A 204086-nucleotide genomic window follows, 5' to 3' on the forward strand; every position below is an offset into this window, starting at 1 on the left:
ACACTATCAATAATTACAAGCATTAAAGCGGTATAAAACCCTGACATAATATTCAATAAAAACATGTTTTCCAACTTTTTATAAGCCATACGGTTATCATATTTCCTTTTGTGCATAAGTATTATTATTCATTTAGAAATGACAAGTTCCCAAAGTACATTTTTTTTTTTGCTCTGAGAGCTGCCTATGCATGTTATTCATAACTGGTTTTATTCATCTTGTAATACAGCAGAAATGCTTTCTGAGTTTCTGACTGTGTTCAGGAGAGTCTGCACAGTCACAGAAGTATTTACTTAATTGTATCAAGTTAGGAATGTAAACACAAGATAACATTATGTCTAGTTCGAATGTGTCCAGCTTTCTCTGCAGGGAATTTGTAAGTCCTGTGTTTAACTAATTGAATGCTGTTCTAGTAAAAAAATGGTGGTACTATATAAAATGCTGTAAATCAGTGTTCCGCAACCCTGTCGTCAAGGCCCACCAACAGTGCATGTTTTGTGCAAATCCACAGAGATAGTTAATCAGCTCTGCTGAGACACTAATTACCCCACCTGTGCATGTTTGTGGTTTTCTGTAAAACATGTACTGTTGGTGGTACTTGAGGACAGGGTTGGGGAACTCTGCTTAATCTTTTAGAGCAAAGAAAAAATGCTGGGTTTCATTCTGCTTTAACCCATTCAGGTTCCGTGGTTTTCACGTGAGAAATGTTCACCTCCCATTCATTAGCCTATAACTTTATCACTACTTATCACAATGAACTGATCTATATCAGAAAAGTGTGGTGTGTACACCGCTGCAACCCACCAATCCTCTCCGACAGTGCACGACCGGGTCAGCAAGGCCCATATGAAATCCAGAAGCAGAAGGTCCGCACTTGTCCAAGGGTCAAAATCTTTATTAGGACATATCAAATAACAATGTATGCATCAGGACGCTGACATGTTTCGAGCCTATACTAGCTCTTAATCATATGATTAAGAGCTAGTATAGGCTCGAAACATGTCAGCGTCCTGATGCATACATTGTTATTTGATATGTCCTAATAAAGATTTTGACCCTTGGACAAGTGCGGACCTTCTGCTTCTGAACTGATCTATATCTTGTTTTTTTCCGCCACCAATTAGGCTTTCTTTGGGGGGTATATTTTGCTAAGAGCCACTTTACTGTAAACGCATTTTAACAGGTAGAATAAGAAAAAAATGGAAAAATTCATTATTTCTCAGTTTTCAGCCATTATAGTTTTAAAATAATACATGCCTCCATAATTAAAACTCACATATTGTATTTGCCCATATGTCCCGGTTATTACACCGTTAAAATTATGTCCCTATCACAATGTATGGCGACAATATTTTATTTGGAAATAAAGGTGCATTTTTTCCATTTTGCATCTATCACTATTAACAAGTTTAAAATAAAAAATATATAGAAATATTTCATCTTTACATTGATATTTAAAAAGTTTAGACCCTTAGGTAAATATTTACATGTTGTTTTTTTTATTGTAATGGTTTTTTTTTATAGTAAACATTTTATTTGGGTAGTTTTGGGAGGGTGGGAGGTAAACAATAGATTTATAATGTAAATGTGTGTTCATTTGAATTTATTTTTATTTTCAGTTGATGTATTACTTTTTGGCCACAAGATGGCGGCCATGAGTTTGTTTACATGACGTCACTCTAAGCGTAACACACGCTTAGAGTGACGCATCAGGGAGGGAGCGGCCAGAAAAGGCGCAGCTTCCGAGAGAAGCTGTCGCTTTTTCAGCGGGGGAGAGGAATCAGTGATCGGGCACCATAGCCCGATACATTGATTCCCTGGCTACCGAATCCGCGGCCGGGAGTGCGCGTGCACTCGCGCGATCGGCCGCGGGAGCGCGCGGTAGCGCGCATGGTTCCTGGACGTAGTTTCTACGTCCAGGAACCAAAATAGGTTAATTTGAAAAAATAACACTAATACACCCACATGGGATTCATATTTTGTTATATGGGGGCAGGGAAGGTGGAAGAAAGGATTAAAGGGCATATTGTAGGTACAGAAAATTATTTTGTAATATTTTTTAATGTAATATTGTTTACCTCTAGATGTCCCCACACGACTTACACGAACAGCAGTACACATTTACATGTAAAAATGTATTAAAACATTATTATTATTATATAAAAAATACCAATCAAAAGTACAGATTTGACCAAATCTGTTACATAGTGCGAAAGCAAACCTGAGGAAACTCACTTCAGGTTGCATACATACAGTGAGTAAAAGTAGTATTTGGTCCCCTGCTGATTTTTTTTAGTTTTCCCCCTTGTGACCAGTCTATAATTGTAATAGTAGGTTTATTGTAGCTGTGAGAGATGAGTAACAACAAAAGGACCCTCAGAAACCCAGTGCCCAAAGTCATAGCCTGATGTGCATTGTAATGAGTGTAATAAGTATTTGATCCCCTATCAATAGATAAGATTTCTTGCATCCATGTTTGTGACCATATTTTAAAGGCACTTGTATTCACCTGAAGAAGCGGGCTGAGACCCCTGAAACGCGTTGTCCTTGTAATCGTGCTGAATAAATAATTTATTTTTTTTACATTTACCCTATGGTTTGAGTCCTTACATCTGGAGTGGTAAAGACACCTCCCTCCCCCTTATTTTTTTGTTTCATTGCATTACCTATTTTTGGGCGCCTCTACTCCCAGCCCTATCAACAGGCGCGGAGCTAGGGGGGTCGGGGTAGGTCAAGTGCCCCCGGGCGCCGGGTCCCTAAGGGCGCCCAGCTGAGCTGATTTTTTTTTTTTTTTCTGCGGAGGGGAGCAGCGCAGAGAAGAGAAGAGGGAGAGCTATGCGGACGGTGGAGAAGGGGGCCATCTCCCCCCCTTCTCTCACCTTAGGGCTCTCCCTCCCTCCATCGCTGTCCCCTCCGTTATTGTCCGGGTGCTGGCGCAGCGGGCGGGACTCACCTCCGTCTCGCTCCAGCGCCGGCCGGAAGTTCGGATCCCGCAGCCGCTGCTCTGGTCTGGACTAGACCAGAGTAGCGGCAGATCCATCCGCGCTGCGACGAGACGGAGGTAAGTTCCGCCCGCCGCTGCCAGCACCCGGACATTAATGGAGGGGACAGCGAGGGAGAGAGAGCAGCTCTTCTCTGCGCTGCTCCCCTCCTGCTGGGGAGGCAGGGAGGGGGACACCTGGCTCCCTACTCTGGGCATATATACCCCTGGCTACATCTACTGGGCATATATACCCCCTGGCTACATCTACTGGGCATATATACCCCTGGCTACATCTACTGGGCATATATACCCCTGGGTACATCTACTGGGCACATATACCCCTGGCTACATCTACTGGGCACATATACCCCTGGCTACATCTACTGGGCATATATACCCCTGGCTACATCTACTGGGCATATATACCCCTGGCTACATATACTGGGCATATATACCCCCTGGCTACATCTACTGGGCATATATACCCCTGGCTACATCTACTGGGCATATATACCCCTGGCTACATCTACTGGGCATATATACCCCTGGCTACATCTACTGGGCATATATACCCCTGGCTACATCTACTGGGCATATATACCCCTGGCTACATCTACTGGGCATATATACCCCTGGCTACATCTACTGGGCATATATACCCCTGGCTACATCTACTGGGCATATATACCCCTGGCTACATCTACTGGGCATATATACCCCTGGCTACATCTACTGGGCATATATACCCCTGGCTACATCTACTGGGCATATATACCCCTGGCTACATCTACTGGGCATATATACCCCCTGGCTACATCTACTGGGCATATATACCCCTGGCTACATCTACTGGGCATATATACCCCTGGCTACATCTACTGGGCATATATACCCCCTGACTACATATACTGGGCATATATACCCCCTGGCTACATATACTGGGCATATATACCCCTGGCTACATATACTGGGCATATATACCCCCTGGCTACATATACTGGGCATATATACCCCCTGGCTACATCTACTGGGCATATATACCCCTGGCTACATCTACTGGGCATATATACCCCCTGGCTACATCTACTGGGCATATATACCCCCTGGCTACATATACTGGGCATATATACCCCCTGGCTACATATACTGGGCATATATACCCCCTGGCTACATATACTGGGCATATATACCCCCTGGCTACATATACTGGGCATATATACCCCCTGGCTACATGGACTGGGCATATATACCCCCTGGCTACATATACTGGGCATATATACCCCTGGCTACATATACTGGGCATATATACCCCCTGGCTACATGGACTGGGCATATATACCCCCTGGCTACATGGACTGGGCATATATACCCCCTGGCTACATATACTGGGCATATATACCCCTGGCTACCTACTCTGGGCATATATACCCCTGGCTACATATACTGGGCATATATACCCCTGGCTACATATACTGGGCATATATACCCCCTGGCTACATGGACTGGGCATATATACCCCCTGGCTACATATACTGGGCATATATACCCCTGGCTACATATACTGGGCATATATACCCCCTGGCTACATGGACTGGGCATATATACCCCCTGGCTACATATACTGGGCATATATACCCCTGGCTACATATACTGGGCATATATACCCCCTGGCTACATATACTGGGCATATATACCCCCTGGCTACATATACTGGGCATATATACCCCTGGCTACATATACTGGGCATATATACCCCCTGGCTACATGGACTGGGCATATATACCCCCTGGCTACATATACTGGGCATATATACCCCTGGCTACCTACTCTGGGCATATATACCCCTGGCTACATATACTGGGCATATATACCCCCTGGCTACATATACTGGGCATATATACCCCCTGGCTACATATACTGGGCATATATACCCCCTGGCTACATATACTGGGCATATATACCCCCTGGCTACATGGACTGGGCATATATACCCCTGGCTACATATACTGGGCACATATACGCCTGACTATATATACTGGACACATATTATTCTCCTGGCTACATATACTGGGCATATATACCCCTGGCTACATATACTGGGCACATATACCTCTGGCTACATATACTGGGCACACATATCCCTGCCTACATATACTGGGCACATATACCCCTGGCTACCTGTTCTGTGGACATCTCTACCCCTGGCTACCTGTTCTGGGGACATCTATACCGCTGGCCACCTATTCTGGGGACATCTATACCGCTGGCCACCTATTCTGGGGACATCTATACTGCTGGCCACCTATTCTGGGGACAACTATAGACCTGGGGCTACCTATTTTTGGGGAACCACGTCAGATTGAGTGTATTTTGGAGAACTGCTGCCAGGTGAGAGGTGTCTACCATATTAAGGGGGCATTCTACCTATTTATGTGAAATGCTGTCTATTTATGTGACTCATGACTGCTGAATTTGTCTTGTTGGGGGCCTCATGGTTACTGAATTTGTCTTGTTGGGGGCCTCATGATTTGTTGGGGGCCTCAAGATCGTTGAATTTGTCTTGTTGGGGGCCTCATGATTGCTGAATTTGTCTTGTTGGGGGCCTCATGATTGCTAAATTTGTCTTGTTGGGGGCCTCATGATTGCTGAGTTGGTTATGTTGGGGGTCTCATGATTGCTGAATTTGTCTTGATGGGGGGGGCTCATGATTGCTGAATTTGTCTTGGAACATGCTGGAAGGTACATACTGAGGGAGGGTGGGTGAGCGTGAGCCTGCTAACCTCCATATACATTTGGCTCCACCCATAACCACGCCCACATTTATTATGTGACCACGCCCCTTTTTGGCGCGGCGCGCTACGCGCGCCGCAACCTTGACTTTGGGGGGCGCGTTAATAGTCTTTGTCCCCGGGCGCTGAAAACCCTAGCTACGCCTCTGCCTATCAAAAGATGAATTAGTACTTAGTGGTAAAACCCTTGTTGGCCACCAGGTTTGCATATATCTCAGCAGGGATTTTGTCACGCTCCTCTTTGCAGATCCTTTCCAAACAGTAAGGTTTTGAGGCTGAGCTTTGGCAACTCGAAAGTTCAGCTTCCTCCACAGATTTTCAGTTGGATTAAGGTCTGAAAACTGGCTAGGCGAGTCCAGGACCTTCATATGCTTCTTCTTGAGCCACTCCTTTGTTGCCATGTTCTTTGGATCATTGTCATGCTGGAATACCCATCCACTACCCATTTTCAATGCCCTGGCTAGTGCAAAATCAGCAGGAGATCAAATATTTATTTACCTCTTTGTAGAGGGAAGGTTCTGGATACCATAGAGCAGAGGTTCCCAATTTTTTTTTGATCAAGGGCCGGATCAATATACTTCAGACTGCTGGGGGGCCGCAACATACATAAAATGATGTTGAAAAAGGTATTAATTCCCCCAATCAAGTCCGGAGGAAAACTCCCAGCAGCAGCCATTCAGTCATGCGGCGCCCAAAGAACGTCTTTATTCACCAGACAGTGAAGCGTACCAAGGTGACCAAATGACTGCTGGAAGCCAGCGAATGACTGCTCACTGGCTTCTACATGTATGTGGATGGGTGGTGCCAGCACTGTTATTCTATATGCGGGCAGCCGATATTTAATGGTACAGTGGGCCGCATCTATAAGTTATACATTTTCTGCTTGGGGGCCAGTGCAAAAGCCTTGGAATGGATCTTTTGCAGGAACAGATCTTTTGCAGATACTGATCTGTTGCATGTGTGCAGCATCTTGCAAAGATTTCTGTCTGATGGGGAGTTCAGCTCCATAGAATAGACTGTGTAGGTATGTCTCTCATACTACATGGAAGGGGGTAAAATTGGTCTGTGATCTTTCATTAATCTTTCAAGTGTGTACACCCCATAAAAGTCAATGGAATTTATTGTAATTTTTTTTTATCATTATTTAGTATTTTGTATAAACCAATCATATGACAATCTGTGAGTATATGGCCAGCACATCCTGATGCCACCCCACTTAGCCTGGTTCTATGCATGCAGAGTACCTGATAAGAGACGTTGCAGAAAGATCAAGAATCCCAGCGATATGGGAATCATCTTCTCCCTTCGTCACAAAGGTCTTCTTAGGACAAACGGAGAATGGAGAAAGCAAATTAAGCAGCCAATAAGCCCAGGTCTAGTACCGAGGATGGGGTTGTGTAGCAGCTGCAACGTGTCTCCCATGGCAACCAGACTCCTGCTACTGCTTTTGTACTGGGTGAAATGAAAGAAAACAACTCAGCTAGCTACATCAACTTTCATGCAAATTTAATCCAGATAGCAGATAGTTTGAAACAGGGCCAATCAAATGCATTTCTTCCTCATTTGGAGTGACCACATTCTAAACAGTGTTGAATTTGTCATGCAAGTTGGAAAATTTACATCTCAACGATATCTCTAATAATGGCCAGTGAGATGTGGCAGCAATCATGTTTAAGGGTAGGAACACGCTAGGCAGAATCGCATATGCGGTTTCCATAGAACATAGTGGAAACCGCGTATGCGATTCTGCCTACTATGTTCCTACCCTAAAAGTATTGTGTATGCGCAGCCCTTTGCAAATGTCAACCATGCCTTCTGAGCACCTTAAAGAGAACCTGAAGTAAAATTATTTAAACTAAACACATGACGTAGCTGCAAATGAATATTACATACTTACCTCACCGTCAGTTCCTCTCAGAAGCTCACCATTTTCTTCTTATAGTGATCTCTTCCAGTTCTGACAATATTTTGTTAGAACTGAAATATACCAGTTGCTGTCAGTTATATATAAGCAGCTATCAGTTACAACTGAATGTGCAAGGTAATGTCCATGTTTCACTATGGCTCAAGTGGGTCGATATTACAGTTTAACAGTGTGCTGACCAGGAAGCTGTTATGGGGTAATGGCCATTTTTAAAATGGAGGACAGAGAATTCCATTGACCACAGTGGACTAATGGGACACAGGAGAGGAGAAAGAGATTGAGAAGTAGACTACACAGGAGGTAAGTATGACCTGTGTATGGTTATTTAGATTTTTTATTTTCAGTTCAGGTTCTCTTTAAAGGAAACCCAAGGTGAGAGGCATATGGAGGCTGCCATATTTATTTCTAGACAATGCAAGTTGCCTGGCAGCCCTGTTGATCTTCCAGGATAAGTAGTGCCCGAGTCAAAACCCTGGAACAAGCATATGGATAATTCAGTAAAACCTGATTTGCTGCATGCTTGTTCAGGGTCTATGGCTAAAAATATTAGACACACAGGATCAGGAGGACTACCAGGCAACTGGTATTGTTTAAAAGGAAATAAATATAGCAGCCTCCATAGCCCTCCCACCTCAGGTACCCTTTAAAAGGACCAAAGCAGCTTTTTTTCCTGCAGTTTGTCCTGGTTTCCGATAGCTGTAGGAGCTGCCTTCCCCCCTTCCCTTATTTGTCCAAGGGAAGGAGTAAAGGTAATCAACTGTGACTCTCTAAACTGTTTGAAGTACAGTGTCCTATATCCCACCCACTGCTGATGAAAGCCTTTGTTTGCTCATTGCTACTGCTAATTACAGCAGTCCTTATCTGCCTGCTTTTTCTGTGGACACAAGCCTCGGAAGTAGGGTAATAAAAGCCTCTAACAAACATTTGAATAAAAAAAAGCAGTAGAATATATATATTTTTTTAGTAATGAGCAACATTGTTGGCGTGCATTTTAATGTGCTATTGAGATGCCCTGGAGACTAAAATTGCTGCTCAGTTCACTATAAATAGCACAAAGGTAAAAGAAAATTGCACAAAAGAAGAAAATTAAAAAAAGATCCAAACAGATATATCCAAATTATACACAGCTATTAAAATATTTTAAATAATAGTTCAAATATTTGGTTAGCTGCACAGTTCTATTAGCATATTCCTTTTGGTTACATTGCTGTTTAATGCCACATGCTGACATCTAGTGGTTTTATCATAAACTAGTGACCTTAGCCCGTTTAAAAAAAAATAAAAAAACGGGCTAGGTCTGTCTATGCGCGCCTGCGCACACCCACCCGTCACACGCCTGGCCCCGTCCTCCAGCCTGTGTGAGGCTGGGTTCATGCTGCGCACATGCGCAGTAGCAAAAAGCACAGACTCCGCTACACAGAGGCAACTGTCCCTGCTGTACGCAGGGACAGTTGCCTATCATTATAGAGGATGACGAGTGCTTTAGTCTGGCAAGCAAGTTCACAGGATTTATAAAAGCAAGTCTGAAAAGTAAATGAAAATAAAAACCAGATACTCACCTAAGGAGAGGGAAAGCTCTGGGTCCCATAGAGCTTTCTCATTCCCCTGCAGGCTCCTCTGTTTGAATCTCCAGCCGCAGGAGACTTTGGCAGTCTTCGGAAGTGCTCGGGCTCCCAAAAATGAGCTGCTCTGTACTGCGCATGCGCAAGAGGGCGCTCGCGCATGTGCAGTATGGAGATGCCCATTGCTGGAAGCCCAAGTGCTTCCAAAGACTGCTGAAGTCAACACAACCCGGAAGACAGCAGTCCATGACCGAATAAAGCCAGGATCACGGCGGGGAGCGGTGGAAACGGCAAAGAGGGATACAGGAGATCACAGTGACTCGATTGGTATGTTTTGTATTGTACAAATCAGACAGTACAGATTCTCTTTAAAGGAAACCTAAAGGACCCTGTGCAGGACGCTATTGCGGAAGGGAACGCGAAGAAGGATACGCACCAAGCCCACGTAGGCACAGTGGTCTTCCAACTCAGTCAGCAAAAAATAAACTAAACCGCGGCGGGACACTGGAGAATCATTCCAGGACGGCACAGGGAACAGGGCGGCTGCAGGGGACTGGCAGAAGCCCCAGGTAAGTGAACCTCATTTCTTTCTTCTTGCCTTTAGGTTTCCTTTAATATCTCTGTATTGGTATTTTACCACTGGATTGCAAAATCAGTGCCGTTTAAAGGGAATCTGAAGTGAAAATAAACTTATGATATAATGATTTGTATTTGTAGTACAGCTTAAGGTGGCCATACACTGGTCGATTTGCCATCAGATTCGACCAACAGATAGATCCCTCTCTGATCGAATCTGATGGCTGCCTTACTGCAAACAGATTGTGAACAGATTTCAGCCTCAAACCGTTCACAATCTGTGGTGGTGGAAGTGCTGCCGCTCCCCCCCACCCGCATACATTACCTGCTAAGCCGGCACGACTCCCCAGGTCTCTGCTGTCTTCTTCTCCGCTCTGGTCTCCGGCATGCTTGCCCGGCAGGAAGTTTAAACAGTAGAGCGCTCTCTACTGTTTAAACTTCCTGCCGGGCAAGAAGAAGTGAGGAATGCCAGAGACCAGACCAGAGCAGAGAAGAAGACAGCAGAGACCAGGGGACTCTCGCAAGCCGGAACAGGTAATGTATACCCGCTGTATTGCGTCGGGCATTCGAATGCCACTATCGACGCACTCCCGACCCGCCGGCGATCGAGAAAAATCTTCCGGACGGATCGATGGGAACGATCGATTTCGGACAGAAATTGATCGTTCTGTCAGCGGTGTGCGCGGCGATTTCACAGCCGATTCGATCACTGTGACCGAATCGGCCATATAATCGGCGGGAAAATCATTAGGTGTATGGGCCCCTTAAGAAATAAAGCATTAGTAGCAAAGACATGAGTCTCACATTGTTTCCAGTACAGGAAGATTTAAGAAACTCCAGTTATCTATGCAAAAGAGCCACTGATCTCTATGACTTTCAAAGTCACAGAGAGTTCTGTCTTCTGAAGCTTGTTATCTTAAGTGTCAGCCACTGTTTTTTTTTTTTTTTCTGCAGAGGACAGCATTCTAAATGATTTTACAGAGCAGCCCAGTGAACATTTGAACTGAGTAGTGTGTAAACTGCAAATATTAGAGAATGATGCAATGTTATAAAAAAAACAACACTATATAACTGAAAATGAAAATATTTTCCTTGCTACTAATGTTCTAGTAATTATCTGTATTACACAACTTAATTATATATATATATATATATATATATAATTATTTTTTTTGCTTCAGTGTCACTTTAAACTGATGTTCACACTTACTGTTTTAACCTCCCTGGCGGTAAGCCCGAGCTGAGCTCGGGCTATGCCGTGCAGGGGGAGATCTCAGCCCCTGGTGGGGCGATTTTCATGCTGTAAAGTGCTGTGCGCGCAGCCAGCACTTTGCTAGCCGCGCGCACAGCTTGATCACCGCCGCTCTGCGGCGATCGACCGCACACAGCGGCGAAAGAGGGCCCCCGCCAGAGCCCTGCGCTGCCCGGACCATTGAGTTCCGGGCAGCGCTATGGGCTGGATCGGGTGTGCCTGACGTCAGGACGTCGGCTGACGTCCATGATGTCATCCCGATCGTCGCCATGGCGACAGGAGAAGTCAAACAGGGGAACGCGTTACATACGTGTTCCCGTTTGCTATAGATGCCGGCGACGATCGCACTAGAGGGACACATGCGCCCTCTAGTGGTGTTTCATGTAGCTACCACTCTGGTAGCTTTACATGAAACAAAAAATTAAAAAAAAAAGGATTTTTGCCAATTTGGCAAAAAAAAAATTAACCGCCAGGGAGGTAAAATCTTAAAAATTGCAAGAAAAAAAAATGTGAGAAAATCTGGAGTATTTGTCTATTTATTATCCATACTACACATACAATTTATTATCGTATACATTTTTGGCTCAGATTTGCTTTAACTACTTACCGACTGCTCCATGCCGATTGGTGCGGACGTGGCGGCAGCTCCAGGACCGTTCCACACTCATCGGCATGAACAGCCTTCTATGGGGCTAGGAGAGTGCGCACATCTTCTGCTTGCAAGGCGGAGCTCCGCTTTCAGTCTCTTAGCGGCGATTGCCGCTCGGGCACTGTTAGACGGCGAAATAACTGTGTACAGCACTGCGATCTGCAGCAGCACTGTACTGGGGACAGCCATAAGACACGGCTGTCCCCTCCATAGGCTGGGGAGTGATTGGCTGAAGCCTATGACAGTCAATCACGCTGATTGGCTGGCAGGGAAGGGAGGGAGCAGGGCAAAAGAAATAAAAGTCCAATTTATTAAAAAAATAATCAAATAAATATTTATTAAAAAACAATAAAATAAAAAATTTATTAAAAAACAAACAACTGTGGAGCGATCAGACCCCACCATAGGAGAGTACTGTTGGTGGGGAGAAAAGGAAAGGGATCACTTGTGTGCTGAGTTGTGCGGCCCTGCAGCTTGGCCTTAAAGCTGCAGTGGCCTTTTTAGTAAAAAATAGCCTGGTCACTAGGGGGGGTTTAACACCCCGGTCCTCAAGTGATTAAGACTGGTACACACTTTTGAAAATGATTGGCCGATCCTTGTCCAATGAGGGTCAACAGATAATAGATTAAATATTATTAGCAGATTTTCTATATTATGTGCATACTACATGGAGGTAGTAAAATTGGTCAGTAATTGGCCAATCATAATTGAAAGCATGTACCAGACATTAGTTAAGGGTGGAGTCAGTACAAAATCCTCAGTTTATGAAACCACTGACTCCAGGAGGTACCTAAAATTGCTCCACCTCCTCGATTCCTTAGTTTAATTCTTAAAGGGGAACTGAAGTAAGAGGTATATGGAGGCTGTCATGTGTATTTCCTTTTAATCAATACCAGTTGCCTGGCAGCCCTGCTGGTCTATTTCTCTGCAGTAGTATCTGAGTAAAACCAGAAACAAGCATGCAGCTAGTCTTGTCAGATCAGACTTATAAGTCTGAACCACTGAAACACCTGATCTGCTGCATGCTTGTTCAGGGGCTATGGCTAATAGTATTAGATGCAGAGGATCAGCAGGGCTGCCAGGCAACTGGTATTGTCTAAAAGGAAATAAACAGGACAGCCTCCATATACCTCTCTCTTCAGTTCCCCTTTAAGTTCTATGGAGTTGGTACAAAAAAATCATCCGACTCTGAATTTTATTGAAACCACCGCCTCCAGGTACCCAAAAATGCTCCGACTGACTCTTCGACTCCACCACCCTGCTTTAGTACTTATATAAAATTATTGTTCTTCTTCCTATCAAAAATTTGACGCTTAAAACAGAGATGTGAACAAAAAATGTTGTGCTGAAGGGGATTTGATGTTTTAGCGCCTTTAATGAACATTAATCAAAAACGGAAGGAAAATATACAACATTAAGTTAACCTGGTTGAAAGCAATAATGAAAAAAAACTCTCTTAACAAATATGCTATCAAAATAATGACATGTCAATTGACCAGGTGCATGTGTAAGCAAAACAAGGATAAGTAGGTTCAACACTCCTATTTACCAGAAAACACCACTCCAAACTGATATTTACTGTGCAGAAGAGGAGTCACTTTGGTCCAGTTTTCTTGCACCCTTTTTTAAAGGGAACCCGAGGTGACAGATATATGGAGGCTGCCATATTTATTTCCTTTTGAACAATGCTAGTTGCGTAGACCCTGAGCAAGCATGCAGATCAGATGATTCTGTCAAAAATCTGACTAGATTACATGCATGCTTGTTTCATGTGTGTGATTCAGACACACTACTGACCAGAAAGATCAGCAAGACTGCCGGGCAACTGGTATTGTTTAAAGGGAAATAAATATGGCAGCCTCAATAGGTCTTTCCTCGGTTTCCATTTAAAGTAGAATTCTGGGTACGCCACATCAATATACAAAATGTGGAGTGAGAAGGTGATACTCTTGCTCTGCAGGAAGGTCCCCTCTAGTCTTGCCATCAGTCACAGCCTACGATGAAGCACCCTGCGTCAAAAAGGCCTTCAAGTCGACCACAGTCCTATTGCTTATTTGGATGCTTCATTATGGCCAGGCATTGGAATGCTTTGACTGGGGTGTTATCCACTCATCAGAGCCAGGGATATCAGCACACCAAGGCCCATGTGCAATTAATTTTTTTCTACTGTGTTTTCTCCTAGGTGGTATTTCTACATTTGTCAATAAAATGCCTCTTAAAGGAGAACCGTAGTTAGAGAGATATGGAAGCTGCCATATTTATTTCCTGTTAAGCAATACCAGTTGCCTGGCAGCCCTGCTGATCCTCTGCCTCTAATACATTTAGCCATAAATCCTGAACAATCATGCAGCAGATCAGGTGTTTCTGACATTATTGTCAGATCTGACAAGATTAGCTGCATGCTTGTTTCTGGTGGGATTCACACTACTGCAGGCAAATAGCTCAGCAGGGCTGCCAGGCAACTGGTATTACTTAAAAGGAAATAAATATGGCAGCCTCCATATACATCTCACTACAGTTCTCCTTTAAGCCACCAGCAAGCAAGAAAATACATAAAATAATTTTGATATTTTTTTTTTTATTTACTTTTAGGTACTTTTTTCATTGAAAAGTACTGGAAAGTTATTTTAAATATAAGATGAAAAATTATCTCCTAGGAGAAAACTCAGGTGAAAAAGTGAATTGCATATGGGTCTACGATTTTATTGTGCTCAGTATCCAAGACCCGGCAATTGTTTCGGAGGTCTTGCAGGGTCCCCCTTTATCAAGGCATGTGGTTTACGTGGTCTAACAGTGCAGTGAAATATATGCAGCGATAATCCCCCATATCACAACCCATCAGTGACCTCATAAATGACATCATGCTCTGATCTATATATTTTCCAAGGGGATTGACCACTGTTGCCGTCAGCGGTAACGGTTGGCAGGCACCAGGCAGGCCAGCATTTGAATCCCAATGTCCCAGTCACCCCTCCTGTGGCATCTGCAGTACTGTGGGCATCTCACTAAGAGGCAAGATAGGCAGCAGGCAGTAGTACAGTGTACACTGCACGTGGAATTATGCATTCTGCACACATTAATTGATGGTTTGGATGTAATGTTTGAGATTGGGGGTCTATGGTAATCAAAGCATGATGTCATTCATGAGGTCACTGATAGGGTGATATGGGGGATTATCACTGCATATATGTCACTGCACTGTGTCAGACCACGTAAACACGTGCCTTGATAAAGGGGTAACCTGTGAGACCCATGAAACAATTGCTCGATCTTTGAGGATACTAAACATAATAAAAGCGTTCCATCATGGAAACTTGGTGTGCCAATATCCTCTGCATTTACTCGACTGACTTCCTGTATCAAGCACCCAACCTGTTTGACCGAGTGCCTGCTTGAACCTATGGACCACTCACAAGAGCCTTAACCTCCTTGGCGGTAATCCCGAGCTGAGCTCGGGGTATGCCGCCGGAGGTCGCCGCTCAGGCCCTGCTGGGCCGATTTCCATTCTGTAAAAAGCAGCACACGCAGCCGGCACTTTGCCAGCCGCGTGTGCTGCCCGATCGCCGCCGCTCCGCGGCGATCCGCCGCGTGCAGCGGCGAAAGAGGGTCCCCCCAGCCGCCCGAGCCCAGCGCAGCCGGAACAAACAGTTCCGGCCGGCGCTAGGGGCTGGATCGGGCGGCTCTGACGTCAGGACGTCGACTGACGTCCATGACGTCACTCCGCTCGTCGCCATGGCGACGAGGAAAGCGAAACAAGATAGGCCGCTCATTGCGGCCTATCTTGTTACTTTCGATTGCCGGAGGCGATCGAAAGTACGCTTCCGGAGCGCCCTCTAGTGGGCTTTCATGCAGCCAACTTTCAGTTGGCTGCATGAAATATTTTTTTTTTAATTTAAAAAAAACCCTCCCGCAGCCTCCCTGGCAAAATAAATAAACCGCCAGGGAGGTTAACTGGCAGGATTGGGACAGATGGACAACCTGCCACAAACTTCATCACCGTTCTGGGGACCAATGGGCCCAGACACAAAGGTGTAAAAACTATTGTTGTTTTTACTTGGCATCAAAATTTAAATGAGACAGCTGTGACTGGGGGAAAAGGGGGGTTAACTTACCCATGCGGCTGTCTGATCCGATGCACCCCACGTCCAGGTTCTATACTTTTTGCCACCTGAGGCAAACTTGTGAGGATGCCCCCATAGGTAGTATAACTGCCCCCAGAATAGGTAGCCTGGAGACGGTAGCAGCCAGGAAGGGGAAGCAGCAGGCACAGCAGTGGGGAGAAAGGGTCAGACTTGTGGAAGTACAGTGGGCAGCATTGCAGGAAGGGACGCGAGCAGTGGAACGCAACGCCTGGACCGGAAGGAGGTGAGTCATTGCTTCCCCGCTTACTGCTAAAGGTAATGCTGGGCAAATAGCTGGAGGGGGAGCGTGGACGGGGGAGCTACAGGTGAGGGGGGTCTGACCCCCCCTCTCCCTTCCTGGCTTCTACCCCCTCCAGCTTGGCACCCCCCCACCCTTGGCCAGGGGGAATGCCGTCCCCATAATTCCGCTGCCTGAGGAAGCTGCCGCATCCCGCCTCATGGGTGGGACGGCGGTGCCCACGTCACTCCGCTTCCTCTTTCCAGGTTGAAGGAGGAAACATGGCATTAAACGGCTGCATGGGTAAGTTAACCCCCCCCCCCCCCATCACAGCAATCTCATTTAAATTGTGATGCCGAGTAGCTACCTCTTCTCCCCAGAAGTTCATTCTGGTTCTCTCCCATAAATAATTCAGCATCAGTATGTGGCTCAACGTAACAGCAGCTTGTCAAAGAGGAAAATAATAGTTTGGAGCCGTGTAGGCCTTATAGACGGCCAGTCGTGAACAGGTAGTTGTAAAAATCTGAACAGTAAAGATGTAGACTTTTATAAATGCCCATACATGATTAGCTCTCTATAAGGTGGGGGGTGTCAAAGAGATTTTTAGCGCCCATCCAGTGCTTTGTCTCGTGCAATGACAGATTCGTCAAATTTGATCATGAGGGTGGTCCCCTTGTGCCAGTGGGCGGTCACTTTAGCCGGGAAGCCGCTGCAGGTGAGTAGCGCCTCCACGATGCCGGCGGTGAAGGAGGCGCAGTTTAGCGTGCTGTTCTCCTTCGGAATGGAGATGTAAGAATTGATAAGAGGGTCCTTCTCGATGATGTAGTATGTTTTATCGTCATCGTTGGCTTGCTCCAGTTTGTCCGCTTCCTTACCAAACAGGGCCTTCCAGGCCACCACCTTGATGAACAGGAGCGCGCTGATGACTTTGGTCTCCCGCTTTCCATTCTTCTCTCTCATGACCAGGGGGTCGAGGATGCGACATCCCACTTGCTGGCCCAGCTCCGATAGCTTGGCCTGCAGCTCGGAGACGGAATACACACGGTTCTGGCAGTACTGGACGATTTCTGAAAACAAGAGCGCAAAGGCACTGAGGCTCACTTCCGTCTTCGGCCTGGCCAGAGAGCGTTCCAGGATGGAAGATTTTCCACGGCTAAAACGGGAATCCATGATCTGAGTGGGGAAAGGCAAAAGAGAAGTCTCACATATTAAAAGCAGTCAAAAGGATAGACAAATGGGGAAGGCATAATAGTTTTGAAGTGAACTTGAGGTTAAAAAAACAAAACAAGAAAAAAAACCCAGATACTTTAAGGAAACCAGAGCTGTACTAAAGAAAACATTTTATACATACCAGGGGCTTCCTCCAACCCCATACGCACAACGGATCATTCCCACGCCGCCGTCCTCAGTCTTCCCGCAGCTCTGATACCGGGATACGTCACTTCAGCCAGTCGGGCCAGTCTACGCAGGAGAAGTGCGTCCTCTACATATTTCTCCAGCGGCTGCTGGAGAGATATGCAAACAGCGCACTTCAGTTACGACAGACTGGCTCCGACTGACGGAAGTGCGGGGACCCGGTACCGGAGCTGCAAGAAGACTGAGGACAGCGGCGTGGGAGCGGATGGGGCTGGAGGAAGCCCCAGGTATGTATAAAAAGTTTTCTTTAGAACAGCTCTGGCACACTTTAAAGCAGGGGTCCCCAACCTTTTCTGGCCCAGGGTCCACTTTCTGACCAAATTTTTCTGTGGGGACCGTGTGTGTGTGTGTGTGTGTGTGTGTGGGGGGGGGGGGGGTTAGCTGGGGTGTGGCGGCATAGCTAGCATAGTTGCCCCAGTATAGGGAGTTTAGTTACCCCAGTATAGCTAGCATAGTGGCCAGTATAGCTAGTATAGTGCCCAGTATGGGTAGGTAGTGCCCCAGTATAGCTAGTATAGTGCCCCAGTATAGCTAGTATAGTGCCCAGTATGGGTAGGTAGTGCCCCAGTATAGCCCCCAGGCAAGCATTCTTAGAAGGAAAGCAGTAAAAATGTAACTCTTTCCTTCTAAGAATGCTTGCCTCCTGAATAAAACAACAACTTTAATCGTAATGTTAGATGCTAGCAGGACACAGCTACAACTCCTGGCTGCTCCGTGTTGCTGCCACAATGCTGCGCAGAGCTGAAAGCTGGTAACCACAGCAACGGACAGCAATAGGTGTCCGTGTCCTTGCCAGCAGTGGTGAAGGGGCCTCGGCAGGCAGCATTAGGATCTGTGAAGTGCGGTGACGTCACGCGGCTCACATGAGCTGAAGAACTGCACGAGAGTGCAGTTACAAGGTGGAGGATCCTATTTCTAACGTAATGCCACCCCAAACAGCTGATTTAGCTGCCTCCTACAGCATAATGGTATTGTCTAAATCGGCGTCAGTAAATGTTTCTTCTGACGTGGCTCCCTTGCTTCAAATAGGTAATGCCAGTGTACTAATTACATTTGTTCAGCCACTAAACATGTTTAAAGTATTACTTCACTTGTACATAACTTATATGTAATGAAGTAAAAAGGACTATTTTCGCAATACTGCCCCTTTAAAATTGTACAATTTTAGCAATAGTTCTCCTTTAAGATGAGAGAAGCCTCTGGATCCTGTAGAGGCTTCCCATGTCCTCATAGCCCCCACCGTTGCTGCACGTGGACCCCTGAAAGAAATCTGAGCTTGAGTTTGTAGGAATTCTGATTGTGACTGTGCTCCCCTTTATGTGCGAGCACGGCCGTAATTTGCCTGTGTGAATACGACCACACCTGTACATTAAGCTGGGGCCCCTTGTGCACAAGCAGGTCCGTGCTACTGTGCAGGTGCTGCTACACTTGTGCATGAAGAGCTCAGCTGCTATTTTCAGGGCGGTTCCGGGCAGCCGCAGTAGGAGTGAGAAGGGCGTGGGAGGCCTCCAAAGCATACATGTCAAACTCCGGCCCGTGGGCCAAATATGGCCCTCAGAGACATTTAATTTGTACCCCCCCCCCCCCCCCCCCAGTGGTTTCCCCACTTTGCATTATGTTTGGCTCACGCTAGACCACCAGGGAAGCTATATTGGAGGTGAAGCCCTAGAACACCAGGGAAACCATATGGAGGTTGTACAGGAAAGCAATAAACCCTAGGGAACTCTATGGGGGGTGGGGACAGTCACATGAGGGAACTGTATAGGGGGAGGGAGGACAACTAGACGCCAGGGAACTGTATAGGAGTTAAAGGGTGTTACAGACGAGCCGTGAGAAAATAGAACGCAATCGGTTTACTGCCCGACTGTCGTTGCGTTGCCCGACATAGATTGTCTGTCTGTGGCAGTCAATCTGGGCTCTCTCTTTCTCAGCGAGTTTTCTTTTCATAAGAGCCAAGTATGCTCACTGAAAAGACCTGTGATTTGTAATTAGCATATGACTAGGATCTGGGTCTTCACAGAGGTGCCAAAGCTTGTCCAAGCCGATCTCACCCGGCCCGGAGTGCGTGTCCTAGATCACGCTCCTGTTGCCAGGAACTTTCTGCGCATGTGCGTGACGTCACACTCATGCCCAGCAACGGGCGCGCGATCAAAGGCGCACACCGCCACCGCCAGGCCAGCGCAGCCGTACTACTACGGGTCATAGCGACCCGGAAAGTAGTACAGGCACATAAAGATTCGCCCGTGAATAGTTCGGCCCATCTCTACTCACTACCACTACTTCCTTCCACCGGAAGAAGGACATGGACGTGCGGTAGTGAGTGGTGGAACACATCCCATAGGTCACTTATTACAGCGGTGACACGCATAGGATCCATGGATTTCTGGGTAAGTTAGCCCACCCTATCCCACAGTCACAGGTGCAGTAATTAATGTTCATTAGAATTTCGAATTTGAGTACTCCAAAGCCCATCCCTGCATAAACGCCCCCCCCCCCCCCAACCAGCTACAGGACCAGCCTTAATTTGCAAAGATCCCGTCCCTTCATCTCAGTATCACAACTATCATCATGACATGTCCTCTTGAAGGCCATATTTAGCAGCACACGTTGGGGAGGCCAGAGCTACACATATGAGAGATGCTCTGAACACAATGACAAGGCTAAGGGAAATGGAGAGCACCTGTATGTACACAGCAGCAAGCGCAATGACTGACAGAGGAGGGACAGTTTTGGCAACTGCAGAGTTAATAATAGTTAAACACACCAGCGTGTGACGTATACAGCAGCGACGGATCACACTCACCCGTCTGCTCCCCGAAGCCCTGTCTGCCACTTCCGCACTGATCGCCTACAGGAAACGGCCTCTGCCAATGACGTCACCCGCAGCAGCCGGTTGAGACTCCGCCTCTCAGGTGCGGCTAATCAGCAGGCCGTTTGCGAGGACAGCTGTCTGTGGATGAGGCGTGCGCTGTGATTGGCTGGCAGCAGACGGGAGGGGAGAGGGAATGGTAGATGTCACTGTAGCTTAGCAAAGAGAGACAACCTCTGTTTTGGAACCAAATCGCATGCATCCTGACTTTTTATAGCACACCTGAAGTGAGAAGGATATGGGGGCTGACATATTTATATTTCCATTTTCATCAACGCACATTGGGATTGATTTATTAAATTGCAGTAATATTACCACATACACAGCGTGCGGTAATATTTCTCGTAACGTGTGCGCGTAGGGTTGCCAGGTGTCCGGTTTTACACCGGACAGTCCGGTTTTTGTGCGCTGTGTCCAGTGTAAAAAAACATGCTAAACCGGACAATTAAGTTGTCCGGTTTTAGAGCCCCCCCGCAGCGCAGGAGGAGAACAGCGAAGCAGAGAGAGAGCTGGGAGCAGCGGTGGAGAAGGGGGGCAATCTCCCCCCCCCTTCCCTCACCTTAGGGTGCTCTCTCTCCCCCGCTGTCTCCTCCAATATGATGTGCAGGGCTGGCGAGTGGCTGCAGGCGGAACTTACCTCTGTGTCGCTCCAGCGCCGGAAGTTCGGGTCCCGCAGCCGCTGAGAATCTCATTCATGAGCCGGACAACACTATCAGTCTGAATAGTGTTGTCCGGCTCATGAATGATTCGGATCTTTGATCCGGATCTTTTTTGAGTCGAAACTCAGCGGCTGCGGGACCCGAACTTCCGGCGCCTGTGACACAGAGGTAAGTTCCGCCCGCAGCCACCCGCCAGCCTGCACATCAATATTGGAGGAGACAGCGGGGGAGAGAGACAGCACCCTAAGGTGAGGGAAGAAGGGGGGGGGGAGATTGCCCCCCTTCCCCCCGCCCCTGGCTACCTATTCTGGGCACATATAGCCCCTGGCTACCTATTCCGGGCACATATACCCCCTGGCTACCTATTCTGGGCACATATAGCCCCTGGCTACCTATTCTGGGCACATATAGCCCCTGGCTACCTATTCCGGGCACATATACCCCCTGGCTACCTATTCCGGGCACATATACCCCCTGGCTACCTATTCCGGGCACATATACCCCCTGGCTACCTATTCCGGGCACATATACCCCCTGGCTACCTATTCCGGGCACATATAGCCCCTGGCTACCTATTCCGGGCACATATAGCCCCTGGCTACCTATTCTGGGCACATATAGCCCCTGGCTACCTATTCTGGGCACATATAGCCCCTGGCTACCTATTCTGGGCACATATAGCCCCTGGCTACCTATTCTGGGCACATATACCCCCTGGCTACCTATTCTGGGCACATATACCCCCTGGCTACATATACTGGGACATATATACCCCTGCCTACGTATACTGGGACATTTACACCCCTGCCTACATATACTGGGACATATATACCCCCTGGCTACATATACTGGGCACATATATCCCTGGCTACATATACTGGGAACACTGGCTGTTTGTCATTATGTGCATTTAGTGGTGAAAAGCTGTCTCTTTTGTGCATTTACTGGTGAAAAGCTGTCTCTTATTATGTGCATTTACTGGTGAAAAGCTGTGTCTTATTATGTGCATTTACTGGGGAAAAGCTGTCTCTTATTATGTGCATTTACTGGCGAAAAGGTGTCTCTTATAATGTGCATTTACTGGTGAAAAGCTGTCTCTTATGTGCAGTTACTGGTGAAAAACTGTCTCTTATGTGCACTGGACCAGTACTACTGGTGAGGACAGTTAGTGACATGGCTATGTACTCTGTAATGTGCTGCAGAAGATGTCAGTGCGATATAAATACTATAAATTTTTTTTTAAAAAAGCCCATTGCTTAGCCCCACTCTACATAAAAGTGCGCTTCTGACTCCGCCCCTAACTCCACCCCTAACTCCACCCCCTGTCCGGTTTTCTCCATCAGCCGACCTGGCAACCCTATGTGCGCGTGCATGTGTTTTTTAGATATTATAAACTAAAATATGTATTGTCTAGAGCTACAGTGACCAGATTTTTCTGGGTCCAAACTGGGGCTGGGGCGTACCGCACTGTGCCGAAAGATGGGCACGGCCATGACATTGTATGGGCGGAGCATAACCATAACCCCAAAGCAGCAAATATAGCCAACTATGACCATTAAATAATAAATGCAGCAACAGTTACCCCAGACACCAGGAAATAAACGCAATGTGGGCAGCATTTCAGCAGAAAACAAACGCAATTTGGGAAACATTTCAGCAGAAAACAAATGCAATTTGGGCAACATTTCACCAGAAAATAAACGCAATGTGGGAAACATTTCAGCAGAAAACAACGCAGTGGGCAACATTTCAGCAGAAAATAACACAATGTGGGCAACATTTCACCTGCAAAAAAAGGAATTTACTCACCTGGCAGAAGTCTCCTCTCCCGGCCAGCCTCTGGTCCGCAGCTCCCCGAAAATATTGCTCCTGCATATCTCCTGCGCTGAATGCAATAGCAGGGCTACGGGAAGATGGCGCCCGAAGCCCTATACTGGAGACACAAATAGTCTCCAGTACAGGGCTTCGGACGCCATCTTCCCGTAGCTCTGCTCTGCCTGCCGTAAGACTATGCAGGCTGGAGCGGGGCTGCGGGCTATGAACTGGCACGGCGTCTATTAGACGCCGCGGCCAGTTCATGCAATGGTACGGTGGCCAGAGTCCCGAGGCCGGGATGTCCCGCGGCTAAAATGCAGCCTGGGACAGGGGACCTCGAATCCGGGACCTGTCCCGGGTAAAGCGGGACGTATGGTCAGCGTACTAAAGCACACCTGAAGAGAGAGGTATATGGTGGTGACCAAAATGTAATTTTAAACAATACCAGTTGCCTGGCAGTCCTGCTGATTTATTCAACTGCAGTACTGTCTGAATCACACACCTGAATTAAGTATGCAGCTAATCCAGCCAGAAATATCTGATCTGCATACGCTTGTTCGGAGCCTATGGCTAAAAAGAATTACAGTCAGAGAATCGTCAAGATAGCCAGGCAATGGGCTTGATTCAGTAAATTGCACTAATATTATGGCACAAAGCACGTGGTAATATTCCCAATCGCAAGTGGTGCGCATACCGACCACGAGATACACTCATAGCGCCACCGCGGTATTCCATTAGCGTGGCCGATAGTATGGTAACCCGCGCATTACCATAGTAGCTAATGGATTACCACGGTTGCGCTATGAGTGTATCTCGCGGTAGTTACGCGCACTTGCCATGGGGAATATTACCACGTGCTTGGTAACTTTATTGCACACCGTCTTTGCGCCGTAATATTAGTACAATTTAATGAATCATCAAGCCCTTTGCCTGGCTATTTTGATGATTCTCTAACTGTAATACTTTATAGCCTTAGGCTCTGAACAATCATGCAGATCAGATTTTTATAGCTGTATTAGCTGCATACTTGATTCAGGTGGGTGATTCAGACACCATGCAGCTGAATAGATCAGCAGCAGGACTGCCAGGCAACTGGTATTGTTTAAAAATAAATAAATATGGTCACCACCATATACCCCTCTCTTCTGCTTTAAATAATGCCTATTTTAGTTTATAATGTATAAAAGTTAGCAAGCTTTATCAAAGTTAACACGCCTTGTCATAGTAGCATAGCGAGCGCTACGAAGCCGCAGGGGCTCAGGGCAGGACGAGTAGAGCTGTCGTCATTGCCAATTAGCAGGCATAAGTTTGCTATGCTACTCTGATAAGGCGTGTGAACTTTGATAAGGCATGCTACTTGTTTTAGTGAATCAAGCTCTCTCTCTCTCTCTCTCTCTCTCTCTCTCTCTCTCTCTCTCTCTCTCTCTCTCTCTCTCTCTCTCTCTCTCTTTTTCTAAAGTGTCCCAAAGCGACCAAAGAGCTTGCCGAAAGAGGGGGTGGAGTTTCAGAACTTTTTGTTTTGATTTTGATTTTGTTTGCCTTCCCTTGGAGCAACTGGAATATGTAAGGGTGCAGGAGAGAAAGGTGCCTAATGTTTATTTTCTGGTTGAACTTGATGGACGGATGTCTTCAACCAAACTAATTATGTAACAAATGATTTATGGGGAGAGGATGAGTTACTGCCGCTGACACCCATTTAGGAGAAAGGGACACCTTCAAAGGATACCGAGTCATAAATACTGTTCTTTTACTTATTTATTTAAGTATTTATATAGCGCCGACATATTACGCATCGCTGTACAGAGTATATTTTCTTGTCACTAACTGTCCCTCAGAGGGCCTCACAATCTAGTCCCTACCATAGTCATATGTCTATGTATGTATTGTGCAGTGCATGTATTGTAGTCTAGGGCCAATTTAGGGGGAAGCCAATTAACTTATCCGTATGTTTTTGGGGTGTAGGAGGAACCAGAGTGCCCGGAGGAAACCCACACAGACACGGGGAGAACATACAAACTCCTTGCAGATGTTGACCTGGCCGTGATTCAAACCGGGGACCCAGCGTTGCAAGGCGAGAGTGCTAACCACTACGCCACCGTGCTGCACAATATCTGATGCTTCTTCCAGCCCCTGTAGTCTTGTAGGACCCTCACTGTCCTCTTCATTATTCAATTGTGCAGCCCAATAAAGTCCACGACAGCTACATCATGCACTACTCCTTGATGGTGCCTCCGTGGCCTGGAGCTTTCTGCGCATGCAAGGTTATGAGTCTTAATGAACTGCGCATGCACAGAACGTTCCTGACTACGTTAGCGCGATCAAAGAGTCATGCACATGCGCAGTAATACACGACTTAACTAAATTTGTGGACTTTTCCAGCCTGCAAAGCAGATCAACTAAGGACTGGGAGGACCGCGAGGGGCCTACAAGACTACAGAGGCTGGTAGAAGCTCCTAGGTAAGTAAAAGAGCACTCTTGATTTATGACTTTGATATGCGGTTCTGGAGTGTTTTTAAAACCGCTAGCTGTTTGAAAACCACTTGGCTAATGTATTTCAATAGGCTGGTGCACACCAGAGCGGTTTATTTTTTCCACAAACACAAACTCCTATCCTGCAGCATTTTTTAGATTTCTGAGGCGTTTCTGCCTCAATGTTAAAGGGAACCAGAGGCCCCAGGAAAAAGATTCTATACATACCTGGGGCTTCCTCCAGCCCCATACGCACGGATCGCTCCCACGCCGCCATCCTTTGCCGCCTGGATCCGCCGGTACCGGGTCCCGTCATGGCCGCCAGTCGGCTAGTCGGCCGGCAGACGCGGCCAATTGTCCGCATCACACGGGGCTCCCTCCATATACGTACGCGTGAGGGTGCTCACTGCGCAGCCGCATGCGTACGGGTATGGAGGGAGCCCCTGTGATGCGGACAATTGGCCGCGTCCGCCGGAAGTGACGGGAACCGGTACCGCCGATCCAGGAAGCGGAGGATGGCGGCGTGGGAGCGATCCAGGCTTATGGGGCTGGAAGAAGCCCCAGGTATGTATAAAAGCTTTTTTTTTTTTTTTTACGTTCCTCTCTGGTTCCCTTTAAAGTAAAGGAAAGTGGAAAACCGCTCTGAAAAACGCTACATCAGAGCGGTTTTCCAAGCATTTTTGTTACAGGAGCTGTTCAGTAACAGCTTTACTATAACAATATATGAAATCTGCTACACACAAATGCAAATATTTACATAGATCTGTACAATAGGACTAAAAGAGGGAAGAATGAGAAAAAAAGAGGGAGGAATTTGGTTCCCAAAGAGGGACTGTTTCTTCAAAACAGGGACAGTTGGGAGCAATGAAATCTGTCTCCTCCTCGTGTCCCACTCACATATGTTTCATACTAAGAAGATTTGTTTAGTCCATTGTTTCAAAGTTGGCATCTGTAAAGGTCCTATCTTGTTCGTACATCGGGGATTACCTGTATAGCAGACCGACCAAGTGTCTTTTTTCGCCGTGACACTAACAATTTGCAGCCTCTATCACGGCATCACAGGGCACTGGTCAAATGTCCCGACCTCTTCACAGAGCAGGAGAGTTTGCAGTCAGGCCCGCCATCAGGGGGGTACAACTGTGACTTCGGTCACGGGCCCGGGGCGGGCCCAGGGCCCGCAGCCTCGGGCCCCCCCAGGCATTAACCTCCTGTCCTCTACCCGCCCCCCTCCCAGAGTGGCCGCCGCTGTTAATACCTTAGCAGTGGCCGCTCTCCCCTCTCCGGCGTGTGTACTTATTCCAGCAGCATCTCCCGGCTGCTGTGTGTGATGCGGCAGGAAGCAGGGCTCGGTTCCCATAGTAACGGTGATACACTACAGGAAGCCGCTGCCCTGCTTCCTGCCGCATCACACACAGCAGCCGGGAGATGCTGCTGGAATAAGTACATGCGCTGGAGAGGGGAGAGCGGCCGCTGGTAAGGTAACAACAACGGCGGGGACGAGCGGGGGGCACCACCTACCCATACTGGGGCACTATACTAGCGCGCTATACTGGGGCACTATACTAGCGTGCTATACTGGGGCACTATACTGGCACGCTATACTGGGGCACTGTACTGGCTATACTGTGGCACTATACTGGGGCACTATACTGGCTATACTGGGAAACTATACTAGCTATACTGGGGCACTATACTGGCGCACTATACTGGCTATACTGGGGCACTGTACTGGCTATACTGGGGCACTATACTGGGGCACTATACTGGGCACTATACTAGCTATACTGGGGCACTATACTGGCTATACTGGGGCACTATACTGGCTATACTGGGGCACTATACTAGCTATACTGGGGTACTATACTAGCTATACTGGGGCACTATACTGGCGCGCTATACTGGGGCACTGTACTGGCTATACTGGGGCACTGTACTGGCTATACTGGGGCACTATACTTGCTATACTGGGCACTATACTAGCTATACTGGGTACTATACTAGCTATACTGGGCACTATACTAGCTATACTGGGGCACTATACTAGCTATACTGGGGTACTATACTGGCTATACTGGGGCACTGTACTGGCTATACTGGGGCACTGTACTGGCTATACTGGGGCACTATACTGGCTATACTGGGGCACTATACTGGCTATCATGGGGTGGCTAGAGGGCATGCACAGCAGTCTGTAGGGGGGCCCAGGCTTGATGTTGTGTGAGGGGCCCCAAAATTTCTGATGGCGGCCCTGTTCGCAGTTAACTGTTTCACTGCCCAGAGTCTTTGCAGAGAACACTAAAATACATGCATCACATCCCACTCTGCAGCTTTGCCTCATGCTGAACTTCATCAGCAGCACAACAACATAAAACTCCAGGCTCAGCAAGGAATGTCTTTGAAGTTGAGAGAGAGTGAGACGGGGATCTCTACCCTTGCTATCTGGTTACAGAGCATCTGAATAGTGAGGCAGATATTTTATCTTTCAATATGTTTGTGAAGTGCTAGAAATCCTATATGGATCAATCATATTGGTTGCATTCCTCTGTGCTATTGCTTTTATTAATAACCCATATTGTGATACAAGATCCTTAAAGCGGTTTAAAACTCTGAAAAAATATTTAACAAAAATGTGTTTTCCTACTTTTTATAACCCATACAATTATCATATTTGCTTTTGTGCACAAGTATTATAATTCATTTATAAATTATAACTTCCCAAAGTTCAGTTTATTTACTTTGAAAGCTGCTGGTGCATTTTATTCATAACTGTTGTAATTCTGTTTTAAATGCAGCCATCAGTGATTTCTGACCAGTGTTTCACTCCAGGACTCATTATTTAAGTTTCTGCACAGCCAGAGAATGCTTACTTAATTGTATCAAGTAAAGAATGTATACAGAAGATAAGCTAATCACCAGTTTGGATGCAGCAGCCCCTGCAGGAGAAAAAGTCAGTCCTGTGATGTAACCCTTTAAATGCTGTTTAACTAAAAAAAAAACATTGTGTTAGTATATTATATGCTGTAAATAATATTTTAGAGCAAAGAAGAAATACTGGGTTATATTCCACTTTAATTAGGGATAGTTGTGTGAGTTTTTGCATTTACAGTCCTGGGACTAGAGTTATGCACTTGTGATAACATCTCTGATCTGTTTTTTGCCAGAAATAAAGAATTTAATATTTAGTTTAGTTAGGGCTAATATGTTAAACAATATTTTGGGATAAAAAAATTATTTTTAAGAGTCTCTTTAAGCAATAAAACATTTTTTGTTTATTATTTTTATTTGATATGTTAAATTAAAATAATAGTTTTTTTTACAGATATATAAACAAAGGTTGGTTATAATTTATAAAAATGGCAGATTTCTCAGACTTTCAAAGAGGCCAAATTGTTGGTGATCGTATGGCAGGCGCTACTGTAACAGAAACTGCCCGAATGCTTGGCATTTCAAAAGGTACTGTCTCAAAAGTAATGACTGCCTTTGAAAGAGAAAAACGTCCTCAGCAAAGCACAGTTGTGGCCGAAAGTCGAAGTTGTCTGAGAGAGACCGTCGGACTCTAAATCGAATTGTTAGAAAAGCTCACAAGACCACGGCTCCTAAAATCACTGCAGAGCTGAATGAACACCTACAGAACCCAGTTTCCACAAAAACTGTTAATCGGGAGCTGCACAAATCTGGATTGCACAGAACTACAATTAGAACACCTCTGCTCTCAAAGACAAATGTTTAAAAGCGTTTAGAGTGGTGTAGAAACCACCAGAATTGGTCCCTCGAGCGGTGTAAAAATACGATTTTCTCTGACGAATCCCTGTTTACCTTATTTACGACCTCCGGCCGAGTGTACGTTTGGAGACAGCCGAAAGAAGCATTTCATCCTGACTGCCTCCTCCCAACCGTAAAAAATGGTGGGGCTCTGTGATGATTTGGGGTGCTATTTCTTGGAAATCCGCCGGGCCAATGATTTTCCTTCATGGAAGAATTAACAGCTGAGACAATTTAGACATTTTGGCTGACCAAGTTCATCCTATGGTTCAAGAACTGTTTCCAAAGGGGAATGCCATCTTTCAAGATGATAATGCCCCAATCCATACAGCTAGAATTGTTAAAGAATGGCACAAGGAACATTCTAATGAAGTTGAGCATCTCATCTGGCCACCACAAACCCAGACCTCAACGTTATTGAGCATTTATAGTCGTTATTAGAGATTCAAGTAAGAAGTCGATTTGCGCCGCCATCGTCTCTAAAAGAACTGGAGGGTGTTTTAACTGAAGAATGGGCTAAAATTTCTTTGGAAACAACTCCCAATTTGTATGAATCAATACCTCGGAGAATTGAGGCTGTAATTGCCACAAAAGGTGGCCCTACACCATAGTAAAATATATTTTCTCTCATCATACTCCAGGACAGCTCACCTGAGATTACCATTGAGTCCCTCCCCTATGGAAACAAATGCAAATTAAATGCAAATTAAATCAATTAACCAATCAGCCCCTGGCCGCACCCTATATAGCCAGTCCCTTCCTTCCCCTCCTCAGTTCTTCATTGTTTCCACTCACCCATGGACTAGTGCAGAGTTTTTATTATTTTATGCACCGTAGGGGAGCGTGTTATAGCACCTATGGTAGAGATAGGTTTTTTTCCCCATGAGAGAGCAGTCTATGCTTGTGTTGGCAGGGCGGATGGAGGTGTTGGCAAGGCCGGGGGGCTGGAAACACTACCTGTCGGCGAGGAACGCTCTGGAGGAGAGCCGGGAGCGCCCTTTCTCATGGCCGCCGTTTATGAATAGTTGCAGCGTCTTCCTGGAGGCAGGAGGTCACGTGGACGCGTTCCGGAATCCGGAAGGAGCGGAAGTAGTAGCGCGGAAGCTCCGCCCACCGCAGTGCGAGTGGTGATTCAGCCGGAAGGGGTTCTTTGACCTCGGGAGGCGGGGCTGAGAGCGGAGATCAGCTTTTAAGCTGCGTGGGCCACGTGAACGCGGGCACGCTGTCAGTGCGGACATGGAACAAGCGGAGGCCACCGCAGACAGCAGGGTACCAGCTGCGGATGAGACAGCTCAGCAGACTCAGGTACTAGGCAGTTCTGATCCCTACACAGGTTAATGTTTGGCAGGGTGGAACTGACAGGCATTGTTTGTGTCTTGTTTTGCAGGAGGTTAGGAAGCATGCAAAGTCAGCCCAAAAGACAAACAAGTGCTCTAAATGTGGGGATGTTTTACCACCTACTTGTTCTAGGTCCTCATGTGACAAGTGTAGGCATAAGGGGGATGCTAGCACAGATACTAATACGGTGATGATAGACTTAATGAAGTCAATGAAGAGAGAATTGACAACCACATTTGCGGCCTTCAGAGCTGCTTTCCCCACGCAGCCACAGTCCCAGCCTCAGGCGACGGTACAGCCCCAGGCCCCCCCCCCCCCGCCCCGGGCGATACCGGCCGGAGAGCAACCGCTGGAACACGGTCCGCAGCGGCCATCACAGGGGTTGCCTGCGATTTTGGGGCTAGTTGAGCCTGACTCTCCCAATGAATCTTGCGAGGAGGGTTCATGGGAATCATTGGAGGAGGGGGAGGCTGGAGATTCAGAGGGCCAGACAGCTTCCGCATCTATAGCGGCCAGGTATCTATTTAGTGTGGAGGATACAGCAGAGCTTTTAAAGGCTGTATACGAGTCCGAGAATATCCAGGACTCTACTCCAGCCACATCGGTTCAGGATGATATTTACAGGGGACTGGAGGAAACCGGTACTAGAACGTTCCCGGTGCACAAATCTATTAATAACGTGATATCGGCTCAGTGGAAACAGCCGGAAAAGAGATTATTCATACCAAAGTCATTTAAGAGACGTTTTCCCTTTAAGCAGGAGGATCAGGATGTATGGGGAAAGTGCCCTAAATTAGATGCGCCATTAGCCCAGTACTCTAAGGCAGCAGACTTGTCCTTTGAGGACGCGGGCAGCTTAAAGGATCCAATGGATCGTAAGGCAGAGATTCTTCTGAAAAGAGCATGGCAGGCAGCGTCCTTTGGGTTTAAGCCCGCCATTGCAGCCATCTGCCTAACGCGGAATTTGGAGAAGTGGATGAGGGGGTTAAAGGCACACTTAGTGGCAGGTACCCCACATGAAAAAATCTTGGAATCCCTACCAGTCATGTCCAAGACAGTGGCCTTTTTGGCTGACGGGGCCACTGAATCTTTAAGGTCCACAGCCAAGACAACTGCTCTCATAAACTCCGCTAGGCGCGCAGTGTGGCTAAACACGTGGGAGGGGGATGTATCCTCCAAACATCGGTTATGCGCTATGGAGTTTGGGGGGCAGCTGTTGTTTGGCAAGGACTTAAATGACATACTTGAGAGGTCCTCAGACAAGGCCAAAAAGTTCCCGGACAAAAGGAAGAGGGGAACAAATAGGTCCTTTCAGGGGAGACGATATGTTCCCAGACGAGAAGGAGGCAGACAGAGCTCACAGCATCCACAGCAGCAGAGAACTAGGAGATGGACTTATAATGCAGGAAGGGGAAGGTCTACCTTCCTGTTCAATAAGCCACAGCCAGTCTCTGCAAAGCCTGACAAATGACAGAGACTTACAGGTGGGGGGAAGGCTTCTTTATTTTTTTCAAGCCTGGCAGAAGATAACGGGGAACGGTTTTATTTTGGAGTTAATACGGAATGGTTACAAAATAGAATTCCGAGCCCAGCCCCCCAGGAATTTTGTAATCACAGGAACTCCCAGGGACCCGGAAAGGGCGGAAGCAATTCAGTCCTCTGTGATAAAGTTGTTACAACAGAGGGTAATTCAGAGGGTTCCGGTCCAGGAATATTGCAGGGGGTTTTATTCACGAGTGTTTGTAATTCAAAAGCCATCGGGGAGGTACAGAATGATCCTCAACTTGAAACCCCTGAACCCTTACATTCTGGAGAAAAAATTTCGGATGGCCCCGACAGTTTCAGTTCGACAGACGATGACCCTGTTAGGACAGATGACGGCAGTAATCCCGGCAGTAGAATGGGCGCAAGCTCATATGCGGGAATTACAGACATGGCTACTACAGACGTGGGACAGACAGAAGTCCTCCTTGGACAATCACTTGCCCCCTCCCCCACAGCCAGTATTACAGTCACTCCACTGGTGGTTGGACGCAGACAGGTTAGCCAGGGGGCGGCCCTGGATGCAGAAGGATCCGGTAAAAGTTTATACGGATGCCAGTGCCTGGGGTTGGGGAGCCCACTGTCAGGGGCATCAAGTGCAGGGGCAGTGGTCTCCACAGCTCAGTCGGAAGTCATCAAACTTCAGAGAGCTGATGGCTGTCAAATTGGCACTACTGTCGTTTCAACCTCAGTTACACAACAGAGAAGTAACGTTGTTTTCAGACAATATGGTCACAGTGTCCTATATCAAAAAGCAGGGGGGAACCAGGGTCCAGAGTCTCAGAGAGTTAACCATGGAGATCTTAGTCTGGGCAGAGGAACAGGTGACGTCACTGACGGCAACCCACATACAGGGGACCCGGAACCGTTGGGCAGATGCGCTCAGCAGATCAGCCCTCACAGACGCAGAGTGGCAGCTGAACCAGGACGTTTTCAATCAGATAGTGGCTCAGTGGGGCAGGCCAATATTGGATCTGTTTGCCACTCCGCAGAACGCGAAGGCAGCAGATTTCTGTTCCCTGCATCCTTCCTCTTCAACAGACCGGTTGGACGCACTAACAGTAGAATGGCCCACAGGCCTACTGTACGCTTTTCCCCCATTCAACCTGATCCCAAGAGCCCTCAACAAGTTGAGACACTCACATTCAGAAGTGATATTTATAGCACCCTGGTGGCCGAGAAGGGCCTGGTTCCCGTTTCTACAGACCCTAAAGATAAGGGGCCCTTGGCACCTAGGGGCCAGGCCAGACTTATTGATACAGAACGGCCAGCTACATCCAGATCCGGGGTTTCTCCAGCTCACAGCCTGGATCCTGAAAGGCAGACGTTGAGTGGGTTAGGATTTTCACAGAGGGTTATTAACACGCTGTTAAAATGTAGAAAAGAAAACACACGAAAGATTTATTCCAAGGTATGGAGGGTTTTTTGTTCTTGGAGGGAGAAGAATAGTGTCAGGTCAAATGACACAAGATTTATTTTAGAATTTTTACAGGATGGAGTGGACATGGGGTTGGCAGTCAGCACCCTCAGGGTCCAGGTGTCAGCATTATCAGTTTTTTTGGACAGGCAGTTGTCAACTGAGTTACATATAAAGAATTTTCTAAAGGCAGTGGCCAGATCACAACCTATACCAGTAAAGGTGGTACCTCCCTGGAGCCTATCACTGGTTCTTGATTTTCTGATGTCAGAATTTTTTCAACCAGCAGATACAATCCCTATTAAGCGACTGACATTAAAGGTAGCCTTCTTAGTCGCCATTACGACAGCAAGGAGGGTGGGAGACATACAGTCCTTGTCAATAAAGGATCCTTATATGATAATCCACCCAGACAGAATAGTCTTCCGGCCAGATCCAACATACCTACCAAAGGTGGTCACAGGATTCCATAGAACGCAGGAAATTATTTTACCATCCTTTTCCACAGATCCTAAAAATGATAAGGAAAGGAGGTTGGCAAGTCTGGATGTAAGACAGGCGATTATTACCTATTTACAGAGGACACGGCAGTGGAGAAGGTCCAGCCATCTGTTTGTTTTATTTTCAGGCAGCCGTAAGGGGTTACAGGCTTCAAAAAGTTCCATAGCCAGATGGATCAGGGAGGTTATAGGATTAGCTTATAAGGAGTCAGGTGGTGAAACACCCACAAACATAAGAGCACATTCTACGAGGTCCTTGGCAGCCTCCTGGGCGGAGAGATCAGGAGCAACATTAGACCAGATATGCAAAGCAGCTACATGGTCGGGACATTCGACATTTGTGAAGCACTATCGGGTGGAGTTACTATCCAGCCAGGATCAGACGTTTGGACGCAAGGTGCTTCAGGCAGTCATCCCACCCTAAGGTAAAGAGTTCTCGCTGGTCTCAGGTGAGCTGTCCTGGAGTATGATGAGAGAAAGGCCGTCCTACTTACCGGTAGTAGTGTTTCGGCGAATACTCCAGGACAGCTGCCTTAGTACCCAGCCCTAATTTTGCGGATATCAGAAGGATAATTAAATGACAGAATGGGGTGAGCTAGATACTCTTCTATTGAACTGAGGAGGGGAAGGAAGGGACTGGCTATATAGGGTGCGGCCAGGGGCTGATTGGTTAATTGATTTAATTTGCATTTGTTTCCATAGGGGAGGGACTCAATGGTAATCTCAGGTGAGCTGTCCTGGAGTATTCGCCGAAACACTACTACCGGTAAGTAGGACGGCCTTTGTTGATTTTCAAGGTGTTTCCATTATTTGTCCAACCCCTGTATACTCATACAATTAACTATTTGTCCCTGCAGTACCTTATGCAATGCATGTGCAGTATTTCAACTCCACCTCTTTGCCCGTGCGCATGCACTGACAGAGTGGTGTAACTGAGACACTGCGCATGCGTGGCACAAGTACTGTATTCTTTGGACTATAAGACTCACTTGTTTGCCCCCAAAAGTGGGAAAAAAGGCACTGTGTCTTATAGTCCAAATGCAGGGATTTCCTGACTTGTGAACCCCTGCCAATACGAACCTCCAACCCGCTGCAATGACGGGGACTCCTTGTACTGTGTCCATGCAGAGAAGGACACTGGGGGAGAAATGGAGGACACAAAGGAGCATAGAGAAAGACACAAAGGGGGATAGAGGAGGACATAAGGAGGGACACAAGGAGGACAGAGGGGGACACAGGGAGACGCAAGAGGTACAAGGGGGCATGAGGTACAAAGGGGGCATATTCCACAAGATGTCCCTTCACCATTGATGCACAATGTTTAGTATATATATTTTTTCCCCCGGTTTTTGTTCTCTCAACCTAGGTGCGTCTTATGGTCATGAGCGTCTTATAGTCCGAATATGGAATATCCGGTTCATACGTCGCCAACTTAATCTGGTCACGGCCGCTACTACCTCTTGGGAGAGAACAGACAGACACCTGAACAAGTGTCTGCAAATATGCCTATACACCTGTATTTGAGGTCAGTCCGTGTTCCCCCCCCCTCCCCCCCCCCCCCGGTTTTACGCCTTGGACTTCCTTTAAAATTGTCAGAAACAAACTATGAAATGTACATTGTAAAATGGATAGCACTAAACCTACCATATCTCTCTGTAAAGAGATTCTTTTTATTTTTGCACTACAAAAATTCAATCAATTTTTTTCACTTGATCGAATGATTTAAAAAATAACATCAATATACCATACACTTGTGATCGATTTTTGGGGAAAAAATAATTGAATAAAAATCGATGTATTTTTCTATCTGATTTTTCCAATACATCTGATCAGATATTTATTGAATCATTTGATAGTTTTTTTCTTGATGAAAAAAAAAATATTTTTGATTTGTATACACATTTGATTTTTTTTTGTTTTGTTTTTTAATATAAACATGTAACGTTCACAATATGGTCTTTTGTCAATTAACTTTTTCTTCTAAGTTTTCTCCTAGTTGATACTTTCTCACTCAATTCATAAAATGCCTTTTAAATCAAACCTAAAGCAAGGGAAAAAAAATCCTTATGATATACTGAATTGTATGTTTAGTACAGATTACACACTCCTAGGAGGTCTGGTTCACCATGAGCTTCGTGGTTACTCTGTATCTCTAGTATAGATAACAAACAGAAAATTAGTAGCAAGCCTAAGAGCCTCATATTTTTATTTCTTAGTTATATAGATTTTTTTTATAATAACATTGCATCATTCTGTAACAGTTGCAGTTTTAAAAGCACACTCTGGGGTTGATTCACTAAAGGAAATAGCGTGAGTGACCTCATGTCACTTGTGCTATTTCCACAGCATCCTTCAATTATAATGCGGTTCACGCTATTGGCCGCGTAGAGCGCACATACACAGGAGCGCACGCTATGCTGCGGGAAGTGCAGCATAGCGAACGCTATTACCTTAAGCCTCCTTCCAGCATATAAGGAGCGCCACAGGAGGTCAGTAACAAGAAAAAAAACACATATATCCAGGCATTAACTTATTTCATGTCCTAACTAGTCGCTGTGCCTGGATGTCTGTGTTTTTTTTTCTTGTTACTGACCCCCTGTGGCCAGGGTTTTAATTCAGTGCACTCCCTCCTTCCCCTGCTTATGCTGGTGTATGTGCCTGGTGCGTATGGATACATTACGTTAGCTCCCTTGTGCGATTGGTAAGATGCACTGTCTGTCCCAGGAGAGGACGTCAGGATGTGTGCTCCTAATCCATTCATAGGTTTGATGCAATGAATGTGGTTGCATGTCTGCACTATGCATGTTACAGGGCCAGAGTTAGGACACCTATGTTTACCTGGGTACTTCTGCGCAGTGTAGGCGACTAAGCATAAGAATGCATTCTTCTGTGAACTAAGACCCCGGCTTTTGTCTTAGCTGTAGGGATAACAGTGGTGCCTGAATGAGTGAATCTGTGAATGCATTTGTTTGAACATTTGCATGTGAGAGTGCGAAGGGTTACTGATTTTTGCTAATTTTCTGGCCGCACCCCCTTCAGCACCTCCCTTTCCTTGATAACTTATTTAATGTCCTAACTAGAGGCGATGTGCCTGGATATATGTGTTTTTTTTTCTAATCACTATAGAGGACGTGATCCCCGCACTCTGATTGGCCCAATAGGCTTCTTGTCAATACAATTCAGCATCAATGGTCCACTGATGTGCAAATCCAGATCCTGGAGTCCCAGGTCGTCATCGGTCATCATCCATAAGGATCGGCTACATCTTCATATTATTATTATGTATTTATATAGTGCCGACATCTTCCGCAGCGCTGTGCAGAGTATATTGTCTTACCACTTAACTGTCCCTCAGAGCATCTCACAATCTAATCCCTACCATAGTCCTATGTCTATGTATGTATCGTGTAGTGTAGGTATCACAATCTAGGGCCAATTTAGGGGGAGCCAATTAGCTTATCTGTATGTTTTTGAGATGTGGGAGGAAACCGGAGTGCCTGGCGGAAGCCCACACAGAGACGAGGAGAACATACAAACTCCTTGCAGATAGTGTCCTGGATGGGATCCGAACTGGGAACCCAGCGCAGCAAGACGAGAGCGCTAGCCTCTACACCTGTACCTATTTCTCAATTAAAGTGTTTTAAGAAGATGAGACGGATCCTTATGGATGCCGAATTTCGGGGGACAATAAAAACAAATGAAAAACAGATGGAGAAGCGCTACGTAGTGTGTTTTCGTTTATTGTTATAACACACACAAAGTGGTCGTCCGAGATGGTTGTTGGACTCCGGGTGACAAAGGCGTGGAACGCCAAAATGACGTCACTGGCACACTGTCACCTGACGGAGCCACCTGGAGTCCAATAACCATCTCGGATGACTACCGCTACTAGCCACAGGGGAGAGACAGGCTGCCTACCTGAGGACGTACATATGTGACTAGTCCCCTTGAAAGGCTTTTTCTTTCTAGTGTTTCTTTTATCTCTGCGTGCATTATAACAATAAACCATAAAACACTAGGGAGCGCTCCCTGATCTGTTTTTCTTGTAGTCACCCTTCAGTTGGGGTTGAGGAGCAGCTATAGTAGAGTGTGTTCTGTGGATACCTACCTGTGAAAGATTAGCGCAAGATTTCAAATCGCTTTCACTTCCAGTAAAAACAAATGAAAACAAAAGAAACGCGATACTTTGAACACTGGGGCATAGTATTTTAATAAATCATTTAAAATGCCATTTCTCAGTCACATATTACTCACAGATAACTTTTTTTTGTAATTATTCACATTTGTTTTTTGTATATTTACATTGCATTAGGGAGTTAATATCCAGCTACATAACATCTTCTTTAACTACATTTGTGTCTTTTCAGTTAGAGTTCAGTTATTCTGTTTCTTTAGAAAAATAGAACTTGCCTTCTATAGATATAGCTTTCGCTTTCTACATAGAAACTGCTACTTTTTTACTGTTCGGCGGCAATATCGTTATGTTACACAAGCAATGCCCTTAAAGGACAACCAATCACAAACGGGCTTATGCGAGAATCTGAATATGCATGACATATTGTGGCTGGTTAGGCTTACATAAACAATTTACCTATATTCTCTACTTAGCTTTACTTAAAGGACAACTGAAGTGAGAGGGATATGGAGGCTGCCATATTTATTTCCATCTAAGCAATGCCAGTTGCTAGGCCCTCCTGCTGATACTCTGCCTCTAGTACTATTAGCTATAGCCCCTGAACAAGCATGCAGCAAATCAGGTGTTTCTGACATTAATGTCAGATCTGACAAGACTAGCTGCATGCTTGTTTCTGGTGGTATTCAGATACTACTGCAGTGAAATAGACCAGCAGGGGTGCCAGGCAACTGGTATTGATTAAAAGGAAATAAATATGGCAGCCTCCGTACACCTCTTACTTCAGTTCCCCTTTAATTTAAAGGGTCCCTGAGCAGAGGTAAAAAAAGGAAATCTGGACTTACCTGGGGCTTTCTCCAGCCCCCCATAGCCCACGAGGTCCTACAGTGTCCCCTCCGTGGTCCCGCTGATGGCTCCGTAAACCTGGCGACTTCAGGTGAAGTCATTGCACCCATCGCCGCAAGGGTCCTGCGCATGTGCGGTACTCAAAAGACTAAACCGCGCATGTAAAGGACCCTTACAGCGATGGGGTCAGGCCGCACATCTGCGACTTCAGCCGAAGTCGCCAGGTTTAAGGAGCCACCAGCGGGACCACGGAGGGGACCCAGAGGACGCCGAAGAACCTTGCGGGCTACAGGCGGGCTGCCTAAAGCCCCAGGTAAGTGCAGATTTACTTTTTTCTACCTCTGCTCAGGTTCCCTTTAAGCACAACATTGGACAAAAGTGTCAGGAACGTCAACTAGGAATGCTGCTGCCCTGTTAAAGGATGTCCTCATTTTGACGTCCCTCAGCTCCAGACTGTGCATACTGGTATCCAATAACAGCAATGCAAGTATATTCACATGTTGACATGTTATTTGATACAGTTATGCACACTCGGGGCTAAAAGTCTGTATATGTCAAACCAATAAAAAAAAAAACTTGTAGCTAACAGAGTAGATGAGGAACCGCAGCTTAGGAGCACCTTTATTAACAGCTGGGCATAGATATAATGGTTAGCAGCAGGGGTGAAACAGAGTGGCCCGGGAGCTGTTTCGCGGGGTAATCTGCTTCCTCGGAGGCACATACACACTGGCTGTTTCCAGTCCCTGCAAGTTTCTTGTGCCTGATGTTTTCGCTTCATTCACAAACACAAAGCAAACTTGTAGGGAAAAAAAAGGTCAAAGCTGGATACTCGCCTCAGTAGAGAGAATACTCTGGATGATCCAGAAGCTTCTCTTATCCTCCTGCACCCCTCCGCTGCTCACCAGGACTCTCTTCTCCTTCACGGCCGCTCTCCTGTCCATGTACCAGTGTGCGCAGGCGCTAGTACGACTTGCACAGAGCTGATTGTGCACATAGGAAAAAGCACTGCAGCCGCGCTCATATATGGACAGGAGCACGGGCACATGAATATATCTGACAAGCTCTTGTTGAATCTGTTCAGAGTGTCCCAGTGCTGAATCGGTGGGGTTAAGGAGAATGGGGGAAACCACTGGATTTTCCAGAGGCCTCACTTTACTGAGGTAAGTATCTAACTTTGACCTTTGTTTTTACCCTTCATGTACCCTTTAACTGGGCAGCAGCTGCCTCCAATGACACACATAAATTAGCAAAAATGTGACATTGCCAACACTCACTGCTAAAATTGTCCTCCAAAAGTAAATGAAGCTATATTAGGGAAAACAGGTGACAAGTCACGTCTAGGAGGTCACCTACAAAGTAAGAGTTAAAATAAGAGGCAGATACAGTCGCTATCAGGACAACTCAACTCATCCTCAAAACAAGTATAGCTAAATAAGGAGTCAAAGACACAAGATTGATTTTAGACTATAGTCATCCTCTAAGTAAGCAAAGACTAAGCAGGGAAATGGAAAATCTTCACTAGTATGCCTACACAGTTACAGTACTTAAACATTGAATATTTAGATACTCGCGGAAGCCCAATGGTGACTGGTTCTCATTTAGGAGATATGTGGATTGTCACTGCCTTTTTAAAGAGAAATATGTTTTGTGTATAACAAAATATGAGCAGAAAAAGTTTGCTTTGCTCGTAACAACCAGTCAGATTGCAGCTGTGAGTTTCTAGTGCAGGTTAGAAAGCTGAAATCTGATTGGCTGCTAGGAGAACACACATACTATGAAATTGCCCTATCATGGGTGACGCCCATTACCTCAGCCTAGTGGCTTCTACATCCACCCAACAAGTGCCTGTATTCTTAGTGTAGTGAGTTCATGTGCCTTGTAGACCAGCCTTCAACTGGCAGCACCCCTGCAGCAGCCAATCCAAGTCCTGGAATCATGAAAGCCTGAACCTGATTGGTGACTGTGGAGCACTAGTGCCAGTTACTACTGACACTTCGAGATGCAAGGGCACACAGTGTATAACAGGAAAAGCTTTTGCATTTGAAAGTAAAGAAGAAAACTCAGCTGCCATATGTCTCAGTGCAAAACAGATTTGCATCAAATATATATATATATATATATGTATATAAAGAAACTTAAATATCACAGTTCTATGAAAGGAAAAACAAAAATCAGGAAAGGAGATAAAATACTAGCAAAGAGAGCTATGCCATTATAACCGTGCATGCAAATTCTGTATACATTATTGCTTCTTTACATTTCTATATAAATTAATATGCAAAAGTATGCCCTATGTCAGTGGTGGGACTGTAACCCCAAGCTGGGCAGTTTTTTTACTAAAACTAGATTTGTTTTTTCTTAAAGTGATTTTCCAGCTTCTGTGGTAAAAAAAACAACAACAACAAAGGACACCAGTGCCCCGCCCATAATGTATCCATAAAGTATAGTAAATGGGACGCATAGCAGTTCCCACCACCAATGTACGTCACCCGGTCTTCACCAAAATCGGACACCCCTCTGCTAGTAAGCTTAACCCCTTCCTCTATGCACATAGTCATTTGTGTTCTGGGGGTGTGGCATAGCCAAGTCATGCTGGTACTTCCTGTATTAACAGGGCATTTGGAAGAGACATGCATGGGGAGGGGCCACCTGGGCCATCCAGGCTCTGAGCCTCATAGGAGGGTGATTGGACAGATAACGTATCCAATATTTAATGGTTACATTTACAAGAGTTCTGGTGACCAATTGAATTTTAACAGAAGGTGGAATATAACATTAGAGAAAAACAATTTTTTTTCGGTTTTGGATAGAGTGAGGGTTTCTAACCATGCCCAGTCCACCCAAAACAGAAAAAATGTCTGAGGTTTATATGGGTAGGGTTTGTCCACTTGACTTACTTTCAGTAATTACCAGTTACCGCTCCCTAAACTAGTCCATGTTCCATAGGCTCTCCTGCCCCGTTTCTGATAGGTCGTAGGAATGACTGAGCCTACAACCATGGATGTAAGGATCATCCCTGGATTGGGATATGCAACTGCTCTTTCTCGCAAGCTAAAGCTTAAATTGAACCCGAGGTGAGAGTGATATGGAGGCTGCCATATTTATTTCCTTTAAAGAGAATCTGTACTCTAAAATTCTTACAATAAAAAGCATACCATTATATTCATTATGTTCTCCTGTGCCCCTCTGTGCTGGTTCTGCCACTTCCTGCTGCAATCCTGGCTTGTAATTGCCAGTTTTAGGCAGTGTTTACAAACAAAAGACATGACTGCTAACCAGCATGCGATAGGCTTAAAGAAGCTCAGTCTTTGACTCATACAGAGCCACATGCTTGTTTCTGTTGTGATTCAGATACTGCTGCAGCCAAATAGATTAGCAGGGCTGTCAGGCAACTGGTATTGTTTAAAAGGAAATAAACATGGCAGCCTCCATATCACTATAACCTCGGGTTCACTTAAAAAAATAAACGTAATCAATGAGACTATACCTTTGTAACATGAAATGAAAGTTTTTTCTTATAACTCTTCAACTTGTCCCCTCTCTCCTCTCCCCCTCCACCTGTGTTTTAAAATCTATGGGCCCATACCAAAGTTTCTGAAAATGTTAGCATACTTATACTTAAGCGTGGTTAGAATGTTTTGAATTCTGATGAATAATGTAGCGTCCTTGACCAAAATGAATATAGGAATTATATTCAAGCAGTACAGTGGGAGTGCTCCAAACACATGCTGTAATAGGAATTACGGGCGGCTATAGCTGTGCTCAGTGAGTAGTTTAGACGCCATGAAAAGACGGAGCACAAATTACTCTAAAAATTCCTCACCATCCACATGGACCTGGAGGGGGAATAGTAATTAACACCGCCGGGACATGTGCAGGAGCAGGGTAAGCTGTGTATTGGCTTTACACTGCACTCAAATCTCCAGGCAGCTTAATTGGATGTACGCGTACGGTTGCCTGGAAATGGCTCTGTAACCTTGCAGCCGTAGAATACCAGGTTAGTATGTTGGCAAGGACTAGAGATAGTCATTGAGATGCAAATCATTTTGATTTTTCTACTGCTTCAGTGAGCAGCAGGGAACCACTGTGGCGGATTTGCAACATAGTGTGGCTGGCACTGCACTACTTCACTCCTCCTCTCTGTAATAGGCCGGCTCAGTGGCACAGTAGAAGCAGAGTACCCCTCAGGTCAAACTATGAGGCTCCTCCTACCCACAGATGACACAATCTCTGCAAACGCAAAAAAACTGCCATGGCAGTTTTTTTTAGAAAGGGGCGTGGCTAACCAACAGAACATAGATTTTGCGACACAAGTGGTCACTTTTTAGACATTTCTTCTGCTACTCTGTTATAACTTCTGCTGCCTGTGCTGATAGTATGGGTTTTATCTTTACACCGGAGGTCTAAGCACTTTGAGCCCCAGGAGAAAACTGTGCTATGCAAATAACATTATTGATAGGGATCACATTTTAACCACTTCAGTCAATGTACACTTGTATTTTTATAAAGAGAAGCTTACAGTCTTTATATATATATATATATATATATATATATATATATATATATATATATATATATATATATATATATATATATATATATATATATATATATATATATATATATATATATAATGTAAATATTCAAATTTATCATAAAATAAATGACAGGAAGTGCCACACGTTCCTTGCATTTTCAGTACGAGAGTGCATTCTGGTGTCCCTGTTCTTAAATAGTCTCTGTCTGCACAGATTATTCTCTAATCTGTCCTTCCCTCACAGCCTCTGACGTCTTGTGAGACTACACACAGCTACGGCTCATTCATGGCCATAAGTGGTAGGCACTGAGCCGGGTCATCCACAAGGCAACCTAGGCAAGTGCCTGGGGCCTAGCCGGTGTCAAAGGGCCCAAATACTAGTTTATCTGACCCATTTCCCACCTCAGCTTACCAAAAGGATCCAAAATGGCAGCAATTTTTACTTCCTTGCCTAGGGTCCCATTTAATCTTAATCCTTCTCTCAGTAGACAGAGCTCAAAGTCATTTTACTTAATGTTTACAGAGGTGTAAAAAGAGTAATTTAATGCCTATGTAACGCCTGTCTTATTTAAGTTTTGATTTGTGTGGATATGCTACTTGCACAGCGATACATGTCAGTCTCCACCTCCACATCTGAGCAGAGGTGCCACATTATCATAGCTCACCGCATTGCCTTCTGGGAGGGGGGCATGGCAGTGGTGTTGCTTACGCTTCCTCTTATTGTAGTCTTTGGAAGGGGAGAGCGTGGCATTGGTGGTCATTTTCCCACACTCCTGCATTCTGGGAGGGGTTGTGGCTGTACTATCCATAACCTCCCCTACCCTACCATTCAGTTCTAGGGAGGGTTGGTTGTGTTAAATCACTGTGTGTGAGATGCATGACCATGCAAATAAAGGGGCACTATAGTAAATATACACTATAGGCTTAAAGGGGCACTAAAGCAAAAAATAAAAGCGAGCTGTTCAAATGTGACAGGTTTTGGACTAATCCATCTCCTCATTGGGGATTCGCAGGGCTTTCTTTATTTTCAAAAGCATTTCCTGTATGGCAGTTGCTGAGTCTAACTGCCAAAATAGTAAGATACCAGTCAGCCTCTCTACTCACTTGCACACTACTTGGGCAGTCAAGGGCAACTGCCGTTCACAGAACAAAATAAATACTCAGAACCCCCCTTGAGGAGATGCACAAGTCCAAAACTTTTCAGATCTAGCAGATTTTAACTGCTTCCTTTTTTGCTTTAGTTGTCCTTTAAAGAGGAACTCCAGTGAACATTTTTACTGTTGGCAGGCGATGTAGCTGCTGCATGTTTTTTTGGCAGCTGGAAACAGCTGTAAACAGCTATTTCCCACAATAAAGCAAGGTTCACATACAGGAAACTGCCAAGTACGTACTTTTCTTGTTTCTTGTGGGAGGGGTTTCACCACAATATCAGCCATACAGCGCCTCCTGATGGTCTGTTTGTGAAAAGGAATAGATTTCTCACGTAAAAGGGGGTATCAGCTACTGATTGGGATAAAGTTAAATTCTTGGCCGGAGTTTCTCTTTAAGTTCAAGAATTTGTCCATTTTAGGTGGAGGGCAAAAAACAAAAACATTGAGTAGACAAACTTTAATGGGATCCTGTTATTTTTTAAGTTAATTTTATCAAGTTAGCCTTACTGTAGCGTGCAGTCACAGAACAGATTGGTTTCTGGGAGGGGGCGTGGCCAAGCAGCATGGCATGGGCTGCCATGCTCTGCCTACGGGATTGCCTTGTGGTAGGTAAAATAGCAAGCTGTCACTCATCCTCTCTCCTCCATTTAACGTGGCACAGGCTTCCACTTATCCGCCAACCGGTACTTCCTTCCTGGCAGAATTGTGGTCATGTTTGTTTGCCCGTGTATACCAGTGATTAAGGATAATAACACGGTAGTATCCGTAGTATTGCATCTATTTCACTGGTTGTGTGTATACTGAGCGCAGCTTTTTCTGTATACCTTGTGACTTGTTAGAATTATGGTCATGCTGCCACTCATCACCCATTATCTATTATGTGGTCTATGTAGGGGACATTGCAGAGCTGCCACTCCCCTCCTGCCTGGGGCATTTTATTCTGAGGAGGTGTGGCCAAACATGCACTCATCTTCTCCCTAATCTAATGTGGTCTACAGAGAAAGTGTGGAACAAGGTACTATTCTCCCCTTCCTGGGGCATTGGCTTCTGGGAGGAGGTGTGACTAAACTGCAAATTACCCTTCCTTACCTAACGCGGTATAGAGGGGGCCTTACTCATGCCCATCCCCCCCATATTTTTTAGCATTGCTTTCTGGGGTACTACCAAGTTGTAACTCACCCTTCCTTATTTGTTTATGTTTGTCACAGGCTGCCACTCTCCCTCCCGTCTTTCAAACATGCCTTTATTGGAGGGGGGTGACTAAGCTGTCACTCCTTCCACTTGCTATTGCCATTTACAAGGGGGTATGAAATGCCACTAACCCTTGCTCCCTCATTTACTTTGCCTATCCTAGTCCACAAAGTCAAACTGTATAGCTTTGGAATGTGAGAAGGAATCAAAGTGTCACCAGGAAAGAAACCCAATTATGGGGAGAACATACAAATGTCACACATCTGGGCTTGGATTACAACCTAGAGCTGCAAGACTAATTACTGATCCACAGTGCTGCTGACACTAATATGAATCCTAGTGGTCCTGCAGACAGCAAGACGGGGCCAGTAAACAGTCCGGGGGGGGGGGGGGGGGGGGGTTATTTACCCACTTCCTGTATAAACAGGAAATTAGGAAAATACTCCCAGCGTAAACCCTCAAAAGTATCTAAACTCCTTTCTGCATTATTCAAAAAGAAAGTATTCCGGAAATTGACTTTTCAGTGCAAGATGCTGCAGTAAGGTTAGCTTGGTAACATTTTACATTTATAGGTTCACAATCATATGCGAGGGTCTCCCAAAAATGAGTGAACTGGCCTTTTCTGAATGACTTCCTAGTAGCTCAGCCCTGCACTGTTGCATCATTTACTGTAAAGGTATAGCAGTGGCACATTTCTATGATAAGAGTCTGACACTCTCCAGTGCCTGAACAGCTCCCGCTAGTGGCCGAAGCTGTCATGACAGACGTCTGCTGGATAAACCACTACAAAGCACCATCAATTGCACAACATCAATACATTAAAACATGCACAAAGGACAGAAATCTTCGGATGTAGTCAATGAAGTACATGTTATAAGGCACATTGATCTGTACCTAGCGACACATACACTGGATCCGCCCTGCCTTTTGCTTGCATTATTTCACCACAGACTTTTAAACAGCAAACTTTAAGACATTTTATGTATTTTTTTGCATTTGATTAAAATGTAAAAAAAAAAGTCCATTTCACCCAGTGTTGAAATTCCAGAGATAGGTAGAGTCCTAAGACAGACAAGACAAATGAAAAGTATTTCTCCTGGCAGACTCAAAGTACCAAAGCTGCAGCCACTAAGGCGCACTCAGTAGGCAGTAGCAGTGTTGTGGAGTCTTGCCCAAGGTCTCCTACTAAATAGGTGCTGGCTTACTGAACAGGAAGAGCGAGGTCAGCATCTCCAATAAAGACAATCCCGGGACACCGGAGCTGCGGCGAGGGGCAGATCGGCTGTCAGGGGCTGGGGGACGCCCCAGGTGAGTAGATATTGTTTTTTTTTATTTCCTCGGATGTGTCCTTTAAGGGGGGGTGAGGGGGAGTTGGGGACGGTCAGCAACTGCTTTTTGCTTGCATATGAACATCCCAGTGATGCAAATAAGACAGTAGGAGATTTAAAGCTAGCGCAGCTCCTTTGCGCAATAGAACACACTAGGCTCCGCACAACACTGAACTTTCAACACTGGGTGACAATGGACCTTATGAACTAGTACACGCCAAATATAGATTACATATATTGCCTCTTCTTGGTTTTTAAATGTGCTTTTCAGCCACATAGTAAGATCAACAGGCAGTTTATTTCTTGATAAACCCATTTCTGCTCAAAAGAACGAAAAATTAAAACAAAAAAAAATGTTTTGTCATTTTTGGTAGTATTTTTTTTTTTAACTGCAAAATTCATGCAGTTCTATGGGTTTTCCGGTATCATGTATCATCTCAGTTTCATTTTATTGATAGTTTTGCTTCCTTTGCCATTTACAGACACCTTTGAATGTGAGGTTTATTTACAAAATACCGTATATACTCACATATAAGCTGACCGGTACCCACGTTTCCCTCAGAAACCAGGAAAAAGTGATTGACTCACATATAAGCCCCCTCCACAGTAGCCAGATGTGCCCCAGTACAAGTCATCCCTTCTCCCCTTAAAGAGACGTGTCCTAGGGATGATACAGTTGTGTCTCAAGATGCCACTAGATGGCATTATAGATATGAAACACAGCAATTGCCACACAGAAAGACACAGCTGCCGCTGCGGATGTGAGGCTCACGTCCCAGCGGCACTAATGGTTAAGGAGTGTACACATCTTTGACTTATGTAGCCTGTGAGGGATCGGAATCCCCTTGGGCGACATTGCTGGGTCTGGCCTGTACAGATGTGTGTCAGCTGTGCAGCTGACAACACGTTCTGTTGCTATGGGGGAGGGGGACAAAGGAGTGGTGCGTACATGATATCACTTGGCGGGTAGGGGAGCGGTGTGCACAAAGAAGCTGGGCATTAAAAAAGGTAGAGAGAGAAGCACAGCTCAAGGAAAACTATGCACAGAGACATAGCTACGGTTTTGAGCAAAAAAAATGGGTGTGGCCATGCACCAGAATGTGTTCCCTTTAGATAGCTAGTTGTGCCCCCCTTTCGATAGCCAGATGAGAGGATAGCCAGATGAGAGGATAGCCAGATGTGCCACCACCCCCTTCAGATAGCCATGTGCCCCCGCTTCTCTGTTTCCCTCACCCTGCAGAGGAGTGCGGATGTGTTGGTAACAGCTGAAGACTCTCTGGCTATGACAGTCCAGCGATAACGTCATCTCTCCTCTGCAGCGTGCCCAGTGTCCTCTCCTTGGTAACAGCAGCATCATGTGACAAGAGACGCCACAATGACCAAGGAGAGGACCATGGGCGTGCTGCAGAGGAGAGCGGACGTCATCAATAGAACTTCGTAACCGGCGAGTCTTCTGCTGTTATGTTTACACATCCGCACTCCTCTACAGAGGGAGAAAAGCAAGGATACTGTGGCCTCAATTCACTAAGCTTTATCAAACACTTTATCAAACGTTTGATAATTTACCTCATGGGTAAAATCTAATTTTTAACTCACTAAGGTGTTATAGATTTATTGAACATTTTATCGATAAAACATTCGACAAATATATAACACCTTAGTGAATTCAAAATTAGATTTTACCCATGAGGTGAATTATCAAACGTTTGATAAAGTGTTTGATAAAGCTTAGTGAATTGAGGCCTTTGGATGGCCAGTGAGCTGTTTCTCACGTACGTGGGGGTGCGGTGGGCACGACGAGTGCCCTTACAGTGCTACACCCGGGGACATATGTCCCCTCTTGCCTCCCCCTAGCTACGCCTCTGACTAGGCAGTGGGCAGGGCTGTCTGTTTTTAGGTTTGGGAGATGTGCAGAATATAATAAATAGCAGAAAAAGCTGCTCCTTTTTACATGTAAATAGGCAAGCCAGGTGTCTATATAGGGCAAAGAAAGCATAACTGCTGGTAACATCACACTGAAAAGTTGCACATCAGTGCAATTACACTTTTAAAGGACACCGAGGTGAAAATAAACTAATGAAATAAACAATTGTATCTATCCTCCTTCTCCTAAAAATTACTTTTTAAGATATTCCACAGTTTTATTTTATATTTAAATCTACTTTTTAAGTTTTTACTGTTTTATTGTTTTTGCTCAATGACACATTCATTGAAGTATGTCAGAGCTAAAGTCTATGAACTATTGACCCTTTTTATCTCTTTTCTGCTCAATAGTAAAGTGTTTTATAGTTGTAATTTCTTATCAGTGAGGGTCACACTGTAGTCTGACCCAGTCCTGATTCAGACAGGAACTGCCACTTACATATCTGTTGTTTAACTCTTTTAGGCAGCGAAAGAAAAAAAAGGAACCCGGCATAGTTATTTGTGTGCTAGGCACTGTACATACACATGTCCATCTCATCATGTCACATGTCACCTCGGGTATCCTTTAATCTGTGTGAAGCACTGAACATTAGCGAACATTAAACTGAAAAAAAAAAACCATGAAGAAGGGCTTCAGGAGGATGACCAGAGATGACGCTGCGCTCTACACACTACAGTCTTGCAGATCTTAAAAGCCAAATAATTCAAAAACATAGAAGTGTAAACATGACAGAAATGCACAGACAAGAATTAAAAAAGAGGCAATATTGTTAATAAAAAATACACCACAAAGCAATGAATCAGTCTCAAAGTAGAAAACCCCTTTTAAATGGATGGACATTTTAATGGTGGCCATACAGGACACAATAAAAATGTTTGATTTTCCTGTTTATTCGATCTAAATGATCGAATCGAATGAAAGTTGAAAATATTTTTTTTTTTCGATCAAGAAATTCGAACGATTATCCCGTTTTTTCAAAAAAAATCTGATTGGACATGCTGGAAAAATCTTTATGTTCTATCTAACGGAATAATCAAACTAAATTATCTAATCGAAAAAAAAAAATGAAAAATTGTACCATGTATGGCCACCATAAGAATAATTCTTAAGGGCATAACTTATTTTTTTTGTACAATATTAATAAACACATTAGTACTTCATTTTTTTCTTTTTTTTACACAAAGTTTAGTTATTAAAATAAACAAGTTTCCTGGTCACCAAAAAAGAGCTACCCAGTGTGTACCAAGATTGTGTCAATTTTTTTTTTGTTTTTCATTTTTTTTTGCAAAATATTACCCTTCCTAAACAAATAGATCTAGCCCTGCTAAAGGTACCAAGAAAAAAAAAGTCAGTTTCTTTGCCCACAATGCACAATATTTGTAAAATCTGAAAATATTACATTTCTTTTTAAAAACGTCAGGTACAACACAAAATCATCAACGTTATTTAATAAACTGTAAAATTTTTTTTTTGTTAATCTTCACCAAAATATTATCTCTTACACTTGACAGTGTCCCTGCACGCGAGTCCATTTTCGTGTGTGATTTTTTTTTTTTTTTTAAGATTTGTACAGTTTTTTCTTTTAAGTTTTGTTTTGTTTGTAAGAAAACATTCTTAAAGGGTTATTAAGTTAAGAATCATTCAACTTGCATCAGGGCTCTTGTTTGATGTAGTAGCTGCCAGATCCATTGCTCTCCTGGTCAGAATTGCCTTGAAGAAATGTGTATTCCTCCCCGTCAAGCATTTCATCTTTCAGTTGCAACGTCGTAACTGCAGGGAAAAAAAATACGAACATTTACAGATGTACCCGCAAACTGCAAGTATACTACAGTATAATCTATATATAATAATAATATTATAATACACTCTGGTATAGTATACATTTTAGTATATAGGGTGGGCCATTTATATGAATACACCTTAATAAAATGGGAATGGTTGGGGACATTAACTCCCTGTTTGTGGCACTTTAGTATATGTGAGGGGGGACATTTTTCAAGATGGGTGGTGACCATGGCAGCCATTTTGAAGTCAGCCATTTTGAATCCAACTTTTGTTTTTTTCAATAGGAAGAGGGTCATGTGACATATCAAACGTATTGGGAATCTCAGAAGAAAAACAATGGTGTGCTTGGTTTTAACGTAACTTTATTCTTTCATGAGTTATTTACAAGTTTCTGACCACTTATAAAATGTGTTCAATGCGCTGCCCATTGTGTTGGATTGTCAATGCAACCCTCTTCTCCCACTCGTCACACACTGATAGCAACACCGCAGGAGAAATGCTAGCACAGGCTTCCAGTATCCATAGTTTTAGGTGCTGCACATCTTGTATCTTCACAGCATAGACAACTGCCTTCAGATGATCCCAAAGATAAAAGTCTAAGGGGGTCAGATCGGCAGACCTTGGGGGCCATTCAACTGGCCCACGACGACCAATCCACTTTCCAGGAAACTGTTAATCTAGGAATGCTCGGACCTGACACCCATAATGTGGTGGTGCACCATCTTGCTGGAAAAACTCAGGGAATGTGCCAGCTTCAGTGCATAAAGAGGGAAACACATCATCATGTAGCAGTTTTGCATATCGAGTGGCCTTGAGGTTTCCATTGATGAAGAATGGCCCCACTATCTTTGTACCCCATTTACCGCACCATACCATCAATTTTTTTGTTCCAACAGTCTTGGAGGGATCTATCCAATGTGGGTTAGTGTCAGACCAATAGCGGTGGTTTTGTTTGCTAACTTCACCATTCACATAAAAGTTTGCCTCATCACTGAGCAAAATCTTCTGCGTAAACTGAGGGTGCTGTTCCAATTTCTGTTTTGCCCATTCTGCAAATTCAGTGCGCTGATCTGGGTCATCCTAGTTGAGATGCTGCAGTAGCTGGAGTTTGTAAAGGTGCCATTTGTGAGTAGCTAATATCCGCCGAAGGGATGTTCGACTAATGCCAGTGACATGCGGCGAGTGCTACGCTGTGGGCTCTTGCTGAATGAAGCTAGGACAGCCACTGATGTTTCTTCACTAGTGACAGATTTCATGCGTCCACATTTTGGCAAATCCAACACTGAACCAGTTTCATGAAACTTAGCAAGCAGTTTGCTAACTGTAGCATGGGAGATGGGTGGTCTTGTAGGGTGTCTTGCATTGAAATCTGCTGCAATGACCCGGTTACTGCGTTCACCAGACATCAACACAATTTCTATCAGCTCCTCACGTGTTAATCTCGGCAACATGTCAATGGCTCACATCTCACAATGGCTCCCTTCACTCCTACTACCACCGAGGAAGTCAACCACCTACTGCAGACTTCCCATACCACTACTTCCCCCCTTGACCCCATCCCTTCTGATTTACTCCAGCCTCACTTCACGGAATTGGCCCCAGTCCTCACTACCCTGTTCAACCTCTCCCTATCCACAGGCACCTTCCCCTCAGACTTCAAGCAGGCCACTGTACTACCCCTGCTCAAGAAACCCTCCCTCGACCCCTCGCTACCCTCCAACTACCGTCCTATCTCCCTCCTCCCCTTTGCCTCAAAACTCCTTGAGCGTCTGGTTCACAAACGCCTGACCCAGTACCTCAATGCCAACTCACTGCTAGACCCACTGCAATCTGGATTTCGGCCTGCCCACTCAACCGAAACTGCTCTCACCAAAGTGGTCAATGACCTCACCTTAGCTAAAGCTGAAGGTAAATACTCCATTCTCCTCCTCTTTGACCTTTCAGCAGCTTTTGACACAGTAGATCATCCCCTACTCTTCCAGTCCCTCCAGTCTTTGGGCATTCACGATCTCGCCCTGTCCTGGCTTTCATCCTACCTCTCCAACCGCTCCTTCACGACCGTCTTCAATGAGTCCTCGTCCACCCCCAACCACCTCTCGGTGGGAGTCCCCAAAGGTTCGGTCCTTGGCCCCTTACTGTTCACCCTATACACATCCTCCATTGGCAAGGTTATCTCCTCCATGGGTTTTAACTATCATCTGTATGCAGATGACACCAAGATCTACCTCCACACCCCTGACATATCCACCACTACCATGGACAAGGTCTCCTCCTGCCTATCAGCCATCTCCTCCTGGATGTCCGCTAGGTTCCTGAAACTAAATCTAGACAAAAGGGAATTTATGATCTTCCCACCCCGGCCATCCACGAACCTCCCAGATGTGCATGTCACTGTTAACCACACTACCATTCGCCCTACCTCTCAAGCCCGCTGTCTGGGTGTCACCCTGGACTCCACACTCTCCTTCACTTCCCATATCCAAAACCTCACAAAGTCCTGCAACTTCCACCTTCGTAACATCTGTAAGATTGGCCCTTTCCTGACCTCTGCCACCACCAAACTCCTCATCCATGCCCTCATAATTTCCCGCCTTGACTACTGCAATGCCCTGCTCTCTGGTCTCCCTATGACCCGAACAGCCCCACTGCAGTCCATCATGAATGGGGCAGCCAGAATTATCCACTGCTCCCATCGCTCCACCACGGCAGATCCCCTCCTAGAATCCCTCCACTGGCTTCCTATCCAGTCCAGAATCAGATTCAAGATACTGTGTCTGACCTACAAATCTGTCCACAAAATATGTCCAACCTACATTTCCGATCTTACTCGGAGGTACACACCTAGCCGCTCACTCCGCTCTTCCAATGAACTTCGCCTAACCGCCCCCCCGCATCACCCAGTCCCATGCACGCCTCCAGGACTTCTCAAGAGCTGCTCCAACACTATGGAACGCCCTACCTCCACCCATTAGGGCAGCCCCCTCCTTCAACATCTTCAAGAAAGCCCTCAAAACTCACCTTTTCTTTCTGGCCTACTACCCCTCACAAGTGCTCTAAACCCACAGCTGAACTCTGGTCCCCTACCGTTCGTGTCCTTACCTCTCCCTCTAGATTGTAAGCCTTTGGTCTGGGTCCTCCGCCTTTTGTGTCCTACCTGATCATGCACCTCCATTACTGTGAACCCATGCTATGTATTTGTGTGAACCTAACTTGCCTAATTTCCATGCTCCATCCAGTGACTGACTAAGCATTACCTGGTACTCATATTGTGCTGTGTGATCTGGTTTTCTTGTATTCCCGTATTGTCATATTGCTGTATGTCACCCCAAAATATTGTCTGTAACCTAAATTAATGTTCAGCGCTGCGTAATATGTTGGCGCTTTATAAATACAATAAATAAATAAATAATAGCTGTAAACAAAGAGAAACTTGTAAATAACTCATGAAAGAATAAAGTTATGTTAAAACCAAGCACACCGTTATTTTTCTTGTGAAATTCCCAATAAGTTTGATATGTCATGTCACATGACCCTCTTCCTATTGAAAAAAAGTTGGATTCAAAATGGCCGACTTCAAAATGGCCGTTATTGTCACCACCCATCTTGAAATGTTTCCCCCCTCACATACACTAATGTGCCACAAACAGGAAGTTAATATCACCAACCATTCCCATTTTATTAAGGTGTATCCATATAAATGGCCCACCCTGTAGTAGACTACCTCTCCAGGTCCTGCCCAATCTCCATTATAAGTCTATGGGAGCAACGCCTAGTATAGTAAACCCAGATATGATAAAGCTTCTGTAATAGTAAACATGTTTTTTGGCCCCTACGTGATGTTGACTCTAGATATGGTAAAAAGTGGGTGGTGCATGCATTATATGTCAATGTTAAACCCTTCTTAGCTATGATATTTCTGGTAGCATGTGGAGCGCAGTACAGGCTACTTTCACTTGAGTGCAGATCAGAGTGGGCCTACTCGCTGCAAGACTAAAGAGAGTGGAGAGGAGAGTGCTACGTCCCGCCCATGGAGGTGTCAGAGCCACTCGCTATACAAATGCAAGTAGCTTATTATGATTGGCTGCATTTTGAAGAGAGGCTTTATGATCGCCTTAAGCGTGAGCAGAAAGTTTTGCAGGACACGTGCTAGAAGTTTCGCCCGCGGAGGTATCGGATCCAATCACAGGAAACGAGTGGCTGTCTCTATTCAGTGACGGCTGCAATTTTTAAGGATCCCTGGATACAGTACCAGCAATTTGTCCAGCCTGGCTATGCAGCCCTAAGGTATACTTAACCTTGTAGTCCACCAAATGTGCAAGTGCTTGTCCTGTACCTCTGATGGGAGGACAGAGTTGCTCCTGCCATTTATAGGACAATTTCTGATATAGTAAACTTCTGATTCTGTTTCCTATAAAGAGGCTATACTGTATTGTTAAACGGAATAAAGATAAAAAAGCACAAATAGTGCAGTATGTCAATGAATTAAGTAATTAATTAGTATGTACCGTATGTGAAAAGGTACTCATAAATCTGGGTTATGACCAAGGAAACCACTGTAATAGCAGGTGTGGAGATCAGACCCGACCCCACTCGGGTTAAGAATGTCGCTCTCCGTAGATATATAAGCTAGGGGATAACACCCATCCACCAAGGGTGGACTCAGAATACAGACAATATTGAACAGGGGCACCAGATGAGAGTAAAACAATTAAAACCTGTTTAAAAAGGGAGGTGGTAGACTTACCTCCCCCCAAGCAGACTTGACAGTCTGTATCCAATAAAAATAGTTTGTTTAATCAAAGTACTCAAAAAATAGTTTGAAACGCGTTTCACGGGCTACAGCCCGCTTTCTCAGGCAGTATAAGGAGCAGTTTATTTGCTGTCTTAGCTAGTATGGAGGAAGCGCTAATGCTTGCTAAAACAGCTAATAAGCTGCTCCTTTCACTGCCTGATGAAGTTAGTTGTAGCCAGTAAACGATTTTTGTATCACTTTTCTTAAAGAAACTATTTTCATTGAATACAGACTGTAGAGTCTGCTTGGCGTCTCTGTTTAATACAGTCTATACTATTGTTAAACATCTATATAATATCCATTTTGTAATTTAACTAGATTAAAAAAAATCCCTTTACAGTGGAAAAATGTACCCATAGGGCTTGCAGGAGCAAGAAGTCATGTGATCTTGTGCCTAGGCTTAGTCACATGGTAAAACCCATCAGCAAATATATATTTAATGCATACAGTCTTTTTTTTGCTGTTGTTTATTTTTTCTCAAACTAAAATTTTATAATGCCTATTCAAGTGTGAATTTTAAATGTAAGTTAGTAAACATATCCTGAAACGACTGCATAAAAAATACAAACTAATTATCCCTATGTGCTGGACTCAGGCTTGGGCCCACAATAACTGTTTATTGTCATTACAAGTGACCTTAGCCCGTTTAAAAACGGGCTCTAGGTCTGTCACAGCCGTGCACCCGCCCGCTGCACGTACACCCGACTGCCCGCTGTGCGCGCACTCGACCGCCCAGAGCGTGCACCCGCCCAGCCGGCCTGTTCCAGCAGCTGTCAGTGCTTTTGCGCTACTGCTCATGTCCTGCACAGACACAGGGACAGGACGCAGGGACACTTGTATATTATTAGGTAGGATTATCTTTCTCTACCTCTTGAGGACCATGGTGTTAAACCCCCCTAGTGACCAGGCTAATTTAACCTTAATTGGCCACTGCAGCTTTAAAGTGAGTGTTTACCAATTTAAAAATAAAAAAGTCGGATACTCACCTAAGGAGAGGGAAGGCTCGGTCCTAATGAGCCTTCCCTCTCCTCTCCCGGTGCCCGGTCCCGCGCAGGATCCCCCGTGGCAGTATTCGACCAGTTCGGTCAAATACTGCCACTTCCGCATGCCGAAGGGAGCTTTCGGAAGCCTTCGGGAGCACTCGGGCTCCTGAAGACGGGCCGCTCCTTACTACGCATGCGCGAGCGCCCTCTATGACGCACTCGCGCGTGCGTAGTATGGAGCGGCCCGTCTTCGGAAGCCCGAGTGCTCCCGAAGACCTCCGAAGTCCCTGCGGCGGCGGACGCGAACGGAGGAGCCAGCGCAGCACCGAGGGCACCGGGAGAGGAGAGGGAAGGCTCATTAGGACCGAGCCTTCCCTCTCCTTAGGTGAGTATCCGACTTTTTTATTTTTAAACTAGTACCCATTGGCTTTAAGGCCAAGCTGCAGGGCCGTATAACTCTGCACACAAGTGATCCCCCCCCTTTTCTCCCCACCAACAGAGCTCTCTGTTGGTGAGGTCTGATCGCCCCTGTGTTTATTTTATTTATTTTTTATAAATATTTGTTTGGGTTTTTTAAAAATATTTTTTGCTATTTTTTTCTCTTTTTTTTTTTCTAAATCCCCTCCCTCCCCCCAGCCAGACAATCACGGCGGTCAGCTGTCATAGGCTTCTGCCTGTGAGAGCCAATCGCTCTCTTGTCCCCCAGGGGGACAGCAGTGTCACATGCCCAAGTATTGGTTGTTTGATTAAGGTGAACACTTTAAGAAGTTTCAATAAGCATACTGGAGGAGTGAGGTAATCCTTGTAAACATGTTAGATAAAAGTTGTTTGAAACAGCCGATGAACTACAGATTTTGCCATTTCGGATGACAATTGTTGTAAAAAGAGTAGCTAGACGTAGATGATCAGCGACTGATATTAGGTATTCTGCCCGATCCAACTGAGGGATCAATTAAGATGACTGTTAAGGTGGCCACACACGATACAATAAAATGATCCGATTTTATGGAAATTCGATAAATGTGATCGGATCTCCCGAAAAAAAAAAATCAAAAGCTTTTTCTTCATTCGACTGAAAAAGCCCATCGGATTTCCCATTTTCTATCGAACCGGAATGTTGGAATTTTTTTTTCAATTTTTCTAAACATTGTATGGTGTGTGTAAGGCCCAGTGCACACCAAAACCGCTAGCAGATCCGCAATACGCTAGAGGTTTTGGAAGCTGATTTCAGAGCGATTCTAGGCATGAGAGGTTTTCTAAACATACCTAGCGGTTTTTGGAGCGTTTTTTTTTGTTACAGTACAGTAAAAGCTGTTACTGAACAGCTTCTGTAACAAAAATGTCTGGCAAACTGCTCCGAAGTAGCGTTTTTCAGAGCGGTTTGCGTTTTTCCTATACTTTGTGGTTTGTAGAAGCGTTTCTGCCTCAATGTAAACGTGCAGCAGCAGCCACGTTTGCGGTTTGCTACAAAGCTCAAACCGCTGGTGTGCACCATCCCATTAAAATACATTAGCCAAGCGTATTTACATGCGGATGCGGCCGGCGGATCGCACCGAAAACCGCTCAGTGTGCACTGGGCCTTAGATTGTGAGTTTATACACACCCTAGCACTTTTCTCAGAGTTTCCAATCATTTTTATCATAATCAGGGAAAAAATGAACATAGAGGTGTGTGGTACATTAGTCATATTTTTGAAATGTTACAATCAGTCAGAAAAATTGATTTAAATATCTGTTTGCAATTCTTCAATTGAACATAGTATGGAGTGTGGCCACCTTTAGGCAGGCCATATCATGCACTTGGCTGCTGCATATAAGTTATTTAAACAACATTGTTCCAGCGCATGCGCGCATGTTGTGTGAATCACCACTTTCAGATTGCACGTGCAGTTTTCAAACTACAATTTTTATGGGCATATTGGTGTGTGTGAGCAACGCCATTTAACCGCTAGCCCCAGGACCGCTCAACAACAATTGAAGTCCTGACGGCAGAGATTGCAGGGGATTGCGCGCGCATCCCAGCTTCAATGGATCAGTCTCCCAGCAGCGATCGCCACTAGGAGACTGTTCGACGGCGAAACCACCATCTATACCAGGCATGGGCAAACTCGGCCCTCCAGCTGTTAAGGAACTAAAAGTCCCACAATGCATTGCAGGAGTCTGAAAGCCACAGTCATGACTCATAAAGGCAAATGCATTGTGGGACTTGTAGTTCCCGTAACAGCAGGAGGGCCGACTTTGCCCATGCCTGGTCTATACTGTACAGCACTGCGATCCATGGCAGCGCTGTACTGGGGACAGCCGTGTCACTCGGCTGACCCCTGGAGAGGCTGAAGAGTGATCGGCTCTCATAGGCTGATGCCTATGATAGCTGATCGTGGTGATTGGCTGGCTGCAGGGGAGTGTTTCAGTAAAAAAATACCCCCAAAAAAAGCGCTCTGTTGGTGGGCAGAAAAGAGGGGGGGGGGGGGGGATCACTTGTGTGCTGAGTTGTACAGCCCTGCAGCTAGCCCTTAAAGCTGCAGTGGCCTGAATTGTAAAAAATAGCCTGGTCACTGGTTTGGGAGGGGAGGGGGGGGGGGGGGGGGGTAAGCCTTTGGTCCTTAAAGGGAACCAGAGAGGAATGGCCAGCCAAAATAGAAAATGATTGTATACATACCTGGGGCTTGTTCCAGCCCCATAAGCCTGGATTGCTCCCACGCCGCCATCCTCCACTTCCTGGATCCGCCGGTACCGTCACTTCCGGCGGACGCAGCCAGCCGGCCAACTGTCCGCATCACAGGGGCTCCCTCCATACCCGTACGCATGCGGCTGCGCAGTAGGCAGCCACATGCGTATCTGTATGGAGAGAGCACCCTGTGATGCGGAGAATTTGCCGCGTCCGCCGGCCGACTCGCGGCAATGACGGGAACCGGTGGCGGCGGATCCAGCCAGCGGAGGACGGCGGCGTGGGAGCGATCCGTGCGTATGGGGCTGGAGGAAGCCCCAGGTATGTATATTTCATCCTCTCTGGTTCCCTTTAAGTGGTTAAAGTGTACCTGAGACGAGAAAGAAATATATAGTTACCCGGGGCTTCCTCCAGCCCCTCACCGTCCTCTCAGGCCGTCTCGGTCCTCTGCTAACTAGTTTGGTATATTCTTCAGTCAGTTTGAGTCGACACATGCGCAGTCCAGCCGGGGCACGCCCCCTACCGTGTTCCAGTTGACAGGAGCATTCATCGAGGCAGCCTGGGAGGACGGTGAGGGAGCCATGGGCCTGAAGGAAGCCCCAGGTATGTATAAATTCATTTTTTCTTCTTCTTAAGTTTCTTTTAAACTACCTGTTGCTTCTTTTTAGCATAGTATGGATAGAGGTGCCAAAAAGATAAAAGTATCTAAAAAGTTTAAAACATGAGGAGGCAGTGCCAAAAATTGCCAATGTGTTTGTCAAATACAACAAGTTTATTTACATACTCAGTATCAGCGGTATGCACAATTATGCATTGTAATTGTAATGCAAAATTTCAGAGAAAATCGTAATTAATGTCATATGTAATAGTAATATTTCATCATTTGTGCAATTGTGTGCCGACTTTGGTGGTTAATACCAAAGACCCCATACATGCTATTGCTACTAAAATTGCTACATATGTTAAGTTGGGTGCAAGTGAAAAAAATAATTTTTCAAAAAGACCTTATAGTTTTTGAGAAAACAGGTTTTTAGATATGCAAAGAAAAATGGTTTTAAACTCATTTTTCAGAGTTTTAAAAATATAAAACAAAAAGTTTTTTAAATAGATTTTCTCAAAAACTACAAGGTCTTTTTGAAAAAAAAAAATTTTTTTTTTTTACTTTTACCCACTATTCTCCTTAACATGTGTAGCAATTGTGGTGTCACTAGCACGTATGCAGGCTTTGCTATTCACTGTTAAAGTCGGCATGAAATTATGCGAAAATTACGAATAACCAAACAAAATCAATTGAATGTACAAATCGTAATTACGTATAGGCATAATTGCGAAAATTTGTGTAATCGTAATTAGCTGATTACGATCATCACTACTCAGTATGTAAACAAACTTGTATTTGACACATTGGCAATTTTTGTGTCTGCTTGGAGGAGGTAAGTCCACCACTGCCTCATGTTTTAACCTGCTGAGCGGTCTGGACGAGCTCAGCTCGTCCAGTACCGCCGGAGCCTGCCGTTCAGGCCCTGCTGGGCCGATTTGGCTCAAATAAAAAGCAGCACACGCAGCCGGCACTTTGCCAGCCGCGTGTGCTACCTGATCGCCGCTGCAGCGCGGCGATCCGCCGCATACAGCGGCGAAAGAGGGTCCCCCCAGCCGCCTGAGCCCAGCGTAGCCGGAACAAAAAGTTCCGGCCAGCGCTAAGGGCTGGATCGGAGGCGGCTGACGTCAGGACGTCGTCTGACGTCCATGACGTCACTCCGCTCGTCGCCATGGCGACGAGGTAAGCGAAACACGGAAGGCCGCTCAATGCTATTCACTGTTAAAGTCGGCATGAAATTATGCGAAAATTACGAATAACCAAACAAAATCAATTGAATGTACAAATCGTAATTACGTATGTACAAATAATTACAGAGGAGGTAAATTAACTACAGAAGAGGTAACTTAAGGAATGAAGAGATAAAATAACTCTCACTGTGTGGAGGTAAGTTATCTCTTGCCTTATTATCTCCAGCATGATCTTAGTGAATTGAGGCCATTGTCTGAACTGACCACTGGTTCCCAAGGCCAAGTTTCTCTGCAGACTGCCTGATGTCATTGAGAATCCTCATGTATTGCTCTTTTTTTCATGGTGTCGTTTACTGGGAGGTTCACTGGTCCATTGGCTGAAAAACACCCCCAAAGCATTAGGTTCCCACCACCATGTTTAATGGTGGGGATGTTTTTTTTGGGTTGAAGGCATCTCTTTTTTACGTCACAGGAAGGAAACATGGTCAGATGAAACAAAAATTGAATTGTTTAGTCACAATGATAACACAGAAGACCAGAAGTAGTCTTCTTTGTCCAGATGAGCATTTGCAAAGGCCAGGCGAGCTTTTATGTGCCTTATCTGGAGAAGTAGAGTCCTACTTGGTCTGCATCCCTGGAAGCCAGCAGTGTGCAGTGTCCGTTGGATTGTCTGCCTTGAGACATTGCCACCAGCAGAGCCCAAATACACGCAGGATGGCCTTGGTGATGATCCTTGGATTCTTTTTCACCTCTCTCACTATTCTCCTGTCCAGCACAGGTTTCACTTTTGGCTTCTGGCCACATCCTCAGATTTTCCCCAGCGTGGAACATCTTGTATTTTTTAATAATACTTTGCACTGTAGCCACAAGAACTTGAAAACATTTAGAAATTGCCTAGTAGCCCTTTCCTGACTTGTGAGCAGCCACAATGCGCAGCTGCAGGTCCTCACTGAGCTCCTTTGTCTTAGGCCACATACAGACATCAGACCATAGTCTTTGGAAAATGAAAGATCACAGACCAATCTTACCACCCTTCCTGTAGTATAAGAGCCATACTCTACACAGTCTTTTCTATGGAGCTGAACTCCACATCAGAAAAAAATCATTGCAAGATGCTGCACACACAGATGCTGTACAGACACAAAAGATCAGTATCTGCAAAAGATCTGTTCCTGCCAAAAATCCATTCCTGCAAATTGCAATGATAGTCTATGAGATCTGCAGATCATCATACACACATGATTTAGCTGACATTCATCTGCAGATCAGATCCACCAGGATGGATTTTCAGATCTGCAGATGAATGTCAGTTAAATCATGTGTGTATGATGATCTGCAGATCTCATAGACTATCATTGCAATTTGCAGGAATGGATTTTTGGCAGGAACAGATCTTTTGCAAATACTGATCTTTTGTGTCTGTACAGCTTTTGTGTGTGCAGCATCTTGCAATGATTTTTTTCTGATGTGGAGTTCAGCTCCATAGAAAAGACTGTGTAGAGTATGGCTCTTATACTACAGGAAGGGTGGTAAGATTGGTCTGTGATCTTTCATTTTCCAAAGACTATGGTCTGATGTCTGTATGTGGCCTTAGCCATGACTGCCCACAAACCAACTGTAGAGAGCTGCTGTTTTTCACCTGTTGATTTGATTAAAACAGCTGTTCCCAATTAATCAGGGTAATTAGGATGCTTTAGAACAGTTTAGACTATTTGGATTGGTATAGGAATGAATTTTTCCACAGACTGTGACATCTTGTGAAGTGTATGAATAATTTTGGACTTGACACTTTTTGCTCAAATGTAAATGAAAGCTGAGAAGTTGTTTTTCCCCCCACAATAAATACCTCTTGTACATCGTCTTATTATCTTTTGGGAGATACCTATATCATTTCCTGCCAAAAAATTACTTGCTGGTGGAATAAAAGTAACTTTTCATCAAAATTTGCCAGGGGTATGAATAATTATGGGCAGCACTGTAGCTTATTACGCTATAATACTTCATTTCAATTACTAGTACATACCACACTATATCTGGCTCTTGGTGTCCCTACTCTGTGTTTCTTTTTGCTGGGTAATGGCGTTTGAGCTAAGTCACTCGTTTGTGCGCATGTTTATGGATCTATACTTAGGAACGAAATGCAATCCATCTACTCCAGCTGCTTAACACCCATTATGCAGATAGATACCAGTTGGTTCAGTGTGTGGCTTAAGGTGCGTAATATTTAAAAACATCTAGGTAAATTCAATAAAACAACCTTAGATAATTACAATAAATGGTGTTGAAAGCCCCCTCCTATTTTGGATTGGTTGCTTCAGTTTGAAATTGATGACCTCTGTATGGCCTGAAACCCACGCACTATCGCCAATTGGAATCGCTAGCTTTTTTAATGAGCGTTTTTGGCAGCGATTTTAAAAAGTGTACGCTTTTTGCCAGTGATTGTGTAGCGATTTGCGATTAGCGTTTTTAACCTCTTGACGACCAGCTAATGCCGATTGGCGTAAACTGGTCGTCTGCGGGTTACCATGGAAACGGCCGCGCGATCGAGCGGCCTTTCCATGTCAGTTCATGGAGGGTGTCTCCGTGAACAGCCGGAGAGCCGCCGATCGCGGCAAAATGTAAACAGGCGAGGAAGAAATCCCAGCAGCGCCGTAAGGCAGATCGGCGATCCCCGGCCTCTGATTGGCCGGGATCACCGGCATATGATAGGCTGAAGCCTATCCTTCAATGCGCAGGACGGAAATCCGTCCTGCGCAGCTCACAGGGGGAGGGAGAGGGAAGGAGCGGGCGAGATGGCGGAGAACGCTGCGGAGGGGGGCTTTGAAGAGCCCCCCCGCTAAGCAAATGCAGCCGGCGGCGATCAGACCCCCCCAGCAGGACATCCCCCTAGTGGGGAAAAAAGGGGGGTAGTCTGATCGCCCTGCTGCACTCCTGATCGGTGCTGCGGGCGGTAGAGCCCACGCAGCACCGATAACTGAAAAAATCCCTGGTCGGCAAGTGGTTAATTCTGATTGGTCCTTTCAATTAATTTTGTTTACAATATACAGTAATTTGAAACACTAGCAAATCACTCTGTATAGCTATTCATGAGAGATTCTGCCAGCGTTTAAATACTTTACATTGCAGAAACGCTAACGCAAAATACTAACGCTCAAAAATTCTGCATGTCCTGCGTTTGCGATTTTGGTAATCGCAATCGCTCCAGTGGAATTTGACCCATCCATTAACATGTGAAAACCTCCCTAAATGCTCAAAAAATCGTTCTAGTGGGTTCCAGCCCTCACTAGTCTTGCAAACTAGCTGCATAAGGAACATTCATTAAGGGCTGGTGCACACCAAGCGTTTTTGGTAACATTTTCAAAACCGCTGCCACCTGTGAAAACACTTGGCTAATGTATCTCTATGGAATGGTGCACACCAGCGGTTTGAGGTTTTTAGCAAACCGCAAACGTGGCTCCTGCAGCATTTTTGCGGTTTGCAGATGCGTTTCTGCCTCAATGTTAAGTATAGGAAAGTGGAAAACTGCTCTGAAATACGCTAGATCAGATCGGTTTTCCAGGCGTTTTTGTTACAGTAGCTGTTCAGTAACAGCTTTACTGTAACAATATATGAAATGTACTACACAAAAAACGCTCCAAAAAATGCCAGGCATGTTAAGAAAATCTCTCTAGAATCGCTCTGAAAATCTGCTTCAAAAACCTCTATCGTTTTGCAGATCTGCTAGAGGTTTTTGGTGTGCACTGGGCCTCAGTCTGCTGGCAGGAGGAAATGGATTGCCCTGTACCTATAACTTCCTACATACATCCTTCATCTCAGAGTTGAAGAAGTTTCTTTGTAAGAAGCACTGTGCAGTTGACCTTGCCTTAAAGGGACACTTAAGTCAAACAAAAAAAATGAGTTTTACTCACCTAGGGCTTCCAATAGCCCGCTGCAGCTGTCCGGTGCCCTCGCCATCTCCCTCCGATTTTCCTGGCCCCGCTGGCAGCCACTTCCTGTTTCGGTGACAGGAGCTGACAGGCTGGGGACGCGAGTGATTCTTCGCGTTCCTGGCCACAATAGTGCCATCTATGCTGCTAAAGCATATATCATATACCATATAGCAGCATAGAGGGTGCTAATGTGTCTGGGAACGCGAAGAATCACTCGCGTCCTCAGCCTGTCAGCTCCTGTCACCGAAACAGGAAGTGGCTGCTGGCGGGGCCAGGAGGATCGGAGAGAGACAGCGAGGGCATCGGACAGCTGCAGGTGGCTATTGGAAGCCCTAGGTGAGTAAAACTCATTTTTTTTGTTTGACTTAAGTGTCCCTTTAACCACTTGAGGACCCACCCTTTACCCCCCCTTAAGGACCAGCGCTGGTTTGATTGATCTGTGCTGGGTGGGCTCTGCAGCCCCCAGCACAGATCAGGGTGCAGGCAGGGAGATCAGATTGCCCCCCTTTTTTCCCCCCTATGGGGATGATGTGCTGGGGGGGTCTGATCTCTCCTGCCTGCTGTGGGTGGCGGGGGGGGCACCTCAAAGCCCCCCTCCGCGGCGAAATTCCCCCCTCCCTCTCCTACCTGCTGCCCCCACCCGGCGATCGAGGCTGCACAGGACGCTATCCGTCCTGTGCAGCCAGTGACAGGACGTTCCCTGTCACATGGCGGCGATCCCCGGCTGCTGATTGGCCGGGGATCGCCGATCTGCCTTACGGCGCTGCTGCGCAGCAGCGCCGTACAAATGTAAACAAAGCGGATTATTTCCGCTTGTGTTTACATCTAGCCTGCGAGCCGCCATCGGCGGCCCGCAGGCTATTCACGGAGCCCCCCGCCGTGATTTGACAGGAAGCAGCCGCTCGTACGAGCGGCTGCTTCCTGATTAATTAGGCTGCAGCTGGCGACGCAGTACTGCGTCGCTGGTCCTGCAGCTGCCACTTTGCCGACGCACGTTATGAGTGTGCGGTCGGCAAGTGGTTAAAGAGGAACTCCAGTGAAAATAATGTAATGAAAAAAAGTGCTTAATTGTTACAATAATTATGTATAAATGATTTAATCAGTGTTTGCCAATTGTTATATATTTCCTTTCCCTGATTTACATTCAGACATTTATCACATGGTGACATTTTTACTGCTAGCAGGTGATGTCTGCTAGCTTTTTTGGCAGTTGGAGCCAGCGGTTATTTCCCACAATGCAACAAGGCTCCCACAGTATGTCGTCGGGACCTCAGAGCTGCGAGGCGCTGACATCACACTGTGGGAGGGGTTTCACCACAATATCAGCCATGCAGACCCCCCTGATGATCTACTAGAGAAAAGGAAAATATTTCTCATGGGAAAGGGGGTATCAGCTACTGACTGGGATGACGTTCAATTCTTGGTTACAGTTTCTCTTTACTTATTCTCTGTGAATGTAGAATTCTTGCCCCTGGTTATATTATTACAACTGTCATGTACCTAGTTTAGGAAACAGAAAACCAGCAGCTAAATGGACAGGACTGACAGGACTCAAGCTCCACAAATCATAACAGAATGTTAAAGGTTCAAGAACAGAACAGAATAGAGTAGTCTATATACATCAGAACTCTCCTACCAACTTAAAGAGAAAGCGTAACCAAGAATAAAACTTCATCCCAATCAGTAGATACCCCCTTTCCCATGAGAAATCTATTCCTTTTCTCAAACGGATCATCAGGGGGCTCTGTATGGCTGATATTGTGGTGAAACCCCTCCCACAGTGTGATGTCAGGACCAGGGTCGTGGCAGTTTCCTGCCTGTGAACTTCATTGCATTGTGGGAAATAGCTGTTTATAGCGATTTCCAACTGCCAAAAAAAAACAAAAAAAAAAACCAAGCAGCATCTCCTTCCACTGACATCACCTGCCAGCAGTAAAAATGTCACCATGTAATAAATGTCGGAATGTAAATCGGGGAGAGGAAAGCTTTTACAATGGGCAAACATTGACTGAATCCTTTATACATAATTACTGTAAAAATGAAGCACTTTTTTGTTACATTTTTTTCACTGGAGTTCCTCTTTAAACTGTGGGAGAGGAAAGCATTTGGATCCCCCCTCTTCATCCCTCCCGGCGATCCAGCATTGGAATCCCCAAAAACCACAGCTGAACCTTCCCTGGCTCCTGCACAGGCACAGTAGTGGCTCTCCGCTCGGGCTCCTGCGGAAATAACCAAGCCTGATCAGGTCCGCTGTACTGCGCAGACGACCCTCTCCTGCACAGCACAGCAAATCCGATTGGGCTGTTATTTCTGCCAGAGCCCGAGCGGAGAGCAGCTCTAGCACCTGTGCTGCGTCACCGGGACGGAGGAAGGAGTGGGGGGGGGGGGGGGGAAGCCTCATTAGGATCCAGGGTAAGTATCCCCCAGAGGGTTTTTTTTTTTTTTTTTGTATGGATCTTCTTTTTGCCTGCAGTAGTGTCTGAATGAATCACCCAGCTGAAACAAGCATGCAGCTAATTTTTAAGATTTTTGTGGGAAACATCTGATCTGCATGCTTGTTCAGGATCTATGGCTAAAAGTCTTAAAGAGGAACTCCAGTGAAAATAATGTAATTCATTTTCACAATAATTATGTATAAATGATTTAGTCAGTATTTTCCTATTTAAAGTCTTTCCTCTCCCTGATTTACATTCTGACATTTACCACATGGTGATATTTTTACTGCTGGAAGGTGATGTCAAAGGAGATGCTGCTTACTTTTTTGGCAGTTGGACCCAGCTGTAAACAGCTATTTCCCACAATGCAATGAGGTTCGCAGACAGGAAACTGTCAGGACCATGGTCCTCACATCACACTGTGGGAGGGGTTTCACCACAATATCAGCCATACAGAGCCCCCCGATGATCCGTTTGTGAAGAGGAAAAGATTTCTCATAGGACAGGTGGGATCAGCTACTGATTGGGATAAAGTTCAATTCTTGGTCACGGTTTCTCTTTAAAGTATACATCCGAGGATAAATCAAAATCCACTTACCTGGGGCTTCCTCCAGACCCTGGCAGCTGTCCTGTGCCCTCGCCGCAGCTCCTCGCACTGCCGTTGTCCTCTGCTGAAGAAGCCGACCTCGCCAGGTCAGCTTCCGGGTCGGCTTCATGTGCGCTCCACCGCGCGGGTCACGTGGTCTGGCCGACTTCATCAGATCTGTACTGCACAGTATTAGCAGTAGTTCTGCACTTGCGCAGTAGAGACCCAATGACGTCTGCTACACCACGTGACCCGCGCACATAAAGCCAACCCTGAAGCCGACCTAGAGAGGTCGGCTTCTACAGCAGAGGACACCGGCAGTGCGAGGAGCTGCAGCGAGGACACAGGACAGCTGCTAGGGGCTGGAGGAAGCCCCAGGTAAGTGGATTTTTATTTTACCTTGGACCCCTACTTTAAGGCCTGTACACACACGCAAACAGCTTGATTGTCATCAGATTTTGGTCTGTTTGAAAACTATCAGGCGTGTGTAGAAGTGGCAAATGACTAGATAATCGTGCAGTTCGCCACGTGTGTAAAATGTAATGTGTGTACAACGTCATCTGAACGACACACTTGTTTTGAAAGTGGCCAGGTTGTGCAGTATGTAAACGCACTTTGTTGGATGTGTGTATGTACCTTTAGAGGCAGAAGATTAGCAGGACAGCCAGGCAATGTGCATTGTTAAAAAGGAAATCAATATAGCAGCCTCCATATCCCTCTCGCTTCAGGTTCCCTTTAAGGTTCATACACAACAGAGGTGGCCACTAAAGATTGCCTTGGGTGAGGGTGTAGCATACAGGGCCTTTATATTAGTAAGATTCATCATGCCTGATAAACTCGACAGAACACAGACCACCGCTATCGGTCTCTCCATTGCCCCCCATAGTAACATTTCTGTACAGCCTAGGCTACAAACTGTCGCCCAAAGAATTGTGTCCCGAACCCTGCCAGATGACAACAGTGGTAGAGTGGAAGGGGCTCTGTGGTTCTTTGTAGGGACCAAGAGCACCTAAACGAGAAGTAGAGAGACCAGGAGCCCAATGGTGCAGTATTGCTGGGTGTAAGGGGACAAAAGTATTAGGCCTGAACGATTTTAGGAAAAAATTGAATTGAGCGATTTCTGTCTGAAATTGCGATTTCGATTCTATTCACGATTTCCTTCAAATCAAGCTTTGTTCCCCCTCTTTGCCTGTTTGTTCCCTCTCTGTCCCCTTGTCTCTCTTCGGGCCCCCTTTGCCTCTTTATGCCTCCTCTGGGTCTCTCTCTTGCCTCCTTTGTGTCTCTGTGCCCGCTGTTTCTCTCTGTGCCTCCTCTATCCCCCAAGCTGCATCAGTTCTGGACATAGCTTCAAGCACGAGTCCAGCGATAGCAGTCTATCCACTTTGCCTCCTGCAGGCTCTAATGCACGGAATACTTCCTGTATGTCATGTGCCATACAGGAACCCGGAGTTTTGCCAAGCACAAGAGCCGGCAGACGGTGATAGAGGACAGACAGCATTTGACTCGTGCGGAAAGTATGTCCAATGCTGCGGTCCGCACGAGTCAGGACTTTGGGGAAGTTTGAAGCCACTTCTTCAAACTTCCCCATGTGGAAATGACGGGATCGCGATAATTGCCGCTTTGACGATTCCGAAATTGTGATCTTGGTGATCGCGATTTCGATTTAAATTCGATTTATCTTTCAGGCCTAAAAAGTATATTTGATTATATATACTCACAAAGGCGGGTTGCAGTTTCTGCAATCACCGTATAAGCAACCACCACTCGGTTCTCCAGGTCCTGCTGGATACAGGACGGTCGCTCTCCTGTAGTTCAATACACTTTCCAGAAAACTGTGAAGCTATTACCTCCAAAGAACATCTGACTGATAGAAGGGTAGAGTGGAGGCACCCAAAATATATGCGTGTTACAACTTAAAAACATAACGTGTAAAGGAAAAGTCATCTCTTACCACTCCAGAAGATAGAAATACCCCAAAAATTGGTCATTTTTTTAATAAATATTTGTGTAGTTGATCTGGTGTCTGTAGCTTCTATTTTCTCATTTACAGTTGGATGGCCAACTTCGTTTTGGCTAGTTTCACAATGGGGCATTGTATTGAGTTGCATCATGACATGCACAGAACTCAACCTAAAAAAAATATTTGCTATGGTATGCAACGCAGGTAAAGAAGCAAATGACTAATGTGCTCCTTGATTGAGGAACACTGTGTGTCTCCATGTGTGATTCCAGCAAGTTCTGCATTGTAATAAACGAACACGCAACACAACGTGGGAAAGTACCCTTACACTTCTTGTGCAGCATAATGTATTGAGATATTAACTAGCGAGCATATGGGATGACCAAAGTCTCGTACACACATACAAGGAATGTCGCCAGAGATGGAGCAGTACTTGATCCCTCAGGCATTAGTGCAGGGCCGAGGCTGTACAAAGGCATCACTAGCTGTAAAGAGAAACCTTAGCTACTGATTGGGATGAAGTTCAATTCTTAATTGATACCCTTTTTCCCATGAGAAATCTATTTCTTTTCTCAAACGGATCATCAGGAGGCTCTGTATGGCTGATTTTCTGGTGAAACCCCTCCCACAGTGTGATGTCAGCGCCTCACAGCTCTGAGGTCCTGACATCACATGGTGGAAGCCTTGTTGCATTGTGGAAAATAAGAGTTGTTTCCTACTGCCAAAAAAGCAAGCAGCATCTCCTTCCAGTGACATCACCTGTCAGCAGTAAAAAACTCACCATGTGATAAATGTCAGAATGTAGATCAGGGAGAGGAACGATTTTACAATGAGCAAACACTGACTAAATCATCTATACATAATTATCAAAAGTAAGCACTTATTTACTACATTATTGTCACTGGAGTTCCTCTTTAAGGCTAGCAAAGCGGGGAGGTTGGAGGACCAAAGGAACAGTGATTGAGGAGCTTCACAGACCAGACAGGGTGAGTGGGGAGAATAATGCTCCCAGCAAGCACTGGCTGAAGCTGGCCATGCACTTATAGATTGCCACCCGATGTGGCAACATGGCACTGGCCAGATGACCCAAACTTGTAATGAAAAGACACACAGGCATCGGGAACCCAATCTAGCATAATATCATTTGGCTGACACAAGTACAAGTATAGCAGGTAGTATAGAAATATTTACAAGGTTGGGTTGCTACAAGAGGCAACCACTCAGAAGAGCATGTGGAGAAGTACCGCCCTCACTCAGCCTTGTGTGGAATGTGGTGGTCGTGGCTCCAAAAACGTGAGCACCCTAGGGGTTCCTTCTAGGACGATTCCCCTTGGTCTGGGTAGTTGAGAGTAACTTAAATATAGGTAGAGGCACTCCCCAAAAAATCTCATATTCACTTTTGGACAAGACAACGCGTTTCACGTCAAAAGCAGCTTCCTCAGGTCAAGTATTGTGCCTTCAATGAGTCGTGGGTAGCAAGGCACAATACTTGACCTTGACCGCAGGAAGCATCTTTTGCCGTGAAAAGTTTTGTCCAAAAGTGCACAATAACACCGTTATTTAAACACCGTACTAACACTTCTACATGAAGGATGATCTAACCCTCATCCTGCATAGTGTTTTTGATGTATAGACACAGTTTGGGTGCCTCCACCTACATTTAAAGGACCTGTGTTGTGAAAATCTTAAAATTTAAAATACATGTAAACAGATACAAATAAATTCATTTCTTCCAGAGTAAAATGAGCCATAAATTACTTTTCTCCTATGTTGCTGTCACTTACAGTAAGTAGTAGAAAACTGACATTACTGACAGGTTTTGGGCTAGCCCATCTTCTCATGGGGGGGGGGGTCCTCAGGGGTTTCTTTATTTTTAAAAGCATTTAATGAATAGCAGTTGCTCCGTCCAACTGCCAAAAAAAAAGTGTGCAGCGAGCAGGGAGGCAGGCAAGCATCTTATAAAACTACCTGAAAAAGATCATAAATCTTTTTCAGGTAGTGTCTTTATAAAGGACTAAGGTCATGCTGAGAATCCCCTATGAAGAGATGGACTAGCCCAAAACCTATCGGTAATGTCAGATTTCTACTACTTACTGTGAATACCAGCAACATAGGAGAAAAGTAATTTATGGCTCAGTCATACTATCTCAGGGGAAAAAAAAAAACAAATATATAAGTAGATAAATACTTGCTCTACTTACATAACACATGTATTGCACTGTCCACATTATGATTCCTGTGAATTTTATAAAGGAAAAGTAGAGAATCCTATTCTAGACAGTTTCCATATTTGCTTTGGCTATTTTGAAGCCAGCCCTGATGTAATATAGTGTTGTCCGGATCATGAACGATTCGGATCTTTGATCCGAATCTATTTTATGAGTCAATCATCCGAATCATCAAAATGAGTGATTCGGATCACAAAAGAGGCGGGGCCAGGAGCGACACGCCCCCTCTCAGCGGGCAGCGGGGTCCTGGAAGCAGAGCAGAGATGGATCGCTCTGTTGGAGGGGAGCCAGGGACAGGTAGATGAGAGAGAGGGGACATGGGTGCCACTGCCAGATATGTGTAGAGCACACATACTGGCTGTAACGTGCTGCCCATTATAGGCTGGCTGTTCCGTAGTGCTGCACAGTGAACACATTGGAAGCTTTTGGCTCAGCACAGCTCAGTAACTTTGCAGACAGTGTGATTGAAAGGCAATATAATCCTCCTGCACTCGGCACTAAACAGCTGCACTTATCTTCTGGGAATGCTTTCTTTCACTGTGCGACCTTTTCTTTCAAAGTGTACAGATGAACATATAGGTGAAATATATGTAAAGCATATGACTTCAGCATGTGGGTATTACGTGCAAACATTCCTGCTCTCTGCTCGTCCCTCCTCCCTTCTCTGTCCACTCCCTGCCCTCTGTCCATCTTCTCCCCTTCTCTGTGTGTCCACTCCCTCCCCTTGTCCTGTCCACAGACGTGTCCTGCTGTTCATTTCACCCCCGAATGCTTCCGGTAGTAAAATGATCCGAGATTCGGATCAAAGATCCAGATCTCTTCAATGATCCGATTCGAATCATCCGGATCATTGAAAAGATCCGAACTTCCCATCTCTAATGTAATATCCGTCCTTAGTCTCCTCTGCCTGATTTGCCCGCCCTTCACTATAGAAAGTGCATTGTTTCAGCCTGAGAAATTTTGGCCAATCAGTGAGGAACAGAGGTGTGGGAAGGGAAAACAGGAGGGAAAGAGGCTTCAGCCAATCAGGCTGCATTAGTTTAGTCTGAGGGGAAGCAGAGAAGCAAAAAAAGACAACCCAGCATGCCTTCTCTTTTGTGTACCAAATTTTCTGTGTACCAAATAAGAGTCATGTAAACTGGGGAATGATAATTTATCAACAAGAAAAGTAATAGTGATTTTAACTTTTGGATCGCCCGATTAGCATCCTTATTACTTGTTTACCAGATAAAAATAAATAATTGATTTTTGATTTTATGCCCGACAGTTACTCTTTAGATTTTAACTTTTTTGCAACAGTTCCTCTCATGTCATTAATCCTGTCTGCGCTGACCTATGAGTCAAAGAAGCACGTTCCTCTGTATATTGCTCTGCAGATGCCTGGGGCACTCAGTGAGCGTGTGGGAAGGAAAGCTGCAATATACATACGGTGGGGCACTCGTGGGGGAGGGGGTGACCATTTTTATCCTGGGAGGCGCTGAGGTAGTGTCGGAGGGACTTTTGCAAAGCTGTTACTGCTCCAATAGCTAAACATATGGTGGAGGGCACTTGTGGGAGGGGTCGACAAGTTTAGTGACTCGAGTACAAGCCGACACCCCCCACTTTTGGGGCACTTTTTTGGTCTTAAAAAGTTGGTTTATACTCGAGTATATACGGTAATTCGATAGCAATTGCACAAACAAAAAATAAAGAACACCACACACCGATTTTTTTTCTAAATAAATGTGTCTTTTTCTCAAGCTTGCCATCTGCATGGACATCTAAATTTCAAATCCCAGGGAGCCAGAATGTTCCAATCGGTACAGAAGTAGCACCCTCACACCGGGTAGGCAAAAACTTTATTGTACATTTTCTTTCCAAAAATAGATCAATACTTTTATTCCAACGGTAATAAAAAAAAAATACAAAAATAAATATACAAAGAACATTTACATCAAAGCAAAAAATTTGAACCGCAAAAACAAAAAACGAAAGGCACTGACAGGTGCGGTGACTGGGGAGGTCTTTGGTCTAGAACCTGCTACCAGGGAGGTCTCTGAAATCTGAAATTCAATAACAGAACATTAGAAAAAAAAATATATAAAAAATGCCAAATCGAAACCAAACCGAAAGTGATTCATACATATACCGTATTTTTCAGACCATAAAAACGCACCTTTTTCTCCCCCATAAGTAGGGAGAAAAAGTAAGTGCATCTTATGATCCTACTATAGCCCAACATCCACGTAGAGCTGGAGAGAGGCTCAGAACAGAGCTGCAGCCTTCGTTCCCCCTGTGAACTCCTATAACCCTTTCTATCCCTGGTATCCTATTTTCCCCAGCAAACTCCTGTGTCCTCCTCTCCTGGTCCAAGCTATCAAAGCTGTGTAGTGTCTCCCAGACAGATTTAGACAGCGGTGGCTGCAGGGGGGTGGCACCAGTGAACAGGGAGGGGCGCCCGACATGGCAGTACTGATTAAAGGAACGTTCCCAGGCTTAGTCCGGAGTGCCCAGTTTTACCATAGACCACAAAGAACATCATCGGCATACAGTGTTGAGCCTGGAGCTGGCACTGGGGGTGTAATCATTTATCCAACCAGCAGGAACCTCCAGGAAACCAGTGGAGATTCAGCGCTTCCGTGCGCTAGAAGAGCTGGTAACTTAAAATGCTTTCATTTGGCTGGAGCTGATGGTCTCGCGGGTGGGACCATGGCTCCGTCATTGGGCCAGTTACTGGAGGAGGCATGGCTTAAAGGACATATCCAAGCATGAGGGGAAAAAAAAATAAAAAGGATCCACTTACCTGGGGCTTCCTCCAGCCCCTGTGCCCTCACCGCAGCTCCGGTGGCTCCCGGTCTTCTCCGCTGGCAGGTCGGCTTCTTCTGCGCTCCACCGCGCGGGTCACATGGTTTCCCCCACGTCATCAGGATGGTACTGCGCAGGCGCAGTAGTTCTGCGCCTGCGCAGTACCGTCCTAATGACGCCGGGGAAACCACATGACCAGTGTGGTGGAGCACAGAAGAAGCAGACCCGGAACCCAACCTGGGGAGGTCGGCTGCGCCAGCGGAGAAGACCGGGAGCCACCGGAGCTGCAGCGAGGGCACAGGATGGCTGCCTCGGGCTGGAGGAATTTTTTTTATGCTTGAACCACTCCTCTAAGGTGATAGAGCCGTCCCAAAAGGGTTAAGGGCTTGTATGCATGAGCATTCTTCCATTAGTCACAATCTTAGCAAATCTTTTGCGTAATCTGTATTTGCCACTGCAATAGGGCTATGGCACATTTCCATATCATGATCAGCATGCATATGTGGTCAAATTTGTGGCATTTGTGCAAAGCAGTTTCTATGGAGTACTAGCCAAAGAAAAAAAAAAAAAACACACCTCACTTTGGGGCAGGGTGGCGAGGGGGTGGGGGGTGGTTTGGGTATGAGGGTTGAGCAATAGTCTGGACAGGCGGAAATGTTAAAAAAAAATCTAAAAAAAAAAAAAAAAAAAAAAAAAATTAACCTGCTGGGCGGTCTGGACGAGCTCAGCTCGTCCAGTACCGCCGGAGCCTGCCGCTCAGGCCCTGCTGGGCCGATTTGGCTCAAATAAAAAGCAGCACACGCAGCCGGCACTTTGCCAGCCGCGTGTGCTGCCTGATCGCCGCCGCTCTGCGGCGATCCGCCGCGAGCAGCGGCGAAAGAGGGTCCCCCCAGCCGCCTAAGCCCAGCGTAGCCGGAACAAAAAGTTCCGGCCAGCGCTAAGGGCTGGATCGGAGGCGGCTGACGTCAGGACGTCGGCTGACGTCGATGACGTCACTCCGCTCGTCGCTATGGCGACGATGTAAGCAAAACAAGGAAGGCCGCTCATTGCGGCCTTCCTTGTTTATTCTGGGCGCCGGAGGCGATCGGAAGAACGCCTCCGGAGCGCCCTCTAGTGGGCTTTCATGCAGCCAACTTTCAGTTGGCTGCATGAAATAGTTTTTTTTTTTATTAAAAAAAAAACACTCCCGCAGCCTGCCTGGCGATCTTAATAGAACGCCAGGCAGGTTAATAATAATAATAATAATTAAAAAAAATATATCATACTTCTAGTTTTCAGAGATCAGTTTCCTTCTTCAGGCATAGTAACAGATTTAACGGATTTCTTTATTAATACAAACACGTTTTTTGTTCTTCTGCTTATAGTCATCTGTGAAATCTGATCTGATTAGCGGTCCATCGGATCAGTTTTCACTCCGTTTCGCTGCTTACATTCCGTTTCCCCACCCCCCAAGTGGATTTTGCTCCTTAGAGTGGTCCGTTTCTCCACTAGTGTGAAGAAACGTTCTGTTTCCTCATTGCGCCCAATCTTCAGGATCCGTTTCCATTCCACTGGGCTCAACAGTCTGTAAAAATTGCTGCAGAACCAAATTTGCGGTCCATTCAGCGGATCATTCAGAACGGATCCGCTCTAACAGACCAATGTGAACGGATCCATAGGTTAAAATTGGATCTGTTCGCACCAGTTAGGATCCGTTCCGCAAACTGATCGTTTTTTAATGCAAGTGTAGACCAGGCTAAGGACTATATATCACAAATGGTACATCGATTGTTTTGTTAACTGAGAAGTACCTTTTCAAAGGTTTTTTTTTTTTTCATTATATCCAAATACAGCAAAGTTCCCGTTCTCTGGAATGCCGGCAACTGGAAGTCTCAACTAACCTGCATGCCTAAAGGGATAACAAGGACTGTGCTTTGGGTTTTTTGCAGGGCATAAAATACTTACTGAACCTACGGGCGATGTCTTCTAACCTTCCTGTAGCTTCCATCGCCTTTCCAGGAACCTTTGTGTACGGCTCCCGGCGTGCCACCTGAAAGCCACTAGGAGCTACAGGAAAAGTTAGAAGACATTGCCCAGAGGCTCGGTGAGTATTTTATGCTGTGCGGAGGGAGGTTTGTGCTTTTTTTGGCTGGTTGCTCAAACAACTGGCAAGCACATGTATCTGGCATCAAACGGTCCCTTCCACTGCCGGATACCGGGGACTTTGCTGTATAGAGTAACACTTACAGCCAACACATGCCGTGTACATTCATAAGATTGTGGTTAGACAGCATTACAATAAAAGCTCAGTAAACATTAATAACATATGGCATGTCTGTACGGATGAACATTTTCAAGTCCAATATTGAAGGCCCTTTATGTCTTCACTTGAGTTGGCAGTTCACTGTGGCAAAATAAGTTTGCAGACCTGTGAGTCTGCCAATAATTGATTATAGGTTCACCATTGGCTAGCTCAACCATACTGTACAACATTCACCCATTCCAGCTCCTCCCCCCATCCAGAGTTCACTCCCCTGGCCTAAAGCCTGCTGACATCACCACTGGTGCTGAAGGAACTTAGACAGTTGGATAAGCAGTGTATAGGAAAGCAGCCTTCTGATTGGCTGTGCCTCTCAGCCAATGAGAAACCTGCTTTACTATATACACCGCTCAACCAGTTATCTATGCTCCCTTGGCAGTGAGGCCAGATTGGTTCCATGCCTGGCGAGCAAATACGCCGGGGAGGGGATGAGAGGTGATGGCCAGGGCCGCAGGCTGCACTTGGTAATGGGCACACTTACGAAACTCACCCATTATGTTCCTGCAGTGAACCAAATCCATCATTATAACTAACAGCATATCTCAACCAGTGAGAAGACAAAGAAAGTGGAAAGGGAGGTTTTGTCCACACAGGGGTCAAGGGGTGTGGGGGATTCTTACTCTCTTGCACAGTTCACACTTTGCACACTAAAGTGTTATCAGTTCTGTTATCTCCAACCCTGACAGGGTTACGGGACATTAAAAAGGGACTATGCTCTGAGCATTGGATACGGACTCTATGAAAATATTGGAGGGGGGGGGGGGGGGGGGGGGTGTTTGCCAAACCTGTGCTGCTTACTGTTTCATAGCTATAAATAGGAGCTGAGGCGGAATAGGGCAGATGAAAATCCTTTTAGTTTTTCTTGCCTAATAATGCTCCTGCTGTATCATATTTAAAGGGAACCTAAACTGAGAAGGATATGGATTTTTCCTTTTAAAATAATACCAGTTGCCTGACTCGTATGCTGATCCTGTGTCTCTAATACTTCGAGCCACAGCCCCTCAACAAGCATGCAGATCAGGTGCTCTGACTGAAGTCTGACTGGAATAGCTGCATGCTTGTTTCAGGTGTGCGATTCAACCACTACTGCAGCCAAAGAGATCAGCAGGACTGCCAAGCAACTGGTATTGTTCAAAAGGAAACATCCATATCCCTCTCAGCATAGGTTCCCTTTAAAACCCCATAAAAAGCATAGATAAGTCGATAAACTCTGATCTAGAGTTTTGTGCACCCCCCCCCCCCCCAAACCTACAGGCCCACCCTGTAGAAACAATTGTTGCCCTTTAAATTGAACTTTAAAAGGAAAACTGAAGTGAGAGGTATACAGAGGCAACCATATTTATTTTATTTTAAGCAATACCAGTTGCCTGGCAGCTCTGCTGATCCTCTGCCTCTAATGCATTTAGCCCTAGAACAAGCATGCAGCAGATAAGGTGTTTCTGACATTATTGTCAGATCTGGCAAGATTAGCTGTATGCTGGTTTCTGGTGTGTTTCAGACACTACTGCAGTCACATGGATCAGCGGGGCTGCCAGGCAACTGGTATTGTTTAAAAGGAAATAAACATGGCAGCCTCCATATCCCTCTCGCTCCAGTTGTCCTTTAAGTGAGAGGCATATGGTAGCTGCCATGTTTATGAGCAGTCATTTGTATCTGATGCATACCTGATCTGCTGCATGCTTGTTCAAGGTATTTGGCTAAAATTATTAGAGGCAGCGGATCAGCAGGACAGCCAGGCAATTAGCATTGCTTAAAAAAAGTCTATATAGGTCAGCCTCCATAACCCTCTCACTTCAGGAACTAAAAACATTTTGTTATCGTAGGGATAATACTCATATTTTCACTACAATATTTTCTAGACTGTCAAGTTGCCATCATTGCACACCTAACATCCAAAATCCAAGAAGCTCAAATGCACCAGCTACAGCTATCCCAAAACACCAAGATTAAGTAGTAAATTACTGGATAGTGTCACCAAATACATTCACAGCTGGGTTTCCCTGAAACAGGTCACATGGGCTGAAACTGACCAGTAGAGATGGCCCAGCCTTGGAGAACTCATAGAGAAGCACATGATCATTTTGATCAGCTAATAGATTTGTAAGCCTCTGATTTGCTGGTCATGATCATGTGTTAAACCAGGAAGTCATCTCAGCAAATCAGAGGCTTACAAATCTATCAGCTGATCAAACTGATCATGTGCTTCTCCATGAGTTCTCCAAGGCTGGGTCATCTCTACTGGTCACATGGGCTGAAACAACCAATAGCAGCTTCCATCAGGACCTTCTGCTGTAATGCACATCTCTGGAAGACTATACCACCCATACAGAAACCTCCCTAATTAAATGTAGTACTCACTTTTCTTGTGTCCTTTGTACTGTTGTGACTTTGACTTTTTCTTCTGTTTGGATACATTTGTCTGGTTGTCCTTCGTTGCTGCAAAATAAATATTTCACCAAGTTAATTATCATAATGCAGTGTTCTGGGGATAGAAGAGGAGGCCTACATGACAAAGGCACAAGGAAATTTGGGTGCCTCATAAAGTGGGAATATGCTTTTTCCATTAATTCCTATGTCATCATCGTAAGATTAAATTATAGTAGAATATCGGTAATTTTACAAATGTTCTACCATCACCCTCTGTACCCCAATTTTCAATGGAATCCTGTCCATCTATGCACATCCCTAACCATTCCCTACCTACTTCTGACACTAGCCATCCCCTATCTTTGTCTAACACTAACCTCACCCCTAACCATGCCCAAGACTAACCACCCCTACCTGCTCCTAACTCTAACCACCACCCCCCTCACTCCCAACAGTAACCCTCCACTAACCATTCTTAACACTAGCCCCCTTTACCTGTGCCTAACACGAACCTTGCCCCTATCTATGCCTAACAAAACACAGCGAGTGCCTCTTGCGTCCGATAAAATAGCAGGTGCTGGGTCCACTCGCTCCTGCTTTAGTCGAAGACACATTGATTTTTGGGTACCTGGATTCGGAGTCGTGGTTTCATAAACTGAGATGTCGGATGATTTTTCATCAACTCCACAACCCTGGTAAGTGCAGGTAAAACGCGAAAAAATTGGAATACTGTGCAAAAGTTCATTTATTTCAGTAATTCAACTTAAAGGGGCACTACAGCGAAAAACTGTAAAATGTAAAAAATGTGCAAACATATACAAGTAACAAGTACTTTTTTTCCAGAGTAAAATGAGCCATAAATTACTTTTCTCCTATGTTGCTGACACTTACAGTAGGTAGTAGAAATCTGGCAGAAGTGACAGGTTTTGGACTAGTCCATCTCTTCATAGGGGATTCTCAGCAAGGCTTTTATTCTTTATAAAGATATTCCCGAAAAAGGATTTAAACAATGATGCTGGCCAGCCTCCCTGCTCGCTACACAGTTTTTTGGCAGTCCGATAGAGCAACCGCCATTCACTAAGTGCTTTTGAAAATAAATATATCCCTGAGAATCCCCTATAAAGCGATGGGCTAGTCCAAAACCTGTCACTTCTGTCAGATTTCTACTACTGTACCTACTGTAAGTGACAGCAACATAGGAGCAAAGTAATTTATGGCTCATTTTACTCTGGAAATGTGTTTGCACATATTTTACATTTTACAGTTTTTCGCTGTAGTGCCCCTTTAAACTGTCAAACTAATATATGAAATAGGAACCCTTTGCAGGTGTTTTTTTTCAAAGAAATTAGCCGATTAGAGTCTTGACACCTTAAGCCTAGAATATTGAACAGTTTCACAATATTCTAATGGTCTGAGATTTTGATTTTGGGGTTTTCATAAGCTGTAAGCCATAATCATCAAAACTATAACAAATAAATGCTTGAAATATCTCGCTTTGTATGCAATTAGTCTATTTCATACATTAGTTTCACCTTTTAACTCCCCTGGCGATATGATTATTTCCGGATTTTAGGGTCTTTTTAAAAAAAAAATCATGCTGCCAGAATGCCAGCAGCAGCCGCCCCTGCTCTCACTCACCTCCCTGGGCTCCAGCGCTGCAATTTTACCTCCGTCCTCCAGGTGGTGCTGTAACTCTTTGGTGAGATCAATGACTGCGATCTCACCAGAGTGATTCAGAGCCTCCGAGGACAGGAAGGAGAACAGCTACAGACGTCTGGATCCCCCGGGAGGCAAGTAAAAGCTCCTGCTGCATGCAATACTCTGCACAGAGCTCCCGGTGGCTAGCCTGAGTGCAACTTGGGATTACCACCAGGGAGGTTAAGTTGATCAATGAAATAAATGAACTTTTGCACAATATTCAAATTTTTTGCGTTTCACCTGTATTAGACTAAGGAGTCAGAGATGAGGCGTTTTGGGTATCTGGAGTCGGAGGTTGCATCAACTGATGAGTTGGAGTCAAATAATTTTTGTACCTACTCCACAGCCCTGTATAGCAGAAGACCGGGTGCCTGCTTTTTTATTGAGTGTCACAGGTGCTGGGGAAGCTTGGGTGCCGCCACAGGCGCCTATGTTAATAGTAGTGATTGACAGATAGAACAAGAAATTTGGGCGCTGAATGACCCGGATAAAATAGCAACAACGGGATCGCCCGCCAAGCAAACAGCGGCTACAAACAGCCTATGTCGCTAAATGACATGGGTGCCCATGGCGGCACCCAAATGTCTTGCTTTCAGAGAGGAGGGGGATATCACAATTAACAACATTTCTGGAACTGGGCTTACATTGTGGTGCTGGAGGTTGTAGCTGGTATCCCGTTAACTGGCACCAACCGACAGGATAGAGGTCTGAAGATTCACAGTCCACCCACTGATCGTACTCGTCTTCCCAGCCATCGAAGTGGATCCTTAGAAGCCGGTGAATGATGCGGGTGACGGTGGCGACACACACCAGCCGCGGCTCCATGAGGTCCACCGCTTCCAGCTTCATCCCGACGCGGAAGCCGTGATTGGGGACTTCCTGGAGACACAGACAGCATTCTAGCTTACAAACAGTACAGAAGAGTGTGCTGTCCACATACAGAAACTCACAATCGCACATTCAGCAGGTCCAGGACTGTAACTGGGTCCTGGTAGGTTTTCTGCCGAATTCCCTGATCTAGTGGTAAGTGCAGCCTGCAGCCTCTGAGCCAGTTGGTGGCACATCCTGCTTTCATTCTCCCCGATCAGAGAAAAATCCAATTACCGTATATACTCGAATACAAGTCGACCTCATGTATAAGCCGACCCCAATATTCAACCCTTTTAAGCTGGAATTTTTTATTGACTCAAGTATAAGTCTACCCAGCAACATTAATGCCTGCACTTGGGGACCAGGAGGGATTAATGACTGCATTGCATACAGCATTGCAGCCATTAACTCCCCCTGCAGCCAATACCTCCTCCAGGCCCCCAAGTGCTGCAATTATTCACTCCCTTTTATACAGCCCAGCATTTCCCCCCCTGCCCCTTTCCTTGTTACTTGTTGTGGCCAGGACTTTCAGTCCTGTGTTTTATTGGCATTTCCTTTCCTCAAAGTGTCACTTGCCACGGAGTAAATTGCTGCAATTGGGAATGTCACTATTAGTACACACATTACTCAGTGTGCTCAGTGTTGCCCGTGACTCGTGTATAAGTCGACCCATATACTTTTATGAAGTGAATCAGACCTAAATTTCTAGCCGTATTCTCGGGTATATACAGTAAACCCAAAATTGAATAAGGCAAATTCTGAAAACAACCATTTTGATTAGTTTAAATACTATGGCTTCCTCCCACATCCCAAAAACATACTGGCAGGGGCGTTGCTAGAAACCATGGAGCCCCATAGCAATGTTTTTAATTGTGCCCCGCCCCCCATAGCAACATTTTTGATTGTGCCCCTCCCCACAAGAAGATTATAAGACACCTTTTACCCCTTTATCCCTCCCACAAACGCTAGTTTTAGGTAGCCAGATGTACCCCTCCAGAATTTGGCAACCTCCCAGTATCGATAACCACAGTATCAGGTATGCCCCCATGGGTAGTCAGAGGTGCCTCTTGAAATAGACAGCCATGCAGTACAGGCAGCCTGAAGGGGCCACAGTATTAGGTAGCTCCAGTATAGATTACTTCTCTCCTTTGCTTCACTCACATTGCTATACACCTAAGGGGACAAACTTTGGATCCTCCCATTATTGCTTTAGATGCCCCCCCCCCAACCCCCGGCTACAGGGCCCATTTCAGCCTCTATGGTGATCCCTATGCCACTGCACACTGGTAGGTTAACTAACGTACCTTTGAATTGGCCTTAGACTATGGCATGAATGTTAGACAATGTCTATGTTAGGAAAGACTGTGAGCTCCTTTTGAGAGACAGTGACATAACTATTAACTCTGAAATGGGCTGTAGAAGATGTCACTGCTATATAAATACATAATCTGGTAGGACATTACACTAGGACTATGGTAGTGATTAGACTGTGAGCTCTATGTAATGTGCTGCAAAAGATTCCACTGCTTTAAAAATAATAATAATAATAATAATAATAATGGACATCAGACTATCACTATGGCAGGATCAGATTATGAGCTCCTCAGAGGGCAGTCAGTGACATGACTATGCACTCTGTAAAGTGCTGCAGAAGATGTCAGGGCTATATAAATATATAATCTTATCTAATAAAATCACGGTGTCTGCTTTTAACTGCGTCCATGTGTACTGCCTGGGGTAGTATGTGTATATTTATGTGCGGGACCACAGCAACAGTCATGCACCGTGAGCGTGCAGGGGCCGCGGTCATGTGTGTGCCCGTCGGCACTGGTGGGAGGGACAGATGGGACACTGAACTGCAGGGCAAGCGCGCAGTGCAGTCGCCAGTCTTAAAGGAGGCCTAACTTTCCCCCAGCTGGCTTGCACACTCTGTTTATACTCACTTCTCTATTAGAATTCAATTTTGGGATTAGCAGGGCTTTAGATTTGTGTTGGGAGGAGATGTCTACATATTTTTCTAAATGGGCAGCCCTTCTTGTACCTCTAACTTAAAGGCTCGTACACACATCGGATTTTTCCAAACGACCGGTCATTTGGATGTCAAAACGGACATGTGTACGATCGGTCGTTCAGCTGATAAGACTGGTTTTGACGGATCCGCTTGGCGGATCATTCAAATCCGGTCTTATCAGCTGAACCACCGATCGCACACACGCCTGATTTGACGTCCAAACGACCGGTCGTATGTACCTAAATCAAACAGGAGTGGGAGGCATAAAGGAAAAAACATAAAAAGCTCTAAGGCCCGGGTCAAACTGGCATTAACGGCACGGTCGCAGTGTTCGTCGCTTAAGAAATCTCCCTTCAACTGAATGGACAACGCTTTTTAAACTACGGTAGCGGGTTTTTGCCACCGTTTGCATAAACGCTGCGCTCAATCCAGTCGTCTTATCCTGGATTGGCTATGTTTGGCATTTCCTCCACCCCCCCCCCCCCCCAGGTGGCTGAAAGCGTTAACTGCATCCTAATTTTAATTTTGGATGCTGAAGACAACATCTGCATAGTCTTGGCCGAATTCAGAAACCGCCTGTATAGTGGGGTACTCTTCTCCCCTCTTAGCTGACCTAGATTGTAAAGTTTATTGGGCAGGCTGTCTTCTCCTCCTGCGTTGTAGTTTGTACTTGCAGGTTTGTCTTTTCCTCCCCCCATTTTCTGTACGATAAAAAAAAAAAAAATTTAACTGTTTTTTTTCCTGGTTTCTGTAAGATGGAAGCACTTTTAACAGGCACACCAGATAGGAATCATAAAAAGTTGTTTGGACAACACTTAGGTGAAGCCAATAGGGCATCCCTCTGACCCAGTTCTTTACTTAGGCTTCTTGCACACAGGGACGTTACAGGCGCACGTTAGTGCAGCCTGTAACGCTCCCCCAACGCACAGCAATGTAACACAAGTGGGCTGTTCACACTGCCCACGTTGCGTTACATTGTAACGCAGCAAAGTGCTGCATGCTGTGCGTTCTCCGCGGCTAAGCCGCATTAGCCTGTTTGCACATGCTCAGTCATGTTGGGGAGGAAGGGAGAGCGGCCGGGCACATGGCTAATTAATATTCACTGCCCTCAGTGACGTGCAGTGTTTACTTCCTGGAGTGGCCGCTCTGTGCGGAGATTGGCCGGGCGGTGATGCCGCATGCATCCAAGAGTACGCATCACGGACGCCAGAGTGAGCTGCACAACGCGTCTCACTCCGACGTCCACACCAGAGAGCACCAGGCGTTGCGTTATGGGCACGTTATGTGCCCTATAACGTCCCCTAAACGCAACGCCCTGGTGTGTGACTAGCCTAAAGGAGCAAAGACAGAAATTGATGTCAGTCAGTAGGGGAAATAAATAAATAAAAAAAAAAAAAAAAAAAAAAAAAAGGACACTCGTACATCAATTTCAAAGAAGAGTACAAATATTAAGCTGCTGGATATCTGGCCACACCACATGGAATGCAATACTTTGAAGCTTCCTGTTTAATTTTATCTAAGAATATTAACATTCATTATAAAATGGTTATAATTATAAATGGGTGTTACTTACATTTTTTGTATATTAGTGCTATTACAAGCACCTTTCCATTTCACTTTGCAGCCAGCTTAGAGCTTCCAAAACTGATAATAAAGTGGACCTGTACTCTTGCACAGGACAGAAGAAAAACAGAAGGAAATGCACCCTGTATGTATTTAGAGAGTTTAGCCTGTCTAATCCCCCCCTCATCTGTGACTAATCATAACTGTAATGTGATCAGCTCAGGAATCTCCTCTGGCCCGGCAGAGCTACTAATTTGTAAACAGAGGAAGTTAACAATATGTCTGCTTCCATGAAAGCAGGAAGTAGACACCGTTACAGCTAATACATATCCTGTAATAAATCTGCAAAGAAATGCTTTTACCATATATACTCGAGTATAAGCCGACCCGAGTATAAGCCGACCCCCCAACTTATACCTAAATATGCTGGTAAAAATGACTGACTTGAGTATAAGCCGAGGGGAGGAAATGCAGAGGTCTAAAGTAATTGTTCTGCTTGTCATACACTACACAACAAGCACCCAATCCTGCAACTGAGAGTGCCACACAGCATATGCAGTGTGGTTTACCTGGTTTCAGCATCAGAAATACTTCCTATATCTTTATATTGCTGTAAATTGGTTTGTAGCCCCGTCCTCCCAGTGATGTTTAGCCTACGCTGATTAGCTATGTGGAATTTTCCTCCCAAAGAATTCTGGAGACCAGGTATATTTTGCACTTGCTTTGGAATTCTCAGAAACATTCCGCTGAGATCACTTGACAGGACTAAAGAGGTTGCCACCTGTGATACATTTTTAGAGTATGAATCAGGGAGAGGAAAAATTTTACAATGGGCCATCATTGACTAAGCAATGTTATGCTTTTACATTATTTTCACTACTGTTCCTCTTTAATGGTTTCCCAAACTCTACATAACTGTATATTTTTCAGTTGAGTTATACACTTCCAGCTTCCAAGAGGACTTCTAAATTTCCTTAGCTATGCATCTAGTCAACGAAGGGCATGGCAGTAGGCCTGTGGGCACACCGACATCAGACATGGGCACAGAACAAACTCAGAAACGTCTTGGAGGCAAGCTGCTGTTCTGGCCAGCATCTTATACAAACAACTTACTAATGCCTTTTGGGATAAACAAGGAACCAGGCTGCAGATAGACTGTAGCGACTGAACAGCAGTCTGAATGCTGACAAGTACCTTACATAGATAACCCAGCCCTAGAAATAAATATCAGCTGTATGCGGATTGTCCCCCTTGCAGTTTGCAGAGTGATAAACAGCGGAGCGTGCTTGTTTCTCTCACCACCAGTCCGTCCCTACACCTGAATGCCCAGAGCAGAGCAGTATGGAAATTGCCGCTGTGTCCCCACCCGAGTGTAGGCATAAATGATTGCAGACAGGGCCGGGCCGAGGCAGAGGCGAGAGAGGCTCCAGCCTCAGGGCGCAGTGTAGATGGGGATGCACAACTCACTCAGCTATCATTTCTCTATTGTGTTTGAAGCAAAGAGAAATAAGAAAATGGGATACATGGTAGTGAGTAGTGACTGCAAGCCAGATAACTAGAGATTAAGGTGTTGGGGGCCCTGGGATGCCTCTTAGTCTAATAGCAATCAGTGTGTGACGGCCTGGGTGGGAGGGATGGAGCGGCGCACATTGGTGTCTCAGCCTTGGGTGCTGGAGGACCTTGTCCCGGCTCTGATTGCAGACCACCTGCATATACAGCATGGTTTCACTGGATTTTTAGTGATGCTCTGCCCCCCTTACCCTGCCAGAGTGGAGCGGCATGTAAAGATCAAGCTGAATGCTGATAGGATTGTTCCCCTCGCAGTTTGCAGAGTTATAAGCAGCAGAGCGTGCTTGTTTCACTCACCAGTTTGTCCTTTGCAGGCTCATCTCTTTGATGGCCTCTAGTGGCGCTTCTCATTACGCGTCATAAATGACATGGTGACCAGAGTATATGCCGTGACCCTAGTATACTCGATTATATACGGTATTTAAAAGTTTTTATGCTGTTTATCTTTTAGAGCAGAGAGGAAGTTCTGAGTTCAAGTCCGCTTTAAGCTGAAATAATGTATGCCACCAACTCAGACAATATACAGCAGAAAGCCGAACTGAAAAGTTTTTCCAGACAAAAGCAGAATTCCCCTTTAAAGAGTAACTGTTAGCCCCCAAATTGAATTTTAAAACACTATTGCAATGTTTTATTTATTATATAAGTGAGCCAAAACGCCAATGCACAAGTTAAAAATCAATCTAATTTTGTTACTATCTAACCTTTTCCCCCAGCTCCGGACGCAAGCCGCATATCAGATACTATAGCATGCAGAGCATGCCTATGTCTGGCCGACCCCCCTCTCCCCCCCAGGACCAGGTGCCAATATATTCTCCCCACCGCAGCTGACCGCTCTGACACGGAGACAGAGCGGCAGCACTTCCAGAGCAGCACCGCAGAGCAGCCAGCGCCGTGCATCTCTCACATGTGATTCTCTCACATGTGACTCGGCGGCGGCTGCTCTGCGGCTGCTCTGCAGTGACGGTGCTGGAAGTGCTGCCGCTCTGTCTCCGTGTCAGAGCGGTCAGCTGCGGTGGGGAGAATATATTGGCACCTGGTCCTGGGGGGGAGAGGGGGGTCGGCCAGACATAGGCATGCTCTGCATGCTATAGTATCTGATATGCGGCTTGCGTCCGGAGCTGGGGGAAAAGGTTAGATAGTAACAAAATTAGATTGATTTTTAACTTGTGCATTGGCGTTTTGGCTCACTTATATAATAAATAAAACATTGCAATAGTGTTTTAAAATTCAATTTGGGGGCTAACAGTTACTCTTTAAGTTTATAATGAGGTTATTCCAATAACAAAACTGAAGCCCTGATGCAAGGTAAAGTAATATGTGCAGTAGGGAGGAGATGTAGACTATTGCCTTACCTTGTTGAAAAGCTTCACAGGAGCGGCTATAGATCCAGTTTCCCTGAGGTAGTCGAACCATTTAAAAGGTAGTTTTGTATAGCCTATAAAAGAACCACACAAGTAAGGCCCGCTGGCTTTGTTAGTACAATGCATTGCTGTGACAACAACAAAGGAACACTGATCATGGCTCAGAACATACTGGTCTCTGCACTAACACACATGCCGTGGCTACTGAAGGGTGGACACTGCAGTGCTTTACCGGACTGATAGACTTTCTTTACCAGTTCTAGATATGGGGCCATGGGCACAATTTATCCCCTCCCCAATGCAGCGTTTTTAGGTGCCGCCTGCATCTCCCCACCAAGCTACAGAATCGTTTTTTAGTCGCCAAGTACGACATGTTGAACCCAGAATTTGTTTTGGCACATACAGGGAACAGGATGAAACTCAACTAGGCCTTGTTCACATCTAAAATTGCCTTTGCTGAGGCCAGTATTTTGCAATTTTGTGTGCGATTATATTTAGCGCCTCCCGGCGCTTTCCTGCACGTTGCGATTTTTTGTAAATTGCTTTTCTAAGCACTTTTGCAGAGTGATTTGATTATTCCCTTCCTGATGCAAGTCAGGAAGTGAACTCTTTGACCCGGAAAATAATATATACAATGGCCTCAATTCACTAAGCTTTATCAAACACTATCAAACGTTTGGTAATTTACCTCATGAGTAAAATCTAATTTTGAATTCATTAACCTTCCTGGCGGTAACCCCGAACGTAGTTCGGGGTAAGCTGCGCAGGGGGTTTTCTCTGGCCCTGCTCGGCTGATTTACTTAATTTTTTCTTTGCTGGACGCAGTTAGCACTTTGCTAGCTGCGCCAGCACACCGTTCGCCGCCGCCCTGCGCCCGATCGCCGCTACCGTCGCGCGCCCCCCCCCAGACCCCGTGCGCTGCCTGGCCAATCAGTGCCAGGCAGCGCCGAAGGGTGGATCGGGACTCCCAATGACGTCACTGACGTCATCCCGCCCCGTCGCCATGGCGACTGGGGAAGCCCTCCAGGAAATCCCGTTCTTTGAACGGGATTTCCTGATCGGAGATCGCCGAAGGCCCTAGGCTCGCTACATGATATAAAAAAAAACCAAAAAAAAACTGCTGCGCTGCCTCCTGGCGGAATTTTTCATACCGCCAGGAGGGTTAAGGTGTTATAGATTCAGCGAATGGTTTTATCGATAAAATGTTCAATAGATCTATAACACCTTAGTGAATTCAAAATTAGATTTTACTCGTGAGGTAAATTATCAAACTTTCGATAAAGGGTTTGATAAAGCTTAGTGAATTGAGACCATTCTTAAAAGTGCTGGGGAAATCGCTATACAGTGTGCTTTGTCAAGTGTTTTTCGATTTCCCTATACCTTTCATTGAGGCAATCGCTGCAAAAATGGTACAGGCAGTGCTTTGGTGAGCGGATCAGAATCGAACCGCTCATCTGTGAACACTCTCAGAGAATCGAGCGCTTTAAGGTCAATTTTGCAAATCGCCGGCGCTTAAAAAAAAACAACAACAACAAAAAAAAACCCACAACAGCGCCCTTAGTGTGAACAAGCCCTTCCAGCAGGTAGCACACAGTAACAGTAGAAAACAATATTAGAATGTAATTAAAGACATTGTATCTGCAATAGGGGGCAGTGGCAGTTCAAGGAGTATGGGCATGTGGAGAGATCACGGAGTCTGACAACTGAGGGGAAGTGGGCATTTTTGTGCCCTGTGGTTCTGGCGGGGATGGCTCGAAACCTCCAAACTGATGGCAATTGCCTGAAGTAGTGATTGCCTGGGTGTTAGGCTATCCTCAGCACTCTGGAGCCCAGCTTGGAGATACAGAGGAGGTCAAGTGGTGGAAGAGGTCTCCCAATGCTCCTCTCTGCTCATCTGATGACCCTCTGGAGTTTGTATCTGTTCCAGGCAGAGAAGCTGGCATCCCGAATTACAGTGCTAATAGGTGCTGCCAGCCCTCTCAGTAATTTGTGGCTGCCCACACCTTACTCAGCTGCCTCCGATACAGTGGTATTAGGTGCCACCAGACCTCCCACCCCCAATACAGCAGTATCAGGTACAGCCCACCACCCTCCCCAGTACAGCGGTATTAGCCGTCGCCTGCAACGCCCTCCTCTCCTACAGACTTGACACAGCAGCGTGTCCAGGTGGTGCGCTCCCTCCTGGTTTCCGCATCCTTTCGTATCCATTCTTACCGGCACCTTTCCTCTGTTCCCCACAGGCACGTAACAGGTTGCGGGACAGACGCTGCTAAAGGGAGAAAGAGCAGTGCACCAGCCGGACAGGCGAGTATGCTCCACTGTCAGCACTCTGCAACAAATCAGTTGTAGCTCTGGCATACTAGACCCAATTGCTCAGATTGCACCGATAGAAGTGCCAGCCCTGGTCTAAAGCATGGACACTCAATGGTTCCCCTTAGGTAAGGAGATTACTTGGTTCTCCAGACAAAAATATTATGGGGTAGATTTACTCAAAATTGAAACAAGGAGAAAAGGAGCAAATTTGGTTCAGAGATAGAGCAGTTTCTCAGAGCAACCAATCAGAACCTTGGATCTGGACATCTGCTCTATTTTTGAAACAGTTCTGCATACCCTACATTTTGAGATAGGAAAGAGGGACACTTTAAAGACACGCCCCTGCCACACATCTAACCACACCCCCACCAGCCATGTAGGTGTAGAAAGGAGCAACATTGCAGGTGACTGAGCAGGCAGAAAAGGAGCTAACAATCTAAGTCATTGTCCATGCATAGAATGCAATCAAATTGTAGGTGGCTGTGCAGGGGAAGAAGGGGAACGGTGGAAGATAATCTGTGAGGGTCTTGCAATGTAAAACTCTCATTCATTTAAGAATCAATGTTGTTTCGGGCAGAAGTCTAAATGCAGAGTTCTCCGTTAAAGAGAATCTAAGGCATGTTTGTCAAATCATATTCGGACACAGTGGCATGTTCTGTGTACAATGACCTGCCTCTGTGTCCTTCTATTGTGCCCTCACCCCCCACCCTGGGCTCTGCTGTCCCCCCCTTAAAAAAAAAGCGCCAGGCTAGCGCCAAGCAGTTTGTCGCTAGCCTATTTACCTCAGCCTGTCACTCATCGCCACTCCCCCGCCTCCTATATTACACGACTCTCCCGCCTGTTTCCCTTCCCTCCCCACCTCTGTAAGCTTCCTCCAAGCGCAGCTTCTGATAGAAGTAAAGTAACTCGTAAAACTATATGTATGTTGCTGCTGTTCCTGTTGCTCACGTGTAGCTCTATTCAGCTTACTTCAGTTTATAGATTCCTGAAGCCTAGCTTAGCTCCGCTTATTTGTGCTCACTAATGATTGCAATGCCGCTACATCAAAATCTGCAATCATGTTCATATTTCCTGATTTGCTGTAACCAAGATAACTGCTGAACGAAACACCTTGTATTGCTGATTTAAAGTGTAACTGTCAGACATAAAATCAAAAATCAATTATTTATTTTTATCTGGTAAACAAGTAATAAGGATGCTAACCAGGCAGTCCAAAAGTTAAAATCACTATTATTTTTCTTGTTGATAAATGATCATTCCCCAGTTTACCTCACTCTTATTTGGTACACACAAAATTTGGAACAGGTAGTCCCCAACTTACGAAAGCGCCAGACATACGAACGACCCACCGATATTAACGGCATGGACTATGGGAACATGTCAAAAAAATGTTTTCTCAAATTGGACTTGAAGTTTGAGAAAATTGATTTTTAAAAAATTCAAAGTAAAAATGGCTTTTAAATTTGGATAAGCAGGTACAGAGGGCAGAAGTGACACAGAGGGGGACACTGGAAGCACAGGGGGCCACAGAGGAGGTACAGGGGACAGAGAAGACACAATGTTCCGACTTAATAACAGATTCAGGTTAAGAACGTACCTACAGTCCCTCTCGTTCTTTAACCGGGGACTACATGTACACAAAAAGGAAGTTGCAGGGCATGCTGGGTTGTCCTTTTTTGCTTCTCTATTTGCCCTAAGAAATAACTAATGCAGCCTGACTGGCTGAAGCCTCTTTCCCTTCTGTTTTCCCCTCCCACACCTCTGTTCCTCTCTGATTGGCCAATATTTCTCATGCTGAGACAATGCACTTTCTATAGTGAAGGGCAGGCAAATCAGGCAGAGGAGAGTAAGGGAGGAAATGACATCAGAATTGGCTTCAAAATAGCCACGCTTAAAATGGGGAATGCTAAGAAGGATCGTCTTTTATTTTTTTTACTGTAGAAAAATCACTAAAATGAACCATGGACAGTGCAATACACATATTATGCAAGTAGAGCAAGTATTTATCTACTCTACTAATATATGGTTTTTTTCTGAGATAGTATGGCTGACAGCTCCTCTTTAAGCCAATAAATGCCTTAACTGCTTTGAGCGTCCTATGGTCTACCTCGATCTGCTGAGGTTGTGTGAACGTCCAATTGTTAAAGACGAGGTGTGCTCATTGATCACTGGTGCCGGATGGTATTTATGAGTTCAAATCAAATATTACAAATTGATTCCACATGGATTTGCAGTGGTCAAATACCAGATGGCTGTGTGGGCAAATAGACAAATTCTGGATGGCTTGGTTCTAAAATGTTGCATAAGCAGAATTGCAATATTTAATATACATCCTATACATCTCTGCTGGCCATGCCATGACCAATGGAGAGAGGAGACGCATTCACCATCTATACCATACATATCAAAGTCCAGTCCGCAGGCCAAATCTGGCCAGCAGAGCCATCAAATTTGGTCCCCAAGTGGTTTTCCCACTGGCCCACTCTAAACCACCAGGGAAGATATATTGAAGGTGAAGCCCTACATCACATGGGAAGAAATATGGGGGAGGGAGGGGGAAAGCACTAGACACCAGGGATCTCTATGAGGAGGGCCCACTAGACACCAAGGAACTGTATAGAGGCAGGACCAATAAAGACCAGAAAACTGTATAGGGGAGGGAGGTAGGACCACTAGACACCAGGGAGTTGTATAGGGGAGGGGGAAAGGCCACTAGACACCAGGGAACTGTATATGGAGAGAGGGTGGCCATTAGACATCAGGGAACCTTATAAGGGAAAGAGGTGGCTACTAGACATTGAGGTTGGCCAGCAACTTAAAGCAGTATAAAACCCTGACATAATATTTAATAAAAACATGTTTTCCTACTTTTTGTATGCCATACGGTTATCATATTTGCTTTTGTGCATAAGTATTATTATTCATTTAGAAATTATACGTTCCTAAAGTTCATTTTTTTCTCTGAGAGCTGACTTTGCATTTTATTTATAACTGCTTTATTCATCTGCTAACTTAAGCAGAAATACTTTATGACTGTCTGTCTTTGTTCAGCAAAGCCTGCAGTGTCAGAGAAGTGTTTATTTACTTTCCTCACTTGATACAATAAAAGATAACATCTGCACTTTGGATGCTGGTTATATATAATATGCTGTAAAAAAAATCTATAAAGGTCCGTACACACGTCGAACTGGAAGCAACGACGGGTCCTTCGTCACCTCCCGCTGGGTGGGCGTTCCAACGACAGTCCGGCGTGTGTAAGCACTGTCGGCGGACTGATACGGCTGTTTCTGAGCGATCCGCCGTTGCCTCCAGTCCGACGTGTGTACGGACCTTTAGAGCAAAGAAGAAATGCTGGGTTTCAATCCGCTTTAATGTCGGTATTCAATTCTGGCCCACTTTGGATTTCAGTTTGACACCCCTGATCAATACTATACATATACTAAAGGAGGAAGTGACATAATCACTGTTGAGGTTCTACAAGAATATCTACTCTACAAGTATATGTAGGCCATTGGCTATAGGGACACATACATCAGTGAATGTTATCAGTTGTCGGTCTCATCTTACCTCGTGGCGGAGTTAGTTCAATTTTGTTAATTTCACAGAAGCCAACAGGAAATATTGACGGTGATAACGCATGGTAACAAAACCAGTCCGAACCATCCGCTGCTTCCGACCCATCAATCCCGATCATAAGGTAGCCCTCCGCTAAGACCTTTGTGCACAGAAAAACAAAATGTAGAACTTGGCAGCAACAAATAAAGTTTCGTAAACATGGATAACACAGTCCATTGTTATTAGAAGCTGTGCCTGGAGTACTGATCCAAAAGCGGAACATGCTTTATGTCGGAAGCATCTACATTAACCCATTCAGGTTCCGTCGTTTTCACGTGAGAAATGTTCACCTATCATTCATTAGCCTATAACTTTATCACCACTTATCACAATGAACTGATCTATATCTTGTTTTTTCCGCCACCAATTAGGCTTTCTTTGGGGGGTACATTTTGCTAAGAGCCACTTTACTGTAAATGCATTTTAACAGGAAGAATAAGAAAAAAAATGGAAAAAATCATTATTTCTCAGTTTTCAGCCATTATAGTTTTAAAATAATACATGCCTCCATAATTAAAACTCACGTATTGTATTTGCCCATATGTCCCGGTTATTACACCGTTAAAATTATGTCCCTATCACAATGTATGGCGACAATATTTTATTTGGAAATAAAGGTGCATTTTTTCCATTTTGCATCTATCACTATTTACAAGTTTAAAATAAAAAAAATATAGAAATATTTCATCTTTACATTGATATTTAAAAAGTTTAGAGCCTTAGGTAAATATTTACATGTTTTTTTTATTTACATGTTTTTTTTTTTATAGTAAACATTTTATTTGGGTAGTTTTGGGAGGGTGGGAGGTAAACAATAGATTTATAATGTAAATGTGTGTTAATTTTAATTTTTTTTTTCTTTTCAGTTGTAGTATTACTTTTTGGCCACAAGATAGCGGCCATGAGTTTGTTTACATGACGTCACTCTAAGCGTAACACACGCTTAGAGTGACGCATCGGGCAGGGAAAAGCCAGAAAAAGCACAGCTTCCGAGAGAAGCTGTCGCTTTTTCAGCGGGGGAGAGGAATCAGTGATCGGGCACCATAGCCCGATATATTGATTCCGTGGCTACCGACTCCGCGGCCGGGAGTGCGCGTGCATGAGCACGATCGGCCGCGGGAGCGCGCATGGTTCCTGGACGTAGTTTCTACGTCCAGGAACCAAAATAGGTTAAAGAGGACTTGTACTGAAAATAAATAAAATGGTTTAAATAATTTATAAATTAAAACTGTAAACAATATTATTTTGGGCAAAAAAAAAAAAAAAAAAAAAAAAAAAAAAAAAAAGAAGAAGAAGAAGATACTCAACTAAGTAGTGGGAAGCCTGTGGATAGGCCAGAGTCTTCCCCGATCCTCCTCAAGTCCTCTGTTCTATAATCAGGTCCCTCTGAACATGCTTGACAAGAGCTTGCGGCCGCAGTCAGTGTTTGAACATAGAAGTACTGCTCATGCGTGAGTATGGTCCGTGCATGCCCAGTGGAACATAAGCCACTTGTGAAGACTTATCGCACAGAAGAGAATCGGTCCAGCGTACAAGTGACAGGAGCAACACTGCATTGTGCTGACATATCTATCTCAGTGGGGAACACTGTGTTGGCCATGCCGATACTAGCAAGCCTAGTGCTAGCTAACATTTAATTCAGCCACTAAATAGTTTTATTCTGGGGACTCCTGAAGCTAGCAAAACCTCTCGAGCGGCATACCGCTCAGAAGGTTAAGCTGTAAAGGAAGGTCTGCACAGCTGGTTTTTGGGGAGAGATTTTACAGATGACAAAAATACTGACTGTGAGATGAATCTTTTCTGGACATAGATGATTGAAATCTACGCCGTTTATTGCCTCTTATCCTTGCCAGGGCCTAGATGTCAATCACTCGTAGCCACACCCTCCCACCACTCTGTCACTGATGCACTCTGCTCTTTCAGCTTTTGTAATGACAACTGATCTCCATACACCATTTTTTATTGGCTCCTGACCCCATGATCACCGGGAGTCAATCACACTGATCAGAGTACTTAAATCTCACTAATATTATAAATAAAGTTTGGATGTTTGGATGTTTCAATCACGCAACAATGGCTGAATGGATTTGAAGGAAATTTGGCACACACATAGTACATTACCTGGAATAACATATAGGATACTTTTTATCCCCATAACCAAAAAGTGGGCAAGACAAATACAAATTTCACCGGGAAAATGTAAACTGCAGCCATTCTTACACTGTTTATGGTAGGCTTCTCAAACTTTGCACAGTTGGTCACTGAGTGACTGGGATTAATATCCTGGAAAGTGGGTGGAGCCTACAAAAGCCAATCAAGATTCACCAACTGATTTTTTCAAGGGGAATATTTAATTGCTTCCATTGTTGAACTGCTAATGGCACATGCCTCAAACCTGGTACAGTTGGTTATTGGGTGACTGGGGTTCAAATTCAGAAAAGGAGGTGGAGCCACAAACAGCCAATCAGATTTGTTTCATTTCAATGCAAATTGTTGATGCCAAAGACCGCAAAGCTCACACACTAGGTCATGGATTGTGTGTTAGGGTTAGAAAAAGTGGGCACTTCCCACACCATCCCTCAGTCCACCGCTGGCGAGTGCGGACCCCTCAAAGTTCTTGACAAATTCCAAGCTTGTGACCGCGCTCCTCTTCAAGAGCGAATGTGGCCTTACTGGAGCAGTGTGAGCACACCTGCGTCTGCGCAGTACGCCGGAGTCACTCGTGCAGCACGCAGTCGCGGCAGTGCTTGTGCAGGCGCAGTGCTGCCACGCTCATGCATGAAAAGGATGTGCAGGAAAGCCTGAGATAGCGCCGGAGGTCCTGACGAGGGTGTGGGAAGCCTCTCTCTCCTTAGGCAAGTATTTGAAGAGAACCTGAGGTGAACCTCTGGTGAAAAATCAAAGTACCACTATTGTGGAAAAAGTAGGCAGTTAAAATCTGACAGAACCGACAGTTTTGGGCCAGTCCATCTCCTCATGGGGGATTCTCAGAGTTTTGTTTTCAACAGAATTTCCTGAACAGCATTTTAACTACCAAAATAGTAAGATACCAGCCAGCCTCCCTACTCACTTGCACACTATTTTGTCAGACTTTGCAACTGCTGTTCAGGAAATGCTGTTGAAAACAAAGAAAACCATGTGAATCCCCCATGAAGAGATGGACTGGCCCAAAACCTGTCGGTTCTGTCAGATTTTAACCTCCTACTTTTTTCGCGATAGTAGCCCTTTAAAGGGTCAGAGCCTGCCCGTCCCGAAAGGGTTAAACAAACTGCGATAACAGAAACCTGTGCACGCTGCTGGATTGTGTGATAAAATGTACCTTTCTAATGGTGGCAACACATATTGCAGACAGGTTTAGTGGGTCGATAGCTTCCAGTTTCATCCCTTCTTTGAACCACTCAGAATTTTGGTCTACATCTTTGACCTGATGGGAAAACAAATAAAAAAATGAGATGATAAAAAACAAACAAACCCTGAACAGTCATTATGACATGCCTTCTAAGCTACGTGCCCACCTTGATATAGGAGTAAGTGGAGCAGGAGCCATGGTTCCTCATTTTTTAACACACAGACTAATGGCAAATTGTTCTGAAAGAAAAGCGCAGATTCCAGCACTCCTCAAGGACTCTTATTTATTTTTGTTTGCCATTAAGACAAATGGCAAACACTAAAATGATCACGTTTGTGACTGGGTAGAATTTTAAAATGTTACAACCAATGTATCACACACACACACACACACACACTTGTGTTAAATCCCCCCCCCCCCCCTCCCAATTTTCCTAAAAAATGATCCAAAAATAATAAAACAAACAAACAAACAAAATCAATCTATCACTCTAAATGAATCTAAGTAAATCTTTCACTGTGAACACACAACACCTGGCCCCGCCAACCTCCTCCCTCTTCTGAGAATGCAACTCTTTGGGGTCAGAACCTCAGCACCATTTTTTTTCACTTGAGTCCGTGAAAAATGGCGACATTTTTCCGCAGGCGATTCGACACTCTCAGCACACTTTTGCCCGACAGCCAGGATTAAGGAATCACATGTGGCGTTCAAAACAAACAGAACCGGTATTCCCCCCCACCCCCACAGCGGAAAACCGCACATTATCCTCGCTTCTCTGCGATTCTCCAATGCCATTTTAGCATTTCGAAAAAGGCATGCAAGTCTTTGCAAGTGCGACCCCCTCCCTAAGAGTCAACGTAATTACCTTTGCAAATAAGTGGGAAGGCGCGTCATAGTGAGATTCATTCTTCTTTAGTATGTCTGGCAGAAAGAAAAATACGATTTCAGTGGGTTGAATAGGGAATCCTTAACTATACCTGTCACTGCGGTGCTGTCACTGAGTGAGGGACACAGAACTAGAGCAGAACGTGACTGGTGACATACCGGATCTCTTAAACCGATGGCCTATGCTCCGGGACCATCCGATGGGATGAATAAGCGGGCTGTACATGTGACACCAGAAGTCATCAGTCTTGTCCTCGCTTTCCTCATACACCAATCGTAACCGGCCTCCTATCACGCTGTCCACCACAGCCACCCGCGTCCGGCAGAGGTGCGTTTTGTCCACCACTTCCACCCTCATTAAAGGCTTGAAGGGATACTGCATATTGTCAGACACCTATCAAAGTAAAAAGCAAACCAAAACTTTAAATGGATATTGAAGTGAGGAAACTTACTTCAGTTGTAATACATACCCAAGTATAGGGAAGACTCTTGGTTTTATGGTCCGTCCAGTTGTGCCTGCACCATCCCTGGTTAAAGTTATTCAATCTGCCGGGTCGAATAACTCTTTAGCAGTCCTCAAGCAGCCTTCGGAACTACTCGCATTCTCGAAGTAGTTCTAAAGACAAGCCCAGTATGAATGCCACAGTATAGATGCGCTTGTCTTTGAGCTACCCAGGGAGGCAAGTCATTCTGAAGGTTTCCCGTGGAGTCCAAAGACCTAGCAGGACGAATAACTTCAACTGGGCACAGCACAGGAATGACGGGACAGATGGAGGATCAGGAAAGCTCTCTGGTGTCCAGAGCTGTCCCTCTACACAGGTATGTATTACAACTGGAATGCGTTGAAGTTAAAAGACGCTTAGACTGCGGAAAGGAGTGGGGGGGGGGGGGGGGAGATCACACAAGGTCACATATTTTATCTGGCTACCTTGTTGGCGGTGCTGGGTTCCAGGATCTTAACAATTCTGTGTGAGCCTCGCACAGGCGCAATAACAGCTTTCTATTAGGCTCAGGCGGAAATAGTCGAGCCTGATGGGATAAAGTCTACTGTGCAAGTGAGCAGTGTCTGAGCCTGCTCAGTAGAGCGGATCCTGCCAGGCTTGGCCATTTCCACTTGAGCCCAAAGGAAAAACAGTTCATGGGCCTACTCAAGGCTCACACAAGATTGCTATGATCCTGGAGACCTGGCAGGTGACCGTGCTGGAACGGAGGACGAGGTGAGCCTTATTAGGATCCAGAGGCTTCCCCCTCCTGAGGCAAGTACCCCATATAGACACTATATTTTTCTTACAGATTCTCTTTAAGTAAAAAACATTTGATATGCACGCTTGTTCAGTATTTGTGGCAGAGAAACAGCAGGACAGCCAGGCAATCTGCTTGGTTTAAAAGTAAATACGTATGTCAGCCTCCATATTCCTCTCATCTCAGGTGTGGTTTAAACTTTAAAATTGAATACGATCTTCACAAAACAAATGTAGCTTTTCTGCATTTACAAAGACTTAAAGGACAAAGGACTGAAGTGAGAAGAGTATAGAGGCTGACACATTTATTTCCTTTTAAAAAGTGGACCTGAACTCTTCTTGCACAGTTCAGAAAGAAAACAGAGAAATGCACCCTGTGTGTATTCAGAGAGTTTAGGCTGTCTAATTCCCCCTCATTTGTGTCTAATCTCAAGTTGTAATTTGATCCTCGTCTGTGTCACATGACTGCTACGGCAGATAAGCCCATTTGAAAGCACAGGCTGTAAACAATATGTCTGTTTCCGTGAATCAGGAAGTAGAAACTACAGATTTATTTTATTTTAAAAGGTAATTATGCCATTATGTATCTTTTAGAGAAGAGAGGGGGTCTGAGTTCAGGTCCACTTTAAACGGTACTAGTTGCCTGGCAGCCCTGCTGATCTGTTTGGCTGCAGTAGTGTTTGAATAACACCAGAAACAAGCATGCAGCTAATCCAGTCAGATCTGACAATAATGTCATAGACACCTGATCTGCTGCATGCTTGTTCAGGGTCTAAGGCTAATAGTATTAGAGGCAGAGGATCAGCAGGATAGCCAGGCAACTGGTATTGTTTAAAAGGAAATAAATATGGCAGCCTCCATATCCCTCTTGTTACAGTTGTCCTTTCAAATGCAGAAAAACACACCTAATATAAGAAAAACGCAGGTCAAGTGCAATGCCACTGAAATACATTAGATGTGCTATAAACATAAAATCCCAATTCCGCATGACATGTGCAAGTACTAACACGTTTGGACTGGGCCTAAAACAGAAGCAAACTGGGTGGCGCAAACACCTTACAGTACAGAGTCCCAGGTTAGAATCTCTGCCAGGGCACTATCTGCATGGAGTTTGCATATCCTCCCAGTGTCAGTGTGGGTTTCCTCTGGGCACTCGGGTTTCCTCACACATCCCAAAACCAATAACAGTCTTCCCATAAAAATTGGACCTGGACTATAGTAAGGATATCAGACTGTTAGTTCCAAAGAGGAACAGTTATTAAAATTAATTGTTCAATGAAGTCTGTGAAACTCTCTGGAAAAATGTCAGAGCTACATAAAATATATGGTTTAAATGACAACTATTGTTAAAAATTATTCAATTTAACATACATAATGTACAGTATTTTTCGGGCTATAAGACGCTCCAGACTAAGAAATACCTAGGTTTAAAAGGGCAAAAATTAGGGGGAAAAAATACTAATCCTAGGTGAGTCCATGGTCCAGGAGTGTCTTATGGACCTTTCCTACCCCTTCACCAAAGATATCTCTGTCTAAATTACACTGACAAGCTACACCCCTGCTGTCCCCATAGCTGCACTACACTACAGAACACCCTCATCCTCCCCAGCTACACTAATCAATCACTACAATTACATTTCAGGTTCTCACCAGCATGGGTGGCAGTAGCTGGGTCCGGTCTGGGTGTCCAGGCTTCAAATGACTCTACTAAGGTGTGCAGAGGGGAGGCAGCAGTGCGATCAATAGTGTTTCCATGTGGTACTGAAGTAGCCGCTGTAATTACCCGGAATGCTTTTCCTTTGATCTTATTCTTTAATCATGCCTCTCATCAGCGTGATCAATTGGCGATCCACAGCGCTTCCGAGCGGCATAGGAGCGGCATAGGAGCAGCCGCTGTAATCATTTGCAGTGCTGTAGCTTTGATTCCCCGGTCACTTCATGCCCGGCATCAGCGCGATCCCCGCTGACAGGCACATCTACAGCCGCTATAGCGGCAGAGTCCTCAGAGGCTTCCGTATTTCCGTTTACTGGCGCCCCCTCATGACCATGTGCGTCGCAGGTCATGAGAGGGCGCCAGTAAACAGCACTGCTGCCTCCCCTCTGCACACCTCAGTAGAATGGAGACAAGCACCAGGATAGGTAGGTTTGTGCTACATTCGGACTATAAGACGCAGTAACCTTTTCTCCCCACTTTTAGGGGGGAAAAAAGTGCGTCTTATAGTCTGGAAAAAAGTAATTTAGTACATTATTACTCCGAAATAAATGTACCGTATTTTTCAGTGTCCTGGTCACTGAGGGCTTGTCCACACTATGAGCGTTTACATATTTTTATTTTTTTAAGTGCTGGCGATTTTAGAAATTGCCCTAAAAGCGCTTGTGCAATGATTCTCCATGAATGTTCACATATGAGCGGTTTGCTTCCAAAAGCGCTGAAGTTACCATTTTTGAGCGTTTTGGCTCAATGGAAGATATAGGGAAAGCGCAAAGTGCTTGAAGAAGCGCTTTGTATAGCGATATCCCGAACGTTTCTATGAATGAATACATTGTATGCATTCACTTCCGGGTGAAAGAGTTCACTTCCTGACTGATGTCCGGAAGTGGAAAAAAAAAAAAAAATCACTGCAGGGAAAGGTGTGTGTATGTATATATATATATATATATATATATATATATATATATATATATATATATATATATATATATATATATATATATATATATATATATATATATATATATATATATATATATATATATATATATATATTTATCAATAGCACTGGCAATTTATTGTGTGAACATAGCCTTACAGCAATTCATGAAATTCTGACTGTTTTGGACTAGTACATCTCCACATGGGGGATTCTCAGGTATTTCTGTTTACAAACGGCAGTTGTTCAGTCCAACTGTCAAAACATTGTGCAGCGAGTAGGAAGGCTGACTGGCATCTTAATAAAGATCCTTTCCAGGGAGTGTTTTTGTAAAAAACAAAAACAAAATAAAGGAAATACTGAAGCCAATACTAAAATCTTTTAGGGCTGTCAGTCTTTTACAGCGTACCGTAAGTGACAGCAACATAGGAGAAAAGGGCTGTATTTTTTGGACTATAAGACACAACTTTCCTCTCCTTAACAGTGGAGAGAAAAAAAAAGAAAAAGTCACTGCGTCTTATAGTTCAAATGCAGGAAATTCCTGACTTGTGAACCTCCAACCCACCGCAATGTCGGGGACTCCCTGTACTGTACCCATGCAGAGGAGGACACTGGGGGACAAATGGAGGACAGAGAGGGACACAACGGGGCATAGAGGAGGACACAAAGGGGGCATAGAGAATGACACAAGTAGGACAGAGGCAGAAACAGGGAAACACGAGGTACATTGGGGGCACAATCCACAAGATGCAGCTTCACCGTAGATGTACCAGGTTTTGTGAAAATATATATAAAAAACTCTAAACCTGGGTGCGTCTTACAGTCTGAGATATTCGGTAATTTATAGTGCATTTTACTCTGGGAGAAATGTACAAATATGTATGCATGTGGCAGTGGTTCTTTAATAATGATCCTAGCAGTCGAAATGCCATTTATTGTGTGCAGTATTCCAAAGAAGTGTCCGCACAGTTTGCAGAAACTCACAGGTTTATCGTTCCATTACACACACTAGGCCATCTAACCTTGATATCAGACATTTGCTTTGGGGCCACTAGGGGTCCCCTTCGTCAAGGCTCAGGAGATAAAGTCTGTCCTGTGCCTTGACAACTAGTGGTTCCGAATGGACCGGGAAACCTTACTGTGACGCCTGCTGATGAACAAGGTTTCCTGATCCATCAATTCTGCCTGCGGGAACAAGCGATGTCACATGACAGGCGCGAACAAGAGTTCAAACGATTAAGGCACTTTGTGTGGGAGTCGTTGGGCATCTTAAAGATTCGCCGTGACTGTCGTTATCGCCACACCTCACAAAACCTAATTGTGCACCTGCAGCCACGTCACAAGATAGTGGAAACCATTGCTTGTAGCTAAAAAACAAACAAACAAACAAAAAAAAAAAAATCCTGTCCTCGGAAGACTTGCGGACAAAATTGCGAGGTGGGTAGGAGCCTTTAGTGTGGACTCTTCTTTGGAATACTGTATTTGATGGCTACTGGGTCCAGCACAGACAACATTCCTGCATAATGTGTGACCTTCTTGGATAGGAGTTACTTGTGCAGCAGAGGTCTTCCTTTTCGGAGGGTGTAGTTGGTAGTCTTCTCTCTAAAGGCCCATCTACACTATGAGATGTAGCGATCCGGCGGCTCGATTAGCCGCCGGATCGCCACTTCCGCGTACCCGCCGCGTCCCCGCTCGCCGGCATCAATACCTGCTCGATTCCTGCTCGTCCCCACGCCGCGCAACTTCCGCTCGATTCCCTGCCATTGTCCCCTAGCGGGGAGCGAGCAGGGAATCAGCGGAAGCAAGATCCGTCCTGTCGGATCTTATCAATCGAGCCGCATCAGCGGCTCGATTAATTAGGAGCATCGCGGCCGCATCTACGCGTGTAGATGCGGCTTAAGACAGAAATAAGGGCAAACACCGTAATAGAGAGATCTTCACCTTCTGGGTAAAGTCTGCAGGTAAGGTCTTGGCACCGGTCAGTCGCTTGACTAAGAATGCTTTCCAATTTGAATATCTGTGTTGAATGGCTGTGGAAAAAAAAAAGAAATGGGAGATAAAACTGTATTCACCAGAGCAAAAGAAAAAAAAACTAACAAAAAAAAAAAAAAAAAAACAAAATACCACAAGACCAAACAAGTCACCCCTCCATCACGCCACTGCATAAAGCAGCTAAGGGAAAAGTTAGGCAGCCCCTGATATATGTGTATCCTCTCTTAGCTTCAATATCCGATCACTAAAATAGTTTGAGTTGCTGCATTTGTTACATTTGTTACATTTGTTGTGATCTCTCCGAATCCAAGAAGTGTAAATCTAGAGTCAGTCGCTGCATTTGATTGGTCCAATTCAAAAGACACACATTTGCACACTATTACATAGCATCTCATTGACCATCTCATTGACTATCTCTGCATCTCACTTAACAATACAATTCGGCAAACGATCATTTATGAACGATTATTTGTATGAACAATCTGATGTGTTCCTTTAGGGGGACCACTAACAGATCAAAAGCGACAAACTAATTCGATCAGATTAACCCATTAGCAGCTTCAAAGGAATTATCTCGTTTGAGATAGTGCACTGCTTTCGACCTCAGCCGTCTGAACTGGTGCTGTAAATTCTTGGAATGCTTTATTGTCTCTCTGCTCCCAGAGGATATAGCAGAAGTCATTTGCTATTGTCTCACAGTGCCCCCTAGTGACAAGTGGCTATAAACAAAACATTACAGCAGTACTAATTAGTAGCAAGGAAATGTAACAAAGAAATTAAAAAAAAAGTGCTAAAATAAATTGGCCTGAAGCACTTGCAAGTCTTTAAAGTGTACCCGAGGCGACATGTGACATGAGATAAACATGTGTATGTACAGTACTAAACATATTAATAATCAGGATGTTTTACTTGTTTTATTTTGCTACCTGAAAGAGTTAATTTTTAAAGATGGAAGTGACAGTGTCTGTCTTGTCAGGAATATAGTAAACATCACTGAAAAGCAAATTACAGCCATAAAAAAGTTTTCCTGACACAATACATTTCTCTACATATTTCTGAGAGCAGGGGGGAGAATATGGTCGATATAGTTCATGTATTTTCATTTAGGGACACTTAATAGACTGCAACTGAGCAAAAAGAACAAAACATTCAATCTACTTTCTAAATGTTTAAATATAAAATAAAATCATGGGATGTTTAAAAAAGTCATTTTAAGGAGTAGGAGGATAAATATAATTGCTTATCTCATCAGTTTATTTTCACCTCAAGTTCACTTTAAATCAAGTGGCTGCTAAAGGGTTTTAATGAAATTGAACTGATTATGGGATCGATCCTGACAATGTAATCGGAATGGTAAGGAGATTTGTCCGTTAGTGGTCCCAAACGATCATTTCCTAACACTCATACGAATAACCGTTCGTAAACAATTGTTCGGGGAATCGTATCGTTAATGCACCTTAAAAGATCACAAAACATTGCCAAGAATTTTGTTTCCAGATTTCAACCTCAAATGTCTTCCTCCATTACTGCAACAGTCTAAACAGAGTGCTTGGTTTTCATACAGTATGAAAGATAAGCAGGAGAGAGGATCAACTCTAAACTGGTTTATCTGAGTTTTAGATTACAGTTTCAAAGTGCCCATTAATGGTAAAATTTTCAAAATGATCGGCCGTCCGATTGGGGCAGTGTTGGTGGTGCCAACTGATTAAATATTAAACACACCCCTTTAGCACCTTTCCTTACTCAGAACGTTGAGCACACCTCCTTTAGCACCTCCCCCAATTCAGAACGTTAATTGCACCCCTTTAGAACCTCCCCTAATTCAGAAAGTTGAGCGCAATCCTTTAGCATCTTTCGTAATTCAAAATGTTTGAGTGCCATGGGGGATGACCATTTCAGGTTTCTGATTACTGGTGCTAAAAGGGCAACACTTCTCTTAAAGGGGCACTATGGCAAAAAATTGTAAACTTTAAAATATGTGCAAACCTATACAAATAGGAAAGTACGTTTTTCCAGAGTAAAATGAGCCATAAATTACTTTTCTCCTATGTTGCAGTAGGTAGTAGAAATCTGAGATAAGCAACAGGTTTTGGACTAATCCATCTCTTCATAGGTGATTCTCTGGGATTTATTTTCAAAAGCACTTAGCGAATGGCAGTTGCTCTGTCCAACTGCCAAAAAACCAGGGCTGTGGAGTCGGTCCAAAAATCCCCCGACTCCGACTCCTCAGTTTAGGATTCCACAGACTCCGAGACGCCGACTCCTCTAATTTGCATATTACAATTTTGTTGATTAAAAGTATGTAATGTGACATTCGTCTCTTAACTGCCAATGCTTAGGAATTTTACAAGACAACTGAAGTGAGAAGGATATGTAGACTACTATATTTATTCCCTTTAGACTAAAACTAGTCCTTGGTAAGAGTACTTGTAAAAGGGTACAAACCGGAACAAAGAACATCTATCAGGCCCTAGGCAATTTAACTGTGGGTACATGTAAGAATGATGTGCAGGTACTCTGCAGGGGAATAAGGAGATTGTAAACAGACAACACCTCTGTGTTCAATGTGCACAGCATTCTCAGTGGATTCCCTGCAGCTCTGTGGGGAGTGCATATGTAGAGTATAGTACTACTGTGTAACAAAGTAAACCTGAGACAGATGAAATTAAAGTTTTATACATACCTGGGGCTTCCTCCAGCCGCCTTCAGGATAATCCATCCCTTGTTGTCCTCCTCCACCACCTGGATCTTCTGCTATGAGTCCAGGAACTTGAGCCAGTCGGGCGTAGTGTGCATGCGCACACTCCGCCGCTGGGAGCGTACTACACCTGTGCAGCACTATTGCGCAGGTGCAGAATGTTCCTGGCTGTGTGAGCGGAATATGGCCGGACAGCGCTGACTGGCTGAATTATCAGGACTCATAGCAGAAGATCCGGGTGGTGGAGGACAGCGAGGGACTGATTAGCCTGAAGGGCTTTACTTTTCATCCGTCTCAGGTACCTTTTAATTTGCAGTCACTAAACCAAAATTTTAAAGCCAATGGGTACCGTTTCTAAAAACAAAAAGTCAGATACTCACCTAAGGAGAGGGAAGGCTCGGTCCTAATGATCCTTCCCTCTCCTCTCCCGGTGCCCTCGGTGCTGCGCTGGCTCCCCCGTTCACGTCCGCCGCCGCAGGGACTTCGGAGGTCTTCGGGAGCACTCGGGCTTCCGAAGACGGGCCGCTCCATACTACGTACGCGCTAGCGCGTCATAGAGGGCGTTCGCGCATGCCTAGTATGGAACGGCCGCGTCATCGGGAGCCCGAGTGCTCCCGAAAGCTCCCTTCGGCATGCGGAAGTGGCAGTATTTGACCGAACTGGTCGAATACTGCCACGGGGGATCCTGCGCGGGACCGGGCACCGGGAGAGGGGAGGGAAGGCTCATTAGGACCGAGCCTTCCCTCTCCTTAGGCGAGTATCTGACTTTTTCTTTTTTTAAACGGTAAACATTCACTTTAACAACATATCAAATTATTTGATTTCATCAGCAAAGGGAGTGAATACATTTGCATAAATCAGCATCAATGCAGAATTATTTCCATCTCATTGACCATCTCTATTAGTGACACGGCTACACATCAGGCTTTATTCTTACAGCATAGATGTTATTTAGTATATATAAGAGATTCCTGTGTACACATCATATATACAGTCACAATCAGATATGTATATCTGACCTTAAAAATACGGGGACTGCTTTATTGAAGCAGCACAAGTAACTAATTTTGATTGGTTTATTTCATTTTTGTGGACTAAGCACAGCTATTACTGTATATATACATTATTTTTAATGACTATTATCTGAGAAATAGAACATTTTATCATATTTTCTATTTTAATTAGTTACAAATTCATTAGGAGTCGGTGCATTTTTTCCTGACTCCGGGCACCCAAAATTGCCCGACTTCCGACTCCACAGCCCTGCAAAAAACTGTGTAGCGAGCAGGGAGGCTGGCCAGCATCATTGTTTAAATCCTTTTTAGGGAATATCTTTATACAGAATAAAAGCCTTGCTGAGAATCCCCTATCAAGAGATGGACTAGTCCACAACCTGACATTTCTGTCAGATTTCTACTACCTACTGTACATGACCGCAACATAGGAGTAATTTATGGCCCATTTTACTCTGGGAAAAAATAGTACTTATTTGCCTATGTTTGCACATATTTTAAATTTTACAATTTTTCGCCATAGGGCCCCTTTAATTTCTTCTTGAACTGAAAGGGACCCATTTTTGTTTTTAAAATAATAAACTTTTAAACAAGGCGTATGTGGCTAACTGGCTCCAGAAACACATGAAGGAATTTAGATTTCCTACTTTGAGGAGGGACGAGTGGCTTTCCGCTGCTGGCGCACCAGCCGACTGGATGGACGTCTTTGCTACAAATGTTACACCAGAAGTCCAGGCTGGAGTCATTTTCAAAGCCTTCGTATCTGAGTAATGCATTATAACCTGGAAGAAAAAAACAAAAAACAAAACATACATCCTACTGTCAAACCATACATGAGTAAACGCATACAAGCATAATGTCATGTGAATGTAAAGCAAATAGAATGGAACTGAACCAAAAATCGGGAAGAGCATTCGATTGGACCATTTCCAAGCTGCATACCATTAGCATACAAAATTAAATTATATGCATCTCATTAACCAGTGCTCTAGTGCTGAGCACTGCAAACTGCTATGAACTGATCCTAACCGCGATGCCATGCTGTGCAGGCCTATTCCGTACAGCTGAATGGGGTTGTGCCTCTAGTGCACAAAAATTCTGTGGACTTGATTTTTTTTTTTAATTATTATTATTATTTCAGGTGTGTGCTCCACCCAGGGCTGTAGAGTTGGAACAAAAATCATCCGACTCCTCAGTTTATGAAACCTCCGACTCCAGGTACCCAAAATTGCTCCGACTCCACAGAACTTTCAGGGCTATGAAGTGGGTACAAAAATCATCCGACTTCTCAGTTTATGAAGCTGACTCCAGGTACCCAAAATTGCCCCAACTCCGACTCCACCACTATTGATACAGAAGCTCAGTTAGCAGTGGTGTGGAGGTGTAAGGGTAGGTCCACACTGACTACTCTGATTCTGGTTTGCTGTGGAGAATAAGAAGGACCGTAGCAGACATGTCCGTTTTCTGTGCAGTGTCTGGAAAAGTCATGTAGGGTGGCACTATACGTTCTGCTACCCCAAGGGAGACATTTTAAACGGGCAGGTTCTATAGATTTATAGATAACAGGATCTGTTGACATGTCTGTTTATCCAGTGGTGTCTGATGCAAGGAAACGTTCCAATTTGTTGCCTGTTATGAACCTAGCCCAAGTGCCCATTCACACAACGGGCTTGATTCACTAAAACGTGATAACTCAAATATCACACCTTATCAAAGTTAACACGCCTTATCAGAGAAGAATAGCGAGCGCTACGACCCCGCAGGGGCTCAGGGCAGGACGAGTGCCATTGCCAATTAGCAGGCATAAGTTTGTAGCGCTTGCTATGCTACTCTGATAAGGCGTGTTAACTTTGATAAGGTGCGATATCTTTGATAAGGTGTGATATTTGAGTTATCACGTTTTAGTGACTCAAACCCAGTCTGTGGTGCTGTCAGTTATGATGCACTGGCGCATTGTGTGCGATTCGCATGAAAGTCCCCTGACTTCCAAGTTTTCACAGTACATAGAGCTATACTGCACACATTGCAATGTAACGTGTCCAGGACCAATTTCTTCACTCATGCTACTGCGTAGGGCCATCTGCGTAGTGCGCGCACTCGTTCACGGCCGGGAGTGCGACCGCAAACTTTGGGGGTCCATCGCTAGATCCGTGGTCACATACAGGACATGGAAAGCCTCTAGGGGATCCAGAGGCTTCCATCTAATGCTAGGTACACACCATACAATTTTCTGCCAGAATGACATTTAGATCGGACATGTTGGAAATAACCAATCGATTTTTTGATTTTCTGATCATTTTTTTTTAATCGATTTTCATAGAGGTGAACGAAATAAATAAATAAATAAATAGGAAAATCGATCGAAATTCAGACCGGACATGTTGGAAATAACCGATCTGCCAGAAAATAGTATGGTGTGTACCTAGCATAAAGCAGGGGCGTCAAACTCGATCACGTTAAGGGGCCTAAATCTAAAACCTAGTCCAAGTCGCGGACCAAATGATTTAAAGAGTCTGAAGCCTAAAAATGTACCCGTTTTTAATAGGCAGAACTCTTCAGCATTAATGGCATAGCTGAAATGCTGCTATCCCGCGGCAGAACAAGGCCTTTATCACCCGAAAAATCCCGGGGCAAAAATCCACGACTTTCCAAGTCGTGGATATTGCTGCCCAGGGGAGGCAGAGCTTTGCGCTGTAGCGCTGCCTCCAGTAGCAACCTGTTAGTTGTTGTTACACTCCAGCTCAAACTGACATGGTTTCAGTTAGAATCTCTGTCACCGGTGTGCTCCTCTAGATGGGAAGGCAGTGTGCTGTCATTCTTTACTGCTTACAGTGATGGTCATTTAAAGCTCTCAAGAGCCACATAATATGAAAAGGAGGGCCGCATTCAGTCTGGAGGTCTTGTGTTTGACACCTGTGCTCTACAGAGTTAAAGGGAAGGTTCACGCAGCTGCAAAAAAATATTTTAAATCCACTTACCTGGGGCTTCCTCCAGCCCGTGGCAGGCAGGACGTGCCCTCGGCGCCACTCCATAGACTCCCGGTCTCCTCTGGTGGCGCACCCAACCTGGCCAGGCCGGCTTCCAGGTCGGGCTTCTTGTGCGCTCCAAAATGCGCCTCACAGCGGCGCGCTGATGTCATCGGACGTCCTCCAGGCTGTACTGCGCAGGCGCAGAACTACAGAGAAGCCCGACCTGGAAGCCGGCCTGGCCAGGTCGGGTGCGCCACCGGAGGAGACCAGGAGTCTGCGGTGCGGCGCCGAGGGCACGTCCTGCCTGCCACGGGCTGGAGGAAGCCCCAGGTAAGTGGATTTTTATTTTTATTTTTTTTAGTAGCTTGAATGAGAAAAGTCGATGAGTGTATGGCCATCTTTACAAAATGAAAAAAAAGGTTTAAAAAAAAAAATGTTTCATGTCGGATTTTGATTACTGCCTTAGTTCTCGGGGATAAGTATACACTTTGGAAAGGTTAGGCCACCTGATCTAAATACAGAATTTAGAGAAATGATACAGCCAAAGAGAGCATTCCAGTCTTCACACAAATTCCCTGAGCTGCGAGGATCATGAAATGGTGAAAGAAAGGCCCCACCTGCCAGTTTCACAATTCCAGTGATCCAGAAGACTTTTGGCGTCAGGTTCTGGTCCGTGTTGAGAACTTCCACCCGGACTCCTTCTGCAATGTCGCCCCAACAGTTGCCCATTGGTGCCTGTGGTAGGAAGAAAAGAAATCAAGTTGACACCATCATGCAAACCTCCCTGGCATTGTGATTATTTCCAATTTTTTCACAAGCTTTTAGACCCTAAAAACATACCAAAGAGATCTGCAGCAGCTCCTGCATATAACTCACTTAGACACGCAATTACTGCTCTGAGCTGCGCATTTCCGTCCTGGGCCTAACTCTAGATTAGCACCTTGTTTGGAGTATGTAAATAAACTGATTTTTTTCTTAAAAAAAAGGCAATTTTTTGCGTCTGTTTTGGAGGGGTAAATCCACCGCTACCTACTTCATTTTATCCATTTTAAATAAATACTGTTTTTACCCTGTTGGCACCTCTGTACTACTATTGCATTTCCATTGTATTGGCACTCTGGACCCACAAGGAGAAGAAGAATCATTTTTTTTTACAGTTCCCATTTACTTTAAAGTGTCAGGCATAAAAGCAAAAATCAATTATTTTATTTTTATCTGGTAAACAAATAATAAGGATGCTAACCAGGCAATCCAAAAGTTAGTAATCACTATTACTTTTCTTGTTGATAAATTCCCCAGTTTACTCTTATTTGGTACACACAAAGGAAGTTGCACGGCATGCTGGGTTGTCCTTTTTTGCTTCTCTACTACCCCTTAGACTTAACTAATGCAGCCTGATTGGCTGAAAGCTCTTTTCCTCCTGTTTTCCCCTCTCACACCTCTGTTCCTCTCTGATTGGCCAATATTTCTCATGATGAGACAATGCACCTTCTATAGTGAAGTGCAGGCAAATCAGGCAGAGGAGAGTAAGGGAGGAAATGACATCAGGATTGGCTTCAAAATATGCGAAGAAGGATTTTCTCTTTTATACTGTAGAAAAATCACTAAAATCAAAACGTGGACATTGCATTACATATGTTATCTAAGAAGAGCAAGTAGTTATCTACTTAAATATGTTTTTTTTTCTGAGATAGTATGGCTGACAGCTCCTCTTTAAGGAACAGTAACAGAAAGAACCACTCCCGTTGCCACAAAGCAAACAAGTGCAGCCACAGGAACACTTACGTGTTTGAAGCAAGAGACTGGAGCAGCTACCAGGTTATTGCTAGTGATGTAGGCGCCCCAGCTAAATCCCTCTGCAGTGATGGCTGCAAAAAAAATAGAATAAACATTACTGACTGAGGTCGGGCCATTCACCTGGAGTATGAACCAAAGGGGGAGCCTTACCAGTTTTGTTTAATGACTGGTTCTTCAGCGTAGCTTGATACTGTGCATAAGCTGCCAGCTTTGCCACAAGTGGCTGTTTTTGGAGAACTTTTGCTTTCTTAGTGGGAGGTTTACCCTACAGGGAGAGAAAACAAAAGTTATAACACAATTCAGGGGAGCAATGATCATGGCTAGAGATGAATTCACTGTACATGCTTTCTCCTCTCAGAAAATTTATAGAGAATGATGCAATTGGCTTGATCAGGGGCCTCTGAGTGGCTGATCAGAATCATGTGATCGTGTCAGATTTTTTTTTTATGATCACAGCCGACCATTCAGAGGCCTACAAAGCAGTCACCTGCCCAAATCAATCACATGCTTCCCTACTAATTCTCCTCAAGGAGATTCTATGTAAAATGAATATCTCTAATTGTGGGTAGACGTTAACGGTTTAAACTGCCACAGAAGTAAAGTGCACCTGTACTTTTGTAAACAGCATAACGCTGTGAGAGAGAAGCTTATGGTAGGCGGGCGCTGTTAGACTGTCAGTGATGAGGGTTTTTGGAAGACCTGTAGGTTTCCTTACGTATGGTGGATGGAGAAAAGCTTACAATTTAAAGTAAATTCAAATTTTAGGTAGTCTAACGAACAGTCATAAGCAGATGTGATAAAGTAAGTGTTATATATTTGTAGAAAAGCCTGCCTTATTTAGGGCCCGATTCATTAACTCTGGTTAAAACGAATGCCAGGGACATAGTATGCAATTACCACAACCTTTTGCTACCTCCCTGGTGTTCATACTGGTAAAACTGCTGTGCGTTGCTTGCACACAGCAATTTTACTGAAATTTTCTGAGCCAGGCCCTTAAAGGACAACGGAGGTGAAATTTGACATGATGAGGTAGACATGATTATGTACAGTGCCAAGCACACAAATAACTATGCTGTGTTCCAAGTATGCAAGTTTTTGTCCGGTTCGGGACCGGGTCAGACTATAGCATAACCCTCAGGGATTAGCAATTACAGCCATAAAACACTTTCCTGTCAGTAAATGGCTTCTGAGAGCAGGAAAGAGATAAAAATGGTCAATAATTCATAGATTTGAGCTCTAGCATACTTCAATGAAGGTGTCATTGAGCAAAGACGATGAAACAGTAAAAACTAGATTGAAATATAAAATGAAACTGTGGGATATCGAAAAAAGTCATTTTTAGGAGAAGCAGGATAGATACAATTGTTTTTCTCATCAGTTTATTTTCACCTCGTATGTCCTTTAAGGCCTGTACATACACTCAACCAAACCACGTGAATGTAATCTGATTTTGGTCTGTTGGATGACAATTAGGCAGGTGCACACATGGCAAACAACTAGACGAGCGACTTAAGTTAGTGGAGTAGTCCTGCTAGAACAGGTCTTTTTGTCTAGCACTACAGGTGCACTTTAGGACGGTGGTCAAAGGTTTACTAAAAACTGGAAAGCTAAACAAGTGACGTGCCCGGGGAAAGTGACAAAGACACACATCTCCATAGCCTACATAGCAGCACATTCACCACTGACCAGCTTCAGCTGCTTAACATGACTAACAATGCTGCGTGACTACAACTCTGCACTCAGTGCACCGGACTTAAAGGGGGTTTCCACTTTCCAATTCACCTGCCCACTCTGGCTGTGATACCGCTGTGTAGTAAAACCACCAGTGGATTAAACAAAAAAAGATTTTTATTTGCACAGGCAACGCGTTTCGTTGGTCCTGCCCACTTCCTCAGGCTACTAACAGTGCCACTTCAAACAAGCAAGATAGCCAGGGACGCCTCTCACCTTTGTTAATATATTTCCTGTTGTCACTATTTTCTGAAATAAATGAGTCAACATGTTGCGCTACTGGGCTCCCGTTGTCTGTGTTTTTTTCTTCCTTCACCTCACCCCCCAGTTGACGCATCAATGCCCTTTAAGCCACCAGCAAGCAAGAAAAATACTCAGAATGATTTTGACAGTATTTTTTTAGTTGCAAAGGACGACTGTAATGATCAGAATATGGAGGCTGCCATATTTATTTCTTTTAAATAATAATATCAGTTACCTGTCAGCCCTGCTGATCTATTTGGCTGTAGTAGTGTCTGAAATAACACCAGAAACAAGCATGCAGCTAATCTTGTCAGAAACACCTGATCTGCTGCATGCTTATTTAGGGTCTATAGCCCAATCTACACGATAAGATTCTTTGTGCGATTTGATTACGATTCTATTTACAATCCGATTAAATCAGACATGTCTGATCGGGATTCGATTCAATTCGATTTGCCATTGCAAAACAATGGCAAATCGAATCACGATAGGACATATCTGATCGTAAATAGAATCGTAATCGAATTGCACAAAGAATCGCAACTTGTAGATGGGGCTTAAGGCTAAAAGGATTAGAGGCAGAGGACCAGCAGGGCGGGCAGGCAACTGGTATTGCTTAAAAGGAAATAAATATGGCAGCCTCCATATCCCTCTCACATCAGTTGTCCTTTAAAAATGATCGCCTAGGAGAAAACTTAGGAGAAAAAGAGAATTGAATAAAGGTCCTTTGAATCACTAGTAAAGATGTGGTAATTTTCATATTTAAAAAAGGGACCCTGAGCAGAGTACCAAACTCACTTACCTACTTACCTGGGGCTTTCTCCAGCCCCCCCCCCCCCATAAGTGCGGCGACTTGGCAAAAGTTGACCACAACTGCGCATGTGCAGCCCAGCCGCACTCCCGTCTCGATCACGCGCCCGTCGGCCTAAGCCAAAAAGACTGAACAGTGCATGCGCAGGAGCCTTAGGCGGCATGTGCACGATCGAGACAAGAGTGCGGCCTGGCCGCGCATAAACAGTTGTGGTCGACTTTGGCCGAAGTCGCCGCATTAATGGGGCTGCCAGCAGGCCCATGGAGGGGACTCGGAGGATGCCGAAGGACCTTGTGGGCTACAGGGGGGGCTGGAGGAAGCCACAGGTAAGTGTCGATTTTGATTTTAGTACTCAGCTCAGCTTTAAAGCTTTAAAGAGGAGCTGAAGTGAAAACAACGTAATTAATAAAATTGCTTATTTTTATTTTTTTCATTTACAATATTTATTTATAGATTATTTAATCAGTGTTTGCCCATTGTATATTTTTTCCTCTCCCTGATTTACTTTCTGAAATTGATCACAGGCAGCAACATCTTTAGTACTGCTAGGTGAACTGTGCGGAATGTTCATTTACTGAGCGCTTTATGCACAGGGAGGGAGATAAATGTTTGCTTAGCTGTTACTACCCACAAAGTTAAAGAACCCCTTTAAAAAAAAAAAAAATTCTTACAATAATTCACATCTTCCCACATATAATAACCCACTATTTAGTAAGTTTGTTTTTTAAATCTACTCAGCAGCACTGAAAAGGCTTGGTGTTTCTTTAACAGTATCAGAAACTAAGCTCCACCCAACCAAAGAAATCTGCCCGGGCATTTTTCCCGATGCTGTGCAAAGCATGATGGGATCTTTTGAGGTTCTTGTTGCTTAGCAGCTGGGAGGGGTACGAGAGAGAATAGCGCGGGAGACTTGGGCGCAGGACACAGCCTGTATATGGCTGATCCTGCTGTTGCACAAGTTCCCAGCCGTGTTGAATACTATTCCCCCTCCAGGCCGCCATGGATAGTGGGGGAATGAAATAATTTGTGGAAGCCGAATTATTGTGTTTTAATTGTAATTTCAGCTCCGTCTTCTGACGGCGCCGAAGTTACTCCCTGTGCGCTGCTATAGGCATAATTCCTATGACGGCCTATGGTGGTGCCGGCTGCGCCGAAATCTCCATGCGCTGGAATCACCGTGTTCGGCTGGGAGGGGTGATCAGGACACAGGACAGTTGTGTCTCATGCTCCTTATTACCTCCTTTCAACCAAAAAGATGGCTGTCCCCATTAAAACATTAACATTTGCCTGTTCTTTTAAAACAGGGTTGGTAAGAGATCATACTGCCTATCTATGTTAATTAACATAACTAATGTAACTTAATGACAGTATGTTTGTTTAGGTTGAAGTTCCTCTTTAAAACTGGGCTAAAACTAACATGACATTCAATAAAAATAGGTTTCCCTACGTTTTATTACCCATACAGTTATCGGATTTGCTTTTGTGCAGAACTAAAGTCTGTCTGTCTACAAATTCCCAAAGTACAGTTCATCTGCTCTGAAAGCTGGCATTAAAATCGTAATGCACAGCTGCTGTATTTATATATTAAAATCTAGGGATCACTTCTCAGCTCTTCCTGTTTCTTAGCTCTGTTTCAGCAGTTTGCTACTGTTCACTAAATATATCTGACAAAAGAATGTAAAACAAAGATAATGTTATCACCTCTTTGGATGCAGCCAGAAGCTGCCCACTGAAGCAAGGAGCTTTCCACTGCTGTGTTTAACTGTGTGAATGTCATTCTGCTACATTTATTTGTGGTAGTAGACGTTATGCTGTAATTAATGTTTTAGAGCAAAGAGAAAATGCTGAGTTTCTTACCAGGTAAATTTTTAATGAGGCGGAATACTAGAGCCAACCTTATTCTTGATGTCATAATGGAATAGAAACAATTTCCTGGCATTTAAAAACAAAAAAGTGCAATCTATGGTTTTATTGGCACCATTAGATTGGAAGTGGAAACCCCCTTAAAGGCCTCACTATGAAGTAGGTGTGGGTGTGTTCACCGAATAGTAGTGTTTGTTGACAGCTGAGAAGTCACAGAACCAAAGTCAACACATCTCTATGGAGACAGAGTAAACTCTGTTTTTACCAATAAGCGTTTTGCATTTCAGGTGTGCCGAAATTTGGTGGCCTTAGAGATGAAGTGACTGCTGTTCGAAGTACAAGCCACGTAGCCGCATCCATCTATACAAACCCAACACCAAGAAGACGTGACAAGCACAGAGATTTCAGCCTGCTACCTGTAGCCGCGCCAGGATGCTTGCCTTCTTTGAGTTTGAGGAATAGCTTCGCGAACAGGAGACGCTGCAGAACCGCTTCGTCTTCGAGTAGAACGCATCCCTGACACCGACCATGCCGCACATTTCACAGGTTGCTGCCAAAAAAAGACAACGGCATTAATGATCTAAATTCACATGATCAAAGCCACTGTCCACTGACTTTCCGTAGAGTACGTGCTCATCAGGCTCACCTAGGGCTATGGAGTCTGAGTCAAAGCAATTCTGGGTACCTGGAGTCGGAGTTTACAATAAATTGAGGAGTCAAGAGATGATTTTGTATACCAACTCCACAGCCCTGGTATTAGACTAAGGAGTCAAGGTGTCGGTGGTTTCATAAACTGAGGAGTCGGAGTCAGATGATTTTTGCACCAATGCCACAAGTATTAGGCTCAGGGTCCTCTCACGCTGGCGTGGTGCAGTAACTTGCCACACTGCTGCCACAGCCTAATGAAACCGTACGGGGAAGTTCACACTTCTCGCGTTGCGGTATGCTGCACCTGAAGTGCCCAATCTAACGCTAGCGTTGCAACTTTGCACATATTTTTACAATTCGCTTCTGCATACCCAAAGCAGGAAGTGACTTCAAGCATGCATCACTTTCTGCTTGGCTGTTGGCAAGACAGGGAACACGGGGTACTAATGCGGTGTTCCCTGAAGGCCTGTTTTTGCCGCTGCGGCAGAAGCGACGCACCGCATCGCTAATGCTGGTTTGTAGTGCGAAACCAGCCTAAGGAGTTGGAGTCAAAGAGTCGGAGCAATTTTGGGTACCTGGAGTCAGCCGGAGGTTTCATAGACTGAGGAGTCAGATGATTTTTGAACAGACTCCACAGCCCTGGCCTCAACTAGCAAAGTTTTCATCCAAGTTTGTATTGAACCGGGTTTACCGATTGCAAGGACACCGCGAGTGGCATAGTGACCGCAGTGCACTTTTCTCACTCATGCGATTTGATTATTAACTAATTTGTGTTGACGTTTGGGTTTAATCAATGAGAGTGCGAGAAAAATCACAATGCAAATGCAACGCTATGTGATTTTCTTCTGAGCCAGCAATTTTATATTTTTTCTCTTTTGATCACCATCAGAAAATCACAAATGTGTAGTAGAGGATGTGAGACTTTTGCTGAAATACAAAAGGAGCGATCCAAGTCGGTTGTCTATGGGAAGGGTGTGTGGTCGACTCTGGTAGTGGGATGATCTTGCAATAGGGGTGACAAGAGGGGTTAGGCAGCTGGCCGAGGAGTAACCAGGGCTGTGGAGTCAGTACAAAAATCTTCCGACTGACTCCTTAGTTTATGAAACCACTGATTTCAGGTACCCAAATTAACTCAGACTCCTCAGTCTAATAATGACAATTTTGTCCAAAAATCATCAGACTCCGAAGTTTATGAAATCACCGACTCCCAGTACCCAAAATTGCTCAGACTTCGACTTCTCAACTCCAACTCAACAGCCATGGGAGTAACCTCACCTGAATTGGAGGCTGGTAAACCCCTACAGGGTTCCCAGCAGAGTAGCTTTGTCCCTCTCACCAGGGCCCAGGCATGAGGCTCTTTAAGGCTTCTGCTGTACTCCGCTGAGGGTCCTCGCAAAGCTGATGCCAGCTCTAACTGGCCGCACACAGTTCCTACACTCTGCGGTCCAGTGAGCGGCAGGTGGTGATAGTGGGTGGTGCCTGCTCTAACTGGCAGACCCTGCACTATACAGGTGAACAGCAGGTGGTGTTAGTGGCTGGACAACGTGCTGAGCAGCTTTTCCCCCACAATGCAATGGCACTGAGCAGGTCGCAAGTGATAAGAGTAAAGGAATTGCTGTGGAGTTTAAGTAGAAGTAAGATGTGGCTAAAACCAGCCTGATGAAAGGGAAAGACGTTGCAAGACGTTGCAAATAAAATATATACTATACAAACATGGCCCTAGCGGTGTCTTACCACTACCCAGCCACTAAAACTACTTGCTGCTCAGTGCAGGAACTGTGTGCGGCCAGTTCGAGCAGGCACCAGCTTCGCAAGGACCCTCAGCAGAGTACAGCAGGAGCCTTAAAGCGGTATTGTCACCATAAAAATCAAATTTCAGCAGCAACTGGTCTGAGTGTATTAAGTGATAAAGATGCTAATCCTGCATTCAAAACTTGCAAAACTTTTTCTGCTGTTATGGTTTGTAGTTATCACATACTTTAGGAGCACTGGCCCTAGTGCCAAACAGTTGAATGCTGGGAGTTCTTTTTATCTATAATATATTCCTCCTCTTCCATTTCCCCATCTAGCTGCTTATCAGAAACGCCCTCTGATTACTTGTTTACGGTTTACATTTAAAGTTGCCGTTTTTGTTGTGTTTATATATTGGCCATCCTGGATACCATACCATATATTAGAGTGAGGGAGTGGTGGAAGTTTGGATCCATATCTGCTCGAGGTTCGTTAGGATTACCACTGAATGCGAGACACACAACCTTATAATGTGGGTTGTTGGCAGCTGGTAAGCCCCTCTTACTCTTTTATACAGCTAATCATGTCAGATCTGACAATGTCAGAAACACCTGATCTGCTGCATGCTTGTTTAGGGTCTATGGCTAAAAGTATTAGTGGCAGAGGATCAGCAGGACTGCCAGGCAACTGGTATTGTTTAAGAGGAAATAAATATGGCAGCCTCCATATCCCTCTCGCTTCAGTTGTCCTTTAATTTTAGATCATGTTACAAAATGGTAGCTGGAACTGTCCTAACTGAGGACTTGGATCCTTGCTATCAAGGGCGTAACTACAGGGGAGCAGCCCCTGTGACTGTAGGGGGGCCCCCGAGCTGTAAGGGGGCCCCAACTACTACATTACTTCCTCCAATAAAAGGGGTCCAACCTTCAGATCAGGTGTTTTTATGGCTACACTTGTTCTAGGTGTAAAGATTCTGATGTCTACATTGGTTTTATGCCCCTTGCATGATGGGCTCCTTGGCTGTGCGGATCATCAGGGAAGGAAAAGGAAATAGTGTGAACGATGGGTAGCCCAGTAAAGGTTTAGCTAGGGGGGGGGGGGGGGTGTAGGAGGAGGGTGGGGGGCAGAGCCATGATTTGTAGGTATGCCCCTGAATTTGCTATGAATCCATAACACCGGTCTCTGGTAGACATAGTAAAGTTTGAACGTCAGCACTCACCCATGCCAGATTTACCATCTGGGTACGTGTACACCTGCCCATTGTTTTTGATAATGGGGAGGCTGGCCTGCAGAGGGGCGACTTCCTCTTCACTCTCATCAGAGCTGGAGCTACTGCTGGAGTCCTCGCTGCAGCTGTCATATCCGTCAAACATTCCGAACGAGTCCCGTCTTTTCCGCACGATACCTGAAGATCGGTCAGCCTGCCAGCAAACAAACATTACAGTAAACAAACATAGTACATATTGCTTTGGAACAGCCCTAAACCTTCTCTTTAAACAGCATTCAATCTCATGATGACAGTGAAAAGCCGAAACCGGTCGGGCAGTGAAATTGGGCATGTGTGAACTGCACCTGAGGGTATATTGAGTACTTTGTTACAGTTGATGCAATTTGTATTCAACTTGGTCCTAGTCACAGGAGCTCACTTTGTGAGTACTTTTACCTTATGAGATACACTTTAAAGTACATATTGCTTTAGAACAGTCCTAATCCTTCTCATCAAACAGCATTCAATCCCCTGACAACGAACAAACCTGTCGGGAGGCGAGACTTTGCACATGTGTGAAATGCACCTGAGAGTGTATTGCATACTTTGCTACACTTGATGTGATTTATATTCAGCTGGGTCCCTGTCATAGGGGCCCACTCTGTGAGTACTCTTAACTTATTGTATGCAACTTGTGAAGCGATTAACACAGGTTTTTGATCTTTTTTGCAACAATGTGGCTGGAAAGTTGGGACATACTGGTTGAGAACTAGAAAACTTTAGCAAAGTATTAATAGGGGTGGAGGCAGGAAGATTCACCACACATATGGGGGTTTGGACCTTTGGCACACTTCATACAGTGCATCCGGAAAGTATTCACAGCACATCACTTTTCACATTTTGTTTGGTTACCGCCTTATTCCAAAATGGATTAAAATTCATTTTTTTCTTCAAAATTCTACATACAACACCCCATAATGACAGCGTGAACATTTTTTTAGTTGAGGTTTTGGCAAATGTATTAACCAAACCACCCCCCCCCCAAAAAAAACCCCAAAAAACACTGAGAAAGCACATGTACGTAAGTATTAACAGCCTCCAAAATTGAGCTCAGGTGCAACGTTTCCCCTGATTTTCTTTGAGAGTTTTCTTCAGCTTAACCACTTAAAGGGGAACTGAAGTAAGAGGTATACGGAGGCTGCCATGTTTATTTCCTTTTAAGCAATACCAGTTGCCTGTCAGCCCTGCTGATCCTCTGCCTCTAATACTATTAGCCATAGCCCCTGAACAAGCATGCAGCAGATCAGGCGTTTCAGACTTTAAAGTCAGATCTGACAAGACTAGCTGCATGCTTGTTTCTGGTGTTATTCAGATACTACTGCAGAGAAATAGACCAGCAGGGCTGCCAGGCAACTGGTATTGATTAAAAGGAAATAAATATGGCAGCCTCCGTATACCTCTTACTTCAGTTCCCCTTTAAGGACTGCAGTCTTAAAACCCCTTAAGGACCAGACACTTTTTCCATTCAGACCACTGCAGCTTTAACGGTTTATTGCTCGGTCATAAAACCTACCACCTAAATGAATTTTACCTCCTTTTCTTGTCACCAATACAGCTTTCTTTTGGTGCTATTTGATTGCTGCTGTGATTTTTAGTTTTTATTATATTCATCAAAAAAAAGACATGAATTTTGTAAAAAAAAATAAATGATTTTTTTAACTTTCTGTGCTGACATTTTTCAAATAAAGTAAAATTTTTATACATTTTTGTCCAAATTTATTGTGCTACATTTCTTTGATAAAAAAAAAAAACAACAATAAGTGTATATTTATTGGTTTGGGTAAAAGTTATAGCATTTACAAACTATGGTGCAAAAAGTGAATTTTCCCATTTTGAAGAATCTCTGACTTTTCTGAGCACCTGTCATGTTTCATGAGATGCTACCCCCCAAATGACCAAATTTTGGAAAGAAGACATCCCAAAGTATTCCCTAAGAGGCATGGTGAGTTCATAGAAGATTTTATTTTTTGTCACAAGTTAGCGGAAAATGACACTTTGTGACAAAAATAAAAAACTAGAAAAAAAAAAAAGTTTCCATTTCTGCTAACTTGTGACCAAGGAAAAAAAAAAATAATAATAATTTAAATCTGCCACGGACTCACCATGCCCCTCTCTGAATACTTTGGGGTGTCTACTTTCCAAAATGGGGTCATTTGTGGGGTGTGTTTAGTGTCCAGGGTTTTGGGGGGTGCTAAATTGTAAGCACCCCTGTAAAGCCTAAAGGTGCTCATAGGACGTTGGGCCCCTTAGCGCACCTAGGCTGCAAAAAAGTGTCACACATGTGGTATCGCCGTACTCAGGAGAAATAGTATAATGTGTTTTGGGGTGTATTTTTACACATACCCATGCTGGGTGGGAGAAATATCTCCGTAAATGGACAATTGTGTGTTTAAAAAAAAAAAAAAAAAAATATATTTCTCATTTACAAACACACAATTGTCCATTTACGGAGATATTTCTCCCACCCAGCATGGGTATGTGTAAAAATACACCCCAAAGTCCTATAAGTACCTTTAGGATTTCACAGGTCATTTTGAGGCATTCGATTTCTAGACTACTCATGGTTTAGGGCCCCTAAAATGCCAGGGCAGTTTAGGAACCCTACAAGTGACCCCATTTTAGAAAGACAACACCCCAAGGTATTCTGTTAGGAGTATGGTGAGTTCATAGAAGATTTTATTATTTTGTCACAAGTTACAGGAAATTTATTTTTATTGTTTTTTTTTTCACAAAGTGTCATTTTCCACTAACTTGTGACCAGTGTTCTCCCCAGGATCAAACAAGTGGGCGGGCCGCCCGGGTAAATTCAATTACCGCCCGGCTGGCTGCGTTCCAGTTATCACCGGCGTTGGGCACTCTCGCAAGGAAAAAAAAAAAAAAAAAAAAAAAAAAAACCAGCGCTGCTCCTGAAGCTACACAGTTCCGTGCACGAGATCTCGCGCTTCCCGGCGAGCTCGTGCATTAATTGGCCGAGCAGTAGAGGCGGGACTAGCGCGTGAGGCTGAAGACTGACACGCAGAACAACAGAGGAGGCGGCGCGCGAGCGAGGCAGCCGACACAGAGGCGTGCATTGAGGCTGTCTGCGTGCACGGACACTGTCAAGCCTATAAGTATGCATATGTAACAGGCTGACAGGCCGTGCAATCTAGCCATATGAATGAAGTTGCGGGCGGACGGGTTGTCGGGGGCTATTTGGGAGCTAGCTATTGCAGGGAATAAAAAAAACAAGAACGATTTAAAAAAAAAAAACACCTCGGTGTTCTCCCCAGGCTGCGAGCAGTGTGGAGTAGGGGAATGCCCACAAGTGCAGTCTCCCCGATGCTGCACATACTTTTTAGTATGCACAGCATCGGAGAGGACATGAGACAACGTGAATCAGGCGGCTGGCTTGTGCTCTAGCGTTTGAGACAGCCGAGAGCCAGTGACGCTGAATTTTGACACCGCCTGAGGAGCTGGTTGAGCGGGGGGAGAGGGAGGGGGGATTGAGGCCGGACCCCAGCTACTGCACTTGTGGGCATTCCCCTACTCCACACTGCTCGCAGCCTGGGGAGAACACTGAGGTGTTTTTTAAATCGTTCTGTGTTTTTACTAAAAAGTATGTGCAGCATCGGGGAGAGGACATGAGACAACGTGAATCAGGCGGCTGGCTTGTGCTCTAGCGTTTGAGACAGCCGAGAGCCAGTGACGCTGAATTTGCCACCGCCTGAGGAGCTGGTTGAGCAAAGCACGCTGCCGCCCCCACTTAAGGTTTGCGAAAGCCCGGGAGCCAGCTCCATCTGGGGAGGGGGGGGGGGGGGGTCGAGGTGAGTTGCACACCCTCCCCACCAGCCTGACCACCTCCCCACTAGCCCACCCGCCTAATCACCACCCCACTAGCCCACCAGCCTAATCACCACCCCACTAGCTCACCAGCCTGAACACTAGCCCACCAGCCTGACAACTCACCCCACTAGCCCACCAGCCTGACCACCTCCCCACTAGCCCACCAGCCTGACCACCTCCCCACTAGCCTACCAGCCCAATCACCACCCCACTAGCTCACCAGCCTGACCACCTCCCCACTAGCCTACCAGCCTGACCACCTCCCCACTAGCCCACCAGCCTAATCACCACCCCACTAGCTCACCAGCCTGACCACTAGCCCACCAGCCTGACCACTAGCCCACCAGCCTGACCACTAGCCCACCAGCCTGACCACTAGCCCACCAGCCTGACAACCCACCCCACTAGCCTGACCACTAGCCCACCAGCCTGACCACCCCCCCCCCACTAGCCCACCAGCCAAATCACCACCCCACCAACCTGACCACTAGCCCACCAGCCCAATCACCACCCCACTAGCTCACCAGCCTGACCACCTCCCCAATAGCCCACAAGCCTGACCACCTCCCCAATAGCCCACCAACCTGACCACCCACCCCACTAGCCCACCAGTCTGACCACCTCCCCACTAGCCACCAGCCTGACCACAAGCCTACCCTAGACCTACCTACCCACTTACTCAACCCACCAGCCTGACTTACCCACCCACACCACTTCGGTGTTACCCTTCTTTTCCACCCAGCATGACCTTAGGGCCCTTTTCCACTACCTGCGATCCGCTTCAGAAAGCGGATCGCAGCCGTTTTGATGAGCACCGTGATAACATGTAAATCGCGGTGCTCATTTCCCACTAGCATGCGTCGTATTTTTCTGAATCACAATTGTCGGGCGATCGTGATCCGTTCCCAGCAGCTATATGGAGCAATCACGGGTAGTGTAAATTGTAGGTTGCGTGATCGCAGCGCATTTGCGATCGCACTACCTAGTGGAAAAGGGCCCTTACTTCCCCACCCGGCTACTTTTTCATGCCACCCGGCTGAAAAAAAATTCTGGGGAGAACACTGTGTGACAAAAAATAAAAATCTTCTATAAACTCATCATACACCTAACGAAATAACTTGGGGAGTCTTCTTTCTAAAATAGGGTCACTTGTGAGGTTCCTATACTGCCCTGGCATTTTAGGGGCCCAAAACCGTGAGGCGTAGTCTGGAAACCAAATGCCTCAAAATGACTGTTCAGGGGTATATGCATCTGCAAATTTTGATGACAGGTGGTCTATGAGGGGCCGAATTTTGTGGAACCGGTCATAAGCAGGGTGGCCTCTTAGATGACAGGTTGTATTGACACTGAAGTGCAGGAAGCACAGGATGTTCTCAAATCGTGACCTGGACATGGCAGCAGAGAACATGGGCATGTGATGTATTGGGTGCATAGACCAATAAGACTGCATTACATTCTTTTTGACTAGACCCATGTTAAGGAGAAGGCCCCCAAAAATGCTATGTTCGGAAACTTGGAGTGGTTTCCACCGAAAATCCTGGGCATGGTAGCTTCTTGGATTGGCGGTTGCGTATTGTGTGGCATAACGGTTGGTCTCTGCCACAATTAAGTCGTAGAGACCAGCAGTGATCAGAGGGAAAAAAAATTCTGTCACTACGGTGGGGCGGGTGAGGGTTTGGCCGGGTGATCAGAAGCCCGGCGGGGGCAGATTAGGGCCTGATCTGATGGATAGGAGTGCTAGGGGGTGACAGGAGGAGATTGATGGGTGTCTCAGGGGGCGATTAGAGGGGGGAATAGATGCAATCAATGCACTGGGGAGGTGATCGGAAGGGGGTTTGAGGGGGGATCTGAGGGTTTGGCCGAGTGATCAGGAGCCCACAAGGAGGAAAATTAGGGTCTGATCTGATGGGTAAGTGTGCTAAGGGGGTGACAGGAGGTGATTGATGGGTGTCTCAGGGTCTGATTAGAGGGGGGAATAGATGCAAGCAATGCACTGGTGAGGTGATCAGGGGGGGGGGTCTGAGGGTGTGGGCAGGTAATTGGGTGCCTGCAAGGGGCAGATCAGGGTCTGATCTGATGGGTAGCAGTGACAGGTGGTGACAGGAGGTGATTGATGGGTGATTAGACGGGAGAACAGATGTAAACAATGCACTTGGAAGGTGATCTGAGGGCGGGTCTGCGGGCGATCTGAGGGTGTGGGTGGGTGATCTGACGTTTGGCAGTGACAGGGGGTGATTGATAGGTGATCAGTGGGTGATTACAGGGGAGAATAGATGTATACAGTATACATAATAATCTTAAATATAGCGTTGACAGATAGTGACAGGGGGTGATTGATGGGTGATTAGAGGGGTGATTGGGTGCAAACAGTGGTCCGAGGGGGTGATCGCGGAGGGGGGTGGGGAGTCTGAAGAGTGCTGTGGACGATCAGGGGGCAGTGTGTGTGTGTGTGTGTGTGTGTGTGTGTGTGTGTGTGTTTGTTTACTAGGGGGGCTGCCTCCTGCCCTGGTGGTCCCTCGATCACTGGGACCACCAGGGCAGGAGGCAGCCTGTATAATACACTTTGTATACATTACAGAGTGTATTATACACTTTGTATGCGGCAGATCCGAGGTTAACAACCCGCCGCCGCTTCTAATTGGCCGGCAGGTTGACGTCGCGGGTGGGCGGAGCCTAATACCGGCGGATGCGCGCGATCCCGGCTGTTCAGTCCCCCAGGTACCGCCGATCAGCGTTACGCGGTCCTGGGGGTGCCACTTTGCCGACGCCCATAGGTAGTGGGCGGTCGGCAAGTGGTTAAATGGAGTCCACCTGTGGTAAATTCAATTGATTGGACATGATTTAGAAAAACACACATCTGTCTACAAAAAGTCCCACAGTTGACAGTTCATGTCAGAGCACAAATCAAGCATGAAGTCAAAGCAATTGTCTGTAGATCTTCGAGACAATATTGTTTCGAGATACAAAACTGGGAAAGATTACAGAAAAAAATTCTGCGGCTTTGAAGGTCCCAATGAGCAGAGTGGCCTGCACCATCCATAAGTGGAAGAAGTCCAAAGCCACCAAGGGCAATATGCAATTCACTTTTTCCCAGGAGGTAATTTTTTATCTTCAAATTAAAAATAACTTTCCAGCACTTTTCAACTAAAAAAGTACCAAAAAGTAAATGAAAAAGGTACTATCAAAATTATTTTGAGCATTTTCTTTCTTTCTGATGGCTTAAAATGCATTTTATTGACAAATTTAAAAATATCACCCAGGAGAAAACTCAGGGCCCAGGACTCTTCCTAGAGCTGGCTGGCCATCTAAACTGAGCAAAAAGGGCCTTAGTCAGGGAGGTGACCGAGAACCCGATAGTCACTCTGTCAAAGCTCCAAAGGTCCTCTGGAGACAGGAGAACCTTCCAGAAAGACAACCATATCTGCAGCAATCAGACCTGTATGGTAGAGTGGCCAGACAGAAGTCACTCCCTGGTAAAAGGTACATGGCAGCCCACCTGGAGTTTGCCAAAAGGCACCTGAAAGACTAACAAAGGTTAATTTGGGGCTCAGCGACGAGCGCCAAAGCTGGGCACCGTCATAGCACTAGTGCTTTGCTCCGAGCCCCACGCAAAATTAATTTGAGCATCCAGTGATCGCTAGACCTTGAACTGCACCTCCCTCCGAGTTGGTACAACCCGGAAGGGGAATAGCAGGGCCGTGGAGTTGGTACAAAAATCCACCGACTCCAGCACCAGCTACTTCCTAAATCCTGCTTGACTTTCTTAAAGGGAAGGTTCAGGGAGGGAGGTAAAAAAATAAAAATCAATATCCACTTACCTGGGGCTTCCTCCAGCCCGTGGCAGGCAGGAGGTGCCCTCGCCGCCGCTCCGCAGGCTCCCGGTGGCCGACCTGGCCAGGCCGGCTGCCAGGTCGGGCTCTTCTGCGCTCCAAGGCCTGGCACTTCTGCGTCCCACGCGGGCACGCTGACGTCATCGGACATCCGCCGGGCTGTACTGCGCAAGCGCAGTAATTCTGCGCCTGCGCAGTACAGCCCGGAGGACGTCCGATGTCGTCAGCGCGCCCGCGTGGGACGCAGAAGTGCCAGGCCCTGGAGCGCAGAAGAGCCCGACCTGGCAGTCGGCCTGGCCAGGTCGGCCACCGGGAGCCTGCGGAGCGGCGGCGAGGGCACCTCCTGCCTGCCACGGGCTGGAGGAAGCCCCAGGTAAGTGGATATTTATTTTTATTTTTTTGCCCCCCCCCTCCCTGAACCTTCCCTTTAATGAAATTCAACCACACCCCGCCCATTTATTGGCTCTGCCCACTCCTGACCATGACCCTCTTTTCCCATGGCTCCATCATAGCCTGGATTAAGCATCAAAGCAGCTATCTCATAGGAGGGGAGGGAGTTGGTAGTGTGGAGTCCATAGCTGAATACTCACTGAACTATGGGGTCACGTACCCAATTAGAGACAGAAACCAGTTTTAATGAGGTGGTAAAGTTGCACAGTATACAATCTTACTATTTAGTACACAGTGGCTACTTACAGGGTCACTATAAAGCCCAATGGAATTCTATTAAAAAAAACAACTGGATTAGTGCAAACTAGTACAGTTCGCTAACCTGCATCCCACCATAGTTTTTCATAGAGGGGGTAACACTCGAGAGCAGTTATGGTGGGGACCAGGAGAGAAGCCTGCATGAGGTGTCCCTACTAACACGTATTGCTTTTATGTGGAACGGATGTCTATAGTGATTAACCACTTAAAGAGACACTGAAGCGAAAAAAATATATGATATAATGAATTGGTTGTGTACTATGAATAATTACTAGAAGATTAGCAGCAAAGAAAATATTCTCATATTTTTATTTTCAGGTATATAGTGTTTTTTCTAACATTGCATCATTCTCTAATATGTGCAGCTTACACAACACTCAGCATTCAAAATGAGTCTTTCAGAGCAGTATGTGAAGTAATGAACTCTCCTCTGCCAGAGGAAAAGTAAACAGTTCAATTACAGTTGAGATAATAAAAGTCAGATAACAGCCCTCTCCACGACTAAGTTAGTCGGAGAGCTTAATAGCTTTTTTGCATAGAGATAACAACTGGAGTTTCTCAACTCTTCCTGCACTGGAAACAATTAGACTGATGTATCTGATCTTAATGTTTTTTTTTTCTTAGCTGTACTACACATACAAATCATAATATCATCATTTTTTTTTCGCTTCAGTGTCTCTTTAAGGACCACGAGCTTAAACCCCCCTAGTGACCAGGCCATTTTTTTCCTACTAATTAGGCAACTGCAGCTTTAAGGCCTCACTGCAGGGCCATACAACCTAGCACACAAGTGATCCCCCCCTCTTTCTGCCCACCAACAGAGCTCAGAGCTTTCTGTTGGTGAGCTCTGAGCCCTGCAGGGATGTTTATTTAAATAACCCTCCCTCCGCCAGCCAATCAGCGCAATCGCCAGTCATAGGCATTAGCCTATGCCAGCAGATTGCATTAGTGCCTCTCAGGGGGAGAATAAAGACAAAAGAAATACCGAGAGCCCAATATAGTGTAGTATGCAAAACAAGGGGTTGGAAATGAAAAGTATATAATGTATATACTCACAAACGTGGGTTACCGCCTAGGTAACCACTGTATAGGCAGGTGAGGAGATTAGACCTGTCCTCACTCAGGATTAAAAGTCGCTCTCTGTAGATAAGGAAAAATGGAGATCAACCTCTCCACCAGGGGTGGATATTGATAATGTAAGAGAGTGACCAGAGGCGCCAGCAGGATAAAAAGGTTCTAAAAGGCTTAAAATCCCTCAGGAGGTGGTGGTGGACTCGCCTCCCCGAAGCAGACATTATACCGTCGTCATAAAACTGACGGTATCTTGCCTGCTTCGGGGAGGCGACACCACCACCACCACCTCCTGAGGGATTTTAAGCCTTTTAGAACCTTTTATCCTGCTGGCGCCTCTGTTCACTCTTACATAATCTCAGGTGGACAACTGTATGACACAGCTGTCCCCAGTACAGCGCTGCTTTAGATTGCAGCACTGTACAGTGTTATTAGACAGTCGCCGCTGGGAGACTGATGACGGAGTGGAGTTCCGTCAGTCAACAAGAGATGCGTGTGCAATCTCCTGCAAAACCCCGCCCCAGGACTTGACGTCAATTGCCGTGGAGTGGTCCTGGGACTGCCACCGCCTTCATGCCAATCAGTGTTACATGGTCGGCAAGAAGTTAAGCAGCTGGATACAGAGGCTCCAAAATAGGATAAAATATATAAAAAACATTTTAAAAAAAATATAGGAGGTCGTGGTAGACTTATCTCCCACACACACCTAAAGGATTATAAGGAACACCATACTAATACTGTGTTTGACCCCCTTTCGCCTTCAGAACTGCTTTAATTCTATGTGGCATTGATTCAACAAGGTGCTGAAAGCATTCTTTAGAAATGTTGGCCCTTATTGATAGGATAGCATCTTGCAGTTGATGGAGATTCATGGGATGCACATCCAGGGCACAAAGCTCCAGTTTCATCACATCCCAAAGGTGTTCTATTGGGTTGAGATCTGGTGACTGTGGGGGCCATTTTAGTACAGTGAACTCATGGTCATGTTCAAGAAACCAATTTGAAATGATTCGAGCTTTGTGACATGGTGCATTATCCTGCTGGAAGTAGCCATCAGAGGATGTGTACATGGTGGGCATGAAGGAATGGACATGGTCAGAAACAATGCTCAGGTAGCTTGTGGCATTTAAATGATGCCCAATTTGCACTAAGGGGCCTAAAGTGTGCCAAGAAAAACATCCCCCACACCATTACACCACCACCACCAGCCTGCACAGTGGTAACAAGGCATGATGGATGCATATTCTCATCTGTTTACGCCAAATTCTGACTATCGAGACTCATCAGAGGAGGCAACATTTTTCCAGCTCAAAATTGCTTAAATCACCTTTCTTTCCCATTCTGGCATTCAGTTTGGAGTTCAGGAGATTGTCTTGACCAGGAACACACCCCTAAATGCATTAAAGCAACTGCCATGTGATTGGTTGATTAGATAATTGCATTAATGAGAAATTGAACAGGTGTTCCTAGTAATCTTCTAGGGGAGAGTGTATGTATGTATGTATGTATGTATGTATGTATGTATGTATGTATGTATGTATGTTTCTCAAAAAATTAGCATGTTGTGATAAAGTTCATTATTTTCTGTAATGTACTAACAAACATTAGACTTTCATATATTTCAGATTCATTACACACAACTGAAGTAGTTCAAGCCTTTTATTGTTTTAATAATGATGATTTTGGCATACAGCTCTTGAAAACCCAAAATTCCTATCGAAAAATTAGCATATTTCATCCGACCCAATAAAAGGGTTTTTAAAACAAAAAAGTCAACCTTCAAATAATTGTGTTCAGTTATGCACTCAATACTTGGTCGGGAATCCTTTTGCAGAAATGACTGCTTCAATGCGGCGTGGCATGGAGGCAATCAGCCTGTGGCACTGCTCAGGTGTTATGGAGGCCCAGGATGCTTCGATAGCGGCCTTAAGCTCATCCAGAGTGTTGGGTCTTGCGTCTCAACTTTCTTTCCACAATATCCCACAGATTCTCTATGGGGTTCAGGTCAGGAGAGTTGGCAGGCCAATTGAGCACAGTAATATGGTCAGTAAACCATTTACCAGTGGTTTTGGCACTGTGAGCAAGTGGCAGGTCGTGCTGAAAAATGAAATCTTCATCTCCATAAAGCCTTTTCGCAGATGGAAGCATGAAGTGCTCCAAAATCTCCTGATAGCTAGCTGCATTGACCCTGCCCTTGATAAAACACAGTGGACCAACACCAGCAGCTGACATGGCACCCCAGACCATCACTGACTGTGGGTACTTGACACTGGACTTCAGGCATTTTGGCATTTCCCTCTGCCCAGTCTTCCTCCAGACTCTGGCACCTTGATTTCCAAATGACATGCAAAAGTTGCTTTCATCCGAAAAAAGTACTTTGGACCACTGAGCAACAGTCCAGTGCTGCTTCTCTGTAGCCCAGGTCAGGCGCTTCTGCCGCTGTTTCTGGTTCAAAAGTGGCTTGACCTGGGGAATGTGGCACGCCTGTACACAGTGGCTCTGGATGTTTCTACTCTAGACTCAGTCCACTGCTTTCGCAGGTCCCCCAAGGTATGGAATCGGTCCTTCTCCAGAATCTTCCTCAGGGTCCGGTCACCTCTTCTCGTTGTGCAGCGTTTTCTGCCACACTTTTTCCTTCCCACTGAGGTGCCTTGATACAGCACTCTAGGAACAGCCTATTCGTTCAGAAATTTCTTTCTGTGTCTTACCCTCTTGCTTGAGGGTGTCAATGATGGCTTTCTGGACAGCAGTCAGGTCGGCGGTCTTACCCATGATTGCAGTTTTGAGTAATGAACCAGGCTGGGAGTTTTTAAAAGCCTCAGGAATCTTTTGTAGGTGTTTAGAGTTAATTAGTTGATTCAGATGATTAGGTTAACCACTTAACGACCAGCTAACGCCGATAGGCGGCGGCTGGTCGTTCATGGTTTTACATGGAAACGGGTGCTCGTTCGAGCAGCCGTTCCATGTCAGTTCACGGAGGTTGTCTCCGTGAACAGCCTGCGAGCCTCCGATTGCGGCTCACAGGCTAATTGTAAACACGCGGGGAAGAAATCCCCGCTGTTTACATCAATACGGCGCTGCTGCGCAGCAGCGCCAGGAAGGAGATCGGCGATCCCCGGCCTCTGATTGGCCGGGGATCGCCACCGTGTGATAGGCTGAAGCCTATCAGAGGCGGCTTTGAGGAGCCCCCCCGCTAGGCCACACGGCGGCAATCAGACCCCCCCAGCAGGTCATCTCCCTAGTGGGGAAAAATGGGGGGGGGGGGGGGGGAGTCTGATCACCCTGCTTCAATCCTGATCTGTGCTGCGGGCTGGAGAGCCCACGCAGCACAGATCATCCAAATGTCAGCCGGTCCTTAAGTGGTTAATAGCTCGTTTAGAGAATCTTTTCATGATATGCTAATTTTTTGAGATAGGAAATTTGGGTTTTCATGAGCTGTATGCCAAAATCATCAATATTAAAACAATAAACGGCTTGAACTACTTCAGTTGTGTGTAATGAATCTAAAATATATGAAAGTCTTATGTGTATCAGTACATTACACAAAATAGTGAACTTTATCACAATATGCTCATTTTTTGAGAAGGGTATGTATGTATGTATGTATGTATGTATGTATGTATGTACAGTGGTGTGAAAAACTATTTGCCCCCTTCCTGATTTCTTATTCTTTTGCATGTTTGTCACACTTAAATGTTTCTGCTCATCAAAAAACGTTAACTATTAGTCAAAGATAACATAATTGAACACAAAATGTAGTTTTAAATGATGGTTTTTATTATTTAGTGAGGAAAAAAACCTACATGGCCCTGTGTGAAAAAGTGATTGCCCCCCTTGTTAAAAAAATAACTTAACTGTGGTTTATCACACCTGAGTTCAATTTCTGTAGTCACCCCCAGGCCTGATTACGGCCACACCTGTTTCAATCAAGAAATCACTTAAATAGGAGCTATCTGACACAGAGAAGTAGACCAAAAGCACCTCAAAAGCTAGACATGCCAAGATCCAAAGAAATTCAGGAACAAATGAGAACCAAAGTACTGTAATTGAGATCTATCAGTCTGGTAAAGGTTATTAAGCCATTTCTAAAGCTTTGGGACTCCAGCGAACCACAGTGAGAGCCATTATCCACAAATGGCAAAAACATGGAACAGTGATGAACCTTCCCAGGAGTGGCTGGCCGACCAAAATTACCCCAAGAGCGCAGAGAAAACTCATCCGGGAGGCCACAAAAGACCCCAGGACAACATCTAAAGAACTGCAGGCCTCACTTGCCTCAATTAAGGTCAGTGTTCACGACTCCACCATAAGAAAGAGACTGGGCAAAAACGGCCTGCATGGCAGATATCCAAGGCGCAAACCACTTTTAAGCAAAAAGAACATTAAGGGCTTGTTTCCACTGTTGCGACGCGATTTCGGCCGCATTCCGACGCTTGTAAAAACGCATGCGGATGAGTTTCCGCATGCGTTTTTACCCGCGATTTCGCATGGCAGGGTGCCATGCGAAATTAACCATGACACTGCCAGGGCTAAATAAAATTGAAAAAGGTGCGAAATCGCACGCGAAATCGCGGGTAAAAACGCATGTAACAAACGCATGCGTTTTTACTATTAAATACATTAGCGGCGATTCGCACGGATTCCCGACGCAGGCGAAATCGTTGGCTCTTTTGTGCGTTTTTTTCACGCTGAAAAAAAAAGCACCTCAACAACGCTACAGTGGAAACAGGCCCATCCACTTGTATTACATGTGCGGATCTGCATGCGTTGGACGCATGCAGATTCGCGATAGTGGAAACGAGCCCTCAGGCTCGTCTCAATTTTGCTAAAAAAACATCTCAATGATTGCCAAGACTTGTGGGAAAATACCTTGTGGACCGCCGGGACAAAAGTTGAACTTTTTGGAAGGTGCGTGTCCTGTTAAATCTGTTGTAGAAGTAACACAGCATTTCAGCAAAAGAACATCATACCAACCAGGGCTGTGGAGTCGGTCCAAAAATCCACCGACTCCGACTCCTCAGTTTAGGATTCCACCGACTCCGACTCCTCTAATTTGCATATTACAATTTTGTTGATTAAAAGTATGTAACATGAAATTCGTCTCTTAACTGCCAACGCTTAAGAATTTTACAAGACGACTGAAGTGAGAAGGATATGTAGACTACTATATTTATTCCCTTTAGACTAAAACTAGTCCTTGGTAAGAGTACTTGTAAAAGGTACAAACCGGAACAAAGAACATCTATCAGGCCCTAGGCAATGTAAGAGCCCTTTTCCACTAGAGCGATTGTGATTGCTGAATCGCAAAATCGCAAATCGCTAGTGATTTTTAAATCGCTAGAGTTGTTACTTTATCATAGAAATCACGAGAAGTATTTTCCACTACAGTGATTCAATTTGGAAATCGCTAATCGCAAATTGCAATCGCTTGCTGGAGCGATTTTTACAATGATAATGCAATGCAAATGAAAATCACAAATCACAATCGCATAACAGAATTAATGAAAAATCGCAATCGCTGGCGTTTGTGATTTGTGATTGCGATTGCTAGTGGAAAAGGGCCCTAAGTGTGGGTACATGTAAGAATGATGTGCAGGTACTCTGCAGGGGAATGAGGAGATTGTAAACAGACAACACCTCTGTGTTCAATGTGCACAGCATTCTCAGTGGATTCCCTGCAGCTGTGTGGGGAGTGCATATGTAGAGTATAGTACTACTGTGTAACAAAGTAAACCTGAGACAGATGAAATTAAAGTTTTATACATACCTGGGGCTTCCTCCAGCCGCCTTCAGGATAATCAGTCCCTCGTTGTCCTCCTCCACCACCTGGATCTTCTGCTATGAGTCCAGGTACTTGAGCCAGTCGGGCATAGTGCACATGCACACACTCCGCCGCCAGGAGCATACTACACCTGTGCAGCACTATTGCGCAGGTGCAGAATGTTCCTGGCTGTGGGAGCGGCATGCGGCCGGACAGCGCTGACTGGCTGAATTACCGGGACTCATAGCAGAAGATCCGGGTGGTGGAGGTGGACAGCGAGGGACTGATTAGCCTGAAGGGGGCTGGAGGAAGCCCCAGGTATGTATAAAACTTTACTTTTCATCCTTCTCAGGTACCATTTAATTTGTAGTCACCAAACCAAATTTTAACAACATATCAAATTATTTGATTTCATCAGCAAAGGGGAGTGCATACATTTGCATAAATCAGCATCAGTGCAGAATTATTTCCACCTCATTGACCATCTCTATTAGTGACACGGCTACACATCAGGCTTTATTCTTACAGCATAGATGTTATTTAGTATATATAAGAGATTCCTGTGTACACATCATATATACAGTCACAATCAGATATGTATATCTGACCTTAAAAATACGGTGACTGCTTTATTGAAGCAGCACAAGTAACTAATTTTGATTGGTTTATTTCATTTTTGTGGACTAAGCACAGCTATTACTGTATATATATACACATTATTTTTAATAAGTATTATCTGAGAAATAGAACATTTTATCATATTTTCTATTCTAATTACAGTTACAAATTCATTAGGAGTCGGTGCATTTTTTCCCGACTCCAGGCACCCAAAATTGCCCGACTCCACGACTCCGACTCCACAGCCCTGTTACCAACAGTAAAATATGGTGGTGGTAGTGTGATGGTCTGGGGTTGTTTTGCTGCTTCAGGACCTGGAAGGCTTGCTGTGATACATGGAACCATGAATTCTACTGTCTACCAAAAAATCCTGAAGGAGAATGTCCGGCCATCTGTTCGTCAACTCAAGCTGAAGCGATCTTGGGTGCTGCAGCAGGACAATGACCCAAAAGACACCAGCAAATCCACCTCTGAATGGCTGAAGAAAAACAAAATGGAGACTTTGGAGTGGCCTAGTCAAAGCCCTGACCTGAATCCTATTGAGATGTTGTGGCATGACCTTAAAAAGGCAGTTCATGCTAGAAAACCCTCAAATAAAGCTGAATTACAACAATTCTGCAAAGATGAGTGGGCCAAAATTCCTCCAGAGCGCTGTAAAAGACTTGTTGCAAGTTATCACAAACGCTTGATTGCAGTTATTGCTGCTAAGGGTGGCCCAACTAGTTATTAGGTTCAGGGGGCAATTTCTTTTTCACACAGGGCCATGTAGGTTTTGAGTTTTTTTTCTCACTAAATAATAAAAACCATCATTTAAAACTGCATTTTGTGTTCAATTATGTTATCTTTAACTAATGGTTAACGGTTTTTGATGAGCAGAAACATTTAAGTGTGACAAATATGCAAAAGAATAAGAAATCAGGAAGGGGGCAAATAGTTTTTCACACGTATGTATGTATGTATGTATGTATGTATGTATGTATGTATGTATGTATGTATGTATGTATGTATGTATTACAAACAGGCAACGCGTTTCGCCAGCTTCCACCCGCTTCTTCAGGCAATAAAAAAGGACCAACTTAACTGAGCCCAAAGCCAGAAATAGCAACTCCAATGTCTCTTTTGCATGCAGTTCTCCCGTATACAGGACAGAAGTTGCGTGTGTCAGAGCACTTGTGCTTTCTCTCCCTATGTAAATATACATAGCTGGACAAGGCAGCAACTCCATCTACTTGCGTATGTCTGGGTGTAGAAAACTGGTCACTACTCCTTGTGGTGATGATCTGCCGACTACAAACTAAATGGGCCGTCATTATAGTTTTATCACTGGAACTTTGCAAGGCATGGGTGTCAAAAGACTGCATGCTGTAATTAAAAGAACAAGAACTGTAATGAAAGGGTACAATCCATTTCCCAGCCAGTCGCACAGCACCATACACCTTTTTTTTTTTACACCTTGAAGCAAGCATAGTAATCACAGCTGTCAGAGTTGTAAGGCGTTTTGCCTGCAGGGTTACATGTTTTTCTCACGGTGCAAAGCAAAGCTAAAGTCAAACAGCAATTTAGCATATGGTAAAGTCAATGCGGTGACAGCAATGTCTGAGATTAAACCTTCACCTCTGGTGTCCTTAAATTACGGCTTATGGGCTCTCTGCACATTGCTACAGAGCATACATGTCAAACTCTGGCCCGCAGAGCCATCAAACTTGTCCCGGAAGTGGTTCTCCCACTTTGCATTATGTTTGGCCCACTCTAGACCACCAGAGAAGCTGGAAGGGGGAAAAGAGTGGACACCAGGGAACTGTATAGTGGAGGGAGGACCACTAGACACCAGGGAGCTGTATAAGGTAAGGAGGACCACTAGACACCAGGGAATTGTATAGGTGAGGGGGCAGCACTAGACCCCATGGAACTTTATAAGGGAATAAGGTGGCCACTAGGCATTAAGATTGGATCTCGACTTGGTCCCAGTGTTCAATTTCAGCTCACCTTGTATTTGAGTCTGACACCCCTGCTATAGAAGGTGGAGGACATCTCTGTATTCTGCATTTGGGGGATTCCCCTCTGCATTTGGGGGGACCTCCCAGCATATTGCTATGTGAGCACTCAGAATGTTTCTGGGGGGGGGGGGGGCAATCTGCATATTGCTACTTAATGGGTGGGGCAGGTGGGAGGGCGTTCTGAATTTTGCAGCCCTGGTCTATATTATAACTAAAGTGAAACACGATCCCACACAGAATCCTGTTTCTCTCAAGCAGAGAACTAAACTTGTGAGCACGCAAGGACAGCATCCTGGGAACATGCAGCTTTTCCAAGAACCATGCATCAGATATCTAACAGTCCAATTACAAGCATTATAGTTTAAAAACATAACTCAGTGCCAGGTAGCCAAGGTTTCATAATTATCAATTAACCCTAAAGGCCATCTCTAATGTCAATGGAACCGGACCCCCAACAAATTGTTTCTGACTCCTGGATTGAAACAACTGGCACTTCAAATTCACATTAAAAATTGTAAGTAAAACGATGATGGAGGCTGGCACATCCAAAGTACAAAAAGCTCTTTATTGAAGAAACATTAAAAGCGGTGGTAATACAGTTGTATTACCACTGCTTTTAATGTTTCTTCAATAAAGAGTTTTTCCCTATTTATGAGTGCCACTCTTTTTACCAGTGTGAAAGACATTAAATTGTAAGGTAATCCACCAGGGCCGGCGCTACCATTAAGGCAAAGGAGGCAGCTGCCCCAGGGCCCCAGAGCTTGTAGGGGCCCCCAGTGGCTACAAGAGGAAAACATTTTTTCAAAATCGGCCTTATAGTTTTTGAGAAAATCGATTTTAAAGTTTCAAAGGAAAAAAAAAAACACATTTAAAAACCTGCCGACTTAAATGGTTAATAGCAAATCCACCTTAAATGCTAGAAACCCTAAATTTGCAGGGTATGTTAAGGAGGTCATTAGGAATAAGAGGAAAAAACAATTTTTCAAAAAGACCTTATAGTTTTTGAGAAAATCGATTTTAAAGTTTCAAAGGAAAAAAAGTATACTTTTAAATGCGGTAAATGTCACTTTTAGTAGCTAACCTAACGGTAGTGTAATTTTACATGCATCAAACGAAAGCGCAATAAATTTCCTGACGGGGTTTCCAGGGGGTCTATACGCAGCCGCAGCGCTTTGGCCAGGGATCGCTATACAGCCGCAATATGGCTGTATGAAGATCCCTGGCATGTTTTCCTATTTTCCCCAATTTTTTTTTTTTTTTTTTTTTTTTTTTTTTTTTTTTTATGTTTAGAGTGTGGGAATTAAAAAAAAAAAATTGTGGGGTCCCCCCTCCTGAAACTTTTTAACCCCTTGTCCCCCATGCAGGCTGGGATAGCCAGAATGTGGAGTTTCGACCGATTGGGGCTTCACACCCTGACTATACCAGCTGCAAAAAAGGTCTCAATGCCGATTTTTGTTCCAGGGTATATGTTGGGGGGGGGGGGCCCCCAGGTTTATTTTGCCCTGGGGCCCCATTGTTGCTTAAACCGGCCCTGTAATCCACAGTATCTCAGGTAGAACCCCTATCTCCACTTGGGCCACCAAAAAGTTCTGAGTATGACAAGTCTCCAAGAGAATGACTAGCAGTAAGGAGGAAAAACAAAAAAACAAACACTCCATAGAAACTGGACCAAATTAAATAACTACTCAGGTTATGAGAATTTAACCAATTTAACCAACAATCATGCTTCAGAGGAAACATGATATACTTAAATCTATAGGACGATAATTCAAAAATATACACATATCTGTCAAAATAATTACAAACATAAATTCTAGGATTCTCCAGTGGTCCACAAACCATGATTGAAAAAAAAACAAAAACAAGGCATTAAAAATATAAAATAAATGCATAAAACAAAATTAAATTATATAACCAAAATTGTGGATTCCATAATACAGATAGTTCCAGACTTACAAGCAACCCGCCGATACAAACAGCCCAAAAATGTGAAATCCTATTCTACAAACTTGAGACCTTCTCAATTAGTGATCGTCATGTCTAGATGAACTCATGTAGAAGTATGTGATTACTGTGTATACTCCAGTAGAAATCTAGAAATTTAGGTCTGATTAACTTCATAAAAGTATAGGAGTTGACTTGTATACAAGTCATGGGCAACACTGAGTAATGTGTGTACTAATAGGGACATTCCCATTTGCAGCAATTTACCCAGTGGTAAGTGATACTTTGAGGAAAGGATACATCAAGAAGACACAGGTCTGAAAGTCCTGGCCACAACAATTGACAAGGAAAGGGGTAAATACTGGGCTGCATAAAAGAGTGAATAATCGGGAGCCTGGAGGGGGTTACTGGCTGCACATAAGGGACAGGGGGAGTTAATGGCTGCAATACTGTATGCAGTGGAGTCGTTAACCCCTCCTGAACCCCAAGTGCAGCCATTAACTTTGCTGTGTAGACTTAAACTTGAGTCAATAAAAAATTCCAGCTTAAGAGGGTTGAATATTGGAGTCGACTTATACACAAGGTTGACTTGTATTCAAGTTTTTCAGTAGTTTGGTCAGGTGATAGACATGCAAGTCTCTGATTTTTGATAAATCAGGATGAAATCACAGCAAATCAGAGCTTTGCAAATCTATCAGCTGATCAAACAAATCACATGCTTTTCTGGGCTAACCAAACAAATCATATGCTTTTCCGGGAGTTCTCCTAGACATAACCATCACCATTCTCAATTTACTTATTTTATGAAGTAATCAAAGTGAAAACCAAAATGATTTGTCTGTCAAACGATGCGTTTCACAGGATACAAACTGCTTCATCAGGTGCAAAGTCCAAAACATTATAAAAAGGACAATGGATGCAATTAAAAATGGACAAGCTAATGCTGGGAATACACGTTTCGTTTTTTAGGCGATTCGATGGTTCGATAGATAATTTCCGACACATCCAATCTCCCTTTCAATTCCATCACCGCTCAATTTCTGATAGACGTTAATGGAAAAAAAAATAATACGAAATGAGCGGAAGATAAGAGAATCGACTGCAGAATTGAGCGCCAGAAACTAACTGTGTATTCCCAGCATAAGAGGGGTCAGACAGATAACATTAGATCCATTGACATGCGTATATTCAATGATCTGGCATGATTTTTCTGCCTAGTGTGAAACCAGCCTTAGTCGTTGCTCATTTATTGACAACCTAAAAGCATGCAAGAAGACACCTCCTACGTCATCATCTCTCCAGACTTCATTGCACAACTCATTGAATAGCTAAGACCTGAGAGTTTGAGGATGGAATAAAATAACAAACCCAACTCACAAATATGACTTTTTGCCGTAACTGTGCATGGAAACTCCAGTAAAACTTTGGCCAAGTCTTTTCTCCCCCTGTTCTGGTGACCGTTAATTTTTACCCATAACTATCCCTCATAGATCCAAAGTACACACAAACAGCATTTGTCACTTTCTACATCTCCAGCAAGAAACATTAGCATTGAAAATGAGCACATAGCAATATTTTAATGAGATGAATTTGGATTTCGCTTGAAACAGCGTGAGCCTGGTCACCAATGTCCTACAACTATAATGGAAACCTTAGCCAACCCCTCAAGTCTTCTCTCTTTCAATGCACTCACACACCAATATCTCTAAAGGTGCATACACACATCAGACTATAGTCTTTGGAAAATGAAAGATCACAGTCCAATCTTACCACCCTTCATGTAGTATTAGAGCCATACTCTACACAGTCTTTTCTATGGAGCTGAACTCCCCATCAGAAAAAAATCTTTGCAAGATGCTGCACACACAGATGAAGTACAGACACAAAAGATCAGTATCTGCAAAAGATCTGTTCCTGCCAAAGATCCGTTTCTGCAAATTGCATTCATAGTCTGAGATCTGCAGATCATCATACACACCTTGTTTAACTGACATTCATCTGCAGATCAGATCCACCAGGATGGATTTTCAGATCTGCAGATGATTGTCTGATCTGCAGATGAATGTCAGTTAAATCATGTGTGTATGATGATCTGCAGATCTCATAGACTATGAATGCAATTTGCAGGAATTGATTTTTGGCAGGAACAGATCTTTTGCAGATACTGATCTTTTGTGTCTGTACATCATCTTTGTGTGCAGCATCTTGCAAAGATTTCTGTCTGATGGGGAGTTCAGCTCCATAGAAAAGACTGTGAAGGTATGGCTCTCATACTACATGAAGGGTGGTAAGATTGGTCTGTAATCTTTCATTTTACAAAGACTAGTCTGGTGTGTGTATGAGCCTTTACTTTTAGCACAAATCAAGTTCATCTAATTAACATGGGCATATGCTAATGAACACTTATAATACCTAGGAATGAGAATTTTGGTTGCATTCATGCAAGAGCAAGATCCTGCTGCAATTACTAGTGTACAGCTGTGCAACTGCTTTCCCTTTCTATGTCAGTAGAGGTCAACATACTTGTGTTGTACTCTCTCCGGCTTACTCAGTAGGGTGGATGTGCTCAGGCAGATCCAGCAGCACCACGGATCAACTGACTGTAGAATCAAGGAGCCGGCACCATCCAAGTAGTATTGAAGCTCTTTTTATTTAATGCTGCACTTCAAATGACAGACAACATCACCACCTTACAGTATATACCCAGAAGAAACCAGGAACTGACCAATCAATCCTTTTCAAGCCCAGGCGGACCTGATGGGGAACTGTCATGTCAGTTTCTGGTTAGAGGAGACTGCGGATTCTGCATTCCTTAAGGCACGTGAGCGGATCGTTCAGAGACAGCCTTATCAGTCTGCCAACAGCCCGTACACACGAGCTACTGTCGGCAGACCGTTCGCCCAGCGGGAGGGTCTGACGTTGACGGCGGTATGGCGTGTGCACACGCCTTTACAGCATGAAGTTCCCCATCCTTTTAGACACTTAGGCGTCTGCTGTTGATCCTTCAGTACCCCTGTCTACTTCCTGCTCACATAAGCCCCTTGATTCACTTGTGCTGCTACACAGGCATCTTTGTTTGGAATAGTTTCTGTATGGTTTGTTTCCCTGTTCTGGGGATCTGATCAGCAATATTTATCGAATTTGCACCTTATGATTATAAATTACTTTTCTCCTATGTTGCTGTCATTTACACTAGGTAGTAGAAATCTGACAGAAGTGACAGGTTTTGGACTAGTACATCTCTTTATAGGGGATTCTCAGGGATATATTTATTTTCAAAAGCACTTAGTGAATGGCAGTTGCTCTGTCCAACTGCCCAAAAACTGTGTAGGGAGCAAGGAAGCTGGCCAGCATCATTGTTTAAATCCTTTTTGGGGAATAGCTTTATAAAGAATAAAAGCCTTGCTGAGAATCCCCAATGAAGAGATGGACTAGTCCAAAACCTGTCACTTTTGTCAGATTTCTACTGCCTACTGTGACAGCATTATAGGAGAAAAGTAATGTATGGCTCATTTTACTCTGGAAAAAAATGTACTTATTTGTATATGTTTGCACATATTTTAAAATTTTACAGTTTTTCGCTGTAGTGCCCCTTTAAGGACGCCAGTATTATCACTTTAGTTATTTTTACTTTTTTTTTTTTTTTTAAAGTGGACCCGAGATGAACTTTTATACATTGCATAATGGTGTGCCTTACATATAGGTTATAGGGCCTTCCTCACGCCAAATTCCCTATAAACTAAACAAGCCTCGCCCACAGCTTCTCCAAAACGCCAAGGCACTCAGGCCCATGTAGCAAGGGCTTATAGGAGCTCAGTCTGGGCAGGAGGAGGTTACTAGCCAGAGATTGCAGATGGGAGGGGGAGATGAATTTTTCACAGGCTGAGAGGCGGAGATGCAGTTGCAGATTACCTGTGTAATGATGACAAACAGAACATGGCGCTCTCATTGTATCACAGGAATACATCCTCATAAACTGTTGAAGCTGTATGCAGCCAGATTTGCTGTGTAAACTTTAGATATGATTTATAGACAAGTTACTTGTTATATGGTTCATTTTTCATCTCGGATCCGCTTTACCTTTGATTACAGTTTGACTGCAATAAAGGTTATGTGATTTAATATCATAAAATTGGTCAGTGTGGTGCTGCTTTAGGGCACTCTTTTCTTTGTTCTGGATCCTTTCAGATGTGGGTCACAATCTAAAGTTGTAATTTGCTAAGGACGATAACCAAGCAGTATGTGATTTTGGGTGCAGGGGGAAACCTGAGCTCTGGGAGAACACACAAACGGTATCCTTGCTAAGACTGTAGCTCTGCCCCAAATCACCAAAGTACATCATACTTAATCATATGGGATGACCGACACCTGAGGTCCACATGCAGCTTCAAGTTGTTTCAGTTGACATAGCCTTATCTAGAAGGATGGGCCACCTTAGGCTCACCAACTGCTCTGAATTAATTAATTAAAATCTCAGCATGCACAAGAATGCTATACAGTGTTCTCCCCAGAATTTTTTTCCAGCCGGGTGGCATGAAATAGTAGCCGGGTGGCATGAAAAAGTAGCCGGGTGGGGAGAGATGAAAATGCAGGGCAACTGTGCTTACAGCATAGGAGGTGGCGAGGAGGTGAGCCGATGACAGCCGGGTGGTCACCAAATCTAGCCGGGTGGAGCGCCCGGCTAAAAGAGCCTGGGGAGAACACTGGCTATAATTTGCATGATAGGAAAACTTTCTGCTCATCACTGCTAGGCCCAGTAAGGAAGAATCCCCCTAGCCTATACGTATCTTTTTGAAATATACAGAGATACCAAAGCAAATAGAAGAAACTCTAGAAAAAAAAAAAAGGGGAGAAGATACAATCAATACAGGTATGTTCCTAAAGGAGCTTGAGCCAAGGACACAAGTGTTGCACATAATCATTCGTTCGCACTGTATATGGTCAAATCAGACAACCTTTATGTGAGGTCTCCATGCAACCATGGAATGAGTCAGGTGACAGATAAGTCAGGTGACAGATATACTGCAGGATGGGCTACCTGGGATGCTCAAGTTCAAGTCTCAGCGTGTAAAAACAAGCTCAAAGAAAAGTTGCAAAGGCAAGTTGGTCCATGTAATACCAGTAGAACTAGACAACACCAGCCATCAACCAAATCACGGCTGAAACAAACTCTAGAAACAAAAAGAACGTACAAACACCATGCAGAAAGATACACTGGCAAAGTGATGCCCATAGTCAACCACACAATACATGAGCTGTCTTGGCTTACAAGATAGATGAAATCTCTTAATTTGACTCTGGGTCCAGTTTAAGGAGAACCCTGCTAGCCTACCTATATATTCTTAGGGTGGAAGATACAAACTCTGGACATAACCTTGCTTCAATTGTTCTTCAGTTATAACTGACAGCAACTGATTCAGTGTGAATGGACCCTAAGACAGGGGCCACGCTTGCTTAAAGAGGAACAGACGCAAAAATCTTGACATTTAAAAACACATACAAACAAGAAGTAGGTTTCTTCCTGAGTAAAATTCTCAATAAATTGATTTTCTCCTATGTTGCGATCACTTACAGTAGGTAGTAGAAATCTGACATTACCGACAGTTTTTGGGCTAGTCCATCTCTCCATCGGGGATTCTCAGCATGACTTTTATTCTTTATAAAAGACACTCCCTGAAAAAGACTTATACAACGATGCTGGCCAGCCTCCTTGCTCACCGTACACTTCTTTGTCAGTTGGACGGTGCAACTCCCATTCACTAAGTGCATTATGAAAATAAAGAAAACCCTGGGAATTCCCCATGAGGAGTTGGGCTAGTCCAAAACCTGTCGGTTCTGTCAGATGTGTACTACCTACTGAAAGTGACAGCAACATAGAAGAAAAGTAATTTATGGCTCACTTTACTCTGGAAGAAATGTACTTCTTAATTGTATACGTTTACATACATCTTAAAAACAGGGGAGCAGGCATGCATGTCTCCTCATGGCCACTGCCCCCATTCCCCTCTACAATAGCAACCCTGGCATCCTTTAAATCACACAATAATTCCCTACTGCTACTACTGTAATTAGTCCCAACGCATAATGCCGTGTGTGGTTTTACACCGGGGGGGGGAGGTTTGGTTGTGGGCAGCACTGCTACTTTCTATCGCACAGCAAATGCGATTCCCTATTGCCAAGAATGCAGATTCGGCCGCGGGATAATGCTCCTGTTTTTCCCTGTGCCCTTTGGTGTGATCCTACCTTGAGGCTTTTGGCTTTCTGAGAGACAAGTCTGACAAGATCTAGTCAGAACTGGAAGGAAATGGTTATTAGAAGAAAATGATGAGCTTCTAAGAGAAACTGTTGGCGAGGTAAGTATGAAATACTCATTTGCAGGTGCATCATGCGTTTAGTCTAAATAATTAGGTTCAGATTCGCTCAAAGGCAAAAGTTGGAGGATAGAATAACAATAATATTTTTATAGTGCTTTTCTCCCTGGGGACTCAAAGCGCTGTGACCCTGCATTATGCAGCCTCAAAGGCTAGGGAAAAGAGGTGAGTTTTTAGACGAGTCAGAAGCAATCTCAAGCTTCTCTGGAAGGCATAAGTTGGAAGATGGAGTGAGCAGGGTGAGAGGGGTCAGAAGCAACCTCAGTCACTCTCTTTCTGCACCTGCTAGCGGAAAGGTTCTGCAGCGAAGGTGAACAGCAGTTGTGGTGAACTACAAGTCTCAGCATGCACCAGCAGGATTTAGGGACAGTCTTGCAATGCATGCTGGTCCTTATAGTGTCTGTGCAGCTGGGCATCCCCAAGTAACCCCTCAGCAGATGCCAGCCTGGGGGCTGCAGGACTCAGACAGGCCTCAGTGCAACCCAGCAACAATAACAAAGCCCCCCTTCCTTCCCCCCCGGGGTGCAGCCCTCACCAGCTCCTTGGCCTTTTCCATCAGACCCTCATGGGGACGCTGTTCCTGCTCTCCCGGCGCCTCAGCCTCTTCCCCGAGCAGCACGATCCCCGCTCAGCCTGAAAACAATGAACTCCTGCAACAACATCAACACAAGCAGCAGCTTCCCTCTCCCTGCGCATGCGCGCCCTTCTGCTATTGGCTGTGCCCGCTCGCCCCGCCCTCTTCCGGCGGAAGGCTGGCAGAGATTGGCGCTGCAGAACTACAAGCTCCGAGCTCTTGACCAGAAGAGAGGAAGCTCTCTGGCGATTCAAGACGGAAGCAACTTAGTATAAAACCGCATGTGACCGGAAGTGGGATTGGAGTCATTCATATGCGCCGGAAGTGGGGCAGAAAATAGCTAATGTACGCAGGAAGTGGGGCAGTTTTTGAGTAACAGATAGTGAAAAAGCAGCAGGAGTATTTTTGAGCGGAGGAATCGAGAGGTAACGAAGCGGAGACAGGCCGAATATCTTTAGAGAGTAAAGAAAAAAATAGAAAGTAGGTTATGCTTGTTTTGGTCGTGCTGGTCGTGAAGTGAGTTCCTCTTCCGGGGTCAGAGGTCGCAGGAAGCTCCACGTGCGTTTGGTGCAGGTGAGTGCAGTGAAGAAATTTAGGGTTGCCTATGGCAACCAGATAGGGGATTCCATCTGCTGTGTGGAGCTGGCCACCGTAGCTGACCCTCTTGACGTGATCTCCCTGCAGCAGCTGCAGGATAATCTGTTCCTGGAATTCTTGCGTGCTTACACTAACCACATATACACAGGAACAGCAACTAGCTGTTCCTGTACCCCCCAATCAGTGATCAGTATAATGATTGGCTATCACCAGCCTCTGTTCCCCTATGTGGCCAGCTTAATGATTTGTTGTTGCTGTATCCCCCTATGTGGTCAGTGTATGATTGGCTCTTCCCATGTCACCAGCCTGTGTTCCCCTATGTGGCCAGTGTAATTTGTTGTTCCTGTATCCCCCTATGTGGTCAGTGTATTCATACTCCCTGGGCTTGTTTTCAATGGGGGCGATTCACAGCGTTTCCCCACATGCAAATCCGGAGTCCGGACGGGGAAACGCAGTGTATTGGAAGCAGGGAGCACACCTGTTTGAATTGCAAAAATGATAACAAGTCCATTAAAAATACACTGTTGGCAAGCAACCAGCTGACTGTCAGCCATAGGAAATTACACGTGATGTATGGAAAAGCAGCAGTGCTGGTATTTTCTTACCACTGTGGTAAACCGCACATTGCTCCCACTGCACTGCAATTGTGCGTTGGGAAGCATTATGAGCGGTTTCACTTGCATTTTAGTGTTGCAGAAAACGCACACGATTTTAAGCAAGTGTGAATCTTTCTTTACGCTTACTGCCCAGACAGGGTTGCCACTTCATCCCTTTTAATGGCGCATTTAAGTTATACAGGTTCTGAGGCTACTAACACATAATCAGTGCCTAAACTGCATCTAACTAGGTAAAAGGCATGTATATATTATATGCGTCAGTATTTGAAGGGATGAGGTGGAGACCCTGTGTCCAGATCGCACTGCAGTGCAAATCTGGAAGGCATGCTACTGAAATCTGCAGCATGCCATCCAAATTTGCACTGCAGTGTGAACGCGACAGCAAGCCTAAAGCAAGGGTCTCACTTGCTTAAAGGATACCCCAACTGAAATGTGACATAATGAGATAGACATGTGTATGTACAGTGCCTAGTACACAAATAACTATGCTGTGTTCCTTTTTTTCTTTCTCTGCCTGAAAGAGTTAAATATAAGGTATGCAAGTGGCTGACTCAGTCCTGACTCAGACAGGAATTGACTACAGTGTGACCCTCACTGATAAGAAATTACAACTATAAAACACTTTTCTAGCAGAAAATGGCTTCTGAGAGCAAGAAAGAGATAAAAAAGGGGAATTTCTTATCAGTGAGGGTCACACTGTAGTCACTTCCTGTCTGAGTCAGGACTGAGTCAGCCACTTACATACCTGATATTTAACTGAATTTTGGCAAAAAAAATGATTTTTTTTAACTTTCTGTGCTGACATTTTTCAAATAAAGTAAAATTTCTGTATACATGCAGCGCGAAAAATATGGACAAACATGTTTTTGATAAAAAAAAAAACCATTCAGAGTATATTTATTGGTTTGGGTAAAAGTTATAGCGTTTACAAACTATGGTGCAAAAAGTGAATTTTCCCATTTTGAAGCATCTCCGACTTTTCTGAGCACCTGTCATGTTTCATGAGGTGCTAAAATTCCAGGATAGTATAAATATCCCCCAAATGACCCCATTTTGGAAAGAAGACATCCCAAAGTATTCACTGAGAGGCATGGTGAGTTCATAGATTTTATTTTTTGTCACAAGTTAGCGGAAAATGACATTTTGTGACAAAAAAAAATGAAAAAAAAAATTTCCATTTCTTCTAACTTGCGACAAAAAAAAATGAAATCTGCCACGGACTCACTATGCTCCTCTCTGAATACCTTGAAGTGTCTACTTTCCAAAATGGGGTCATTTATGGGGTGTGTTTACTGTCCTGGCATTTTGGGGGGTGCTAAATTGTAAGCACCCCTGTAAAGCCTAAAGGTGCTCATTGCACTTAGGGCCCCTTAGCGCAGTTAGGCTGCAAAAAAGTGCCACACATGTGGTATCGCCGTACTCAGGAGAAGTAGTATAATGTGTTTTGGGGTGTTTTTTTTACACATACCCATGCTGGGTGGGAGAAATATCTCTGTAAATCACAATTTTTTGATTTTTTTACACACAATTGTCCATTTACAGAGATATTTCTCCCACTCAGCATGGGTATGTGTAAAAATACACCCCGAAACACATCATACTACTTCTCCTGAGTACGGCGATACCACATGTGTGGCACTTTTTTGCACCCCAACTGCGCTAAGGGGCCCAAAGTCCAATGAGTACCTTTAGGATTTCACAGGTCATTTCACGACATTTGGTTTCAAGACTACTCCTCACGGTTTAGGGCCCCTAAAATCCCAGAGCAGTATAGGAACCCCACAAGTGACCCCATTTTAGAAAGAAAACACCCAAAGGTATTCCGTTAGGAGTATGGTGAGTTCATAGAAGATTTTATTTTTTTGTCACAAGTTAGCGGAAATTGATTTTAATTGTTTTTTTTCACAAAGTGTCATTTTCCGCTAACTTGTGACAAAAAATAAAATCTTCTATGAACTCACCATACTCCTAACTGAATACCTTGGGGTGTCTTCTTTCTAAAATGGGGTCACTAGTGGGGTTCCTATACTGCCCTGGGATTTTAGGGGCCCTAAACCGTGAGGAGTAGTCTTGAAACCAAATTTCGCAAAATTACCTGTGAAATCCTAAAGGTACTCATTGGACTTTGGGCCCCTTAGCGCAGTTAGGGTGCAAAAAAGTGCCACACATGAGGTATCCCCGTACTCAGGAGAAGTAGTATAATTTGTTTTGCGGTGTATTTTTACACATACCCATGCTGGGTGGGAGAAATATCTCTGTAAATGGACAATTGTGTGTAAAAAAATTGTGATTTACAGAGATATTTCTCCCACCCAGCATGGGTATGTGTAAAAATACACCCCAAAACACATTATACTACTTCTCCTGAGTACGGCGATACCACATGTGTGGCACTTTTTTGCACCCCAACTGCGCTAAGGGGCCCAAAGTCCAATGAGTACCTTTAGGATTTCACAGGTCATTTTGCGAAATTTGGTTTCAAGACTACTCCTCACGGTTTAGGGCCCCTAAAATGCCAGGGCAGTATAGGAACCCCACAAGTGACCCCATTTTAGAAAGAAGACACCCCAAGGTATTCAGTTAGGAGTATGGTGAGTTCATAGAGGATCTTATTTTTTGTCACAAGTTAGCGGAAAATGACACTTTGTGAAAAAAAACAATTAAAATCAATTTCCGCTAACTTGTGACAAAAAAATAAAATCTTCTATGAACTCACCATACTCCTAACTAAATACCTTGGGGTGTCTTCTTTCTAAAATGGGGTCACTTGTGGGGTTCCTATACTGCCCTGGGATTTTAGGGGCCCTAAACCGTGAGGAGTAGTCTTGAAACCAAATGTCGCAAAATGACCTGTGAAATCTTAAAGGTACTCATTGGACTTTGGGCCCCTTAGCGCAGTTAGGGTGCAAAAAAGTGCCACACATGAGGTATCCCCGTACTCAGGAGAAGTATTATAATTTGTTTTGCGGTGTATTTTTACACATACCCATGCTGGGTGGGAGAAATATCTCTGTAAATCAGAATTTTTTGATTTTTTTTTACACATAATTGTCCACTTACAGAGCTATTTCTCCCACCCAGCATGGGTATGTGTAAAAATACACCCCAAAACACATTATACTACTTCTCCTGAGTACAGCGATACCTCATGTGTGACACTTTTTTAGCAGCCTAGTTGCGCAAAGGGGCCCAAAGTCCAATGAGCACCTTTAGGCTTTACAGGGGTGCTCACAATTTAGCAACCCCCCCACATGCCAGGACCGTGAACAAACCCCACAAATGACCCCATTTTGGAAAGAAGACACCCCAAGGTATTCCATGAGGGGCATGGTGAGTTCATAGAAAAAAAATTTTTTGTCATAAGTGAGCGGAAAATGACATTTTGTGAAAAAAACATACAACAATTTCTGCTAACTTGTGACAAAAAATAAAATATTCTATGAACTCACCATGCACCTCACGGAATACTTTGTGGTGTCCTCTTTCCAAAATGGCATCATTCGTGGGGTCTTTCCTGGCATTTTAGGGTCTCTGCAATCATTACATGTATGGCCAGTATTAGGAGTTTCTGCTATACTCCTTATTTTGGGCATACGGGTAATGCACTCTGGGCTGAAAGGAAAAATGACAGTCAATCAATCAATCAATGTGGATGAAAAAATATCTGCCAAAAAAATGTGAAAAAAAAAAGAGGGGAAGGCGTCTGCCAGGACATAGGAGCTGCCACCCAAAAACGTCCACCCACTCAGCTCGTATGCCCTGGCAAAGCCGATTTATCCATTCACACCGATCGATGTGGATGAACAAATCATTGCCAGAGTTCTTTTTTGATACAAAGTGCTTGCCAAAGCATAGGAGCTCCAACACCACCCCTCAGCTCATATACCTCGGCAAACGTATCTTTTTTACTGCAGAGGAGAAATCTCGTCCTGCAGCGCTGCATGCACCGACTTGTGTGTAATCTGACAGACACACAATGCTTCTGTCAGGATGCACCATCAGTGCTGCAGCTGGTTGGTCGGTCGGTCGGTCGGTCCACCTGGAAGGGTAAAGGATGGAAAAAAGAGAGAAAAACACACACAAAAAAAACAAGCAAGCAGCAAAGCAATAACTTCATTAACATCAACTTTTATAAACTTTAATGAACATTTTTAACCCAAACATTAACATTGGGAACCAAACATTAACTTTTTTGCTTACCTGTTTTTTTTATTTGTTTTTTTTTTCTTACCTTTCTGAGGACAAACCTCTCGTCCCCCATGGGACAATATGCTAAGTGCAAATCGCACAGAGATGTGGCGAAGTACATTATGCACTTTGTCCCAAGTGAAAGGAGAGGTTCCTGGCAGCACTGTGTATTAGGGTCTCTGGAAACCTGATGTCTGGGTTCACACTGCATATTGGCGTATCCGGTGGGTCGCGCGCACCGCATCGCCCCAAACAGACCTTCAGAGAATACCGCTAGAGTAGCATTCGACAGTAATCGCATTCGGCCTAGTAAGTAACTGCGTCGCCGTAGACTAACATGACTTCCGGGCCGACCCAAATTGCCACAGAAGCCACCCAGTAACGTAGGCATGCACTAGCGTTAAGTCAAGCACTTCCGGCGTAGGGGGGGACCGCAAAGTGTGACTTTCGCTAGGCAATTTTCCCTAACGCATCACGCCAGTGTGAAATAGCACAGAGACCCTTGTGTGCCTACTGCTATGTTTGGAGTTCCCTACTCTCTAAAAGTGTATCTGCTCATGATACCTCTGGAAACACTCCCCTAGGCATAGACCAGGCTGGTCAGGACACATGGGACAGTAAACAGAGGTGTCACGCCTTGTTCCAGCCCTGCTGCAGACACGACAACGTTTTCTTGGGGTGCGTTGATTTGGGCCACTCTGAATGGGAAAGGCGTAGTGCCTTTCATGCAGCCGGCTAACTGCATTTTGGGGTTGGGCCACGGCACCTCCTGGATACAGGAGTTCCATAACGATGTCTTCCTGGAATTTAAGGAACGCTCCAGTTCTCCCAGCCTTACTGTAGAGAACAAAGCTGTTGTAAATACCCAATTGAATTAGATAAACAGACACTTTTTTATACCAGCGTCTGGTTTTGCGGGAAACTAAATAGGGCCCTAACATCTGGTCATTGAAGTCCACCCCTCCCATGTAAGCATTATAGTCGTGGACGGCGAGGGGTTTTTCAGTGACCTCAGTTGCCGTTGAATTTGGACTGTCGTGTCTGTGTGAATGGTGGACAGAAGGTAAACGTCCCTCTTGTCCTTCCATTTCACCGCGAGCAGGTCATCTGTACACAAGGCAGCCCTCTCCCCCCGTGCAAGCCGGGTACTAACGAGCCGTTGGGGGAAGCCCCGGCGACTAGGCCGCACGGTGCCACAGCAGCGGATCCCATCTATCTTTAAATGCTGATAGAGGGCCACACTTGTGTAGAAGTTGTCCACATAAAGATGGTACCCCTCCTGGAACAAAGGTGACACCAAGTCCCACACAATCTTGCCACTGCTCCCCAGGTAGTCAGGGCATCCGACCGGCTCCAATTTTGAGTCTTTTCCCTCATAGACCCTAAAACCATAAGTATAGCCTGTGGCCCTTTCACAGAGCTTATACAGTTTCACCCCATACCGGGCGCGCTTGCTTGGGATGTACTGTTTGATGCCAAGGCGCCCGGTAAAATGTATGAGGGACTCGTCTACACACATGTGCTGTTCAGGGGTATAAGCATCTGCAAATTTTGATGACATGTGGTCTATGAGGGGCCGAATTTTGTGGAGCCGGTCATAAGCAGGGTGGTCACTTCGATGACAGGTTGTGTTGTCATTGAAGTGCAGGAAGCGCAGGATCATCTCAAACCGTGTCCTGGACATGACAGCAGAGAACATGGGCAGGTGATATATTGTGCGCGTAGACCAATAAGACCGCAATACATTCAATTTGACTAGACCCATGTTAAGGAGAAGGCCCAAAAAAGTTTTAAGTTCGGAAACTTGGAGTGGTTTCCACCGGTAAGCCTGGGCATAGTACTTATCCGGGTTGTCGGTGATGTATTGTGTGGCATAACGTTTGGCCTCAGCCACAATTAAGTCGTAGAGATCCTCGGTGAAGAACAGATGAAAAAAAGTCTAGGGCCGTTACTAGATTATCTGTCTCCACCTGGACTCCAGACTGGGCGGTGAAAGGGGGCAGTACGGGTGCGGCGGAACCAGGGGATTGCCAATTGGGATTTGCCAGCACCTCTGGAAGACTATGGGTAGTACGGGCCCGTTTTCTTGGTGGCTGCAACTCGGGTCTTAATGCACGTGCCACCGAACCAGTTTCAACTTCCCTTCTGGTGCTCACCACTTCACCAGGGTCTACGGAAGTACTGGTGCCAGGTCCAGGAGATGCTGCGCTGCTGGTGTATGCCTCACCATGAAACCTCAGACCAGCGCTAGCACCACTCTGCTGCCCTTGAGGCAGATCCTGCGCCACCTGCGGTCCAGTGACATGGGGTGTGGTACGCCTGGCTCTAGCCGGGACCTCAACCTCGTTATCGCTATCGGTCAGCGAGCCACTGCTGTCCACAGGTTCGTACTCTGACCCAGAAGATTCGTCGGATGAGATGTCCCAATCGTCATCATCCGACTGGGCCATGTACCTGAGAACCTCATCATCGGAATACCCCTTTCTTGCCATGGTGGGCTGCTAAATTTAGGGGGTATTCCTCTGAGACTACCCAGGAAAAAGAGCACCTACCTAGCAAAAGGGAGTACTTGCGGAGCAGAAAGCTGTGGTCACTGAGTTTTGAAAAAAATCAAAACTGATCTTTACAGTGCCACAGCTATTGTACAGTGTTTTTTGCAGTGATCAGAAAAAAAATTCTGTCACTGCGGTGGGGCGGGCTGAATGCAAGTGCAGGCGAACGATCAGGCCTGATCGGCAAACACTGCGTTTTTAGTGGATCCTAATGACCCCAATATAGATCTGTGTGCGATCAGTAATGATCACTTACAGATACTATATAGTACCAATGCTGATTAGCGACAGTAATGACGCTAATCAGCGACTAATTAGTGACTGTGGTGCGGTGGGCTGAGCGCTAACTGACACTAACACAGGGGCCTAGCTAACTGGCCTAACTGTTAACACTAGTGATACTAAAAACACTGTTTTTAGATCACTAGGATAGTGACCGGGGGGGGGGGGGGGGATCAGGGGGCAATCAGACAGCAATGGGGGCAATCAGAAACAATCACAGACCATCAGAGGGCAATCAAGGCAAATACAACACAATTAGAGCCAATAAGAGTGATTAGAGGGCAATCACAGCCAGTCAGCGCAATCAAAGCCAATCGCGGGGCAATCGAAAACCAATCACGGGACAATCGAAAACCAATCACGGGACAATCGAAAACCAATCACGGGACAATCGAAGCCAATCACGGGACAATCGAAGCCAATCACGGGACAATCGAAGCCAATCACGGGACAATCGAAGCCAATCACGGGACAATCGAAGCCAATCACGGGACAATCGAAGCCAATCACGGGACAATCGAAGCCAATCACGGGACAATCGAAGCCAATCACGGGACAATCGAAGCCAATCACGGGACAATCGAAGCCAATCACGGGACAATCGAAGCCAATCACGGGACAATCGAAGCCAATCACGGGACAATCGAAGCCAATCACGGGACAATCGAAGCCAATCACGGGACAATCGAAGCCAATCACAGCACAATCGAAGCCAATCACAGGACAATCAAAAAACAATCACGGGACAATCGAAGCCAATCACGGGACAATCTAAGTCAGTCACAGGGCAATTGAGACAATTGGAGCCAATCAAAGCACAATCAAGCGTTACAGACAGGAGATTAGATATACACAATGGCAGGGGGGTGATCTAGGGCAGGGTGGAGTGATCAGAGGGAGATATAAGGGCAGGGGGGAGGGTGATCAGGAGCCTGCAGTGACAGGTGGTGACGGGGTGATTGATAGGTGATCAGTAGGTAATTACAGAGGAGAAAATAAGCAAGCAATGCACTGGCGGGGGGTCTGAGGGCGATCTGAGGGTTCGGGTGGGTGATTGGGTGCCCGCAAGGGGCAGATTAGGGTCTAATCTGATGGGTAGCAGTGACGGGGTGACGGGGTGATTGATAGGTGATCAGAAGGTAATTACAGGGTAGAATATATGCAAGCAATGCACTGGCAAGTTGATCAGAGGGGGTCTCAGGGAAATCTGAGGGGGTGGGCGGGTGATTGGGTGCCCAAAAGGGGCAGATTAGGGACTGATCTGATGGGTGGTAGTGACAGGGGGTGATTGATGGGTGATCAGTAGGTGTTTAGAGGAGAGAAAAGATGTAAACAATGCACTTGGTAGGTGTTATGAGGGTGGGCCTGTGGGCGATCTGAGCGTGTGGGTGGGTGATCAGATGCCCGCAAAGGGCAGGTTAGGGTCTAATCTGATGGGTGGCAGTGACAGGTGATGACAGGGGGTGATCGATGGGTGATTGACAGGTGATTGACAGGTGATTACAGAGAATAGCTGTATACAGTACACGGGGGGGGGGGGGGGTCTGGGGAGGATCTGAGGGTGTGGGGGGGTGATCAGGCGCCCCCAGGGGGAAGTTTAGGACCTGATCTAAAAGATAGCGTTGACAGTTAGTGACAGTAGGTGATTGATAGGTGATTAGGGGGGTGATTGGGTGCAAACAGTGCTGTCAGGGGGTGGGCAGGGGGGGTCTGATGGGTGCTGTGGGCGATCAGTGTGCAGGGGGGGCAGATCAGTGTGTGTGTGTTCCAACTCACAGTGCTGCCTTCCTCTCTGGTGGTCGATTGAGCGCTGTGACCACCAGGGAGGAGGCAGCGTGTATAATACGCTTTGTTTACCTAACAAAGCGTATTATACACTTTCAATTGGCCATTTCAAAAAGTTGCAACCCGCCGGCGCTGCTGATTGGCCGGCGGGTTGACGTCACATGTGGGCGGAGCCTAATGCCAGCGATGCGCGCGCAGTTCGCGCGCGCGATCGCCCGCAATCCCCTCCCCCAGGACCCGATGCCATTCTGCGTTACGTGGTCCTGGGGCTGCCACTTTGCCGCCGCCGCCAATATGAAGTAGGCGGTCGGCAAGTGGTTAACATTGTGCACCTTTTCCGCAACACTAAATTGCACCAGAATGCTTATGGCCAAAAGTATTAGAGGTTCCAAGGCTGAGAAGGTAAATACACCTCACCCCTCTGCCGAAGCTGCTAAAATACCATCTATGCTGAGCTCACTTGTGTTTACAAAGCAAGCTAGATATGACAGTGCAGTTTCTACAGAGCTCAGTGGGAAGGAGGGTTGGCAATGCATACACCAGGCAGAGGAAGAGAAAAAGAGTAAGGGAGGAAATCAGGATTGGCTTCAGTCAGAGGGACTTAAGATTGAAAATGCCTGGAACAGTTTTCTCTATACGTATTGTATAATATTTACTGAAATAAAAATGTGGACAGTACAATACATATGCTGAGTAAGTAGAACAAGTATTTATCTACATATATTTGTGTCTTTTTTCCCTAGGATAGTATGGCTGTCCCTACTGCGTTAAGTATAACACTTCAAATGACTAATTCACGGTCCTGGAACCTCGCTCAGGGGTCTTATCCCTGGTGGTGCCGGTGCTGCACCTCGCTCAGGTCACCATCCTGGGTAGTAGTCATGCAATAACAATGAAGAGGCGGCACACAAAAGGCTTGCTAGTTAAAGCATATATTGGTGGTGGAGCAGCACTACATGTTACGAACCTTCACGGTTCTTCATCAGGTGTAAAATGGTTTTACACCTGATGAAGAACCGTGAAGGTTCGTAACATGTAGTGCTGCTCCACCACCAATATATGCTTTAACTAGCAAGCCTTTTGTGTGCCGCCTCTTCATTGTTATTGCGTTAAGTATAAGTTCACATAATAAATCTGATCCATGTTTGCGAGATCTTTTCTATTCTCCACGGTTCTTTAGATGGGGACACTGACTACCATTTAGAATAGGTTTTGATACTTTTATTTGTTGTGCCTCAGTTTAAGCTGTCCTTTTCCACCCTTTTTAGTCTTTCAGAAAGAAAATGGAGTCAGCAAAGGGTAAGAGCACTGAAGGCCGGATGTCTCCCCAAAGAAAAAGGCTGCGGAGCACTCCCAGCAAGCAACACAACTTATCTACAGAGGAAACGCTAAAAGAGCGAAACTTAAAGGTCCTGAAAGTGAAGCCGGATGTGGAGAAGTGTTTGGAGGAACTGGTCTTTGGAGGGGAAGATGAATTTGTGGAAAGACTCAAGGGCGATTCAAAGGTACCGTATTTGTTACAGCTTGTGGAACGGCCTGCAAAAGTGTGTAGAAAGGTAAAGCTTTACAACAGTCTGTGTAACTCACCTAGGTCCAGTGCTGTGCAGATATGTCACAAGGCTCATTCGGTTGGTATGAGGGGGGTTGACACGACGGAGCAGCTTGCACTGGTGTCATAAGTAACAGAATAACAGACTCAGCTGCTTGTTGTCGATTAAAAAATGTTAGATCACTAAAATTGAGTAGATTCAGAACTTCCTGTCTGCTCTAAAAGATAAACAACCGCATAATAACCTTTAAAAAAAAGGCATTTCTTTCTTACGGCTGATACAAATCATGAAATAAATCTGCGGCTTTCAAATGAGCTTATCTGCCGTGGCAGTCAGCTGACACATGGGAAAGATCAAATTACACTTGTGATTAGTCACAGATGAGGGGGAATTACCTACAGGGTAATCCCCCCTCATCTGTTACTACAGGGTGCATTTCTCTGTTTTCCTTCTGTCCTGTGCAAGTTCAGGTCCATTTTAAAGGGAACCCAAACCAAACATTTTTTTAAATCAAAATATTTAGTTGCACCACTCTGACACATACAAAGATAAACACTCCTTCAAGCCTATGAGCATTTCAGTGCATGCCTTTCACCCTTCTTTTTTCATAACTTGGGTTATACAGGTGGCAGCCATTAGCAATTCCTCCTTTGCTGGACACCTCCTGCTCCACCAGTCTGCCGGATTCTGTCCAGGCAATATGAAAGGAAGGGAGGGGTTCCTCCAATAAATGTAACATATTTTATATTTGTCATCATGCAGCTGAAAAGAGGCTGCTATTTATTATTATAATTTAGAAAATACATTTTATTCCTGAAATCTTGTATTTTTAATTTGGGTCCACTTTAAAGAGAATCTGTACTCTAATATTCTTACAATAAAAAGCATACCATTCTATTCATTATTTTCTCCTGTGCCCCTCTGTGCTGTTTCTGCCACTCTCTGCTGCAATCCTGGCTTGTAATTAACAGTTTTAGGCAGTGTTTACAAACAAACTAACCAGCTTCTAATAGGCTCAGCTGAGCATAGTGTGTGAGCCATTCACAGTGTGCAGGGGGCCTGCAGAGGGTTTGTATCGCTTTTACCAATCACAAGCAGCCCTGCACATTCCACACAATCAGGACAGAGGAAAGATACATTGATTTATTACAGAGACAGTGCAGTTAGGAAAGACTGCAGTAAGCCAGAGCAGATTAGAACAGGCATAGGAACTTATAGGATAGAAGAACTAAGGCTGAAAAATGTGTTACAGAGTCTCTTTAAGCAACCTGTAACCTCTTCCATGAATTCAATAACCTTAGGGAAAAGCTATTCAATCTGGTATGTTCCCACAATACTCATGATTTGCACTATATCATGCCACCCAATAGCTGAAAAGTGGAAAGGGTGGGGGCAACAATAAAGTGCACCCAAATTCGTATATTATAAATGTACAAAATTGTAATCAAAAACATATAACAGAATTTTTCCAGTAACCTCCAGGACAGGTCCACCATGAGACGACATAGGCTCCTCCCAGGAACAGGAAACGTCCAATTGAGTACTCTATAAATTTTATCAGACACCCTCACTCGCCAGTTGACGTTTCCTGTTCCAGGGAACAAGAGTGCTCTATGTCGCTCGCCGGTCTGTCAGGCCAGGTGTGCCAGGGACCGGGTTGGCGGCGTATGATGGACCTGCCTGGAGAGGAGTTTGGATCCGGTTGGAGGAGCTGATTTCTTCTTACCTCCTCCAGAGACTGTCTCGGCTACCCTGGATGAGGTGGATCCGGGCACAGCATGCGGCGTCTGTGACTCCCCGCGTGGCGGAGGCCGTTGGTCGCGCCGGAAGTGACGGAGTGAGTGGTCCTGAGCCTCCGGAGGGTTGGCTGGATGTTGCCCACAATGGCGGCGCCCGGACGTTGGACTTCCGCCCTTACGTGACGTCACTTCCGGTCGCGAGGGTGAAGAGACGCCGGAAACCCGCATGGCTCGGCATTTCGTTTGGAGAGCGGAGCGGGATGGACGCTAAGCAGGAACCGGGAAAGGTGAGATTGGCGGAGGCTTGGTGACCTTTATGGTATGAGCCATACGCTAGTACGCCGCATCTATGCTGAGGTCTGTTTATATACAGAATGTATACATAGCACTATCAGTATAGCAGTATACGCGGGTTGTCTGCTTAGCGTCTTTTCTGAGGTCTGTTCATTGACATATTATTAGTTATTATGTATCTGGCAGATGTCTGAAATCCGTGATTATAGTGGATTGCAATTATTTTATAAACATGGATTCTGCTATTTCGCATATTATAGTCTGCCGTGGGGTATTTTTACAGATGTTGTTATATACAGATTAATATTGTATATTCTGTCTTGAAGTACTAAATAGATTGATGAAGATCTTTTAGTTTATCTATTATGTATAATTAGTACATATTCTAACTACACAATCATGGATGCCTTGTCTGGGTGATGGCTGTATTATCACTATTAGAGGTATATGCACCTGGGTGTCCTTCTTCTGTAGAGGACTTTAGGTGACACTGTTTTTTTTTTATATGTTTTATTGTAGGGCACAGAAGCTACTGACCCTTCAAGGCCAAGAAGGCGGTGCCCGCTCTGTGACACAAAGCTTGCCCATAATTATGCCAGACAGTTTTGTCAACCTTGCCTAGTGAAGTTAGTTCAGGAACAGTCAGGCACATTACAGGAAGAAATTAGATCAGTGATGAAACAAGAGATGACAGATACAATTAAATCCTTGAAAGAAGCTCTATCAGAGGCTGTGAATCCGGCAGTGGAAGTAGTTACAGCATCAGCTGGCACAGCGGCTGGTACAGCACCGGAGCATAGTTCTGATCCGATACAGCCAGAACAACCGGGTAAACATAAAAGTAAATCAAATAAAAGAAGAGTGATCTCTTCATCAGAAGAGGAAGCTATGGAAGAGGATGAGGATAATGAAGGAGATGATGATGAGTCTGATGCATCCTCAGTAAGGAGTGTGGAAAGTCAGTCGGATCTTAAGAAGGTTTCTAGATTCAGATTTCCAGCGGATGAGACGGATGAACTCATTTTAGCTATTAATAACACTCTTAAAATAGAACCCAAAAAGACGGAAGAAATATCAATTCATGATAAATTATATCAGGGAATGGAGCCATCAGAACCACTGACATTCCCTGTTCACAAATCCACTAAGAATACTATAATGAGTCAATGGAAATTTCCGGATAGGAAATTATTCATGTCCAAAGGGTTTGTTAAAAGATTTCCATTTTCAGAGGGGGATATAAAGACATGGGATCGATGCCCCAGATTAGATGCAGCTTTCTCACAAGTGAATAAGGACAACGAGTTAGCATTTGAGGATCTGGGATACCTCAAGGACCCACAAGATAAGAGAGTCGAATTTGCTTTAAAGAAGGCCTGGTCTTCAGCTGGAGCTAACTTTAGACCTGCGGCAGCTACGACTTGTGTTTCAAGAGTATTAGCCCTTTGGGTAAAGAAGGTTCAGGAAAATGTTGAGAGGGGGGCATCTAAAAAAGAAATTTTAGAATCATTAGAGGTTGTAGCCAAGGCTACAGATTATATTACGGATGCTGCAGCAGAAAATATTAGAGTAAATGCTAGAACAAGTGCATTAATTAATACGGCCAGACGTAATCTCTGGATAAAAAACTGGGATGGAAGTCAGGCCTCCAAAGCTAGGGTGTGTAATATACCTTTTGATGGAGAACTGCTGTTCGGAGCCCAGCTAGATGAAATATTGGAGAGAACTTCCGATAGGAAGAAAGGGTTTCCGAAGAAAAAGAAATTTATTCAGAACAAAAGATTTTTCAGGAGAAACAGGCAGGATAATAGGGATAAGTTTCAACAGAGAAAGAAACCCTGGGCCATTAATAAGGAAGGAGCGAAAAGGAATTTTCTTTTTCGTAACACAGACAATAAAGAAAAAAAGTGACGCCAAAGGAAGAGTTGGGGGTCGGCTAATGCAGTATTATTCCCAATGGTCAAAAATAACGAAAAACGATTTCATTCTCAATCTGGTAAGACAGGGATACAAAATTCAGTTTCAATCATTTCCAAGAAAAAGATTTGTGGCGACTCCTCTTCCAAGAGACAAGGAAAGGAGATTCGCGTTGGTAAACAGCATAGAGAATATGGTGAAGGAAAAGGTAGTGGTCCCTGTCCCAAAGAGTCAGGAACACAAAGGATTTTACTCGACGATTTTCCTGGTTCGAAAACCGACGGGGAAGTTCAGGTTAATACTCAATCTAAAGCCTTTAAATCCCTTTGTATCTTATCTAAGATTCAGGATGGAATCGATTTTTTCTGTAAGAAACTTACTGACCCCAGGATGTGTAATGACAAATATCGACCTAAGGGATGCATACTGGCACATCCCAGTAAGAGACTCGTCCCAGAAATTCCTAAGATTTGCGGTAAAGAAAAAGAAACTAGTTCAGCACTTTCAATTCAAGGTCCTACCGTTTGGAATATCGTCAGCTCCCCGAATATTTTCAAAAGTAATGGGAGAGGTAATAAAAGACTTTCACACAAAGGGGATTCTAGTTATCCCTTATCTGGACGACCTTCTGATTGTGGCAGAGTCGAACAAACAGGCAGAGGATCACACAGAGACGGTTCTAGAGCAGTTACAGAATCTGGGATGGATCATAAACTGGGACAAGTCGGTTCTTCAACCAACATCAAGAATACAATTTCTAGGAGTCTTGATAGACTCACAGACACAGAGACTTTATCTGACGGAAGAAAAAGTATTAAAGACAAAAAGAATTATAGTAGATTGCAAGGCAGATCCAACCATGTCAATAAGAGAAATCATGAAGGTATTAGGATTTCTAACATCAACTTCTCCAGCTGTTCAGTGGGCTCTAATGCACACGAGAAACCTACAGTTCTGGATGATGGAGAACTGGAGCAAGAAACAGGAGGATCTAGAGAAGACATTAACGTTACCGGAACTAGTTCTAAAGTCACTAGAATGGTGGTTGACAGAGAAGGTCCTCACAGAGGGAAGATTATGGAGTTATCCCACACAGAAGGTGGTGACTACAGATGCAAGCCTACTAGGATGGGGTGCACATTTAGAGGGAAGAATTCTTCAGGGTCTTTGGACAAGAACAGTAAGAAACCAGTCCTCAAATTACAGGGAACTAAGAGCAATAAAAGAATCTCTGATGCAGTCATTACATCTATTAAGGGGACAGCATGTTCAGATCAGGACAGACAATACCACAGCTGTGGCATACATAAATCGTCAGGGAGGAACGAGATCAAAAAAGCTTCTAGAGCTCTCGATGGAAATATTGATGTTAGCAGAAGAGAATCTCCTATCGTTATCAGCAATTCATCTAAAGGGATCTTTGAACAACATGGCGGATTTTCTAAGCAGACACAGACTATCGAATACAGAGTTGGAGATATCAAACAGGATATTCAGAGTATTAGTCAGGAAGTGGGGTCGTCCTCAAATAGACCTATTCGCGAACAGACAAAACACAAAATGCAAAAGATTTTATTCACTAAATCCCAGAGAGGGGGCAGAGGCAGTGGATGCACTGAGCCAGAAATGGGTATTCAACAAGGCGTATGCATTTCCTCCGATTCAGTTAATACCTCGGGTGTTACAGAAGTTGATACAGTCAAGGACTACGGTGATCATGATAACACCAGACTGGCCAAGAAGAAGTTGGTATCCAATACTTCTAAAAATGAGATTGGACGGTCCATGGAGGATTCCACAAAAGGAATCAGTGATCTTGAAGTCAAGAAGAGGCCCAGGTTGCATTCCAAATCTAAACCTGTCCGCTTGGCTTCTGAGAGGTCTCCTCTGAGAAAAAGGGGTCTTTCAGAGAGAGTAATTACGACAATATTAGATTGTAGAAAGAATATAACTCGTAAGATATATCTAAAATATTGGAAGACGTTCAATATGTGGCAGAAACAGTCAGGGTTTTCAGGTGATACTATTCCTATGGTTTTGGAGTTTCTACAGGATGGAATGGAGAAGAACTTAGCCCTTAGTACTATGAAGGTCCAAGTGGCGGCATTGTCAACATTTCTAGATGTTAAGTTAGCAGAGGATCCTCTTATCATTCAATTTTTTAGATCTATAGAGAGGAAGAGACCATTGATTGTTAGGAAGATCCCTACCTGGGATTTATCCTTAGTCTTGGGGGTGTTGAAGAAAGAGCCCTTTGAACCATTGTCAGATATATCATTGAAGTTATTAACAATGAAAACGATATTCTTAATAGCAATTACGTCAGCCAGAAGAGTAAGTGAGATGGAGGCTTTATGTTGCGATGAACCATTCTGCACTATCTACAATGATAAGGTGATTCTGAAGACATGTGAAGAATTTATACCGAAAGTATCTACGAGGTTTCACAGATCTCAGGAGATTACGTTACCTTCTTATAATACAGAACCATCATTGGATGTCAGAAGATGTTTGATAAATTATTTAGAAGCAGTAGCAGATATTAGAAGGTCTAGAGCTTTATTTATAAATACTATAGGGGCTTCTAAGGGCATGAAGATGTCTAAAAGAACAATAGCAAAGTGGATAAGATTATGTATAGAGGAGGCTTATAAGTTGACAGGGTCAAACTTATCAGGGGTTGTAAGAGCCCATTCTACTAGGGCAACAGCTACGTCATGGGCCTACAGAGCGGGCGCTACGCCGGAGGAAATCTGTAGAGCAGCTACGTGGTCAAGCCTTGGCACCTTCTCAAGACATTACAGGGTGAATCTGATGTCTGCAAGACAGCAATCCTTTGGAAGAAAAGTTCTGCAGGCAGCTAACCCACCCTAAATGGTAAGATTCTTGCCCATCTTCTCATGGTGGACCTGTCCTGGAGGTTACTGGAAAAACCCTATGTTAGTTACCTGGTAACTTCATTTTTAGTAACCTCCAGGACAGGTCCGTAACCCACCCTACTTAAGGGATATGTATGTATGTATGTATGTATGTATGTGTATATATATATATGTATGTAGGTGTATGTGTATATATGTATATATATGTTTATATTAATGATAATAATATGAATGACACCCTTGGTGTTACCTAAAGAACAGTTCTTGTGTTATACTGGCGAGTGAGGGTGTCTGATAAAATTTATAGAGTACTCAATTGGACGTTTCCTGTTCCTGGGAGGAGCCTATGTCGTCTCATGGTGGACCTGTCCTGGAGGTTACTAAAAATGAAGTTACCAGGTAACTAACATAGGGTATCACTATAAAAACAATATGCAACTCCTGTGAACAGCCACATTATAATATTCAGCCTGATAATCACAACCACTAGACAAGTCATTTGCCACAGCCAGTTAGGTTATTAAGGTACTGATCCTATACCTAGAAAGTATAATACGTTCACCAATGCTGGACACGTGTTAAAGGAACACTACTGCGAAAATTGTAAAAATTAAAATACATGTAAACCCATACAAATAAGAAGTACACTTCTTCCAGAGTAAGATGAGCTGTAAATTACTTTTGCATTGCAGGAAGTGATGAGCGCTGGACACAGGGCTGGAACGTAGAAGGAAGTGAGTCATTGCTTCCCCGATAGCTGCCTACTACACTAAGCCAATAGCTGGAGAGGGAGCGCAAACCGGGGACCCAGGTGTGGGGGGGGAGGCCGAACCCCCCCCCCCCCCCTTCCTCCACACACCTGGACCCGCTGCCCCCAACATCCCCCCCCCCCCGACCCCGGCTGATACCCCCTTCAGCTCGATGGCCCCCCCATGGCCGCCCCCCCAACACACACACACACACACCTGCCGCCTGAGGACATCGCCTGTTGGACGGCCCGGCTGTCAGATTTCTACTACCTACTGTAAGTGACAGCAAGATGGGAGGAATGTAATTTATGGCTCATTTTACCGTGGAAGAAATGTACTTCTTATTTGTATGTATTTTAAATTTTACAATTTTCTGGATAGTGGTCCTTTAATGAGTATACATGCAAGCAGCAGCCAGCAGAAGCATTTAAGGACATGCATGCACAACATGATGACAGAGCCACAAGTCATGCAGTCCACTCAGATGGCACACTTGTTGGTCCACAGGGCAGCAAAGCTAAATGACTAAGCAGATGACAGCTTAATAAGCAATGCAGACATGCACACTGATATAGTATACTTGCGTTGCAAATGAGTTCAGTAGATGCTGGTATCAGGTGTCATGGAAGCAATACTGAAACCTTCGCCCCGGCTGTGATGGATCCATGGCTTATATGTTCCAGTGCTGGTTGTTGAGAAGTAGCCCGGGTAGGTTGTGACTGGTGGCTTTTCAGAATGGCGTGAGCTGTGGTTATGCCAACATGATTCACTGCAGTTGACCCGGTATCATCAGGGCATCGCAAAGTCAGGGTCAGTGTCGCCGCGAGCATCTGATATAACTGCCGTGGCCACGCCCATCTGGGCAAGGCCACGTGGTGCACAACACAAACAGGTGAATGTTGTCCCAGCCATGAACCTGTGGTGCTATTTTTGTGGTACAACTGGCAGCAGAATACTGTGCGTTGCGCAATTATCGCAACTGCGGTACGTGGGTAACACAAACATTTCAATGGTACTGCATGTTAAACAAATATCCTACAGAGCATTGCCATAGTAATACTTGTATTACCCATGTACCACAGGTTGCGGTAATTGCGCAACAGACATTTTTGAAAACTCTAAATTTGTTATGTCTGGGACCCACTAGCAGCACCTTAGTAGCAATGGCTGAGAACCAGCGACCAGCAAAGCGCTATGGCAGTGGAACCCTATGAAGGCGACTCCACTGTAGTGCTTATGCTCAGTGATCAGGTTGCAACATTTTAGAGAGATCCCAGAGTGATCTCATTGAAGGGATGCAGAACCAAATCGTAATTGCTTCGGGAATCACGGGAAGTCCCCGGCCATATACCCAAATAACTATACCAAGCATTGAGTACCCCCTGAGGTACACATAGCACACTTTGAGAACCTGGTCCTTACATCACACAGGAATGGTTAGACAACGTTTTGTGTGTATTGCAGCACAGAGGAGATGTCAGCGCAGATCTGCTGGAGAGTGACTCCGAGGATGAGCAGCCTGAGAGCAGCCCAAAACCAGCCAAGAAGCCAGCTTGGGTTGATGAAGATGATGAAGTGGACGAAAGGTCTGCGAATATTTCTTTATTTACATGTGTGGTCTGAATAGTTGAAGTGTGTGTGTGTGTGTGTGTATATATATATATATATATATATATATATATATATATATATATATATATATATATATATATATATATATATATATATATATATATATATATATATATATATATATATAATATAGCTTTGAGACAGCGGGGAAACTGTCTGTGTCTACACCTGGTAATTTTCTATGAAAGTGCCGCATGTACAAGATATACCAGAGATTGTTTATGACTTTATGTTCCTTCTCTCATCCCTGCAGCATTGAGATGACCCATCGTTACAGGAAGGATATCATGAAGAGTAAAACAGAGAAGATGCTTAACAAAGAAAAACTTCACACAAGGCTTCAAGAAGAGTAGGTGCTGGTCCAGTATAGCCAGTTCTTTCCTTACACACTACTCTGGAAGGTTAAGTGGAATCTCTGCCTGGGTCATCAAGGGGCATCAGGACTCTGTACACATACACAATACGTATTCCCTGAAGAAAGGGATAGGCCCCCAAACGCACTAAACCGTAACTTTTGTTTGATACGAATAAAATGAGCAACAAAATATATATGTCTAAACAGCCACATGTAAAAACATATACTGTGTCCCGAGTATTAGACGCACTGGTGTGTGTGTGTTCACAATAAACTAGGGATGAATTGAGCACATGGCGTGGGGATATAGTCTCACGCACACAAACCTACAGAGCTCCAGTATAATACGGGCTCACAAACACGCTCTGATTAGTGTGAGTGTATGCTGCTTTTCAATCCCATACACACACACTTTACAAACATGTGGAAATGCTGAAAACAGCTGACTTTACCGAGCGCTTATCAATTCATAAAAGCAGTTACCGCATACAAAGTTGAAATTCCTGAGCAGTGAGGTAAATTACCAACTTGTGCAGTGAACACATCCAACACATGTCAGTAAGGCCCCTTTTTAAAAGAGGAACTCCAGGTAAAATAATGTAATAAAAAAAGTGCTTCATTTTTACAATAATTATGTATAAATGGTTTAGTCAGTGTTTGCCCATTGTAAAATATTTTAAATCCCTGATTTACATTCTGACATTTATCACTTGGGGACAGTTTTACTGCTGGAAGGTGATGTAGCTGCTGCATGCTTTTTTGGCAGTTGGAAACAGCTGTAGACAGCTATTTCCCACAATGCAACAAGGTTCACAGACAGGAAACTGCCAGGAGTACCACGGTCCTCAGAGTTTCCTGTGGGAGGGATTTCACCACAATATCAGCCATACAGAGCCCCCGATGATCAGTTTGTGAAAAGGAATAGATTTCTCTTGTGAAAAGGGGGTATCAGCTATGAGATGAAGTTCAATTCTTGGTCACGGTTTCTCTTTAAAGCGGTATTGTCACCATAAAAATCAAATTTCAACAGCAACTGGTCTGAGTGTATTAAAGAGGAGCTGTTAGGTATAAGGTCTCAGAGAAAATAAACACATATATCAGTAGCTAAAGATTGGCTGTACTTACATTACATATGCATTTCACTGTCCACGTTTGGATTTCACAGAATTTGTATATAGTATATGCAGAGATAGATGCTCCTGACAGCTCATGGCAGGCTCCATGTTTTTCTGTCAAATGTGTCTTCATGTCCTGCCTGCTTCCTGATCACAGATAAGCTTGTACTAAATAACACAGTGTGCAGTGAATATTAATGAGCCATGTGGCTAGGAACAATAGCTGACTCCTGCAGTGTAGTCTGCCCGAGATTTATCAGTGCTACGCGATTACAAGCTGCTGTAAGGTCTCATTAGCAGCCGAGGGGAGAGCCCCAGAATGCTTTGCAGTAATATGCGGCTTGCATCTTCTTAAGAATAACAGACTTGCTGATAAGCACACATCAAAGGTAACTGAGATTTTTATCTTCACTAATTGCTTTTGGACTTCCTTCTAAACTGTTTAACACAGGAGAATAGAGGTTTAAATTAGCTTCTGCAGCCTGACAGTTACTCTTTAAGTGATAAAGATGCTAATCCTACATGCAAAACTTTTTCTGCAGTTATGGTTTGTAGTTATCACATACTTTAGGAGCACTGGCCATACGGTAGTGCCAAACCGTGCAAAAGAGTTGAATGCTGGGAGTTCTTTTTATCTATAATATAATCCTCCTCTTCCATTTATTTCCCTGCCTAGCTGCTTATCAGAAACACCCTCTGATTACTTGTGTTTACAAGCAAGGCTGAGGTGACTCAGTGATTGGATGTGTAAATAAAACAGACAGTGCAGTTGTTAGCATACCCCTCAGTGGGAGTGTCTGAAGACTCTGGGAGGAGGGCAGCTAATGAATACACAATGAGCAAGAGAAGGAAGGGGGGAAAACGAGTCAGGGAGGATATGATGTCAGCATTAGCTTGGCAAGATGGCCACTGCCTAGAAAAGGATTTTCTGCTTTTCCTTTATAAAATTCACAGGATTCATTATGTGGATAGCACAATACATCTGTTATGTAAGCAGAAGTAGTATTTATCTACTTATATATGTGTTTATTTCTAGGTTAGCATAGGTGTCGCTTGTTCTTTAAAGGGCCAGTGTCCCTAACTAAAACGCTGCATCCCAGCGGCTGAAATCTAACTAAATCGCTCCAAACTCCTCTCGGTAAATCAACGACTTTCTTGGTCGTGGATTTTGTTGCCCTGTGCGCTTCCGTGAGAGGCAGAACTTTCAGCTGCAGCTCTGCCTCCATGCGCGTCTATCAGCGCGTATCTCCGCCTCTCCCCCGCCCCTCCCAATGAAGGAAGATGCAGGGACGGGGATACGCGCTGATAGACATGTGGAGAGGCAGAACTGCAGCTGAAAGCTCTGTCTCTCGCGGAAGCGCTCCCCCCAGTGTGCCCCGGGAGTTTGGGGGGATTTAGTTAGATTTCAGCCGCGAGGATGCAGCGTTTTAGTTAGGGCAATCATGTTAAAGACATTTTTAACATAAAAACTTGATTTTAATGATACTTCAGAGTCTCTTTAACGTGTTTTAACTGAAATCTTCTTCCTAATGCACTGCTATGGGAAAAACACGTGCTAACGCGTACCAACTGATTAAATGTAAAGGGGCCTTAAATGTCAATTCATAAAGATTAGAGTAGACGGTAATGACACAGAGAATACCGCCTGCTTTGAAGATGTGATCAGGGAGCAATAAGAGCAAGGGACTGTGTAAAAGCCAGCAGCAGAGCGATCAAATAAACAAGGCTTCCTTGAATACCCCAGGCTGTGTTTTTTAACCCCTTTGCTACCTGTTTTCAGATGTTATTTCACATCAGAAAGCCTGCATGTGTAAAATTTCTTGACGTTCTTCTAAGCTGTGGCAATGAAATAGATTGTTTAGAAAGCCTAAAGGTGCGTACACACATGCGACTATAGTCGTTTGAAACGATCGTTCCCTGATCGTTTCAAACTACGATCGTTTAAAAAAAAAAGCAACCAACGATCATTAAGTCTAACGACGGACGAGCTAGATCGTTAAAAACGAACGATCTAGCTTGGCGGATTTTTACCAACGACGATCGTTTGCAAAAGTAGTACATCGTTGGAAACGGTCGTTCGTACTAGGCTTGACATGCGCATTTCGCTATTTCTCCATGAAACTTCTCATTTTTATGCGCAAGCGCAATAGTTGCTTTACGCGATGTAACGTTCGTTCTAACGATCAGAACCTTACACACAATTTAAAACTAACTTTACTTAGGTCGTTCTTTCATCAATTAAAAGTTCGTTCGTCGTTCTTAACGAACGATCGTTGTCGCATGTGTGTACGTAGCATAATAGACAGATTCAGGGCAAGCAGAGACAGTATAATAAAAAAATGCACATCTAAAGGGAATGCCTCTTTTATTGTAATGCTATCTCTGCATGGAGAAATGTAACCACTCAGCTTCTCATGTTACCGCCAGCTTAGTTCGGTAAATCCCTGCACTTCTATCGCAACTGTAAACATTTTTATGAATTAGCGCACACAAGTCTAAAATACCGAATGCGGTATTTTCCCAACAAGATTTTTTTTTTCCTGCACATGCTTTTATGAATTGACCCCAGTGTAGGGGAAACATAAATGCACTGACAAAACAGACTCGACATGTTTCAGCTCAACGCTTTCATCAGGAGTGAATAAAATTACAGTGCAAGTGAAATGGAGTGTTTTCACTGTACACATGCTATTTTCTCGGCTTGAGCAAGAACCATCAGGCCCCTTTTACTCTAGCAGAGCAAACCTGTGTTTCGTTACCCTATTTTGCCTCTAGGGGCCGCAAAAGTGTTGATAGTCTACGGAGACTTTCACACTTATTGCAGTGCGCCGGAAGTATCTGAGCCAACACAAAGGCAACAGCGCAATACCGCAAGCACCGCTCTTAACCCACAGTGCTTGGGGTAATGTAAGTGGGTGACGCACGCAGTGTAGATGACAGAATGAAGTGCTTCACACGGCGCATGCGCAGACCTACGGGAATCCCAGTGACATACTTCCTGCAGGGAGTATGTCGCTAAGCGGGGGTAGCGCTATGCATATAACCCTGTCAGTGCACTCTGCCACATGGTCAAATGTTTGTCATTCTTTTGCGCTGCTCTGGGTTGCGGCAGGTGCATCTCATTCCACCGTGACGCAAAAAAAAGGTGTAAAACTGGCCTTGAGGTTTGAGAATGCCTTCAGTGGAGTTGTAAGAAGTGTGCAGACAAAGACATTTTAATAAGAGCTACCGAAAGCAAGGCATCCTTATGGTTGTGCCTTTTTTGTAGCTAATTCCTTACTGCCATTCATGCCAATGAAACGGATTCAGGAAAGAGCCAATCGCACTCTTCTGGCATGCCACCCTATGTGAAGGAGGTGAAACGGATTCAGGAATGTTTTCTCTCACCTGCAGCAAAACTATTGTCCCAATCGCTCAAACCACCAACCTGTTCATCACCAGGGAGTCAACCTATCAACACCCGGATCCCAGCACAAGGTGTCAAATCCAATTTAGAAGATACAAACGACTGAGTCTCCACCTGGATTTATGCAATTATAGCTTGTTGTTTTTTTTTTGTACCACAGCCACTAAACAGCAGAACGTTTCGGCACGCAGGCCTCTGCTGTTTAGTGGCTGTGTTACAAAAAAAAACAAGCTATAATTGCATAAATCCAGGTGGAGACCCAATCGTTTGTATCTTCTACATTCTCTCACACAGCCCATTCCTGATTCATGCCTATGGTATTTACTTAGGAAGGAGAAAAGAAACCCAGTACATCTCACAGGGGACAGATTGAGAAAGTTTAAATTTGAAAACTTGCGCTATTTGAAGTAAGAGGGCTTTCTCTTATATGGTGTTGGTTTTTTATCTCTCTAGGTTTCAGAAAGCAATGGGCGGAGTCCCATCATGGGCATTAAGAGGCTCTAAGAAAAAACGCTCTGAAGAAGGTAAGACCAGAATGCAATGAGGGCTTGTTCACACTAAGGGCGTTTTTACCCTTTATTAAGCGTAGTCGGTTTTCAAGATCGCCCGCAAAACGCTTGTGCAATGAATCTCTATGAGAAGGTTCATATCAGCGCATTGTGTCCACTTTGCGGTCAGCAAAGCGGTGCCTGTACCATTTTTGGAGCGTTTTTGCCATAATGGAAGGTATAGGAAAAGCGCTCACAAAATTGCTTTGTACGGCGATTGCGTTTGCATTAATAAGAATAAATACATTGTCTTTATTCTTTTCCAGGTCAAAAAGTTCACTTCCTGACTTGCGGCAGGGAGTGAATGAAAAAAATGCTCTGGAAAAGCGCTTAGAAAAGCGCTTTTAACAAAAATGCAGCACGCAGTGGAGCGCCAGGAGAAGCAAAAAGAGGCTTAACCCTTTCAGTGCTTCCTACAAAAGTGAAACGAAGTTTTTTGGGTTTTTTTATTTCCATAAATTGTAACAGACTTTTTTTGTTTTGGCTATAAGGGTGATCATGTTGTGGCTAAATCTTTTTTTCAGGAAATTCTGAGTTTAGTTTCACTTTAAGTAAAAAGAAGGAAAGGCGGAGCCAAGCGCCTCAAAGTGTAGTATTTTAGAAACGAATGGTAATAGAACAGGATAAAAAAACTACTTGCAAAGTTAGTTTGCATTCCAGTCAGTGGCTATGGAGGTGTAGCCCCATCTCCACTCAGGTTTCCGGTTATCATCGGTCGAAGGTCCAAATGATGTTCTCCTTGAGTGCACTGACTATTCTAGTAAAACTAGAGACTATTGTATCCAGATTTTTGCTGGGGGTACCTAAAAAAGATGACAAATGTAGCCCCTTCGTAAAAAGTGTGGCTGCCATCACCCCTTGACCATGAGAACCCACTAGCCATCTGTCATGCTGGCACACATAATTGCAATCTGGTTACAGGTTAATAACCTAGAATGAAGCTCTTTATGTACCGTATATACTCGTGTATAAGCCGAAATACCCATTTTCCCTCATACACCAGGAAAAAGTGATTGACTCGTATAAGCCCCCTCTCCTGTATAGCTCCCTCCAAAATAGCCAAATGTGCCCCTAGTATAACTCATTCCTTTTAGGTTTTACCCATAGCCAGATGTACCACAAGGATAATACAGCTGTGTTTCAAGATGCCACTAGCTGGTGTCATAGATTGGAGACACAGCGATTGCCACACATGAAGAACACACGATCACTGCTGACATATTGCTTGCACACTCCACTCCACAAGCCAGGGGGCACAGCTTGTCTAGAGCAGCGCACTCTGCGCACCATGTTGCAGGGGATGCGGGTCATGGACACAGCAAGAAGCCAGCTAGCAAGTGCAAGATCCTCACAATCCACTGCCAGTAACAAAACCTGCCCTGTCATCCGTTCTGCTCCACTGACTCGCATATAAGCCAAGGGGGTAACTTTTCAGCCCATTTTTTGTGCTGAAAAATTAGGCTTATATGTGAGTATATAAGGTAATATATGACCCCGGCACTGATGATGCTCTGTTACAAACCAACTTTAGAATTAATCCTACATTTTCACCACAGATGATGACAGTGACGAAGAAGATGAAGACAACCTCTTGAGTAAAACTGGAAATTTGTTAGCAAAGTCAACTTCATTACCAAAGGGTACCCTGGAGGTAAGGAGATTTCTCTGCTCCTCACACTTGTATATGATAAATCTTCTCTCCTTTCCTCTGTGTTACAGGTAAAAACTTTGGAGAGGGTGTAAAATTATTGCTGAAATAGATAAATTCTGACTTTAGTAGCTGCTTCCTGTTTTGACGCTCATGCTTTGTTCATCAGACCTGGTGAGCAGATAATAGATCATAGATTCAGGGTTCATCAGACCTGACGAGTAGATAATAGATCACAGATTCAGGGTTCATCAGACCTGACGAGTAGATAATAGATCACAGATTCAGGGTTCATCAGACCTGACGAGTAGATAATAGATCACAGATTCAGGGTTTATCAGACCTGGTGAGCAGATAACCAATCACAGATTCAGGGATCAGGAGGCCTGGCGAGCAGATAATAGATTATAGATTCAGGATTCATCAGACCTGGTGAGCAGATAATAGATCACAGATTCAGGGTTCATCAGGCCTGGCGAGTAGATAATAGATCACAGATTCAGGGATTATCAGACCTAGCGAGTCAATTTTCTAATTACCTTTAAGACCCTGAAATGAAGGGTTTGTGTTTAAAAAAAAATGCTTTAGTTGCTTCACATCTTTATGTTCACCCCACTGACAAAGTTGAAAATCTGCACTTCAACTGCGTCTGAGTTGTTTCATTTACAATTCATTGTGGTAATGTGCAAAACCAAAATTAGAAAAAAGTTGTCTGTCCAAATATTTATGGACCTAACTGTACAACAAATTTCCTGTAAACGCGGTCTATCTCATTGCCTCATGTTCTATATTTTTGGCACATCATTCAAAGGTGCATAGCATAGTTACATAGTTTGGTTGAAAAAAAGTCATCCATCAGGTTCAGCCGGAAAATATGGTGCGGTGTTGTCCGCAACCTCACATTTCCCAGTTGATCTAGAGGAAAGCATAATACCCTTAAAAGACTGGCTATACTGGAGTTGTAAATTAATGTGAAACTACCACCTACTCTTCTTGAAGTCTTGTGTGGAGTTTCTCTTTGTTAAGCATCTTCTCTGTTTGTTTTATGCTTCATGATATCCTTCCCACCTTAATGCTGGAAATACTTGATGAGATTTTTCAGCAGATTTACTGTCCGATCGATTTTCAGATCGTTTTTCGAATCGATTTCCATTCACTTCTATAAGGAATCGATCAGAAAAACGATCAAAAATCAGATCGGACCTGTTGGAAATTGTCTATTGAACCATCTATCTGACAAAAAAAATCTCATGGTGTATTCCCAGCTTTAATGCTAGGTACACACCATACAATTTTCTGTTAAGGTACCTACACACGTCGGATTTTTCCAAACGACCGGTCGTTTGCACATTTAACCTTTCTGGCGGTAAGCCCAAGCTGAGCTCGGGCTATGCCGCGCAGGAAGATATCTCAGCCCCTGGTGGGGCGATTTGGCCCATTTAAAGTGCTGTGCGCACAGCTAGCACTTTGCTAGCCGCGCGTACAGCTTGATCGCCGCCGCTCTGCGGCAATCGCCCGCACGCAGCGGCGGAAGAGGCCCCCCCGCCAGAGCCCTGCGCTGCCCGGACCAATGACTTCCAGGCAGCGCTATGGGCTGGATCGGAGGCGTCTGACGTCCATGACATCATTCTGATCGTCGCCATGGCGACAGGAGAAGCCAAACAGGGGAGCGCGTTATATACGTTATTGACGATCGCACTAGAGGGACACATGCGCCCTCTAGTGGTGTTTCATGTAGCTACCACTCTGGTAGCTTTACATGAAACACAAAAAAATAAATAAAAAAAAAAGGATTTCTGACTGTTTGGCAGAAAAATTAAACCGCCAGGAAGGTTAAACGTCCGGTCGTTTGGACCTCAAATCGGGCGTATGTATGATCGGTCGTTCAGCTAAGACTGGATTTGATCAATCCGCCAAGCAGTCTTATCAGCTGAACGACCGATCATACACACGCCCGATTTGACATCCAAACGACGAATGTTCAAACGTCCAAACGACAGTTCGTTTGGAAAAATCCGTCGTGTGTACGAGCCTTTAGATTTACCTGCCAGATAGATTATTTCCAACATGTTGGAAATTATCTGTAGCCGTATGCAGTGCTTTGCTTCATAATACACAGCAACAGTTTTTGCAGCCAATTGTGTGCCGTCTCTCTTTTTGTTTTGGTGAACCAACGCCCGCTTTGACAATCCGGTCGAGACTGAGCACTAGCAAAGTATACTGGCTACATACACCTGGTATACTGCTTCCAAGGCGTTCCTTCCATTACCTAAGCATCTAACCAGCTATCTGCCTAGCAATTAGGCATTGTTCTTACTCAGCAGGAGATAACCAGAAGACAATGTACCAGAGATAATGACCAGTCTCTCCCAGTACTTTACAAAAAATAATCTGACAGAAAATTGTATGGTGTGTACTAGGCATAATGCTAGGCATACACTGCATTTGTCTCCCTTATCAATCGTACCGCTGATGGCTCGCTTGATAATATCCGACAGGTCCGATGACCTGGCGGATAGATTCCCCGCTTGGACGAGCGGGGATCGATCCGCGCGGACATGCGCCGGCATCGAGACGCTGGCTCGATCCGGCACATAATTGTAGTAGTGTATGCCCGGCATTCGCTGCCCATGCCCTACACAGATCATAGAGAAAGTTTATCTGTTTGTATTTACCTGAGGAAGCAGACAAAGACCTGCGGAAAAGGGCAAAGAAATTCCTTCTTGACTTCAGATAGCAATCAGAAACCACTGGGAATGATCTAGTAATTATAGCCATAGCAGTGTTGTATGTCTATAGGTGTCCATATACGTATAGATTTTCAGCAGATTTGACCATCAGATATATTTCTGTCAGATGCCTGTCAAGTTGAATCTGACAGGAATCTTTTTGATGTGTGCCACACACTAGGATCATATTTCCAATAGATTTCAGACTGAAATCTATTAGAAATCTATTGAAAATCAATCTAAATGCATTATTGCACCATTCGATCCAATGCAACTCTATGGGCCATCAATCTGCTGCCAGCAACAGATCAACCTAGATTTTCCACCCTGTCAGATCAAATCAATCGTAAATCGATCAATTGGCTGATTTGAAAGAATCAATTTCTGATCGATGGATGCTGAAATCGACCAGTGTATGGGCCCCTTAAAGCAGTGGTTCTCAACCTTTTCACCACATGTACCCCTTCGTGGGTCATCCCTAAGCAAATGTACCCCCTACTGAAGAAAGCACAACGGCAAAAAGTGGGTGTAGCCATTGCATGATGTGGGTGGAGCCAAATACTAGCAAAATACAGGTAGTCCCTGGTTAACATATGAGATGGGAACTTTTCCCATTCTTAACCTGAATCCATTCTCTTTTGTCCCCCTCTGTTCTCCCTATGCCCCTTTTGTCCCCCTTCTGTGCCACCTCAGTTTGTGACTTATTTTGTCCCCCACTGTGTCACCACATCTCCCCGTATTATCTCTGTTCTCCCTGTGCCTCTTTTGTCCCACTCTATTTCCCCTTTTTTACCTCTTCTGCCCCTGTCCTAGCGAGATGTAGGTGCCCCCGTATAGGTATCCAGGTATAGGTCCCCCAGTATAGGTAGCAAGGCATATGTGCCCCCAGTATAGGTATACAGACATAGGTGCCACCAGTATAGGTTAGCAAGGTACAGGTGCCCCCAGTATAGGTAGCAAGATATAGGTACCCCAGTATAGGTAACCAGGTACAGGTGCCACAGGGTTTGTAGCAAGCTATAGGTGCTCCAGTATAGATAGCCAGGTACATGTGGTGCCTCAGTGTAGGTAGTGAGCTATAGCTGCTCCAGTATAGATAGCCAGGTACATGTGGTGCCTCAGTGTAGGTAGTGAGCTATAGATGCTCCAGAATAGATGGCCAAGTACAGGTGGTGCCCCAGTGTAGGTAGTGAGCTATAGATGGCCAAGTACAGGTGGTGCCCCAGTGTAGGTAGTGAGCTATAGATGCTCCAGAATAGATGGCCAAGTACAGGTGGTGCCCCAGTGTAGGTAGTGAGCTATAGATGGCCAAGTACAGGTGGTGCCCCAGTGTAGGTAGTGAGCTATAGATGGCCAAGTACAGGTGGTGCCCCAGTGTAGGTAGTGAGCTATAGATGCTCCAGAATAGATGGCCAAGTACAGGTGGTGCCCCAGTGTAGGTAGTGAGCTATAGATGGCCAAGTACAGGTGGTGCCCCAGTGTAGGTAGTGAGCTATAGATGGCCAAGTACAGGTGGTGCCCCAGTGTAGGTAGTGAGCTATAGATGCTCCAGAATAGATGGCCAAGTACAGGTGGTGCCCCAGTGTAGGTAGTGAGCTATAGATGCTCCAGAATAGATAGCCAAGTACGGGTGGTGCCCCAGTGTAGGTAGTGAGCTATAGATGCTCCAGAATAGATGGCCAAGTACAGGTGGTGCCCCAGTGTAGGTAGTGAGCTATAGATGCTCCAGAATAGATGGCCAAGTACAGGTGGTGCCCCAGTGTAGGTAGTGAGCTATAGATGCTCCAGAATAGATGGCCAAGTACAGGTGGTGCCCCAGTGTAGGTAGTGAGCTATAGGTGCTCCAGAATAGATGGCCAAGTACAGGTGGTGCCCCAGTGTAGGTAGTGAGCTATAGATGGCCAAGTACAGGTGGTGCCCCAGTGTAGGTAGTGAGCTATAGATGGCCAAGTACAGGTGGTGCCCCAGTGTAGGTAGTGAGCTATAGATGCTCCAGAATAGATGGCCAAGTACAGGTGGTGCCCCAGTGTAGGTAGTGAGCTATAGATGGCCAAGTACAGGTGGTGCCCCAGTGTAGGTAGTGAGCTATAGATGCTCCAGAATAGATGGCCAAGTACAGGTGGTGCCCCAGTGTAGGTAGTGAGCTATAGATGGCCAAGTACAGGTGGTGCCCCAGTGTAGGTAGTGAGCTATAGATGGCCAAGTACAGGTGGTGCCCCAGTGTAGGTAGTGAGCTATAGATGGCCAAGTACAGGTGGTGCCCCAGTGTAGGTAGTGAGCTATAGATGCTCCAGAATAGATGGCCAAGTACAGGTGGTGCCCCAGTGTAGGTAGTGAGCTATAGGTGCTCCAGAATAGATAGCCAAGTACAGGTGGTGCCCCAGTGTAGGTAGTGAGCTATAGGTGCTCCAGAATAGATAGCCAAGTACAGGTGGTGCCCCAGTGTAGGTAGTGAGCTATAGCTGCTCCAGAATAGATAGCCAAGTACAGGTGGTGCCTCAGTGTAGGTAGTGAGCTATAGATGCTCCAGAATAGTTAGCCAAGTACAGGTGGTGCCCCAGTGTAGGTAGTGAGCTATAGATGCTCCAGAATAGATAGCCAAGTACAGGTGGTGCCCCAGTGTAGGTAGTGAGCTATAGGTGCTCCAGAATAGATAGCCAAGTACGGGTGGTGCCCCAGTGTAGGTAGTGAGCTATAGGTGCTCCAGAATAGATGGCCAAGTACAGGTGGTGCCTCAGTGTAGGTAGTGAGCTATAGGTGCTCCAGAATAGATGGCCAAGTACAGGTGGTGCCTCAGTGTAGGTAGTGAGCTATAGATGCTCCAGAATAGATGGCCAAGTACAGGTGGTGCCCCAGTGTAGGTAGTGAGCTATAGGTGCTCCAGAATAGATAGCCAAGTACGGGTGGTGCCCCAGTGTAGGTAGTGAGCTATAGGTGCTCCAGAATAGATGGCCAAGTACAGGTGGTGCCTCAGTGTAGGTAGTGAGCTATAGGTGCTCCAGAATAGATGGCCAAGTACAGGTGGTGCCTCAGTGTAGGTAGTGAGCTATAGATGCTCCAGAATAGATGGCCAAGTACAGGTGGTGCCCCAGTGTAGGTAGTGAGCTATAGGTGCTCCAGAATAGATAGCCAAGTACAGGTGGTGCCTCAGTGTAGGTAGTGAGCTATAGATGCTCCAGAATAGATAGCCAAGTACAGGTGGTGCCCCAGTGTAGGTAGTGAGCTATAGCTGCTCCAGAATAGATAGCCAAGTACAGGTGGTGCCCCAGTGTAGGTAGTGAGCTATAGCTGCTCCAGAATAGATAGCCAAGTACAGGTGGTGCCCCAGTGTAGGTAGTGAGCTATAGCTGCTCCAGAATAGATAGCCAAGTACAGGTGGTGCCTCAGTGTAGGTGCACAGACACTGCCTGCCTTGCCTGCCACTTCTTTCTTGTAGGGCGAGATCCGCCATTTTGTCTGAGGCCCCTTGGGGACCCCCTGACAGATGCTGATGTACCCCCGGGGCTCCGAACCCTAGGTTGAGAAACACTGGTCTAAAGTATATGATAGTAGGAAGCACATGTAAACAGTCAGGGGTTTCTTACAACTGGTGGGTTCAGCTATAGACTATAATTTAGTTATTGATCAGGGGAAGTTTGGGACTGATTTGACATTTTGTGTTTTACATGCTTTTATTTCCTTATTATGTTATTATGTTTGTTTTTATCAGATAAAAAAGTGCTTGAATGCAAATCATGAAAGACAAAGTAAGGCTCCCCTCACAACAGTGCAATTCCATCCATCAGCCCAAGTTCTTATGACGGCTGGACTTGACCGCTCCGTATCCCTGTTCCAGGTATGCTGCAGTTATTTATACTATAATAAGGAAGAAATAGGAAAAAGAATAGTACAGTACAGTCCCGGTTATCCAGAACTCAACTAACCAGGATTCTCAACCAACCAGCACAAATCGCCAGCAGCACTCACATTGGTGAAGGCCAACTTCAAAGGCTGTTTGTGGGCTCTGCTGGGCTTAAAGAACAAGTGACACCCGTGCTAATCTAGAAATAAAAAAGACATGTTGTATACAAGTAGATAAATACTAATTCTATGTACTTTTCTCTGCCCCTAACACACACACACACACACACACACACACACACACACACACACACACACACACACACACACACACACACACACACACACACACACACACACACACACACACACACACACACACACACACACACACACACACACACACACACACACACACACACACACACACACACACACACACTTTCTGCTGTAATAAATCTTATCTCAGTAGGCCAGGCTGTATTGTGGTACATTGCCAGAGAGAGGGAAGCTTGTTACCTCCCCTCTCACACACATTCCTGCTCCTCACTAATTGGCTGAGGGCAGTTCAATGTGACAGGAGGCTGGGAAGGGAAATACACCTCACCCCTCTACAGAAGCTGCTGAGATAAGATCTATGCTGTGCTCACATGTGTTTGCAAGCTAGGTATGATCAGTTTCTAGGAGAAGAAAAAAAAAGAGTAGGGGGAAATTACATCAGGATTGGCTTCAGTCAGAGGCAGTAAAGATGAGAAATGCCTGGACCAGTTTTCTCTTTACTATATTAAATTCACTGAAATCAAAAGGTGGACAGTACAATACATATGTTTTGTAAGTAGAACAAGTATTTTACTTATATGTGTTTTTATTACTGGGAGAGTATTGCTGTCTCTGCTGCCTTAAGGGGTCCACCAAGTTTAATATACTTTCAATTACTGTATTTATGTTTATGGTATGGATATAAAGTGGGGTATAGTACTGCATTAGCTAGGCCTATTTTTAAAGGGAACCAGAGACGAAGCACCCTCATGTATTTTACCATATAGATCAGTGGGAACATTAGAGAAAACACCTACCATCCTTTCTGTTTCATTCTGCACTGCACAGCTTGTTTCTTATCAGACCTGATAAAATCCCCGACTGAGCATTCAGTCTGGCTTTGCTATAATGATTCAGCTATAATGATTCCTGAGCAGAGCCAGCAGGGGGCAGGCTTAGACATGAAAAGACATGAGAGAACACAGACTGAGCTATAAATATTCCTGAGCAAAGCCAGACTGAATGCTCAGTCTGGGATTTTATCAGGGCTGATTAGAAGCAAGCTGTGCAGTGCAGAATGAAACAGAAAGCAAGGTAGGTGTTTTCTCTAATGCTCCCACTGATATATATGGTAAAATACATGATGGTGCTTCGTCTCTGGTTCCCTTTAACACTGAGCCTCAAGCAACCAGAAGGCCCCCTTATCCAGCATCAGCCAATCCCCGACAGTGACTGATAAGCAAGACTCTACAGTATTAGTACACACTTCCTGAAGACTTTATAAACACATTTTTATGGGACAAATTTGTCTCCCAAACTCCACTGCAGCTCACCTCCTCTCATCTCTGATTGCAGCTGGTGGGCGGGTCATTCAGACATAACCATGTAACACCAAAAGTAGGAAGCACAATAGTTTCCAAACCACATTTCCTGTATTACAGCAGAAAACATGTAAAATGGAACAGTTTATACTTACCTGGGGCCTTCTCCAGCCCCATGTGCTCCCTCTCCTGTCTTTCCAGGCGGCTTGGTTCGGCTTAAATCCTGGCCAGCACAAAGACTTCAGTTACGCCAGTTGGACTGCTCTGTGCCTACGTCATGCTCCAGCTGCCGGGAGCATTCCGCCGTTGCACATTTTGTCACAGGCGGCACTGCAGAATGTATGTTCCAAAGTGAGCAGAAAAAGCTGGTCTCTTAAAGTGCAATGGGAAGAGAAGGCTGCATAACTTAATGTTGGGGGACTTTGAGGTGGCAACACAGAGGCATGTCATAGCGCACAGGATATGCCTCTGTGTTCTCTAAAGTTTTTAAATACCCACCTCAGGTTCTCTTTAAATGATTTTCAACGTATGTTACTAGACTGTCAGCATAAACAGTCTGATGCATGGATTTATTTACCTATTTTATTACTTCTCTTCTTTAGGTTGATGGCAAACAAAACCCCAAGATACAAAGCATCCACTTAGAAAAATTTCCAGTTTTCAAGGCCCAGTTCAGCGCAAATGGGGAACAGGTGATCGCCACTGGCCTGCGACACAAGATATTTTATGTGTATGACATGATGGGTGGCAGCATTATACCTGTCCTTGGAATAAGGGGTGAGTCTGGGCTTCCTCTACCCCCTTATCATGGTAGGAAACCAATATTCTTCATCATTCTTCTAGCTGCTCCTCTCTGTCAAGCTCTTCATTGGTTGCCCATTAGAGGATCAATTTCAAACTTAGTCCAGTACACTTACAGCTCAGGTTCCAGTTCTAATTACAAAGCTCCCCCCCCCCCCCCCCCCGGTACAGCTCTTCACAAGTTTCTTTACAAGTTTCCATATACCAACCCAACCACAATCTCAGATCTGCACATGACCTTTTGTCCACCTCTAGAATCACCTCCTCACATTCACATATACAAGACTTCTCATGTGCCTCACCCCTCCTCTGGAATCTCTTTCCAAAACATATCCTTCACTCTACAACCTTTTGACATTTTACGCACTCCCTCAAAACTCACTTTTTCCAACAAGCATACACTCTAACTTAGGAAATTCCCCTTTGACATCTGGCCAAGTTGTACTCCTTGCTAAATATAACCAAAAACACACTGCCTCTAGCTGTAAATATTGTATACTACCACGCTTCTTGTTTCCTCCCTATTCCTTTAGATTTTAAGCACACAAGGGCAGGGCTCACCATTTGTGTCCAGGAATTTGCTATATGTTTTGTCCATCATGTTACATTTGTCACTGTAATTTCTATGTCTACCAATTCTCCATTTTCTTAATTTTGTACTGTTTTCTAAAGCTGTGATCATCCCCTGAGATACATTACTGGATGCTCATAGTTTAGCTCTGGAGTAACCTCATGTATCTTAGCTGAGGTCTGACCTAGACTTGTTGCATGTGACATTGCTCTGAGAGCTCTCAGTGCCATACCTCTATACTATGTTGCATCTCATTTCCAGGCCTGCAAGAAAAGTGCATCAAGCATTTTGATGTATCTCCAGACGGGACGTTCCTTCTCCTGCAGGGGACCTTCGGGTTCTTACATCTGCTGTCCATGAAGGTAAAATAAACTCTAGATGCAATGGGCCTGATTCACCCAAATCTATTACCTTGCCTAGGGCCCCATTGCGTCTTAATCCATCTCTGAGCTGTGTTCTGCTATGCGATGTCTCTCACTTCTGTGCAGTGACAGCATTAAAATAGTAAGAGGCATCCTCGGCATCCCTTTAGATCAGCATGCCCCCTTCTAGTCCCTCTGAATCTGTCTATCAATCTTATTAACATTTTTTTTTAATAGCCTGCGTTTACATGAACTTTCAATAAACATAAGACACTCCATGCTTGGATGATTTCACCAGTTGCTCCTCAGTATCTTGGAACAGAAGTCTGAAGGGTTAATGTCTAAAGGGCTGCAGGGGAAACCTCTTCTATACTGGCTCTCTTCTCTGCTGCCTTAGCGGGAGAAACTTGTCCTTCCCGACAGCATATCGGCACCAATGGAGGGAGTAGTAGGACAGGGTGACTCCTCCTATTGGCTAAGTAATTTTCATGAAGTAGTCCGCACACAAACCGTTGAAGCAATAAACGTGAAGTATTTATTCTCCCATCACATACATGTGCAGACACGGTCTGACCTGCTTAGGTCGATGCACGTTTCGGGGCCACGCAGGGTCCCCTTTGGCAAGACAGATAGCAGATCAGACATACACCTTGTCAAACCAGTATACAACTATAGATATATCCCCTAATCCTTTTGGAACAACCCCTGGGCTGTTCCATCAGTCACAAAGCAGCCTATTGGCTGTCTCCTTTGTCTGCGGGGGCGTAACTAGAGGTGAGCAGCCCAGAGCTTTGGAGGGCCCCAAATACTAACCTTCCCTTCCTCCGATACTGGGGACTATACTTCAGATCAGGTATATTTGTGGCTACACTTGTTATGGGTGTGAGTTTCCTGATGGCCACATTTGTTTATGACCCTTGTGAGATGGGCCCCAGGCTGTGAAGGGCCCCAAGGGGAGGCAAGGGAAGGGGTGTGAACAGGGGGGGGGGGGCATCAAAGTTTTGCTGTGGGGTCCAATGAATTGCAGTTACACCACTAATTGTCTGTAACATTTTATCGAATCCTGATTGTTGGCTGACGACAGCTCACAGCTGGAGATAAATCCCGAACATCTCACTTCATTTTACCGAATGCTGTAATCTTTGTGAATTGATCTTTGTAGATATTAATTGAGGTCTGTAATTTAAAGGACCATAAAAGGTACCTTTCTTCTAGAGAAAAATGAGCCACAAATTGGGCATTATCGTCTTATGCTAGAATGTTTCTGGTGTCTTGGTATATTACACCCTGGTGCCATTTTTTTTTTGTCGTCTTTGTGTTTTTATGGTCCTGGGCTTTCCTGTCCCACCACCTTGCAAAACCTGAAACGGGAGGGACATGGAGGCTGCCATATTTATTTCCTTTTAAACCATACCAATTATGTAGGAATATACCAAGCTTTCTGGCAATGAACATTTTTTAAATATCAATTTTGATGAAATTAGAATCTTCTTTTTTTTTTTTTTTTTTTTTTTCTGTATTCACCTTATTCTTAATCTGTTGCTTAAGACTCGAGCGCTGCTCGGAAGCATGAAGATGAACGGCGACTGTGTGCGATCAGCATTTTCCCCAGACAGCAGCAAAGTCTTTGCAAACACAGGTAGAATGTGGAAGATATACTGCCTGTGTGTATGTCTGCATTCATGCAATTGTCTAGTCAGCCAACCGTAGCATTAAATCATGCAGATGCAGGTTAGGAGCTTCAGTTATTGTTCTCATCTGGGATGATTTGAGTATGTTGATTTTCTCATTTATGCACATCTAGAGATGCAGAAATTGGAAAACAACCAATGAGCTGCAAAAAGAAGTGAGACGGTAGATGAGAATGGCCAGACTGATTTGAGCTGTCAGAGAGGCTACAGGAACTTTAGGGTTTTTATAGGGAAAAATAGGCCTTTCCAATGATCACATGTCAAGTGCCACATTTATACAACCCCTCAAAATATATTATTTGGATCGTATAGTTAAGATGATACTACATATGGATGACATCGCTAGGGTGCACAGTTTGGGGACCCCAGTGCTGTAAAGATACATTGCTAGGCAATAACACCGCGCTGCATCTATATAGCATTGATTGCATACGATTGGTATGGGCGGCAGCCATTCTAGGTGTCCACAAAATGTAAGGCCAAGTATAAGTAACACAAGGGGTTAGTTGGGGAGGGGTTGACACTTCGCTATGGGGGGGGGGGGGGGGGGGGGGGCACTTTATTGTTTTTAGTTTAAACGGTTTACTTTTTTTTCCCGACTTTTAATAAATGATTGCTGCTATTTGTTACAGCAGCAATCATTCACTTGTACACGTGCACGAGTGCTGTTGACAGGTGGAGTACGCAGCGGTTTTTAGTGCAGGATGGGAGTCTCTCATCCTGGAATCTACAGGAGGGCTGATTAGGACATGAGACCTGCGTCCTAAAATCTGAATGAATTAATGTACTAAATTCTTTAAAAACTAAAAAGGCGAACTAGTGTTTTAACTGTAAAACCGGTTAAACTTCAACTTTAAATTTTTATTTTTTTTTGTACCCTTCAGACGATGGCGAGGTTTATGTCTGGGATGTGAAAAGCAGGCGTTGTCTAAACCGGTTCCACGACGAAGGCAGCCTATGCGGGACGTCCTTGGCTTTGTCAAAGGACAGTCAATACATGTCTTGCGGGTAAGTGTGGGTAACTGAGCTTACATAAAGAGTACCTGAACTGATACAGGACATGGTGCGATAAATATACAGTCCCAATCCTAGAGCTAGGCTGTCTTCCTTTTTCTCACTGTAAGGGTTTATGGTTCTATATAAATCCGTTTCTGTGGACCTTTGCATAATTCTCACTGATTACTTATTAGGGTTGTCAAACCACATGGCTGAGATAAACACATCTGAGTGCATGGAACAGATAACAGGCGCTCCGAGCCAATTCTTTCTTACCTTGAGACTCTAATTATATTATAAATTATATTTGTATCTTATCTGTGTCCTCGTCTTGAACTTTGGAGTTTTTTTTTTCTTGCCTTTTAAACTTTTTAACGTGGACCTGAACTCTTGCGCAGGCCAGAAGGAGACCATAGAGAAATGTACCCTGTATGTATTTAGAGAGTTTAGCCTGTCTAATTCCCCCTCATCTGTGACCAATCACCACTGTTTTTTGATCTCTCAGCTTTGTCAGCTTAGGAATCTCAGCATTTCTCTGCTGAGCAGCTAATTTGTGAACAAAGGATGTTAACGCTATGCCTGCTTTCAGGAAAGCAGGAAGTAGACACACTGCAGATTTATTGCAGGATTTGTATCAACTGTAACAAAGAAATGTTTTTTTCTTTAGAGATTACTATGCTGTTGCTTATCTTTATAACAGAGAGGAAGTTCTGATTTCATCCTTTGGGGTGCCTCACTCCCAGTATGCAACGGATAACAAGGTCAACAGTTACAATGTGTCTGTATGGAGCTTGCTTACACAAATAAGTAAATAAACAAACTGTTATTTGCCCAAGAAAATGTAAAAGTAGATTTTAACTTTTAAATACAAAAGAAGACTATGGGATTAGCTCTATAGATAAATTTGCTTCATCAGTTTATTTTCCCATCAGGTTTGCTTTAAAGACGATTCACTTTCATTTTAAAGCGGATCCGAGATGAAAAACTAACTAGAACAAGTAACTATATATCTTTTCTAAGTTTAATTTACACAGCATATCTAGCTGCAAACAGCTTCAAACGTTTATGATTATTTCTTCCTGTGATACAATGAGGGCAGCCATGTTCTGTTTGTCACATTTTCACAGGCTGAGGGCTGGAGATGCTATCAGCTTGCCTGTGTGTAAGTTCAGTCCCTCTCCTCCTCCCTCCTCCCCTCTGCCTCTGAAATCTTTGGCTAGTAACCTCCTCCTCCTCCTGTCCAGACTGAGCTCCCATAAGCCCTTGCTACAGTGCCAAGGCTCTCTGAAAAGCTGTAGGTGAGGCTTGTTTAGTTTATAGGGAATTAGAGTATTAAAACAAAACAAAAAAAGTATTGGGCTTGAGGAATGCCCTATAAACTGTATGAAAGGAACATAATTATACAATGAGTAAAAGTTTTGTCTCGGATCCACTTTAAACTAGGGAACCTGTTTTTACTTGCATGAGAGTAAATGAGAATGGCAAGAAGTCTTATTGCTTTGGGTATTGATTAACTATTATACTTTAACCACTTAATCTAAAATGATTTTTCCCCTTAAAAATAAAAAAACTAGCCATTTTTTAGCGCTCCTTCCATTAATTTGCCTATCGCTTTATTACTAGTTATCACAACAAAATTATCTGTATCTTGTTTTTTTCACTACCAATTAGGCTTTCTTTGGGGGTAATTTTTGCTAAGAATTATTTTATTCTAAATGTATTTTAACAGGAGAAATAAGAAAAAAATTGAAATCAATATTTCTCAGTTTTCGGCCATTATAGCTACAAGATGTCCTATCGCAAAACTTCTCTATGCAATAGTAATACTATGCAAAGAGGAAGCAATGCGTGGACATGTAACTATAGGGTTTTGTGAATGACGGCGCTGTCTCATGGACAACAGCTTTTATTCACAGGGGGACTTAGATCAATGAATGGGAACTGTTAATGAAACTTTGATAGCAAAAGTATTATAAAAGTTATTGGGCGCTAGTCTACCCTACGCTAGTCTACTCTAGGAAACCTCATGGGGAAGTTTAGCTAATGTGACTGGGTGGGCAGCACCCTCCCGGACTGCTAGCTTTCAGATAGGTTGTAATAAACTACACCCACACTATATGGCCAATCACAACGCTTTGTGCTGTGGAGGGTGTTGTGATTGGAGATCTGTCCCCTGTGAGGTTTCCTTTTGGGTCCCCTAAAGTAGACTAGCACCAGTTATTGCTGTATCAATAGCGGACACAGCTGAAATGCCAGAATTATCAGAAACCTTATGGGGTAAAAAACCCGAAACCTGAAGTGATTAACCAGACACTTCATACATACTGCAGACCATCCTGTACATAATCCACCTGTTCTCCAGAAAGCTCAGACTGTTGATTTATCATTCAGGTCAGGCTCTGGTGTGGTGAACATCTATCGTTTCAATGATTGTTTACAAGACCCAAGCCCAAAACCACTGAAGTCCATCATGAACCTTGTGACCAGCGCCTCATCACAGGTATTCAATCCGCGGACAGAAGTCCTAGCCGTGGCCTCCCACACGATGGACGACGCCGTCAAGCTGGTAAGTCAGCTGCTCACTCTGTTTGGTAACTGATCTTAAAGGGTCTCAAGCACCTAAATATGTATAAAGTACATATAAAATGAACCTGATAGCTCCTATACAATATAGGATAACCATTTTAGGGAGCTTAACCTAATAAAGCGTTAATTCTCCCAGAGCCAGATATGAGTTACAACACCACTGTTAGCCACAATATTGATTTGTTAGAGTTACCCCTCGTTGAAATAATTAGAACACTTAGGCCTTAGAGCCCTTTCACACCGGGGCAGTGCGGTGTGGTAATTGTACCGTACCCCACCGCAGGGCACTGAAAATCTATGGAGACTTTTACACAGTATGGCGCAATGCAACATTTTCGCCACATCCCCGACGCTCAGACATTATATTACCATGCAGTTCTGCGTCGCCGTGCAGTAGACCGGAAGTCATGTAAGTCTATGGCGACGTGTCAGTGTGAAAACCCAGTGCAGGTTTTATGCGTCGCACATGTGCGGAAATGTAATTTTTCCAATACGCTCCGGCACACGTGATCACATCGGCCAAAGGAAATGAGCATCACTTCCTGCTTGGCCGGCTGCCAGACTGGGATTACCGCATACTAATGCGGTAATCCCCGAAAGCCAATGTGCCGCCAGTCTGCAGTGTGCAGCCGGCCTGAATCTTTTTATGTAAAAATATATACTTGTAGGAATAGGGTTAGGGTTGTACATGGCCTATACAAAAATTACTTAGAACAGGTGTATAATCAGAAATTAAAGGGACACTTAAGTCAAACAAAAAAAATGAGTTTTACTCATCTAGGGCTTACAATAGCCCCCTGCAGCTGTCCGGTGCCCTCGCCGTCTCCCTCCAATCCTCCTGGCCCCGCCGGCAGCCACTTCCTGTTTCGGTGACATGAGCTGACAGGCTGGGGACGCGAGTGATTCTTTGCGTTCCCAGACACATTAGCACCCTCTATGCTGCTATATGGTATATGATATACGCTATAGCAGCATAGATGGCGCTATTGTGGCCAGGAACGCGAAGAATCACTCGCGTCCCCAGCCTGTCAGCTCCTGTCACCGAAACAGGAAGTGGCTGCCGGCGGGGCCAGGGGGATCGGAGGGAGACGGCGAAGGCACCGGACAGCTGCAGAGGGCTATTGGAAGCCTCAGGTGAGTAAAACTCATATTTTTTTTTTTTTGGACTAAGTGTCCCTTTAAGTAAAAATACATTAGAAAAGGACTGGTAGTTAAAATTGCATTAGCAAAATTACATCTGTACATTACCAGCCCCTCTGATCCTCCCTCTCTTTCTCATTTTATTTTCTGGATTAAGCAGCCCCCACAAAATCTAAGTTTCCACCTTTATACTCTGTAATGGACTTGCTCCTCCCTTTATTGCATACATATGCATTTAGCCTTGTCCATCACCAGAATACTGTCAATTTCTAGTAACAGACTGGCTACTCTCATTCTCCTATTTTCCCACAATTTTATCTTAAATATGTCATACAGGAACTCACCAGATAAAGTCATGATTCCCACACTGCCAGGGATAATCAGAACTGTTTTTCACAGGCTATTTGCACACCGTTAAATAAATTCATGAGTGATCTTTGAGTTGATGCAAGTTTATGCAAATGTTTATGCAGCTTGAAAATGAACCAATCAAATCCTGCTGAGGTAACATTTGATTGGTTCATTTTCAAGCTACACAAATTTGCATATAAATTTGAATCAACTCAAAGTTATTTGCATCTACTTGGCCATCACTAAAATCCATTAGAGTATTTCAACAATGTTATTATGACATCTTGAAAAAAAAGACCAATTATAAAGCAAAAATCATAAAAATAAAGAAGGATAATGCAATATTTCTGACAAACCTCCCCTGAGGCCCCTTTTACACTATATCAGTTGCTCTCAGTTAAAGGGAACCAGAAACAAACGTATTTTAAAAATGAAAAAAAGATGTTATACATACCTGGGGCTTCCTCCATCCCCATAAGCCGGGATCGCTCCCACGCCACCGGCCTCCGCTGCCTCTATCGCCGGTACCAGGTCCCGTCACTTCCACCGGACACGGCCAGTCTTCCGCATGCCCAGGGGCTCCCCCGGATCTGTACGCGTGCGCCTGCGCAGTACGGAGGGAGCGCACTGCGCTGCGTCAACTGGCCGAAATGACGGGACCCGGTACCGGCGGACAGAGGCAGTGGAGGACGGCGGCGTGGGAGCGATCCAGGCTGATTGGGCTGGAGGAAGCCACAGGCATGTATAAATGTTATTTTATTGTCTCTGGTTCTCTTTAAAACTGAAAGAAAACTGATTTTCAAAGTAATGCCCTTGTTTTCCTATGGCACAGTTCACACTACGCACATTTTAACTGAAAGCTTTTTTACAATGCACTGCTATGGAAAAAATGCATACCAATGCGTACTAATGCAGTAAGAGTAAAAGGGCCCTTAGGGTTCATAACAGAGTGTGCCATCTGGGAAGGGGGGGATGAGGACTGGGGTGATTGGCATTGCGTAACCCCCATTCAGTGGCATAGCTAAGGAGCTGTGGGCCCCGATGCAAGTTTAACAATGGGGCCCCCCAAGCGTTCCTTACATAACAATTGATACGGCGCACCAAAACCTGACAATGGCAACTACAGTGTCAGAGGTGCAAGAAGGGGATGGGGAACAGTTTAATGATTACCACTATTTAAAGCATCTATAGAAGTGATTTTTATGAGCACAGGACCAATAGAGAGCTAATACTGTGGTTGAGGGAGGGCTCCTCGGGGCCCCTCTGGCCCAACAGCCTAGATGCGGTTGCTACCTCTGCACCCCCTATTACGCCCCTGCCCCCATTCATATGGGATCTGCCATCTGCCCCAGGAAGAGGCAGCAGCTCCAGCATTGTGAAGGTCCCAGCAGTGTCGAGTGCCTCCAATTGCTGCAATGCATGTCAGGAGAGGTAGTCTTTGTTAGGACATCTTTCGGACAGGAATTTATATTTTCAATGATGGGCTACATCTCCCAGCATGCATTGCAGCACTGCCCAGGAACCTGAATCTGCAGTACCTGCGGTCTTTCCCCGGGGATGACAATTCCCTGGAAGGGAGGGGGCGTTGGTGCAGAGGAGCAGCCCCATAAAAAGGAGATGCTGATCTTCCCAACCCCAAGTGCACTCTCTTATGAACCCTTATGAGGCTTATTTCATATTTAGGTGCTGAGTTGCCTTTGGAGTCAAACTATTGGGGCCCAATAAACTAGCGATGCAAATGGGCTCCCCACCATTCAAAGTCCTATGCAGTCAGATGTTTTTTTGCTTAGTTAGACATTTTTGTTATTTCACAGTGCAATAGTTGTGGCTTAAGCTGGCCTTATTATTATGATTGCCATCTATCTTAGGAACCCTTGAACAGAACTGTGGTAGGGAATGTGACACAATATGGCACCTGCAAGTTAGCACAGGGGTAATAGCAGCTCCTTTAGACAAACATCTACAAGAACAGAACTGCACCTATTCAGTTGTCCATTTTCCTAAATGGTCTCTAGTTGCAGTTTCTAAACATTATACGTGAATCGGTCGGCAGAATGTAGACAGACTTGCAGATATTTTAGTCTTCATTGATACTTTGCAGCTTTATTTTAATATTGAGCTTTATTTTAATTCTTTGCTCACAATTTTAATTCAGTTTTAAAGTTGGTCCCCATACTCGGGTCAGGTGTGATAACAGCAGTGCGTACACGTGAATTCCTTTCCAGAACAGAAATGCTGACATGATGAGATAAAACATACATAACTACCCTGAAAAGGAAATAACATGTACACCCGATTGTGGGGACTGACTTTAAAAATGAATTTTGATCGACAAATAAAAAAAAAAGATCCAACGTGGCAGATTGTTTTGGCAGAACGCATTGTTCTCCTCCTAGCCCCTCCACATGAAACCACTCCATTGTGCTCAGTGCGTCGTCCCTCCCCCCCCCCCTCCAGAGCAACAGAGCGCAATGCAAGGCTATAGCCTCACAACGCGTCTGCATGACTATAGCGCTCTGCTCAAAAATCTTGCTCACAGAATTGAAGCCCGGTCCCGTCAGGCAACTATCTATGAATGTATACGCACCTTTATACTGTACAGGGGGGGGGCGGGAAAAATCAAGTTGAAGGAAAAAAATTGCAGTTATACTCTATTTGCTTTATGTAGTCAGGAGGGGAACAAAGGTGAATAATATATGGGAAGTTGTGCATACATTTTAACCACTTCAGGACCACAGGCTTTAACCCCCCCCCCCCCCCCCAAAAAAAAAAAACCTCCAGCTCCTCACCAACGCACAGTGGGGGCAGATGCAGCAGGTCTGCTTGGTGTTGGCTCCCTTCCTGCAGTGAACCAACCTCGTGAGCCAGGAGTGGGCATCCCTCTGCCAGTGGGTGCCCTTTGTTTGTCTGCTGGACAGGGCACTTGGCAATTTGGTGGATTTGGGGGAGGAGGCCCCGAACCAGCTGGAACATCCCCCCCTTCCCCCCCAAAGACCAGGCCATTTTTCACAAAAATGGCCACTGCTGCTTTAAGGGCTCGCTGCAGGGCCGCACAACTCGGCACACAAGTGATCCCCCCCCCTTTTCTCCCCACCAAGAGAGCTCTCTGTTGGTGGGGTCTGATCGCTCGCCCAATGTTTGTTGTGGTTTATTTATTTATTTTTTTTACAAATATTTATTTTATTAGTTTTATAATAAATTTCCTTTTTTGTTTTCTTTCAAATCTTCCTTCCCTCCCCCCGCCGTCCAATCTGTTACACTGGAGGGGACAGCTGTGTCACACAGCTGTTTCCAGTACAGCGCTACCTTAGATAGCAGCGCTGTACCGAGTGAAAAGACAGCGGTTTCGCCCACTAACACTCTCCTAGCGGCGATCGCCGCTGGGAGACTGAAGGCCGAGCTGATCTCCGTCTACCAAGTGGAGATGCGCGCGAGTTCTCCTGCAAGTTCCAGCTCCAGTACTTTACGCAGATCGGCGTTAGGCGCTCCTGGGGCTGCCGCCACGGTGGCGTGACGTGGTCCTTAAGCAGTTAAAGAGAACTTTACTGAAAGCTAGTACCAATTAGGAGTGAGATAAAAGAAATTAAAATATTTCAAAGTAAGTAGTTAAAAGGAACCTTAACTGAGAGGGATATGGATGCTTCCTTTTAATAAATACCAGTTGCTTGGCAGTCCTGCTGATCTCTTTGGCTGCAGTAGTGCCTGAATCACACACCTGAAACAAGCATGCAGCTAATCTAGTCTGATTTCACTCAGAGCGCCTGATCTGGATATGCTTGTTCAGGGGCTGTGGCTAAAAGTATTAGAGACACAGGATCAGCAGGAGAGTCAGGCAACTGGTGTCATTTTAAACAGCAAAATCCATATCCTCCTAAGTTTATGTTCCCTTTAAAAAATAGATCATGGAATGATTGGATCTCACCATGTAATTCATTCATGTTACTTGAGCCTCTGTGAGCTGGCAGGTCATCATCTTTACTGCTGGTAGACATGAAAAAACATAACAGTACCAACTGCCATTATCTAAAAACACACCCACAAGCAATGTGATAGGCTAAAAGGTTGGTATATATACATGATCAGATGAAGATGCTGGTTGCTTGGCAGTTGTAAACAGATGTTATTTCCCTCAATGCAATGAGGTTAACAGACAGGAAATTGTCAGGGCCATGACATCACACTGTGGGAGGGGTTTCACCACAATATCAGCCATACAGAGCCCCCTCATGATCTACATGAAAAAGGGTAAAGATTTCTCATGGGAAAGGGGGGATATCAGCCACTGATTAGGATGAAGGTAAATCCTGGGTTAAAGTTCCTCTTTAAAGGGGTTCTTCCGCGAATGAGGAAAAAAAATCAAAATGGTTTATGCATAATCTATTAAAAATCCTTCTAAAATAGTGTGAAAAGTTTTTAAAAAAAATGAATGGTTTCACCAATACAACATGTAATGTATACAGTGACGGCTGAGGTGACTGTGAGGCTAATCCATTTGTTAGGGGTGGTTTTTTTGTTACTGTCATTTCACAAGCTGCTCCCTACCTAGTTTTCATTGCTGTAATGCAGGGCTATGATGAAGTGCTGTGCAATGGCAGTTACAGCTGAATAACGGCTGTGCTGCTCTGTAGTTTCTGCTTGTACTTCCTTACAGAGCTGACTCCCCTCCCCCCCCCCCTCTCTGTACTGTACTGTACTGAACTGTAGCTCAGGCAGCTAACTTGCCGTGCAATGGATAGGAAGTCCTCTGCACAGACGCTGAAGTCTGGTTGCCCGGCAACGAGGTAAACACGTGATTTGCTCCGAAGAGCTGCCCGACCTCTGCCTACAGGGAGAGGCGGGGGGAGGGGGGTCAGCTCTGTGAGGAAGTACAAGCAGAAACTACAGAGCAGCACAGCCGTTATTTTAATAGCTGTAACTGCCATTGCACAGCACTTCATCATAGCCCTGCATTACAGCAATGAAAACTAGGTAGGGAGCAGCTTATGAAGTGAAAGTAACAAAAAAAACACCCCTAACAAATGGATTAGCCTCACAGTCCCGTCAGCCGTCACTGTATACATTACATGTTGTATTGGTGAAACCATTCATTTTTTTGAAAAAATTTTCACACTATTTTAGAAGGATTTTTAATAGAACATGCATAAACCATTTTGATTTTTTTTCCTCATTCGCGGAAGAACCCCTTTAAATTACCTGGTATGTAGCCCCTTCACTAGCCAGTTGCAGTGGAAGAGATCTTCCGATCTGCAGGCTGCAGTCTTCTCTGGCAGCTGTGTCTATGCTCTGCCCTGTTCAACTTTGACCTGAGTGATGTTGCCGAGCCAAATACCAGCAGCACCCCTAACAGCACACACTGGTGTTAACCACTTCAGCTGGGTTATTTTAGGTCATGTGACCAGTTTATGAAACATGCGCACACAAAAATAGCATTTGGTGACCGTCCCTCCAGTGGTGTCAGGTGGTGCATTGAGATTGGTGCTATTGCTTCAGGAAGGTTATTGTTGACAATGACGGCTGATCTGAGTTTATTTTCTTGGCAGGTTCACATTCCCTCCTTCACAGTTTTCTCAAACTTCCCAGTACAAAGTAAATACAAAAGAATTCACCTGGCCCGGGCGATGGATTTCTCTCCACATAGCGGCTTCTTCTCCATCGCCAACAACAAAGGAGAAGCTCTGTTGTACAGGTAAGCATCCAGCGTGATGTCAGTCAGGGATGGTTCACGCTGACGTTATACGACGGTTGCAGCATTTGTTGCTCAAGCACTGTCCATTTTAATGATTGGACAGCACTTTGTAAACATCGGTATTGGCATTCGTGTAAGGGCTATGCTTGTTCCCATCATCATGTACTTTCATTGTGGATGCTATATGGGGTTACGCTTGGCACTTTTGTGCCCCCCCTCAGCAACGTACTGGCTAAAGGGGAACTTCAGCCTAAACAAACATACTATCATTAAGTTACATTAGTTATGTTCATTAAAATAGATAGGTAATATAATCTCTTACCCACCCTGTTTTAAAAGAACAGGCAAATGTTTGCTATTTCACGCAATTTTTACCACAATTTTAATGAAAGTGAGGGCAGCGATCTTTTTCATGGGGGCAGCCATATTTTTGGTTGAAAGGAGGTGACAGGCAGCATGAGACACAGTTCCAACTGTCCCGTGTCCTGATCACCCTTCCCAGCTGCGCACGCTAGGCTTCAAATCTCAAATTCAAAATAAAAAAACAAACAAATTTGCGCCAAAACAGCAGAAGGAGAACAACATCAGAAATCCCATCATGCTTTGCACAGCATCAGGGGAAAAATGCCCGGGCTGTTTTCTTTTGTGCAGCTAAAAATTAGGCTTGGGTAAGAAAAACAAAGTTCTGATGCTGTGAAACTGTTAAAGAAACACCAAGCCTTTTCAGTGCTGCTGAGTAGATTTTTAGTCTGGAGGTTCACTTTAAAGGCTCTGCCTCTGACACAGGAGACCTGGATTCGAATTCTAGATTTTCCTGTTCTGTAATCCAGCACCAGTAAGGTGACAATGGGCAAGACTCCCTAACACTACTACTGCCTACTGAGCGCACCCTAGTGGGTTGCGCTTTGAGTCTGCCAGGAGGAAAGGGCGATATAAATGTTCTGTGTCTTGTCTGTGGGGTCAGAACCGGCACAACAACTAGAGGAAGGTTGTTAAATACTTTTTGCTCACAGTGGGCCAGTTCAGATACCCACTCAACGCAAACACATAGGCCTCAATTCACTAAGCAGTTTAGACTATTCTACTGATAGTTTTTAGTCTACCACCAACCATCAGTAGACTAAAAACCATTTGTAGACTAGTCTAAACTGCTTAGTGAATTGAGGCCATAGTCGCTAAATGCACAACGATTTCCTCAGTGATCTCTGTGCCCTTTTTATACTAGAGTTATTCAGTTTTTTTTTAACTCTGACACAGTGCATACAGCATGATTCTTGCTATTGGGTTAAAGTCAATGTGAATGCAAGAAAATTGCAGCATAGGAAAGGCCCTATGCTCTACCATAGCATGAAAGTGGATGTGCCGGATCCACACTAGAAGTGCTTTTGTGAGCGCTTGCATTTGATTACCGCTTGCTGAGCGCTTGTTAAAAAATTGCTCCCATTCACTTTCATTAAAATCGCGGTAAAAAGTGCCGCGATCGATTACGCGGAAAAATGTATGCGACCGCTGCCATTTTCACTGTGATTTTAATGAAAGTGAATGGGAGCAATTTTTTAACAAGCGCTAATCAAACACAAGTGCTCACAACGCAAGTGCTTATAGTGTGGATCCAGCCTGATTCTCCCCCCCCCCCCCCATCCTGCTTTGTTGAAATAGTTTGCAGTATTTTCTTTGTAACATCATTTAATCTTATATTTCTGTATATTTTATTTGCACAGGTTAAAGCATTACTCCGATTTCTAAAGAAGGAAAACCTATGGTAAGTATATTTTTAAATTAGATGAATGTTAAAAGGGTTATTTCACTTTTGGGTAGATGGCTTTAAATCACCCACTGACCCATTTTTGTTGGCCACACACCTTTTAAATATAATGTATTTAGTGGTGCCTTCACCTGTACCTTAGATCTAACCATGACCTATCTTCTAGCCCTAATGCTAACCCTGACATTTCCACTAACCCCAGCTCTAACCCTGACCCTCCCCACTAACTCTAACCCTGACCACTCCTCTAAACCCTGACCTCTCCACTAACCCCCACTCTAACCCTGACCTCTCCTCTAGCCCTAACTCTAACCAACCCTGACCTCTCCTCTAGCCCTAACTCTAACCAACCCTGAACTCTCCTCTTAAACCAACTCTAACCCTGACATCTCCTCTAGCCCCAACTCTAATCCTGACCTCTCATCTAGCCCTCAGGCAAACCCTGACCTCTTCACTACCCCCAGCTCTAAACCTCTCCTCTAGTTCCAACTCTAATTTTGACCTCTCTTCTAGCCCTAACTATGACCTCTCCACTAACCAAAACTGTAACTCTGACATCTCCTCTAGCCCAAACCCTAAACCTGACCTCTCCCCTAACCCAAACTCTAACCCTGACCTCTCCATTAACCCCAGCTCTAACCCTGACCTCTCCTCTAGTTCCAAATCTAGACCTGACCCCTTCACTAACCTCAACTCTAGCCATGATCTCTCCACTAGTCCCAGATATGATTTCTCCACTAGTCCCAGATCTAACCCTGACCACTTCACTAACCTCAACTCTAGCCATGATATTTTCACTGGTCCCAGATCTAACCCTCACCTCTTCACTAACCTCAACTATAGCCATGATCTCTCCACTAGTCCCAGATCTAACCCTGACCACTTCACTAACCTCAACTCTAGCCATGATCTCTCCACTTGTCCCAGATATGATCTCTCCACTAGTCCCAGATCTAACCCTGACCTCTTCACTAACCTCAACTCTAGCCATGATCTCTCAACTAGTCCCAGATCTAACCCTGACCTCTTCACTAACCTCAACTCTAGCCATGATCTCTCCACTAGTCCCAGATCTAACCCTGACCTCTTCACTAACCTCAACTCTAGCCATGATCTTTCCACTAGTCACAGATCTAACCCTCACCTCTTCACTAACCTCAATTCTAGCCATGATCTCTCCACTAGTCCCAGATCTAACCCGGGCCTCTTCTCTATCCAAAACTCTAACCCTGACCTCTCGAGTCCCAAATCTAACCCTGACCCCTCCTCTAGCCCCGTGGATAACTATTTTTATCCTGGAAAGGTTCGTTATCCTTTCAGTTCATGTTGTTTTACCTTTGCTTTATCAAAATGCATGCTGTTTACTCTACTGATTAGTACCTGTTTTTTCTTTTTAGGTCGGCTGTTCCTGATGACGAATAATAAATACAAGCAACATCTTCCTGCAATTTTTTATCTTTATTCACGTTTTTGTGAAACATGACATGTTTATCTCTCTGTAAGGAGAATTATGTCTGCAATTTTTATGAGTCGTTACTTTGGCATGTACAGTGTGATTTACCTTACACACAAATATAATATTCCAAACACAAGACTGTAAAATAATCTTTATTTTCAATGTGTTCTTTGTGCCTTTTGTGTTCCATGTGCATGGTACGACTATACTTTAGATACGGCCTGTTAAAGAAGAAGGTATTTTCCTAGTTCAAAGTCTGTAACACAAACCAGAATAAAGACTTCAAAATGATAAAAAGCGGAGGAAAACGGCATGCTGAAAAATACAGTGATGCACTGCCGAATGCATAGAAAAACACATACCATCATTGAATCGTTATAACAACTTGAAAGGATGACTCAAAACAGAAGTCACTTAAAGGACAACCATTGCAAAAAAAAATTATAATTTTAAATTTTATATGTAAGAACTGTACATTTTGTCCCAGAGTAAAATGTACTTTAAATTTATTTTTTCCTACATTGCACTAAGGCTAAGTTTCCACTGTAGTATGACATTTTCGCATCCAAAACATACAGGATATTTCTGGTTGGTGAAAATTCACATGTAAATTTGTACGAGTTTTATGCAAATTTTCATACGCTAAAATTTTCATTAGTCAAATTTTTACATAATCTGCCTAGTAACAGCTTAGTCATGAGTGCTGGCAACTTCCAGTAACCATGCATTTAATGTGAATTTTGGTACAAGTAATACAAAAATTTGCGTTGTTATGCAATGCCATTACACGAATCGCAGCTGATATGCAAAAATATAAAAAAAAATGTAAGCAGGACCTCAGACTTTGTTTTTGCGTACGAATGTTTACGAAAATTCGCATTGAATGGAAATGGCTCCATTCACTACCATTTGTTGCTGAACTAATGTGAATTTTCAATGAGAAAAATCTAATACAAAACGCACAAGTGGAAACCTAGCCTTACAGTAGGTTGTAAAAATCTGGACAGGTGGGTGGGGTCAATCAGATGTAACTATGGGCTGTATTTGCAAAAGGACAGTAAACTTAAGGTGTGAGGTACGGAATTTGCTTAATTCATTCTCATAGATGCATCACTTCCATCTCCTGTTACATATGCAACATGTTGCATGCATATAGCAAGTCCTAGTAAACCTAACATGCTGTCTACGCATATTAAATAGGAACTTGATGTAACTTAATTAATCGAATTGCTTTTATACAATATTTTTTTATAAATGATTTTGTCATTGTTTACCTATTGGGACATCTTTTCTTTCCCTGCTTTATATTCTTAACCACTTTGTATCCAGACCTTGTTTACCCCTTATGAACCAGAGCAGTTTTGAAATTTTGGCTACTGTATGTCCCTATTTAATCAGCAATAACTTTATCCCTACGTATGACACCTAAATGAAATATGTATCGTTTTTTTTTTTCAAGGCAAACTAGGCTTTAATTGTATGGCATTTTGTCCCTCGAACAATGTTTTCTATGCATTTTAATGGGATAAAGAGGAAAAAATAGAAAATAAACCTACCTCCGTTTTACCAAATCCAGTTTAAAAATAAAAAGCGCTATTGAAGATAAAAAAACACCAATTTTGTTTTGCTATTTCTACCGTTCATCACAAAACTTAGACTATGTTCCTGTCACAATTTATGGTGAGGATATTTTATTCTGAAATAATGCTACAGTGTGTATTTTTCATCAGAAAACTGAAAAAATAAAAGCATTTTTAATGGTAAAAATCAATTTTATTAGTGGCGGAGGTGTGTACAGGCGCAATACCCAACCCTGCACAGCTGTGCTTCAGCTACAATACTTATATCTACGTCCTCGTGGCTTAGATGAAGTCCCAGAGGACATAGATATACTATAGTGGTGGATAAAGTGGTTAAACTTATCTCAGGTGGCAACGTTACTGCGGGTAGGTGCATCACTGCAGAATGTTTACTGTCTTCCGAAGTGAGTAGACCGATACTTGGTCTCCTAGAATGCTCTGGGAGGAGAATTATGCATATCTAAACAGCCTAGGCTGTAACATCACTGGGAGGGCAGCGGTACATCCCAATTTACAGCAATATATAGGTATAGACGTGTTTCTGTTGCCAAAACCAGGATAAGTTACATAAAAATGTGTTTGACTCTAAACTTTATTCCCATCCTTTAAATTGATCTATTACTAATTTTAAAATGTTACAATGAAGGATAATGAACCAGAATAGAAAGGACCAGTGTGGTTTGAATTATAAAACATTTTTTGGTACTTATCCGTTAGCCGGGCGCATCCGGCAGGTGGCGCTAATTACTATTCCTCCTCCAGGCCGACATGGATAGTAGGGAAAGATGTAACTCTGGTGGAGTTTTGTCGCCACCTAGAGGATACGCCCGGCTAACGGATAAGTACCCATTTTTTTAATGAAATCCTTATGGTATGCGTGACTAGGATTGTGACGGGAGTGTGGTTGGGGGTGTGGCAGGG

At 44.6% G+C, this 204086-nt stretch overlaps 3 protein-coding genes and 1 long non-coding RNA gene across 8 annotated transcripts; 2 read left to right on the plus strand and 2 right to left on the minus strand.

Annotated features, from left to right (window-relative positions):
- Positions 1-13090: 13090 nt before the first annotated feature.
- TRAPPC5 (trafficking protein particle complex subunit 5) lies at positions 13091-20411 on the minus strand. Of its 2 annotated transcripts, none has more exons than XM_068261920.1 (3): positions 20314-20411; positions 15688-17267; positions 13091-15160 (listed from the first exon to the last, which is right to left on the minus strand). In XM_068261920.1, the coding sequence occupies exon 2, from the start codon at positions 17262-17264 to the stop codon at positions 16698-16700; it is 567 nt and encodes a 188-aa protein (XP_068118021.1). In that variant the 5' UTR covers positions 17265-17267; positions 20314-20411; the 3' UTR covers positions 13091-15160; positions 15688-16697. The 2 variants fall into 2 exon arrangements, with proteins under 2 accessions (XP_068118021.1, XP_068118022.1); XM_068261921.1 differs by having other exon boundaries at positions 20275-20367.
- A 4409-nt stretch (positions 20412-24820) lies between these two features.
- Positions 24821-35330, plus strand: LOC137541833 (uncharacterized). The gene is made up of 3 exons (XR_011025287.1): positions 24821-25310; positions 28115-28269; positions 35248-35330. It is a non-coding gene; the product is annotated as an uncharacterized lncRNA (long non-coding RNA).
- Positions 35331-50423: 15093 nt separating this feature from the next.
- Positions 50424-148443, minus strand: MBTD1 (mbt domain containing 1). 3 transcript variants are annotated; one of them, XM_068263930.1, is made up of 16 exons: positions 148140-148443; positions 121435-121636; positions 118277-118386; positions 113339-113453; positions 113177-113259; positions 112009-112126; positions 109070-109204; positions 104661-104749; positions 98987-99221; positions 98808-98863; positions 97913-98017; positions 94546-94693; positions 88657-88739; positions 81936-82170; positions 79585-79662; positions 50424-50760 (listed from the first exon to the last, which is right to left on the minus strand). In XM_068263930.1, exons 1-16 carry the CDS (start codon positions 148158-148160, stop codon positions 50642-50644), a joined length of 1932 nt encoding a protein of 643 aa, XP_068120031.1. In that variant the 5' UTR covers positions 148161-148443; the 3' UTR covers positions 50424-50641. The 3 variants fall into 3 exon arrangements, with proteins under 3 accessions (XP_068120031.1, XP_068120030.1, XP_068120032.1); XM_068263929.1 differs by having other exon boundaries at positions 118253-118386; XM_068263931.1 differs by lacking the exon at positions 50424-50760 and adding an exon at positions 73971-74185 and having other exon boundaries at positions 118253-118386.
- Positions 148366-201721, plus strand: UTP18 (UTP18 small subunit processome component). 2 transcript variants are annotated; one of them, XM_068263932.1, is made up of 15 exons: positions 148366-148751; positions 159468-159704; positions 168792-168913; positions 169213-169308; positions 174289-174359; positions 175940-176034; positions 182470-182595; positions 184783-184957; positions 185814-185914; positions 187463-187553; positions 188490-188613; positions 190993-191167; positions 198219-198364; positions 200086-200126; positions 201527-201721. In XM_068263932.1, exons 2-14 carry the CDS (start codon positions 159483-159485, stop codon positions 200108-200110), a joined length of 1569 nt encoding a protein of 522 aa, XP_068120033.1. In that variant the 5' UTR covers positions 148366-148751; positions 159468-159482; the 3' UTR covers positions 200111-200126; positions 201527-201721. The 2 variants fall into 2 exon arrangements, with proteins under 2 accessions (XP_068120033.1, XP_068120034.1); XM_068263933.1 differs by having other exon boundaries at positions 148366-148603.
- The last annotated feature ends 2365 nt before the right edge of the window (positions 201722-204086 follow it).

The sequence above is a fragment of the Hyperolius riggenbachi genome, chromosome 12 (genome assembly GCF_040937935.1).
Source record: "Hyperolius riggenbachi isolate aHypRig1 chromosome 12, aHypRig1.pri, whole genome shotgun sequence".
In the NCBI taxonomy this organism is placed as follows: Eukaryota; Metazoa; Chordata; class Amphibia; order Anura; family Hyperoliidae; genus Hyperolius; species Hyperolius riggenbachi.

What these genes read in the sequence shown, in the direction of transcription:
- TRAPPC5 (XM_068261920.1), bottom strand. Translation starts at nt 17,264, where the DNA reads ATGGATTCCCGTTTTAGCCGTGGAAAATCTTCCATCCTGGAACGCTCT.
- MBTD1 (XM_068263929.1), bottom strand. Translation starts at nt 148,160, where the DNA reads ATGGAAAAGGCCAAGGAGCTG. An exon ending in GCCACTCGTCCCTCCTCAAA is followed by an intron (nt 104,750 to 109,069) that starts GTAGGAAATCTA and finishes TTTTTTCCACAG; the next exon opens with CCATTCAACACAGATATTCA. An exon ending in GTGTTGCCACCATTAGAAAG is followed by an intron (nt 94,694 to 97,912) that starts GTACATTTTATC and finishes CTGTGCACAAAG; the next exon opens with GTCTTAGCGGAGGGCTACCT.
- UTP18 (XM_068263932.1), top strand. Translation starts at nt 159,483, where the DNA reads ATGGAGTCAGCAAAGGGTAAGAGCACTGAAGGCCGGATGTCTCCCCAA. An exon ending in TACCAAAGGGTACCCTGGAG is followed by an intron (nt 176,035 to 182,469) that starts GTAAGGAGATTT and finishes TGTTTTTATCAG; the next exon opens with ATAAAAAAGTGCTTGAATGC. An exon ending in CAAAGTCTTTGCAAACACAG is followed by an intron (nt 187,554 to 188,489) that starts GTAGAATGTGGA and finishes TGTACCCTTCAG; the next exon opens with ACGATGGCGAGGTTTATGTC.